The 288,358-nt window shown below is 45.5% G+C and overlaps 2 protein-coding genes, 1 long non-coding RNA gene, 1 other non-coding gene and 1 pseudogene across 9 annotated transcripts; 3 read left to right on the top strand and 2 right to left on the bottom strand.

The window, feature by feature from the left end:
• Positions 1 to 21,519: 21,519 nt before the first annotated feature.
• Positions 21,520 to 44,342, bottom strand: Echdc3 (enoyl CoA hydratase domain containing 3). The gene is made up of 5 exons (NM_001101010.2): positions 44,124 to 44,342; positions 39,136 to 39,257; positions 36,028 to 36,125; positions 28,062 to 28,262; positions 21,520 to 22,362 (listed from the first exon to the last, which is right to left on the bottom strand). Exons 1-5 carry the CDS (start codon positions 44,291 to 44,293, stop codon positions 22,051 to 22,053), a joined length of 903 nt encoding a protein of 300 aa, NP_001094480.2. The 5' UTR covers positions 44,294 to 44,342; the 3' UTR covers positions 21,520 to 22,050.
• Positions 44,343 to 60,831: 16,489 nt separating this feature from the next.
• LOC134482606 (uncharacterized) lies at positions 60,832 to 72,022 on the top strand. The gene is made up of 3 exons (XR_010058988.1): positions 60,832 to 62,732; positions 63,219 to 63,335; positions 70,019 to 72,022. It is a non-coding gene; the product is annotated as an uncharacterized LOC134482606 (long non-coding RNA).
• Positions 72,023 to 133,627: 61,605 nt separating this feature from the next.
• On the top strand, positions 133,628 to 133,803 carry LOC103694128 (small EDRK-rich factor 2 pseudogene; annotated as a pseudogene).
• A 24,697-nt stretch (positions 133,804 to 158,500) lies between these two features.
• Usp6nl (USP6 N-terminal like) lies at positions 158,501 to 286,584 on the top strand. 6 transcript variants are annotated; one of them, XM_006254233.4, is made up of 15 exons: positions 158,501 to 158,569; positions 172,419 to 172,510; positions 228,796 to 228,863; positions 232,291 to 232,373; positions 238,153 to 238,192; positions 247,830 to 247,910; positions 255,007 to 255,114; positions 261,101 to 261,210; positions 263,477 to 263,525; positions 264,256 to 264,376; positions 267,229 to 267,323; positions 267,920 to 267,985; positions 268,077 to 268,176; positions 270,532 to 270,684; positions 280,607 to 286,584. In XM_006254233.4, the coding sequence occupies exons 2-15, from the start codon at positions 172,507 to 172,509 to the stop codon at positions 281,977 to 281,979; spliced, it is 2,451 nt and encodes an 816-aa protein (XP_006254295.1). In that variant the 5' UTR covers positions 158,501 to 158,569; positions 172,419 to 172,506; the 3' UTR covers positions 281,980 to 286,584. The 6 variants fall into 6 exon arrangements, with proteins under 6 accessions (XP_006254295.1, NP_001099590.1, XP_006254294.1 ...); NM_001106120.1 differs by lacking the exon at positions 158,501 to 158,569 and adding an exon at positions 159,081 to 159,213 and having other exon boundaries at positions 280,607 to 284,548; XM_006254232.5 differs by lacking the exons at positions 158,501 to 158,569; positions 172,419 to 172,510 and adding an exon at positions 221,652 to 222,080.
• On the bottom strand, positions 199,464 to 199,565 carry LOC120098050 (U6 spliceosomal RNA). The gene has a single exon (XR_005495980.1). It is a non-coding gene; the product is annotated as a U6 spliceosomal RNA (small nuclear RNA).
• Positions 286,585 to 288,358: the final 1,774 nt, after the last annotated feature.

The raw sequence follows: 288,358 nt of genomic DNA, 5'->3' as shown, positions 1-288,358 counted from the left end.
GTTCTGCTTAAGGTTCAACCCAGAGGTAAACAACCATCGCCCTCTGCTGGACGATTCTGTAACTGCGACATTCAGTGTGGAGAAGCCAAGTTAACACGGTGTGCCCTTTCCCAAGCCGGCATCACTCACTTTAGCCTTTGAACCTGTAATTGCTTCCAAAGGGGGAGGGTGCATTGGTTTATACAGCCAATTGATATTTTAGATAATTTTATTCTTTGAAATTTTCACACATTTATATAGTGTATAAATCTATCTGCCCCCTCCACTTCATGTCTTGTTGTTTATTTCTTGAATCGGGTGTGGGGCCATCCCCTGGGGACATAAACAATCTACCAGTGACCATGCCCCTCAAAAGGACAGTGACTTCCTCTCATTAGCCGTCCCTGTGAACTGGTGCATGCAGAAGGCACGTCATGTCAGAAGTCAGGGTTCACAGCTCACTCCTCTCCACCCACCAGCTCTTACCTACTTTTCTCCCTGTCTCCTGGGAAGTTTCTGAGCCTTGGATGGTGGGAGGACGATACTGATAACCTGTTCAGGGCTGGACACTTAAAGTTATTCACACTTGACCAGTTATGGGTCTCCGAAATAACCACTACCGACTGCAGAAAGAAAGCTTCTCTGACCAAAGTTAAGAGTAGCACACATCCATGGAAGTCAGATGACAATACGACCACTTAGCCAAGCCACAACAATAGGTTCCCCCTTCGGGTCTGTGATCTCCTCAGCCTTGGGCTTTTGACCAGCCTTACAGGGCTGGGCATGAAATCCCTCCTGTTAAGCAAGCCTCAAATCCAGTAAGAAAGAGTTGTACACTCCTATAACTTGTAATGCCACAGTTATACTGATGGCCGTATGTTGCCAGCAGGTCCTTATCAAAGCATTCAGAGTCCGGTCCAGATAAGACATTGATGTTTCTTTTTTTTCTCCAAGAAAACACTAGATCACTTCTGGCATTCTGTAAGCTAGCCAGCAGGGGCGGGAGTCCTGGCCAGTTTGAGACTGATTTTTTTGTGCCTGCATCCAAAGTGGGTGGCGTCTTCACAATAGAGTCTTACTATATGTAGTTATGGTGGGGAAGCAGGAGCAACGGCAATAGCTTATATTGTCCTGGGAGCCTCTGGGGCCTCTCCAACCAATATTCATAGAGAGGTAACCCATGGTTGGCACTGAGATTTTTATTTAATGACTCAAGTCTTTGGAGAGAAGCGTCGTCCAACCCATGCAGGGTTCTTCTGTTCAAATTCTTTATTTAAAAGTATTTTTAATTTGTTTACAAATTAGTTGGTTTCCACAAAACTTCTTCATGAATCCTTAGTTTTTTCTTTTCTTTTCTTTTTTTCGGAGCTGGGGACCGAACCCAGGGCCTTGCGCTTGCTAGGCAAGCGCTCTACCACTGAGCTAAATCCCCAACCTCATGAATCCTTAGTTTTATCTAACCCAGAACCACCGTCTTTCTTCCCCACTCTACCTATATCTGCTTACATTACACCTTTACCCTTGAGGATCTCCCATCTTCTTTCGTGGGCCTGTCTAGCTGAGTTTCATCTCGGGTTAGAAAACCACGGGGCTTTAAATAGCTTTTCCATGCCCCCTTCATTTTGGTTAAGCCCTCCGCTAACATTTCACCTCCCATTCTCTGCCTCCTCTGTGCTTGTACGACCAGTTTCCTTTTTCTGGTAGGACTATACATTTACATGTTCCATAGCTATTAAATATTCTATCCCTTCTCTGACAGGGCAGCACTGATGAACAAAACAGTACCAAAGTTTAATGATAGGACCCAGAAGTAGATGTCTGAAAAATAATTTTTATTTTGATGGGCTGAGGAGATGGCTTAGTGGATAAAGTGCTTGTCATGTGAGCATGCTCAAGTCCAAAAATCCTCATTTAAAAAAATCTATTCTTAGAGGTTCATACCTGTATCTTTGTGCTGGGAGGTGGGGCAAGCACATCCTTTGGGCTTACAAGGCAGCTGGCCTGGCCTACTTGAACAACTCCAAGTCAGCCAGAGACTCTGGCAAAACAGACAGCACCTGAGGAATGATACCTAAGATTGTTCTATGGCTTCTGCGCACGCGTACACACACACACACACACACACACACACACACACACACACACACCAGCCCCATACTAACATGCATGCACACATGGCTGTGAGCACAAATGCACATATTTTTTGTTATCCCAAGGTAAATTTTATTTAATGATTTTTTTGTTTACTTTTGAGATTGTATTTTAATTACAGCATTTCTCCCTTCCCTCCCTCCAGCCCTTCCCTGTTCTCCTTCAAATTCATGGCTGCCATTTTTTATCAGTTGTTATTGCAAACATATAAGTATTCATGTATATATATATATATCATATATACATCTCCAAATATGACCTGTCATGCATATTTTTGACAATGTGAATATGACAGGAAATGGACTAGAGAAACGGCTCAGGAGAGTGACCTGAATTGAAAACCAACATGGAGCCAGGAGTAGCGAGTGGCTCACACCCTTAACCCCAGTGCTCAGGAGGCAGGGTGACTTCCGGCCAGACTTGGTCTATGAGGCAAGTTCCAGGACAGCCAGGGCTGTCACACAGAGAAACCTTGTCTCAAAAACAAAACAAAACAAAACAAAACAAAACACCCCCCATCCCCCCACCCCCACCCGGCCCCACACAAAAACAAAGAAAAACAAAGAAAAAAAACCTCCCAGATACACCAAATCTTCTAGGGGATTAGATTATAAATCTAGTCAAATTGACAAGATTAACTATTTCAAGTCTTCCTCTGTCAATTTGACATTCAAATGCATCACTTTAATCCATATTGTTCCATTTCTGGCTTCCATGCATTTCTGGACATATCACAATGCAAAATGCGTTTAGCCTGATTTAAAACATCCCGGTAATCTAACAGTACCGATGCTGTTCAGAAGGCTGAGGTCCTCTCTGAGGTTTAGGAACCCCCCCCCCTTTTTTTTTATATTAACTTGAGTATTTCTTATATACATTTCGAGTGTTATTCCCTTTCCCGGTTTCTGGGCAAACATCCCCCTCCCCCTCCCCTTCGTTATGGGTGTTCCCCTCCCCATCCTCCCCCCATTGCCGCCCTCCCCCCAACAATCCCGTTCACTGGGGGTTCAGTCTTAGCAGGACCCAGGGCTTCCCCTTCCACTGGTGCTCTTACTAGGATATGCATTGCTACCTATGAGGTCAGAGTCCAGGGTCAGTCCATGTATAGTCTTTAGGTAGTGGCTTAGTCCCTGGAAGCTCTGGTTGCTTGGCATTGTTGTACATATGGGGTCTCGAGCTCCTTCAAGCTCTTCCAGTTCTTTCTCTGATTCCTTCAACGGGGGTCCTATTCTCAGTTCAGTGGTTTGCTGCTGGCATTCGCCTCTGTGTTTGCTGTATTCTGGCTGTGTCTCTCAGGAGCGGTCTACATCCGGCTCCTGTCAGTCTGCACTTCTTTGCTTCATCCATCTTGTCTAATTGGATGGCTGTATATGCATGGGCCACATGTGGGGCAGGCTCTGAATGGGTGTTCCTTCTGTGTCTGTTTTAATCTTCGCCTCTCTCTTCCCTGCCAAGGGTATTCTTGTTCCCCTTTTAAAGAAGGAGTGAAGCATTCACATTTTGATCATCTGTCTTGAGTTTCATTTGTTCTAGGCATCTAGGGTAATTCAAGCATTTGGGCTAATAGCCACTTATCAATGAGTGCATACCATGTGTGTTTGTCTGTGATTGGGTTACCTCACTCAGGATGATATTTTCCAGTTCCAACCATTTGCCTACGAATTTCATAAAGTCGTTGTTTTTGATAGCTGAGTAATATTCCATTGTGCAGATGTACCACATTTTCTGTATCTATTCCTCTGTTGAAGGGCATCTGGGTTCTTTCCAGCTTCTGGCTATTATAAATAAGGCTGCGATGAACATAGTGGAGCACGTGTCTTTTTTATATGTTGGGGCATCTTTTGGGTATATGCCCAAGAGAGGTATAGCTGGATCCTCAGGCAGTTCAATGTCCAATTTTCTGAGGAACCTCCAGACTGATTTCCAGAATGGTTGTACCAGCCTGCAATCCCACCAACAATGGAGGAGTAGGAACACCTCTTAATCCTCTAAAAAAAGTTACATTTTCCAACATACCAGGGTACAAAGTAACACCTAGGGTACAAAGTAAACACCTCCCTTTGGAAGGATGGGAGGATAATAATGACCCCAAACACCTGCAGGTGCATGCTCAGTGTCCAGCATGGGGGGGGGGGCAGTAACATCTGTGTTCTAACGCCCTTGGGCAGCCCCGCCTCTCCAGCTCACCATGTAGAAGGCACCGAGGCAGCTTTATTACAGCGGCTCCATGGTGGCCAGGAGCATGTGGCACCTTACTTGCTTTTCAGCAGACCACAAACGCTGGCATTCAGCTCACTTCTCCCTTCTTCCTCTCCTTTCCACACCAGGCTACAGCCCATGGGCTGGCTCTTTTTTTTTCTTGACCTTATGACCTCTAGTTCTGTGGATACCGCTACTTTTGAGAGTGCCAATTTGAGTCTTTGTCTCTCTCCTGCAGAGTTGTGCCATTTGATTTGACCTAAAGAAGCAGGCGCTCCTCCCATTCCTCTCCTCCAGCCTCCCAGACAGTGCTCTTGGAGGTCTGTGGAAATGGCTCTGAGTTTCAGTTGATTTCTAGGAAATGCTTCCTTCCGCTGCTGGTGCTGATGATACTCCAGCCTCCTGTTCTAGGACTACCTGCGCTTCCCTCTCACCTCATTCTTAGAGTCTTTGTTACCACTTCGGTTGGTATCCTAGCCTGTGTCTGCCCTGAAATTAGAACTTAGACCCAGGTTTCCATGTAGGTAGATGGTTTATTCTGTAAGGCGAACCCCTAGGACAGGAGTATATAAGGTCTCACAAGAGGAGGAAAGGTATAAATCAAGGGTGAGCTATTGAATTGCCTACTGTGGAAGGCAGCCAGGGCTCCATCCTGATGGAGCCTACTCCCATCTCCTAGAGGTCAAGGCTAAAACAAAGATGGCTGTCAGCCCCTGGTTCTTCTGAGATAAGTTCATCTCGACTTGAAGACCCTGAGTTGGTGTCTACAAAAGTGAGTCTGAGGTGACCTGGGAAGCTATGGGGTTGTCTGATGTCTGGTTGGGTATCTCCTTTCTTGGTTTGTGCACTTGTTTTGTTGTTGCAAAGAACTCATGCAACTGTCCTCTGAGCTCCCTGACACCAGTGGACAGGCTGGCTGCCAGTGACAATTACCTCCCTACTTCATCCCCAACACCACTACCTGATTCCCTTTTCCTCCCTGGTGGGTTGAAACTCTAGTTTCGTACTCCTGCTTCCTCTGTTGAGAGGGATATTTTCCCCATCCTTTCTGGAAAAAGGTAGATGAAGTCACTGTCTTTATGACATGTACACACGGAAAAAAAGTTCTTGTTTTATTGTCACATTTAGGAAAAAAATTGCAATCATGTTTCTTTGATGTTTGGAGGAATTTGCTCTGTTGTTTCCTTAATTCTGACATTGTTGTGGCTCCGAAGCTTTATTCTTAGACGTTTGAAGTGAAGGGTTTTTATCTCCATTCCATATAGTCTGAAGAATGATCTAAGACAGCTACACTTCCAGTCTTGAGTGACTGGGTTTATTAAATATACAGTAAGCAAGAGTAAAAGAATAAAGAGCTATGACAGATAGATAGACAGACAGACAGATTGCAAGACACCATCAAATCTGGTCTGTAAAACATCCAACAGAAGGTTATGTGTGACAGCCATGCCTTTAATCCCAACACTCAGTGGGCAGAGGCAAAGGATCTCTGTGAGTTTGAGGCCAGCCTGGTCTACAGAGTGAGTTCCAGAACAGCTGGGGCTGTTACACAGAAAAACAACAACCACCAAACAAAACAATTATCCAGCAGAAACTGACTTGGGGAAGCCCTATTGAGCCAATCAGCTGGGGTTCCCAGTAGAGTCCCAGGCAAAGAGAGCCCTTGGCTGAGGCTCAGATGTAAAAGACTACAGCAGAAAAGTGACGCCATCAAATTGGGGGCGGGGCATGGGAGGGGCTTACAAACACCCAATAGAAACCAGCTGGGGGAAGTAGAGGCAGTCAGCTGGAGTTCCCAGTTGAGCTTTATCTCCATGAATGAACTTTCCTGGCTGAACTTCACATGGCCAAACTTCTGGCTTCTGGTTTCCCCAGCAGGCACTTTTATTACATGAGATAAACAACAGGAGCCTCTGTTGTTTGTTTGTTTTTCTTTTCTTTTTTTCGGAGCTGGGGACCGAACCCAGGGCCTTGCACTTGCTAGGCAAGCGCTCTACCACTGAGCTAAATCCCCAACCCCAGGAGCCTCCGTTGGAAATAGTTTCTAGCTTTTCTCAAGAATTCAGTCTTATTACTCTTGCGGTGTTTTGCTGGCCTCTTCCTTCCTGGTCACAGGGTTGGGGGTGGGGAACTCCTCCCAAGACAAAGGGCCGTGGAAGATATCTCAAGATAAACATGTCTGAGTTTGAAATTGGCTGGGGCGTGGGGTAGGGGAACGACCTCACTTCCAGAGCCAGCATCTCACCGAGCTCAAACCACAGACGAGGATTTACCAGTATAATGTACATTGTAATCGGTTTAACAACCCCCCCCTCCGCCGCCCACCAACACCGGCTTTAAGCATCTTTCTCTGTTCAAGTCCCAAGATTTCTCAACGATTCAGCCTTGATGTAGGTCAGTTTTTACCCACGGTCTGGGCAGACACGCCCTTTTCATGTGGAAATTGTTGTTTTGTTTTGTTTTGTTTTGTGTTGTTGTTGTTGTCGTCATTTTTTGTTCTGGAGATGCTGCTTTGATTATTTCCTTAAGGGTTTCTTTCTTCCTTTCCTCTGTTCTTAATTTTGGGAATTGCTATTAACGGTTGCTTCTGAGCTGGTCCTCTCAAATGCTCCAGCTCCTCCCTAGTGTTTGTGTTTCAGCTGTTTTCAAGAGGTTTCCCCCTGTTTAATATGACAACTTTACTGAATTTATGCTTTTAAAGCTCTTTTAGATCCTTGTATGTTTCTTTCATGTACATATAAAATCATATATGATAGCTAATAGTATATAAAACATAGGCTTTCCTGTGTTTGGGAGATGGCTCGGTCAGTAGAGTGCTTACCTTGTGTTGTAGTTAGGATGTTCATTGCTGTGAAGAGACACCATGACCAAGGCAACTCTTAAAAAGAAGACAATTGAATAGGGGCTGGCTCACAGTTTCAGAGGTTCAGGCCATTGTCATCATGGCGGGAAGCCTGGCAGCGTGCAGCGGGCAGACGTGGTGTTGAAGAGCTGAGAGGTCTACATCCTGATTCACAGGCAGCAGGGCAGGGACTGACACTGGTCAGAGCTTGAGTATATATAAGACCTCAAAGTTGGCTTTCACAGGGACACATTTACTCCAACAAGGCCACATCTCCTAATAGTGACACCCCCGATGGGCCAAGCGTTCAAACATGTGAGTCTATGGGGGCCAAACCTATTTGAACCACCATACCTGTAAACAAAGGGACCTGAGTTTGATCTCCAGAACCACGTTTAAAAAGTTAGACATTGATTTAGAGGATCTAAAGGAATGGAACTTATAAAATATCTATGTATGTATCTATGTATCTATGTATCTATGTATCTATGTATCTATGTATCTATGTATCTATGTATGTATCTATGTATGTATCTATGTATCTATGTATCTATGTATCTATCTATCTATCTATCTATCTATCTATCTATCTATCTATCTATCTAAAGTGGATTTATTAGAATGGTTTACAGGCTGTGGTCCAGCCAGTCCAACAATGGCTGCCTGCCAGTGGAAGATTCAAGAATCCAGAGTTGTTCAGTCCACAAGGCTGGGTGTCTCAGCTGGTCTTCAGCAGATGCCAGATCCTGAAGAAGTAGGCTCTAATGCCAGTAAAGGAATGGACTTGCCAATGAGGGTAAGGACAAGCAGAACAGAACCTGCTTCTTTCTTCCACATCCTTTACACAGGCGGACAGCAGAAGGTGTGGCCCAGATTAAAGGCAGATCTTCCCACCTCAAAAAAAAATCCAGATTAAAAGTGTATCTCCCCACCCAAAATGGTCTAGATTAAAAGTGTGTCTTCCCGTGTCAAGTGATTTAATCCCTCAGAGGTGTGCCCAGCACTTGGGTTTTAGTTAATTCCAGATGTGGTCGAGTGTATAACCACGCATAGCCACCAGAGCTGTGCATAGTGTGATCTGGTGAAGAGCCCTCAGGGCTCTCTGGCCAGCCACCCTAGCTCACGTGGTGGTGAGTTCCAGACCAGCAAGAGACTAGGTCTCAAAATAAGGCAGATGGTGTTCCTGAATGACACTTTAGATTATCGTCAGGTATCTACACGTGAGTGCTCATGCATGTACACATGTGCACCTGTGACACATGAACATATATACATTTAGATGTCCCTTGGTATATAATGGGGTTATGTATCAATTAACCACCCCCTAAACTGAAAATATTATGAGTCAAAAGTATTACTAATCGTCTTTGCCTATCAAACACCATAGCTCAGCCGATGTATTGTCAATTAACACGGCCAACTGGGAACAGTCATCCAGAATCTTACTGTATATCACTAATCCTGAGAGAGACTAAAACGTGTCTGCTGAATGCGTGTTGGTACCACACCATTCTAAAGTCTGAAAATTGTTAAGTCAAACAATCATATGTTGGGCATCACCTATAGCTATATGTTCTATGCATATACATGTGTGTGCACACGTATATGTATGACAACTTGTTCTTGTTTTGTGAATACAGTTCCCTTTTTCTCAGAGTGTCATGATGATCATTACGATGTTTTAAAATTACTTATGTATTTTTATTTTATGCATTTTGTCTGTCTGTATGTCTGTATGCCATGTGTATGCCTGCCCATGAAGCCAGAAAGAAAGTATCTGATCCCCTGGAACTGAATTGCGAGCTGCCATGTGGGTGCTGGAAACCCTGTCCTCTCTGGAAGGGCAGTCAATGCTCTTAACTGCTGAGCCATTCCTCCAGCTGCTGGTTATTGTTTTTACAGCTATCCTTATTTATTATTATTGTGTGTGATGGGAATACGGGAACGGGTGCAGGTGTGTGTCGCAGAGCACGCGGAGGTCGGAGGACAGCTTTAGGAGTCAGCGCTTCTCTTCTACCCTGTTGAGAAGGTCTCTCTTGTGTCTGCTGCGCTGTGCACACCAGGCTATTGGGTCTGTGGGCATTTGGGTAACTCTCCTGTCTCTGCCTCCCATGTCCTTCATGAGTGTTGGGAGCACTGGGGCAGGACACTACCTCTGGCTTTTTCACACAGGTTCTGGGGTCTGCACTCAGGTCACCATGCAGGCCCTTTTACTTGGCTGAGGCATCTCTCTGGCCCGCTCATATTTTTCTCCACTGTATAGTTTGTTTTTCCTAAATTGTTTTCTTTTAACGTAAGACTCTCCTAAGCTGTGGGGACCTCTGGTTGACTGCCTGCCACTGTGGAGTGATCTGGCTGGGTCATGTGTTGGGAATCCGGATGAGAGCATCATCTGTGTGTCTTTTCCCCATGAGCTACTTAGAGTCCCTCGAGTGTGTTTTCTCAAACTGTTCACCATAACGTGTTATTGTAGTTTTAGTAGGGTCTGGGGAGTACACGGCATTAGATGCGTGTTTCCCATCTGCTGCTTGGTCTTTCTTCTTCTTGACTCTCCACGTACTCTTCCTGTAAATTCTCTCTTACCCTGAGGTGAGTCTCCTAATTCTCATATTTCTATTTCACTGAAATTGAAAGGTCTTTTTTTTTTCTTTTCTATTTTTCGGAGCTGGGGGACCGAACCCAGGGCCTTGCGCTTGCTAGGCAAGCGCTCTACCACTGAGCTAAATCCCCAACCCCGAAAGGTCTTTTTAAAAAAAAAAAAAAGAAAGAAAGATTTATTTTATGTATATAAATACACCGTTGCTGTCCTCAGACACACCAGAAGAGGGCATCAGATCTCATTACAGATGGTTGTGAGCCACCATGTGGTTGCCGGGAATTGAACCCAGGATCTCTGGAAGAGCAGTCAGTGCTCTTAACTCCTAGGCCATCTCTCCAGCCTACAATCCTCCCTCCCCCTCTTCCTCAGGCTTCCCCAAGCTCCGTCTAAGGTTTGGCTGTGGTCTCTGCATCTGTTTCCATCAGTTGCTGGGTGAAACCTCTCTGATGACATTAACCCAAGCTTTTAAAGACTACTCCTTTCGGGCTGGAGAGATGGCCTAGGAGTTAAGAGCGCTGACTGCTCTTCCAGAGATCCTGAGTTCAAATCCCAGCAACCATATGGTAGCTCACAACCATCTGTAATGGGATCTGATGCCCTCTTCTGCTGTGTACTTATATATAATAAATACATAAATATTAAAAAAATGGTAATGCAATGTAAAATAGCAACCCGATAGCCAGGCTAAACAATCATTGGTGTAGGTTTTTGTAATTGAGAGCCTGGGACTCTGTATAACGTCTAAGGTGTAGAACAGAAGGACATGTTTCTATGTGGAAATGACTTCACATCTACAGTGAAGACCAACGGACCCTCAGGTGTGCCCAGCTCCATGGAGAATCTCTTTGACCTGGAGACTGGGAATGCCGTCCACTCAGACAAGCAGAGACCCGAACACTGCAAGACGCACACTGCATGTGAGATGCGGTTTTCCAGATGGCGAATGACTCCTAGTAAAGTTCTAAACAACGACAACGATGGAACGGACGACTTTTCAACTTACGTAGTTAACTTTCCGGCATGCTCTGTGCATAGGCAAGCCATGCAAACATTATAAACTACTCTTCCTAAGCGAAGTTAGGATTCAGGTCATTGCGCCTGTCTGAATGAGCCCTGTGTAGTGTGCTAGCTACCTCTTTGGTCTCGTGCTTTATGAGACATCTTGTCATCCTGGCTTTTGGTCCCTATGTGCTTGTAGCACCTCCTAGACTTTGGGGCCGTGAAAAATGCTACACTAAAATTGCAATTACCCCGACCACCCGGAGTTCTTCCCACAAGACTTTCTGTTACTCTGTCAAGTGCTCTACCGAGGAAGCTCATCTCTTGGCACCCTGGCTGGTTCCCTGGAGAGGCCGAGATCCTTTGCTCCTTTGAGGAGGTTGTGTTCTCAGAGAGGCGCCTGGTGTTAAGCTGTGCTTGAGGAGAGGTCAGACACATAGTACCCACTAATAAAGAGTTAAAATGTGGACTGGGTGGGGTTGGGGATTTAGCTCAGTGGTAGAGCGCTTGCCTAGGAAGGCCCTGGGTTCAGTCCCCAGCTCCGGAAAAAAAAGAACCAAAAAACAAAAAAAAAAAAAAAAAAAAAAAAAATGTGGACTGGGTTTTCTTTACGGAAGTCTTGGGTGTGGGAGGGGTAGGTGGAAGGGGGAGGGAAAGCAGCCATAAATTTGATCATTGTTAAAGTGTGGTAACTAGTCTGTGTCATTTTGTTTTGGTTTGGTTTTTACAATCTCTCTCAGTTTTTCTATGCATTGGAATTGTTCTCGGAAAACATTTTTTGAGATGTGCTGCTCCAGATTAGAGCCGTGTGCCTGCCGGCAGGGTGGTGGGGGAGGCACGTTAAAGTAGATATTGATGCTTCAGGATGGCAGAAGTACCAGGAAGGCCTCCGAATGCTCTCCATGCCACAGTAAGTGTAAGGCGGTGCAGTTGAGGGCTGAAGCTCGTTAAGGACACCGGGTACTCTCTCCCAGTACCTGATAGTTCTCTAGGCTTCCCCAAAGCGGGCTTCCCACCTCCTATAATGTCACGCCATCCCTCACGAGGAATTATTTCACCACCAAGTTCCCCGTAATTTATTTTAAAAAGAAACAGAATCAAAGCTGAAATTAGCCTTAAAGAAGAGAGGCACGGTGCAGGAGGACGTGCGACTCGCGGCAGTCTGGCTGTTTGTCTCAATTCCCTGTGCGTGCCCCAGGGCAGCTGTCGGCGCGGCGGGGGTGGGAAGTGGATTATTGGAGCCTTTGCTGCTGCGAAGATGGATGGCTTCTAAGTGGGACCTCTTCTCCTCGCAGTGACCAGGCGTGATATTGAGCAAAATAATGGTCAGCCCGAACATCGCCAGGCCCCTAATGAGAAGCTGTTGACAGAAAAATTGCTCTAACATTCATCAAAAAACCAATAAATGCCAAGGAAGGGAGTGGGAATGTAGTAGCTCATAAATTCCTCCCCAAGGGGACTCTGGAAGAGCTGGGGACAACACACCTGCACTGCCTTCTCAGCGCCAACGAGCCGCCCCCAGAGAACCTGTAACATTAACGGGGGCTTCCCCGGGTGGTTTTCATTTATTTATTTTTGAGGGGAGATTATCAACAAGGAGGCCACTCCAGCCTGTAGGAGGAGTCTGTATTGGGTGCTATTAGAGGCTGGGTCTCTACATTAGCCAGGCAGAGGTTTCTGTGTGATACCCCAGTCTGAAGCTTTACGGGGATAATGTACTCTGCTCAGTAACAAGCTGAATGGATTCTTCTGCGTTTCTCCATTCTCCACCTACGATGCTCTCTCTCCAGCTAGCCCCGTTGCATCATGGAATCATGCCTTGTGTGGTGAAAACCGGTTTTTTTGTCTGTCTGCATGTTTGGTTTGTGTTTTTGTTTTCTGTTTTGTCAAGGAGGTATTGTTTACTGATTTGCCACGTATGACTTAGCTTCTTGATTACGTTGACTCCTGACCGCCATGCTGAATGAGGGACCTGTGTGTGGGAGAATTCTTTGGAAGGTGATCACAGACTATACTCTGAGGCTTGGGCTCAGAGAAGGGAGGGTAGGGCTGGGCCAGTCAGTGTCATAACAAACACATCTCCTAACTATGCTCCAGATAGATGACTGAGGATCTGCTCAGTGACTGCGGGAGGCATGAGACTTCACTTAGGGTTGTCATGATTTCAATGTGAAATGGCCACGTAGGCTCTTGTGTTTGGACACTTGGTTCCCAGATGTTGGCTCTGTCTGGGAAGTTGTGGAACCTTTATGAGGTGGAGCTTTGATGGAGGAGGAGGGTCGCACATACATTCACATACACTCACCTACTCAAACACACACTCACAAATTCATACACTCACACACACTCACAAACACACTTACACATACTCACATATACTCACACACTCACACACGCATACACTCACATTCAACACTCACACACACTCATATACACACTCACAAACTCATATGCTCACACTCACATACACACACATTCACACTCACATACACACTCACTCACACACAAATACACTCACTCACACATTTACACACTCATACACACTCACATATACAGTCACTCACACACTCATACACACTCACAAACTCATACACTCACACACACATTCTCACACACACTCATACACACTCACAAACTCACACACTCACACACTCACACACACATACACACATTCACACTCACATATACACTCACTCACACACAAATACATTCACTCACACACTCACACACTCATACACAGTCACATACTCACACATACACACACACACAAATACACTCACTCACACACACACTCATACACACTCACAGACTCATACATTCACACACACTCACATACTCACAGACATACACACTCATACACACACTCACAGTCACACACACACACACACACAAACACACACACACACACCCCATGGCCTCCTTTAGTAGACATCACATACTTAACCTCTAATGACCTTTCATACCTCTGTTGCCTTTACCTTTGGTGCACGTCTCCCTAGTTCACACTTAGTCGTGCTGACAGTCTTCTTCATGAAAATTCTGGTTCTCCAGATGGGAGGAAACAATGAGTCCTCGGATTTAGCACACAGGCGCCTCTGCATCCGAGGGCATCTACCTTGGGATCCTTGTAATTTGGGGTTTTGTTATCCTCATGTAATGGAGAATGTTTTGCTTTGAGTGTAGAGAAGACTCAATTCACAATGACTTCAACAAGGATGTGTAATGTCACCTCATGTAAGAAGACATTGAGACATAGGGTCACACCATCACACCCAGAGTCTCACACCATCCCGCTATACTCACTGGAGAAGATTTTACATTCAGTTGTCCCCTGTGCAAGATGTTCACAGCCAAAACTAGAGAGGAATCACGATCCATCTGGCCAGAACAGATCTATGACCCCAAGCTCCTTTACTATTCCCGGGCAATGTCCTCCCTGTGACCTGCTTCTAACAGACAGAACGTGGCAAAGGTGATGGGATACATGTGAGTTCATGCATGTTTCATACTGCACAAAACCGTAGCATCCATCTTGCTAGAAAAACTCTCCAGTGCAGCAAGCTTCTGTGCTGCAAATCGCCATCTGTAGAGGGTCATACGAGGTCAACTCCCAGCAAGAAACAGACCCTCAGGCTTGTTAATATTTAAGGAACTAAATATCACCCACAGTCACAGGAAACTGGAAGAGAACCTCAAACGAGACCACGGCCCCAGCTGAGTTCTCTCTCTCTCTCTGCATGTGCAGATACATGTGAGCTTAAATGCACATGTGCATGGTCTACATGTGGAGGTAGAGAACAGCTTTAGAGTTGGTCTAAGCCACCTTCTACCATTTTGGTTTGAGACAGGATCTCTCTGTCGGGGTTCATCTTGTATGTCATGTAACCAACGTGCTGTAAAGAACGCATTCTGTTAATTCTTGACTGGTCAGTAAATGGCTGGGTAGAGAGGATAGAAAGTCAGAGCTTAGAATTGAGTGGGGGTCTTGAGAGAAGTTACAGGGAAGAGAGGAGAGGGGAGGGGAGGACAGAGAAGAGAGGAGAGAGAGAGAGAGAGAGAGAGAGAGAGAGAGAGAGAGAGAGAGAGAGAGAGAGATTGAGAGTTTGGGTTTAACTGCTGTGAACAGACACCATGACCAAGGCAAGTCTTATAAAGGACAGTATTTAACTGGGGCTGGCTTACAGGTTCAGAAGTTCAGTCCATTATCATCAAGGCAGGAAGCATGGCTGCACCCAGGCAGGCATGTTGCAGGAAGAGCTGAGAGTTCTACATCTTCATCTGAAGGCTGCTAGTGGAAGACTGACTTCCAGGCAGCTAATATGAAGCCTACGCCCACAGTGACACACCCACTCCAATAAGGCCACACCCACTTCAACAGGGCCACACCTTCTAATAGTGCCACTCTCTGTGCCAAGCATCTGCAAACCATAACAGAGGGGTGGGGGGTGGGGCAGGCGACATTAGATGGGGTAGACTAGGAGCACATGATCAAGGGAAGTTCACCCTGAGGACAGGCTGATGGAGCAGAAGCAGCCCAGGAGACATCAGATTGGCAAGTGACTGACATTAGTGTGGGTTTTCACAGATGAAAGGATTAGAATAGCTCAGGACAAACCCAGCATAGGGCCTACAGCTTACTAATAAATTGTAGTGTCTCTGCATTGTCTACTCAAGAACTATACAGGCAAAAGTGAGGTAGAAACCCCCAATAGGTATTTAGGAGCAAAAAGGGATGTAGGGACCCCTCAGAAAAATATTTTATCTCTCATTGGCCTGGATCATTGCTAGCTGTCCCTCAAACTTCCAAGATCTCTTCCGTGTCCCCTCTCAGCTAGTCGCAGATGTGTAACACTGTGCCCTGTGTTTATTTTTCTTAATGAAGCTTCAGGGGGTCTGAACTCAGGTCCTCCAATATCTTTTGTTTGTTTGGTTTTGTTTTGTTTCTTATTTTTTGAGACAGAGTCTCCCTGTGTGTTCCTGGACATCCCGGCATTCACTCCTCCTGCCTCTCCCTCGCAAGTGCTAGGATTTAAGGTGTGTATTACGGTGCACGGTGGTCTTCACACTTGAGTAGCTTGGCTTTGCCAAATGAGTTAGCTATGTAGTCTCTTGGTTAGCACACACATCTCTATAAGACAAGGGCAGGACTGAGGTAATCTAGGTTCAAGATTTACACAAATCAAGAAGAAATCTTAGCTATCTCCACCCTTTGCCACCAACCATCTGTTTTCTTAAATCTCTCTGGAGAATGTTGCATCACCAGAAGCCTAAGTGTTTGGGGACTAAAATACAAATTAGTTCTGCTTTACCGAACCAAGCCCAAACTCCCCAAGTCTGATTCCATCCAAGTGGAATGGTCCCACTCTCACAAGTCAACTTCAATTTAAAGAGAAATACCAGTGGACTCCCCTGACTTGAGAAAGAAAATAGCAATTCAATCAATCCACCTATCGCTCTCTAAAACTGATTTAGAGCACAAGAGGGAGCTGAACATTGCAGAGAGCCCATCTGTGTTACGCTGTTTAAAAAACAAAACTATACGTTGGCGACATTTAACATATAGCAAGTGTGGGGTTGGGGATTTAGCTCAGTGGTAGAGCGTTTGCCTAGCAAGCACAAGGCCCTGGGTTTGGTCCCCAGCTCCAAAAAAAAAAAAAAGAAAAGAAAAAGAAAAAAAAGAAAAAAAAGAAAAAAAAAGAAAAAGAGAGAAGAAGAAGAAGAAGAAGAAGAAGAAGAAGAAGAAGAAGAAGAAGAAGAAGAAGAAGAAGAAACATATAGCAAGTGACTCCAAAGATCTGTTCTTCGCTGGGCTCCAAGAACTGAAACGTGGGTAACAATTCACTGTGCAGCCGGAATGGGCGACATTCCATACAAAGGACAGTACCCACGGCCCAGACAGTCTGCCAGCTTTTCATGAGTCTCCATCTGGGACATGAGAAAATAAACTTTGAGGGCTGAAGAGAAGAAGGCTGGGGTGGCAGAGTTCTTGCTGTGTAAGCATGATAACCTGCATTGGCTCCTTGGTACCAATAATCAGCCAGGCGTGGCGGAACATGGCTGTAATCCTAGTGTTTGGTCTGGGAAGGCTGAGACAAGTAGATCTTTAGAGCTTGCTGGCTAGCCACTCTCGCCAAATTGGCAAGTCCTGGGTCCTAGTGAGAAATTCTGCCTCAAAGCACAAGGTGGATGACTCCTAAGGAACAACACATAAGGCTGCCCTCTTATCTCCACGCACTTCTTTCTGCACATTGTACCTCGAGCTTGCACACTCACGCAGAGGGAAAATAAAATGAACCTTTATGCCTCAAATGATAAAAGAAGAATCTTTGCAGGATGAAAATTTGACATTTTCGTAAATGTTCACAAAATACATGTCAACTTCAATAATAACGTTTAAAACACCAATGTATTTGACTGCCAAGAAATAATGACCTTTGATTAAGACACATTTGAAAATCAAATTGCTCCATGCTTTTTTTTTAAAGATGTATTTATTTATTCTATATAAGTACACTGTAGCTGTCTTCAGAAGACACACCAGAAGAGGGCTTCAGATCCCATTACAGATGGTTGTGAGCCACCATGTGGTTGCTGGGATTTGAACTCAGGACCTCTAGGAAGAGCAGTCAGTGCTCTTAACCACTGAGCCATCTCTCCAGCCCGCTTGATGCTTTCTTGAAGTGGAAGTTTTCGGATATGTCAGGTGACACAGACTCACGTGGTATTTTGCTGAGGCAAGACCCATGGGAGCACACATGATGTTCAGAGAAAGTATAGATAGGACTCAAGGGACAATGACTGAGCTCTTGCTCACATAGCTAGCTTTGCAGTGCTTTGTTGGTCTTCGCCTCTGCTGATCTTCACCTTGTTGAGAGAGGCACAGCAGAGAACTTCTCCTGGCATCTCTGCTGGTCCCTGTCGCTCCCACTAACTCATGCTGATTTGGTGGAGGCCTAGCAGTTTCTGCTGGATCATGCTACTGCTGCTGGTTTGTTTGCTATCCTGACACAACTGAACTGGACTGCTGGTATTCAGATGAACGGAGATGGAAATCTCCCTAAAAAATTACTTTTAAATAGGTCCACACCCCGTTGACCTATTTACCATTTTTTCTCCCCTACTTTTTGACGATGGACTAGAAAGGGGGGCAATGCATCTGAGAACCCTTATTAAAAGTAGGTTTTAAAAAATCTAAGCCTACACTTTCTTTGAAATATAAGTATGAATAAAGTATGGTGAGTATAATTGGGTGTTTAGGGGTCTTAGCATTCAAAGGCAGCAATACCGAAGGCCTCACCAAGGTGAGGATTTTAAGAGGATCCTGGGCTCCCTCAGGTCTCTCTCCATTCATTCCAGACCAATTGCACATGCCCATGATTTCATCACGATTACCACATTGCTTCAACTTTTACATTTACTTGTTCACTTATTTGTGTATGTGCACACATATACACTCATGCACATACATGCCATGGAGTATGTACAGGGGCCAGAGGTCAGCTTGTGGGTGAGTCACACTGGCAACACTTGTCTTGGTGTAATGGGATTTCAGAAAAATGAGAGAGAAGGAAGTAGTCTGAATAACAGAAGGGCTTCTGGGACCTGGGAGACAGAATCAAGGTGAATGATCGAGTCCAATGAACTCCAGCTTTACATGGGGTCCCCTGAGCCACTGACATTTTCAAAGATTGTAGTGTGATCTAAACTCTCATGACTGTGAATGGAGCTCTGGTTCTCAGAGGGAATCATGTTTTCCCACTGTTTGCCACTGCTCAGAGTCAAGTTCTTAACTTCTTCAATGGCAGAGAAGAAGTCCATTGGTCCTGCAGAATCCAGGATGTACAAGCTAGAAGGACAAGTGGGGTATTGGTAGAGTAACCATGATTTCTTCCTTCTCCATTCTTGTTTTCCCTCCACAGACAGGACCTTGTTGTATAGCCCGACCTGGCTTGGAATTCTTAATCCTCTTGCCTTAGTTTCCTGCATGCAGGATTTACACGCATGTGCTCAGCGGTGGTGGGACACTAATAGGAAGGGAAACGGTGCTGACAGAGGCTGCCTCCCTTACACGTGCCCACCCAGCTGACCAGCATTCAGTCAGTGTTCTTGGTGGCCAAATGGATGCTTCTCCTCAGACCTCCATTGGAAAGCAGTGTTCCCTTTGCCCTACCACTTAATTCTGGTCTCTCTGGAGCACATCGCTGCAGATCTAGCTTCTGGCTGGGTAGCGGTCTTTGCCTATCTTGGGTGGGATACAGTCCAATGGTTGGGAAGATAACCCTTGTAGTCATACAGATCCAAAACCACATACTGGCTCATTCGAGGGCATACCTTGACTTCTCTAAGCCTCATACAGAGCATGAGGGAGAATAATGAACTCTAAGGCTGCCCCGGATGGCTTTAGGCTCTCCCGAACTCTCTGGCCTTTTGTCATGTGGTCCGTTTCTATTTCTTAGGGGCCAAGGCAGCCTTTGAACAAAGCCTCACTCAGGGCTAGCAGCATCAAGTACCTGTTCCTACTGCCATGGTAGGCACTGACTTCTAGGGTGTGGTCTGCTGGGCTCAGCTCAGCTCCCCAGAGGTAAATGGTGCTGGCGGGCGGCGGGGGGGGGGGGGGGAGATAAATATACTAGGATTTTCAAAAACAGTCATGCTGTGTGATTGTCAGGAAGTTTTCATTCAATATCCTGGTAAAAGGAAACGGATACACATGTTATAAACCGCGAACGATGTCAGCCTTGGGATACATTATCTGATGCCAGCGGGGTGGGTAGCTCATTTCTTGCTGGATTATTTTCTGCCCCAGTGAGGACTGATATCTATCTGTAGCTAGTCGTCAATTGCACATCAGCTCCCAGGCTGGGGAGCCAGCCTGGAGGCGCTCCGGACTGCTGTGGAGTGAAGCTTTTCTTTTCAATGTGTCAAATGTGTGCAAAGGCTCAGTGAGCCGAGCCTCTCAGGAGCCTCGATGGCGTCTCCCACCCTCCTTCTCTCATCAGTATGATCCAGCACCCACCTGGGTGTAATTTTCTCAGTGCTGGCACCAAAGAGGAAGAGACAGCGGGTGGGCCATTTCTTTTGGACTAACCGCCCTAACAGTCCTTACAATCTACCTAGGAATAAGCTGTCTGTTGCCTAGTGGTAAAATCCCCACCAGCGTCCTGCCAGTTAGCAGACTCCCTTTCTCTTGGGAGCTGGCAATGTCCACTTTCTTGCTTGGAGACAGTGTTATGGAGCAGGACAACCATTCGCCCTTGAGCTCAGGCCAGGCTCAGACCATCCCTGGGGACGGTTAGAGAGGAGCGCAGTGAGGAGCAGCGTGGATCCCACGCGATCAGAGCAATTTCCTGCTGACACAGTTCCAAACTGTGCTCAGCCTCTGGTAACAGATTCAGACTAACATTAGGCAACTGAGGTCCCCAAGAGAGCAAGTGTGTGCGTTGGGAGCTAAACATTTTCCTTTCTGGATTTCGGTCTAATGATCTGGAACATTTCCCATGGGGTAGTGCAGCCAGGGAATGGAAAACTATGGTGTTAGCAGGCAGACATGTTGGAATCCTCACACACTTCAGCTCCACTGTTTGTCTCACCCGAGATAAGGATCTCTGTGGTGCCTTCCCCCCGACCCAGCTGAGGGCCTCATGAGGGCCTTGGCATATTCTGGGGCTGCAGGAGATGGCAGCTGTGGAGGTTTCTGCACTTGAGGTGATCTTACAGTGAACTCCTGTCTGCCATCTAAATCATGGAGAAGGAAACAACCCCTTCCCCCCAACCCCCAAAGAGAAGCCTGAAACAAAACATCTGGGGATGCCATGACATAAGCCACCTTTACCCCAGGCTAGACCCAGCAGTTAATCATTGTGTCTATACTCTCCTTTGTCTTCTCCCTCACCCTCACCATCCCTCCCTCTCTTTCTAGTGCTGAGGATAAAAACCCCAGACCTAATGCATTCTAGACTACACCACCAAGCTACATCTTTACCTTTTCATTTTTTTTTGTTTGTTTTGAGATAGAGTCTTGCTAAATTACGCAGACCAATCTTGAATGTGTGATCCTCCTGCCTCAGGTCATGCAGATGTGATTACAGGGGTGTGCCATCAGGCCTTGCTCTATTCTATTCTTAGGTGACAAAAGTTGACTAAAAATCATTGCTGGGGGGTTGGGGATTTAGCTCAGTGGTAGAGCGCTTGCCTAGCAAGCGCAAGGCCCTGGGTTCGGTCCCCAGCTCCGGAAAAAAGAAAAAAAAAATCGTTGCTGGGGTTTAGCTCAGTGGCAGAGTATTTGCCTTGTGTACATGAAGTTCTCGGTTCAATCCTTAGCACTTGAAAGAAAGAAGGGGAGGGAGAAACAGAGTCAAAGATAGATGACAGACAGACAGATAAATATTGACTTATGGTAAAGTTTACAGATAAAGAAATTTTGAACACTTTTTGGGCTGCATTAGACCAGAAGCCAAAAAATAAGTCTAGGTCTAAATATGACCTACTTCAGCTGGGAAACTCAGTCTAGGTTTCTTACCAGAAGCTGAGCACAATTCCGACATGTGTCTGAGGAAGTGACTCTCGATGGGTGGGGCCCGCTCTGGGTCCCCTCCCTGTTCTGGGCTGCTTTTATCCTCTGGTTTAGTAGTGAGTGTTCCTTAGAAGACACAAGGCCCTTGTTACGTGCCCATCAGAGTGGACATACAAAGAGAATGTTCTCTCTTTCCCTTTCTTAGCTTGCGGTGGGTTAGAAATGAAAAGACCCAGCTCTATAAATATTCAATTTATTCAAATCACATAAGATTAATCCAAAGCCACAGGCGTGATGATTTCCTGGTAGAATCAAGAAGATTTTCAGTGTGGAGATGATCTCATGGAGATTGGAAATGTTCAACTTGCCACGAGCAACTGGAACGGACTGTCTGTAGGAAACTACAGAAGAGCGGGGGTGGGGGGTGGGGAGGTGGGGAGTGTGGCACCCTTCCTTCATGCCTCACTTCACTGTCACCTGTAGGGGCAGCTCCTCACTTCAGGTTCTGGGGTTTCTGTCAGGGCCCGCACACCCCTGTGCACATTAACCTGGCCACTGACCTAGCAAGTCGTTCCCTCCGCCGTTATCTGTTTCCCACAGAACCATGGCCTTTAATACAGATCACACACTGGGAAACCAACATCCAAGTTAGAAAGGTGGCTTTGCTCTCCCACAACCAGGAGGCGGCAGTGTGGCTGGGGCAAGAGAAGACGGGAGGGCAGGGGGCTTCCTAGAGCTGACCATTAACTCAGCACTCCTCATGCTGGCTCAGTGGGACCAGACGGGTCTTCTCTTCTGGATGAAGGCTTCAATTCCTTCCTGCCCATCTTTCAGGGTGAGGTTGTCTACCATAGCCTGGGAGGCGAGGAAGTAGGCTGTGCTAAGGTCTTGTGGCAGCTGTTTGTAAAAGGTAGCCTTGCCCAGCGCCACCACCGAGCGGCTCAAAGAGGCAATCTTCTTTGCTATTCTAGTGGCCTCTTCCTCCAGCTGCTCCTCTGGGACCACTTTGCTGATGAGGCCATGGCGCAAGGCCTCCTGAGCGGAAATGGGCTCCCCAGTAAAGAGCATCTCCAGGGCCACCTGAGGAAGGACAGGCGGAGTCAGTAAAGTGCTCTTCACACCCAAAACTTCCTCAGCCCCTAGTTCTGTTTCACTGAACTGAGACAGTCACTGTAGCAGGAATGGCGGGGCCACCTCTAGGTAAACGCCAGGGCTGCACAGCTGCAAAAGCATCTCCCTCAGGAGGACCTAATTGACGACTGCCTGAGAGACCAAGGATTGCTGGTGCTGTCTGCCGATCAGGAACTGCTGTTTAGAAGAGAAGCTTTCTTGGGACCAATGGGGTGCAGGAGGAGGGTATTAAAGGAGCTTGCAGCAGTGCTCAGATGAGCTTGCTGTGGTGTTTCTCACCTGCTCTGGGAGTCTGTGTCACTGACTCTGCACTACCTCACCTCCAACCCCCAAGACAGGTAGGGTCAGGTGTTGAGTAGTCCAGGGCACAGGCAACAGGACACTCTCTAGACTTACCTGCATGCCTCAGCCTAGGTATCTGCTTCCTCAAGTGACACACTGTCTATCACCCCTTGATGTTCTCAACACCCCAGCTCCCTGCCAGGGAGATGACCAGATCATTCCAAGACCCAAGAAAATACAAGAATCCAGCAACAGGTGGAGTCTCCCCCCGGGTCCTCTTGGTGCTTCACAGATTTGATCAGTAGGCCCTAGCAATCCTGGGGAGTCCATCCACCTCTTAAAGGCCACATGCAGAAGGGCAGCCTATCTAACAGGGACTACCGTGGATCCTGCTAGAAATAAGCTCATAATCTCCTGCAAACGGTACGGGGGCTGCTTTCCACAAGAACACGACTCCATGGGTGCCACTTCCTCTGCAGGACCCCAAAGAGTAGCTTCTATTCTGGGGACATGAAGAGGCTTAAATGTCTTCAGGGACCAGAAACAGAGCCTAGCATGGCTGTGATGCTCAAGTGGGCAAGACAAGGCAAGGCGAGGAAATGGCTTCCCTCACACCAACCTTTTCCCTGATGCCAAGGTTGACACAACCTCTCCCCTCCCCTGTATTCTACAGCCAACCATATGTCGAACCTCATTTAATAACCCTAAAGTCAGCACCCATAGCTTCAAGCTATGTTGACAAGAGGGGGGGTCTGTGGGCGCTCTGGGTCACAGAGCAAGGGTGCTTCCTCTCCATCTCTGGAAATCCTGGTGGACATTCTCAAGACACCAAGTGCATTCTCACTTCAGGGTTCCACATGCTTGTCTCCCCCTCTGCCTGGAACGTCTTCACCTCAAGGCGTTAGCTCCCTGTTTGTCACCTTGTCAACGAGGCCCTCCACTGCTGCCATATTAAAATTCTCATCATCCTTTACACATTTCGCCATTCGGTATATTGTGTAGTATGCACACGTATGTGTTGATTGCGTTTGCTAGCATGTAACTCCAACAAGGGACAGGGGGGGGGGGTTGGTGCATGCTCTGTTTGTTATCCCCAGCACTAGGAGACTTTCTTGCACAATGCAAACAACCTTCCATATTTACGAATGAAGGAAGGAAGGAAGGAGCCTAGGAAGGCAAGCACTGTGCAGCGCAAAGTCCGTCATGGCGGCTGCAAAGCTAGGTTGAGAGGTGCAGGGCTTTCCGTCTGCCTTTCTCTTGGACGTTTAGTCTTGGAACCTTGTGCCGCACTGCTGGTGAGGGGAGACTTTCCTGCCTGGCCTTGAGAATCTCGCTCTGGGGTCTCTGCTTGGTCGCTGGGCTGCAGTCAGGTTCTGATCTCTACATTCCCTACCTCACACAGTAGCACAACAGACATCGAGGTGACCCTGCACGTGTCCCAGAAGTCTTAGCTGTTGAGGCAAACAAAGAAACAAGAGAATGGAGGGAAAAAGCAGGACGAAGGCAGGGGGCTGGCTGTTGGATGCACCGGGATGGACATGGTGGGGGAGAAGAGGACTCATGGGACTTCTTAGAGATTACCACACGAGGGTGGAAAAGCTCAGCCCAGAGCACTCTTGTGTGTTGCTCTTCTCCACAAGTTTGAGGATAAAACATTAGACCAGCAGAAGGATACACTCAACAATAGGCATCTGTCTCTACAGTCCTGGATTCTCTCCCTTCAGCCCAGAAGATCAAGAAAGTATTAATCCATTAATTCCATTAATACCTCATACTCAAGGAAGGTTTGCCTGAAGCAAGGTCAAAGGCCGTAAGACCTGAATAGCATTCTAGCCCTGCCCTTGGGATCCTAAGTCATTCTGCCAAGCTCACCCCCCTCTCTAGGCCTCAGTTTCCTTTCTGCCTACTGGAGCCACATGTTTTTATAGCTTATAGATAGATGTTCAAGGGGTTAGAGGGTGACAATCGCTAAGGAAAAAGCACGTTATTTTCCAGCTGATCAGCACAATCTTATCTTAGTCCCCAAGTTTCCACACTTGGGTGTGTTTCCAGGAGTTTCAGATGCACAAGAAAAGCTTCCTTCGCCTCCTCATTAATGGACTCACACTGCCATTCAGGGTGGGACCTCTTTGGTCACCCTAAGAAGTTGGTAAGTCGGGGCTGGGGATTTAGCTCAGTGGTAGAGCGCTTACCTAGGAAGCACAGGGCCCTGGGTTCGGTCCCCAGCTCCGAAAAAAAGAACCAAAAAAAAAAAAAAAAAAAAAAAGAAGTTGGTAAGTCAGTAATTCTTTACGCTAGGCGGATTTTCATTCAAAATGGCCGTCAAGATTTGAGGTTGTGACTTAACCTGGTTGTCAGACCACCTCCCAGAAAGGAGAGGTTTGGAGGCAGACATGTGGAACCACCAGGGTCAAACAAACTGACCCTTCAGAGTCTGATCCTCCTCTGGACAGAGGAATGGGCACCTGCATCCTCCGTGCCCGGGTGATTACTCCAGATAATAGGTGTTAACTGGATTCCCGGTGCACTAGATGCCAGTGAGTGGAGTGGCTAATATTAGCATCCTCATTCCGAATGGATATGTCTGTGACTGACACTGGCTTCTGGGGGTCACAGCACCTGAGCCGATCAGTAAAGCGGAGAGGTCACACAGATGTGGTAACTGCGTGCTGCAGCATCCTGGGGACTCTGCTTAGCTTTTGGGTGGTCCCCATGCTTTAGTCTCTCCAGACCATAAGAACAGAACGCCATAAACTGTGTAGCTGAGAAGTAGGAACATCCTATGCTCTGGAGGTTGGGAAACTCAAGTTCAAGGCATCAGCAGAATTAGTGTCTGGGGAGAAACCTGGTTCCAGCTCCAGAGACTGAAGTATCACTGTGTCTGCACACAGGACCTGGCACCCTTTCCCTACGGGGACTAATCCCATCACGGGGACTCGACTGCCCAGTAGACAAACTGCAGTCTTCACTTTGCATCCCAGCGGAACATTTTCCTAGAGTGTCCAGCAGAGGGAGCTAGAGTCCAACCCATGCTGTCCTGAGGAGCGTGGAAAGGACAGAGACTTCCCATCCAGGACAGTTTGCAAAAGCTCCTGCCTGCTTCTCTGTGGATAAACACAGCGCCCTATCATCAGCAGACGCACCCACATGTTTACCGTGTGTTTGAGGTCACTCTTCTTCTGGGCTTCAGAACAAGAAGAGAAACCAGAAATCTGAGTGTGTGTCTGTGTGTGTGCGTGTGTCTGTGTGTGTGTGTGTGCGCGTGCGCATGTATGTGTGTATGTGTGCACGTGCATGCATGTGTGCACGTGCATGTGTGCATGTGTATTTAGAGGTCAGACGTCAACTTTGGGTGTTGTTTGTCAGGAGCCGTCCAGCTTGTTCTTTTGAGCCAGGATCTCTCAGTGAGTAGAAGTTGTTGACTGGTCCCTGAGCCTCAGGGATCCTCCTGTTTTAGCCTCCCCAGCTCTGGGATTACAAGTGTGCACCACTAGGCCTGGCTTTGATAAATGTGCTCTGCAGATGGGACTCCTGCTTGCGCAGCTGGAACTTGCTGACAGAGCCTTCTCCCCACCCCCAGGACAGACAGACTGTTTTGCTCCTCATTTGAGAAGGCCCACTTCCTGACAAAGCGTTCTTTGGCAGGGAAAAGGCAATTCTGGTTCACACGATGCCCCTGTCCCTTCTTCTGTCACACTGTGCAGATTGTGCAACGTGGTTCCGAGAACTGGACTTCCATGGAATTTAAGGGATATTTTGGTTACATTTCTCCTCTTTCTTTTCAAAAACAAATGTAAAATTTGGCCAACACGACACAGTATGAAGTTTCTAGGAATTCTGGTAAGCCTTAATTTAGAAGGCTTGCTGTTTTTTACCCTGTCAATGGACTTAAATGCCTTTACCACGAAACATTCCAGCAAGTCTCGTGTTGGAAGAGGATAAACCAGTATAGCAACTTCTTGATATGAAAGGCTTCACGGTTTCGTCTGCTGTTACAAGACAGTGTGTGAGTATCACAAGAGATTTGTAATATATTCTGACTTGATGTCTGGGCCATGACGTACGAAATATTCACTAAACATGGATGCACTTAAGGCAGATATCTACCTAAAACAATAAACAAACATCCCTTTCTTTGGAAGACACTTGAGCAAGCCACCATCTCTTGTAGCGTGCAGCCCACTCCGAGCCTGGTATCAGCACACTGCCTTGTCGTTAACCGCAGTATCTCCATAGGAACACACGTTTCTGCAGAAACTAACAAGGAGGTCCTGTGGGAGGGAGAAATCCTCCCTGGTGCTCCCTGGCTGTACTACTCGCTCCCCTTTGGGTCTCCCTTCTTTCTTGCCCCAGGCCTGTGAGTCACTGTTACTTTTTGCAGTTGTTTCAGAACGAGACAGCCCGTTCTAGGAAGCTGTTCGCCCTTTGCTTGCTGCCTATATAGGTTTGCGCCTTCGCTTCCAGATTTCCCTCTGAGAACAGGGTGCCTCTCTCCCAGAACAGACGCCGTGGTTTTCCGCTTCAGGGGTGCTCACTAAATGCTACTCTGTGAGGCTGAGGAAGAAAGGAAGCTTTATGAGGGAACGGACTTGACCGTCATTCGTAATGACAAGACAGCTCTGACAATACAGCTGCCCCTCGTGAGGATTCACGCCGTATGGACAGGCTAGGCCTGGTCTAACCACTGCAAGCCTGGGACTGTAAATCAGACACTTTAAACCCCTTCTGGAGTGAGGCAGGTTGTTAAGAAGCCGGAGATCCCGCCTCAGCCCCTTGACACTGGCGCTGTGTCTGCATGCTGTGCACTCTGTCTCCTGGGCAGCCATTTAGTGGGACAAGACTGGTTCGATTGCATTTCAAATAGGATTTCACACCGATTGAGATATGGCGAGTTCACAGGTTGACGCTACAGAGGAACAGGCAGTGAGCCCGTCCCTCCCCCAGCACAGAGGGACACTAGTGGCTTTGGGGCGAATGTCCAATGTAGAAGATAGAAGATACCGGGGTGCGCGTGCGTGCATGTGTGTGTGCATGCGTGTGTCTGTGTAAAAGTCAGAGGCTAATTTCTGGTATTGTTTCTCAGGTGCCATGTGCCTTGTCTGAATGGGGCGGGGACACAGGGTCTCTCACTGGCCTGGAACTCACTGAGTAGCCTTGCGTGGCCAGCCAGCAAGCTCCAGGTGTCCATCTGTGGCCGCCTTCTGAGCACCAGGATTACAGGAGTACACCACCACACCAGGCTTTTTTATGTGGGCTCTGGGGATTGAACTCAGGTCTTCACGCTTATGTGGCAAACATCTCCCCACCCCCACAGAGATACCCTTCCCGACCTTAATTCTGTGAGCACAGACGGGCAGTTCAGTTACCTTTCTGGGCACGGCTCTCCCCAGGGCAACCGCTGGGGTAGAGCAGAAAAGTCCAACGTTCACCCCAGGCGTAGCAAAAGAAGACTTGTCACTGGCCACAGCAATATCACAGCTGGCAACCAGCTGACAGCCGGCAGCTGTGGCCAAGCCATTGACCATGGCAATGATGGGGACCGGGTGGTTCTGGATCAGCATCATGACCTGCGGGACAGATACACCCACTTCACTTCCATGCATCACGAGGAGCTGACTACCCGCCACCATGTTACATGACTGACTTCTCAGAGCACCCTCCTCATGCATTAGTTCATCAGAGTCTTGTGGGGAAGTGTAAAGCCGTCAACCTGTGTTACATCTTTGACGAGGCAGACTGTAGAGTCTGGCTCATAACCGGTTCCCGTGAGGAAAGACCCTATTTAGGAATGAGGACATGGAGCTGGGGATGGGGGCGAGCCATTTACCTAAGGTCAGAACATGATGGGAAGAGGGTGGCAGTGGCGTTTAAACCCACTCCTCCTCCCTCCCCAGCGCCCTGCTGGAGAACTGTGGGGTCTTGTTCCTGGGGAGCAAGCGAACCCCTTCACAATTGTCAGTTCTCTGCATCTCGGGACAGCCCGCCTGTTAAAAGTCTGAAATTGGCATTGGTGCTTCCTCGGAAAATTAAGGTGGGAAGGGGACTCGAAGGCAATTTCCTTAGTAATTACTTCTCAAATTACCATGCTGCATAGCAAACTCTCTCGGTTCCATTAAAACAGGGAGGGGAGACACCCCGCTGTCATAAAAATAAGCAAGATTCCTGAAACAGACAGAGCCCTTGGCGCGGAGAGGAGAGACAAAAGCACGTTCCTGTGACCCCCGCCACCATTCAGGGCCGGAGCGCTAACTTCTATCTGAAGCTTAGTTTTTTTCCATGACGCTCTAAACAGATTGTGTTGCCATGGCAACCTCGATTTCTAAATTATTGCTCTTTGAACCTTGGCAAGTTGGGAGGGGAGATAGGGCTACATCTGGGCTTTTCCCCAAGGCAGCAATTGAAAGGAGAAACGACCTTCACAGATTTGAAGAGCTTTGCCTGGGAAACTTGTCTTTTATATTCATAAACACTTGATATTTGTCAGCTCTCCCTCCCTCCCCCAATAGTCAATTATATAGTCAGGCACTGCATGAGGAAGTTTCTGGTCAGGTACAAACTCTATATAGGACAATGGTTTTATAAGATTCTCAGAGCTTGGGGAGCTAGCCCACTAGCTAAGTGCTTGCCTCACAGTTTGAGGTCCATGGTTCGATTCCCAGTGAAATACAACACACACACACACACACACACACACACACACACACACACACACATACACACAAAAACACATGCACACACGCACAGGCAGGCAGGCAGGCAGGCAGACAGACAGACAGAGCCTGGCATGGGGACCCATGCTTATAACTTTAGCACTAGAGACCGGAGGATCCTTGGAGATTACTGGCCAGATAGTCTATCCTAACTGGGGAGCTCCAGGCCAGTGAATGACCTTGTCTCAAAAGTGGTGCCTTGAGGATGGCATCTACAAACATGAATATGTACTTGTACCCCCATACACATGCATATACACACATGCATGAACACACACACACATATTTGTGTGTCTATGTGAAAATGTATGCGTAATGTATATGTATGTGTGCATGTATATGTATGTGTGCATGTATATGTATGTGTGCATGTATATGTATGTGTGCATGTATATGTATGTGTGCATGTATATGTATGTGTGCATGTATATGTATGTGTAAGTGTATATGTATGTGTGCATGTATATGTATGTGTAAGTGTATATGTATGTGTGCATGTATATGTATGTGTATATTACAATGAGACTGATAATTCCAACCATCCTGTGACTACCCACCCTAACATTGTAGTGTCGAGTGAGAGGCAGCGCTATGACAAGTGGTGTGAACATACAGCAGTATCGTGACGTGCAGCACACAGTGCCCAATGATACTGACGCCGTGCTGCTGCTTCGTGGGTTCCTGGGTTATATTTGGGGTTTTGTGTGCCCATATCACCCAGGACCCTGAGTATGTCACTGAGTCACATCCTAAGCCCTTCTTCTGTTTGTATTTTGAGATAAGTTCTCACCGAGCTGCCCAAGCTGGCTTCCAAACGTACTCTGCAGCTTGGGTAGGCGCTGCATTTGTGACAGCCCTGCCTTGGCCACCCAAGACTTATTTTTTTTTCTTTTTCTTTTTTTTCGGAGCCGGGGACCGAACCCAGGGCCTTGCGCTTGCTAGGCAAGCGCTCTACCACTGAGCTAAATCCCCAACCCCCACCCAAGACTTTAAAGATAGTCACTGTAGCATGTATTCCGTCTACTTATTTAAGAAAGCTTTGGAAGACTGTGTACCACAGTACCCTGGAGGCCTCATCTCATACAGGTCCTGTTTGCCTGTCCATTGCTTGTAGCATTCCCCCGTGCTTGATCTAACCTTGTATAAGATCTGCCTGTCATGTGGTCTAGGTAGAGAGCTGGCTGTGTCATTTACACATTGTTAGCCCAGGTAATAGACTAGGCTTTCCCTATGTATCTATGTCCTGGTGTGGAGCAGGTTTTTAGGCTTTGCCCACTCTATGCCACCTATCTTAGGTTTGGAACAAACTCTATGGTCTATTTTGTAGGTATAAGCTGGCGTCACTGTCTTTAGGGTATGTCAAGTTTGTGGAGCTGGATGTCCTGTCTATACACAGCTCTGCCTGGGAGGTCACCAGCAGGGCTTTGCCATCTGCATGCCATGTAGCCTGAGAGGCAGGCTGCCCCGTCTATACACTATGCCTCTGGGTGTAGTGTAGATTTTGCTGTTAATGTCTGTGTAGGACACGCTGTTGTTGGCTGAATTATGGAAGCGCCTATCCATGCTTCTCTCCAAACCCATCCTCATCCTCAAGGAATACATAGCTGTGGTGAACTTAAGGGAATCCCATAATATTTGATAGTAGTTTTTTCTTTTGGATGGGTGGGGTCGTCTTTTGAGATTTTTGACATTGTTAACTACTGCCTTCCCAGAAACATGTGCACATTGTAAACACACATAGTATTGTCTGTGAATGTAACTGGCTCTTGCCTGTCATGGAGGACGGGGGAGGGGGGGAGGTTACTGGTGGGTCTCATTCCTACAGAGAACTGGAGTAAAGAAAGGAAGAACTCGGGGTTGGGGATTTGGCTCAGTGGTAGAGCGCTTGCCTAGCAAGCGCAAGGCCCTGGGTTCGATCCCCAGCTCCGAAAAAAAAAAAAAAGAATAGAAAAAAAAGAAAAAAAAAGAAAGGAAGAACTCACACACTGTCTGAAGTCTGAAGTTGCGAAGAGAGAAAAGGTTTTCCTTCATTTTGAATGTTTTTTTTTTTAAACCACCGATTCAGGGATCCATCCTACTCATAAGAACTCTGAAATGGGTAAAGAGTTCTATGGTCAAGCATGCTCACCGAATCATTACCTGACAGCAAAAGAAACTCGAAATGATTCAAATGGGCAGTTAGTGAGATAGCTCGGTGGGCAAAGTGCTTGCCACGCAAGCTTGGTTACTTGAATTCAATACCCATATAAAGGTGGAAGGAGGGATATGATTTTACAAGGCTGCCTTCTGACTTCCATGTGTGTGTCATGGGGTGAGTGCTCACACACACCACGCACACACATGCACATGCACGCACACGCACTACGAAAAGATATAATAATGATAATTAATAATAAATTAAACAAAATTTAAAGTAAATGACGACTATGGTTGTTGGATGATTTCCAAGAGTCCACACATTAGAGGTTTATCTCAGGGTGGTGTCATTGGGAGGCAACCAAGCCAGTGAGAGTGGGGTCTTTGTGGAGGTCCTTAGGTCATTGGCACATTCCCTCCAAAGGAATCGGGGTGGGGCTGGAGCGATAGATCAGCAGTTAGGAGCACTGGCTGCCCTTGCAGAGGATCCAGGTTCAGTTAACAACACCCATGGTCGCTCATAGCCATCTGTAATGTTTCCACAAGAACAGATGCCCTCTTCTTAGCTCCTGAGGCACTGCACACGCACGGTGCACTCGCACACACGAGAACGAAACACACATACACATACAATAAAAACAAACATTTTAAAAAGAATAAAGGACTTGTGGGCTCTTGACCTCTTTTCTCTCTTGCTGTCCTGGACCTCACTGTGTAGACCAGGCTGACCTTGAACTCCACCTGCCTCTGCCTCCTGATGGCTGGGATTAAAGGCCCCACCACCATGCATGCACCACCATACCTGGCCCCCAATCTTAAATCTGAATGTCAAAACCCATTTTTTTTAAAAACAAAAATCGATTGCTTGAGTTATTTCTTTACAGCTATAGGAAGTTGACAAATATAACATCGAATATAATGTGCACTGAACTATAGCTATTAAGTAAATGAAACGCTATCTGTGAAATGAAGATTTCTATGGGGGAAATAAAGCACCTGGGTGGTTTAGAGCTAATGCAGTGATAGGCAGAGCACCTGCTAAGAAGTCTGAACAAGACACATGACCCTTCCGTTTTCACAATGCTGAGATAGATGTATAATGTCAGCACTAACCTAACACAACATGGCGGGCCGTATGTCAGCAGACCTGAAGTCTATTACAGAACTCTACCTGCCTTAGGAAGCAATTCAGTGCTGTAATCATGTGACACACACACAGTGGCATAGCAATCATGTGACACACACAGTGGCACACTGCAGTCATGTGACACACAGTGGTGCACTGCAGTCATGTGACACACAGTGGCTCACTGCAGTCATGTGACACACACAGTGGCACACTGCAATCATGTGACACACACAGTGGCACACTGCAGTCATGTGACACACAGTGGCTTGCTGCAGTCATGTGACACACAGTGGCACACTGCAGTCATGTGACACACAGTGGCACACTGCAGTCATGTGACACACACAGTGGCACACTGCAGTCATGTGACACACACAGTGGCACACTGCAGTCATGTGACACACAGTGACGCACTGCAGTCATGTGACACACAGTGATGCACTATTGCAGTCACACCTACAGAAGATCATTTAAACATGTGTTTAGGGGAAAAAAGTCACTAAAACTCGAATATAACAAAATACTGCAATCTTCTCTGGGTTTGTGGGGATGTATGATAAGAACATCTTACTCTTGTTTTTTAAATTTAAAAATTTTGTATAATACATACTTATTTTTTATCAATTCAAATATTTTAAATCAACTCAGAAGGCAGTTTAGAAAAGACAAAGGGAACTTTGATAAAAAGCAAGCCAGCCAGTGGTGGCTTTCAAGCCCAGCACTCAGAAGGCAGAGGCAGGAAGATCTCTGTGAGTTTGAGGCTTGGTCAACAGAGAGAGTTCCAGGACAGCCAGGGATACACAGAAAGACCCTGCCTCAAAAAATAAAAAACAAACAAGCAAGCAAACAAAAACAAAACAAACAAAAAAGATAAAAAAAAACAAGCCAGGATAATCAAACCCATGGAAGTGGAGAATTGATCCGTCTTTCCAATCTTCCTGAATTAGAACTGTTTATAGAGCTCTGCCTGCTCCAAAAGGTGCATCAGCTGAACTCTGGCTCAGACTCATATAACAGCATAACTGAGGGTCATCATTCTCTTTCCCCCCATATTCCTTTATAAAGCAATGTTCTCTCCCTGTCCCTGTCCCTCTCCCTGTCCCTGTCCCTGTCCCTCTCTCTCTCCCTCTTCCTCTCCCTCATCCCCCGCCCTGCCCCACAGGAGCTGAGGACCAAACCCAGGGCCTTATGCTTGCTAGGCAAGCGCTCTACCGCTGAGCTAAATCCCCAACCTTTTTTATTTTTTAAGATGTACTTATTTATTATATATGAGTACACTGTCGCTGTCTTCAGACACACCAGAAAAGGGCATCAGATCTCATTAGAGATGGTTGTGAGCCACCACGTGGTTGCTGGGATTTGAACTCAGGACCTCTGGAAGAGCAGTCACTGCTCTTAACCGCTGAGCCACCTCTCCAGCCCTAATGCCTCAGTTTTTTGTGGGCTCCTGTACTCACATGTGCATGCCCCTCTGCCCGCATATACATATTAAAAATAATAGAAAGAAATCTTTACAAGAAGCCTTGTATTCTCGTTTGGATTTTAGGACTAAGCCCTAGGTATATGCCACGTATTTCCTGAGGAGCCAGCGGCATGGATAAACTAGAAGCTTCCAAGAAACCTGGCCTTTGCATTGTGTGGAAGCCCAGACTCCTGTGCAGCGCTCTGTTAACCAGTTCAGGGCTCTGCTCGTTCGAATATCAGAGCAGAGTGATGCAATAGGTGCCCTGTGGAGGACACAAGTGGTGCACAGGTTTCTTTTTAGATATTTTTCTATGTTCGTCAGATATACTGGGAATCGGTAGAAAATGACTTTTTTTCGGTGTGGTGTACTAAACTCAGGGCCTTCTGCATGATAGGTAGATGTTCTCCTAGGTGAGCTCCTCCCTAGTGGGAAAATGGTTCTGAAAGCAGCAAGCCTTGGCAAACCAGAGAATTGGACACTGTGCCAACATTGCCAATGTGTGACGCAAATGATCCAGACCTTTCGTTTGTATTGCCGGGCAAGCGATGTACACTTATAACACCAGTGCCTGGAGGGTGGAGGCAGGAGGATCAGGAGTTCAACCCCAGCCTTGGCTATATAACAACTTTAAGGCCAGCCTGAGCTCAAGACCCTGTTTCTAAAACAGACGCCATTCTACGTCTTAACTCCGGGTTGTTTCTACTTCTCCATAAATTTGAAAAGGAGCGCTCTTTCTTTCTGTCTTGCCACATAATGAGTAAGTGGTGATCGGTGTGCTTATGGGTCTTTGGAATGGCAGAGGAAGAAACCTGTGCTCAGAATGTATCTGAACGTCCGGGGAGACAGGCCGATCAGTAAAGTGTTTACTGTGCAAGCGTGAGGGACTGAGTTTGATCCCCGAATGCACCCATAATCCAGTGCTGGGGAGGTGGAGAGTGGAGGATTCTGCAGCTCACTGGCTAAGCAAGCCAGCCTGATCCCTGAGCTCTAGGTCAAAGAGAGGTCAATCCCAAAACCCAGGTGGTTGAGGGAGACACTTGATGTCAGCCTCTGACCCTCACAAACAGAAAGAGGTTAATTTCTTCTTTGAAGGTGTATATATATATATATGTATGTATATATATATATATATGTATGTATATGTATATATCTCACCTTCAGAATGTGCATGCTGTTTACCTCAGGTATCTCATGCTTGCTTGGCCAACTTTTGTCTCTTATTCAAAGCCAGTGCACCAAGACATCTGGTAACCATGTAGGTGGCAGCCCTGGGTACATCGCTTTATTTTGCTGGCACACACAGTCAGTAGCAAATCATGGTTACCTTTTTTCCTGTGTGTTTGTGCACTTGTGTGCACATCTGTGCGTGTGTGTGTATGTGTGTGTGTGTGTGTGTGTGTGTGTGTGTGAGATGTGTGTGTTACATACCCATGTATACACATGTAGAGGCCAGAGGAGGATGTCTGGGGTCCTGCTCTCATTCAGTCCTCCTCCCTTAAGCCAGGGTCTCTCACTGAACCCAGACTCATGGGTTTCTGGCTACCCTGGCAGTAGGCAAGCCTTGATGGATCTCCTGTATCTGTATGCCCACAGACGTGTGTGGCCATGCAGTGTCTCAATGCATGGTGGGAATTCAAATGCAGGTCCCCTTAATTGCACAGCAAGCCCTCTAACCACTGGGCTATCCCCCTAGCTGGCACGGCTACTTTTTAAAAGCCTAAACCCAGTAATTGCTTGGCTGAGGGACTGGCCAATAGTTACAAAGTTTCCAGTACCCACCTCTCTAGTGAGCAGGCCCTGTGTGTAGACTTATCTGAAACCAGAAGGCTACCTCTGTACTTAACACAGTAACAGCTTCCATGCTTAGGATGCTGGCCGTCACCTTGGCTTACCTCAGAACAGGTCTGAAATACCTCAGTGTGATAATCACGGCCTTGCGCACCTGTCAGCTCCTTCAAATCATGTCCAGATGAAAACACAGGGCCCTCGGCTGTGAGCGTTTCCAGTTGAGAAGAGAAAAAAAAAAGTTAACAATCAGAGGCGGCCAAGTGGCAAAATGTAATGTCAGGAGACGGCTTGGGGATTGAGTTTCTCACGAAGCCCTGTCGGGTCTGAAGATTTTAGTTCCGCACTCGGTCTGGGCTCAGTTTATCGACTCATGCAGGTCCTTTGAAACCTGCCGTGCCCTAAGTGGTAGCCCTATCATTCACTGAGGTCAGAATGTGAGCAGAAACACGGGAGCCACGAGGCTCCAGCTCTTGATTTCACAGAAAGGAGCTGAGGATGTGGTTCCTGTCATTATCCTTAACAACCAAGTGTCGCTCCCCTGATAAGCTGAGAACACTCCCTCCCACTTCCCTTGTGACAGCAAGGATATCCTGTTTTTACAAGTGAGAATGAGGTGTCCTTAAGACGTTAGCAGCCTTGGCTCACACCTCAAATGCCTGCTGCAAGCTACTGATTCCAACTTCCTTCCTTTCACCACATAGGACAGTTGAGGGCTGGAGAGATGGCTCAGCGGTTAAGCGCACTGACTGCTCTTCCAGAGGTCCTGAGTTCAAATCCCAGCAACCACATGGTGGCTCACAACCATCTGTAATGGGATCCGATGCCCTCTTCTGGTGTGTCTGAAGACAGCTACAGTGTACTCATATATAATAAATAAATAAACCTTAAAAAAAAAAGCAGTTGAAAATCTCTATTTGGCATTGCTAGGAAGGGACCCCCGAGTACCTCAGGAGACACTGGTGCTTTACCAAAGCACCAGTGGACAGCATCTGCTGCTTTTTTCTGGGGTGTGTGAAGTTACTGTGGTACTTTGGTGCCATTGCGGTATATATGAAGTGATAGTTTTATCTTTTTAAGAATTTAGTTTTACAGGTCAGTGGTAACACATACCTTTAAGCCCAGCTCTTGGGAGGCAAAGGCAGACAGATTTCTGTGAGTTCAGAGCCAGCCTGGTCTACAGAGTGAGTTCCAGGACAGCCAGGACTGTACAGAGAAACCTTGTCTAGAGAAAATATTTTTAATAATGTGTCTGTGTCTGTGTGTATGTGCATTGGAGTACAGATGTCTCAGGAGACCAGAGGCATGGAATGGAGTTCTGGGGTGACTGCGAGTCACCCAATATGAGTGTTGGGAACCAAACTCAGGTTCTCTGCAAGAGCAATAATTGCTTTTGAACCTCCGGCCACCTCTCCAGTTCCAAAATGATAATTTTATTTAAAAAATTCTAGTAGAGGGGCTTGAGAGATGACTTAGTGGCTAAAATGACTAACTGCTCTTCCACAGGACCTGGCTCTGAATGTCAGCACCTCATGGCAGCTCATGACCCTCTGTAATGCCAGTTCCAGGGGACCTGATGCCCTCTTCTGCCCTCGGCAGGCGCCAGGCATACAAGTGGCAGACGGACATGCATGCAGGCAAGGCATCTAGACACATCAAAAACAACAACAGCAAACTCCAAAGACGTATTGGAAAAGGAGAGGGAAGAAATCGGGAAGAAATTGACAACAATGTCACACTTTTGGCACCATTAAGAATGACACTGCAGACTTAGGAGAGATAGGCCAATGGGCGGGTCCAACAGCCCACCTGCTGCTGCTGCTGAGTCATCAAGGGGGTGGGGATTAAAGTCAGCCTATAAAGTCCACGAAGAAACTGGGCTTCTAAATGAGAATTGTATCTTAAATGTGTGTATATGTGTATGCTCGTGTGTATGTGTGTATATATATGTGTATGCGTGCATATGTGTGCATGTGTGTGTATGTTTATGTGTGTGTTTGTGTGTGTATATATGTGTGTATGTGTGTATTTGTATGTACATGTGTATATGTGAATGTGTTTATATGTGTGTATGTGTGTGTGTTTTGGGGTATATATGTGTGTTTGTGTATATGTGTGTTATTTATGTGTGGGTATGTATGTTATGTATGTGTGTATGTGTGTGTGTTTTGGGGTATATATGTGTGTTTGTGTATATGTGTGTTATTTATGTGTGGGTATGTATGTTATGTATGTGTGTATGTGTATATATTATGTACATGTGTGTATGTGAATGTGTTTTATGTGTGTGTATGTGTGTGTTTTGGGGTGTATATGTATGTTTGTGTGTGTATGTGTGTTATATATGTGTGTATATATGTATATGTGTGTGTATGTGCGTGTGTGTTTTGGGGTGTGTTTGTGTGTATGTGTGTATGTGCGTTATGTATGTGTATATGTGTGTTATATATGTGTATATGTATGTATGTGCGTGTGTGTTTTGGGGTATGTGTGTGTTATGTATGTGTGTATGTGTGTTATATATGTATGTGTGTGTATGTGTCTATGTGTGTTACGTATGTATGTGTGTGTGTATTTATGTGTATGTGTGTGTGCGGTTCTGAGGATTGTGCATGCTAGCGAGTGTTGTACCACTGAGCTGCATCCCTCCCCTGATTCTTTGCTCTTGTGTGCATATGGGCTCCTGTGTGGATGGGTACAAATGAGCATGCGCGTGTGAAGGTCAGGGCACAGCTTTAAGTGTCACTGCTCAGGTATCTCCCATTGTCCCCTCAGATAGGGTCCCTCACTGGCCTGGAACTTCACCAAGTAGGCTGGGTTCTCTGACTACTGAGCTCTAGGGAGTGGCCCTGTCTTTGCCTTGAATCCCCCAGTCTGGGACTATAGACTGGTAGTACCAAGACCCATTTCTTATGTGGGCTTGGCCCTTGGGAGGCTAAGAGCCTCACAACTGAGCCATCTCCTCAGCGTAGGACTGTCTGACTTTGATGGCAAGGAGAAGCCATGATTTCACTGAGCAAAGGTCTTTGCTACAATCCCCACAGCTAACAAGGGGCGAGACCACGGCGGCACAGAAGTTCTCAGTGTTTTTCAGAGGAAGTCAGAGCAATTCTCCAGTGAAGTGAGGAGAGGGAGTCCCGGGCTCACTGGTGGCACATTTTGAGAAGCCTTACGTGGGCACTGTGGACTGCTAACGACAGGCTTCAGAGAAATACCTGAAATTATAATGACTTTCAGGTCTTCGCTTTCAGCTTCGTGAAGAATGTCACTTCGGAGAGATTTCAGCATGGCCAGTGACAACACATTCCTCCTCCTGGGGTTGCTTAAGACAATGTTCCTGTGGAAAGCATTTGATAGTCCCCGGGTCATGCACCAGTCAAAACAAGAGAAGACCCCTGCAATTCCTTTCTAATTTAGGAGCCATTTTGAAATCCAAGAAGAAAGAACCACTGGGGCTTGCTGCCAGCTTAAAGGGTCTGTCAGCAACCTGGGGTGACAGCCCCGTCAAAACAAGGAAAAAGATGACCTGAAAGGGAGGCCAGGCTTTTCTCCCTGGTCCCTTGATTTGCTTTTGCTCTTTTTTCTCCCCTCTCTCCCAACTGTCAGAAACTCTGCCACTTCCACAGCAAGGGTTTGTCACAACTGTCTCCAAGTCATCTGTGGCCACAGACGATGTGAGATTCGGGTGACAGTGGCCAGGTTAGGTGAACCTGACAAACAGGCCCTACTCACAGCTCATTTCCAGGTGCTGATTCTTTAGAATGAGATTGGGAATGGAGCCAAGGAAGAAAAAGTCCCCCTTCCCTGTCTCCTCCTACCCATTCCAAAGAGAAGGCAGCAGAGGCCTGGCTGCGGGCGCATACACAGTGTGAGCGCCCTGCGGTGTTTGTAAGGCTTCTGGTGAGTGTGCAGGATGATTTGCGCCATCGGAGAACAGATGATAAAGAGTGAGCAGACGCATGCAACATCCGTGCAACAGATGTAGCATCTCGAGAAGAGCTGGCACCTCGAGGGCCTCCCTGAGATTTTAAAATGGCCCAGGCTCCGAATGAAACAACCCGGATTGTCATCCTACAGCCTTATGTAGGAATGTCTTATTTTTGCTGCCCTTAGAAATGGGCGTCGAACCAAACCAGATTCTCATTCCATGCTTTAGGCTTCCTGTTGGTCTCCACCCACACAAGCTCTAAGCCCTCTCTGTTCTCTTCAGAAGAGAACAGAGAGGCATTTTATTGTTACACGGTCAGTTGGATCCTCCATCAATAACACTTAGGAGAGCTCTTTTTCTTTCTTTTTAAACAACTCTGACGACTAAATTTACCTCAGCACAATAAGAATCATCATTCCTTTTGGGATACCATTTCAATTTTGCTGCAGCCTCCCAGATAGCGGTGAGATTGTTCTGTTTTTCATAAACATACCCTCTCCCACGTATAGGAATTACTTGCGGCCGATCTGCTGATACTTAGAAAGCTTTACCTATGGAAGCGGTGGAAATTACCTTGTGGCAGAATAAAGAGTGTGCTCGAGGTGGCACCCCAAGGCTGGAGAAATGGCTCCATCAAGAGATTGCTTTGTAAGCACGAGAACCCGAATTCCATCTCTAGAGAGAGCTAGCTTGCTCTCTCTCTCTCTCTCTCTCTCTCTCTCTCTCTCTCTTCCCTCTTTCTTTCCTCTTCTTTCTTTCTTTCTTTCTTTCTTTCTTTCTTTCTTTCTTTCTCTCTTTCTTAGTAGGGCGTTGTGACATGTACTTTGAATCCTAATGCTGGGGAAATGGAGACCGACTCTAGGCCAGTAGGAAACCCATCTCAAAAGGGTGGGCAACATGGAAGGAATCCAAGTGATCATTTGGCTTCTACATGCACGTGCAACTGCACACACATGAACATGTGCATGTGAGAGTACAGGTGCACGAGCACACACACACACACACACACACACACACACACACACACACACAGGCCTTAGGCAAAATCGTACAAAAAGATTCCAACCCACATGGGTTTGCTGTATTCATCTGTTCGGATGAATCCTGTTAATTCTTCCAGACTCAGTTAGACAGTTCTCACTTGTGACCCCACTTGCCCATGTCTCTTCCCACCACGCCACTGACACCTACCTCAGTGATTGCCAGGCCCAGATGCACCAGTTGTTAGCATTCTGTCTAAGCTCCACCCCCACAGTTACCTGGTAACAGCCAGGTATGCCTGACTCTCAGGTATAAAAGGGGCTACTTGCCTCCTCCTGACTCTCTTGCGTTCTCTCTCTCTCTCTCTCTCTCTCTCTCAAAAGATTTATTTATTATATTTATTATGTAGAAGTACACTGTAGCTGTTTTCAGACACCAGAAGAGGGCATCAGATCCCATTACAGATGGTTGTGAGCCACCATCTGTGGTTGCTGGGATTGAACTCATGACCTCTGGAAGAGCAATCAGTGCTCTTAACCACTGAGCCATCTCCCCAGCCCTCTTTTGCTCTCTTGCTCTTACCCTCTTCCCCCTTTGACCCCTTCTCTCTCCATTCCCCTGACTGCCCCCCTCTCCACATGATCATGGCTGGCCTACTCTTCTCTCTCTCTCTCTCTCTCTCTCTCTCTCTCTCTCTCTCTCTCTCTCTCTCTTCCCCTATTACCCTCTTAACTCCACTCCCAGTCCCTCAGGGGGAAAGGATGTCTCAGAATGGGCAGGCAGAGACACCCCCTCCTCCCACACCTCCATAGAACATATGCCCCCTCTCTTTATCTTTATATAAACACATCACTGGTGACCTGCACCACTCCCCCCTTTAGGAAACAGTTTTCTCTGGAGAGGGATTCATTCTTTTCTAGTCTCTTCGTGCTTTCTTTTCTGGGCTCCTAGGTTCTGGCAGGAGACACTCAGAGCTCCATCCCTTGCCCTCTCTTTGTTCTGTGTACACTTCCCAGACAACTTCACTGGCGGCCATGACACCAACTGCTTCCTCTGTGCTGACATCAGTCATTCACCCTAGATCTCCCAGTCATTCAAGCCTCTCTCCAGAGCCCTAGATCTGTGTGTTTGCTATGATGATCTCTGGGCAGCTCTGTGGAGGTGTGTGCGTGTGATATCTTCCTTCCTTGCTCACCCCTCTCCTCTGAGCTGCTGCTCAGTCACCCAAGCTGGAGCCGGGAAGTCCCCTTATGTTGTTCTGCACCTCTCTTTACTTCCCAGGACAACAAAACTCCTCAACCTCTCACCTGGTCCAGCATTCTCGATGGCTACTTCAGAGTGGAGTGCTTTAATGTGAGACTTTCACCAATACTCTGCTTTTAAAGGAGACCGTTCTTTCTGATGAAGTCTCTTTCCCAAGCTATGGGACACATACAGAGGTAAAACGGTCCAATGAGTTATCTGAAGATCATCATTGTGAAATACCTCTTCTGTTTTTCATAGCTAATTCTACTGACTGTGGTGGACTGGACTAGCCTCATAGGCCCACCATGATGGCACATGAGAGGAAACACCTTGGGAAGTAGACAAGGGAATCTCTTTCAGACTCCTGGCTTGCCTACCTCCTTGACAGTCATCTCTGCACTTGACTCCCATCTGTGAAGAGGGGTAATGGACATCTTGCACGTCATTGTGTGAAAGGGACAATGAGTGTGGCCCTCAAGGTATGACGGCATTATTGCTGTGGCACAGCTTTGAAATGAGAGCCTTGAAGTGACCAAGTCACACAAGTCCCCCACTGCTTACCATAGTACTGTTCTAATGCGTGACTCAGGAAGAATCTTAATTCCTATAATCTATAGTCAACGATCTCATCACCCTCCTCTTCTGATTCCTGATTCATGTTTACTTCTGAAGGACTTAGTCTCCTATCTTTTCCAGGATTTCTGATCTTGTATCACCAGACTTTATTTTGTCAGGGAGGGGATGTAGCCTATGCTGGTCTCGAACTTGCTGTGCAGTCTTAGAGAACTTTGAACTCAGGATTGTCCTGCTTCAGTGGTGTGATTGCAAGCCTGTTCTACCATACCCAGCTTACGACCACAGTATCAGAAGCGTCTCCTTAAAAATCAGAAAGGAACTTCCTTCTATGGGCCCTACACTTCAGAGCCCTCCGCTGGCTTTCTTTGGGAGTGTCTCTGTCTTTACTGATGGGCAAGGAGTCCACAGGAAATGGGATTACACTTTGTAAGCTACATTTTTAGTTACTGAGTCCCGCCAATGCCTAGCCCCTGTGGTGGCCACCCACAGCTGCCTGTAGGGAGTTAGGGGACAGACAGAAGATGGGTACCCACAGACTTGTATGATAAGCCCCTTAAAGGCTGTAGCAATGGAGAGGTAGATGAATGAAGGGAAGATGTGGTGAGAGCCAAGGCCAGAGGCTGGTTCTCCATTCTTTTTGGGGGAACACATAAAAGTTTGGGTGAGAATTAAAAAGTCAAACACGATCCAGGATTAAGAAGAGCTATTTACTGGAGTAGGGGAGTATATCATTTAACTAGCTCTGTCTGTAACTCTTCTTTTTTTTTTTTTTTTGGTTCTTTTTTTCAGAGCTGGGGACCGAACCCAGGGCCTTGCGCTTCCTGGGTAAGCGCTCTACCACTGAGCTAAATCCCCAGCCCCTGTCTGTAACTCTTTTTTTTTTTTTTTTTTTTACCCCTCCCCCGTGTCTGTAACTCTTAAACATGGAAATATATCTCTTTTTACAGCCTTGTCCTGGCCAGGCCTAAAAAGGGACTTCGTTACACCCAGGTTGTGCACTGATACAAACAAAAGTTTAAAGCTTTTAGGTTTGTGGCCCAAGGGGGCAGAGATCAGGGCATGTGCCCTTTATCTTTACTCACTGACCTACCCCCACCCTACATTTCAGCATGCCCTAACCCTGGAGCCTGCTGATTTTGTAAGGGCATGGATCTTTTTTTGTGATAGGTTTTCTTGAGGCCATGGCAACAGCAGAAATGTTCAGAAACGACTGGGTAACTGGGCACGGTATCCCCGGCCACTAGGCAGATTTCACTTACAAAACTCACACATGCAGCGTATTAGTGTGCACAGGGAAGGGACCCCTGTAAACCCAGTAATGCAAGGATTCCTCCACCAAAGACGTCATCTTTTCGAGGCGAAAACGAAAAGAACAGCGACGAATAACTCAGGATTAGTGGCGTCGAGGCCTGTTGATCCTGAGTCCTGGCACCCAACTCCAGGGGAGAGCCCTGGCACTGCCCGCAGGCTGACCTGATTCCGTCCTGCTGTCGCGTGCTGGTGAGCCTTGGCTCTGACTCCGGCCCCGCGGGTCTTGCTGACCCCGGGCTGCAGAAGCCGGCGGAGAGAGGGGCCCATGGGCTGCGCCTGAGCCAGCTGGGCCACTTCGCCCCAAAGGCCCGCAGGCCGGCGACCAAGGCCATCGCAGCCAAGAAATAGCAAGGTCGGCGGCGCAAGCTGCCTAGGCCTGGGGTTTTTCCCTTTCGGACTTGACCATTCAGAACCCCGCCCTCAGGGCCCCACCCCAAAAACCCCGCCCCCGTGTCCTTCTCCTGGAGTCACGCCCCCACACCCGGGGGCTCAGGTCCTGCCCTGGGCGTAGGTCAGCGACTGAAACTCAGCGCCAATGCCAGTGGTTTGTTTGGTTTATTCCGGCTGTGCAGGAGTTTAAGGGAGGGGAGGACTGGGTTGGCTCGTTTCTTTGTGTAGCGACACCAGGAATGTGCCGGATGTTGTGAAATGAGTGTCATCCGGTGATGAGTGGCAGGAGCTATGTACCACATGGCTGCGCCCACACCTCCCACAGGAAACCTCCTAAGTCTTGTGGGTGATCCTGGATCGCAAGGAGTGTTTAGCCTGCTGTAACTTTGAATGTTTTACATCTTCCCGTGCAGACGCGGAAGACTTGTATTTATAGTTTGGGCTTTCCATATTCGCCCAGGGGAAGCCCAGGGGAAACCGGAGACTCCTTTTCAGGATCCCAGTGGTTAGATGGGAGGCACATCCTGCAGTGGAAGGCTTTTAAGTAAAGGGAGACTATCCTTGCGATTTGGTAGTTCTTGCAAATGTGGGTATTTGTGGGAGACATAGAATAAAAAATCTTAACTCTTAGGATCATGTTGCTTCTAGAGGGAGGTGCCATTCCCAGGAACCAAAACTCTTTCCCCATGGGTTCTGCAAGGATAACAGTATACATAATACATCCATTAAATCTCAGAAAGTAAACGAGATTTACAAGGAACAGGAAGCTCCTGAAACTTATAAGGGGCCACAAGGCCCCTCTCCAAGTTTTTACAAGTAGTAACAGTTGTTAGACAAACTAGACTGTTCTATTATAAGCTGATCTATCTACCTGCAAGGCATTGAAGGAGGGAGCTTCAGGGATGCAGCCTCTGTGAGTCTTCACCTGTGCTGTGGTGGGATTTTAATCAATGCAGCTGCCTTTGAGTCTTTCGTGCTCCTGCAAGGAGCCCCTCACCCCTACTTCTGTAGGCAATCCCGGAAGACTTACTGGCTCCCTAAGCTAGCTTTGGGTAGAATCGTTTCTTAGGTCTGTGGATGTCTCCCTAGGAAAAGTCACACAAGGGACTCCCCCCACCCCTTAAAATAGGTTTTCTCTATGTAGTCTTGGTTTTCCTGGAACTTGGGTAGCCTCAAACCCACAGAGATCCACTTGCGTCTGCCTCCCGAGGGCTGGGATTAGAAGCATGCACCATCACTGTTCACAAGAGGGCAGCTAGCTTAAAGTGAACGAAGCTCTCATCCTCAGCTCCATGTCAGGACGAAACAATGTACAAGACGATATTTTGAAATATCATTGAAGACTCTTCCACTACCAGTCACCCCTTGCCTTTTGTCCCATCCAAAAAGCTAGATTATTCGTTGTTTCTGTGAAGAAACTCAGGATCCAGAAGAATCCAGGAGGTTAGAGGGTTTCGAGTCTTGACTTCTGGGTTTTTTAAGTTTGACTCTTAGGGATGGAAGAATACTGAGCAAGCATAATCAATTAGACTCGCTTTGACAGAGCTGGCCTATGAGTTTTGAAATGATTTCCCTGACCTTAGGGGTATGACGTGACCAAATCCAGCAGGAGGTAGCAACAGGACTCACCTTCCAGGTCATGCATGCTTAGAGTACCAGGCAGAGTTGGGTGCCCGGGTGGTATGTCTGTGATAGGGCCCAGCTGATTCAGAACAAAACTTCCAGCGAGCATGAGGCCATAAGATTTGGGGCAAGAGCAGAGCAAGTGAGTAGGGCAAGTAGAGCCTATGAGAAAAAGAAGAAGAGGGTGGTTATTAAGGGAAAGAGAGCCAGCTACGGTTCCCCTAGAGGAGAGTAGAATAGTGAGATGCCTCAGCTAGGATAGAAGCAGTCTGACTTTTTCCTTGGTAGAATCTCAGAGAAGACATGAATCCCCAGTGCAACAGACTGTCTGGGCAGACTGGCCTCCACACCTCAGAGGGTTTCTTGTGGCCTGGTGTGCTGCAGTCACTACAGAATGCTCCCTGTCTTCTGAGAGGGGCTTGGAAGTAGTGTATAGAACGACATGTCGAAAACAAGGTATTAGTGTCAGAGAGGTGGCTCAGTGGTTAAGATCACTGACTGCTCTTCTGGAGGTCATGAGTTCAACTCCCAGAAACCACATGGTGGCTCACAACCATCTGTAATGGTATCCGATGCCCTATTCTTGTGTGTTGAAGACAGCTACAGCATACTCATATAAACAAACAAACAAGCAAACAAATGGTGTTTTGGGGTAACTTTAAAAACAAAAAATTATATATATATATATATATAAATATATATATATACTGGATCTACTGGGAGCTGGTAGAACCTTTCTGAGAGGGGGCATAGGTACAGAAAGTTAAGTTGGTGACAACATGCGTTTGCAAGGGATCCTGGCTGTCCGTGGGTGAACAAGCTCCTTTCGATATTCCTGCCACGATGCAAAACAGTATAAAGTCACAGGGCCACGTGGCCATGGGCCAATGGGAACCCCTTGCTTGGGTGAAGGTGGTTATCTGAGGTTATCTGGGCAAAGGGATGCAACTTGCTCAGGCACAGCCCATGGGCCCCTCTCTCTGCTGCAAAGGAGTTATCACAGCACATATCCTACAGTCATGGCCAATCATGCTGAGGTAATAAAAATAGCAAGGGGGGTCAGTCACAAGTTCAAGGCTAACCTGGGCTATGTAGTGAAACCCAGCCTCAAATAACAACAACAACAACAACAACAACAACAACAACACACACACACACACACACACACACACACACACACTGATTCAAATCACAGAGACGCATTTCTCACAAGTGCAGTGTGTGCTACAGAATAGCTGACAGCTTTGAATCACATCTGCATTGCTCTCAAGTAGGGCGTTGCTGGGAAGTTGTTAGACCCATGGCAGCAGGAGAGGAGAGAGTGAATTTTAATTCATGAGGAAAGCATGCACAGGCATTAGAAACATCCTGGCGGACACGACCTTTGTGCTCATGTTTTATTTCTGAGGCAAGACACATGGCCACACTGAACTGCAGGTATGGGGATGGGGGTGGGGGTGGGGGTGGGGGTGGGATCAGATTTTGGAAGAAGGATTCAGGATCTTTGCCAACAATCCCAACGGTGGACAGGACTGCCTCAGTACAATGCCTTGTTATGCTAACCTTCTTTATGCTTTCTCTTTAGGGTTGACGTGGGCTTAGGTTAAGATTTTGCCACTTAGGGTTTTGAAATGCTAATTATCTCCTGGAACTGGTGGGATGGTTCAGCAGGTAAAGTTGTTTGATTGCCACCAAGCCTGATGACCTGAGTTCAATCTCCTGCACCCATGGGGTAGAAGGATAGTACACGCTCCACAAGTGTGTCAAGACAGGTGCAGGTGTGCAAGTACACACAGATGCACATACTAACCAAATGGAACAAAGGCATTTTTACAATTAAGCTCATAAAGTGTACACATCTGTGTAGTGACAGATACAGAATCGCCAGTGTACACATCTGTGTAGTGACAGATACAGAATCGCCAGTGTACACATCTGTGTAGTGACAGATACAGAATCACCAGTGTACACATCTGTGTAGTGACAGATACAGAATCACCAGTGTACACATCTGTGTAGTGACAGATACAGAATCGCCAGTGTATACATCTGTGTAGTGACAGATACAGAATCGCCAGTGTATACATCTGTGTATTGATAGATACAGAATTGCCGTCTCTCCCCTCTTCCCTCCGTCTATCTCTCTCAGCTTGAGGACAGTTTTATTAGAGTTTAAGATGACACTCACAGAGCAAGCTGTAAGTCTTAGCCGCCCAGAGGAGGGGGAGGAAAGAGGGAGGCGTGGGGAGAGCTGGGGAGTTGAGTTAAATTGGCTTGGGGATCAGCAGATGGTGGCAGATGGTCACATGACAGGGTTTAGCCAAAGAGCAAGAGAGCACAAAGTATCAGAAAAATCATACTTAACCCCAGTTTTTGCCCCAGTAGGGATGGTGCACAGCACTTGGGAGGCTGACTCAGGAGGACCATCTCTGAGTTCGAGGCCAGCCTGGTTTACAGAGTGAGTTCCAGAGAAGCCCTGTCTTTGTTGAAAATCAAACAATTCATGCTTACATCTGGCCAGCATACAAAAGACACAGAAAAAAAAGAAAAGAAAAGAAAAGAAAAGAAAAGAAAAGAAGAGGTAAAGCTACAACTTTCTGACTTGGACAGGAAGGATACAACAGAACCTCTTGGTGGCTTGTGGGGATTGCCTGTGTCTGATTTCTTAACCAGACTGTCCCCCAAGTGATGCAGACCCCATGAGAGGAACAAAAGCCTTAGCTTAATTTCATCGTAGGCCAGTCAGCTGAAAGATGTTTCTTACCTTGTAAGAGACGGTTTCTCTGAGGGGACCGGAGAGTTGGTTGGGGGACAGATAACGAGGCCTGATCTCAACAGAGTTGGAGAAAATTACAGAACCGATGGGCGAAGGTTGGTTGATGTTGGAGCAACTTGATTCGAAGACTCCCAAAAGATACCAAAGTCCATGGAATAGGCACTTCATTCTCTTTCGTAAAATTACTGTGGTATTCACACGGATCCTCTAAATACTTTAAATACGCTCTGGAATTCTTATAAGCTAAGTCTATGGAGTACTTCATCCTGTGAAACCATCATAAACACCTTGCTTATGGGTTTCTTGCCTTGGTGTGTGTGTGTGTGTGTGTGTGTGTGTGTGTGTGTGTGTGTGTGTGTGTTTTGAGATAGGGTCTCTCTCACTACATAATTTTTGCTATACTGGAACTCTCTAAGACCAGGCTGGTGACAAACTCAGAGATCTCCCTGCTTCCACCTCCCACCTGTGCCACCACATCACTTTTTGTGCATCTTCCTTTATTTATTTTTTTCCAATTTCGAATCTGTGGTGCAAAATTTGTGCACGTGAGCAGGGCGAGGAGGAGGGGGCTCACACCTACAATGCCAGCACTTGGGAGATGTTGTCAGAGATGCCACAAGACCAAGGCCAGCCTGGACACAGACTCTTGAGTTTGCTGTTTGCCTTAGGCAGAAAAACACGCAGCACCTTCCGGTGAGGGAGGAGGAAGAGCCATGTAAACCCGATGAAGTGCGCCTGTCTCCAAAATCAGACAGTCAAAGTGTGGACATGGAGGTTGGATCGTATAAGGCTCCGAGAAAAGGCTCCCAGAGTATGGACACCCTGGATGGAACAGAACAGCTCAGCCACAACTTTCACACAAAGATGTGGGAAATGTGGGCGACTGTCATGTAATCCAAGCAGAAACCGACATCCCATTATCCAGGCAGTAACTGGCATAAGTGGCTGAAACATTGGTCTATCCTGAGGCAACAGGGCTCTTTGTGAATTCAGGCTGCTTCTGCAGGCCCCGTGTTCCTCCCGTTAGTTTTTTCAGGGGCGGTCTGTCTTTATCCTCCCTAGTTCAGAGCCCTTCTAATCTATTTTCCTCTCGGACCTTCTCACAGACACAATTTGATTTCCAGGTTGCTCTCTCCTCGCTGGCTTTGATTTATGCATGGTTTCCCGGAGCCCCATGTCTGCGGTGGAGGACCTGTCTTAGCTTCCTTCCCGGTTCCCTTTAAAGACCCTTGGAGACCGCTGCAGAAACGGGGGCTGAATCAAGAGATTTGCAGGGAGCCTGGTGTCTCGGGGGTTTGATGTGGGCGTAGAGGAAGATTCTGGCCTCTTCAGGGTACAGAGAAAGGAAAGTGAAGGGCAGATTTTTCCACTTCTTTCGGAGTGATTTTTGAACTTTCTAAAAATTGTCTCAACTCTCTTAGAAAGAAGCGGGCTGGTGTAGCTCGGAGGTACAAAGGGGCAAGAGGCGGGCAGGAGCTTACCTTCTGCTATGATCCTTCCCGCACCTGAAGGCCGCTCTCCAATTTGGCCCCATCTTCTTCCCTGTGTCTGTCTCTCCATCTCTGAAGCTGGTAGAAGGGTCAGACACCTTTCAACCAGAGAGGCTTCTGATATTCATGATTCCCCGTAGCCACGCATGCTTCTCAATGCCCCAAACACCACTAGTTTATATTTTATTTATAACCCACCCAGCAGCCATCACCCAGCAGCCTTTGTAAGCTTCGATTTCTTCATAAGGACTTACGCCTCAAGTTGAGTGAAAGAAACCAGTTGAGAGGAAGCACGTGAGGTGAAGGTAGCTCTCTTTTCTTGCCATTTGGCACAGATTATTTTTGTTTTGAGACAGGCTCTCTAGGAAGCCTTGGCTAGCCTGGAGCTTGCTACATAGACCAGACAGGCTTCAGACTCACGGAGACCCACTTGCCCTGCCTCCTGAGTGCTGGGGTTAAAGGTGCACAATTCTTGAGTTCACTCATTTGCCTTAGGTAGAACGAACTCAGCACCTTCCGTGAGGGATGCGGAGGAGTGATACAAATGTGTGTACTCAGTACCGTGCTTAGGCATTTGAGGGGTCAGGCGCTATGAGGTGCATGTACATCTGTTCCCAGACGCTATTTTAAATTGTAGGGGGTTGAGCTGTTAGCCACACCCTGAGGTGCTGACCCCAGGGTTATTGCAGGGACTTTATAAAGCTAGTGAGGACTAGAGATAACCCTGCCACCCTCCTCCTCCTCCTGTTTCCACTCCATGTGCACACCAACCCTGTTTCCCACATTTTTTTTCTGCCCAGCTTTATTAGGATGATCGACAGGTAACAATTGTATATATCTAGGGTGTATAAAGTGATTTGTGTGAGTCATTTATTTACTAATCTCTATCTATCATCTATCTATCTTTTATCATCTATCTATCTATCTATCTATCATCTATCTATCATCTATCTATCATCTATCTATCTATCTATCTATCTATCTATCTATCTATCCATCCATCCATCCATCCATCCATCCATCCATCCATCCATCCATCTATACCAGGGTCTAGTATAGCCAAGTTTAGCCTTGAATTTACAGCGTAGCTGAGTCTGGCCTTGACCACCTCCCAAGTGCTGGCTTTAGTAACACAAAGTTAACTATTCTTTCTCTGGTCCTGGGTGTTTCTTCCTTGATGACATTGGCCACTGCCTACAGTATCTCCTGGGGGAGGGAATGAAGTGGCTCCCTATCCTGTCCACTCTTTAAAGCAGGTGTTAAATACTTTGTCCTGAAGCTGTTCAGACGTTCTTGGCTGAAATTCACTGTGTCATCTTCTAGCCTTCTCAACAGTTTTATTCATAGCAATTAAAAGCATCTCCCCACCTTTCTTTTCTAGCCCAGGCTAGCCTCGAACTCACTAAGCAGCCAAGGATGACCCTGGCTCCTTCTCTACCTCATAGATCCTGGAGTTACAGATGTGTGCCCTTACACCTGGCTCTATCTTTTTTTTTCCCCCAGTTCTTTCCCCTCCATGTCTGCTTTTTCCTATGACACTAAAAATTTCTTTTCTTTGAACTCTTAATTGGTTCTTTGTGAGTTTCACATCATGCACCCTAATCTCACTCATCTTCCCTTCTCTTCATAACTGCCTTTTGCCCTTGCAATGAACCCCCTCCCCGTCCCACCCCACGCAACAGAGAAAAGAAAATTTCATTGTGGAAACTGTGGACACTAAGGATTTCTTAAGGGCAAGCAAGGCTTCACACCCTAACCACGCCTGTATCTGCTACCAGGATGCTCTTAGATGTATGCAGACAGAAAAAAGAGTGTGAGTGGTTGATTCAAAGTGATTCTGGGTAGCCAACTGATGTGGCAGTTCCTTCCAGAGACACATGGTGGCAGTCTAACCAAGCAGAGTTGCCCAGATCACGCCAGACATGTTCAGTTTCTTAGCAATTTTAAAGATAATGGCGACTCCTTTGATTGCTGTCTCACACTGGTCCTATCAAGCAGCTATGGATGATGGGAAAGCAAATATGAAAGCCAACTTAATGAGCAGAACAAGACAGAAAAATCAGACGCGAAAGCACTATCCATAGAGAGACAAGCACCTGCTTTCTCTCAGCAAGGACCCCGTTACCCCGGCTAAGGACATGACATAGAGATTGTGAGCCTCTGGTGAAGCCAGGCTGGGGCCTGTGTGTTGAGTTCCTGGTTCGATCCCGGGTTTCGGCACCAATGTTAGGTTTTCGAATCTTGGCCGGTGCCCGGACAGAACACACCTAGACACCATGGTTCCACATGGAGAGGTTTAATGAGAGAAGAGTAGAAGAGTGGAAAGGCGGGCCATGGGCGTGTGTGTGTTTGGCGGGGGTGGGGGGGGTTGGGGGTGGGGGTGGGGTTGTGAGATGGGAAAGGGGGCAAGAGCAGCGAAGAACAAAGAGCCAAAGGGGGTAAAAGGGGGAGGAGGGGCAAGCAGCCCTTATATAATCAGGCACAGCTGACTGTTGCTAAGCGACTGTGGGGCGGAGCACACCTGGCTGTCCCCAGGTAGCTGTGGGGGTGGAGCTTAGACAGGATACCAACACTGCGTGCTGGGGAGAAGCTGCCTTTCAAGTTTTCCCCTTTTAACTGGCAAATTGTTGTTGCTTATGTGACAGTTCTCAAGGACCAGGCTGGCCCAGGTCTCCCTGTGTAGCTGAGGATAACCGTGACTGCCTGATCCTTCAGGGCTTCTACCAGGAAGTGACATGCACCAGCACAGCCAGTAATATTTGGTACCAGGGAGCAAAGGTAGAGCCTCACGAATGTAGGAAAATGCTCTACCATGGAGTGCCATTCTACCTGTGAGCTCCCGCCTTTGTTAATGGTGGGATGTTGTACAGAAACTGAGCTGTAATCGCTTTGTTGTCTAAGTCAGCTAAATTGAGTATGTTTTCTTATTATTTTTCTTTTTCTTTTTTCTTTTTCTTTTTTTTTTTTTGGTTCTTTTTTTCGGAGCTGGGGACCGAACCCAGGGCCTTGCGCTTCCTAGGCAAGCGCTCTACCACTGAGCTAAATCCCCAACCCCTCTTATTATTTTTCTAAATGTGCAAAGTATGACCTATAGAAAGTACAAGAGTGTGTGTCCTGACGTAGCCATCTGTCCCCTGCAAGGATGGTTGCTGCCTTGAATTTACCTTTCTTTCTCACAATACTATTATGACTGTGTTTTTTGCTTTTCTGTTGTTTTGTTTTTTTGTTTGTTTTTGTTTTTAAACAAGGTCTTGTGTATCCCAGACTTGCTTTAACTTGAGGTGTTATAGGGGTGCCCTTGAGCTTCTAACCCTTTCGGCCCCCTTCTCAGGTGCTGGGTTTGTGGCCCTGCACCTCCGCCTGTATAGTGTCCAGTGTTGGAGGGATTGGAACGTAGGGCTTTGTGAATGCTAGGTAAGTTATCAACTGAGCCACAATCCCCAGCCCCGATATAAGACTCTATAGTTTACCTCTTTATTTGAATAAATTAAATTGTATGTTGGAGAAAACAAAATGTAAGAAGCCAAAGAAACCGGCAGACTTCAAAGCCGTGTCAGGAAATCAAAGTGTGACTGAAAGTGACTTACGCATTTAAGCCATCCTTGGCAACAGGTGAGAGACATTGTCTCTAATGAACAAAGCTTCAACATGTAAATTCCTGCTCATCTTTTTTTTTTTTTTTTTTTTGGTTCTTTTTTTTTTCCGGAGCTGGGGACCGAACCCAGGGCCTTGCGCTTCCTAGGCAAGCGCTCTACCACTGAGCTAAATCCCCAACCCCCCTGCTCATCTTTCTCCACCCCTCCACTATCAGATCTATCAGATGCTTTGTGTGGGTGTATATCTCCCTTAGTGTGTGTGAGTGTGAGTGTGAGTGTGTGTGTGTGTGAGTGTGAGTGTGTGTGTGTGTGTGTGTCTAATTATATAGTATTATAAAGTTTGAGTGCTGGGTTCTTAGGGACTGAGCGCATTAGTGTGGACTTGTATCTGGGTGATTGTGGTTTTCAGGGTCTATCATGGAGTCAGAGAAGATTCTGGAGGGACAGACATAGGTTGCAGAAAACCCTCACTTGGCCTTACAGGTGACAACATTGAGAGGTGATTCATGCAGAAAGGTCATCGGAATAGAAGGTCTTTGTCAACTCTTGCCTACCTGGACCAGGCAGCTGATTTGATCTTGTTACAGGACTCGCTGTGCATGCAAAGGGAACAGTTTCCAGACCCCACTGGGCTTCCAGTGTCTTATCTTTTAAAAAATGAGGCACAGTTTGAAGATCAAAACCGATTTTATGGGAAGAAAAGAAACCTTTGCTTCTGTAGTTGCCGGTGCGGATTTACAAGATTGGGAGGCAGTTTTAACTGCCTGAGTCTCCTCCCATCTGGAAGACTGTGAGCTGTTAGACCACAGAACTCGCTTTTTGTGGAGGAGAACATATCCCCTCCCCCCTCGACTGATTTAATCACCACACTTATTTAATGAGTTATTGTCTATGCAATTTTTTTCTCAGATTGTCTCTTACTTTGTTTTTTAAAAGGATCCTCAAAATAAACGGCTAACATACCAGGAAATATAAACAAATTGCAAATGAGGGCCCAGTGAGATCACTCATTAGGTAAAGGGGATTACCCATAAAGCCTGAGGACCAGAGTTCAATTTCCAGGACCTACATTGACTCTTGTATGTTATGAGTGTGTGTGCGAGAGTCACACACACACACACACACACACACACACAATAAATAAATAAAATGTAGCTAAAAATAAAATGATGAAAGAAATGGGGCTGAGTTTACATCTTGAGCATCCTGGTACCGCCCCCCTCCCCATCTCTGAAAGTCAGAGGCATCCCAAAACAGCCTGTAAGCTTCCACGGTTCATGGAATTGAAAGCCAAATCAGAACGGTGCTCAACTCGATTATGACTCGACTTTGAGAAATAGAGAGACCCGCTTTATATTCGAGTCACCTGTGTTTTCCAAAATCGAACCTCTTAGATGGTACGATGACTCAGAGTTTAAGAGTTCGTGTTGCCAACCCTGATTGCTTGAGTTTCATTCGTGGGACTCACTCGGAAGGGAAGGGAAAAGTCCTCTGACCTCCACATATGTACCATGGCACATGTATGTCCCCCTAAAATAAATAGATTAACAAGAATATATTCTATACCATGTAGCATAAACTTGGAATAGCATAGCATGGTGTTTTATAGCCTTCTCCTTCCCCTTAGTAAATCACACATATTTCTATGATGCAAGTCTTTTCTTACAAATGGACTTAAGGGCACCATGGTATTTTATTATATAGCTTTACCATAATTTGCTTAGCCAGTCTCTCTTGACAGACATATAAGATTTAAATGTCATAGGTAATAAATACCTCACCAAACAACCTTTTGCACAGATATCTCTTCACATCTCTGACATTTCTCTGAGGTTAAGTTCCGAGGTTCAAGGCAGTGTCCTCCATGGGTTCTGGTGTTTGTTGCCCAGTTGTCTCCAGAAACTTTGCAACTCCAGGACTTAAGACATTTTAAGGATGGGGGTCATGACCTTGAATTGGGCTTAGAAACATCCTCTTGTTGTGGCTGACATTGCTCCACAAATATTGAAATACTTGCTGGACACTTGTACATGAACACTCAGCCTTGCCGAGTGAACATTTTCTCTTACACTTTGAAGACTTCCTCTACATTCAGTAACTAGAGGAAATGAGAATTAATCAGCACTCTCTGGAGAAATAGTCTAATAGGAGGTTCATGCATTAAAATGTATTAAAATAGACAAGGAGACTTATAATGAGCCCTGGACCTTTTGATTAGCAGGCTGAGAAGTCCCACGTTCTACAAGCTACGAACTCAGGGCATGATGTAATTTGGGCCCAGGCTGAACAAAGCCCATGGAGCCAGAGTCTGAGGGCAGCAGAAGATGAACTGAGGCATTCCAGTCTAAGCAAGGAGACAGGGAGAAAAAGAACAAAGCTCTCTTTTATTCCAGTCGGGCCTTCAGTGGGTTGGATGATGCTCAACCATTTTGAGAAGGGAAATCTTTACAGAGATCAGGGATTCAAATGCTAACGTCTTCCGGAAACACCCTCACAGACACACTCAGAGGTAGTATTTAATCTGGACCACCCTTGGCTTAGTCAAATGGACACGTATTAACCTCCACAGTAGCAGAGCTGGGGAGAGGTGAAAGGGGGAACCTCTGATCTCCACAACTTTACCATATTGATAACCCATGCCGAGAATCACAAAGCTTGATATGCATAAAGCCTAGAGAGAGACTCTGGGATGTTGAGGTTAGACCACCAGAGGTTTAGGGAATGGCACTTTACAGAATGCCCATGTTAGTGTTAGGCCATAGCAGTGACACATTTGTAATATAGGAGATGTGACAGGAGCCCGTGGAACTTTTATGAGGTTGGGGCATAGCTAGTAGAAGTAGTGTAAGAGCTCAGGCCCTGGTTCCAACCACCTACTGCTTCCTGGTCTTTCATGGTGGGAGGAACCTTCACTGTGTGTTCTCACTGGGGCAAACTACACCATGCATTGATGGACTGAGGTCCTCTGAAACTGTAAGCCAAGATAAAGCTTTCTTCCCTAACACATTTTTTTTTTGTCAGTATGTTGACACAACGATCCTAAAAATAGCCAACACCCGCTTGATTCTTTTCTTCCTGAAACATGTTGCGTTAATCCACCTCTAGTATTCTATCTGCTGGCTCCCTGCCTACTGCCTTGACTCTTGGCATCCCTCTGCCCACTGTCTTAGACATTGTTCACCTGATGAGAGGAGACATCATGACCAAGGGAACTTACAAAATTGGGCATTAGTTGGGGGTTTGTTTCAGTTTCAGAAGATTAATCCTTTATCATCTTAGTGGGGGGTGAGGCAGACAGGCAGGCATGGAGCTGCAGAGCTCACATCTTCATGTTTCAGGGAGAGAGAGAAAGAAGTCTGGTGTGTGCTTTTGAAAACTCAAAGCCCACCCCCAGCAACATACCTCCTCCAACAAGGCCACACCTCCCCCAATAAGGCCACACCTCCTCCAACAAGGCCACAACTCCTCTAACAAGGCCACACCTCCTCCAACAAGGCCACACCTCCCCCAATAAGGCCACACCTCCTCCAACAAGGCCACACCTCCTCCAACATGGCCACACCTCCCCCAATAAGGCCACACCTCCTCCAACAAGGCCACACCTCCTCCAACAAGGCCACACCTCCCCCAATAAGGCCACACCTCCAACAAAACCACACCTCCTCTAACAAGGCCACACCTCCTAATCCTTCCCAAATAGCTCCACTAACTGGGGACCAAGCATTCAAGCATATGAGCCTATGAGGATCATTCTCACTCAAACCAACACAATTTGTCAATGGTTCCTACCATTCCCAGTGTGATTAAAAAGGAGAGTAAACCTGGACTCAAGCCAGCTGGGCTGGTAATGCAGCCTCTTCAGTTGTGAGAGTCAACCAAAACAGTCAGGCTTTCACCGGGAAGCCCTGTACTTCTGGGTAGAATATTTAGACTTGTGAGTTGTAAACGGATGGTACTGAGGCCAGGTAACCCAGCCTCAACCACAGTTCACTCTTACCTGTGTTATGTACTGAGCTCTAACCAAACAATTGAATGAATCCTTGGACTTGATACGAGCCAAATTGAAGACTGTTCCGCTCGAAGCTGTGTGAGGGTTCTTCAATGGCATGTACTGCATCCTTTTGAGTCTGCCTTAATAACGCAAAGGGCTTAATTTCATTTCTTGCAGACATTCCAGGGAACGGAGGAGTTGTTTGCTTTTGGTCTGGGCTAGCCTTGAACTTGCTTTGCAACTCAGGCTCTCAGTCCTACCTTAGTCTCTCATGGGTTCCGGCACGCGCTACCACACCTAGTTTTTTTATGAATGGCATAAGCTTACTATGACCATCCATCTCTTCTTTCTCTCAAAAGTGAATCCTCCTAGGCTGCCCAGTCAGCACAGGTTCTGGGAGAGCACTGAAGCGCCGGGTTCTAATGGACCGCCCCACTTCCCAGGGAAGAGCACTCAGCTTTTCTCCTGACTTGGCATTCTGGGGCATTTGCTTTCTGTGGGAAGCCCTGATCCACTTCCACCACACATGCCTGCTTTGTGGAAGAGGAAACTGGGACAGGGAGGACAAGCCACACTGACCTCAGATGGCACTTGCCATCTGTCAGAAGGATAGCTTCCTCAGGCAGGGTCCGTTCCCCCCGGGTGCTAGCCTGCCTGGGAGGAACCTCATTCTCTTTTCTGATCTCTCGTAGGCACACAGCCTGCTTGTCTCACTTTATGATTTCTTCTCAAAGGAAGCCAGCCTGTCACTGTTTGCCTGCTGCGCCTTCCAAAGGAGAGACCACAGAGAGAGCGGACACATCTGCTTAGTCCAAGTGGCAAGGCCATCCTTCCTGTGTGGCTGGACGATATGAGTGACAGGCATTGAGGATTGCCCCGTGGCTGCAACCCTGTCTGATTAGCTCTTGTTGCCCCATGTTGCCTTGGGGATATGCATATGTCATGCAAAGAGACACCCCAGAATAACCCAGACAGAACAAAGCACTTGGTTGTGTTTTAGAGGAACACCGGAATTTATATCAGAGTTCACGGTTTCAGAGGCCGGGGAGAACCAAGCTGCTTTGAAAGGGAAAGGATTTAAATGTTTCAGAAGCATGGCGACTCTGTTTACGGAGCACACTAATTGGCTACTGATGCAGGGGAACCGGCGGCTCTCATCCCTAACGGGCCACCTAAGGACGATGGGGCCAAGCATCTCCATTCATTCATGCCAACACCCGACATGAAAGATGTCATAGGAGCAGCAGAAACAGAAGAACAAAGGATATGACGGGCATGCTTTCAGTGACGGTGACATAAAAACAAACAAACAAACAAACACAGAGGTGCTTTTGATGTGTGTTCTCTTATCTGGGACAGCCAAGAAGTAAATAAACTTAACATCTTTTTTTTTTTCTTTGTAGTTGGTGCGTCTGTGTGTCTCTGGGTGGGCATGTGTATCCAGTGGCAGCTAGAGCCCCTGGAGCTGGAGTTACAGACGGTTGTGAACTGACGTGGGTGCTGGGAATTGAACTTGGCCCTGTGCGAGAGCACTGTGCATTCTTAGCCGCCCAGCCAATCTCGAGCCCAAGCTTTCTTTTATTTTCAGTCATCCGTGTGTGCACACATGCACATGTGCACTCGAGGGGAGGTGCCGAGGGCCGCAGGTGACCGATCACCCTGGAGCTGGAGTTTTAGGTGGGTATGAGTCATGAATGTGAGTGTCGTGAACCGAGCTCTGGTCTTCTGCAAGAGCAGTACCTACTCTTACGTGCTGAGCCTTCCCTCAGCAGCTCTCTCTTGCTTTTTTAGACAGAGGCTAAAAATAGCCCAGGCTGATCTGGAACTTCCTGTGTGGTTGAGGGTGATGCTGAACTTCCGCCTCTGTCTCCCGAGTCACTGAGATTACAAGTGAAAACCGGTGAGCCTGCTTCACACTCAGTGTTGGGGATCAATTTCAGGTATCAACTGGATTATCTCTCTCCTGTGCCCAGAAGTCAACTTTTTTAAAATTCAAGATTGAATGAGAACTCGTCAGAATTAGAATGACCTCCACTAAAAGCAAGCAAACAAGCAAGCAGGCAGGCAAGCAAACAAAAACGGAACAACAATAACAACGATCAAAGCATAAATAACAAGAAAATAACGAGTGTTGGCAAGGATGTGAAGAGACCAGAAACTTGTACACTCCTAGTGGGAATATTAAATGACTCATCCTCTAAGAATTAAACACACGGCCTCCAGAAGACCCAACTCTGCTTCTGTGTGTGTCCCAAAGAAGGGAAAAGTCCTCCAGTGTTCATAGGAGTGTCCTTCCCAGTAGCCGAAGGTGGAAAAGCAAAGGGGAAGTGGGATATAAATACACAACGGGATATTAGTCACACTTAAAAAAAGACATTCTTTTAGGTGCTGTGACGTAGAGGAAACCTGATGTGGTGGCTTGAAGGAAAATGGCCCCATAAATGCACTTGGTCCCCAGTTAATGAACTGTTTGGAAAGGAATTTGGAGGCATGGCCTTGTTGGAGGAGGTGTGTCAATGGGAGTGGGCTTGAGGTTTCAAAAGCCCATGCCAGACCCAGTCTCTCTCTCTCTCTCTGTCTGCTGCCTGTGGACCAGGTTGTAAAGCGCTCTGTCTGTGTCTCTGTGTCTCTGTGTCTGTCTGTCTGTCTCCTGCTGTCTACAGATCAGGATGTAAAGCTCTCAGCTACTCTCCCAGCTCCATACCCATCTGTTCCCTGCCATGATGATAATGGACTAATCCTCTGAAGCTGTAAGCCAGCCCCCAACTAAGAGTTGCCTGGGTCATGGTGTCTATTCACAGCAACAGAATCTTCATTCTGTTGGACATTGTGGTACGCCACACCAGACAGCCACAAGTGGGTGCAGTATGGTTCCATTCATCGATCCTTCTTGTTGCTCAGCCCAGAGCTGTCAGGTGCAGAAAGGGGAGGAGGGAAGAAGGAAAGGAGAGGAAGGGGAATGAGGGAGAGGGGGAGGGGGGGGAGAGAGTGCACACAGCAGAACGTGGTTGCTAGGAGCTGTGGGGGAGGGGGAATTGAGGAGTTAGTGTTTAATGGAGAGAGCTTCCATTTTGCAAAGTGAAAATGTTCTAGAGTTGACTGTGATTGATGGCTATGCAGCTGAGCAGGTGTGCTCAAGGGCCACTTAAACATGGGCAGGATGCTAAACTTTCTCCTGTGCATTTTCACACACACACACACACACACACACACACACACACACACACACACACCACACACACTTCCAGGGCTAAGTTCAGCTGATAAAACGCTTGCCTGCCTCTGTGGTACTTTGAGACTGTATCCTCTGAACCCCCTACCCACCCCCCCCCAACATTGCCTCTTGCTTTTTTGGGTTCCTTTCTTGGCTAAGGTGTGAGCAAGTACCCCTATCTCCCGTCTCCCCTCCACATTTTTGGTTCCAACCAATCCCCTTCTAAACTAGTTGTAAAGCCCTCCCCATCCGCCCCACCTTCTGGGCACACTGCTGCTTTGGGAAGTTCTGACTGGTCTTAGAGCCCTCTGTTAACAGAGTACATTTCCACTGTGGGTTTGGCCTCATCAAGAGGGAAACAGTCTCTCCCTTCTGGCTCCTGCTGGTCTCTGACTGTTGGTCAGTTTGTTTTGAGGCAGGGAGGAGAGTGGGCATAGCAGAGACGTCTGACACAAAGGCGCCCCTCTGTTCCCCTAGCACTGTTGGATGCTTGGTGGGTGGTTCTTGGCCACAGCCATTCCTCCTCCTTCCTCACTGCCAGCTGGACCTCTGTCCCCTCTTATCCAGCAGTGCCAGCAACTACCGTGAAAGGACAGTTCTTCACTGAGAGCCAAGTGGAGCCTTCACCCCACCCATTCTCAGAGAACCTTCTTAGTCTAGGGCATATCTGTAGTGCCAAGGGATTGTCTCTGTGATTTGGGGTGAATTTTAACGTGAATTGACATAGGAGACCAGTCACAGAGCCTGGCTTTCTTTGTGGCTTCTGTTCTCTACCTGAGATCTCTTCCTGGAAACCCAGGCCTTAGTGTTGGGCTAAGACCTACCGTGTCAGGTCCTCTACTCAGGAGCCCTGAGAAGCTTCTCTAATCTTCCCAGGCAATCACTGACAGAAGAAAGATTTGGCATCACTCCAGTCAGTTACTGGGACACAGAGACCCTGACTTATCAGCTTCTTTACTTTTTAAAACCAACTGGACTGCCCCACCCCCACCCCACCCCCCTCAGGACTCATTTCTGAGGGTGAGGATTTAGCCCAGCTTGCCTGACGTGCATGAAACCCTGAATTCAGTCTTCAGGTCCATGTAAACTGGCCTGATAGCATGTATCTCTAACCTCAGTAAGGGCGAGATGGAGCAAGTCAGTGAGAAGCTCAAAGTTATCCTTGGCTACACAGTGAGTGCAAGGCCAGCTAGGGATGGATGGGACCTTGAAAAAAAAAAAGAAAAGAAAGAAAGAAAAGGCCCAGTAGGGAATTTCTCTGCAATTCAGATTTTAAACCCTCTCAAAGACCCGCACAGCCTTTCTCCTCCGCATCCAATAGCAGCTGTGTAATTTTCTGGGACTTTCCCAAATGTTCCTACTGAGTCTCAAAGAGGGTTAGAAAGTTAAGGAGAGGCTTTTCCCAGACACACACCCCTGAGGTTGGCCCGGGTGTGGCCGGAGTTAAGTAGATTCTTGGCAGCACATGTGTGATGTTGGCGTGTGGGTCTCCCTGTACCTGGATTACAGTGATGTCACACACAGTCCTTCCTGTGTTTGTATGTTCAGAGGGGTCAGAGTACATCCCTGCCCTGTCCCTCATGCAAGTTTCATTCCCATCTCCTTGCAGGAGTGCTGGAATTGCGGAGAGAAGCAACTGCATCTGACTTTAAAAACAAAACAACAGACAAAAACCAACCAAACAAAACCATGTGAGTTCCAAGGATCAAACTCAGACTGTCAGGCTTGCAAGACAACTTGTCGGCCTCACCAGTAGCTGAGAGAATAGTTCACGAACTGGAGAGATGGCTCAGTGGTTAAGAGCACTGACTGCTCTTCGGGAGGTCCTGAGTTCAAATCCCACAGCCATCTTTAATGGGATCTGATGCCCTCTTCTGGTGTGTCTGAGGACAGCAACAGTGTACTTACATGTAATTTAAAAGAAGATATGAGAGAGTACAGTTCAGTATATTCATATTGTTCTGTAAATAATTGTGCTGTCTAGTTTTATGTCAACTTGATGCAAGCTAGAGTCCTTTAGGAAAAGGGGCTTTCAACTGAGAAAACACTTCCAATCGATTGGTCCATGGCCAATCATTTTCTTCATGGATTGATTGATTGATTAATTAATGGGTTGGTTGATTGATTGGGAAGACCTAGCTCACCATGGTGATGCCACCCACCTCTGTGTTCTACAGGAGAGCAGGCTGAGCAGTCACAAAGAGCAAGCCAGTAAGCAGCACTCCTCTATGACCCCTAGACCTGTCCCTGTCTCCAGTCTGGCACTGATGTCCCTGGATGATGGACTGCAAGCTGTGAGTTGAAATAAACCCTTACTTCTCCACATGGGTTTTGGCCACAGCATTTTAGCGCAGCAATAGATACTCTTAGATAGAGGTTCTGTAAATTCAGCATCTTGCTAAGCTGGAACTCAACAAGACAGCAAGTTCCCATCTGTCCTCTTCTTCCAATGGCTGGTGACCCACGTTCCACCTTCTGCTGGTTGCCTTTTGATACCTTTGTTAGAAGGGATCCGTTGTGTCGTCCTCTCTGGCTTCTTTCAGCGTTACGTCCTTGAGGTTACTCCATGTCACAGCCCATGAACCTGATCTCTCCTAGGCCCCAACAGTGACCTTGCAAGCTGGCTTTGAGTCAGTTTCCAGGTGAGAAAACTGAGAGTCAGGAGGTTAAACAATTGTGCAAGATTATGTAATGGGTTGAATGGTGCACAATCACATATATGGCTGAGTTCTCCCCCTAATTACCTAAATATTACCTTATTTGGACGTGGGTTCTTTGTGGATCTGATTATATTGTGGACATGAGGTCACCCTGTGTTTGGAATGGGTTCTAAAACGCAGTGACTGACTGACATCCCTTCCCCTAGCATCTGGGTAGGATAGCAGAACCCACACGAACCAAGCTGCTCTCTAGTTATTTTCCTACAGAGCATGGAGGTTCCCATTGGTATTGCTGTAACATGAACTTGCTCTGAGCCCCTTTGGCTTCTATATTTGACTTTCTATCTCTGACGGACTCGGGTTGAGAGGTCAGCATTGATCTATATTTGCCCTCTCCTCATTGTGCCACTGAACATCGTCTGTCTCCACTCTTAGTGGCAGCATAGCCATTGACCTCCAGAGGTCAAGTAGCATCTTTATTTGTCGAAATGAAGGGCTGTTTTCTTCCTTTTCTCTGGAAGCTGGCTGTGCTCTATAGCTTCCCCGACCCCTGCCTTCAAGAGCATCTTTGGATCTGTGCTGTGGTCCACTTGCCTTCAGGGTCACGTCTGCTTTTTCTCAGCCGCTACTCAGTACAGGCAAAGTCAGCTGTAGGCAATGGGGGCAGTACAGCTCCACGTTGCTGCCTGCAGGAGCCTGAGGAATTTCCTTAATCTAGATCCTTGGCCTTGACACAGAAAACTATTTCCGAATGAGCCAGTAATAAGCAGAGCTGGCTTATTAAAATAGAAAGAGTCGAGCCTGGGGGAAGAACTAGGCACACCTGAGGCCATGGGTGTTGACTGCTCAAAGGAGAGTTGCTTGTATGTGTCCTTGCAGTGGCTGTATATAGGATTTTGGAAGCTTCTGGAACTTCATTTGCATAACATATCTAAGGGACCCTCTCCCCTTTAATCTAGTCCTCCCTTCTGTTAGTTGAGATTGCAGGGGGGTGCCTGAACTGTCCTGGATGGGATTACAATGGTAAGGGATCATTAGGGCTGCTCAAGGAGTTCTGGCGAGGTTCCTGGACATGTGCAGATCTACAGCCGGGAAGGAAGAAAGGCCTTCCACAAGTGTTCATTGTGTTGCAGTTCTTGACTCTCATCTGGAAAGAGGCTTTACCGGCTACTTACCCTTCCCATGTCCAGAATTTTCCCTCTCTTTCTATTCAGACTCAACATCGACAGGCTATGAGCAAGCCAGGGCACTGCTGCCCTGCCCTTGGCAAACGCACACTGTCAGCAGGCTCTCATCTCCCAGGAGACATCTGGAGACACCTTCTCTTTCTGGTCCCACCTGGTCCCAATCTTCTTCCTCCCAGTGCAGGCTGGCCCAGCATGTGCCTTGCTGCTCCAATCTGCTCAGCTCCTGGGCATTGAGGATTCTCCCCTGGCAGTGACTAGTGCCCCTACACGATCCCTTCAGGATCTCTCATTTCCTCAAGCAGCCGTTGTCGTTTGAAATGCCCTCCCTTCTCCTCTGTGTTGATCAAGGGTCAGGCTCTGCGTGGGCCTGGAACAATTCAGGATTGGAGCTAATTTCATTTGATGTAGAAAAGAGAAAAACAAGCAAATGAAAAAAACCAAACCAACCAATCAACCAATCAAACGAACGACCAAGCAGAACCCTGCCCTCTTCGGAAGAGTTGCAGGTAGAAAGGCACGTGGAGCAACTCTCTTCTTGGCCCTCGGAACCCACTGATAACAATTCTGATTTTTAAATCTAAAAATCTGCAGATCTGAGAGAGAACGAGAGGACGGCAGTGGCCGTGGGCGTTACTCTCTCGCATGGCTATGGGAGTTGTGCTAGTTTCTAACTCTAACACAGAGCGAGTCTCTGAGACCAGGGACAGTGAACACAGCGTTGTTTTCAACCTGCTTTCTTTGGGTTTTAGCGGCATATGTCTAGGCAGATGCAGTACTTCTCTACGTGTGTCCTGAGGATATGGGTCGGCCTAGTTTCTTAGGTTGTTACTGTCTCTTAATAGCAGAGTGTCTTGAGACCAGAACTCTAAGACGTGTTTCAGGGCTGGTCAGGTGGCTCAGTGGGCGGAGACACTTGCCATCAAGTGGGAAGGCCTGAGCTTGATCCCTGGGCCCCAAGTGGTGGAAGAAGAGAGCCTCCTCTTACAGGTTGTTCTCTGTCATACACAAACAGTCATACATGTACACACACACACACACACACACACACGCACACACACACGCACATGCACACACACATGCACACACACATACGCACCCGTGCACACACACGTATGCATGCACACACTCGAGTGCATGCACGCATGCACGCATGGGCACACACACGCACACACACATGCACACACACACACACGCACACATGCACGCATGCGCACGCACACACGCACGCGCACGCACGTGCGCATGCACGCACGCACATATGCACATAATATGATTAGCAAAATTTAACTTTAAAAAAAGTTTAGTAGAAATGTCCAGGCAGGTGTGGTGGTGTTTCTAATATTTGGGAGGTGGGGACAGAGAAGGTTCAAAGCTCATCTTGAACCGCATAGGGAATTCAAGATCAGCCTGGCCCACATGAGACCCTGCCACAAAATAAATCAAACCCCAAGTCAAAACCAACCACCCAGCCAACCAACCAAATCAAAGCCAAACAACCACGACAAATCAAAACAGCATTGATAAGGCTCTTTATCGCAGAACTTTTTTGCATAACTGTGTCATCAAATCAGCAAACATAACCGAGGGCCTCTTGGTGAGTGTCACATGGGGGAGAACAGAGTGTCACGTGATGGGAACAGAAGCCTGGGAAAGAGCCTGGTCGGCAAGTAGCTGACTAACTGCGGCAGACAGGCTACAAGGGTCTACCCACTAATTACACCTTCACAGTGCTACAAAGGAGAAGGGTGGGGCCCAAGGGGAGTGTGTTTGCCATTACGCTATCACGTCTGGCGCAGCAGCAGTGGTTTTCTGGGGGAAATGATGTCCGCATTAAGACTTGAAGGAGAAGCTGTTTCTGAGAGCACAGGGGTGTGGAGCGCACACAGAAGCTCGGAACGGGAAAGTGGTCCAACCCCCTTCGCTGCACACCTCCCAGACTCCAGGGAGTATAGGGTCTACTCTTGGCTTAGGTGCAGACACAGATCCCCAGCAGGGGATTCTAGGGACCAGAGCTATGGTGATAACTGTCATTAATTATCAGAATGCCAGGCTCTCTTCAGCCTTGTCTTGGTTGTCAGTGCAATCCAGAGTAAAGAGCATAAGCCTGGAGAATCTTTCAAGCTGTGCTTACTTTATCCAGTTTTATCGGCAAGGGCTCGTGTATCCCAGGCTGACCTCGAACTCACGGTGTAGCCGAGAATGACCTTCAGCTGCTCCTCAACCCTTGAGAGATGGTATTACAGTCTCCATCATCCATGCGTGTATGCGTATATGTGTATGTATATAATGTATATATACGATGTATATGTATATGATATATGTATGTGTGTATGTATATGATGCATATGATATATGTGTAAATGTATGTGTATATGATGTATGTGTATATATATTTGAGTATATATATATTAAAATTATAATTTGGGTTGCTTTTCTATTTCTTAAGGTACAGAGAGGAGAGAAGCACATTAACCATCAGTGAGAACATTGTTAAGCAGGAAGGGAAATGAATAAAATAAAAAAAAAAGAATGCGCAAATATCATTCATTATGAGTAACTGCTAAGGTGATAAGTCAGCTCCCAGGAAGGTGATGTGGAAAAGTGCAGAAGGCTTGCCACCCCAAAGCTTCAGGAGACCACTGAGCCTTGGCTATGGCTTGAGTATGTTCTAGAAAGCCTCATGTGTTGCGTTGAATCCCTGTTGTAGCATATTAGGGTGAGGACTTAACTCCCGGGCAGCGTTCAGACTTGGAGTCTACAGATGTTGCTCATGATCAATCCTTGTTGGCATTTCATCTGGGCCAGATGTGCCTTACACACTATAGACAGGGTTGCTTGCCCCCTCCCCTCTCTCTTCTCTTATCTTACTCTTGCTCCCTTACCCCCTTACCACCACCCCTCCCATTCTATCTCTCTCTCCAAGTGTTCATGGCCAGCCTCTACTCCTCTTCTCTCTCTCTCTGTCTCTCTGTCTGTCTGTCTCTCTGTCTCTCTGTCTCTCTCTGTCTCTGTCTCTCTGTCTCTCTCTGTCTCTGTCTCTGTCTTTCTATCTCTCTCTCTCTGTCTCTACTCCCTCAACTCCCCTCCCCATGCTCTAAATAAGTAAACTCTATTCTATACTCCTCATATGGTTGGCCCCTCAGGGGGAAGGGATACTTCAAGATGGACCCTCAGAGGCACCCCTCCCCCCACACCATACCACGCCTCCACCAAACACACCCCTTCCTCTCATTTCTTTTATAAAACACAATGATAATGCCACCAAGGTGGATGGTATGTTTGGTAAGGTGGAGTGAGATGTGGTTGGACGGGGCGCCATAGCGGGCCTACGCTGAGGTATCCCCTGCCTCTGGTATCAATCATATGATAGGTCTAATATAAAATGAAGTTTATTTGGGGCATGGGAAAGGGGTCTGGGGAAGGGAGTAGAGGCAGAGAAAGGAAGGGAACAGAGGACAGAAAGAGGGGAGAAGAGGAGAGAAAGAGAGAGAAGGGAAGAGGTTGTCTGGGAACTCATGGGGAGAGGAAGACGTGTGTGTGTGTGTGTGTGTGTGTGTGTGTGTGACTGTGTGTGTGTGACTGTGAGTGTGTGTGTATGAGTGTGTATGTCTGTACACACACACACACACACACACACACACACACACACCATTCCTTTCATATATGAGTACCCACTCTTTTTTATCTAATGTTCTTGTCCATGTTGGAACACTGTCGGTTCTATTGTTGTGAAGAGACACCATGACCACGGCAGCTAAAAGAAAGCATTTAACTGGGGTCTTGCTTATAGTTTCAGAGGCTTAGTCCAGTATCGTCATGGTGGGCAGCATGGAGACAGGTGTGGTACTGGAGAAGTAGCTGGGAGCTACATTCTGTTCTATAGGCAGAGGTAGAGAGAGAGGGAGGGGGAGAGGGAGAGGGATAGAGAGATGGGGGAGGGAGAGGGAGAGGGATAGAGAGATGGGGGGAGGGAAAGGGAGAGGGATAGAGAGAGAGAGAGAGGGAGAAAGAGGGGGAGGGGAGGAAGGGGGAGGGGTAGAGGAAGAAGAAGAGAGAGAGAGAGAAAGAGAGAGAGGGGGAGGAGGGAGAAGGAAGGGGGAGGAGAGGGGGGAGGGGGAGAGGAAGAAGAGAGAGAGAGAGAAAGAGAGAGAGATTGAGACTCTGGGCCTGGTATGGGTTTTTGAAACCTCAAAGCCTGCCTCAGTGGCACACTTCTTCCAACAAGGCCACACCTCCTACTCCTTTTCAAATAGTGCCACTCCCCAGTGACTAAGAATTCAAGTATATGTAGCTATGGGAGCCGTCCCTCATTCAAACTAGGGAAAAGGGGACAATCAGATGCAGCTTCAGCCTTGAAGCCAAATCATAAACTGAAATAAACTACTTAAAAAAAAAAAGTCAACCTAACTTGCCCAGCATGATGGCACAAACCCTCAATCCCAGCAGGAGGCAGAGGCAGGAGGATCTCTGTGAGTTCAAGGCCAGCCAAGGTTCTATAGCTATGTAATGGCCCCAAACAGTTACCTCCCCTCAGATATTTTCCTACAGTGACAGAAAACAAAACAAAACAAAACAAAACAAAACAAAACAAAACAAAACAAAACTAACACAGTGAATATGCTCGGCCCAGGTATGGCACTATTAAAAGGTGTGGCCTTGTTGTGTCACTGTGGGTGTGGGATATAAGACCCTCATTCTGGTTGCCTGGAAGGGAGTATTCTGCTAGCAGCCTTCAGATGAAGATGTAGAACTCTCAGCTCTGCCTGCACCAAGCCTGCCTGGATGCTGCCCTGCTCCCACCTTGATACTCTAGACTGAAGCTCTGAACCTGTGAGCCAGTCTCAATTAAATGTTGTCCTTATAAGAGTTGCCTTGGTCATGGTGTCTGCTCACAGCAACAAAACCCTAAGATAAGTAGATATGGCCCCCATAGATTCAGGTGTTTGAATGCTTGGCTCATAGGGAGTGGCACTATTAGGAGGTGTGGCCTTATTGGGTTAGGTGTGACCTTGTTGGAGGAAGTGTGTTGCTGTGGGGGTGGGGTAGTCTTCTTGGAGAAAGTATATCTCTGTGGGGGTGAGCTTTGAAGTCATAAATGTTCAAGCTACACTCAGCGTGAAACTTTTCCAGTCTCCTCCTGGCTGCCTTCGGATCAAGATGTAGAACTGCCCTCCAACACCATGTCTGCCTGGATCCTGCCATGCTTCGCACTGTAATGACAATGGACTGGACCTCTGAAACTGTAAGCCAGCCCCAACTAAATGTTGTCCTTTATAAGACTTGCTTTGGTCATGGTGTCTGTTCACAGCACTGAAACCCTGACTAAGACACTAGGTATGAAACCCTGTACTCACTGGGGCTTCGTGTCAACCCACAACTGCTGACAGCTTATGGGAGGGGCTCAGTAAAGAAATCACAGAAATGGCTGGTCCGTGATTAGATGGGGAGTTTTTTTATTGTGTGTAAGAAAGAGAAGACATCCAGAGGCTAGAGTAGAGAGAAGGTGAGTCGGACTGGAGATGGTCAACACTAGGGACGTGGGGGATGCAGGGTTATAAGGAGAGCGATATCTGGGGGAAGGCCTGGGAGTTTAGAGTAGGAGAAGAGGTTAGAAGGGCCAGGAAGCTAGTGTGGGACTTTGAAATATATAACAGACACTTGTGAATGGGGACTGTGGGAGCCTGGGGGCCAGTGTGGGCTTTGATATGCAACCCCAGGTATATGTCAATGGTGAGGCTTTGTCTCTCTGCCAGAGGCAGAGGGAAATGATTCCTTTGGGAGGAACCTGTTTCACAAGTTCCTCAGACATGCTGGCTTTTTATCTAACTGCCAGAAATCCTTCTGTAGTCCCCCTTGAGCTAAGCCAAGGCTGTTATTTCTGGACATACGCACTTCCTGAACCCTAACGACAGTCATTATTGGTTAAGAATTATGGAGGGAAGAGAATACTGCACCCCACAGTTTCATCACCCCCTTTTCCCTCCCTCCCTCCCTCCTTCCCTCTCTTCCTCCTCTTTCCTTTCTTTCTTTTTGAGAGGGTCTGACTGTATGTAACACTGGCCATCTTAGCAACTCATCATGTAGACCAGGTTGACCTCGAACTCACAAAGATCTACTTGCCTCTGCCTCCCGAGTGCTGGGATTAGAGGTGTGAGTCACGACTCTTATTTCAGGGCAGTGGCACATATGAGGGTTCTCACAGTCACTACGGAGGCCAGAGAGCTATCGGGAATCAGTTGGCATTGCTTCCTCTCATCCTATCCCTGTCCTGGTAAAGCAAAGAACCAGAGGTGGGCTGGAGAGATGGCTCAGTGGTTAAGAGCACTGACTGCTCTTCCAGAGGTCCTGAGTTCAATTCCCAGCAACCACACGGTGGCTCACAACCATCTGTAATGGGATCAGGTGCCCTCTTCTGGTGTGCATGAAAACAGCTACTGTGTGCTCACGTAAAATAAAATAAATAAATAAATCTTAATAAAAAATAGAATAGAACTGGAGAGTGGTAACATGGAATAGCCTTGCAGCTCAGGGATTCATATGAATGCTCACTGAAGCATTAATTGTTTAAAGTAACAATGTGTCAACAAATAGGTCTAGTTTTTAAACTTCTGTCATAGAGAAAAGGTGCCCTGTGGCATTAGCTAATAAGTTACAATGGATGACAAGGGAAACTATGGAGTCCTAGGATCCAGGTTTCTCCTTCTTCCTTTTTGGATATTCAATGTCTTTCCCACTTTTTCAGGCCCTTGGGCCAGTTCCTTTTGTCTCACTTCTCCTTCTCTGCCACAGAAAACAAGCTTGTATCACCTTTATTAGTTTTGTTGTTGTTCTTCTCAGCTCATTATACCTGAGGGGTTTAGCACAGTGATGCACACTGTAATCCCAGGCACTTAAGAGGCAAGTTCAAAGCCAGCTTGGTTTTACAAAAACCCTCCCCTTGCCAGCAAGATGCCAGGATGTGGATCTTGCTTCTAAAAGCTCCTTTGCCCCACTACTCCGTGCTGCTACACTTACTTCCCAAGTACGCGAGTATAATCCCAGCAGGCTGGAATACTTTCGATTGGCTATAGGCGGTGTCTGAGTGGTCATGTGGTATCCCTGTAACATTTTACAGGCTCCGCTGAGGCCACTGGAGACTGGACCTGACACTTAGGAAGCTGCAGACCCTGGACATGAGGGCAGAGTGTGTGGTTAGAGAGGACTGCTAGGGAGCACACACTGGAGGCATCCAGGACTCAACCAGAGGGGGTTCCCTTGCTGCTAAGCGCTCCGGAGGCACCCAACTCCCCCTGACCTCCCCTACCCCCTTCAAAGATAAATAAAGATCGATCTGATCTAACCATCTCTGGAAGTAAGATGGTCTGTAGGCGGGGCTATCTGGTTAGGAGAGGAGAGGAGAGGTTGGAATTGAACATAGATCTACTCTAGGCGTCACCAGACTCTTCTGGTTTGTTCAGGTGTACGAATGTGTGGTATCCTTGCCTGTTTGTCTTTACTATGTATTTTTCTGTGTGAGTGTATGTCTGTGTCTCTTTCTCTGTGTCGGTCCTGTTGGCTGGAAAGATAGATCTAGAAAGATATGGGAAGTAGTTCCACTGGTTGGTGCTATAATTTGTGTTTATAAAAAATAAAAGAGATGGGGGGATATGTTCTATGGAGGTGTGGTGAAGAATGGGGGAAGCAGATGTCTCTGCAGGCCCATGAGGCATCCCATCCCCCTGAGGGACCAGTCACACTTCCTAGCCAATATACATATATATATATATATGTATATTGTATGTATAATATATATGTATATATATTACATATATATATGTCTCTTGAGTCGTGTGGGATTCTATGCTAGTGAGAGCAGACGGGGCTAAGACTCTGGGCCCTTAAATCACCCCGGGACGGACAAGTGGGAAGTTGTAATTCCACCGCCATCAGTCCTCCTCGGGACTTGATCCTGTGGGCCTACCCACAAATGGAACACAAATGTTGCTCTAAGACCGTGTTTCAGAGAAACCGAGCCCTTTCATGTCTAGCTTTCTCTTAGGACCGCTTCATCTAGAGGCCATGTGCACACGAACCTACACAGCTCTGGGGAATTAACCTTCCTGGTCTACCCTACTTCCCTGCCTTTGTCTCCCTAGCTGACTTGTGATGATGTGATATGTCAGATTATAGGGTTGGAGGGCCAGCTCAGCCACTTCAAGGCTGGCTAGCCTTGAGCAGTCTACGTGGTCTTTCTGAGCAAATCAGTCACCTGGTCTAGTTAGCCAGTTTGCTCCCAGGATACTCTGTCTCCAGTGACTGATTTGCTCTGGATTCAAATGAGAAAGAGAGCAAGAGAGAGAGAGAGAGAGAGAGAGAGAGAGAGAGAGAGAGAGAGAGAGAGAGAGAGAGCAGAGAGAGAGAGAGAGAGAGAGAGAGAGAGAGAGACCTTGCCTTAATATATAAGGTAGAGAGTAATTGAGGACAGCACCAGACATCAACCTTTAGCTTCTACATCCACACACTACACACACGCACGCACGCGCGCACACACACACACACAGATATACATAACATAAACATACACTCACACACACGTGTGTGTGCACATACATATGAAAAAAGGTTTAATTATTTTTAAAGAGAAGAAAAGGAGATTCTGTGTTTAAAGCTCCCAGGAGCTGTCTGTCGTAAAGCTGAAGGAATAGCCTTGCCTTTGAACTCAGCCCCTTGATGCTGGCCAGGGAGACCCGCTGGGCCTATTGTAAAGCCTGGGTTAGAGTCCCTTTAATGATTTCCTGCTTCAAAGATCCAAACCGCTCTGCCTGAGAACTCGGAAAATAGTTGTATTGCCAATCAGTTGACCCCTCTCCAGATGTAATGGTCATGGGCCCAGCTGGAGCCAGACTGCGTGGCCCTGGTCACACCAGCCGTAGCCGCCCACTGTGCTGCTTTCAGAGTTGTCTAGCTACACTCTGCCTCGGTTCCCTCCTCCTCCTCTCCCCGCCTACTCGCATGACCCTTTCCACAGCCGTTGGGTCACTCTATTCGATTATTGTATTCCTCCGTTATTTGTTCTCTCCAGTTCCAGTTTTTCCCTCCCCACACTGCCTATTCTTGCTCTTTTAGCCCACGTTCACCCATTCCAGACACATGTGAGTGCAGATGGTGCCCAGTTTGCACCGGTTTATCTTCTCAGTTTTCAACCTTGTGAGATGCGTTCCCTCATACAAAGGTTTGGGGTTTATTTTCAGTATAGCAACCAATCTGTTGCTTGAGATAGCCAGGCACTGCGGCACACACTTTTAATCCCCGCGTGTGGGAAGCAGAGGGGTGTGGGTTTCTGTGAGTTCAAGGCCTGAGTGGTTTATATAGTGAGACTCCTTTTAGAAGGAGAAGAAGAAGGAGGGGAGGAGGGGGAGGAGAGGAGGAGGAGGGGGAGGAGGGGAGGAGGAGGGGGAGGAGGGGAGGAGGAGGGGGAGGAGGAAGAAGAGGAGGAAGAGGAGGAGGGGGAGGAGAGGAGGAGGGGGAGGAGGAGGGGGAGGAGGAGGAAAAAGGGGAGGAGGAGGAAGAGGAGGAGGAGGAAGAGGAGGAAGAGGAAGAGGAGGAAGAGGAAGAGGAAGAGGAAGAGGAGGAGGAAGAAGAGGAGGAGGAGGAAGAGGAGGAAGAGGAGGAGGGGGAGGGGAGGAGGGGAGGAGGAGGGGAGGAGGAGAGGAGGAGGAGGAGGAGAGGAGGAGGAGGGGGAGGAGGGGAGGAGGAGGGGGAGGAGGGGAGGAGGAGGGGGAGGAGGGGAGGAGGAGGGGGAGGAGGGGAGGAGGAGGAAGAGGAGGAAGAGGAGAAAGAGGAGGAGGAAGGGGAAGAGGAGGAGGAAGAGGAGGAAGAGGAGGAGGAAGGGGAAGAGGAGGAGGAAGAGGAGGAAGAGGAGGAGGAGGGGGAGGGGAGGAGGGGAGGAGGAGGGGGAGGGGGAGAGGAGGAGGAGGGGGAGGAGGGGAGGAAGAGGGGGAGGAGGGGAAGGAGGAGGAAGAGGAAGAGGAGAAAGAGGAGGAGGAAGAGGAAGAGGAGGAGGAAGAGGAGGAAGAGGAGGAAGAGGAGGAGGGGGAGGGGAGGAGGGGAGGAGGAGGGGGAGGGGGAGAGGAGGAGGAGGGGGAGGAGGGGAGGAAGAGGGGGAGGAGGGGAAGGAGGAGGAAGAGGAAGAGGAGAAAGAGGAGGAGGAAGAGGAAGAGGAGGAGGAGAGGAGGAGGGGGAGGAGGGGGGAGGAGGGGAAGGAGGAGGAAGAGGAAGAGGAGAAAGAGGAGGAGGAAGGGGAAGAGGAGGAGGAAGGGGAGGAGGAGGAGGAAGAGGAGGAAGAAGAGGAGGAGGAAGAGGAGGAAGAGGAGGAGGGGGAGGGGAGGAGGAGGGGGAGGAGGGGGAGGAGGAGGAAGAAGAAGAAGGGGAGGGAGGGAGGAGGAGGGGGAGAAGAAGGAGGACGAGGAGGAAGAAGAGGAGGAAGAGGAGGAAGAGGAAGAGGAGGAGGAGAGGAGGAGGGGGGAGGAGGGGGGAGGAGGGGAAGGAGGATGGGGGAGGAGGAGGAAGAGGAAGAGGAGGAGGAGGAAGAGGAGGAGGGGGAGGGGAGGAGGGGAGGAGGAGGGGGAGGAGGAGAGGAGGAGGGGGAGGAGGGGAGGAAGAGGGGGAGGAGGAGGAGGAAGAAGAAGAGGAGGAGGAAGAGGAACAGGAGAAAGAGGAGGAGGAAGGGGAGGAGGAGGAGGAAGAAGAAGAGGAGGAAGAAGAGGAGGAAGAGGAGGAGGGGGAGAGAAGAAGGAGAAGAAAGAAAGAAAGAGAGGAAGAAAGAAAGAAAGAAAGAAAGAGTGAGAACGTTGAATGAGATTGCCAACACTTCAGTATGAGATAGACTTACGAGAGAAAACTTTGCCCTACTGGAAACTAACATGAGTGCTCTGAGTGCAGTTACTGTGTGTGTGAGGCCGAGGCTATGAAATTCCATAGACAGCTGTAAGGTTGTGTGTGTGTGTGTGTGTGTGTGTGTGTGTGTGTGTTTACTGTCCTCATAGGCAAATACATCGCTTCTGTTGTTTCCTGTTTGGTGAATTTTTATAAAATTTATATTGTGTTATATGTCTTGTATCTATGTTATCATTGACTTTTATCACTAAGCCTCTGTAATAAGTCTGGTCCATTCCATTGCGTGTCAATACCACAATTAATGACCTATACCTCTGCTGATGGGCGCTCAGGTAACTGAATTATTTGGTAACCATTGGAGGTTAGTTCTAATGCTTTGAATTAATCTGAACCCCAAAATCGGGAATCTGCATGTCCAGATGCTGAAGGTCCTTGCCCCCAGTTGGCTTTTGATCAATCAATAAAGAGCCAACGGCCAATGGCTGGGCAGGTAGACTGAGGTGGGACCTTTAGATTTATGTGGGCTAGGAATTGGGAGAAAGGGAAGAGAATCTCCATGAAAAGTTAAGAGTTAAGTGGTTATCTCCTCCATTGGGCCTGGGGTAGCAGGGAAAGGTTTAGGAGTGCCCAGCCTTTGATCTAGTCATGGCATGTCAAAGCGTAACTGATATGCGTGTGTGTGTGTGTGTGTGTGTGTGTGCGTGTATGTGTTTCATTCATGAATCCAAAGAGCTCCATCATGGATGGCTGGAAGCTTGACCCTTCAGGAGCCAAAACAGGGTAGCTGAACTTCTGCTACAAGTACACTTGACTGAACAACAGTGAGTGTCCCTTACAGGTCTTGTAACACAGATAGGAAGTTTTCTGGGGACAGGCAATCCTTTTGCCCTTGTCAGCAGTCAACTATTATCTCTCCCTTTGTCCTTCCAACACATTTAGTGACTAAGTCAGTTCAGTCCCGCAGCTAGCTGTGGAGGTTAAAACCTGAAGTCAGGGCTTGATGCTGTTTCCATAAATCACCTTATGGTATGACTGTTGCTTCGGCTCATGGAATGGGATAGCTGTGTAGAATAAATACAGGGCTTTGCCCTTGATTCATTGACTCCCCTATGGGTGCAGGGATCAGGGTCATGTGTATTAAGAGGAGCCTTCCATTTGTCACCTTAGTGCCATCAACTGCACTCCACCAAGCCATCCGGTGTGCATGCCGTCATTCAACACAATTAAATCCTGAGGTGTGGCGAAAATAAAGGCGTGGAACAGACGGTCTGCGGCTCCAGACAGAGAAGGGTGTGTGAAGCCTCATGTGGGAAGGGGGGATTTAAGTCAATTGGCTTCTAGGATTAAAACATTGAGAGCTTCAGACAAACCTCTGTGGTCCAGAAGAATTAGAGTTTCGAAGGAGCTGACTGACCAGGTTCTTCTTAAATATCAGACTCTGGCCCCTACACTTCCTAAACCCTGGTTCAAATGTGGAGCTGTGAGAGGTGAGGGCCACTGCTCAGCTTTCCTGGAGCTTCCTACTTCTAGTAACTGGAAAACAAATACAAGCCAACGGGACTCTCACACTGGATGATGGGCTATTTTCACGATGAAGAGCACAGAGACAGTTTACACACAGGAGCCAAGTCTAGGGTTGAGACCAACAGACTGCAGGGAGGCGAGGGGAGCTCTGTGCAAAGGCTTGTCTTAAGCTGCATCATTGTGGAACTCCTCAGGGCTAGGGTAGGGGCAGTGCTGTCCAGTCAGAGTACATCAATCATACCATCCAGGGACCTGTCGAATGATGAAGCCTTTTTCCAGTCAGCTAAGAATAGAGCACTATGCGTCTGCACAGCTCTAACTTGTTGTGTTAGCTTTGGGTTGTGTGAACATTCAGGCATTAGGCTGTGTCCACAGATGCTGAAAAAGGCGACAGAAATTCAAGATCCAGTCTTTGGACGACACCAGCCTTTCCTCTCCTGCTGTGATGCCAGAAAGCAACCTCCAAGAAGTAGTACTCAGGATCAGTACTCAGGAACAGTACTAGGGGTCAGTACTCAGGGTCAATACTTAGGTCCATACTCTAAGGCAGTACTCTGAGTCAGTGCTCAGGGTCAGTAGTAATGATCAGTACTTGGGGACAGTACTCAGGGTCAGTACTAGGGGCCAGTCAGTCTGGAGTTTTCTGTTTCCTCCGAACTCACCCAGCCAGCCTGGCCATTGCAAACGGGTGGGCCTGCGTCTGTGGCTCAAACACCACCAGCTTGCTCTTAGCTATCCATCAGCTCTGTTGTGTTAGTTTCTTTTCTCGTTGTGACCTGACAAGAAGCTAGTGACGGGAGGAAGGGTTAGCTCTGGCTCATGCTCATAAGGAAGGACACAGTCCATCATGGTACGAAAGGCCCAGTGGCAGGAGCAAAAGGCTGTCCTGTCTTATCATTTTGAATACACACAGTTTTAATATTTTAAATGATCTGGAAACCGTATGTTTACTTCAGGGAGAGGCAATTCTGCCCATATTGGTTTTTATCTTTTCAGCCCTCTCCCTCCACTCCCGTTTTGCATCCCTGTGGCTTCTGGCCACTTCAGACTGCATCTCATTCTGACAACTTAGACTTCAAGATGAAGCCCCATCTGCTCCATTGGCTCTGTGTCTTCCGGGACACAGCTGACACTTCTCCACAAACAAGGACTTCCAGGAGGCGAGAGATGAAGCCACATGCTTCATTCTGTATCCAGCTCCTCCCCTGGGAGTGTTTAGAGCTCGGCTCTTGGTCATCCAATCCCTTACCAACTGTTCTTACCAAGAGTTCTGAGGGTTGTGGACATAGGATTAAAATGTAACAAGCCTGAAGTGGAAATTTCTGGTTTCTTTGGGGGCTCAGTTTCTTTGTATCATGTAATGTTTCTCTGGAGTTGTCTTGTAAAGAGGCACATAGTGTTTTGCTGGAGCAGACGCTTGAGAAGGCGTGTGATATTCAGAAAGGGTGTAGCTAAAACACCACAGAGAATGAGCAGACGCTCTTGCATTGGTTCACCTTGCGATGTTCTACTGGTCTTCGCTGATCATCTCTTGTTTTGACTTTGTAGAGAGAAGTACATCAGAGAACTTTTCCTGGTATTCTAGATGCTTCCTGCTGATTCTGCGGACGACTCGTTAGAGTCTCAAGGCTTCTTCTGAATCGAGATGCTGCTACTGATTTGTGTTTGGTGTTCAGGACCGGACTCCTGGTATCGTGGCAACAAAGACTGGAATCGCCCCAGAGAACTACTTCTAAACAGTTCCACATTCCTCTTGTCTGATCAACTATCTTTCTCCCCTACTTTTGGTTGGTGGGTTAGAAGGGAGGTTGAGGTGTTTAAGAACCCTTATTAAAGTAGGTTTTGAAATATCTAAACCCACATAAGTCCTGCAGGTCAATGGTCAGAATTAGTACATCTGGTCCTCAGGTCACATATAACCTTGGTGAATTCACCTCTCTGAGCTTTTCCCCCTATCAGAAAATTAGAGTTTATCTATTTTGGAGAGTTTTTCAAGGATTAAATTGTGTATTAATGGAACATCTACATGTAGTGATACATGCATTTCCCCTGACAGATGCCAGCTACTTAGGAAGCTGAGGCAAAAAGATTGAAGTCTTTTCTTTCTGAAAAGAAAAGAAATGTTTAAGACAGTGTTTCCCTATGTAGTTCTAGCTGTTCTGGAATTACTATCAGGCTGCCCTCAAACTAACAGGTGATCTGCCTGCCTTTGCCTCCCAAGTGCTGAGATTAAAGGCATGTGCCACTATATCTTGCTTCAAAATAAAGATTTTGAAGGGCTTGGAAAAGCCATATTCAGAAGTTCACAGTCATCCTTGACCTTCTACATAGTGAATTCTAGGCCAGTCTGGGCTTTGTGAAAGACTATCTCAAAATGACAGTGATTGGAAATGTAGCTTAGCAATGCAGGGCTTACATAGCATAAGGTCCCACCACAAAAAATATATACATACATACACTACACACACATATGAACCCGTACATACAGATGTACACAAACATAGACAGCAAGACACACACATAGACATGGACACACAGACACATAGACATGGACAGACAAAGACACAAACACACAGATATGGACAGACAAACACTCAGACGTTGACAGACAGACAGACAGGCAGGCACACACACAAGAACCATTTTTTCTGGACACAGACCTGGATTGACTATAATACCAATCTGACTCATAGAGAACTTTTTTTAAGATTTTAGAAGAATAGCCCAGTTTGGCTGTATTTAGTACAGTTATTTTTGTGGGACATAAGGAGCTTGGTTGACATAGGAGTTAGGAAGAAAGAATACCATTTCCCCACCCAGCAAGATGTAATGTGAATTTCCACTTCATCAGGAGAAGCTGTGTTGGAAATTCTGGGGTGGGGTAGGGAAAGGTAACCCTTGCTCCTTATGTAAGTATTTCTGAAGATTAGTGGTGTCTTTGGGGAATGTGTTTGTGTCAACCACTGGGTTTAACATTGACTGTGAATTAGGAAAACCTAAGACATTGAAAAAAAAAAAAAAAGAAGGCTGTCCACCATCTGGTCTTTTTCTTGTTTTGGACAGAGATGTGAAATCAGAGTTTAAGAACATCCCTGTGTGATTGCAATGAATACCTAGGGTGGCAACTGCTTGATTTATGGGTGATACCAACCATTTCATGCCATTAATAAGTCATCCAACAAACACTTCTTAAATGCCTACTTCACGTTGGATGCAGTTAGTTCTTAGCCTTGAGATTAGAGCAGAGACTGTATCAGATAAAGTCCCTGTGTTTATAGAGCCTCCACTAAAGTACATAGTGAGAAAATAAACAGAGATAACAAGTACATTATATACCTTGTTATGTGCTCTCCAAATAATGAGTGCTTTGGAAGAGTAAAGTGGGAGAAGTTACAGAGTCAGGTGGCATTAGGATTTTACAGAGGATAGTCAGGGGACATTTGAGCAGACTTAGGAGTTATCTGGAGGGGGGTTGGAGATTTAGCTCAGTGGTAGAGCGCTTGCCTAGCAAGTGCAAGGCCCTGGGTTCGGTCCCCAGCTCAAAAAAAAAAAAAAAAAAAAGAGTTATCTGGTGGAGGAACAGTGATTCAGGTAGAGAGGACAGCCAGTGCAAGGGCCCTGAGGTCAGCATGTATCTCCCATATTTGAGCAAGGCAAGGAGATCACTGTGGATGAAGCCATGCGAGCTGGGAAAGTAACAGGAAGTGAACAAAATCAGGGATGTAAGAGGGCCGGCTGCATAAGACCTCATGAGCAGAAACTAAACTTCATATTTATACCGAATTGAGCATCCACAGGACAGTGAGACATGAGAAGATTCCATTGACATCATCAGTAGGTTTTTTTTCTGGAGTGTGGGAGGATGAGGCCAAGAGACAGGCCAAGTCACTGTGTACATTGAGTCAAGTGACAAAAGCCAGATGCCACACGACAGATAGATACTGGACACTTCCGTGTACAAAAGGTCCTCAAGTCAGATAAATTCATAGGGAGAGAATGTAAAAGGGATCTAGGAGAGGGGAGGACATGAGGCAACACCCAATGTACACAGTTTCTGTTGGGAAGAGAGGAGAAGCTCCGGGAACCACTGTGATTGGCAACACTGAATGAGCCTAATGCTACAGAGTATCTGTTAGAGTGGGACCAGGAAGATAGCTCCAGGGCATGAGCTCTGATCATCAGAACCCACAGAGAGCCAGAGGCAGCAGCAACTCCAGTGCTTCTACTGTGAGAAAGAAGGCAGATATGGGGGCAAAGGTTATGGGCCAGCCAATCTGGTATAGGAAGAACAAGACCCTACCTCGAAGAAGTTAGAAAGCAGGGACTAAAACTTGAGGTTACTTAGTTTCTGACCTCCACATGTGCAACGTGGCTTGGTAGATACCTGCACTCACACACAAAGATTTTTAGAACATAGAATAGTAAATTCTATTATGAACATTTTCCACAATTAAAAAAAAATTAAATAAACAAGAGGCCATCATAGTACTCTGGATAATGAGGCTCGGACCATGACATTGCTATTGGTAGAGGTGACAGATACAGTCAGGTGACAGCTAGTAGAACAGAAAGAATTTGCTAGAATTGGAGGTAGGGTTTGGAAATGAAGAACCATTAAATCTGGTCATGACACTTTGGTTCTGAAAAAGTAGACAGATGGGGGTCCTTCCCCAAGAAAATCAAGGTTGTGAGCAGAGCAGGTTTTATGGTGAGAGGTGAGGGGTTTGGTTTTAAAGATGGTGAGCTTTTGACATCTATCAGACATTAGAACGGATGGGTCAAAGTTCAGGTTGGATGATGTAAGCTTACATGTAGGCTAACTAGAGATGTTGGAAAATCCCCAAGACATAGCCATTGGCTTCAGCATGAGGAGAACTCAAGACAAGACCCTGGGAACCTCAGAGGAGAGCAAGGACAGCAGGATCAGCTGAGAGAGGAAGGGAGACCCAGAGAGGATAGAGGTCAGGCTTGGGAAGGACTTCTGGAAGACCAGGCAGGGTGAAGGTTGGGAAATTATCACTGCTTTGGCAAGAAGGAGGCTAGCATCGTGGAGATGGAGGCAGAGCCAATGGCTGGGGTGAAGTTGTAAGTTTGATTGAGGCACTGTCTCCAAGCATGGCAGATGAGTGTGCTCACCCATTCTGACACGTTCTTTTGAGGCAGGATTAGGTACCAGAGCGGGAGATGAATCAGCAGAGAATAAATGTTTGTTTCCCAACAAAGACTGTACTTTAAACCCATCTTCGACCTTTGGTTTTTACATTAAAAATATTCGATCTTGTTCTTTCGTAGGTTTCTTTTTTTAATTTGTGTGTGTGTGTGTGTGTGTGTGTGTGTGTGTGTGTGTGTTAGTGTGGTATATTCCAAGTCTACATCAATGCCTGTAGAGACCAGAAGAGGCCTCTCCTCCTTATAACACCCTCTCCCTGGAGCTGGAGTTACAGTGGTTGGGAGCCACCTGACCTGGTCAGTGAGAGCTGAGCCTGGGTTCCCTGGAAGAGCTAGCAGTGGCCTTTACTGCTGAGGCATCTCGTCATTTCTCCAGTTCCCCCATCCCTTACGTTTTTCTCCCTTGTTACTATTGTTTGTTTGAGATATGGTCTTACCGTGGAACCCAGGCTGGCCTGAAAGTCTACATCCTCCTGCTTCAGTTCTGCAACTACAGATGGTTGTCACCATGGTCATTGTTAAACAATGAGCTGTGTCCCTCCAATTCTGTTTGTGGAAGTGCTAACCCCTAGTTTTTCAGAATCTGACTGTATTTGGAGACAGAGCCTTGAAAGGGGTGATTATTGAAAACAAAGGACAGCACATCACACTTCCTCCTGGCCACATGCTGTGGGATGTGCAGGTTGGTCTCACATGGGGGCTGCCTTTGAGAGCGGAGATCCCGTGCATCCTCGCAAAGACTGGATCTTCAACAGAGCCTGCAGTGCTCAACATAGGAGTCATTATTATTATTATTATTTTTTTGGGTTCTTTTTTTCGGAGCTGGGGACCGAACCCAGGGCCTTGCACTTCCTAGGTAAGCGCTCTACCACTGAGCTAAATCCCCAGCCCCAGGAGTCATTATTATTTAAAGCAGAGCAAGGTGATGGGTCAAATGTGTGGCACGTGTCTCTGTCCCTCTCTGCAGTGTCCTGCATCATCTCCTCCCCCTTTCCACTGTCACTCAAGGAGAGCAGAAAACTCCCTGGTGCTGACAGGAGGAGGAGTCAGTCATAGCAGCAGCAGCATGTTTAACTTGGGTAAGGAGGTGACAGTCTCTTCCCAAGGCAGACACAGAGGTGTGTGTGTGTGTGTGTGTGTGTGTGTGTGTGTGTGTGTGTGTGTCAAAATGCCACCCGTCCACACTCCCACCAGCCTCCTGTTCCAGGTGATGAAGAAGATCTTGGGTGTATATTGGGCTCCTCCTTGACTTTTCATCTTTACCCCAGTAAGGAGTGTGTGATAACGCTTCCAAGCCAGGGAGCCTGAGACCTTAGCATGCTTTGAGTCTCCCAAAGGCATCTAGTGTAGCAGGAGCCTTCCCTGGAAAGTGTGAAATCCACATCAGGACAGGATGGGAATGGGCTCTACTGCAGGACTCCATAACTCAGAGCATGTAGAATTTAATATAACGACTAAAAAAAAAAATGTAAAACTGTAAACTGGGAACTCCCAAAGACCTTGGCAGGGGCCTGCCTCTCTCCCTTAGGAGATATACAGGTTAGGAATTGCTGGGGCAGAAGGAGGAGAGACTTTTTTCAGTGGTATAACTATTTGTAAATTGTTCACCCCAATAAATAGTCCCTGACCCATGTTCATATAAGTAACCCCAATTAATCTCACTAGTTTAACCAAGCTAGACTTACTTAGAATATTGTTGTTGTTGTTGTTGTTGTTGTTATTGTTATTAATCATTATTTTGTCTGTCACTGGTGCCCTATTTGGAGTTAATAGGATTTGCTCACCTTGCCCCAAAAAAGGTCATATGGCGTCATGCTAGATCTGTATGTGTATAGACTCTGGGGATAATTTTCACTCTTAGCCTTCAATGTCCAAAATGGTAACTACTCTGCTGAGAAAACATTCTCTTCAGGGAATAAGTGTAAGAAGGAGTGATTACCGCCCATCATGAAGACAGTCAGGAAGAAACTTGAAGCAGGAACCTGGAGGCAGAAGCCATGGAGGAATGCTGCCCACTGGCTTGCTTCTCGTTGCTTCTTCAGCTTGCCTTTTCACACAACCTGTGTAGGGGATGTTCCACCCAAAGTGGGCTGTGCTCTCCTACAACAATTATTAAACAAGAAACTGCCCTGCAGACTTGCCTACAGGGCAATCTGATGAAGACGTTTTCTTAATTGAGGCTCTCTCCTCCCAAACTGCCCTAGTTTGTTTCAAGTTGACAGTAAAGCCGGCCACCTGCGCCTGAATCTAGTAGGTAACAAGTGGAGGCAATGGGCAGGTGAAACTGGTTCTTCAGGCAAGCACAGAGATGATGTTACCAATGACTCATTCCTCATGGGAATTAATACTACGCATCCAGAATACTCACAAGATAATGAGTAGGGATACACATGGTCTAGTCTGGCTCCGAGAGAGGACTTCTCTGCCCAGATGTTTCTCTCAGACCTGTATTTAGATCTCTTGTTGAGCAAAGCCCTGACTCTGGGCATTGAAGTCCCCTGTCACCCAATCTAGAGCATTATCAAGGCTACATCACAGGAACTAGCCATTCCCTAGCCAAGTCAAAGACGCTGAAAGGAAGTCTTGCAACTGCAACCGTGAGCAATGGTTTACCCTGAACAACTGGTCTACCCCAAAGTGCTTGGTTTGGCCTTGTATGGTTCACTTTGGTGACAATCCCTGTCCTTTCTAATACCTCATTTGCCTACATTTTTGATATTTAAAATTCTAGTTGGAGTCCATTCCTTTTCCTGAAGGTTTTGCTACCCCAGAGGAACACTCAGAGAGAAGTCACCAGACCCAGTCACAGTCTATTCCTGTATCTCAGCAAATGGTGTCTATTTGCTTCCTCAGGTCAAAGCTTTAGGAGCATGTGGGCTGGCCTGGGGCCCAGGGAGGAAGGACAGGTTGTGCTAGATCCCAGGGAGAGACACCAGAGAGGCTGAAGTCACTTGTTCTAAAGTATGGTCCTAGGCGTGTCTGACATCGACCAGGCATGGAAAAGAAGGTGACCAGAAGCAAGGACCCATGAAGATTCTGTGTACTGCTTCCTATGCCAAACTCAAACTTTGCTTTAAATATAAAATTGCAAAAAAAAAAAAGGTGTTAGTTATCGGTGGAATCACAGCTACTCAAATCCACAGAACTAGAGAGCAGAATGGTGGTCCCTGGAGGCTTCAGGGAGGTCTTGAGTAAATGGCACAAAGTTTCTGCTGTGTAATGAAACTAAGTTCTAGATATTTACTTTCCAATCTGGTGCTTGGACCTAATCACATACTGGTCTCTCCATGTCTGCTGGACTCCCTTCCAAGGCCCTCCTGTGGATACGTGAAACCCCACTTACTCTCATCCTTTGTGGGTTTTCTCCAGTACACACAAATCTCTGATAAGGCTTCCTTTATAAACTAGCCAGAGTAAGGTGTAATAACAACACAACCTCAGTTGTGACAGCACACTATAAAGTGGTTATCGAGAACTTATGAATTACTTATTTCTAGAAGCTTCCACTTAATATTCACAGACTGTAGTTGGCCACAGGTGACTCAAACCTAGGAAAGAAATCAAGACAGCAGGTAGGCCAAAGAACTGTGTGCTGTGTTGGATATTTATGTTTTCCTAAGAGTGGAGCTATTAAATACCCTTACACACACACACGAGCACGTGCACACATGCCTGTGAATAAATTTGTGTTCATAAATCATAATAAACGTTTGGGAGGAAACTTTAGAAGGTGACAGATTTGTTTACGAAGTTGATGGTGTGATGTCATAGGTGCATACTTATTTATCCACGTGCGTTGCGATATAGTGGTCTAAACATCAAGTATGTAGGTTATTAAAAATATACTTATTTTTATTTCTGTGTAGGTGTGAGTGCTCCAGTGTGTGTGTGCATGTGTGCATGTGTGTGTGTGTGTGTGTGTGTGTGTGTGTGTGTATACCACAGTGCATGTCTGGCATCTGCAGGGATCAGAAGAGAGATTCTTCTGAGACTGGACTTACAGGTCATTGTGAGCCACACAGTGTGGCTGCTGAGAACCGAACCCAGGTCCTCTGCAAGAGCAGCAAGGACTCTTAACTGTTAGCCTTCTCTCCAGCCCCAAAGATGTCAATCATTCCTCAATAATGTGGCTTCATAGCTAAGTTCAACCAGATGGGAAGCCATAGTGACCCCACCCCCCTCTTCAACTTGCTCTGTGACCCAGGGCCACCATTCCCACTGGCTTTGTGCTCTGTAGAGGTCGCCTGGTGACCAGAAACTGAGTTAGGTTTGTACCATGTTGTCTCCTGGACTGTATTGTTTTATTTTTTTTTAAAAGGATGTTGGAAGTCCTTTAATGAGTTGTTTATATTTCATGCCAAATGAGTAGTTATTATTATCTTCAACTACAAAAGCATTTGGTGTTTTCCGTGCTCAAGCAGCTAGTTTCAGAATCCAATAATAGTCACACCAGACAAGAGCCAAAAAAGTTGTATGGAAATTGGGTTTCTGACAACTTAGTCCTATTGCAGAATCACTACTGGAGGAGAAACCAAACGGAAAGAATCTTCTGATGAATTGTTTCTTCCCTTTTCTTTTTTCTTTTTCTCTTTCTTTCTTTCTTTCTTTCTTTCTTTCTTTCTTTCTTTCTTTCTGTCTGTCTGTCTGTCTGTCTGTCTTCTTCTTCCTCCTCCTCCTCCTTTCTTCCTCTTCTTCTTCCTTCTCCTCCTCCCCCTCCTCCTCCTCTTCTTCCTCCTCCTCCTATTTTCCTCTTCCTCTTCCTCTTCCTCCTCCTCTCTTCCCTCTCCCCTCCCCCTCCTCATCCCCTCCCCCCTCCTCTTCCTCCTCTTCCTCTTCTTGGTGAAATGAAACCATTCACATATTACAATGAATAGAATTGCTTCCCTTCTAGGCCATTCAACTTTTATAAATTGAGATTTTTGTGTTGGCATCTTTTTAAGAGCCTGGCATCCTTACATGGCTTTCTTGTCTCTTCCTTTCATTCCTTGCCTTGGCCATTTTTAATTGGTCCGTGACTCACATAATTCATCAAGTGCTGTAGAGGCAGCCCGAGACCTTCAGGGTCAGTCCCAAGAAACTTGGGCCTGACAGTCATCCCAGCTGTGGGGGAAGCCACAAGTTTGCAGAAACAAGCTCAACTGGCAGAGGTAATTACAGTCTGAGGCGTTTGTTCAGTGCCGCAGGTGGGAGCGGCGAGAACAGGCCTGGTTGCCCCTTTGTTCCCAGCCCAGGACACGTGAAATCACTTCTGTTCACAGCCTGCCCTATAGAGTGCTGGCAAACCACTTCCCTAGAGGTCTTTAAAAATAGCATTGGCAAACACATACCCACTGCTGTGGGTTGTTTTTTTTTTTTTTTTAAATGGGTCATGTCCAGAAGAAGAAGTAAAGAATGAAAGGACTTCCCCCATGCCTGGCCCAAGATCGTAGCTTGCCAGGGAGGTTCTATGAGGATTCGAGGACAGCAGGAGCCTCTAAGTCCAGACCCGCTTGGCAGGGAAGGAGCATCCAGGATTGGGTAGCATCTTGAGGGGTGAGGTGCTGGCTTGGATGACATGTGGCCTTCTCCTTTTCCCTCTCAGTCAGAGCTTGTGTTTGACCTGGTCCACTGGTGCCCAGAACAAAGAGCGTTGCCTTCCACACTTACCTGGAGGCTCCTTGTATAAGGGGCTGGATGGAGCCTCTGTGAGGTCTCCCCGCCCAGTTCTCTTGTAGACAGAGATGGCCAGCAAAAGAGTGTTTGACAGCACGACAAAGCAGGCCTGTGATTGCGATGGTAGATTCATTCTTTTTTCTCTTGTTCCAAGCGTGCTGGAGTACAAGGCAAGGCGGTCTCTCTTCCTATCCCTTGTGGAGATGGAAGGGAGTTCTTTCAGAGGAGGGTTCTAGAAGATGAGGAAGCATCTAGACTTTCTCACAAGTAATGTGCCGGGGGACTTAACAGGAAAATCTCCCACTCTGGAACCGAGAACATCCAGGGTCGGGAAATCTTGCATTGCCTGTCTTCAGCTCCGCGACCCCCGCTCCCCTACCCCACCCCACCGCACCCGATTTCAGGCACGTTTCCCTGTCTTCCAAGTTGTTGCCTCCAGGTTTCCAGGCTCCAGGCTCCAGGGAGAAAGGCAGGGACCTAGTAGGCAGCAGGGAATTCACAAAATTCACAGTTGGAGGACGGAGCCTCACATTACAATTCTGGAGGTGGATGCCTTTTCTGTTTCCCTGTACATTACCATCTGCTTATTCATTTACCAAACAGACACCTACTGAAACGACGACTGCATTCAACACAGACTGTGCCTGGGAGGGGTGACAGCCATCTCTCTCTCTCTCTCTCTCTCTCTCTCTCTCTCTCTCTCTCTCTCTCGTGTGTGTGTGTGTGTGTGTGTGTGTGTGTGTGTGAGAGAGAGAGAGAGAGAGAGAGAGAGAGAGAGAGAGAGAGAGAGCATGAATGTACCATCATAACTTTGTTTTAGGGGCAAGGCTCCATAGCACGATCTCAGATAATCATAGCTCATGCGCATGCGCACACTTTCCCTCCCTCTATTGGACAGTTAGGTAAAGTGGTAGGTCATTAATATCAAGTCCTCATCGAAAGGTAGCAGATGCCAAAGGACACTGGATAGTTAGCTCAGCGTGTGCTGCATGGTAGGTCAATGGTAGTTCTTCCAGGATTTATGTTCAAATAGACCTTCATAAATCCGTTTCTGCACGGCGACATCCAGGCCCAGCCCTAAAATCCTCTCTGCGATTTCTTAGTAGCAGAGACTGGGGACACTTCCCTGATTATCCTGGTTCCCTTACACTGGGGAAAGACTCAGAGCATGGCTGCGCTTGGCTCTGTCCTGGGAATGACAGTGGTTTCATTTGGGCTATGACGTACATATTAATAACACTGCTCCCGATGTCCTCAATCAGGGTAGGCTAGACGTCCCCTGCGGGCTGCCTGTCCTACATGTGATCGCTTTCCTTCTCATTCTCTGCAGCATCTCAGGCTTAAACATCGCCCTTTGCAAAGGCCGTAAATGGTAGTGTGAGATTACACAAAGCTAGAGAGCGGACAGCAAGTATCAGTTACACGACTGTCTCAGCCCGCTAAGGGTCTGTCCCACATATATATCGTATGGGGTTTGCTTCGGTCTCTTTGGAAGAGTAACCCTTTGAGTGGAGTTGAAATGGTTTTAAAACAAGATCAAACTTAATGTCCTCTTGTCCTTTCTGTCACCCAGGAGTCAACATTACGGTGCCACAAATTATTTCACCCTGGAGTCATGGAGAGTCTGTACCAGACAGAAGCTTTTTGTCTTTAAGACGTAAGAAAAGAAAAGAAAAGAAAAGAAAAGAAAAGAAAAGAAAAGTTATCCTCAGCTTAGTGACTTCCCTGTGAGGACAGATTTTTGAGGAAGGAGAAAGGCAGGACTCTCTGGGAGTGGGTCTCCTGTGTGTGTCATGCCTAGTTTAGCCCAGTGCTTTGGCCTTCATGATGTTGAAACTCCCCCTGTAGCTAGTAATTCATGTCCAATGTGGGCCATCCTTAGCCAGTGGGATGAAGTAATAAAAAGAATCTCAAAGTCATGCATGGCTTGTGATTAGTCTCATGATGTGTCTTGTCTTCGGGAGGATGGGCTCATGAGGATGACAAACCTATACCCAGGTAGTTGTGAGGCTGGAGAGATGGCTCAGTGGTTAAGAGCACTGACTGCTCTTCCAGAGGTCCTGAGTTCAAATCCCGGCAACTACATGGTGGCTCACAACCATCTGTAATGGGATCCGATGCCCTCTTCTGGTGTGTCTGAAGATAGTTTCGGTGTGCTCACATACATTAAATAAACAAATAAATCATTAAAAAAGGTAGTTACAGTGAACACAGGGAGACCGAGAACCTATGTGAAGCTTTAGGCACTTCTGGGCTGTTGTCATAATACAGCACTGACTGTGACTAGGCTTCAGTTGTCTTTGAGTCAAGGCTTAGTATTAAGAAAATGCTTGTTTTTAAGAAATATATATGACAGAGCCTGATATTAATTGTGTCAATAATAAAGGTGATACATAGTCTTCTCTGGGCTTAGAACTTTGGTTGAGAAGAAGGGTATTATCTGGGGACCATGCTGGACCCCAATGTGGGTGGTTAAGTTAGCCCCCAACCCTGAAAATGAAAAGAAAGTGGGTGGCGGGAATGTGCTCTGTTTCAAAGACCGAATGTGGCAGGGGGTGGAGGGGTGGGGAGGGAGACTTTACTGGCACAGAACTGAGAGGGTAGAGAGAGAACTGGGAAGGAATGAGAGTGTTTGAAGACTGTCTTAGTTAGGGTTTCTATTGCTGCAATGGAGTACCATGACCAAAAAGCAAGTTGAGGAGGAAATATATATTTATCTGGCTTACATTTCTGTGTCACTGCTCATCATTGAAGGAAGTCAGGACAGGAACTGAAACGGGAGAGGAATCTGGAGGTGGGAGCTGGTGCTGAGGTCATAGAGGAGTGCTGCTTACTGGCTTGCTTCCCATGGCTTGCTCAGCCTGCTTCCTTAGAGAACCCAGGACCACAAGCCCAGGGCTGGCCACACCCACAATGGGCTGGGCCCTTCCCATCAATCACTAATTAAAACATGTCCTTCAGCTGGATCTTAGGGAGGCATTTTCTCAATTGAGGCTCCCTCCGTTCAGGTGGCTCTAGCTTGTGTCAAGGTGACACCACACTCAGCAGCATAAAGACTGTTGAACATAGATCTGTCTAGAACACTAAGAAAATCTGTACTGAGACAAAGTTATAGAAATGGCCAGATTAGGTGATGCAGGGTTTGTATGTTGTGTCAAAGAGCTTGACGCCAATGCTAAAGGCTGTGGGAGCCCAAGAGGACCTTATTTTAAGAAATTGGTTATTTTATTTGAAATGTTATCCCTCTTTCTGGTTTTCTCCTTTGCAAACCCCCATCCCCTCTCCCTCCCCCTGCTTCTATGAAGGAGCTCCCCCACCTACCTGTTCCTGCCTCACCGCCCTAGCAATTCCCTACTTTGGGGCATCAAGTCTCCACAGGACCAAGGGCCTCCCCTCCCATTGATGCCAGATAGGGTAATCCTCTGCTACATAAGCAGCTGGAACCATGGGTTCCTCCATATGTACTCTTTGCTTGGTGGTTTAGTCCCTGGGAGCTCTGGTTGGTTGATATTGTTGTTCTTCCTATGGGGTTGCAACACCCTTCAGCTCCTTCAGTCCCTCTCCTAACTTCTCCATTGGGGTCCCCATGCTCAGTCTGATGATTGGCTTTGAGCATCCACATCTGTATTGGTCAGGCTCTGGTATAGCCTTTCAGGAGACGGCCATATCAGGCTCCTGTCAGCAAGTTCTTCTTGGCATTAGCAATAGACTGGGTTGAGTGTCTGCAGATGGGATGGATCCCAAGGTGGGGCAGTCTCTGGATAGCCTTTCCTTCAGTCTCTGCTCTACTCTTTGTATTTCCTTTAGACAGGAACAATTCTAGGTTAATATTTTTGAGATGGGTGAGTGGCCCATCCCTCAGCTGGGGGCCATGCCTAACCTCTGGATATGGTCTCTACAGGTTCTCTCTCCCCTTTGTTGGGCATTTCAGCTAATGTCATCCATGTTGGGTCCTGGGAGCCTCTTGCTTTCCTGGCCAAGAGGATCTTAAACAGAACAATAGCAACCTTACTCTTCTAGGAATCATTACTAACAGAACAGTGATGACTCTAGAGATGGACCAGAAGACCAGAAGAAGGAAGCTCACATAGGAGCTATTTCCTTGGTGTGAGAGAAGGTCAGGGCATCTTTGCTGGGATATAACTGTGGTTATGCAGAGGAGATCTCAGTGGGAGATGCAGTTCTCAGAGTTTACTGGTAAATTGGATGCAAGGCCTGGGAGAAAAGGCAGAACTGGATAGGGATTCCAAGTTCTGGCTCAGTGATTAGAGGGCTGCGAATACCACTTGCAGAAATGGCAGAGTGGGAAACAGAGAGTCAGGAAAATTCAGGGATCACGCAACTTCATTACAGCAGCGCCAGGAAAACACGGGGTCCGGGACTCAGAGGGAGTTGAACAACCCATATGCCCCAAGGCCCTTGTCTGTCTCACCCTCTTGGACAAGTTCTCTAGCTAGTGCATTAGCTCCTTTTGGGTTGGCATGACCAGAAGACCTGGTGTAAACAAGGGAGGGAAAGTTGACTTTGGCTCATGGTTTTAGAGACATCATGGAAGAGCAGCATCAGGATATGACAGAAACTCTAGAGGTGGTGGGAGACCAGGAGGCACACAGGATGAAACTGGAGGCGGATACCTTCAAAGATCTAGTAACCTCCTTCTGCCAGGAATCCCTCTTGTACCCAAAGTCCCACACTGTCCCCAAGCAGCACCACCAGTGAGTGTTTAAACACATGCACCTGCCGGGGACATTTCAGCTTCAAACTATAAGAGCTAGAGACTCCTGGGGAGACTTCTTTATGTTGCTACTGGTTTTTTTGTTGTTGTTTGTTTTGCTTTGTTTTAGGTTGGTTGCTGTTACTTTTCAGGGTCTGAGATTAAATGATACAGATTACTCCCTTTGGAAATTTCTGCAGAGGTGGGCTAGAGGGATGGATGGCCCAGTGGTTAAGAGCACTCGGCAGGACTGAGTACAGTTCCTAGCACCCATGTTAGGAGGCTCACAACACCCTGTAACTTTAGCTCAAGGATCTCTAACCCCATCCTCTGGCCTCTGTGCGTACCACACTCATGTTCACACACACACACACATACATACACACACACACAGAGAGAGAGAGAGAGAGAGAGAGAGAGAGAGAGAGAAACATACCCATAATTAAATATAAAACAGTTTAAAATTTCTGCCTAGAAACAAATTATAAAGAGTCACTGCATGACTTTATTTTGAATAGATTCTCATCTCTTCCTGGATAATTTTTCCTCTCCATACAGTAGCTGGTTGTCAATCATTTTCTTGTTGGGCAAAGAATGCCAAAGACTTTTTTTATTCACTCCAATGAATGTCTTTTGGGGGGAAAGGGACTCTTTAATTAATGTGTTTATGGGGCACAATAGCTTTTTAAAGGCACGGTCCCTTGCTAACACACTCAGCTGTGCTTCAGAGGGTGATTCCTCACCCAGCCAAAGGGCCCCTCAGGGATCCACTATTCATCCAGCCCGGGCCTCTCAGACTCTGCACAATGGAGCCATTTCCCCACAACGCTCCTGCTTGCAGAATCACATTCATCAGCCTGAAAGGGGCTGAGATATTTAAAGCTTATTTCAGGAATGTCTCATAATAAGAACTGGGGGAAAGAACATAATCTCATTTTAAAAGATTTCCTTCCTCTGTTCTGCCGATAGAATCAAACAATTGGGCATCCCATCTGTCCTGTAACCCGTCCAGATTGTGTGATGTGGTTTTGAAGTTATTTGAGTTCCTTTGTTCCAAGGCACCTCTGGGGGTGGGGATGGGGGAGATTCTCTCTCCTCCCTGGTATATGTACACTCAGTCATTTGATCCTTGGATTTGCAATTCCAGGAGTAAAGTAATGAGTCGGCGCTGTAGGAAAAATGTCACCCTGGATCGGGGTTGGGCAGTGAAGGCATTTGCTGCATGGTAAAATGGATTTAAAGGAGCATTTCAAGGAAAACAGGGCTGGCAAGATGACTCAGTAAATATTTGTTCTGCAAGCATAAAGGACTTGAGTTCGATTCCCAGAACTCAAGAAAAAGCTAGGTGAGGTAGTATGTGCTTATATTCCTAATGGTAGGCAGGAGGAGACAGGAAGATCCTGTTTGCGGTGGTACCTACCTTTAACCTCAGCACTCATGAGGCAGAAGCAGACAGATTTCTGTGAGGCCAGCCTGATCTACATAGCCAGTTCCAGGCCAGCTAGGGCTACATAGTGTGACTTTGTCTCAAGGAAACATCACCATCAATAACAAAAGGCAAACAAGCACACACGCCCCAAGAAAAAAACAAAATAAAACAAAACAAAACCAAATCTTGGTGGAGAACAGCCAAGGAAGATACCCAGGTTGATCTATAGTCTCCACATGCACACTCATTCACATATACCTGCACACACATGTGGGTATGCATGTGCACACACACACACACACATACCACACACACACACACACCACACACACACACACCACACCACATACACACACACACACCACACCACACACCACACCACACACCACACACCACACACCACACACCACACACCACACACCACACACACCACACACCACACACACACACACACACACACACACACACCACATGAGTGCACAAGCAAATATACACCTCGTCTTTTCAATTTAATAGGAGAACACAAATATTAAAACATTAAGAATATTAGTAAAAATCCAAATGGGGTGAGTGTCTGTGTGATGTGGTGACACACCCTTACCTGCTGCCAGCTTGTGAGTTGTCCCCCTCTGGGTCTCTGAACAGCACACACTGAGTGTCTACTCTGCTCTCAAGATGGCTTATCTGGTGTCATTTCAGTTCCAGACGGAGAGGACAGCAGGGCTACCACAGATCACCCTGGCTGGTCTTTTCCTGCTTTCTATTGTGCCCAGCAGTTCTTCCGACTGTGCAGTTTAAGGGTCAGCAAAACTTTTAGGAATGGTCAAAGCGTAAATACTTTAGATTTGAGAACTGGGGTGGAGATCGGTGATAGGGCCTTGCTTACTGTGAGTGAAGCTCCAGATTGAATCCTAGCACCTCAAAAAAAAAAAAAGTAAATATAATATGTTTTTAAATTTAGATTTTGTTTTTTTTTCTTCCTTTGGGTTCTAGGATTAAGCCAAGAGCCTCCTGTGTGCTAGGCAACTGCTAGTCTTTGCTGCCAGCCGGCCTGAGAATTTGTTGGCTAATGTAATCTTATAATAACAACTAGACTCTGTTATATAGTATGAAAGCTACCACTAATTGCCTATGGGCAGGTAGGATGACCACGGTCCAGTCAAAGTGTTTATGGAAATCGAAATTTGAATTGTAAATAATATTCACATATCACTTATTTCTTATTTTTAGAAAATCATTTTAAAGAAACGTAGATAATATTCTTATCCCATGTGCTATATTAGACAAGACAGTAGGCGGGGCAGGTGTGACTCACGAGCTGTTGTTTACCAACCCTTTCCTAGTTTCTGGGTTTTGCACAAATATTTCCCCTGGTGACTAGGGTCATGTGGCTTTCTCTGTGTTATCCTGGTCAAAATTCCTTGTCAACCATCCTGGTCATCATCAGCGACATAGCATATAGGAGAAGACCGCAACAGGATGGGTCTCTGTGCTTATGGCTTGTCATATTAAAGTGAGCCTTTGCAGAAGGCAGCAACATTTTCAGGATGAAACACAGAGACAAACCATATGCCAATCGAGAAAGCCAAACCCCGAAGAGAAGGCTGGGGTTCCCTACTCTTCAATTACAAAAATTACAATTTCATCTCACTTGACCTAATTAAGGAGGCAAGGTGACTCTGTTGGGTAAGTTTGCCAGCTGTGGTCTTTGCAAGCCTGTGTGCAGCAGGATGATAAACAGCTCACCCAGAACTGGGGCAGAGAAAGTCGTAAATGGATCTTCTTACTCTTACCTACCGTGTACTTTCTGAGCATCTTCCACAGGGTGAAAACCAAGGCTTGCAGCTTTTTTCCTAAGGAAAAGTGCAGCGACGTCAGGCTTTGGGTGTGTCTGGCATCTGTCACACGGCAGAGGTTGCATTAAGATTGTCTTTGAATGTCGAGCCTCCCTGAGCCCACAGCAAAATGAAGCAGTCACACCAAAGTCCCAGGGGCGCATTCTGGCGCTTCGTCTTAGGCTTCTCGGCCTCCTTTCTTCTTCCCCCTGTCACCAACTTTCTCCTTCCTCTCATAGACTTAGCCAGTGTCCGCCAGAGGCCTGAGTGGATATTTCTTACCTTTCTCTGTTGTATTCTCATTTCTACTTACAAGAATCTCCTGATAGTTAGCCGCCATTGCCAACCTGGTGTATCTGGAGTCACCTAGGAGACACACCTCTGCGTGTGTCCGTGGGGATGTTTCCAGAGAAGTCATCTGAAGACTCACACTGGTTGTGGGTGACACCTTCTCAGTGGCCAAGGTCCAGACTGAATAGAAGACAGTAAGAAAGGAGAAAGCCAACGGAACGCCAGCATCCATCTTTCTCCATCGTTCTCTGCTTTCTGACCTTTGATAAAATGTGACCAGATACCCCATGCTCCATCAGTGCCTTTCTACCAGGTTGGAATGCATCCTCAGAACCATGAGCTAAAAGAAACCTTTCCCTCTTGAGGTTGAAATGTCTCAGGTATTTGGTCACAGCAATAAATATCATATGAGACCAAGTAGGAAAAAACACTTCCAAAGTGTTTTGTGGAACCAAAGACTTTGGTCACACAGGGCATCAATATACTAACCGATGCACCCTTTCCTTTCTAGCACGGGGGATGGGATCCAGGGTCCTGCGTGTGGTAAGCATTTGCTTTACTACTGAGCTCCATATACAACCCTAAGGAGGTGTGTGAAGGGTCCCTGAGGACCCGCTGTATAGCAGGTGCTGGAGAGCCTCAGTCCCGTGTCTCTGTTCTCTCCCTGACTGACCGTCATTTTCATGTCAGGACACAGTGTTGTAACTGGAAAGTCAAGTCCACTGACACGCGGAGTATCGGGAAGAAAGGAAGGAGGAAACCACTCGGAAGCCTTGACATTCTTTACTGGGGCATGAAAGGAAGGAAGGGTCCAAAAAGAGATTGCAAAAGAGAACAGGACGAACTGGGCTCCTCTGTGTCAGCTCCCTCTCTACAGTTGTCTGGAATGTTGCTCCCCCAGATACCAAGGCCAACTCCCATACCTCTGTGGTGAAGCCTCCCAGACCTGGCTTTAAAATTGCAGTCCCCACCCCTCCGGAGCACTCCCCACCCCTCTGGAGCACTTCCTGCTTTGCCCCCTTAAACTCTTCCCATCCCTCCTTTTCCTTCTGCAAGTAGACTTGCCATCCAGTAAATATGCCATAAGTATATGCCCTTACTTTGCAAATGCATTGTTTCCTATGCCCCTGCCAAAGCACTAGAGAGTTAATGCTATAAAGGGATTAATTCATTGGTCTATCCTAAATGTCTGAAGGACAGTAGATACTCAGTAGATGCATGTTTGGTGAACGTGTGACCTGTTCATATGTTTTTGGTGAATTTATCATTGTTCGCCATTACGGTTTGCATGTAAAACATCCCTCACAGGTACAAGTGCTTGAGCACTTGGTGCTGTTTTGAGAGGCTTCGGAACACAGTGCTGGCTGTCAGATGTAGACAAGTACGGAGGAGCCTCTGAGGACTCTAACAGATAATTCTGCTCTTCCGCTCCCATTCCTGTTCTCCGCTTCCTGATCGGCCAAGACAGGAAAGCCCCCAGCCATGCTCTGCCACTGTGAACGCCACCATGCTGGACTGAAATCCCCTGAAACCATGAACTAACACCCTTCCTATCTTGAGCGGCTACTATCAGGTATATTTGGTCCCAGCAGTGACAAAAGTACCCAGTGCATATACATTCAGAAGCATCTTCCCACCCAAAGGGAGTCTTTACCGGTTTAACACAGGAAGTTGCTTCCTGGCTCTTAAGTAGTTGGTCTCCGTTGCTAAGCGAGGGAGGCCTTTTGTCATCCCCCACCCCCACCCTCAGCTATTCCACTGCAGGGCTTTGGATGAGTGTGTTTTTTACTTCAGGTGCTGAAGACAGGAATGGTGGACAGAAGCAAGATTTCTGATGGGACTTGAGGTGGTCAAGATGGAGAAATGAAGGCGACAACAAGGAGTGTTCTTCCTAGGATGCCCTTAGTTAGAGACACTAAGAAGGAAAGAAAATACTGGGGTCAGGGCCAGCATCCAGGTCAGGGAGAGGAGTCACAGCTGGGGAATGCTGTGTCGGAAGTTCTGTTGGGGCAGAGTCTCCCGCTCTAACCAGACCACACTGTGCAGTGGAGCCTGCTGGGTTGTGAGCCTGGGCTGGTTAGTGAGGTCTGAACAGGTGTCAGTAGGGAATACCTCAAAGAGACCTTAAGAGAATCAACAGAAGTTTCTGCAGTACTTCATTAGGAAAAACTCCAAACATTAATATTTGAGATCAAGTTGTTATCTCTGTGTGTGACCTAGAATCGGCAACAGAAACAATAGAATTTTACTTGGGGTTGTCTTGCTTCCAAGAACTTCAGTGATTAATAGTAATAGATAACACACACACACACACACACACACAAATACCACACACACATTTAAACACACATACACAAACACACAAGCACACACAAACACCACATATATACACTCACACATAAATACACACAAGCACCACACACACACACACACAGATATACACACAAATACACATATAAACACACACAAATACCCATACACACATTTAAACACACATTCACAAACACACATACATGAACACACAAAAATACACATACACATACAAACATACACACAAATACCACAAAAACACACACATTTAAACACATACACAAACACACACAAGCACACACAAACACCACATACATACACCACTCACACACAAACACCACATACATACACTCACACATAAATACACAAAGCAACACACACACACACACACACACACACACACGTGTGTGTGCACTTCCGATTGTTACAGTGAGATTTGGGATTAAGTATTTGATCACATTTTCTTATCATAATTTCAGAGAGCCAAGACTAATTCCACATGACCCTCTGCAGAAGTCACCATTCGTTAAATTAACGACGAACGGAAGGTGCTGCCTGCCTCAGAGCATCTGTGACTGTTGTCACCGCCAGCAAATTATCGTAGACATGCGCATTAGTTAGATTGATGCGAAAAATAATGTTTTATCTCCCTCCAAAGAAAATAAAAGCTTGAAATGTGGTTAATATTCGAAGCTGAACATTCTCTGCAGATGAAGGGCTTGTCTAGGCTTCCCCCTGTTAATCTCTCAGCTGGAAAAACAAAAAAAGTCAGACGATGTAGCATGAAGGGAAATCTCTTGAGGAAGGCACTCCCCCGACACCCAGTCCTTTTGGATTTCCACACCTCTTCCCATCCCCAGAAACTCGAGCTTTGTTTTGGTTTATTTGTTTTCCAGTCTGACCTGGTGTTACCTTCCCTGTCTGTCATTTCTCAGGTCCGGGGTGGTGGAGGAGCCTCACCACCCTTGTCACAGAGTCTCTTGTCGAGGGGGACTTGTTAAAATGCCAGTTCGGTAACCCAAAGTCACTCCAGAGCCTCTGTTCTAAAACCCCAGATGCCAACCACTCAGGGAAGTTAGGCTGCGTGGAAACGAACTGCCTTGTGTTTCCTTCATGACAAACCCCACCTCCACACTGGACAGAGGCCAGCACAGACCTGACACTGAGTCACTGCTGTAGTATAGATGATCATATGCCGGTGAGACTCCATTCACCCGGGGAAATGTGTCACTTTACAAATGCATTTACATATGGAGCAGTGCAGTGAAGCCAGAGTAAGACTGTGCACTCTTCATTCAGAGGCCGTGTGTGGAGAGCCGAGTTGCCATGCCTGTTTGGAACAGAGCTGCACCTCCTGGTTAACAGAGATGGGACCCAAGGGACCGGAGCCCATTCTGGAAGTGGAGATCAGGAGGGACGTCGCCGGGGTTGGGGATTTAGCTCAGTGGTAGAGCGCTTGCCTAGCAAGCACAAGGTCCTGGGTTCGGTCCCCAGCTCCGAAAAAAAGAAAAGAAAAGAAAAGAAAAAAAAAAAAAAAAAAAAAAAGGAGGGACGTCGCCTTCATCCAGTTCCTTGGGGGAGAAGTTTTATCTTCCCAGCATGCAGTTCTTCAGCCAGTCCCATCTGTAGCATGTCTGGCTCAGGAAGACAGATGTCGTGTTCCTATTTTCTCCACTCTGCTCAGACTTAGTTTTCATTGCCCAAGAGAGACGCGAATGTATCATCATGAAAATAATTCTATGGGTGGAGAAGAGTATTAATTCTACCTGTATTATTAAGAGATGGGACTCTAAGGGATTCAGCCATGAGAGCGGGTTCCCTGTGGGTTATAAGGGACCTTATAAGAGGGCATGAGGGTCTTTTATTAAAAGGTCTCACGTCTCTCCCCACAACCCCCACTGTGAGGACCTGGGTTTTGTCGCCTTTGAAAGATACAGAGCTGAAAGTGCTGTCTTTGCTAAGAAGCAAAGACTGGGCTTCTCACTAGACACCGTGCCCCCCTGGCTTCTTCATCTTGAACTCCTCAGCCTGAGAGAAATATGTCGTGAGAAATACAGTCCCAGTGTTTACGAATCCTTTGCAAATCCTGCAGCCACTAAGTTGCTATCTTCCTCTCCAGTCAATCCCACGATTGAGCAGCTCTGGATCGGCCCAGGTTTTCTCGGGTGCTTCTGCACGGTCACATTTACAGTCATCCAGCCGTGCGTTCACGCCAACAGCAAGGCTTCCCCTGGCGTCCTGCGACTCCCAATTAACTGCGTCTTAGCAGCCTCCCCACAAAACCATCTGTGTTGTCTTCCCCACACAAATCCTCATGTTCACAATCCTTCCCTTACCAAACTGTTTTTGAGATATGTCAGAATTCATCATTATTCTTTTTAAAGATTTTAAAGATGCCTTTATTTTCATTTTTATGAAATGAATGAAGTGTCTTGCCTGCTTGGATGTCTGTGTACTACATGCATATCTGGTGCCCGCCGAGGCCACAGATGTTGTGGATTTGGTTTACATTATATTTGGTTTGCTTACCTTATGTTCATTGGGTTCCCAAATTACATGGGAATCCACGTGTCTACACGTGGCCGCTGCAGGTCTCTGCCCCAGCTGGCTCTGATTGGTAAATAAAGTTGCCACCAACCAATGGCTGGGCAGGGAGAGAGAGGCGGGACTTCAGATTTCCCAGGCAAGGGAACCCAGGAAAGAAGGATTTAGAATCGCCCTGTCGGGAAAGCAGGAGGATCCTGCAGAAGAGAGAGCATACAGCTATGTAAGAGCCGGGGAAAAGCGGCCCCGAGCTCCCCCAATTCCAAACCCTTTTAGATCTAGGGTAGCAAAGATGAAATTTAGATTTTAGTAAGAAATAATTCAGGAGTATCGGAGGAGCGGCGTTAGCAACGTGGAAGTTTGAGAGAGGCCTAACCATTGCACTGTTTAAGGCACACTAGAAGAGAAGGCTGCAGTGTGTGTGTGTGTGTGTGTGTGTGTGTGTGTGTGTGTGTGTGTGTGTCTTCATTTGAGAATCCAGAGCGTTTTTGGCGGGTGGGGAACACGCGCTGCTGTGCTGCTGCTGGCAGGGTGATTTGAGTGGTGTTAAGTAATTAATGTAACACACAGAAGGTTGCCAACCCCAGAAACTGGAGTTACTGAGGATCATTAGTGCTAGAAATCAAACCTGGGTCACCTTCAAAAGCAGTGAGTGTTCTTAACGGCTGAGCCATCTCTCCAGGCCTTACGCCACTCTTTTTAACACACAAGAGTAAAGAACTGTTTGAGGTAGCTGAAAGGGGATCGCTTAGATTTAGTACCAACCCCCTCCCACTATGAGCATGACGCACTGAAAGAGGTTCCCTCACCTCTCCCCATGACCTACCTACTGCCTCCACCTAGGCCTTCCAACCATCTTCTGCTAAGGCTGTTGAATCATGACTTCATCAGTGGTTTGATCCAGTGATGGACTCACAGCCCTCAGTGTTTGATCACTTTTATTAGCTGCCACCAAGCCCCTAACACATCATCAGCCTCTTGGGGAAAGCACTTTGTAGTTCTGTAGCCAGCCCACCACAGAGGCCTCGGTGTATGAATCACAATTTCACATGTCTGATCAGATTATCTCCACGTTCCTGCCATGGTGTCTGACTGGCTCTGGAACTCTGTCTTCTCATGCTCATATGGCGTGTGCTTGTGTGAGTGTGTGCGTGTACCTGTGTGTGAGTGTGGGTATTCGACTGTTGTCTTCTAATTTTGGATTGAAAGGTAGGCATCCTAGGCCTTTAATAATGTAGTAGTGAGATGTGTGGGCAGGGGGAACATTTTAGAGCTGTTATTGGGTTTTTTTTTTTTTTTCTTTTAGGGAGACTGTGTTCCTAGATTGTGACCTCTACAAATGCTTTACAACTTGGACACTTTAAGAAGTGAGGAACCAGCAAGAGGGGATAGAAATGGCATATTTGTAGTCCCTCGGGCTCTAGGGAAACCTAGGCAGGCAGGTTAGACAGTGGTTAAATAGTTTCTCCTCAGGAAGCTGAGACAGAAGCATCACTCTGAGTCAAAGACTAGCCTGAACAGCATGAGGAGACCCTGTCTTCAGAACAAAAGTTTCTCCTCAGGGCAGACCTTGTTTGGAAACAGAATGTTCTGGTGTGTTTCTAAATGGTTCCTTTCCTTTCTTGCCAGAACCAGCACAGATATTTCTTCTCATACCCACTGGGAGGTCCTGGTGGCCGGGCTCCAGAAAGTAACTCACAAAAGCGTGAGACCTGGTGTGACTGGATCCTCTGGAGATTTTAACTCTTAAACAGGTTCACCTCCAGCCAAGCACCAACCAAGCTTAAGGTTCCTACTTCAGCTCCTGACTTGCAATTCTCTGTGCCTCTCTGATTTGTGGTGGTGGTTTTCTCGGTGCTGTGTCTTCTCTTCCATACGGAAGAAGGTTGTCACTCTTGTGATTCTGTGTAATGATGGGATGTGGGATGTTCTTTGCTTCGAAGGCTCCGTGACTCCGGATTAGGCTTAATGACTTGTGAATCCCTTAGGAGGTGTGATTCTAAGTTCAAGCCAGCAGAGAGCAAGGACTCCAGCGCGCCTGCGTACATCGCTTCCTGGGTATTCCTTTGTATTCATTAGCAAAACTGGCCCTCCCAAGGGTTCCATCGCCCAATGTGGATCTAAGTGTGTGTTTGCTCTCCTTGTGACCCTGTGTTTCCCATGATGCTCTTCTCCACCAAGCAGATGTTTCTTCTTTTATTATGTGTGTCACACAGCCACACACATTGACCTCTATTGCTCTCTATTCTGCTGAGACAAAGTCTCTCACTTACCCAGAAGCTCAGTGTTTTGACTAGACTGGCTGGTCAGTGAGTTCTTAGGACATGTTTGTCCCTGGCCTGGAACAATGTGTTATACAGGCTTGTATAACCACATCTGGCTTTTAAAAAACACGGGTACTGGAGATTTGAACTCAGATCTTCTTGCTTGCACAAGTGCTCTCGCACACAAAGCATCAGCCCCTGAGCCCATTTCCTTAACCCTTCTCTAAACCCTTTGCTTCCCTGCTCTCACCAACCTCAAGCCTTCTAGGTCAGCTAGGACCCGGAGCACGGTAGAAAGCTATAACGATCCCTTGAGGCCGAGGGCAGAGGGAGAAGGGGGTGGCTGTCCTCAGTCCTGCTCTCCTTGTCTGTCTCCTTCCAGAAGAGCCACCTCTGTTTCACTGTTCTCTGTGGGCCACGCCCTAGCCACTGCCCCACTTCCTCCCATTCCAACCTCCCTGTTTGTCCTCACACATCCTCCCCTCTGCCTGTCTCCTTAGTCGCACACACAGCTCTAACTGCCAGGAGACCGGGCTGATGTATGCTAAGAGGCTTGTGGTGGCAATAGGGGTGTTTCTGCAATGCAGCCTGAGCATCCCCAGGAAAACCAACGGCCACAATGCCAGGCATGACCTTCTCTGGCTCCCACCGCCAAGGCTGTCCTGACTCATTCTGGCTGAATGTCCCATTGTCTGTTTAGGTTCTTGTAGCTGCTTTTGTTTCAGAACCTGTTTGGCTAGGCAATTGCCATCTACCTTACGTGGTAAGGTCTTTAATGGCAGCAAAAGTGTGTGTGTGTGTGTGTGTGTGTGTGTGTGTGTGTGTGTGTGTGAGAGAGAGAGAGAGAGAGAGAGAGAGAGAGAGAGAGAGCACACCATAGTTTTATGGACCTCTCGTTATATAGTGATTAGCCAACAACCATAGGCAATTAGATAATAAGCAGATGCACCTGACAGTGGCGTGCTATAAGAAATTATTCTAATTATGCATTTCTTGGACTTTCTTGGATTTATCCTTTGAATTTTGCGGAAAGTGAGTAGAACTGAGGTGGGGATCGGTACTTACTTTAAATTTTCTTCAGTGATACAATCTCTCATTTTTGCCTGCCCAATCCCATAGGGTATGATTCGTAATGCAGTTCCGAAAAGAGAATCATAGTTATAAAACCAAGCGAGTCCCCATGCTCACAGCTGAGCGAACATGAGTGAGGTCACCTCGTACTTGGCACTGAGACATTACAGGACGACTTGGGAGCCTTGTCATCATCCTACACCAGGAAGAACATTAGGATCAGAGACTTGTTCCTCAGCCTAGGCACTCCCAGGCCTTGAAATGCTTCATACGATGAAGGCACATTGCTTTCTGTCAGGCCCTCCCTCCTGCCCTCCTACCCTTCCTCCCACCCTCCCTCTTACCCTCCCTCGTGCCCTCCCTCCTACCTCCCTCGTGCCCTCCCTCCTGCCCTTCCTCCTGCCCTCCCTCCTGCCTTTCTACCCTCTTTCCCTTCCCTTTCCTCTCTCTCCCTTCTTCTTTTATTTTCTTTTATCTTTCTTTTCCTTCTCTCTCCTCTCTTTCATGTGTGTCATTTTGCGTGTGTGTGTGTGTGTGTGTGTGTGTCACATGCACACATATGTGCAGAAACCAGAGAGGAGGAGTAAGATGTCTTCGTCTATTGCTTCTGAAGCAAACTCTCTTACTGAGCCTGAAGCTGGCTATCTGGGCTAGGCTGGCTTGTTTCTGCCCCACAAGGTTGGGGTTACAGGCATACTCAGACATGCCTCGCTTTTACACGGGTGCTGGGGATTTGAACTTGAGTCCTCTTGTTTTCAGAGTAAACACCTAAGTCATTCTCTAGCCTTTGGCTTTTCTTTTAGACAGTTATATGATTTCGAGTTCCTTTTTGTTTTTGGTAGTGTTGTTGAATTAATTTCTTTCTCTTTCTTTCTTTCTTTCTTTCTTTCTTTCTTTCTTTCTTTCTTTCTTTTTTTGTCCAAGTAGAAAAATAAGCTATTTGTAGCCTTGTGCTCTTCCTCGTTGCCCTTAAAAGACATTATCAGAAAGTGCCACCCTGATAATTCCCTTGGTTGCGTTTGAAAAGAACTGAGTTAGGGACAGAGGCATAAGCTGGAATCCTGGGCTGACCCTGAGCCTCATTTTGTGACTCTCAGATGCTGGAAAACGGCAGACTCTGTGGTTTCCTTGTTCAAAATAAAGAATTCGGTGATAGGGATCACAGCGATGGCGGTGACCCTGGGAGACCTGGAAGAAAAACAGTGCAGAAGAGGGAAGTGAGTTTAAAGGATTTGCCCCAGGTCACACAACCCAGCCTTAAAAAGAATCCCTCCCTCACTGGCTGTGGTCCTAGCAGGGAGGAAGTTAAGTGTGCCAGCTCCAAGCAAGTGTTCTTGCAAGCGGCTGAGCAGACTCCCAGAAGGAGCCTTTCTCCTTGTGCTTGGTGAATCCCGTTTCTACTTGGTTCTCTCTAGGAATAATGACTTTAATATGAAGATCTGTCTGGGCCACAGACAAGCCTGCTCAGGGACTGGATGTTGATGGAAGCCCAGCACAGCTAGCGTCCTGTGCATGTGTATTCCTGTAGCTGTGACCATCAAAGCAAAAGGAAGAACACCTTGGTAGACAGAGGATCCTGTTTGAACTTCCGGGATTAATGTTCTGGGGGGGGGGCGAGGGGGGAGGGAAGATGGCGTCAGTGGCATGGGGATAGGGTGGGGGTGGGGACTTGGAGGAGGGGGCTGGAGGACGACAGTGCCGGCATGAGGAGACCACATGCATGTTAAGGAAATGAAGAGGCTGGGAAAAAAGTGGGCTCTCTGTTCCATTTAACCTTTCTTTTAGAAATACGTGGCTTTGTCAGTCCCCGCCCCCATGGCTTCTGCCCAGCTTCCTAGTGTTCCAACTCTTTGGTATGTTTGAGGTCCCAGATGGTTTTGCCTTTTCTGTATTTTCCCTCTTATCACACCCCCAGCCCCAGCCCCGTTGGTTCCTGCAGTGTCTAGAGCATGCTTTTGACTTGAATCAAAAGCTTTATGTTTTACAAGAACATTCCTTCCACTTTCTCTCAAAAGAAGCCCTTTTCCCCTCTGATTTTTATCGTTCCTTTTAGCTAACTGCTCACTTCTTTCTCCCCGTCCCCTCTTAATCAGAGTTGCTCTGTGTGTGACAGTTTTATTGAGATATAAATCCAGATCCTGTACCACTGGCCCGTTTAAAGTGTACAATCCAATGGGTTTTACCATCTTCACTAGGTTGTGCAACGGTCACACAAAGTTTGAACATGTTTTTACATCCTCCCAAAACATCCTGCACCCATTAGCGGCCATCTCTATCCCTTTCCAACTCCAGGCAGTTGGCAATATCTTTTCTCTGTGTGTACCAGGTCGATGGATATGTTTTGAATAAATGGAGTCAGATGACATTTGGTCTTTGCCCCTGGCCTCTTTTATTTAGCCTAACATTTTTTACTATTCCTTGATGTGGTAGCAGCCTTTGATGAAAGAAATGTTTTAATCTTATCGGTCAGCACGATGGTAGCGAAGGCCTTTAATCCCAGCGCTCAGGAGGCAGGGACAGGCAGATCTTTGTGAGTTCGAGGCCAGCCTGATCTAAAGAGTGAGTTCTAGAATAGCCAGGGCTATACAGAGAAATCCTGCCTCAAAAAACAAGCAAACAAACACCATATAGAAGATCTACAGACACACCTTGGGAGAGACAAATATTCAGGGGAAGTCCAACCTAGATAATTTTTTTCCTTGAAAATCTAAGTGCTCCCCAAACCCTCCCTCTCCCTGCCTCTTTCTATGGAAGGCACAGGCTAGCCCTGCTTGGACACTGGGCCTGTTAGGTTGTTTCAGTGCTTGACTATTTCAGCGCCAGTCTTGATAGAGAAGGGAAGAGAGAGGAAAATGATTTCATTATTGCAGTTTGAATGAGTTCAAATGAGAAATCAAGAAGCAGGCGCCAGAGCGAATTGGCTTTTTCAAGTAGAAAAGATGTTATCAAGTCCGAAGATGAGAAAAGGCCCCGGACATTGATAGCACCGGGTTTGAGGCTAATTGACATCGAAGTCAATGCCGTAACGAGATTAACCAAAGAGCTGGCACACGTGGAAGCCGGGAGTCAGGTTCACGGGGTTCACATGATGAACGAATCAAAGGAATTTGGGGTGGCCTTCGTTATCCTGACAGCACTCAGGAAGCTCTAGAACACCCGAGGCACAGAGCTATACTGTAACCCAGATTGCCGGGTTTAATGTCAAGGATTCTATGACCCCTGGCAATAACACAAAGCAAGAACCAAGAACTGAATACGTGGACAGAGCGGGAAAGCATGTCTGATGCAAAATTAGCTCTAGCAGCATATTAATAGTTACAAAACCATTAGAGTTAAATACGAGTTGTGTGATTAATGCAAGCCGTTAGCACAGAACCAAAGGAGAGGCCATTTTAAAGATCCGGGGTGGCTGGCATTAGATCAGGCTGCGTTGAGCTAGGCTGGAGGGATGGAAGGAAAGGCTGTTCAGGCAGGCTGGATGCGGTTGTGAATTCCGACCTCCCCAGACACAATCGTTCACACCAGACAGCTCTCATCTGCCCCCAGCCTCTGTGTGTTGAGAAGTGGTATTAGTTGTACCCCGGGGGTTTTATTAGATCCATCTCTGTAACTCCTGAGATCTGAACACCCCTCCGGTACGGTTGTCTATGAACAGATGAGGCAGTTAGCCAGAATGTTCTACTGACAATTAATCTATTCGTTCAAGTATTTGACTGTGCCGGGGGACTGAGCTGGGTCAAAGTGATGACTAGAATTGTCATCTAGGTCCATTGCATGGACCTGCTCTTGGGGACAGATGTCGTGTGTATTTATTTATAATTGAGGAAGTGTCTGAGACACCTTCAAAGGTGTTTGGGACTCTTCATTTCTTTCCTCATTGCTGTGAAAGAGAGAGAGAGAGAGAGAGAGAGAGAGAGAGAGAGAGAGAGAGTAGAAAAGGCTGCCACAAGCAACCCAAGGAAGGATTTATTTTGGGGATCATAGTTCATCATGGGGGTGTGGACTCAAGGCAAAGTGGAGTAGCCCTGTCCTGTGACTGGTCAGCAGATTGTCAAGGTGACAGCAAACTGAACATAGAGGAAACAGACTGGACCCAGGGGAGTGCAAACTTCCAAGTCATACTTCTAGCAACTTGTGTCTGACAGCTAAGGCCCACCTCCTGAAAAACCCCAGGACCTTTGAAATAGTGCCCCGAGCTGAGGACCATGTGTTGAGAATACAAGTCTTCTGTGTGCTAACCCTAATACCCTGTAGGGATTGGCAGTTGATGAATGAGACTGACCTTGGTTATTTTTTTAATGTTTTTTTTTTAAATGAATACTCAGCCTTCTTTCTTACAAAGTGCTTTCAGCCACCGTACCATTTCCCTCTAGATCTTCCTGGAAGGTCTTGTCCTAAGATAAATCCACAGTCTGTAGTGGATTGTGTGACAGTATTTTAAGGAGTTTACCTTGTTTTTATTCTGGCAAAATAGGCATAATGGAAAATTACTACTGTAACCACTTTGTAGTTTGCAGTTCGGTGTCAACAGGAATATACACATCACCCAGCAGCCATTGCCAGAATCTATATCCAGAACACGTCCTCTCCTCAAACTGAAAGGCCGTGCCCACCAAACTAAACCCCATGTTTTCCGCAGTTCCTCTTCTTCATCCCCGATGACTACATTCTTGTGTAGGCACTGATGGCCTTACTGCGAGTATCTCATGTAAGCATGATCATATTCTATTTGTCCTTTGTGACTGGCTTTTTAGACTAAACATAATGTCTTTTTTGTTTTTGAGACAGTCTTGCTATACAGCGTTGTCTGACCTCAGACTGGCAGCAGCCCTCCCTGCCTCTTCAGTTATAGATGGGCACCTCCATTCCCGGGTCACTTACCAGAGTGTCTTCAAGGCTAATCCAGGTCGTAGCATGTCTTAGAAGTTGTGTTTGTCAGTCAAACATAAAGCAGGGCTTGAGGAAGAATGCCGAAGAGGGGGAGGAAGGATGGTAGGAGCCAGAGGGGTCAAGAACATCACAAGAAAACCTACAGAATCAACTAACCTGGGCCCACAGGGGCTCACAGTGACTGAACCACCATCCAGGGAGCATGCGTGGGATGAACCTAGAGTCTCTGAATATGTGAAACAGTTGTGTATCTTGGTCTTCATGTGGGACTCCTAGCAACAGTAGCAGGAGATGTCTCTGGTAGCAGGGGACGCCTTTGGGATCCTCCTCCCACCCCCACCCCCGGTACTGGGCTGCCTCTGAAGGGGCGAGTTTTGACTACCAGCAGATTGCACATGCCACACCCACTCAGGAGCTGTCTTTGGATCTTCGAATGAAACACACACACATTAGCTTATTTTTAAAATGCCTTGGCTACCTCAAAGTCTGGGTACTCATAAACCTTTTCCTGCTATCCCAGGCCCAAACTGGGGAAGTGGTTAGTGGTCATTTACCCAAAATCTCATATGACTGGTTGGGCTTTATTTCCAGCCACTCCTGTGTCCCATCCTTCTTTCCCAAGTTGTGTTGATTCTGCCCATTCCTCTCTGTGTCCTAGCTGGACCAACCCTAAGAGTCCCGCCCCACACCCAGCCATTGGCTGTTGGCATCTTTATTGACTGATCAAAAACCAACTGGGGGCAAGGACCTTTAGTGTTTAGACACACAGATTCCCAACTGAATTAAAGCATTGAACCAATCTCCATCATACCTCTCCAATCTCAATAGAAGACGTGCCTGGTCTTCTGGCAACTTGAAATGCCAGGGCTGATTGATATCCACGGGAGGCCTCCCCTTTTCTGAAGATTAAGGGAGAAGTGGGTTTGGAGTGGTGGTGGGGGAAGGGAGGGAGGAGAGAAGGGAGGGAAAACTTTGATCTGGATGTAAATTAATTAATTTATTAATCTAGACAAATAAATAAATGTTTGTATTTTTTTTCTTTTCTTTTTTTCGGAGCTGGGGACCGAGCCCAGGGCCTTGCGCTCTACCACTGAGCTAAATCCCCAACCCCAAATGTTTGTATTTTTAATGATATTTTTTATTTATTCTTTGAAAATGTCATACGTAGAAGGTATATCTTGATCACATCTGTCTCTTACACTACCCCCACACCCCATCCCACTTCAACATCTTTTGGACCTCCCAACATATCCTCCCAACTTAACATTTTTTTGTTTGTTTTGTTTAATTGATACATGTATTCACATGGGCAAGGTACTAACCAATGGGGCACGGGGCAATCTACCAGTAGCCACACCTCCTAAAGGGATTTTCTTTTTCTAGCAGCTACCAACTGCCATGGTTCCTCAGGCAGGGTTAGGACTTTGGGGTCCCTTCCTCCTTTCATTCTTTTAAGGGTGTATGTTTAGTTTTCACTGGCTTTATCTTGTACAACCCTTGCGTAGGTAACACAGTTGCTATGAGTCCATGCGTGTGGCCGCCATGTCACGTCCACAGCCAGCATTTCCCAGCCTCTGGCTCATACATTCTTCCCACCTCCTCTTCCACGATGTTCCCTGGGCGTTCGTATGGATGTCCCATCTATGGGTGAGCAAGCGCTCACAGTCACCATTTCTTACCACCTTGAACAGTCGTGAGTTTCTCTATTCACCACTGCCCACTGCGAAAGGAAGTGGCTCGGACTGCGTTTAACAGCAAATGGATCTGGCATTTGAGGCCTCGAGGTTCGGGCCCCTGGACTGAGGTTTTCACGGCTGTGCGGACTCTGTTTTGTCTTTTTAATAAGTACTCCCACAGTCTTTTCCTCACTCCGTTTCTGTGGTTCCTTGCAGGAAGATGTGTGGTGTACTCAACGTGGTCACTGGGCATAACTTAGGGAAGAGACTATTTGCAATGAAGGAAGAAATTAAAACCGGAGAGGAGAAGCGCGTGAATTGTAGCACCCTAGCTCGGACTTTGGTTGACAATGTGTGGAGAGCCACAAGCGGGACTTAGGTTGGAATTCGGATGTCCTGTTGGATGATGTCACCAAGTCCATGTTGGGCTTCTCAAGTACCCTGCTGATAGTGGTTATGACTTGGGCTGTGAGTGGAGGTGGGAAGAGTAGGCAGGGAGAGAGACCTCTGTTGAGGTAGAACAGCTCACGTGGTAGGATGTTAAAAGCATTACAGCCGGACAGAGAGTCCAGCTCTTTCTGTAGTTTTGTTGAGGGAGCTTTTCTGTTATTAAAATAAGTGAAGGGAGTGTTTCTAGATACTGTCTTCTTACGTCATGGAGGAATGCCCCTGTGGTTGATTGTCAGCCTCCCCGAAGCATCAAGAGTGCCACCTGGCATTTCAGCACCATCCCTGCCCATGTGCACAGACAGTTCTAGAAAACACAACAGACAATACAGTGATAGATGAAAGCCTGTTCCTGGTGGGGCTCACTAAGGTCTGTGACTATGATTTATGACTTGGCTAGGCCCAAGAAGGCAGGTCAAGCCTGGATGTCCAATTTAGGTCTCCTTTGAAAAATGGAGACAATACAACCCTTTCTAAGGTGCAACGGGCAGGAGTCAAGGCGTAGATTTGGGTCTACGTTTCACTATTTTATGGGTTATCTCACTACAGTAAGTTTTACAGGTCAATCGGAAAATAGGCTCTTTTTTTTTTTTTTTTTTTCTATGTGGGTTGTTACAAATCCATCTGGTGTTTGCAGTTCTGTTACGGTGTGCAATGTGGACACAGAGGTTTCTGTGTTTTACACTACAGGAGAGGTGTGAGAATACTTCATGGATGTGTTTATTTTCATCACAATAATTTATCTCTTGTCTATAGGAGAGAGGAAGGGAAGGAGGGAAGGAGGGAGGGTAGGAAGAGTCAGAGGGAGGGAAGGAGGGGAGATAGTCTCTGGTAGAAGAGGGCTTCTTTTCAGATAGCTTCTGTGAGATCTGATTGCAGATCTCAAAGTTGTTCCAATTGTATCTTTCAGGTTTGGGTGCAGGAGGACACATTGATACCCTAATGTGTCTCAAGGCACTGCACATTAATGGCATAAAATCAAAAATATTAGCCCGGTGGATAAGCAAGATTCCTGGAAATCATTCCTAATCCAGGATAGTCCACAACAGCCATGCACAGGAGGGACTGCAAACCACAGAGTGTATCCCACCCAGTCCATGAAGATGTGTCCCTAATTTGATTTACACTTAGCCAAAACCTGGTGTGCCACAGCCATTCCAATGGTTCATCTGCATGGCCAAATAGGTTGGAGAGAAAACTGGAGTCGAAAGAGAGGGTTGAAAGAGAGGGTCCAAGTCAACCTTAATGAAAATATCTAACTTTAAAGAATGCAAGAGCTGGTAGTGGTGGCCCAGGCTGTGATCTTCATACATGGGAAGCAGAGACAAATGGACTTCTGTAAATCTGAGGCTATCCTGGTCTACACTGCATGATACATGCCAGCCAGGACTACACAGTGAGAAGACCCCGCCTCAAGAAAAAAAAATCCCAGGAATGAAAGGGGGATGGGTGGGAATAATAGTGAGAGACAGGGAGAAAGGCAAGAAGAAGAAGGAGGAGGAGGAGGAAGAGGAGGAGGAGGAGGAGGAGGAGGAGGAGGAGGAGGAGGAGGAGAAGAAGAAGAAGAAGAAGAAGAAGAAGAAGAAGAAGAAGAAGAAGAAGAAGAAGAAGAAGAAGAAGAAGAAGAAGAAGGAGGAGGAGAAGGAGGAGAAGGAGGAGAAGGAGGAGAAGGAGGAGAAGGAGGAGAAGGAGGAGAAGGAGGAGAAGGAGAAGAAGGAGAAGGAGAAGAAGAAGAAGAAGAAGAAGAAGAAGAAGAAGAAGAAGAAGAAGAAGAAGAAGAAGAAGAAGAAGAAGAAGAAGAAGCTATAGAGGAAGGGAAAAGAAGCTGTGACCCATGAACATGAAGTTGAGATGATCCTCAGGGGTGTTGTTTCCAGCTAGGTCAGGGGAGGGATGAGCAGGACTTGAACTCTGCCCCTGGGGTTGTTAGGTGGGGATGACTACTGGCTACGGTTTTTAAGAGATGGTCATGGGTAGAATGTAGGGGGAGCATTTAAACAAAGGGGCTTTGCAGTTGCTTTTGCTAAAACACATTGACCCCTCCCTCTCTTGGACTCACAGGTAACTAAAAGCAGATGGGAAGCCTGGTATCCCTCCCTGCCTTTGTTTGTGTTTGTCCCCTTTGTTTTGTCTGAAGGCACAGAGATAAGAGAGTGTCCTAAACCTGTAGTCACATTGGATTCCAGAAACAGAAAGCTCCCTCTGGAAGGGCTGTGTTTTCCAGTGGAGAACAGTTACTCATGAAGGTGAGATTATAAAGTGAAATAGAAGTGGCTGTCCTGTAGGATCTGCATCTATTCCCTCAAGCCATGATATATCATCCTGCATAACCAGCACCATTAGGGGAGAAGGACCACAGGTTGACCAAGACATCTTAATTATGCACACTTCTCACCTAGTCTCCATTTAAAACTAAAGCTCATGCTGGTACCCTGAAATGGACTCAGGGTCACTAGACTCTTTTACTTACTCCTTTTGTAAATGGGGTCACATCAATTAACTCTCATTTCTACTTTTCACCATCAGTTCTCTTTCTCCCTCTCCCTCCCCTTCTCTGTCTCCCTCTCCCTGTTTCTCTCCCTCTTCCTCTTCCTCTCCCTCTCTCTCTTCTCATAAGAACAACATTTAGCTGGGGCTGGCTTACAGGTTCAGAGGTTCAGTCCATTATCATCATGGCAGAAGCATGGCAGCATCCAGGCAGGCATGGTGCAGGAGGAGCTTAGAGTTCTACATCTTCATCTGAAGGCTGCTAGTAGACTGACTTCCAGGCAGCTAGGACGAGGGTCTTAAAGCCCACGCCCACAGTGACACACCTACTCTAACAAGGCCACACCTCCTAGTAGTGCTCCTCCCTGGACCAAGCATACTTGATCCATCACAGGTAGATACTATCAGAACTTATTCTGTGTCCTATTACCATGACGAGCTCCAGTCTCAGAAATATTTGTCAGTATTTCAGATTATTAACAGAAACATTTATGTTTTAAAAACAGTATTAGCTCAACAATACCATTATAACTTATCTTTTAAAACCCAGGTACACAAATCCTTCTTTTTCTATGAGTGTAGGGGGCAGTTTCTTTAATTATGTCTGTGATTTTAGAATCATGGGTCCCAGTATCCCGGGTAGAACAACAAAGTTACAGAAGCACCGTGGGTTATTTAATTTTAAAGTTTGAGAGAGCCTGCCCTTGGTTGGATACTAGGGGTCAGGGGAGTGTGGGGATCTCTGCATTAGAAAGATTGATTGGTATAATATCTAAATGCTTAGGATTCCTTACTTAGTGTCACAGATAGGAAAGTCGAGATTCAGCAGGGTTGCTTGACTGGTGTGTTGGGGATGGGTGACTGAGCCTCACTTTTAGGGAATGCCAGAGTTCCAGCTCCCAAAAAAAAAACCAAACAAACAAACAAACAAAAAAAACAAAAACAAAAAAAACCCTCAGTCATAAATTCTCAATGACCACAGATGGGTGGATAGATGAATCCCCCTAAACAAAAATATCCAAAGGGGGGAGAAAAGGCACTGAGGTCAGAACACTGGCCAGTGTGTGTGTGTTCCGTCGTGAGGTGCAGAAGAAGAAATGATGTCTTCCAAGCATCGACTCACGAAGTTGGTTAGTTAGAGCAAGAAGGCAAGGGCTGTGGGGTGGAAGTGAGTCTAGATTGCTATGCAACTTTGCCATTTAAAACAGAGAGGTTTCTGAGAGGTCACCCTTGTATGTCACCCTTCATCTCCCATCTTGTTTAAAGCCAGGGTGTCTTTGTTGGCAGGTGCAGAAGCCACCAGGCTAGCTGGCCTGTGACATCACTAGATTCGTCTGTGCGTGCCTCCCATTTTTCCAGAAGAGTACTGGGACCAGCTGGGGTGTGGTGGTATACGCCTTTGATCCCAGCTCTCGACGGGAAGAGGCAGGTGGATCTCTATGAGTTTGAGGCTGGCCTGGTACATTCAGGGCTACACAGAGAAACCCTGTCTTACAAAACCAAAACGAACTGGGTCTGCAGACACACTGGACTGAGAGAGTTCCTGCAGGGGTCCTACAGGGAAGCAAACTGCAGGAATGAAAACCCAGCGTAGACCGACTTCGTCAACCTGGTTCAGGCTTAGGGGAGCCTAATAACAAGTTGTTTATTCCCAGTATACTTAAGTCCAGCATAATTTGGAAAAAAAAGGTGCCTGGTGTGATACAATCCCCATGGCACAAGGAAGTGTAATTGCATTGAAACTCAACGCAGGGTGGTATCATTTCTTCCAGGAAGACGGGCTGTACAGATAAGCTACCTATACTAGCTTAAGGGCCTAAGGGTCTGGCCTGGTCTCAGTCATACAGAGAGCAGAGAGGTCATTTGAGCCAGTAGCCACCTCTGGTCCTGGTCGTGGGAACCTGGGGGAGCCTCTGGCTCCATGTGTCATGTAGATCTTGTCACCTCCAGTCATGGTTGTAGGAGCTTGGTGTAGCCTGGCCCAGACGATAACGCAGATCGCCAGGCTGTCAATCAATCCTCAGCTGTCCGGGTGGAAGAACAGGTTTTCATCTTTCCCTTTGGAAGAGCAATCCTGCATGCTTAACCTTCCCGGTTTCTCTCGAGATCGGAGCGTGCAAGTGCTCTACTACTCCCAGCACTTGACTATGCCCAGCTATGGGGGTTTTGGGAAACCAAAGTTAGCTCGTCACACCTGCATAGCAAACCCTTTCCCCACCAAACCATCTACCCAGCCCACAATAGGGGGATTCTGATAACGCATGTGTTTAAATATTTAAAGCCAGACACAGAGTTATTGCCACTTCATACAATTATAAAATGAAAACATCTTCAGCATTAGCAGAAACCTCAACACTCATAAAATTAAAATTAACATTCAGTGCAACAGATGGTATTGTTTCGCTGAGATGAAATCATTACCGTGGGAGCTAGCAGTAGAAAAACCCATTTATACGGTCAGCTCGCACATCTTGGTTTGGTTATGTTGATTTCATGCACAGTGTCCATCTTAATCTCTGTTGGCAGAGTTGATTTCATGTCTCCTGTCTGTCACTTAATGAGAGGGACTCTAAATATGCACCCCCAATACGATGGCAAGACATTTAAAAATATCCTTGTGAGCGATGGTGACCCACAGTGCCGCCATTGACAGCCTGTGGTAAGCTGTTGAGTGTTTGTACCACAGGCATCTTCTATCTACTTGCTATGTAAATATAATGTTAAGGCATGGTCCTTTGAGATTTCTGTGCTGTGCCACCTGGAGCATTGTCATTGGCTCCCTCACCATTGCCTCCAAGGCTTTGCAAGACCTTCATGTTCAAGTAAAGTTACAAATGGCCCATAAATTCTTAGGAACATAGAATGTCTAAGATTCTAAAATGACCGAGATGAGGTGTCTGAGCTGTGTAAAGGTTGTACTTTCTGTGTTAGGAAGATGGCTCGCTGGGTAAGAATGCTTGCCCGACACCTAAGTCAAAAGGTAGGTGTGGCCTTGCATCCTTCTAACCCCAGCATTGGAGGTGCTAGAGATGGGAGGGTTAGAGTGGGTTGGCCCAATGCTGCTGTATTCTGATGCTAATCTGAGCCCCCCAAGACAGGTTGCCCTGGAGACAGGAGAGTCTGCACCTCACATAGATGCTGAGTGACCCTGAGCCCAAGTTATTTTTGAATGATAAATAAAGAGACCAACAGACAATAGCAGGGCAGAAGAGATATAGGTGGGGTTTAGGTTTCAAGGGCTTGGAGCTGAGGAGAAGAAAGCACAGAAGAAGGAAGGAGAAACCGCCATGAGTTAGGGGTCAAGAGAACATGGCCTTGTGGGCTGGCCAATCGGTGTTAAGAACAGCCTAGGTAGAGCTTCCAGGGACTAAGCCACTACCCAAAGACTATACAGGGACTGACCCTGGACTCCAACCTCATAGGTAGCAATGAATATCCTAGTAAGAGCACCAGTAGAAGGGGAAGCCCTTGGTCCTGCCAAGACTGAACCCCAAGTGAACGTGATTGTTGTGGGGAGGGCGGTAATTGGGGGAGGATGGAGAGGGGGAACACCCATAAAGAAGGGGAGGGGGAGGGGTTAGGGGGATGTTGGCTCAGAAACCGGGAAAGGGAATAACATTTGAAATGTAAATAAGAAATACTCAAGTTAATAAAGATGGAGAAAAAAAAAAAAAAAAAAAAAGAACAGCCCAGGTAAAACATACCACATAGAAAGTAATAACTCAGGGTTATCAATAGCAAAGTAGATTCCAACAACAGTATCAGCCCAGCTCTTGTGTTATTTAAGGCTTACATTTACATGTATGTGCTCATCTGGCCTCCACATGCAGGCATGGACACACATAACACACATACATGTATACCACACACTCATACAACACACACATGTGCAAATAGACACAATCACACAATTCTATTTTCCTAACTGTTTGCATCAAGCTCCTTGTTGAGGAAGAGTGAGTGATACGGAAGATCGAACACAGGTTTGGAGCCACACAGCTCTGGGTTTGATTGATAATCCTGTCCGCCTTGACACTGGAAATCTGCTCTATTGGTTAGCTTCCTCAAGCCTCACATAGACAGATGTGACAGTGAAGAAGTGAGGCCACATAACAGAAATGCCCATGACGGCTCCTGGCACACCGTTGGTGACGGTCAGAGCAGCTGTGATCAGTTGGAGCAAGACTTGAATAAGCAACAGAGCTAAAAAAAAAAAAAAAAAAAACCCTGAGAGATTAGGTCAGTCAGTGCTCAGAGAGTGGTCAGTAAGTGGGAAGGAAAGGAAGGAGTGGGTTGGACTAGACGGACTGAGAAAAGGGTAGGAGCTGCCTGTTAGATAGCTAGGATTTTGAGCAGCATGTTACTTACTGTTGATTAAAGAGTTGGCATACAATATGACCCTAAGCAGTATTTGCATTAAATTCACTTATGTGTCCTCAAATGGTCAAAACAGAACACCTCCCTCTTGTTATTCACAACCATGTCTCTTTTGGTAAATATATGATCATCGAGGAGGGACTTTGGTTCACAGTCAACGGAGGTTAAAGTGGTTATTTTCTCCTCTCAAAGACTCTCAACATTTTGGTCTTATTTTAATATTTTACTTTCTTCCTTTTAGTAAAAGAATTGGTGTTCGTCCTTTTGAGTTTGTTGGCTGTTTGCTGCAGAATTTAGGCTAACCCTTTTAGGACTTGATTGTCTGAGCACATGCAAGGAAGTATAGATAATTAATTAAGTTAGTTTAATCTTTGGAGAATAGGAGAACAAGTAGCACCAGGCTGGGTCCTAGCCACATTGGAAAAAATAAAATTGGTGGGACATTTTTAAGCTGCAGGCTTATTTTATTCGGCATAAGCAAGTGCTAAAATTCTTAGGCATGGGCCAATTTTCTTTTTAAACGTTAACTTAAATAGATAGTTGTAGGTATCATTTCCTCCCCCCGCCCCCTGAGGAGCTCAGATAATGCTCTCTGATGTTATTCGCTGAGGGTCATCTATGAATGCTTTCAATGAAACAAGAAGGCATAGGCATTCAGCTGTTAAGGGGGCTTCTGACCAGGCCCCCTTCCTCTCGTCAATATGGCTTGTTTCTTCTTGCCCAGGGAGGAGAGTAGTAGCTAAAAGTACGTGTGGGATATTGCTGCTGTCACAGTGTTTGTAACTGCCTGGTAGTGGCTTCCAAGATGGCCATCAATGAGCCTCATCTGGTGGTGTTTAACCTCAAGTAACTGCTCCCATGGTAACACCAGGGTTGGCCCATGTGACCAATAGGATGTGACAGAAGCCAACGTGTGCCATCCTGAGATAAGACTCTGAATGCCATCGTGGCTTCTGTCCTCTCTCTCAGCCTACTTCTTTGTGGAACGCCTTATCAGGAGCAGAGAGATATAAGGCTCCTGTGGTGAAGAACTGTAGCTTCCTGCTCACTGGTCACGCCAGCGAGTAAGCTTAGAAGCAGTTCCTACCTGCCCAGCCGAGCTTCAGATGCCTGCAGACATGGCTGGTACCCTGAGTGCTCATGATAACCCCTGAGCCTGATTCACCAGCTAAGTCATGCTGAGATGTCTATGCCCTCCAGGGTGTAGACAGCCCAGCTTAGCAAGGACTACAGTCCTCTAAGGCTAAAGGCATCTTCCAGGTTGAGACATCTTCTCACTTTCTTGGGCTAAAGAGGCTGGGCAAGGTGAGGCACAGCTTTAAGCCCATCTCTCAGGAGGCAGAAGCAGGCACATCTCCATGAGTTCCAGACCAGCTGAGGCTACGTAGTAAGACTATTGTAGGAGGAAAATAAGTTAATAAAAAACTTACGGAGATGGCTTAGTGGATAAACTGCTTGTCATACTAGGATGGGGGCCAGAGTTGGATCCCAGTAGTTCCCAAATAAAAGCTTGCTGGGTGTGTTGGCCCACCCATTTCCCTAGTACTCAAGAGGTCAACTAGCTAGCTGGCCTAGCTGAATTTACAAGATTTGGCTGCAGGGAGGTAAAGTGGAAGCACGGGAGGAAGATAACCCCATGTTAACCCCTGCTCTGTACATGCATGTGCACATACATGAATATATGCTCTTACACACATGAAACAAGTATGTTCTAGTTACTCTACTATTCCTGTGAAGAGACACGATGACCAAGATGCTTTATAGAAGGAGGAATTTATTGGGGATCACAGTTCAGACAGTGAGTCCATTACCATCACAGTGGGGAGCATGGCAGCAGGCAGGCAGGCATGGTGCTGCAACAGTAGTTGGAAGCTTACATCCGATCCACAAGCATAAAGCACAGAGAAAGATAACTCAAAGCCCACTCCCAGTGACACACCTCCACCAAGGCCACACCCGTTGTGGTAAATATTTAATATTAATTGGGGGTTTCTACCCAGCCTTTGATGATTCAGTTTCCAGATAAAAGGTTTACAAAACCATTACATTTATAATAGGCCTTAACAGCATTAGGGCTGGGCAGATATCAACCCTCTATGGCTCTTTTGTCTACTTCCCTTTCAATAACCTCAAGCTAAAATTTGCCATGTTCCTCCTGGGCTGCTCTTACTCCAATTGCCCAGCCCTCATGACTGTGATTTTTATGATTCATCTACCCCATGGCGTCTTCTTCTCTCTTCTCCCATTGTCCTGCCTCAGACCCTAAGTCCAGGAACTGAAACCCCACCTACCTTTCTTCTGCCCAGCTATAGGCTGTGGGTATCTTTATTCAACCAATAGATTTAAATTAAGGAACAAGGGTACAAAGCATCACTTGGCCTACAGGAGAATTTCCTCATCCCTGCAGGGGCAGGGGTGGGAGGGGTGGGGGGCGGCAGTATTTAGCATTACGATACATAGCAACAGACAAACCTGACACATGTCTAATCCTTCCCAAACAGTTCCCCAAATGGGGATCAGCATTCAAATATATGAGTTTGTGGAGGGTCTTCCATTCAAACCACCACATGTGCATGCACATGAATACACACCACTAACATATATAGACTATGGAAAAGCAAGAGATCAAAGCTAGGAGTGGTGGCTCATGCCTTTAACCCCAGGACTCAGAAAGGAGAGGCAGGTAGATCTCTGAGTTCCATACCAGTGGTGAGTTTCCAAGCCATCCAAGGTTATAGTGAGACCTTGTCTCAAAAATCTAACAAGCAAAAAAATGTCAAAAATAAAAACAAAGGAACGAGAGTTGAAAAAGCAGAGGTATTCAGGGCTATGTGAGGGAGTCCTCCATAACTTTGATGTGGGTATTTAATGACCAGTGATTCTCCCTTCAATGTTTACTAAGGAAACTCTGACAGGTATGCAGAAATGTATGTACAATGAGGTCTCCATCTTGTTTGAATTATCAACATACTGTAAATGACCCAAATATGGAAAGAAAGTATGATATATCTGGAAATGATTCAGCTCCTAAAAATGAAGTTAGAGTCTATGTAATGACACAAAATGGGCTCGAAAGCTTACTACCTAAACCACAGAACAGTGTGACTAGTGGCCTCAAATTAGGGTTTTGACAACAACATATATTTGGAGTGTGGGGACGTATGTATTTAAAAGTGCATAGGGATTTTATAAAATGATATGCCTCTAATTTTTTTTGTTTATTTCTTTTGTTTTATTGAGGGTCTCACTATGCAGCCTTGAATTGGCCCTGAATTTACTATGTTGACCAGCCTGGCCTCCAACTCAGAGGGATCCATTTGCCTCTGCCTCCTGAGTGTGGGGATTAAAGGCACCCACTACCAAGCCTGGTCTATCTCGAATTCTTAATAATAGATTCCTTTTTTTCCCCTTAAATTTGAGAGCACATGTCTCTCTCTCTCTCTCTCTCTCTCTCTCTCTCTCTCTCTCTGTCTCTGTGTGTAGCTGTGTGTCTGTTTATGTGTCTACTTGTGTGTATGTAGTTGTGTGTCTTTGTGTCTGTCTGTGTGACTGTGTGTATAGTTGATGGTGTGTCTGTCTGTGTGTAGTTGTCTGTCTGTGTTTCTCTCTTGTGTGTGTTTGTTGTTCTGTGTATATAGTTGTGTGTCTTTGTGTCTGTCTGTCTGTGTGACTGTGTGTATAGTTGATGGTGTGTCTGTCTGTTGTAGTTGTCTGTCTGTGTTTCTCTCTTGTGCGTATGTGTCTTTGTATCTGTTTCTCTCTGTGTGTGTTTGTGTGTGTCTGTGTCTGTAGTTGTCTGTCTGTCAGTCTGTCTGTGTGTTTAGGTGAGAGGACAACTTTTGGAGTGAGTTCTCCCCTCCACCATGTTTTTGTGTGGGAGCCTCTCTTATTTCTGTTCTGCTACCCTTTGACCTTTATGGCAGCTGGCATTTGAATTTCTAGGCAATTCTTTTGGATCTGTGTACCATCCTGCTGCAGGAGTACTGGGTTCACAGTCACCTCTGCATCTGGCTTTTTATTGATTTAATTTGTTAGCATGACTCCGGCCATCAGTGGATCCCTATGGGTAGTAGCTACGTTAAGAGAAACATAGCTTTTCTTTCTCTTTACCACTATGTTGCTTGATTTTTTTCCCAGTAAACATTGCTTACAGTGTTCTAAATTATTACATTCAGAAACACTGATAGTACCTATGTCCTCTTGGTGCCACTGAAGGTGCGCTGATCTTACCTAACATGCAAAGGAGGGAATAATGGCCACTTGGCTTCTGTCACTGGTTTCAGTAAAATAAAATTAAGAAGTGAGGCTGGATATTGTGTGAGCAGGTGACTGTAACAGAAATGGAGTGAGCATAGAGTCTCTTTTATCCCTGAACCCTACTCTTTCAGTTTGGTAAGCTCTGTACTCCAGAAATGAACTCCTCAGAGGCTGACCTGGGAACTTCAGAATCAGCTCCACACGTAGATGCTTGAACACCAGGGAGCCCTAGAGACCCTTGGTTGCCCTTGGCATCTTCATTAAAATTAAACTTGTGCTTCAATCTGTTGATAACCATCATTCTTGGTTTAAGAACTGGAATCAAAGACTTCAAGGGTGAAATATGTTTCGTAATCAGTTCCTTCCTTACCAAAGCTCCTCGGTTGTTGGTGGCATTTTTACATGTGTGTACTATGTCAGGCAGTATGTGTGGAGCAGAGTAGGCGTCATTTGTTACTGACCAACAAAAGCTTGAAGCTACGATTCTGCACTCCCACACTCCCAAGACGACCCAAGCAACAGAATTGGAATAGAGAGTAATAAACACAATAAAGGCAAGAAAGGCTCTGCTCTCTGTGTGAAGATGAACAAGATAAACAGTCCAGGCACCTCCACAGATGATAAATCAGATCCAAAGACTAGACTAGGGTGGGGGGCTTAAAAGACTTGCTTCATCACCATCCTACCCTCTACAGAAAATAATTAATAAGATTGTGAACTTGGGTTGCACAGGGCCTCAGATTACACCAACATGGCTTTTGTTTGTGTCTGTGATACACAGCACTTAGTTAAGCTTGATAGAGCCTAAGAGACAGGCACCTCACTGTGTCCCACAGACATTTCACTCAGGGCAGGAAATGGACATTCAGTGAATGGCTGTAAAGGCACAGTCCAACCAAGGATGGGGAAACCTTCCTGCTCTTTTCTTTTGTGTGCAATTAAATTGCAGGAAAGAAGCCGAGGAAATTACGTGCCTGACCTCTTATTTCTGGCTGAATAATCCTGACATCATTGATAGTTTTTAATCAAATTGTTTTGGATCTTAGATACCATGGATGGATTTATCTGTTTCTCGGCCAACTAATTCTAAAGCTTTCACATTTCTATTAAAAGTGGGATATCGTGCTCTTGCATGAATTATAAATGCATTATGCTTTTTATTAAAATTAATGAAGAAATATCCTTTGTGTCATTTAGCTGACAGTTATTTTGGCTCATGTTACATAAATGCTTCTGTTAACCTTTATTTTAACACTGTTACTATTTTGTATTTTATTGTAACATTGTTACCATTTTGTGGTACTCCAAGGGCTTGTGGATGCTAGGCAAGCTCTGTGCTGTTTAGTTATATCCCGGGATCCCTTGTGCTAATTTTCTTTCTGTTAAGAAATCTGTGTTCAACTAAAGCAAGGCATAGAATAAATCTTTTGCTTTTCCTTGTTTGGGGAGAATACAGATTCACCTCATTGAATCTTTATTCTCATCTGAAGGATGAAAGAATTTATTAAAGGTGTGGTATATTTACAATATATATTTTGTCCATCTGTATAGTAACTTGTACGCAGACGATCATGACCTGGGCTGAACCCAAGCTAGTCCTAGCTATTGAGAGCAGAGGCCTTTAAACTAGAGTAAGGTGTTTCAGGCATTCAAAGGGCTATGTGAGCTGGGTATTTTAGCAAACCTATTTCTAGGTTCTCAACTTCCATTTCCTTAATTAATTAGTTAATTAATTTGGTTATTTTAGGAATGAGTTTCTTGTGAAGCCCTGAGTGTCCTGGAACCAGCTCTGTAGACCAGACTGGCCTTGAACTCTCTTGTCTCTGCCTCCCAAGTGCTGGGATGAAAGGCATGTACCACCATGACCAGCCTTCTTTCTTTCTTTTTTTTTTTTTAAAGACAGGGTTTCTCTGTGTAGCTTGGCTGTCCTGGAACATCTCTGGCCACCCAGAATTCACTATATAGTAGTCGAGGGTCACCTTGAACTTCTGATCCACCTGTCTCTACCTTCCTAGTGCTAGAATTAGTGGTGTGTGTCACTACACACTATTTATGTAGTCCTAGAGATGGAACCCAGGGCTCCATACTTCTAGGCAAGCATTCTATCAAGTGAGCTGCATCCCCAGCCCTTCAGCTTCCATTTCTTATCCTGTGCCAATTACCTTTCTTTCCAAGAGAAAGATTTACCTCACAGCATTGAATTCAGTTATTCTGAAGGGTAAAAACCCTTCAAGGCTTCCAAAAGGCAGCTGGTAATATTTGGATTCATTATAAGAAGTTTCCCCTTCCCCCCATCAAATAGCAAACCCTCTGCTAGCCAAAAGGTTTTCAGCTCTGCACGTCCAACAAAACCAAAATGGGGGTCCTTCCTGGGTTGTCAGCTATTAAATCCCTCGCATAGTATATAATCCTAAGTCACTATGTGATTTTTGATGTGACTCACAAAGAGGTTAAAAAAATGAGACATTTCCATGGAACAAACAAAAATGTTTATTTTCCCCATCTGTTTGTTTACATGAATAAAAGTTCTCAGAATTCACATGTACAAACATGAAAAAGAGGAGCATAGCTAACGGCGAGCCCTGTTTCATTCTAGCAGCAAGAACATTTTTATCAGCGGATAGCTAAGCCGTGGGAGGGAGAATGTGAATCTTTCCATCTATCTGTATGTCTGTCTACCTATGTTGGTATGGCTCTATCAAATGAAGATATGTTCCTGTAACAATTTGATTTTAAACTCTTTAAAAGTTCTGTCTTATTTCACTCTGTGTAAATGTGTGTCTTCATGAGGAAATGTACACACGTGTGCCGGTGCTAAAAGGGGAGGGCTAGAAGAGGGTGTCCCATTCCTTGGAGCTGGAGTTGAGCTGCCCGATGTGGAGTGTGGGAACCAAATTCGGGTCCTCTTCGAGAGCAGTACTCAACCTCAGAGCCGTTTCTCCAGCCTCCAAATTTTACTGTTAATGACAAAAGCACAGTGGTAGAAAACACATATGTGGCTGCCTAGAACTGGGAAATTTATTATTATTATTATTATTATTATTATTATTATTATTATTATTGTTGTTGTTGTTGTTATTATTATTATTATTAAATATTTTGTTCTCGTTTTTGGTGTTGGTTCCATAACTGAGTGTCATTACCCAAACTCCCTAACTATAAAATTGAGATGGGAGGATTTTCTTGGGTATAAATTATACTCAGTCAAGCCAAGGGGAAGTTCTGTTGTTACATTTGATACTTATGTAACAGATTTATAACAGTTGCAGACATTCATTTCCCTGTATATTTATTCATGGTTATTTTAATAAAACACAATCTGGGGAGAAAATCTTTACTACTTTGAGGCTTAAAGCTAGGACTGAGAACAAACTTTTTATGTGTGTTCACGAACATCTGTGTGTGTGTGTGTGTGCTCAATGTGTATGGACATATGTATATAAATATATGTGCATGATATATGTATGTATGCATGTGCATGAGATATGTATGTGTGTATTTGAGGTGAAAGTACAACTTCACCTGTTGCCCTCCACGCACCATCCTTTTTTGTTGTTTTGTTTTTGAGGCAAGGTCTCTCACTTGTCTGACTCTGGGCAAGTAGGCTGGGCTGGCTGGACAGCAATCCCAAGAGAGTCTGCCTGTCTTAGCCTCCCCTGTGGTATTCTAATGTAGGTTTTACAAGCACACACCACCGTGCCGGGATTTTTCTGCATGGAACTTAACTCAGATTCTGCTTGCAGAGCGAGCACTGTACTGAGTTATTTCCCCAGCTCTGGCAAGAGAACATGTTAATGAATACCACCCTGAAGATAATGACCTATAAAAGACTGTAAAGTATAATATAGACAACACTGCTAAATTCTATCTGAAAGGAACTAAGATATAACAGAGGGGAAGGAGCCATGTACGACTCCAGCTATCAAACAAGAGCCGTTGATGTATTTTTAAGCGCAGAAGGGAGTGTGTTATAACACATGCCTATTTTTAAAAAGTTTCCAATTGGTTTAAAAGAGTGGGATTGTGGTGGTTGTATTTTAAGATACTGATACTTGAAGTAGGCTAGAAAGTTCTTTCCTTGAAACTGTTTGGACTAAGGAGAAAGGTTTTAAGGTTTCCATTTACACGTGTCCAAAATGTCTCAAAAATTCTTTTAGAAACAACAACAACAACAACAAAAAAGATAGCTGAAGAGAATGTGCAGTTGGGAAATGCTCGCTAGCCCTGAGTCCAAATGCCCTAAAACCAGTGTGAAGTAGTTGGTGGGCAGCACCTGTCGTCCTAGCCCTGGAGAGGTGTAGCAGGGTCTCCAGGCCTCAGTGATCAGCTAATCTTCTCCATCGGTGAGCTCTAGGTTTAGTGAGAGACCTTGCCTCAGAAAGTAAGATGCGGAGACATGGAGGGAAACAGCCTTGCCCTCTGTCCTTCATGGGCACACATACCTGCATGTAGTGGGGGAGGGGAGAAAAGGAAAGGAAGGTAAGTTAGGGATATGTATGTAGACCAGAGAGGACCGAGAACAGCTGATCAAGAGCCCGTAAGCAAACTGACTAACGGTCATGAAGCTCAGTGGAACTTGAATTGCTCAGAGAGTTCCAGAAAAGCAAAGTGCTCTGCATATGCTTTTACACAATACATGCCCTGGTGGGAGGAGTTAGTGTGTTACTCCAGCCCAGGCACAGACTGAGTCTGGAGAACAAGAATTTCCTTGCCTCCTGAACTCAGAAAGGACGGAGTTGTTCGTGAGCAGAGGAAGGCCTCCCATGAGCTTGTGAAACTGGGTGCACGATAGTTAGGGAGATGACAGTGTCCTCCAGGACAGAGCACTTGAGCTGAGGCTGGTGGCAAAAGCAGTGTCTATTCAGGGAGCCAACATATTTTCTCGTCCAGGTAGTGTTAGGTTTACTGCAAGACAGGGAGCCTTCCTACTTCTAAGGGAAGACTGGCTTGACAAGAGGCCCGTCACTCCAGACCTTATGAACCTGAGCTCCTACCTACAGTGTTCTATGTAGCCGAACACCATCTTGACCCTTGTCCAATCCAGAATCTGGGAATGGAATCCCTCAAATGGCTCTACAGAGGAGGGCCTGAGTCACCAGAAAGGAATTCAGCAACAGAGGTATTTTTTTTCCAGGAAATATAAAATGTAGCACTTCTTGAAATCTGCCGGTGACCACTGGATGAAAAGCACTCTGTGAGGAGGAGGAGTGTTGGGTTGAACATGCCAGGTGGAGAGTCATAGGTGGTTTCAGTAGGGCGTGGAGCATGATGTAGACCATATGGAATGAGGAACGAGTGGGAGACGAGGAAGTGGGGAAAATACGTGTAGATCGCTGCTCCAAGAAGCCAGACCATAAATAGTATGTGGGACACAAGGTGTGTGATGAAGAGGAGACCTTAGCTGCGGCAGCATGCACCATGGGTGACTGGCTGGCCTGGCTTCCCTGAGCATCATTTTGATACTGCTTTTATACATACGGGTGCTTGTATGTATACATTTCTTGTTTGTGTGCATCTATACGTACATAAGCTTGTGCAGGTGTGCTTATAGGTATGTAGAGGCCAGAGGTCATTGGTGGATATCATTCCTCAGGCGCCATACACCTTGCATTTTTGAGGAGGCAACGCTGATTGGCCCAGGGTTCACTGAGTAGACTAGTTGAGCAGCAAGCTGGGATCCACCAGTATCCCCCTACAAAGCACTGAGACCACCAGCACTGGACCCTGGGGATCAACTCAGGTCCTCTTGTCTGCCTGGCATGTACTTTTGTAAGGGGACCATCTCCCCAGCCACCTCACTTCAATTCATAAATGACATAAGACAAGCCTTTGCCGGGGCTGGGGATTTAGCTCAGTGGTAGAGCGCTTGCCTAGGAAGCGCAAGGCCCTGGGTTTGGTCCCCAGCTCCGGAAAAAAAGAACCAAAAAAAAAAAAAAAAAAAAAAAAGACAAGCCTTTGCCACACACTCCTAAATCTCACGCTTCGCACCATATGAGAAAACTTTTTTTTTCATGATGTAAAGTCTGGGTAGGCTTTCCTACTCTCTAATCATATCCTTAAGTTCTCCTATACCTGACTTCCAGCATTGCTCTAGACAAGCAAAGAACATACAGAACTAACATCCTGTGGGAGGTTCGTCCTGGCTGTGACTGGACACCGCCTCTCTTCTACCTGCTGTGAGCAGAACTCATTTATAGCCCCATGTAACGGCAAGGGGCCAGAAATGAGGCTCGGCTGTGTGCCTGACATTGGCGGGAGACGGGTGTGATGAGTGAATAACTCTGCCACATTATTCTACCAACCTGTTCCTAGGACTCTGCTGTGCTATACCCTTGCCTCCTGGGACTGCACCATTGATTTGGACCGGACAGTGTTTCTGTTCAACTTCCTGCTCTAATCTACTTCCTTCCTGAAATGTTCACATCTCAGTTTCCTGTAGAAACAGCGGAGAATTGTTCCTGCTTGTAAAACAAGTCATGCTGCCATCCTGCTGCCCCTACCCCCCACCACATGGCCTCAGTTTGGGAAATATCAGAAAGGAGCGTAGAGGGACCACTGGCATTCCAGAAGGCAGGGTCAGTGCCTCATGAAACAGTTTCCATTTTAACTCTACCTCTGGGTTCTCCGTGGTGATGAACGTCATCACCACCTTGGCCCATGGGACTTTCCCCGTTAGTAATCCACACCAAGTGTAAACAAAACACACAGCAAGATAAAAGGTAGCGTTTATTACATTCAAAAGGAGAACAAATAGAAATTAACGGCTGTATTATATCAAAGCCAGAGGCCACAGGATGTTGGGTTTGGCCTGACTTAAGACGCGTCTCAGCTCTGAGATCTGACTCTTGCTCTCAGTGGTAGATCAGCTGTGCTTGCTCTTGAATAAACACAGGCTGGGTATTCTGAGTTGGGGGCTGTGTGTATTGCTCCAGGCCTCGCTGTGCACCTCTGGGTATATCTGGTTCTAATGGCTCCAAGATGGACTACCTTTTGTTTTGGCCCCTGAGCCAGTACTGGTCTCAGCATGTGCTTTGGTCCTTAACTCATTTCTGGTCACTGTTTGGTTGGATTAGTTTTTGAGTCAAAGTTCACGGTCACCCAGGTTAGACCTTGAACTTTGAATCCCCCTGTCTCCACCTCTAGGCTTGCATCAACACACTGAAATTTAAGCAGTGCTTTATGATTGCCAAACAAGCACCGGGAGGCCAGGTTATATTACAGGGGCAGACATGATCCCTTGAAGTTGCTCCAATGAAGAGAACTGAGAGCAGATGCTAGGGACAGGGATATCAGTCAAAGACGAAGAAGCATGGAGGAAGGGTGGAGAGTTTGCGAGAGGTACTTCTGCAACTCTGAGTGACACAGGTGCTGAAATATAGGTTGCACACACGCACATTTTTACATACATGTCCTTTTAAACAAATAAGGTAACAAAAAAAAGTTATTCTAGAAGCTTTTTCCCCAGCACTACTGAAGCCAAAACAGGATTCTGGAATCTTGTTGATCTTGAGAGACTCTGGAACCTTGAGAGACTTGATCTTAGTTTAAGCAAGACAACAATATTATCAAGTAGCTTGAATTAGAAATGACCAAGATGTGAGGTTTTCCTGAAAATAAAAAATAAAAAAACTTTTAGTTAAATGAAAAAAAAAGCATTAACTAATCCAAACATATATAAACCTTAACCTGTAAATATTATTAGTGAAGAACATTTCCCAACCAATATGGAAGTGTCATGTGAACTTTAAAGGTGTGTGTGTGTGTGTGTGTGTGTGTGTGTGTGTGTATGTGTGTGTAAGAGTTGATGGTGGAAAGCAAACCCTCTAATCCCTCCTTCCATGCCTTTGCTCTTGGGCAGAGAGAGAGAAAGAAAGAGTCTGCCATCTTGGTATATTTATCTTTCTGCTTATTTTTGTTTTCCCTCCCCTATAACTCTGATTAGGCTGTGAGTTCTAGACACCATGTATTGGCTGCTTTATATAACAGCTAAGTATCTTCATCATCCTTCTCACATAGTTATAGAAAAATTCCCCTTGTCCTTTCCAACTGAAAAAAAGAGAAAGCCACTAAAGCCCCCATGTGTAGAGGCACAGAGGGAATCTCCCAGTTTGTGGGTGCCAGATGGAAACGCTCTCTCTTGCTCTTTTGTCTTTACCACCCACTTTTCCTTCTTCCAGTCTTTCTCCACTGCATTCTTCTGTTTCCATTTTGAGTGTTAATGTTTAAATTCCATTCCCAGTCACAGGAGTTAGATTTCCTTTAGTTTATCTATACATTGATCATAACATGAAAAATCATTGTGCATTGATGTCATCTTCCTCCTCCCCTTCCTCCTCTTCTTCCTCCTCCTCTTCTTCCTCCTCCTCTTCCTCCTCCTTCTCATCCTCTTCTCTTCCTCCTCCTTCTCTTCCTTTTCTTCTTCCTCCTCTTCTTCTTCCTCCTCTTCCTCCCTTCCTCCTCCTCCCCTTCTTTTCCTCTTCCTCCTTCTTTTCTCCTTCTCTTCCTCTTCTCTTCCTCCTCCTTCTCTTCCTTTTCTTCTTCCTCCTCTTCCTCCCTTCCTCCTCCCCTTCTCTTTCTCTTCCTCCTTCTTTTCTCCTCCTCTTCCTTCTCCTCTTCCTCCTCTTCCTCCTTCTCTTCTTCATCCTTTTCTTCTTTCTCCTCCTTCCCTTCCTTCTTCTCTTCTTTCTCTTCCTCCTCTACTTTCCCCCCCTTCCCCCCCTTCTGTGGCATTGTCTGGCCCATTGGTCTTGGGGAAAGCTGAGCCCAAGTACTGTGACAGGCAATGGAAATGATGTCGAGTAAGCGTTTAACCTAGGCAGCGCTAACCTCAATGTGATGCTTTAAATTGAAAAGAACTAATGCAAAGAATCAGAGCTAGTGAGGGCTTCCAAGAGCTGATGACTTCCCATCTGGGGACAACAAATGTGCCAGCAGCAGCCACTGGAAGCTGTGAGTAGATCCTGTGAATAAGCCCATGTATGCTGTAGTGCCCATCAGAGAGTGTGCGTGCATGTGTAAGGGTTTTGATTTACTTTGTATCTGCATTTCCACTGCGCTTGTTGGCCATTTGCCCACACTCTTGGAGGAGTGTCCATTTTAGTCTTTGCTTCCTTTTAATGATGTTTAATTTTTTTATAATAATGAATGTAAGAACTAGTTCCATTAATATTGTTTTCTGAGACAGAGCATATGGAAATCACGGTGTCCTCCCGGAGAGTCTCACTGTTCCTGGAGCCCACATTGGGTTACTTCTTAAAGCTTAGTTATAGTTGGAGGATTTTGTCTTCTGTTACATCATTACTTAGTTTGAAGTATATTGAGAAGTATAAGTCGAGATTTAGGGTATAAACCAGTTTCCACAGCAAGGACTTGGGTAAATTCATGTGTTCAGGTCATTATTTCAATTTTGTAGTTTTCCTTTTAATAATTTTTTTAATGTAACTCACAAAATAGAAAATCCACTTTATCAAACAAACAGCCCGGTGGTTGTTAGTATGTCTACAAATGTACACCCGTCATTATTGTTAATGCCGGGATGTTTATTACTTTGAAAGGAAACCTTATAACTAGGACACTCTCTCCTCTCCTTTCCCTCACATCACTTCTACTCACTGTCCTGTGGATTTGTGAACTCTGGATATTTCATACAGACCAAGCCACACGATTGGAGATCATTGGGTTTGGTTGTTTTAAGTAGTATAGCATGTTGGGTTCATCTGTGTCATAGCAAGAATGAGAATTTTGCTCCCTTTAATGATGGAACAATATTCCATAGTTTGGAAATATCAAATTTCGCTTATTGCTTCGCTGGTTGATATTTATTTGGCTTGTTTTCACCTCTGGAGCATAGAGGACATTGCTTCATGTACAAGCCTTTGTGTGAAAATGTCTTCTCATTTCTCTGATGTGTTTACCCAGGTCTGGAGCAGGAAGGTCAGAGGGCAGCTATTGCCGAACAGCCAGGCTGCTCTCCAATGCAATGGCACTGTTTCTTGTCCGGACTAACGATGCCCCAAGCTTCCAGTTCCCCACAGTCCTGTGAACACTGATTATTGTCTATGTTTAAAAGCATCTGTTTCCGGTCTGAGGAGCTGGATCACGAGGTAAAGGCACCTGAGTCCAGGTTGTCTTCTGATCTCTGCACGTGCACTACGGTCTGTGTCTGTAGATGTGTATGATTAAAAACATTTTAAAAATTTGCATTTTTAAACTTGCATTTGCATTGCATTTATTGGCCGCTTTCCATATTCTTGGAGAAGCATCCATTTTAATTCTTGGGTTGCTTTTAGTGGTCATTAGTTTTTATAGTAATGAATTGCAAGAACTCGTTTCGTTATCTTTTGTTGTCTGAGACACAGTCTTGGGTAGCTCAGACTGCCCTCCAAGGATGACCCTTCAACTTCTTCCTCCCTAGGGCTGGGATCACACGCCACACGCTTGTGGGTGCATATGCCACCACGTGTGGCCATATTTGTTTCTAAGGTTCTTCTGTCTTGTTTTTACTTGCTGATCTTCTGCCTGTTGAAAACAGAGTAGTGGCATTACCAACAACGGTTGGATTAATCTATTCCTCTTCTCCTGTACTTTGGGTTTCTATTTGTAGGTGCAAATTACATTTACAGTCACTGCTCTTTCTTAAAATGTAAAAGCAACACTACTTTTATCATTATCATTACAAAATGATTTTGTGTGAAAGCCCTTTTTGTCAGATATTAGTATAGTCACTCTAGGTCTTGTTGCATTAGTTTGCTAAGCAGTTTTTCTCCCTCTTCCTCTTCTTCCTTCTCTTCCTCCTCCTCTTCCTCTTCCTCCTCTTCTTTCTTTACCTTCAACCTGGTTGTATTTTTTTAATCTAGAGAGTGTGTCTTATAACGTCAGCCAGAATGAGGGGATGCAACGGAGGCAAGTCGGAGCCGCTGCCGTCACCATGACCCGCAGTAACTAGCGTGAGATCACCCACCAGAAGAGCATGAAGAGGCAGAGCGATTCAGTTAAGGGAAAGTGCCTAGACAACGGGCTTTCTGCTGCCTCCTGCACGCAGAGGGACGAAGATCATGAAGCGGAAGCAGAAAAGGCAACGAGAAGAAGGAGGAACCCAAGTAGCTTGTGGCTTTGCGCCCAACCCTCTTGCCTTATGTCTGTTTGCCTGGAGACAGTCCCATCATGCTTCAGTTTCTTCCTGTCGTGATCACAGGTCCCAGTACCCACGGTATTCCCTCTGCCCTGAGTCTGCAGCCAGTTCCTTCATGCTTCCTTCCCTCTCAGGTAACCTCTCTCCTCTGGGCTACTCCTGGGGGTGAGGAGGTTACCCCTTCCCAGTGTTTTTCATTCCTGTGGGGGCACACCCTAAAGTATTCAAAGTGACTTTTCAATTTCAAAGAAAGAATCTTATAGACCACAATGACTGGATTGTGTTTTTAATCCGTTTTACTAATTTTTGTTGCCTTTTAATTGGTATTTTAATTCATTTACGTCTAGTGTAGTTACTGCTTACTGTCTCTGTCATTGCCTTTTATTGCGTTAAGTTGCTATTTCCTAGTATGTAATTTTATTTTCCTTGTTATTGCTTAACCAACATTTTTAGTTATTTTCTTACTACTCGCCTTGTAGATTAAAGTTGCTTTTTAATTTATAATAATGTAGTTCATATTAATAAATTAATTTTTAATAGCATGCAGAATCTTTTCTTTCTCATAGGAATGAAAATGTCCCCTTCATTTGTGCTATTACAACCAGATACAGCACATTTTTTATTCATTGCTTTCATGTATCAACACAGACTCAAATTGTTGTTTATGTAGCTGTATTTAAAACCAGAGAGAAGAAAAGAGAATTAGAAACAAAAGTCCCTTTGTATCATCTGCGTATATTCCCATCTAATGCTTTTTGGTAAGCTTCCCTTCATGTGGATTTAAATTACTATCCAGGATCCTTTTACTTCAGCTTTTTCTGCATACGTGTGGTATGCATGTGTGGATTGCATGTTCGCGTGTTTGTTTGTACACGTATGCACAGGAAAGAGGATAGGTGTTTTCCTCACTTGTCATCCACCTTCTTTACTGAGGCAGGACTTTTCACAGGGCCTAGAGCTTGCAGATATAATTAACCTAACTAGCTAACTCCTGTCTCCTGTCTCCACCTCAAGCCACCATGTCTGTCAAGTTTTATGTGGGTGTGGGGACCTCATGCTTCTGTGACAAGCACTTTAGCCACTGAATCTCAGCCCTCTTCAGTCCCTCAGTTGCTTTTAGCTCAGGTCACTTACAATGAGTTGATTTCTGTCAGGTATTGAAGTGTGTGTTTTCTGGGTATAGTGTTCTTCCCCCCCCCCCCCCCCCGGGGCTGGGGACCAAACCCAGGACCTTGTGCTTCCTAGGTAGGCGCTCTACCACTGAGCCAAATCCCCAGCCCCGGGTATAGTGTTCTTTGTCCGTGCTTCATCCCACGCTGGTCTCATGGTTCTGGATGAGAAGTCAGTTGACGATCTTCCGTGGATCTTTAGATGTGGAATTCTTGAACTCATCGTAGTTAGGATTCTGGGTGAAGAACTTGAATGTGTAGAGTAGCGGTTTTCATCATATTTTGGGGGGGGAGTTCGAGTCATTATTTATTTAAACACTTTCCCTGTTCTGTTAAGGTTTTCAAATCTTACAAGTTGTTTGGTACAGCGGCACCCGGCAAATGGCAATACCACCTAAGAGCGGGCCAACACACGGCCGTTTCCTGCCTCTGAGGAACCCCAGATGCTCCTTTCGGTTAGACCTATGGATTCTGATTGAGAGAGGGAACCATTTTGTCAGTAATTATATGGTTCTTTTTCATGCTTTTCTTCGTGAAGGGGTGTGACTGGTTCCTTTAGTGCAGGAAGCAAGCCCACGTGTGTTTTCTTGATTAATGATTGATAAAGGAAAGCCAGTTTACCATCAGCAGCATCACCCCTGAGCTGGTGGTCCTGGGCGCTGTAGGAAACCAGCTGGAAAGAACATGAGGAAGCATCCCTCTGTGGCCTCGGCATCAGCTCCTGCTTCTGGGCTTCTATCCTTTCTGAGTCCCTGTCCCGACTTCCCTCAGTGATACCCGAATGTGGAACTGCAAACCGAGATAAACCCTATCCTCTCCAAGTTGTTTAGGGTCATAGTGTTTTATCACAGCAACAGAAACCCTAAGACAGCTTACAAGTGACATATTCACTGATAATGACGGGTGTTTATTTAAAGATGATTCTTTGATATAAATACAGTTTTACCTTGTATTGAAAACAAGCACAATATACATACACAAAGGAGACAATGTGTTTGTTTACACTTACATGAGGAATTAAAGCTCTTCAGGCCTGAAAGAACATGTCTCTAACTCTAGCACTTTGAGATAGAGGCAAGTGGATTTCTGTGAGTTTGGGGCTGGACAGGTTTTCTTGGTGAGTTCGAGGTCAGAAGAGAACTATAGAGAAAGAGAGAAAGGAGTGAATGAATGAAAGGAAAGAAGGAAGGCAGGAAAGGAGGGAGGAAGGGAGGAAAAAGCAAGCAAGTATCAAATCTTGACTGAATATTTGGTACTGCAGATATGCTGGATAATTTTATGTCAACTTGACGTAAGCTAAATCATCTGAAAGGAGGGAATCTTATTTAAAAAAAAAATGCCTCCTGTAAGGCCTTTTATCAATTAGTAATTGGTGGGAGAAGGCCCAGTACCTTGTAGGTGATGCTCTCCCTGGGCTGATGGTCCTGAGTTCTATAAGAAAGCAGGCTGTGCAGGCCATGATGAGCAAGCCAGTAAGCAGCACCCCTCCATGGCCTCTGCATCAGCTCCTCCCTCCAGGTCCCCGTCCTGTTTGGATTTCTGTCCTGACTTCCTTGGATGATGAACAGTGATATGGAACTATAAGCCAAATACATCTTTTCTTCTTTTTTTTTTTCTTTTTTTCGGAGCTGGGGACCGAACCCAGGGCCTTGCGCTTCCTAGGCAAGCGCTCTACCACTGAGCTAAATCCCCAACCCCACATCTTTTCTTCTTAACTTGCTTTCTGATCATGGTGTTTTATCACAGCGACAGTAACCCTTGTGAAGACAGCAGGTCGGAGAGCATCTTCAACGTTTTCAGAGTTGACCGATGTTGTGGTTTTTATAATCATTGCCCCCGAGAATGCTGCATTACTTAAACATTACGATTGCTGGAAGTTCTGTCTTACCCCGAGTCAAAACTCATCGAGTGGTTTGTCTTTTTTTTTTTTTAAATGAAACTCAAGTCAGTAACTGGAAGTAATTTTAAAGATCAAGGGGTTTTGCCCAGTAGCCTCCAAAGACATACTGTTTGGTACGTATGGATGCTGTGCGGTAAAAGCGCTGCAACTCACAGCAGTGCTCATAACTGAGTGTGCCTGTGATGCGTCCAGCACCCCCCACCCCCGGGCAACAATGATGTCACAGAATCTAACACAGGCAAGCAGTGCCACAAACGCCTCACAATCATTTTGGGTTTTATTTCTAATGGAATCCTGGTCATCGAGAATTCAAAGTCCTCTAACTGTTGCCAAATGTATGCAACCTCCACATTCAGGTAGTTAGCACCACTTGGGTCACAACCCAGAGTTCATCGAGCTGGGGCCTAAAGGACCATAAAGGGTTCTGGAGTACTTGGCTCTTGGGTTCTGGGAAGACGTAAAGAACATAGCAACATAGCGTTTAACAGGTGGGTGGGGGATCAATAGTCTACCACAGAGATGGAGAAAAGTGAGGAAAACCAGGAGAGTGAGTATGTTTGCCTTAATACATTAATAAAAAAAAAAAAAAAAACCTATGGTCTACCTTGCCCGTTTGTAAGCATACAGCTCAGCAGTATTAAATGTGATGTAAGCAATCTTCAGAGCTTTTCCATCTTGCCAGTTAAAAGTCTGTACCCATTAAACAATAGCCTGGCCTCTAAATAATAACCCCACCTCTGATCAATAACCCTACCGTGTCTAGTCTCTAGTACTCTTCTACCTTCTGTTCCCATCTCTGACAACTCTCGGTGCCTTATCTAACAGGATTTTGGAGTATTTGACCAGTGGCTGGCTTCTTTCACTGAGCTCACATACTCGAAGATATGACACCCATGATGTAGCATACATAACACATTGTTTTCAAGTCAGTCCCAGCAACAGATACTTCTAGGAACGCGAAGTTGGTTTTGTTTCGTTTGTTTTGCCTTTTAATGTGAAGCTGGGGGCATTGCTTGGTGACGAAATTCCAGCCCAGAAAGCACAGCAAAAGAAAGTAAATAACTGGATATCTATGCAAAAGTTAGAATCATCTGTTTGCGCAGAGGCATCTTGGTGACTCATCAATAAAACGTAAAGTCAAACTGTGAGCGTTGCTGTAATATCTTTGATTGCCTGAGTTTCCCCTAGGTGTTAAATTTCAAAACCCAATGTCCCCCATGGTCACAGACATAGCATAAACATTCAGACTTATGAGGAAGGCACATCCGAGTTATATAATCAACTCTTCTGTCAGTTAAGAGTTGGTTAAAACCAGACAGAATGGTACTTTTTTCTCAGGTGTTACAGAAACCAAGGGTCGGCCATCTGGTACAGCGTGGCTCACGCTGATGTAATTAATGCCCCACCTTCTTCTGTTTCTGCTTTTATAAGCTGAGGGATCCTACAAAGGTGCAGGTAGGGTGCTTGCTTGCAGGACCCGTGAAGGTGTCTGTTTCTGGTTCAAAGACAGGAGAAAGGCCTGGGAAGACAAGAAGCTGGCATCGGTGTTTCGTTTGCACGCTGCTGGCCATTTCTCTGTAGGGACGGTCGGGAGCTGAGCTGTTTTACCTAGACATGATGCTGATGTCACTAGAACATCCCAGGAAGGAAGAACAGGGTGAGCAAGGCAAGCAGCTCACAGTCTTCGGTTCAGACCGATGAGTCCTCAACTGATAGCCAATGAAAACTGAATTTGCTTTTACTGAAGAACCATCGTGAGCTTAAAAGCCATCTTATAATAAAGGGAAACTAGCTTCGTTCCTGTTTATGGCTAACCCTCTGTTTCTCAAGGACTGGCCTCCTGTAACCTTAGCTACCAATGGTTCTGTGCTGCATCTCCAGGAATGGCAGTCATGTCTTTGTGTTGTGGTAAATCTCCAACCCCAACAAGCATGCAAAGAAGACACAACTCGGTCACAATATTAGCTCGGGCAGGTTCACCACTGCACTGCTCTATCCCCAGTTTTGACCTCCCTTGCTACTTGTGGCTCCTGCAGGCCATGTGGTTCTGCTCCACCTCTTCTGCCTCAGCCTTCCTCTCTCTCCTCCATCTCCTCATTTCCGCCTCCTCCGCTTCTCTCTCCCTCTCTAAAACTTCCAGCCCCACCTTTCCCTTCCACTGCCCAATCACAGGCTCTAACATCCGTTTGACCAGCTAAAATGGGACGGGTTCCCATGAAATCACCTGAGTATGCCATCCGCTCCTCACCGGGGCAGCCCCTCTTGAGGAAGCACAATTAACATCAAAATACAAACAGCACCAGGGCAGTCCACAACGTCTTTGTTTTAAAAAGTTGTTTATAACCATCTCGCAACCCTACCTTTGACTGACCAGATTCTATAGCCGCCTAGGACTACTTTGCTATGCCTACCTTGCAATCGTGTCTTAGTTTCCCGAAGTTGTTAGGACCAACTTGCTATGGCGTTCTGCTCCTGTAACCCCACCTATTTGCCCAAATCCCCTCACTCCTAAACTACAGAAGCCTTACCTTCCTCACATCCAAGGCTGACTTCTCAAACCCCACCTTAGGAGGAGACAGTCTGTGTACAAGAACAAAAAGAGTTTGTTTTAATTAATTGCTTTAATAAATCTGGCCATAGTGATTTGGGTGATGATCTCTCTCCTCCTATCTTTGGGATCAACATCACTCGATTGGATATGTTTTACCTATGGATATTTCTCTAACTGATGTGATGAGAGTGATCTTTATTAATCACTGACCATGGACCCATATATCCCTACATTTTAAACTTCCTACTTTTAGTATCTTAGCCCCTTCCCTCCAAGTGGTTGTATTTATTTTTTCTTTTTTTTTAATTTAATACATGTGTACAATGAAATATGATGGTGTTTACCCTCCATTTTCCTCTCTAGCGCACTCCCTCCCAGATTCACATCTACCCATTAAGTCCGATTAATGCTGCTCATCTGTGCATGGGTTTGGGGCCATCCACTGGGGCACAGGAACCTACACATGGCCACATCCCCAATAGAAAGATTTTCCTTCCCGCAGGATCTGTCTATGGCCAGCAGCTCCTCAGTAAGGAGTGGGGGCTGGAGGTTTTCTGCTCCATCCACACTAGGACGTCAGCCGCTTTGATTTCATGTAGGTTCATCAAGGTAACTACAGCTGCTGTGTGAGCATGATTGCAATAGCCACGTCCTGTCTAGAAACAGCATTTCACAGCAATCCTCCCCATCTCTCCCTTCTTCCATTTTTTTCCCCTGCCTTCTCCTTTTGCAGTGTTCCCTGAGCCTTAGTGCCGAGAGGGTTAATCTCAATGTTCTGGTTGGGGCTGAACATTCGGTGTCTTATTCTTAGCATTTTGATTGGTTGCACATCTCTTGACTAACTGCTGCCCATGGCAGAGAGAAGCGGTTGAGAGGAGCCAGATCTTCTTTTGGACAACAGAAAACTCTGATTAGTGTTTCATTAAAGACCCCCTTTGTCTTTTGGAATTAGAAGTTTGTCTCTGGTCTCTGTCCCGGAATGGGCCACGCCATTGGTGACTGTGACAGCACGTGATCAGAGTGACGAACCATCCAGGATGGAGGCTCTTCTCGAGTGATAACTTCTGGGTCTCCCCTGAAATGGGACACTGTCTTCCAGTCTTGTGAGTGCTAAGAGCTAGCCTTCAGGAAGCTATAAGGATGGGATTTCTTAATCAGTTTTGCCATTCAAGTATGAAATTGTCTAGGGCTGAGCTCCTGGGCAAGAGTTTAAAAAAAAGTGTGGCCTTTTGTGTGGAGCTAGGGGGGAAGGGAGCAAAGAAGGAGTTGGGGTCCCAGGAACCCCTTGGCACAAGAGTTTTGACATCATAAGGGAGGGACTAGAGATGGGATGTGAGCGCTGAAGTGCAGGTTCTTATCAAAGTGACTGCAGCTCTGTGCTTAGCAAGCCACAGTTGATAAAAATCTGAAACCCTGTCCTATGAATCGGATAACGACAAATCGGCAAATGAATCTAAACTGATGGGCCTTTCTAAAACACAAGCTTGCCTTCTCCAAGGATCAATGCCAGAAGAGAAAGCTAAGGAACCAACCATCCTGGGTCTCAGAACAGTGAAGAAACATACACGCTAAATTCGTTGTGTTGCCGTGGATTGGCTCCTGGAGGGGGAGTTTGTTTAACAGGCCTTCTTAAAATCGGAACATGATGCACAATGGCTGTAATCCTAGCATCTGGGATGCTGAGGCAGGATGATTGTGAGTTGGAGGCCAACCTGGGCTTCACAGCAAGACCCTGTCTCAAAACAAAGCAATGCACCTTATTGGGAGAAGGGATGCTATTGGACTGTGAGCCGCTTGTTGGACTGGGTTTTAAATTTCTTGTATTTGATCGTTGTCCTGTGGCTATGTCCAAGCGTGTGCAGGTATTTGCGTGCTTGATAGCAAAGGAGCGCGATGTTAAATTACTCACAAATGGTTCAGAACAGCTTGAGGACATAGATCAATGGTAGCTCAAATGCCAGGTATACTTAAAGCCCGGGATTCCATCCCAAACATCACAAGAAGGGATCATGAGCCGAGGATATGTCTCAGAGTGCTCACCTCGCTAGCGTGCACAAAGCCTTGGTTTGATCTCCAGAACTACATAAACTAGACATTGGGAAGATAGAGGCAAGATGTTTAAGGCCATCCTCAGCTACATTGCAAGTTCAAGGCTAGCCTGAGCTAACATGAGGTCCCATTTAAAAACAACTTTAATGCCTCCCATTCCAACTCTAGCAAAGAGAGACAGAGACAGAGACACAGAGAGAGACAGAGAGACACACGCGCAGAGAGAGAGAGAGAGAGAGAGAGAGAGAGAGAGAGAGAGAGAGGCTGATGTGTTAAAATGTTGACACCATTTATTTGGGTAAAGAATCTATAGGAATTCTTTGTAGTTTTTCCCATGTAAATTTTCCTGTGTTAGGAGTTATGTCAAGATAAATATTTAAGGGGAGAAAAGAGAGGCTAATAATAACAGGGCATGATTATGAGCAAAATACAATGATCCACATGTATAGAAATATCATAATGAATCCCAGTATGTTGTATGCTAAAGTTTAAAAATTTAAGGAATGTCTTTCTTAAAAATTCAATTAATTAATTAATTTTTTACATATTCATTTTACATCGTGCTCACTGCCCCTCTCCCTGTCATCCCCTCCTACAATCCCTCCCCCATTCTCCCCTCCCCTTCTTCTTTGAGAAGGGCATACCCCCACCCTGGCCTTCAAGTCTCTGTAAGGCTAGGCACATACAGAAATATCTTGAGAGAAGAATTACAGTGTGCCAGCTATTGCTTCCACGGTGTCAGACAATAAAGACTTTCAATGCTAACAAATTCTTCAAGCAATGGAAACCCAAAAACTAAGGAAATAAAAATGTTGGAAGGTAAGGGGATGACATGCAGGGGTTGATGGGAAACTCTAGAACAAGGCCTAAGTGCTTTCAAACAGGCAGTTGTCTCTCCTCAGCCTCACCTGTCTAGACATAGGTAAAGAATCGTGTGTGGATTCTGACCAACTTGATGTCAGGGGACCCCTGATCTTACACCTGCGCTCTCATCTCCGGGCTATCTGTGAATGGCCAGGTAGAGGCCACTCCCCTCTGCGCCTAGGCTTGTATGGATCTAACTGTGCAGTTTATTAACCTGTAAGGCTAACATTTGACCAGTAAGAGGGTCTGGAGCTGGTAGGTCCATGCATGTGCCTTCACCCTCTGCCTGCCTGTGTCTGCAGGAGGCTGCTGGCAGTCTTAGCTGCTCTCAGAGAGCTGGGTGAGTAGAAACTACACCTCGTATGCTTTCCAGGGTTGGCTCTCCCATCGTTCCTACCGTCCTGTCTCCTCTGAGTCCCAATAATGTTCTCATGCAGAATAGATTCTGGTTTTGGACAAATGTAAGCCAAGAAAATGGGTCGTCCTGTGCTCCTTGAGATCTTGGAGTGCAAATTCATATAGTGAGGCTTTGGTTGTTGAAGAAACACAGGTCTTATTTTATTTATTTACTTATTTACTTCATGTATATAAGTACACTGTCACTGTCTTCAGACACACCAGAAGAGGGCATCGGATCCCATTACAGATGGTTGTGAGCCACCACGTGGTTGCTGGGAATTGAACTCAGGACCTCTGGAAGAGCAGTCAGTGCTCTTAACCGCTGAGCCATCTCTCCAGCCCCAAAGCACAGTACTTGGAGGAGATGAGGAAGCTTGTCCAAGAGCTTCCTTTGGTCTGACTCTTGTTTATTCTCTGCACCTTTTGTATCTATCTGTCCTTGCCTATTGCATTTATTGATATTTGATTGATTGATTGATTGATTGATTGTATATGGATATAGGCGTGCTACAGTGTCTATGTGTGTCAAGGTTGGAGGACAACTTGTGGGACTTGGTTCTTATCCTCCAGCACTTGAGTTTCTGGGGTTACTCAGTACACAGGGCTTGGCCTTCCCTCACTGAGCCATCTTGACACCACTGTCATTTTGAGATAAGATTTTGCTCTGTAGCTAAGGTCGACCTCCAATGCCTGATCCTCTTCCTCCCTCTGAATGCTGGGATTATAGGTGGGTAACACCATGCTTGGCTACTAATGTCATTTAAATTTTTCAGGTTATTTATTTTGTTTCATATGCATGGGTGTCTTGCCTGCCTGTACGTCTGTGTACCAAGTGTGTGCCTGGTGGATCAGAAGAGGGTGTCAGGTCCTCTGGAACTGGAACTGGGAATATGGAACGGGTGTGAGCTATCCTGTGGGTGCTGGGAACCAAATCCAGGTCCTCTGTAAGAGCACCGTGGAGAGCAAGAAAGTAGATACATATAGTCAGTACCACAAAAGTTACATTTTATTGTGTTGAAAGTCATCACACAATTTTCACGCTCTAAGTTTCTAACTGTGGTCCTAAGCCTATCTCCCCAAGGCTGCTCTGTGCGGCATACCTTAGCTGAAGGTCAAGTCTCTAACAAAAGTCTCTACTTTGAGGGTCCTGATCCTGGGGGGAGACTCCCCAGCCACAGGGCAGACCCAGGTGGCATCTCGCCATATGTGTAGAGCATTTAGTCCCTGCTAGTACTGCCCGGTGGATGTCATGGGTTCCAGGACTGTGTCTGGTTATCTCGAGTGAGTGATGTTACTGAGTTCTGCTTATCAGATGTAGCCTTGGGTGTGGTGGGGATCCTGACTATGCTATTTCCACATGTCTAAAAGGCATTTTCTTTTTACAAGGTTCATTACACACACCAAGTGCTCTTAAGTGCCGAGCTATCTCTTTAGTTCCCTTGATGTAATTTTTAAAGTTTCAGTGTCTATCAAGTATGACAACAGGGTCTTAATTTTTTTTTTTTGGTCAATGTTGAGATTCAGTGTTACAAAAAAATCAATTATCAGAATTATATTAGAAATAATAAGAATTCTGTTGCATCAGTTGGGATAGGCTAAGTTCTACTGTGCTAACAAACGATCACCAAAATTTTAGTAGCAAAAAAGGGTTAGCTTTCTTTATGTTATACTTTAGTCACTGCCGGACAATTGGGCTTTCCCACTCCACAGTGTTTTCTAACTAATGCTGAGGTATCCGCTACCATCTGGAGCACAGTTGTGACAGAGAGAGAGAGAGAGAGAGAGAGAGAGAGAGAGAGAGAGAGAGAGAGACAGAGAGACAGAGAGAGATAGAGACAGAGAGAGAGAGACAGAGAGAGAGAGAGACAGAGAGAGAGAGACAGAGAGAGAGACAGAGACAGAGAGAGAGACAGAGAGAGAGAGAGGGAGAGAGAGAGAGACAGAGAGACAGAGAGAGAGACAGAGAGAGAGACAGAGAGAGAGAGACAGAGAGAGACAGAGAGAGAGACAGAGAGAGAGACAGAGAGAGAGAGACAGAGAGAGACAGAGAGAGAGAGACAGAGAGAGAGAGACAGAAAGAGAGAGAGACAGAGAGAGATAGAGACAGAGAGAGAGAGACAGAGAGAGAGAGACGGAGAGAGAGAGAGGGAGAGAGAGAGAGACAGAGAGAGAGACAGAGAGAGAGAGACAGAGAGAGAGACAGAGAGAGAGATAGAGACAGAGAGAGAGACAGAGAGAGAGAGACAGAGAGAGAGAGACAGAGAGAGAGAGACAGAGAGAGACAGAGAGAGATAGAGACACAGAGAGAGACAGAGAGAGAGAGAGAGAGGGAGAGAGAGAGACAGAGAGAGAGAGAGAGACAGAGAGAGACAGAGAGAGAGACAGAGAGAGAGACAGAGAGAGAGAGAGAGGGAGAGACAGAGACAGAGAGACAGAGAGACAGAGAGAGAAAGAGACAGACAGAGAGGCAGAGAGAGACAGAGAACGGGAGGAAGGGAGATGGAGAGAGAAATCTAGGTAGTCTCACACCACCATTCAGTGTTCCACATAAGAAATCACATCAGCCATGTTCTGTTCCCAACAGAGCAGACAGGGTAGCATCCCAACCCACAGTGGCTAGCAAGTGGTCCCGCTGTCTGCAAACAAGGCAGAAAGTCAGAAGTGTTTGCAGAGCTGTCCGACAACCACAGAAAACCCCAAGGGGAAGTGAAACTCAGGTGACAGATGTGAGGTGTCCCTGCCCATCACCTTCTCTTCCACTTGAATCTTCCCTTATACACAAGGAGGACAGTAAGTAACTCTTAGGCTTGAGTGTGTCTGGATGCATATGCACACATGCACACACTTTTTTTTCTTTTCTTTTCTTTTTTTTTTTTTTTTTGGAGCTGGGGTCTGAACCCAGGGCCTTGTGCTTGCTAGGCAAATGCTCTACCACTGAGCTAAATCCCCAACCCCATGCACACATGCACACACACACTTTTAATTTGAATCTTCTGCTTATTTAAAAACAAATGCAGTTCAGCTGGTTAATCACCAGGTAAACCATGCAGAGGACGCACACCTGGAATCCTGGCACTTGGCAGCCATTGGGGGTGGGGGATAAGGGTTAGGGGTTGGGGGGTTGGGGGGTGGGAGTTGGAGGATGGGGACAGGGGGGTGGTGGTGGGTGGACACTGGGGTTCAGATATTTACAGGTAATCCTAGCTATGTGGTGAGTTTAAGGCTAGAGAGGGACGTACAAGAAATCCTGTCATAAAAAAAATAAAAATATGGAACATATTTTTTTGGAAGATGTCTTTTCAGATTAATATTCTTTTTAGAGGAAGGACATCAAAATGGCACGACAAAAACACGGGCTTCCACACTGCTCTGTGTGTGTGTGTGTGTGTGTGTGTGTGTGTGTGTGTGTGTGTGTTCATAAGCTTTCTTTAAAGACAGAGTTCTTGCATTATCTATAAAGGGTTACATACAGGAGAGGTCACTGCTGGTCTTAGCAGTATCAATCCCTCTATTAAGTTAGTGTAGCAGTATCAATCCCTCTATTAAGTTAGTGTAGCAAGGCAAATCTTGTTGCATTTCAGGATCTTGATACAAGAGAAGTGAAAAGAGAGGTTTTTATGTAGATTTGTTTCTTTGCTCTAGATCCTGCAACAGTTGTAAAGGTTGATTTTGAGTGCTTCTTTGGAAAGGGTGTTTATGCTTTTCTTTCAGAAATGGCTGACACGAGTGTCACACACACATCTGAAATTAGCCGCTCTTCAGCTGGGTGCCGTCGTCTCAGCTTATTGGCAGTAATATCACACTGGAATCTATTGAAGAGAGTTGATGACAGCTATTTCTCCTTCTTTGCCAGCATAGCCTGCCACAACATCATATGCGAAAATTAAATTGCTCTTGCACAGCGTGTTCAGGTCCGCATTATTGCCCCTCAGTACTTCCCCTTTTCTCCTCTGGATATTTACAAATGAATTATTGAAAAGATTATCCCGGTATTTCCCAAGTATCAAAGTTAAACAGATGATATATAATTACTCTGCCTGTCTTTCATTTTTCTACCTTGAAAATGTAACTTCCTCATCCTGGGCACCATGGGTCACCTTGAAAATGTTCCTCACTCATCCTGGGCACTATGGGTCCCCCATAAATCCTACAGAGGAGTGACATAATGGACACCAGTGGTTCTCTTGTCTTCTTGCCAGATGACAAAAATGTAAACTTATAATGTGTCACCAAACCTGGAAAGATCGTATGGGGCAAGAGATATTTGTTCTGCATCTTTATTAGAGAGCAGTAGACTAGCTTATTATAACGAAGGGCTATCATGCAAGACTTGCTCTGAATTTAATTGTCATTTACTTAGCCCACTAGTCATTCATTGACAGCTTTCCATGGGACTGATTTTGAACTTCCAAGTGGGCAGGTAAAGGACATGGTCAGATTTAAACATTAGGAAACATGCGGTTGACAGGGAGAAACACAGCTTTAAACTTTATGTATTGGCGACTTTGTTATGGTCAGAATCTTTAACATTGAATTTATCCTCAACATTTTTTGTTTATTTTGATTTATTTTGCTTGTTTTGGGACAGGGTTTCACTATGTAACCCAGGCTAGCCTTGAACCTGAGCTCCTTCTGCTTCAGCCTCCCAAATGCTGGGCTCTTGAGCCCTGGCTTACAGATATGCTAAGCCCTATCCCTTGTGGCCTGAAAAGGGCCTGATTTAAAGTCCTAAAGGAAGGTAGGGGAGGGAAAGATTTTTTTTTTTTTGGTTCTTTTTTTCGGAGCTAGGGACCGAACCCAGGGCCTTGCGCTTCCTAGGTAAGCGCTCTACCACTGAGCTAAATCCCCAGCCCCAAGATTTTAAATTATGAGTCTACTCTGTTCATGTATGAAAGGACAACATGCAGGAGTTGGTTCTTTCCATCTATTATGTGTATGGAGGATCAAACTCAAGTCTTCAGACTTGGTAGCATGAACATATATGTCCACGGAGGTAACTGGTTATCTCAGCTCTTCCTCTCTCCCTGTCCTCCATCCGCTTTAAAAATGGCTGTGTTGAGACCGAGGTAAAGAAGACCCTCAGATTGTCTCACTGTGTCACCCAGTTAGGGCTATAGAGTAACTTCTCTTGAAGTGCTTGGTCCCTGAGATGCTGGGACCTGGTTTGCTGGCAGTGATTTTTTATCCTGCTTGTCCATTGGCAAGCTCAGCCCAGAACGTAACACCTTCCAAAGCAGATGAGACATCAGACTCTGATCATCTGTCATAGTCTCAATCCTACAAGTCCCTCAGGAGTAACAGCTTTGCTGTTTTATTGATCCTGAATGACCAGCTACTGCCAACACAGTACAACACAGATGGGCATCAGTAAGTGTTCAATAAATGATTGTTTACTAAACGAGTAATGAATATAGCTTACTAAATGTCAAGATACAGCATGTAGCGAATTAAAAATACCCTACCAGTTTTAGAGCAAATTTTCCCCACAGAGAGTAAGTCATATTCTTTTTCTATCTATTGCCCAGTGAACTAAATCTAAACTCCTTACTCAGGCATTTGAAGCGTTCCATGATGTGCTCTCAAGTTACCCTTGTTGGATTACTGATTTTCACCTGACACCAGTGGTCCAGCTAAAATGGATGATTAATCTCTATTTTTATATAAAAGAAATGGACCTTAGCACTCTGCTGCTCTGTGAGCAGACAGTCCCATCTCTCCTGTTAAGACCTCTTCAGTGACCTTGAGGCACAGTATGCTAGCTCCTTAACCAATTTTTTTCGTCACTTCTCAGTTTATCATCTGAGAAACAAGCATCTCCCATATGAAGGAAGCCCAAAGAGGACAAAGAGGAGCAGCTAACATATACATAGATCGTGCCTGTTGATGTGTGCAGGGATGTGGTTCGTGCACGCCAGAATCCAGACACAGGAAAACCTTTGCTGGGAGTTGCTTGCCTTCTCTAAATGAGGTCAAGGAGGCCCAGGACTCTGTGGAAATCACTAGCCGCCATCTTGGAGGAGTGGAGATGCCAAGCGCAGGCCGAGAAAGAAGCTGGTAGAAGATCAGAATCTGTGAAACTCACCGGTGTTGGACACCAACCATCTTTGTTGCTTAGATGAGTTTGAGGTGGTTTTGTTATTATTTACAGTCCTCCTGCCTTTCATCCCATAAACCGGGGGTCGTGTCTGGCCTCAGCACTGGGTCACTTTCTGTACTCTTCCTGCTTACCCACAGGAATAATATATGATGTGAATAACTATAAATACAGATTGGTGCAGAAGCCACCATAGTGATTTGCTCATATTCTTGCCTGAGCAAACTCATTTATTAAAGAAACAGCGTCAAGCATGGGTAAATTCCTGTCATTATAGAGTTAATCTGGGTCAATGGATTTGCCTTAGTTATGGAAATTACGTAGCTTAAAAGTCTTATTTTAATATAAGGGCCATAAAACTTTATATTTATTTTTATTTGTTATTTATTTTTTTTTAAGCGGAGGATCTCTGTGAGTTCGAGGTCAGCCTGGTCTATAAAACTTTATATTTATAAAACTTTAAAGTATCGTAAAACTTTAAAGGTGTTTTACTTTGGATTTGACAATAGGCCAGTAGAAGTGATGCTAAAAATATAACAAAGCAAAAAAAAATAGATAAATTGAATGTCAGAAAAATAAGATATCGTCCACCAAAGGGCATTATCAAGAAGATGAAATAGTAAACTGTTGAGTGGAAGAAAGTATTTGCAAATTGTATACGCAATGAGAGAATCCACAAAGAACGCTTATAACTCAATAAAGATTCAAGCAACCCAATTAAAAAAATGATCAAGTAACTGGAGTAGACAGTTTTCCAAGAAGTTACTTAGAACAGTAATATGCACATGAAAGATGCTTGATATCACTTGTTATTAGGGAAATGCAAATCAAACCACAAGATACCACTTCGTGCTCACCGGGATGGCTATAACCGTGAAAACAGACAATAACAAGTGTTTGTGGAGGATGTGGAGAAATTGGAAACTTACTGCACGGTTGGTGGGAATAAAAAGCCATTGTAAAAACAGTTTGGTGTCCCCTTAGAAAGTCCCTCCTTAAACATAAAGTTACAACAGGACCCAGCAATTCCACCGCTAAGCACATTCCTGAAATAATGAGGAATAATTACTCAAGCAAATACATAAAAGCTTATAATAGCAATTTTCACGATAGCCCAACGACAGGAAAATCCAAATGGTCAGCCTTACATATACTAACCAGTTGTGATATAATTGCCCATGTAAAGGAAGTGTCAATACAAGCCACAATGGGTATGAACCCCAAAGACGTGTTAGGGAAAGCAATGGTCCCATATGATGTGTTAGGGAATACCAGGTCCCATATCACAGGAAGTGGATTAGAGGTTGCCAGGGCCTATGTTTTCGTGGGAAAGGACAGAACAGGTGAGGTGAGCATGGGGTACAGGCTTTTTGGGGGACAAATGTTAGAGAAAGTAGTTACACACTAGGAGTGTCCTGAACGCTAATATAAAGTCCCCTCACAATAGTTGGTTTTATGTCACATGAACTGTAGCCCAAGGACAGTGACGATCTTGTGCATGACTGAGTTAGCACAAGGAAAGCCTACTGGCATAACGCGACACCAACTTCTGAGTAGTTTCCTAAGTGGCACCACTCAATGTCCTGACCCTCAGCTAACCTAGTAAATCGGAAGTGTGTTACCTGAAACATAGGTAGGGCCTGTTGTGGTAGGGAAGACGGTCAAGGCTTCAAACACCATTATCTCTCCTAGTGATAGCGATGGCTTTGGTTTTTCACGGACCGTGATTTTTCCTTTTAGTCCTGGGGAAAGCATCGTCTGAGGAACCAATAAACCAACTGGCGATAGGATATTTGCCAACTGTGGTGATCTGAATAAAAATGGCCCCCATAGGTCCATAGGGAGGGGCACTATTGGGAGGAGTGTGGCTTGTTGGAGAAAGTGTGTCACTGGGGGTTGGCTTTGAGGCCCCAAAGGTTTGAGTGACTCAGTCTCTTCCTGCTGCCTGTAGCTCCAGGTGCCACTTCCTATTTACTCTCAGGTATCATGTCTGCCTGCACTCCGTCATACGTCCTGCCATGATGATAACGGACTGAACCTCTGAGCCTGTAAGCCAGCCCCGATTAAATGTTTTTCTTTGTAAGCGTTGCTTTGGTCATGGTGTCTCTTCACAGCAACACAAAGCCTGCCCAAGACAACAACCAACGTCTCTAACGCACAGGAACCTCTCTTTTTAACAGCGGGAGTAGGCATCGGGCTCTCGTACTAACTGGTTTTGATATTGTTTTATTTCCAGTGTGTTCATTTTTATTTTTTTTTATCCTCTATACGACGTGACACTTTCGTTCTACGGTTGCGATTTGCATTTCGCTTTAGATATTTATTCAAAAATGTCTCTGTTAAATTTATTTACATAGGGATGGGTCGACTTAAAGGAAGGCAACCTGGAAGTGGTAATGCATAACAGAATGAAGATTTGCTTTTGACAGGGAGAATTATTTGATCTTGGGGTATTAAATGGAATGTTTAATAGCAATGCATCTTTTCTCTTGACACACAGACTCGTTGATTGGCAGACGAACTTCCCTTCAGCCACCTGCTTTAGGTGTGGAATAGAGAGCCTTGAGTCTCTTGCTGCCCAAGCAGACATATCAGGAAGCCCCTCACTCCCAAGGCTTTTGTGGAAAATTCTATGCTGGGGCTGAGGACTGGGGAATGTGCTTGCCTCACTCATGTGAGGGTACGGGTTTGAGCCCTAGCACTGTAAGAGAGAATCAAACTAGTCTACCTACATAAATTGTTTCACTCGATATAAAAAAGTACAGGGCTTTCTTGTGCCCCTTCTTGTTCCCGAGTAATGACATGGAGAACGTCATACTAGTTAATTAATTATTAATTAATTAACTCTGCTGGCCTGGACTACCTCCCAGCCACGTGGCATTACCTGCTATTTCAGTCTTGTTTTGACACATCCTTCTTTCACCATGTCTTCCTGTTGACCCCAACCCCCCACATACCCACCTGAGACCCTCTTTTTCTCCCTCAGGACACAGAAGTTCCGCCTTATTTTCTCCTGCCCAGCTGTAGACTGATCAGCTCTTTATTGACCAATCAGAAGATGATGGGGAGGGGGTTGGGGATTTGGCTCAGTGGTAGAGCGCTTGCCTAGCAAGCGCAAGGCCCTGGGTTCGGTCCCCAGCTCCGAAAAAAAAAAAAAAACAAAAGAAAAAAAAAAAGAAGATGATGGGGAACGTAGTTTTACAAAATACCGAGTCTGGAAATGTTTCATAATAATAATGAGGATACCAAGCCGGACTGTGACCAGATCTTTGAGGTACAGACGTCAGCACATCTGAACGCATAGTGCATGAAACATCCCATAAACAACTTGGTGACTGTGATATGATGTGTATTAGATGTATCAGAAAGGCTGAACACCCAGGAGCTGTGATTCTCCATGTTCCTTGGCAGTACAGATCTGCTAAGGTATAAAGCCCCACCCCATGGCACCTAGAAGGCGTGAGGGTATGCCACTGCTTTTGAAGCAGTTGACATGAGGGGTTTGGCAGATGCACATTTTTGGAATGAGGCTGGCTAGGCCCCAGCACACCGACACACAGTCGTTACCTCCTAAGTTGCAGGGAAGACATCACAGTGATGATGATGATGGTGGTGGTGGTGATGATGATGGTGATGGTGGTGATGATGATGATGGCAATGATGATGATGACAATGGTGGTGGTGATGGTGATGGTGATGATGGTGATGATGATGGTGGTGGTGATGGTGGTGACGACGACGATGATGATGATGGCAATGATGATGATGATGATCTGCCTTTAGCTTTGATTTCTGACCTGGTTCCTAACAGAGGGTCTGCAGCTGATGTGGAATTATTGGAAAGTTTTGACCTTTCTTGCCCTTTCACACACTCCAAAGACTTAAAATGCTCTGATTCCCTTTATTGAATTCATTTTGCTGTTAATAACCTGGAGTGGTTTTGCTTTTTTCTGACTAAATCCTTGTTGAAATATTATTTCCCTTCAAATTTTGGGGAGCGGGACCCTTTGTATTTGAATGGTTTCCTGATAATTTTGGGTGTTTGTTGAGTGTTTACTACTGTGATGGTTTGTGTATGCTGGACCCAGGGAGTGGCATGATTAGAAGGTGCGACCCCGTTAGAGTAGATGTGGCCTTGCTGGAGTGGGTGTGGCCTTGCTGGAGTGGGTGTGGCCTTGCTGGAGTGGGTGTGGCCTTGTTGGATTAGGTGTGTCACCATGGGCTTGGGCTTTAAGACCTTCATCCTAGCTGCCTGGAAGGGAGTCTTCTGCTAGCAGGCTTCAGATGAAGATGTAGAACTCTCAGCTCCGCCTGCACCTTTCCTGCCTGGATGCTGCCCTGCTCCCGCCTTGATGATGATGGACTGAACCTCTGAACCTGGAAGCCAGCCCCAATTAAATGTTGCCCTTATAAGAGTTGCCTTGGTCATGGTGACTGTTCACAGCGGCAAACCCCTAAGACAAGTACCGTCCACTGGGCTAAGCATTTTGTGTGCATGGTTTATTTAGTTCCGTAAAGAGCCTGTGAGGCAGCTTCTCCCACTTATTTTGCAGAGTGATATGGGGCCCAGGACCACACAGCCATGCCACACAGTCTCAGAGATGTCTCTCTGAGAGACTGGCTGAGTACTTTGTATGGTCTCACTTTCACTGTAATGTTGATGTAGGTCTATGTCACAGTCCCTTTATGTCTGAGGCCAGGGATGGCTCAGAATTCAGAAGCTCTAATTTTTAGGACGACGTGAACTATGAATTACTCCTGGAGTGGCATGCATTAGGTGTAGCATGATGTCTTATGTTCAAGCACACTAAATATTTGAAGTACAACTAGTCAGCCACCAGAAGAATGGCTTGAAGTCTGAGGTAAACCTGGGCTATAAAAGGAGTTCAAGTCCAGCCTGGACTATATAGCTAGCTTCCACCTTGAAGAAACCAAACCAAAAAGTTCCGACCAGCACCATCCCCAAAGAAAAACCACGAGTAGTCTAAAGAAAGGTCGGTTGTCCCCATTCAGTTGCCAAACATACATTAAAAGATGTTTTGACTTGAAGACCTTTGTGAATTTCAAAATTACAGATTAAGAATTATGAACCTGTAATTTTCAATGCATATTATCAGGCAGAACAAGCTAGGCAGATCAAAAAAAGTCATTTTTATTTCATCTCTAGCCTCATTTTCAAGAGTCTTGAGTCTGGCTGCTTAAGACCCTTATGTCTTTTCCTTTTTAGTCAGAGTAGGTTGTCAAGGACTCATTTCATGTCTGAGTCAAACGTAATTGAAAGTACTGTGTATTTACTTTGATCAAGGTCATTATGTTGCTTTTCGGAGTCCAATCATGCATCATCTCACCTCAAAGCAGAGACCCAGACAAAATTAGAAACTTCTCAGTAAAAGAAGGTGCCCTTGAAGTCTCTAGAATATGCTTTTTTTTATCCTGTTTTCATAGCTTGACCTATGACTGTGGCATTTCTGCAGATTTTTATGATTTTTTTTAATTAAACTTTAGGTGAAATGTGGCTAAATATAGCTTTAGAACTTTTTCTTGTGTGTGTGTGTGTGTGTGTGTGTGTGTGTGTGTGTGTGTGTATTTGGGCGTACATGTATGTCTGAGGACTCATGCACAATGTGTGAGTGTATGGATGCCAGAGGTTAATTTTGAATGTCACTTAGGAACCATTGCCTTGTTTTGTTGGGTAGAACAGGCATCTGCCTGTCTCTAACTCTCATGTATGTGAGTACACTGTCACTGTCCTCAGTCACACCAGAAGAGGCCATCAGATCTCATTACAGATGGTTGTGAACCACCATGTAGTTGTTGGGATTTGAACTCAGGACCTCTGGAAGAGCAGTCAGTGCTCTTAACCCCTGAGCCATCTCTCCAGCCCTTGGCTCTACTTCTCAATACTGGGATTCTAGCAGTGTGCCACCATGCCTGGCTTTTCACACGGCTTCTGGGGACTGAACTTGGGTATCACATTTGTGTGTGACTGAGCCACCTTCCCAGTCCAGGACTTCATTCTTAATAAATTTATTGCACTTTTCCTGCAGTTTGTGACAAGAGACACTGAAGTCTATTTGAAATTTATCACTGTTCTGTGGTTCCCTGGGCTACCTGGGCTCACCTGAAAGGTCACCACCTAGGGTTATCAGGGTGATGTTCAGCTGGGACCCCGGGCACACAGTGTTGAGGTTGGCGGCTGTTCGCAGTGGGCTCAGGAGAGGTTGGCTATCTATTGTGCTCTCTGGAAGCTGCCTGGGTTTCTTCCCTGACACTATTTGAATTTGGAGAGAAAGTGCACAAAGGATTTCAGAGAATCAGGTAGAAATTTTGAGGCTTCTCTGTTCTCATCTTAGAGATCACTCTGCCTCATTCCCACCATACCGAGTCACAGCACCATCAGACATAAAAGGAGGGCGGCTAACTGTGAATATTGGTAGGCATGGTTCCGTGGGAGGTTTCCTGGGAAAACTAACTACTATACAACATCCACAGAGTTCAAAACTTAATAACAATGTACACAAAGGCTGATCTCTTATCACTAAAATGGAGACAAAAATGTCAGGAAGTCATATTTTAATTTTTCAATATCTTATATATGTGTGGATCATAATATTTAAATTTTATCCATTTCATGGAAGTTAAAAAATGGAGCCAATGAGAAGGCTCTACAGGTTAAGGCGCTTGCTGTTCGTCCTGATGGCCTGGGTTCAATCCCCGGGACCTGCACGGGAGAGGGAGGCAACTGACTCCTTAAAGTTGTCCTCTGAGCGCCATGCTGGTGCCGTAGCACGTGCTCAGACCCCGGGCCAGGATGGACAAATGCATGTCCTAGAAATAATGGTGTGGCTTCTGGGAGGTGACGCGGGAGGGGGTGGGGGAGCTGAAGAATGGCCGACGGAAGCGCAGCCGACCGAAAGTCCTCCACAGCCACGAAGTGGCCCATCTGAAGAGTGATCCAGCCTCATTTCAGATTCCTGGCAGCCTGGTTAACTGTCTTACTATGTATTCAGGAACGGGATGCTACAAGAGTCGGGAAGAGGGGAAGACATTGAGTGGCAACTTCTGTAGTCGAAAACGAGTTGTTTCTAAACTTGGGTTTTTTTTTGAGTCACGAGATCGGTTTGAGTGTGTGGAAAGATGAGACGCTTTTTACATACGAAGATTGGGTGTTGATACACCCTTGTGTCCTTTCCTCCAGCAGTCTTTCCTTACACTATCTTTCCCTTCTTCATTCTTTCTATATTTATTCGGAGGAAGCTCACTCTGGCCAGAGAGCAAACTGGACCACGGGACGGAAGACAGACAAGTTCCCCAAATTCATGGCACTTGTGTTCTTAAGATAGGGGGGTTACTTCCCAAGCTGCAACAGAACACCGATGAGTGAGACCACCCCAGATCGTTGTAACAGACTGTTTGCAACATCATATGTGCAACTCTACTACTCATAATCCGTCCATGTGATCCTCCTTCTCTTGGCTCTTCATCTGTATTTTCTCTTTTAAACTGAAGGACTTTTTTTTTTTAAAGGAAAAAAAATAGGAGACACGTGGATAAAACGTATTTCATTGACATTTGGTCCATGGATATTGACTGATTTGCTTTCTTCTTCTTTTATCATGATGAATTATACACAGTGATATTGGAACTGACTTTTCTACTCAACAGAGCATTCCTAGGGAGCTTCAGAAATGACTGTAGGGGGTGAGGTGACCCTCGTTTTTCCAGAGTCTCCGCCGTTTAGCTTCTCCCCAACCTTAAATGGGCTACATAGCAAATAGTCCACATCGCAAAGTCTCAGTTTACAGGCGACTGGGAGCAGCGCCTTTGATCCACAGTTTTGACGATGAAAGCTAAGGATAGTTTACTTTTGAAAGTTTCCCCATGTTCTATATTTTCATGTTCTCACCACAAATTATACTCTTGACTGTAGTTATTATGGTATCTTGTGGGAAATTTAAACATGCACTTTTACCTTTGGCAATATTGTATAAGTATTGTCATGAGTATAACATAGCTTCCAAAAAATGAAACACAAATGTCACTCTTCCTTCATTATGTGATAATTCTAAATGTTTGGTATTTGTGAAATATTTTCATTGGGGACACAAACTTTTTACCTCCCTTTTCATTTCCTTTGGTAATTGACAGTGAACTTTTATCCTTTTTCTCCCAGTTGAAGGACATCTTGATATGTATTATATGTTATTGAGAATAGAACCATGGAGTGAATAAACCTAATATGCAGTTTTTCTTTTTTTAGGACAGGAGTTGCTAAACTTCTACTCCAAGATACAAGCATTCCTATTTGTGTCAGTGAAATTTAGCCACCCTCATTCTTGAGTATATTTCTGAATATTCATAATAGTACAGACTGCTAAGTCTGAAGCTGGGCCAATAGTGCTGACAAGTCCAGAATACAGTATTAGACTAATATAGATTTCACATACACAAACGTTGGAAACTTTTCCTTCAGTTTGTGAAGTAATCTTGTGTCCAGCATTGTCCCTCAAACTCATTGAGGCTGTGGTATTTAGAGTGAAATTTCTGGATGAATTCTCTTGAGCTTCTGTGGGGTTCCCAAGGTATGTTAGAGATGGTAGCATAAATATTGCAATTTAACTCAGTGAGCATCTTTTGGAGGACTCCTGCAATCTTCAGGGTACAATGTATGTACTTGCATATGTGCACGTGTTGTCCTCAAAGACTTAGTAGATATTGTCACAAATGGAGAATGCTTTGTTGACTTGCTAATTTGGGAAGTCTATTCCTTATAGAGAAATATTTGAGTGTTGAAAAAAATTCCCAAGTCCATCCAACTTTTGACCTGATTTTCATCAAACCAATTGTGCCATTTTGTACATACCAGAATAAACAAAACAAAAAACCCCCCAAAAGTTGTGTTTCCAAACCTGGTTTAAATATAAAGGCCTGAATGAAAGGATACATTTTTATTATGTTATTGTCTTTAAACTGGCAATGAAGCGCTCTCTCTCTCTCTCTCTCTCTCTCTCTCTGTGAGTGAGTGTGTGTGTGTGTGTGTGTGTGTGTGTGTATGAACAAAAGGCTGTGGGTTTCACTGGAAAGCCCCACCTCGCCAACACTGTAAAGTGGTTAAGCAGCATTTGAGAGTTGGAAGTGGCCTTAGAGGCCATCTAAGACCCAACTAGTCACAGGTGTTAAAGACTGCATGCTGAGGAAGGGCCAGGACTCAGCCTCCCTTCTCTGCCTCAATGCACACAGCACGCAGTCATGAGTGTCAGGTTTCACCAGCCTGGGAAAGAGAGAGTAACAACAGCGCACAGTTGCCAGCTTTAGTAATTCTAGTTCCTGGAAACAAGGACAGAAGCCTTTTAGTTACTCGCACACCCAAACCTTTGCAGCTTCTATTGAATAAATCATTTAACTGTCAGCAAATTATAGTGTTGGGAAGTTTACATCATCCCTTAATGGAAGTCCGTGGAGATTAAAACTCTTGACACACAAAAAAGAAAGCTGACCTAGAGAAAGATGGGCCAGAGATGAACATTGAACACATTTTTAGGCAGCAAAAGGCTCGCACACGGTAGCCTACTTAAAGTCGTGCTGATCTGAACACTTGGCCTGGAGATTGGCTGTGTGACCTTGTGTCAGGAACAGCGCCACTCTATTGACAGACTCATTGTGCGCACACTAGCAAGCATTCGCTCGTGCAGGGGACAACTCCACGAAGCAGGTACGCTTTCCCTCTCACTTCACGGATGGAGATGACTCCAAGAGAAACCCAAGTGCAGTAGGCAACGTCTGAAGGCTGGCAAGCAGATGGGCCAGCTGCAAAAGGCGCCCTGCTCAGTCGCCCGCCCCCAGGTGTCAGACACAGCATTGGTCCAAGCCCATGCGTAGTTCTGGAGCCATCTCCCGGCGCTGCCGAGTCCGCGGACACCCTCTTCCTGCAGAGGGGCTTGGGCAAGTCGGCCTCCCCCTGCAGCCCGGCGGGAGCGCGCCGGGCGGGAGCGCGGGAGCAGCGCACGTGCCGCCGGGAAGGCAGGGGCTGCCCGCCCGCGCCAAGATGGCGGCGGCCGCGGCCGCAGCGGCGACTGTTGGCGGCCGGTGAGGCGGGCGGGGCCGGCGGCGCGGAGGCGGGGTCCCGGGCGAGCCGCCCTGGGGAAGGCGGGGGCCGTTTCCATAGCGGCCGCGGCAGGAGGTGTCGCGCCGGGGAACTTCCTGGTTCCCGGGCTCGGCTTTGCCGGGAGCCTCCTGGAAGGGAAACAATGGGGCGGAGGGCACTGCGGTAGCCGCCGCCGCCGCCGCCGCCGCCGCGCCGGACCCTGTCGGCCTCCCGCGACTGGCCGCCGTCGCCGCTGCTGGGACCGTTTGGAGGTAACTTCTTTTTCTCTTCAGCCGTTGCTAGAGGGGCTGGCGGGGTCTAAAGGCGAGGGGGCTAGGACTGAATTGGCTCTGGGCAGCCGGCCGCCGCCATTCCCAGCCCCGGGCAGAGGACACGCTGCGGCGGCGCGGCCTGGACGGAGCCAGCTCCCGTGGAGTCCGCGCGCCTTGTTGCGCGCGCGCGTGGGGGGGTATGCGGTGTGATTGACAGGCGGGCGGGCGCGCGCGGGCGAGCCGGGGGGACCCGGAGGGCCCGGCGCTGCGTGCAGACCCCCGGGGAGGCAGAACGCTTTGGCCGCCTTCCTCCTCCTCAACCCCGCCACCCCGCGTGCAAGTTTCGGTCCCCGGGGAGACGTGTCTCCCTCGCAAGTTTCAGTTGCGTCCTGCCGGAGCGCGAGTGGGCAGGACCCAGGCAAACTTCGCCGGCTGAAAAAGATTGCCTGGATGTCACAAGAACTTTGGAGCAGCCCCGGGGAGGATGGGCGCGAGGGAGGGAGCTGGAAAGCCTAGCAATCGGTGCGCCCTTGCAAAGTTTTGCTGGAGAGTTTGGAGCTCCGGGGAGGCGGCGTTTCGGGGTGGGCTGGGGTGGGGGTGGGGGGTGGGGGATGAGCACCGTAGGTCGCAGGTGTCTTAATGCCAGCGAATGGGAGAAGTCTTAACTCCGTGATGGGACGTTCATGTTTGTTGAGCATCGGGATCTCTGCTTTTTCTAGACACACTCCATTTAATCGACAGATACTTTAAATCAGCGTACAAGGTGTTAGCTAACATCACGGCATTTTCGAATAAAGATGCGTTGGTAGACTCTTCTGTTCACTCATTTCCTCACCCCAGATGATTTTTTTTTAAGACTAATATGCGTTGTGCCTTATGGATTGGAAAGGCTTGGTGAAGTGGGGGCAATACTGCGACACGAATGGAAGAAGTTGTAAGGACAGTGTCTAAGTATTCTTGCTGGAATAATTTAGTCGTGGATCTCCTTCGTCCCTTTGTCCCTTCCTTCCTTTTCTTTCTCCCTATATAATTAGATCTATGAGACAGCTGTTTCATAGCTCAGAAAAGTTTCACAGTACAGTTGAGATGACCCGTGCCCAATTCTCTCCCATACTGAATCTCTGGGAGTTTTGTCGGTGCTGGTGGTAACTAGGGCAGAGTTTTAAATTGTTTTCCCTTTCTTGAAGTCGCCTTAATAATCAGTAAACTGGCCTAAAATGAACAGTGTCTCCTTGCGCATCTCGCCAGGACCCCACAATTAACAAAATAGTTTCTAGTTTGCCATAATTTTATAGGGGAAATTGTAAGTGTGCCGCCCCTCTCGTTCACTCCTTAGTTTGTACTCTCCTCAGGCCATTAAGCCTGATGGAAAAGGAAATGATACTAATAACAATGTGAATTGACTTGTAAGGGGAATACAGAGCCCTAATTGCAGGGACAGGTGCCCTTAGTTGAACAATGGGGCAGTCTCACAAAGGTATTCAAGAAGTGTCCTTTGTCTAACTTTCAGAGTTTGGGTCCTGAGCCTTAGTGCTGCTTGCCACTCACTTTTTAAGCAGACTGGACAGCTTGGGTTGTCCTTAGTTCTGTGAGTATAATTCATCAGCACCCTTTTGCCTTAAAAAAAAAAAATATATATATATATATATATGTATATATATATATGTGTGTGTGTGTGTGTGTGTATACATATACATATGTGTATATATTAATACTTTTTCTTTCATTGGATTTTTTAAATTTACATTTCAAATGTAAACCCTTTCCTGGTTTACCTTCCAGAAACCACTATCCCATCCCCCCACCCCCTGCTTCTATAAGGGTGCTCCCTTACCCACCTACCCACTCCCTCCCACCTCCCCACCCTGACATTCCCCTACACTGGGGCATCAAGCCTTGACAGGACCAAGGGCTTCTCCTCCCATTGATGACTGACAAGGCCAAAAAAATATATTTTAAGATTTGTTATTTTATGTGTACGAGTGTGGCCTGCATTTATGCGTATGCGCCACCCGAGTGCCTGTTGCTCTCAGAGGTCAGAAGAGGGTGTCAGATCGCCTGGAACTGGAGTTCCAGATGGTTGTGGGCCGTCATGTAAAGCAAACCTGAGTTCTCTGGAAGAGCAGCAAGTGTTCCTAACCACTGAACCGTCTCTCCAGCTCGCCATTACTCCCTTTCAGGTGTTTTGTTGTGCAGGTAACCCTTAGTGAGGACAACTGGTCTGGTTAAACAGGTACCTAAGGAGAAGTGTCAGACTTGGTGTTGGGCGGATATTGACTGATCGTCTCCATGCCCTGTGTGGGAGCCAGCAGATCCAGTCTGGGTCTCCAGGGCCAGGCAGTTTGCTGTGGCCTAGCTTTTCCATCCTGCTGAATTATTGATACGTTTTGTAGCCAGGAAGCATGGGTGGAAGAAGCCAGTGAGTTCAACCTTTTAGCAAATTGAGAACAAAATGATTCTGGTTGAGAGACTGAGGAACGTTAGGAAGGCAAAGAATTTAGAATACTAAAACTTTGAGAGTTGCTACTTCAGGTGGAGAGGAGGAGACTTTTTCTGGCTCTGAGTTTAATTCTACTTTAACCATCCTTGTTTTGTAACTGGTGCAATTCAGAATAATTACCACAGACTTACAGTTTGCCCCTCCAGTGTAATTTGTGAGAAGCATTCTCCATTTACAGATGTGATCTAATTATATATTAGAGAATCATTTTCCCCTCTAAAAGGTTTCTACCATTTTTTGCAATTAACCTAAGAATCACAATTTGAAGAGAGTCTGACCTGTAGCATACTCCTACATAGCATACAGGGATTAGAGGGTGTGGGAATTAGAGGCACAGAGGCCATTCCCGGCTGGCTAGGATCATCTACAAGCTCTCTCACCTCAGGACTCAATTCTTCAAAGCTTATTTCTTTATAAAATTGGGATATTTGAGGGCGAGGGGAAAGGGTGTACACAGTACAGAGTGAGGGTGACTGATGTGGAGGTCACAGGAGAGCGTTCCCCACATGGCCCGTGTGCACCGCCACTGCTGGAAGAGAAGCTCCTGAACCATTCTCTCATCTGCTTCCTACTCATCCCAGAGGGTGAGTCAGTCTGCTTGATCCTCACGGCCACACAAGACCTGGGAGGGACGGTTCACTGCAGTGTCTGCTTCTAGAGCTCTTGGGTTACTGTTAGTTTCTATAGCTGTAAAACTCGAACTAAATGCTGAGTAAGACAGGCTTTGTTCTTCCCAGAATCAAGATTGTAGTCATTGCTGATTATTGATTTAGTGAGGTTCTGTTTTCCCTCGTTGACTTAGACTACCTTATTTAAACATGCCCTGTCTTCACAAAACTCTGGGAGCCGGCTACCCTAAGGGAAAATGTCTAGGGTTGGGGTTGTTTCATTGGCTCCCAGCACGATCAAGATGGACTCTGGAGCTTGGTGTCTCCCTGAGTGGTTCGGCGGCACAGAGATGACTTAGTTACCTGGTGGCAGAGGTACACCTTGGGCCCTGGTGACACTTAATGAGTGTAGCAGAAGGTGCGTATTCCACCCCCGGAAGCTCTCTTCCACTTGTTGAATTAAGAAACAGATAGTGCTCGAGGGCAGCAGCAGACTGTCGTCCAGACGCTCAGTGTATTAATTTATGTTACCACGTTACTGGGGTGGGGGTGGGAATGTCCCTGCTTCACTGCAGCAGCCTTGCAGGATCCATGCACCACCTGCTCCCCGGGAGCTGCTGGCTTCTTCACTTGGTCGGTTTTCCAGCAGTTTAATTTATCAGTATGAATGGAGTAAGATAAGACGAAGTGAAATAAAAATCACAAAAGAAAAACATTGAATTGGTGTGGAGGATGGTTTAGAAATCTGTCTTACCTGAGCAGTTTAATCTTAAAATTCTTTATCGGTTCGCCTTGAGTTCCTAAAAATGACATTTTCTTCCTTCCTTCCTTCCTTCCTTCCTTCCTTCCTTCCTTCCTTTCCTCTTTCTCTCTCTTTCTTTTTTTCTGTTTCTTTCTTTGTTTCTTTCTTTCTTCTTTCTTTTTGTTTCAATTTGGGATTATAGTTTTACTACTCTCAGTGTTTACCTGAATTTTGCTGTGTTATTCTATTATTACTGTTTTGTGCGTGGGTGCACACTTATGCAGGAGGGGTGGCACGTGATTGAATGTGGCCCATGTGCTCCCCAGAGTTGAACCTTGTGTGCCTTTCCTAGGAACTGCCCTCCTCGTGTTTTGGTAGAGAGACTCTGACCTGGCCTTGCTGATTAGGCGAGGGCCGCTAGCCTGTGAGCTTCAGGAACCCTCCTGTCCCCCTCCCTAGTTTTCTTCCAAGCTGTCCTTCCTTTTGGGGTTTGTTTTGTTGAGGTCTTAATTGAGATCAAGGGGATGGATGGTTCACTTGGTCTCTCTGACACTGTGGCACTTTGCCTTTTAGTGTTCAGGGCTGCCTAAGTACAGTGCAGCCTCTCAGGTACCTGTTTTGGTCAGCATCAGTGTCCTGGGATAAAAAAGCCCAAGGGTGCCACACTCTCTAGTTGGGATTCTTAATCTCTTGGATGGTGATTGCTCACTCGTTAGTATCTTGTTAGTTCTTGAATATACCCTTTAAAAAGGTTGTATCGTTTGCATCCAACAATGTGTACTAGTCTTAGATGTATATCCCTACGAATTTCTATAATATAATTAACTCAGTTCAATCTATAGAGTATATCTGGTGCCCCTGAGGCTTATTACAATTGTTTTCCCTCAGTGCTGTCTTCCTATTTTGAATTTATCCAGGATTTAACTTTCTGTCACCATAGGTTAGTTTTAGATTTTTAGTTTTTCAAGAAACAGTGCCATGCAACATACACTGCTTTGTGTTTGGTTTCCTTCCTTCAGCGTTGTATTCTGTGAGTGGATTTTACTTAATGCTGTGTCCAGCAGTTTCCTTTCATGTCCAGGATTTGTTTTAGTTACTCTGGCTACCTGGAAATTTGTTCATGATTGTAGCTTAAAACAATGGGCAGTGCTTATGTCTGGGTCACTCAATTTCAGGTCGGGCTGTTTGAGGGTTACACCTACTGTTGTAGGAAGGGTTGATTCTGTGTCAGAGTCAATGAGAGGACACTTAGATGTAGCTTACAGTATGGCTCGAGGTTGTTCCCATAAGCTGTGTGGCTGGATCCCAAGAATAGAGAGGTCGGGGGTGGGGGGTGAGCCACAAAGAAGCTATATTGTCCTTGTCACTTGGACTTGGCACTCCTGTGCTATTAATGCCCATCGTATATTAATTACTACTCAAGGCAGTTGTAAGATGCTCTTTGTGAAGAAAGGGGAAATGGCCCTGGGTTTTGACTAGAAGAGACAAGATTCTAAAAATCACACAGGATCATCCTGCAGTAACCAGCATCAGAAAACAGATTGCCTCAATGGTGGCCTAGCCCGTTCTACTTTTAACAAGCGTGTGGATTGCTCTCCGTTGTTTGCTGCTACAGTCCAGCTCCGGTGAACATTCTTACTCGTGTATTTTGTTGGCTATATAAATTTCTTCCTTTTGGCTGCCCTAGAAGTGGAATTGTTTACCTATAGGTAGACACTCAGTTCGCTTTAGTAGTCGATTAGCAAACATTTGTTCAAAGTGTTGGTGCCATTTTATCTCCTTGGTATTTTTAACATCTTAAAACTACCTGTGGTGTATGTTGCCTTATAGGCAGATAGGTGGGGTGGTCTGCATCTATCAAAGGTCTTCCACCCTTGTGGAAATGCAGGTCTTCTCGAATGTGTATGGTGTGTGTGTGTGTGTGTGTGTGTGTGTGTGTGTGTATGGTGTGTGTGTGTGTATGGTGTGTGTGTGTATGGTGTGTGTGTATGGTGTGTGTGTATGGTGTGTGTGTGGTATGTGTATGGTGTGTGTGTGTGTGTGGTATGTGTGTGTGTATGGTGTGTGTGTGGTGTGTGTGTGTGGTGTGTGTGTGTGTATGGTGTGTGTGTGTATGGTGTGTGTGTGTGTGTGTGTATGGTGTGTGTGTGTATGGTGTGTGTATGGTGTGTGTGTGGTATGTGTATGGTGTGTGTGTGATATGTGTGTGTGTATGGTGTGTGTGTGTATGGTATGTGGTGTGTGTATGGTGTGTGTGTGTATGTGTATGTGTGGTGTGTGTGTGTATGGTGTGTGTGTGTATGGTATGTGGTGTGTGTATGGTGTGTGTGTGTATGTGTATGTGTGGTGTGTGTGTGTATGGTGTGTGTGTGTGGTATGTGTATGGTGTGTGTGTGTGGTATGTGTGTGTGTATGGTGTGTGTGTGGTGTGTGTGTGTGGTGTGTGTGTGTATGGTGTGTGTGTGTATGGTGTGTGTGTGTATGGTGTGTGTGTGTGGTGTGTGTGTGTGGTGTGTGTGTATGGTGTGTGTGTGGTGTGTGTGTATGGTGTGTGTGTGTGTGTGTGTGGTGTGTGTGTGTATGGTGTGTGTGTATGGTATGTATGGTGTGTGTGTGTGTGTGTGTGTGTGTGTGTGTGTGCGCACTCGTGAAGGTCCAAGGCTAGTATGGCTCTGCCTTATTCACCGACCCTGTGTCTCAGCTAAAACAGTTTTCTGGACATTTCTGCTGGTCTCAAGCCAGCCTTTGTGCTCCAGTGGTCTCATGCACACCCACCTGGCCTTTACGTGGGTTCTGCTGACTCTGACTTCAGACAAACACAGTCTCTTTCCCTCCGAGCCACCTCCCCAGCCCATGAAGCTTCCATGCTTATACCCAGCTAGAAGCTTAGTTTTTGGAAAATAGAGATTATGGAGAAAGGTGTGATTGTGAAGTACTAGGGCTGTTTTCAAAACAGTATTCTATGGTATGTATTCAATGATTATGTGCATTAGTTACTGAAGAGAGCTTTTAGATTTTTATTTTTATTATTTATTTTAGGAATTTTTTTAAGATATTAACAATGTATGTGATGATAATCATGTTTCGTTGATATCTGAGATCATTCTCCAGACCTGCTTGGGGTTTATTTTCCTGACTGGTAACACAAACCCTTCTTTCCAAGGGTAATACTTTGCCATCGTCGAGGGCTGCCAGAAGAGCGTTGTCTAGACTCAGACTTACTGTTGCGTCTGCTGTCTCACTATGTGAGCCACTTTGACGGTTTCCCCTCCGGTCAACGGGATCTTCCTCAGTCCCCCTTTAATGTGGCATTTGTTTTAGCTCATACCTCAATGACTGCGATAGTTGATTTCTTGATCCTGCTTATGCTAAGGAAACTAGAATCTCAGCTTCTCATTTAATTCGGATTAGTCTTAAAGTCATAAATAACACAAGTTACAAATAGAACTTGAATATTGTGTTTCAACTTCCTTATTTTATGAGCCCAAAAATGTATCAGGACTATTAATGCACACATCAACTTTATATTTAGTTCACCAGGGCACCTTTCACACAGGATCCTGTGATACTCCTGGGTGCTAGTCAGCCTGGAAAATTTAACTGTGACTTCTGCACACGCAGGCCCAGGGAGGCCAAGTGGACCTTGTCGTTGCTTCCTTGTGAGGCCTTTCGTGCAGCTGACCACTATCTTGCTGGCTTCCAGTTTCATACACGGTACCTTCAGATCTCTGTACTCGCATCCTCTGGCTTGTATGAGTCCTGACTCTCAATACAGTGCCTGGAATTCACGGGAGCCCTGGCACCACTTCTGCCAGTTGGCTTCTGTTGGCTTGTTCTGACTTTTCCTCTGTTAGCTTGGGATGCCTGGGATCAAGTTTGTCTTTGGTCCTAAGCTACTCGGGGAGTTTTTATGTATTGTAGAGTTGAATTAATATTTATTGAACGAGCAGATGAGTGTATTTTGGTGTTTAGATTTTAACTGATCAAGCATTCCTTGGATATATGTCTTAACTGCCGAACCCACCACTCTACTCAGTTCATCTCACTCTTTGATCTCATTAGCAGGAAATATTTTGTTCACTTAGTGAGCAACCCCTTTTCAGAGTCAGTGACAGATCACTGTACTCTCCTTGTGCTGGGTAAATATTCGGCTGTGGGAATTTAGTACTGTGTTCTGTGGGTCTGTGTGGCTCTAGAGTACTTTACAGGAAGTGACAGGGGTGAGAAATGTCTCAGTGAATAATGTCTGTAGTATTTACCGGAGTCATTTCTTCATGTAGAGTAGGAAGACACTACCTGGGAATCTGCCCTGGCATATGTAGTAGGACTAATGAGCTGTGACTGAATTAAGAAAGGAAGGTACTGGAATTATTATAATGTAAACGTTGTGAAGGGTTAGTATTGTGTTCACAGCTTTGTAGCTGTGTCTAGCTACTGCCTGGCTCCCCTGGGAGCCAGGGTTTATTGCATGAACAATAAGTGCATATATTATATATATTTTTTAGTTTAAAAACTGTAGTTTTAATTTTTTTTTTTGATTCTTTTATTATGTAGCCCTGGCCTGGAACTTGCTCTTTAGGCCAGAACCCTGGCCTCATATTCATAGAGTTCTTCCTGCCTCTGCCTTTTGAGTGCTGGGTTAAAGGCATATGCCACCACACCAGGTTACATTGTCTGTTTTAAATTTAAAAACTGAAGTCAAACAAGTCTTGGATTGTGAGCCTTTGAGGAAATAAACATGAGGCGGAAAAGCTTGACTTCCGACGTGCTTTCTTGATGGTTCTGTGATGCGGGTGAGTAAAGGCCGCTGCAGCGCCCTTCATTCCCTTCCCTTGCATTGCCGGGGAGTCTTAATGGACACAGGTGATTAGTAATGAAGGATCTAGTCGGTTGTTTATTATTGGGCATTTATGTTTAAATTTTTGCGATGTTATAACTACTGCTGGGGTAGAGGATTTTCTCAAGCATTCCATGGGAGGGGAGAGGGCAATGACTTTTCAACAATAGTAATTCAGGAAAGTGAGCTACTGGGAAAGACTTACGCAGGATTATACAGCTGTGCAGGTGAGTGGTTGGATAGCACGGCTGGTCCAGGTCTTTGGGTGGCCAGATGTGTGTACATGGACAGTGTCTGCTCGGCTCTTCCTCCATGAACCCGATGCTTCAGAATGAACTACCTCCCCACGTGCAGTCAAGCCGCACAGTACCTGCCTTTGTCTCTTACACCTAAGGAATGAGAGTCACTGCGGCCGCTCTGTCCCTTCAGTGCTGATGAGAGATTATAACTACGTGTATTTATGTTACTTGTATTTAAAATTTCTGTACTTTTGGGAAATTTTTAAAAGATACTAGAATACAGTTTAATACAAGATTTGTACAAGAGGTTACGTATGACATAAAGACTCCCTCAGCTTAAGTGACAGGATGTTAACTACCAGTCTCCTCCTGCTTGACTGTCCTATCCCAGCCTCCCGCTGGCTTCAGGAACCTAGGTCATGTTCCTGTGTTCCTCCCTACAGTACATTAGCTACCTGCACATCTCTAACTAATGCATCGCTCACTTTATGTATTCTGTAAGTGGGGCAAGTGAGCTCACGTGTCCTCGACATCAGTGGTCCATGTATAAGTACTTTTACAGCACAGCACACGTGAGTGAGAATAGATCAGTAATTCCGAGATGTACTTTTGGTTGATATGGGTACTTGTGGTTCATTTCATTGATTCATAATGCTCAGTAATAAACAGGTGATGTAACTGATCCTTCTGCAGAGTTTTGTTTTTTGTTTCTTTTGCTATGACAAACAGCATGTTACCAGTTCCCCTTCCCTTTCTCTCTCTTACAGTCAGTCAAAACTGCTAGGAAGTTCTCTCTTCCTTTTTGTGGTATGATGCTGGGATTTGAACCCAGGGCCTTGCGAGTGCCAGGCAGATGCTGAGATTGGACTCTGCCCTCAGCCCCAGGGTGGTTTCTGGTACCTCCCGTCACAAACATGGCAGCACAAACATGGCATGGATCCTCTAGCCACACCTCCCTGCCTGAGTGGCATTTGCCAGCTCTTCCTCTTTGCCGCCTTAAGTCCAGCTTCTACGAGCCTCACTTGTTACATTCGTTTCCCATAGCTAGTACGGGCCTAGGTTTCTGAATGCACTCTTTCTAACTTGAAACTTTAGTTCATTCTTTTTGTTCTTTCAAGAGAGGGTTTCTCTTTATAGCCGGTGCTGTCCTGGAACTCCTTCTATAGATCAGGCTGGCCTCAAACTCAAGAGATTCATCTGCCTCTGGGATTAAAGGCGTGTGCCACGACAGCCTGGTTTAGTTAATTTGTTTTTAAAGTTAGTGTCTTAAGACTTGTTTTGTTTTTACTTATGTGTACGTATGTGGATCTGTGTATGTGCATTTGTGTGGACCTATGAATGCTGGGGCCCACGGAGGCCAGTGGTGTTGGATTCCCTCGGAGCTGGAGTTAAAGGATGTGGTAAACCACTTGGTGTGGGTTCAGGGAATCAAACTTCAGTCCTCTGCAAAGGTGTACCTGCTCTTAACTGCTGAGCCATCCTCCTGGCTCTGTAGTCAGTGTCTGGATTCTCTGGCTTAGTCACCTTTGGCTGTAATATTGCAATTACCACAAAATTTCAATGGCTGACAGCAGACATTTCTAGCTTGTAGATCTTCACCCTTGGCTGTGTTTGACTGAGGTTGGCTGGCTTTGGTCGTAAGCTGTGGGCCATCTTCAGTTAAGTGTCAATTTGGGCCCAGCGGGGTCCTTTGGTATCCATTTCTAATGCTCCTATTCAGCTCAAGAGAATGTAGGCAGACTCTTACAGCCTCCAGTTGGGTGTAGTGGGTTCTGCTCTATTCCAGGAAGACATATTACCCCCGCCCCCCAAAGCCAATGTGTGAAAAGTATGGTAAATGCTGGACTTTGCAGAAATACTACAAAGTACCTAGTATGCAAACTTGTGATTTTAGGATACGTTTCTCTTCTCTAGGGAAAGGTAACTAGGTGAGGAGAGAGGGAGCCTAAACGTTTTATGTTGTGTGCTGGTGCTACTAAGTCACTTGGTTGCTAAAGCAATCCATAGACTGCCTACTTTGACAGTAGACAGGGCGTGGCCTGGGGAGCCCATCTCGTTTTGAAGCAGTGATGAGCATAAAGAACCTTGACCGGCCGACCTTCACTGTGTCATTCAGGAGCAAGCTCCACCGGCCACTGGGAGTCTGACCGTGCTCCGTGAGTGCAAGTGCAAGATGGACTTAGCCTTTCTTATTTGCTTTTTTTCCCTCCTTTTTTTTCTGGGAGGAGGTCACAAGGGTGGGAGGTGGACCCAGGGGACTGGAAGTGAGTATGATCAGGGAGCATTGTGTGAAATCCCCAAATAGTACAAATAGTAGGTGGGGTAAGAGTTGTTGGAGTCTAATGCGTGCTTTGCATGTCTGTAAACTGTAAGCTTACAGTTTGAACTAAGTCTGAACACCCTTACAGTGTCTGTACGTTTTATGATCCTGACTGAAAACATTGTTATTTTTAACTTTGTGTAGGCCCATATGTTTGCCTGTGGGTTTGTGTAACATGAGCGCAGGTGGCTGAGGAGGCCGGACAGAGGGCTCACGGGGCTCTTGGAGTGGAACTTCTGGGCAGCTGTGAGCCACCTGATGTGGGTCATGGACCTGAATTATTCGTTCCTCTGGAAGAACAAGAATCTCTCGAACTCCTGAGCCACTCTTCCAGCCCCTGTCCTAATGTTTTTGAAGATAATATTTTTAGTGCGGAGAAAATTCTTTATGTCTTAAATATCAGAAAAGGCTTTATTTGGCTTCTTATGGTATGGTAGGAAGGAGGCATGACATCCTGTGAGGTACTTTGATATTTCCACTTAGAAAACCCAACATTACATGTGTGTGAACATGCGGCCCCAGGCAAAGGGTAACTGCTCCAAGTGTGAATGCTCGTGGACTCTTGGGGCCTTGGTTTTATCGGTTTTGTGATTTTGTGACATTTCCTGCCTTTTCCTGTTGTCATTCAGCATGCCCCATCTCTTAGTTTCCAAGGAGGGAAATCAAATCCAGTAAACTTAATCCAACACCATCGAGGAGTGTCTTTATGGTGAGAAACTTTGGACACGTATCTGAAGCTAATGTGGGATCATATGCGATTGTAGGTTTGCCACACTGCTCATTTCCGTGGGGTAATTGGGTTATCTGGGAAGGTAATCGCTGGCTAATGCACAGATGAAGAAGAAAACCTGACAGCTGGGGTCAGGTGACAGGTGGCAGAGCCTGATTAGACACCACTGCTAACTGCCGTGCAAGCCCATTGGTGCATACACATGGCTGATGCAATCTCTACATTGTGCATCTTATATGATCTGAGTACAGTGCATGGACACAGCAAAACGAATCTTTAGAAGTGCCTTCCTAACTAACTGTGACTCATACCCCTCCTAGCAAGTGAGGCAGGAACTCACTGCTTTCTGTTTTCTTGAATGATTTAGAAAATAAAGTGTTACTTTCCGTGATCGTGGGACATGGCTTACTGGTTTATGAAGGAGGTTATGCAGGTGTACATCTTTGTATTGAATCGCAGAGCTGTGACATGTCTCAGAGCTGGGAAGGCCTTCATGGGTTCGTGTTACTGTTTAACCACTAGGAGTATGCCTCATCTAAAAACCCAAAAGAGGAAGCTTTATAATGCGAATCTTAGTCAAGGGTCAAGTGTGTTGTAGCATTGATACCCACATAATACAAAGCAAAGCTTATGCTACACTTAGTGGAAAGAACTATGTCTAAAAGTTGCAACTTATTTACCAGATACATTGTTAAAATACTTAGGATGCCTTGAAAGGATGTGTACTCCACATAACTGAATAAGTATGAAAACATTATGTTTGTAATGAGGAAGTGACATCATTACAGAAAGTTTATAGCGGTAACTTTTGTGGTCATTTTTTATATGAATAATTTGTATGCAGTCAAAATAGATTTTGCAGGCATGATTTGTTCATTTGTCCTAGCAGGGCACTCTCTCCTTTTCTTTCTTATCTGGAAATGGGAAGGAATAAGTTCAGTACTGAGGATTCGAGTTTAGAAGCTTTTCTATGACAGTTCTCTTCTACACGCTAAGCACCGGTACGGCAGTCGCCTTCTAAATAGTTTTAATTCTTGAAGCTACTTGTTTCAGAAAGAGGGAACTTCGAATCAGATGGTGATCAGTAGTAATCTTTTATATTTAAAGGAGGATGACTAGGGGTTCTAGAGATAATAGAAAAAACTGAATTAAATTTGTTTTCATTTCCTTTTAGGAAGCCTTAAATACTGACCTTCAGAAAATGTGATTTCTCTCTCTTCTGTTTGCAGAACAGGATATGCATTCCTCTGAGAAGCCCTGGACAGCAGAGTCTGGTTTGGTGCTGGGTCGGGACAGCGCACCGAGACTTTTGCAGTCATGAGTGAGTATCCTGCCTGCTGCCTGGTCAGCAGAAGAAACCTGTTACTTTTCCTTACCGCTGCACGCTCACGTGCTTCTCTTCAGGCAGGGAGACACATTTCGCTGTGCAGTCTATGTTAGAGTTAGGTGTGATGAGGGAGTATTAGCTGACCACTTCTGTCACTTAAGGGCTTCTGTTGGCTTTCAGTTTCCTACTGGGGAAAGATTCTAAAAGTATGAGAGGGAATAGTGTAGCTGACCATAGTTAGGAGAAATCTTATAGTGTGAAATGTCATCATTGAGCAACATGGGTTATTTTATTTATGTAAAACCACAGCAGCCTCTCAGTGTTTTTAGTAGAGCAAGAAAGCAAGGCTATTCTGGACTTAGCAGGTTTGAGAAAAACTTTATCTTCTTAGTTTTAAAGGGATGCATTTGTCTTACTTTCCTCTTCTTTCTGCCCATGAGAATTGGATTTTACTGTGGTCAGTGTTTACTTTTAGAGTAGGAAGAAAGACTTGGGTTTACTCTACATGGGCTCCTAAACGGCTGTTGGAAATTCAGACTTTCTGAGTGTGGAAACTGTAGGATGGTGTGAGCATTTCCTCGTTAGAATGTTAGTCTACACTTTTTTGTATATTATTTATATTGGTTGTGTTTACCTTAATATGAATTAAGGCAGCTTTTCTTATGGTTTTTAGTGAAACGTTTGAGACCTCCTACTAAAGATAATTTCAGGAAGTTACCATTGGGTTTTAAAGTATCTACTGTGTCTTTTTGGGGGGAGCTGGGAGACTTTAAATAAAAAGATCAATTGTTAGACGCATTCCGATCCCGATTTGGAGGAAGCTGTGTGTCCTGTCTCAGTTTCATTCATACAAGGTTATTTCACAGAAACCCCAACTCTGGTGAAGATGCTCATGAGTTCATGAAAATTAGAATGAAGTTGCAAGATTGTTTAACTCCTATTTGTAGTTTTAGAGTTCTATTGGCTTCATTGTTACATGAGTTTCTCTGAGGACAGGTAACTTCTGTTTTCATTTTCTCATCCCAGTGTCTTGCTCATGCAGAAGTCAGATCTTTGTGAGTGTGAAGGTGGAGGTGGACTGGGCCCGTGAGGTGGACAGGTTCTAACAATTCAGTGCTTACTGTTTTGTTTGTTATAGTTGAAAGTTGGTTCTTCTTAAAATGTCCATAAGCTTTTCTCCTTATTGTACTGTTGTTTGTGTGTTTAAATGCCCTAATGTTTCTGAGCGTCTCTTGGGGAGTGCTTTGAAGTCTTATTAGATTATTCAGTACATTTTCCAGTCTGTCTGCAGTGCATTTATGAGTGTTGGTATTGCTGGTACGGTCATCATCTCTGTCTCAGCAGGAACTCTGGTGGACTTTATGTTTCCCTCTGTCCCTGCTGTCTAGCAGATATGCCATTGTCTCCGCCTGCCTTTAGAATGCACAGATCAGAATTGGGTGTGTTAGTGGATCAGAGCCCCAACCCCATGGTGACATTAGAGACATCACGGATTCAGTCTCAAGTCAGCTGGCCTTAGGTCAGCATCTTTCTCTACAGTGTAGCCTTAGCACAGTTGACAGAAGCCTTTCAGTGCTGTACAGTGAGGAAGAGCACCACGCAGCTCCAGGTTGGAGTGGAGAGCCCCATGCTGACTCTGCCTGCATTTATAGCCGCCCCAGCACAGGGCTTCAGCCACCTTCCCTGCCCTGGAGCGGAGCAGCTTCCCTGGAGTCACATGACTTCTGATCCATTCCGATGTTTAACATGCTCTGGCATGGCCATGTCGTCTCTGTGCCGTGTCTCAGTGCATTTGGTAAACTATTTGTTCTGTGTCTGTCTTCTGAGAAGAGGAACCTCAGAGATGAAGACTGTCATGGGCTTCCACTGTTAGCATGAGGCCACATTCCATGCCTCACATCTGAGGTTATTGATAGAGTAGGCCTTTGCTCTCATCCTAGCTCCGAGAGAACGCCTCAGTCATTCCTTTCCCCTGCCCTCACCAGGCAAGTCTGCTGCACCCGTTGCCTGTTCAGGTCATGTGTTCCTTGAGGGCAATCACGATTTTTGACATTTAGGTATTAAATAAATATTACAGGTATGCATGTCTTGGTCTGTGATAGATCTGTGGTGTATTACTATGTTTCCAATGAGATTTGAGGTGTTGTTCTGTGAAGACTGTAGAGGGTGTAGTGGAGAAAGGTGTGAGAAAGGGAGGTTGACTCCACACGGGTGCATGGCGTGGCTGAACGTTCTAGCACAGAGCTAGGGAGGGCCTGGCGAGAGACAGCTCAGGTCGTTCATTGTGGGGCTTATGGTATCAAAGATTCCAGTTATGGGCATGACTTAGGATTTCACTCTGGAGAAATTACTCAGAAAAGCACATGCTTCTACTGTAAATTTAAAAAGTCGGTTATTCGGACAGTGTTTGCTTTGCTAATGTGTTCTTAGAGCTTGGTTCTTTTCAAGCTTTCTTTGAATCAGACTGGGTTATATTTTCTGTTCTTGACAGTTTGATGATATTATATAGAAAAAGAAGTTGTCGCTGATCAGACCCCCATTTTTCAGGTAGCCTGAGGAGTGTTACAGTGGGTTTCTATGAGTTCTTAATCACAGAAAGTGGGAATTGAATGTATCAGGAATTCATGTTTTGAAAAAAAAATCCACATGGAAATGTAGTTGAGGTTAAAAGGTACTACAGGGAGAAGTATCAGATGTAGATAGGCTTTCCTACAGTGGAAAGTATCAGATCTAGATAGGCTTTCTAACGTAGACTTGGTGAGAATATGATTTCGGATTATTACTGATTGTTTCTTCAGCACGGATATGATATCAGAAGAAGGATTGGATACTTAGATAAGTGACTAGGTTTACTTTTCTGGTCTCTCAGCTGTTTTTGTGTCAGGAAACATACAGAGCAGAGTAATTTTTGCACAGCACATGAGAGAGATAGATGTGGGGTGGAGACAACCTTAGCACACATCATGTGTCGTCAGCGGGGCAATCCCACCTGCTCCCCAGCAGCCCCACCCCTCTGGACCTGAGGGTTTGCTCATGCTGTGTTTTTCAGTGTTTTTTTGTCATTCTTGCCGGCATGTATTTTAGGAAATCCTGAGCTGAGGACTTGGGATGATATTGTGACAGTTGTGAATGTCATTGTGGATTGTTAACTTGATTACAGCTAACAGAAAGGCTTTGATTTTAGCACTTAAATCGTTTTCTGTTTTTGTATCTGCATAGTTTGCATTTATTCAGTTTGTTGACTTCATCATGTAAAACCACAGATGAAATAAGACAGTGGGTGTCTTGGGTGGTTGATGGATATTATAGCAAGGAAAAGTCCCCGAACATGCCAGCAACAGTATTTACCGATTATCTTGATGTGTATGTTTAAAACACAAAGCACGATAAAAGCAATTAAGTTATACTTAATTTTTCTTCTCAAAGCTTCATGTTGAAACCCCATTTTCTCTCTTTTTAAATTTAATTTCTACCATATTCTTTCTTTATCAGGGAAGGTGTACTTGGAAGTTAGTGCTGTTTGTAAGTTGTTGGGATGTCTGCTCTCTTCTCTGGCTGGGTCAGTCGGGGTACTTATTGTACGTTGGCATGTCTGACCTTGCCCTTTAGCCTCGGTAATGGGATGAGTTGTTGTTTTTTGGTTTTTGTTTTTAAATTGGTCACTTTTGCATAGGAAATATCTCTCATTTAAGCCAAGGAAAAGAAATGGGTTGACATTTGATGTAGGGTTTTGATGGTTTCCTAGTGGAGTGGGAACGGTCCGCTTTGATGTGTGTTCTAGTAGATAATGATATAAATCCAGTAGATCGTCGAGTTCCTCAGTGACAGCCTAGGGGTTCTGCTAGTCTCAGTCATTGGAAGGATTGGTAGTGATAGATACTTCTCCTAAACATTGTTTAACAGTTCTGTATGGAACATTAGTCTACCTAGAAATAGGAAGACGTCATACCTTGGAAGTAGGCTGAAAGGTGAAAGAAAATCTCAGTCGAGTTGTCCTTTAAATATTGGTGTTTCTGCTTCTCAGGAAGAGCACACTGTTAGCTCCTTAGTTACCTGCCCTTAGATCCCAACCACTCAGCGTGGAATGCATTTGGGTTTTAGCTCATTTATCCTCTTGCTATAGGAAGTGAATAGCTCTTAATATGACACTGTCGTGGACTAAATAGAGCCGAATGCAGATTTATACAGTATATTCAGCTATGATTTTTTTTATATTTTTAAATTTTAGGAGATAGCTTAATTTTTTGTTTCTACTTTTGACACTTTTACCAAACTTAAAAAAATTATAAAAATAATGTCCCAAATTCCCATAGACTTTGGACTCAGATTTATCAATTGTTGATATTCTTCCCTCCCCTCTCTTCTGCCCCTCTCTGTCCTTCTTCTCCTCCTCCTTTCTTCTCTCCTTATACTTCTATAGAAAGACATTTATGTACAATTAAAACATTTTTGGTGGAATTCTGGTTTCCTTTGATGGAAAGTCATTTAGAGTTTCAGCGTAAACAAATGGTTAAAGTAGCAATAGCCTTTCCAGCTTCTAAAATTAAGTATACTGGTTAAAATTGCAAACCATTTACACGTTATTTCTCCAAAGCTAAATTATTTACCAGTTTTTGTAAGCCTGCCATTAATAATAACATTTTAGACATATACTATATTGCAAAATATATACACAATTGATGTATAAATCAACCTCAGTAAGTTTTTTTGTAGTAACAGATTATGGACTTCTTTCAAGACAGTTAATTCTTTTATATTGTTTCTTTATTGAGATTTTTATAGTGCATAGTACATGTTTTGGTCAGACCACTCTCCCCCTTCCCTCAGCTCTGTCCTACCACTTCTGTCCCACAGAGCCCACTGTATGCTGCCTGTGTGTGCATGGGCACAGGGCCATCTGCTGGAGCATGAACCCCTCCTCTGTTCATGCTGGGAAGTTTTGGCTGGCCTGATCTTGTGCAGGTCTTGTGCATGTAATCGCAGCAGCTGTGAATTGGTGCGTGCAGTGGCCCTGTGGTGAATTCATGCGTTCAGTGGCCCTGTGGAAGACGGTTCATTCTTAAGGAGAAGCGTACATTCCATTGAGCATACAGTTTCATGGTGGCAGTCCTCCTCAGGTCCCTAGAGCTCCAGAGGCTTGGGATGGAACACTTTGCTGTTGACCAGCCTTGTTGGGTCGGGCTCATGGCTTGCTATCTTTAATTGCTGGCCCACTGCTACCTGCTTCCCCACCAGCCTTCACCTGGATTTCTTTGGAAGTGTGTGGCTTACACTGGCTCATTAGGGAGCCTTGCACCTCAGAAAGTTCTGATTAGGCGGTGAGGTTTTTACTCAGTTATGTCTTAGAGGACTCCGCCTGTACTGTGTAAGTATACCGTACTGAGCACACCTTGCTGTACTGTGTAAGGAAACACGTGTCAGGGCTTGGGGACCTGCGTGTGGCTCCACACCTACGTCTGAGCCGCTTTCAGACGTCCCATTGTTCAGGATGCAGCTGCATGTTCTCTGCTCCGTTTTATTGGTCCTCTTGGCATGAATATTTCAAATTAATACTCTATTTTATCTTTTATGATTTTATAAAAGTTTGATCTTTGTGCTTTTTTTTTGTGGAGTCTGATTCAAAATGATGTAATGTTTAGAAAAAAATCCACATCTTTTTTATTAATGTCTCTAAAACTGGATTTCTATCTGAAACTATTCTCATTTATCAAGAGACAGTGGACGCATGGCTGAGGAAGTGGTGTCTGCTGTGTTGTCTGTAGTGAGCTTTTATTTACGCACAGCTGGACAGCTGTGCTATCACTGCTTCACTTCAGACCAGGAGACACTCCTGTTAGAGGGATGCGCCATCAGTGTGCATGGGGACGACCTCATTCTGCAGGACTGTGAGGCTCACTTCCTGCCCTGCCCATCTCCTCCAGACTGATAGGAAACGGTGTTTTAACGGTGTTTTGGTGCTACTTGTTTTTCCTCTTTGGAGAGTGATGTTTCTGTGAAGGAAGCTCTGTAGCCTGTGTGTGAGCCCGAGGTTACGGCAGGCCAGAGACCGTGAACAGCTCTGCTAGCTCCTATTCCAGACTCTGCTCCCAGTTCACGCACTGAGCTACAAATTAGTGGGTTTTGTTTTTTGAGTACCTGTCTGTCTGCCTCTTGTATACGTACGTGTGCACGCTGTGTCAAGTGTAAGGTCAGAGGACAGCTTGTAGGAGTCATCGTTCTCCTTCTACCATATCGGTCCAGGGGACGGAGCACAGAGCTTCAGGCTTGGCAGTAGGTCTACCCACTGAGCCATACTGCTGGTCTAGGTCTGTTTGTGCATTTGTTTTTAAATGGAAATGTGATGTCCTTGTATTATGACTGCTGCTCAGAAATTAGGAAGTCACTCGAAAACAAAAGCCTCTACTGCAGTGGCTCTCAACCTTTGGGTCACGACCCCTTTGCTGGTTGAACATCCCTTTCTCTAGGATCACATATCAGATATCCTGCATACCAGATAGTTACATTATGATTCATAACAGTAGTAAAATGGCAGTGCAATGAAAGCAATTGTATGATTGGGGTCAGCACAGCATGAGGGACTGCTGGGCGGGTGGCAGCATTAGGAAGTTTGAGAACAGTTCTTTTACCTTTCATTGGTGACTCTGCAAGTCGCACCAGGCTACTTCCTTCTCACAGGAAGAAAGCAAGCACTTAGGTACTAAATGTTAAGAAAGCATAAAAGACGACGGTCACATACTTAACACTAAGATTTATATCAAATTACAGGACATTTGGAGTCATGATGTCTTTAACTATAGTGGTGCTTCAGATTATAGAAGATTGGAACAGGAATGGCGTGATGCTGTGTGTGAGGACCCTGAGTGGCATTCTTTGTGTTAGCTTTGTGTTGTCTCTCTGTGTGCGAGAAGTCTTACGGGCATTTCTCTGGAGGGATCCCCTATCTCAGGGCCCTGTGTCAGGAAGAGGAAGGAACTGCGTGGTGATCTCTAGATTCCCTTCTCATCGAGCTCTTCAAAAGCAACATTTATCATTTCTTCAACCGATTGACTAGGATTCAGATTTCTTGCATAAGGAGATAATTTATTCTCCTTTACTGTCTATTACAAAGATAAGAAAAATGTAACAATCTTTCTAGAACATGAGGTGACTTTGTAAAGAGACAATATTTGGCTTTTACTTAGATTCCTTTTAGTAGAATTGGTATTTTGAATTATGTTGACTGTAATGTCAGTTGTATAAAACAGTTATAAAGATTTATCTATAAATTAAGATTACATCACTGAAGATTAGCCTTATGACTGCTGTCTCATTATCCCTTTGATTTTTTTCCTTGGATGAAAATAGAGTAAACATGCATGAAGACTCTGTTCTAAGTAAGATTTAGAGAGTTATTTTAATAGGAAGTGTCAGGTACTTAGTTACGTACAGGTACAACTAGTAAAAGTTTAATAACTCATGCAAGGTAGTGTAAGACCTAGAAAATGCATTTGGCTATTATAAAAATAAGCAATTCAAATGTATAAAGGTGATAACCTTGAGGCACATTATACTGTAACTAACACTTTCCAGAATTATCGTGATGTTTGACTTTTTAACATAACTCTTAAGGAAGAGAATTAAATTCAAGACTTTTGTTTAAGTGTACACAGGAGGCTCTCCATTATATTGTTGCTGCGTTGATCCTCAGATAGAGCTGAGGCTAAGGAACATAAACTTGGCCTTTTAGAGCACAGAACTAGGAGGGAAGATGGATATTGCACTAGAAGTCTGTGATTGTTAATAGAAAGAAGGAAACACATCTGTGGGAGCAAGGGCCTGTGCTCAGGGAGGCCGGTCACTGAGCTGCAGAATTCCTGAAAACTGGAAGAGAGCAGTGTGAAGAACTGATACTGAGAGACAGTGTAAGGCTTGGAAATAGGACATCCTATTCTGTAGAAGGAGGTGCTTTAGAAGAGATGGTTTGCAAATTTCCTGTAAGGAGAAGCCCCACTGTGTCTCATCTTTTTGTTCATTAGAGAGAGCCTTCCTACATAGCTGGGCAGTCTGGAACTTACTGTGGAGTCCAGCCTAACCTCTAAGCTGTTGAGGTCTTCCTGCCGCTGCCTGCCGCCTCCTGGGATTAGTGTGGACCGCCATGCTCTCAGTCCACTCACACTAATTACTTTAGTTTTATATTTAAGATATATTTTATAATTTGCATGTGTGCACATGTGTGCGTGTGTGTGTGTGTGCACGCGTGCGTGCGTGCACGCGTGTGCACACGCGCATGGCTCCCCATGGAAGTCAGAAGAGGGTGCCATCCTCTGGAACTCCTGTGGAATTGGAGTTAGAGGCAGTATGACCTGCCCAGGATAGATAGGTATTGGAAACTGAGCTCTGGTTCTCTGGAAGAGCAGCGTCTTAATCAGTGTTCTGTTGCTGCGAACGAAGAGACACCATGACCCCAGCAACTCTTGTAAAGGAAAACATTTAACTGGGGCAGGCTTACATTTTCAGAGGTTTAGTCCATTGGTATTATAGCAGGGCCATGGCATCTCACCGGCAGACATGGTCCCAAGGGAACACACCGTTCTACGTCGGGGTCTATCATAAGAGAGAAATCCTGAGTTTGGAATGGGCTTTTTGAAATCCCAAAGTCCATCTCCAGTGACACACTTCCTCCAACAAGGCCACACCCCCTAATCCTTTCAAACAGTGCCACTCCCTGGTGACTAAGTAGTCAAACCTTTGAGCTTATGGAGGCGGCCATTCTCAGTCAGGACACCACAAGCAGCAAGCGTTCTTACCTCTGAACCACATCTCTAGTCCCCATTCTTCTTTTAAAAAAAACTCATCAAAAGTAATACATTCTATCTTCTTCAACTTAATTCAGCATCATTTAAAAGACTATGACAATAGTGCTAAAATAAATTTTGAGACTCGGGGGAAATGTCACCTGAGAGTTTTCAGCATGCTGTCTTTTGCCTTCTGAAAAAAATCTTTTCCCTCTGAAGTGATTATTGAAAAATCGTGACTTTTAAACCTTGGATGTGACCTTTTGCACTTTTAAGATTGATTGTGGAACATGCTCTGTGTGTTTGTAGACATGTTATTTTATGGACGTGGCCATTTTGTGTGGTCAGAGGAGAGGTAATGTGTACTATATAGAAAAGGGGGAGTTGGTTGACAGAGGTTTCTGGAAGGAAGGAAGCCTGGAGGACATAGAAGAGGCTCTACGTAATGTGGTACCTGTACAGGACACCAAGGGTTATCTCTGTTCTCTGTTTTAATAATGTGCTAGGGAAACTGTAGATATCATATTAGGGCATGACAGAGATATCTGTGTTACCGTCTATATACATGCACCTTCATGGTGTTTATGGAAGCAGTGTGCTTTATACATGTGTGCATGCGAACTTTTGGTCTAAACTAGGATATTGTTTATTCTAAGGCTGTAAACACAAACCTAAATGCTTTTTGAAAGAAATACGTTTTTGTGGTAATCAACTACAAGAAAAAAAAACCCCCGCAAAACAATTACAACAACAACAACAACAGTGAGCCAGTGAGGATTGGCTGATGCCCTTGATTGACTCTTCAGTGGGCTCACTGTCGGCCAGTGTGAATTAAAACACTGCTGGAACATGCAGTGTTATAGATTTTAGGTGCAGAAAAAGATGTAGCCCATAAGTTTTATTTTTTATAATTACCATGTTGAATTTCATATGCCAAGTTTCTGGAGATTGATTTTTGAAATTCTAGGGCAGAGTGACATGTTTTTCCTCTATCATTCAGTGGAATGATAAAGAAGCAAAGCCTGCAAACTAATTTGCTGGCCCAGAATAAGTTATTACTTAGAGATGGGTTTATGATTTGATTTTCAGTAGTCTTTCCCCATTTGTGGTCCATTTGTCTTCTTGAGTATTTACAGATTGTTTTTGTCACAAGAAATGTGGCCTCACATTCTTTTCCTTGGGAGAAAAGTGACATTAGCTTAATTCTAAAGTGCTTTTCCAGGAAAGTAAAAATACCATCTTGAAAATGGGATAAAGAAACAACTATTTGAGCAGTTGCCAAGAGTAGAAGATGCTGGGTTGTTATTCCTGAGACGTAGAGAGTTTATATGTGGAGCTCAGTGCCAGCCCTGCTCTGTGAGTGTGGCATAAAGGTGATGTGCTGATGACGTGTGGACAGGGCGTGTGGGACACTAGCGATGAGTTCCTGGACCAGTCAGGAAGTTGATAAATAATGTATATTTCCATATGGCAGACATGAGACGGTATTTGATTTTGATTCTTTTTTTATTCTTATTTTTCTGCACTGGAACTTGATGTTATTTTTACAATAAGAAGAATCTCTGAAAGGCAGATATTGACAAAAAGAAGAGTAAAAGGACCTCTGATGCTAGTTTATAAGTCCGTAAGGCTCTGTGCCGTTGGTTTGAATTATGGACAGCATTGTCTGCTGTGCATGCGGGATTATGGTTTCTCTTTAGTACTCCACTGATTTCTTGGACTTCTTCAGATTTAGGTCAGACAAGATGCCCCGGTGAAAACTTATGATTTTATTTTACCAAAAGAATGAGAGGAGTAATTTATGAGAGACCAGATCCAGTGTTTTGTTTTGTTTTTCTTTTGATGAGTGAGAAGCGTTAGGGAAAGATTTCTTTCCTTTGTCCAGCTGTTTCCTTCTATCACTCACTATTAATATCAGTCTGATATTGACCCCTTCATCTGAAATGTTTTTGCCCAATAGTTTGATCTGAACAAAGTAGGTGGATGGTGTCAAGCTGTGTGGCTGGGCAGAGGAGAGAGTGCTTTTGTCTCCTGTCATCGCACCTCTCTCTTCCTGCTGTCTCCTTCCTGGGATTTGGATATGGTGAGAAGAAGGAAGTCAACACTTTGAGGATTACCAGAAAGTTGTTGGTTTGGGGATGATAATACAAGTACTAATGTAGGAAGCAGAGTCAGAATTTCTGGGTAACAGGTAAGAGCTGCTCTGTTGCAGAGACCAGCAGCTCACAGCTTCTGCAGGTGGTCAGGGCAAGGCAACTGTGTTTTTCTGTCTTCTAAGCACCACTGGATTTTTTTAGCATACAGAGACAATTATCATAGCTGCGGCTACCAGCTGTTTCCTCCCCTGGCCCTATCATGTCTCCTCCCAGGTGTACTTCCCTTATGTGCATGTGTGTGAGGTCATACACAGAAACATGACTATTGGCCATGTCTTCAAAAGGGAATGCTCTCCCTAGGCTCCCAGCAGCTCTTAGCAGCCATTAGCTTTTCAGTAAGCTTGAAGCCTAGAGACCATCTACCCATCTGTACTAGGGTTTTGGTAGGCTTGACCTTGTATAGGGCTTGTGCAGATGAGTCATAGCTGCTGTGAGCTTTTGAGTGAGGTAGCCATGGCAGGCCCAGACACAGCGCTCTGCCGTGCTCCTCCCTGCCCTCCCTCTTAGACTCTTTCTGCTTCCCTTCCTGTGAGGGCCCTGGGCCATGGTTGGGAGTGTAACACATGCCCCGTTTAGGACTGATTCTCCTTCAGCACGTTACCAGCTATGTCTCTCCCCGGCAGCTGCCAGTTGCAGAAAGAAACTTCTCTGGCCAAAGTTCAATGGAGCCTACGTCCAGGGATATAAACAGGTATCTAGGAGGCAATTTGACAGCTTGACCACTTAGCAAAATAACAACAGTGACTTTATCCAGGGCTCTGTGGCCTCTCAGCTGTGAGCTTTCGACCAGGGTTACAGTATCAGGCATGAAGCTGATTGTTGTGGATCAGGCCTCAAGTCATACACACACACACACACACACACACACACACACACACACATACATACATACACACATACATACATACATACATACACACACACATACATACATACATACACACACATACATACATACACACACACACACACACACACACACACACACATATACATACATAAACAGATAAACCAGTCAATCAATCAAGCAGTTGCAGCAGTGGGCACATCTTGCCTGGGAGGTGAGGGTTGAGCATGTAGAGCCTAGTGCTGGGTAAGACCCCTTGCATGCATAGTTCTTACCCATGCATGCATAGTTCTTAATAAGATGATGAACTTTTTAAATACAAGGGTGTTTCCCTGCTTGAAAAGTAATAACAGTAGATTACATTTACTGAACAGTATAGCACAAAGAAGAATGTAAGCATTTCTCTGTGATGCTGTTATTTACAGCAGTGGGTCCCAACCTTTGTAGAGCTGTGACCCTCTACAGTTCCTCATTGTCTTAGTGTGGGTTTTAGTGCTGTGAAGAGACACTGTGACCATGGCAAAGCTTATAAAGGAAAGAGTTTAGATGGGGCTGACTTACTATCCATTATCATCACGGTGGGAAACACGGTGGCATGCAGTCAGACCTGGTGCTTGAGAGGTAACTGAGAAGTCTACATCGGAATCTGCAAGCAGCAGGAAGAGACAGCCACTAGGTCTGTCTTAAGCTTCTCCCACTTCCTCCAACAAAATCGTACTTACTCAAGGCCACATCTCTGAATCGTGCTTCTACCTATGAGCCTATGGGGGCCATTTTCCTTCAACCATTACATTCATGGTGTGGTGACTCCCAACCATAAAATTATTTTTGTTGTTACTTCAGAACCCATTTTGCTATGTTATAAGTCATAGTGTAAAAATCTGGGTTTTCTGGTGGTCTTGGGTGACCCTCAAAGGGTTGAGACCAACAGATTGACAAACACTCATTTAGAGGAAAAATTACTGGTATCATTTTTGATATTTTTCTTTTTGTGCCCACTCCGTGTGTGTGTGTGTATATGAGTGTGTGTGTGTGTGTGTATGTGTGAGTGTGTATGTGTGAGTGAGTATGTGTGTATGTGTGTCTATGTGTGTGAGTGTGTGTATGTGTGTGTATGTCTGTGAGTGTGTGTATATGTGTGTGTATGTGTGAGTGTGCATGTGTGAGTGTGTTTATGTGTGTGGGTGTGTGTTGGAATTCTTATATATCGTACCTTTTATGCTTATTTATCCTTGTATAGTTAGCATTTCCCATGACATTTTTCTAGACCAGAGATCATTTGAAGGAGAGCTTTTCAAATACTCTTGGTAGTGTGTTGTGGTGACAATTTTCATTTCAAATCAAAACTAAGCCAGTGGGGTGGGATAATGCAGCTGATATTTATGAAAAAATGATTTCTGTATTCTTTTCATCATGTTTTCTAAACATCATTTTTATTGAGAGGAATATATATATATGTATATATATGTATATATATATATATCTTCATTGCTGTGGAAGGAAGAATATTGGAAGTGAGCAAACTTTTCAGATTGGGCATGCTAATTGGGTAAAGTATCTGCTTAATAATTTCTTGGCCTTGGGTTTGATCTCTGAGAGGGAGAAAGGGAAAGTTGGTTACTGTTCACCTTCTTTCCAGAAGAGGTGTGAGGTATTCAGTGCCTAGTACCTGTTCAGTATTGCCCCAGGAAAGAAGGTGTTGGGTAGAGGGAGTGGAGTTGGTTTGTTTGTTTCTATCCAGGCTTCGAAGGGTTTTACTTAAAAGGCCACATTTGGTTTAAGGTGCTTTGACCTTTCTGAATGTATCAGCCTTCAATTCATGCCCACTTCCTACTGACCTTCTAGCTGGGGACCCGACCTAGGGCCTTGTGCTCGGAAGTCTATCGAGATCTGTCTGCAACCCCAGGACTTTAATGCACCAATGCAAGTGCGTGCACTAAAGCTAGCAAGCAGTCTGGGTGCTTGCCTTGTGCTTTCCTTTCTTTACAACCTTTCCTGCTGTCATAGGTTTGCAGTGCTGTTTTCTCAGAGCTGAGACCAGATGGTGGCGGTGTCATGAGTGGATGTATACGCACATGCTGAGGTTCTCACAGAAGAGCTGAGAGCTTTGCTCTGGATCCCAAAGCTGTAGTTTTACAGAGGAGCCATGGGGGCAGAGGAAGCCAGATTTTATTTACTTATTTAACCTTGTGGATTCATTGTGCACCTCAGTTGAAGAATGGGAAAACAAGTAAGTCGTCAACTGTCTATCTGAAGGCAAAGGAATGGCCTCTGATTCCTGCCACCATGATCCATTATTTATGTTAAAATATCAACGTAGTGCATAGGAAGGAGAGATAAACATGAAAGCTGGTGATGTAGCACGAGGGAATGGATAACTGGCGTGGCACCACTTTGATGAGTTTAACATTTAGCAGAGTTAACCCGGTGCCTCCCTCCCTTCTCCTTAGTTGCTGTAGGCTCACTGGGGAAGGGCTGTGTGGTAAAGGGAATGTGAAGCACGGGTGTTAAATATTCATTGAGCATTGCTGCAGTTTTGCTGTGGAAGCCATTCCATGGCAGAAGCAAAGGTTTTGCTTGTTTTGGATTCTCTGGTCCATGTCTCTGTGGTTGAGACCAATGAACTTGTAGACTCCTCAGGGGAATTTTCGTGTGTACGTGAACTTAGACTTGTATTCGTATACTGAGAATTCAGAGGTGTTAGGAGGAGGGGAGGGGAAGGGAAGAAGAGGGAAAGGAGGGAGGGGAGAGGAATTATAGGATATTTTTGAGGCTCTGTATCTTTTATGTAAATCTGGGAAGTTGGAGTTAGCAAGATAGATTTTTATTTTTATCTACATTTTCTGATTCAAATATAAGGTTTTTGAGAAATTGGAAGAAAGTATTAAAGCTTTGATGGTACAAGGTATTTTAGTTTTACTTAAAAATTTGCACATAGCATCTGTGATACGGTTTGAGAATTCATAACAGACTTGGTTTATCTTGTCGTGGCTTTTGCAAGAGAGTGTTTTTGCTGTGCTTAGTGGTTTGCAGATTACTCAGTTTGGTGTGTGAGTGGTGTGTGCTTTGCACGGTAATACAGTTTGGACCTTGAGGATGGCGTTCCCACGTATGCTGAAATGCTCAGGGAGATAGAGAGCGGGTGGCTCTTGCGTTGTTTTCTGATACGGAGTGTCACCGTAGCTCGGCAGAGCAGTCTTTGCTCTGAAGTTGAACTGTGCTCACGCTCCAGCGTTCAGACAGCAGAAATGCGTTAAGCTCCTGGTGATGAAACCTGTTGGATCTCTAGTGGAAGCAGCTGGAGCCTTTGGCTTGTTACCTAGCAATGATTCAAGTCTTGCAGCTTGTAAAGGAGCTGGTGACACCGTCCAGGCAGAAGGCAGCCACGGCGAAGGAAGGTAGGGCAGAGTGAACAGCCAGAGCATCTAAGGCACCTAGAGACTTTGACATGGATCGATCTGACGAAAAGCAGTAAACATTCTGATTGCATGTGTGCGTATGCCTTCCTGCGTTATTACAGTGTCTGAAAAGGACCGGGTAGTATTGCATGATTGTTAGCACACTCGGTATCCTGTTCTAAGCACAGAAGGAGAGCATGTTATAGCATGAGAAGTTATCTCACTCCGCTGTGACAGTGTTCTCACTGCAGGGATCCTCTTCTTGCGTTGGGGATTTTGATGGTAGACAAATCATTACTGTAATCCTTAATCTTAAATATAATCACAGCAGCATTAGGAGGGGAAGCTGGAAGTCTGCTTGTAGCAGGGCAGGGGTAGGTGCTTCTTACCTCTGTGATAGCTGATAAAGTAATAGAAATGAATTAAGGGCTTGACCAGTCACAGTGAGTCTGTCTTTCTCAGCGAGCAGTCGGCTTTTCTGTTTAAGATTGTGTGCTTCTCTGTAAATGAGTCATGGGCTTAGGACATATACCCGAGACGTATTGGAGTGTAGTAAACTACTTTAGATTGCAAGCCTGACTCCCCTGTGTTAAAATGAACAAATCACCTATGCTTAGAAGAAGGAAGCGCCTGTTTTTGCTTTATGAATGTTTGAAGTCCTAAACCCCTAAAGTGATGATGAGGGATGGGTGTTGAGTGTCTGCAGGCCATCAGGTGATCTGTGGGTAACATATGTATGTGCTAGTCGACTCACATGAGTCTGTGTTCTGTCTTAGAACATTCTATTTTTATAGACTTGGCTAATGAAAGTATACCCAGATGATGCTGAATGCAGACTTTAAAAATATTTTAACATGGCATATTTCGCATTTGAAAATAAAGATTATGAGATTCCAAATACCCCAAGTAAACGGATTTGAAACAGTGCTGTAAAGTGATACTGTAATGTGCAGTTCTATCACCTACAAGACAGTAGAACTTAAAAAGCGTAACCCATGGAAACTGCCTTATTATGTTACCACAGAACATGGTATTTACATGACCCAACAGAGTTGTATCTCAGAAAGCAGAGGAGCCGTCCTTGTTTCCTTTGGAATTATTTACTTCCTGTCTCCTGCTTTCTTTCTCTTTTCTTTCTGAAGTAGACCACATTCCTCTCTAAATGGTAGGATTTTAATAATGCAGCACTGAAAGTTTCTTACTACGTTTACTATTTCAGGAGAATATAACTAATGTACTTTCAATCTGTTTGAAAATGTCAGATTCATAATTTGACCTTTACAGTCAGAACTTTTGGGTGGAATGTTTCTCCCAGTTTTTATGTTTTTAATTACGGTTACTTGGGCTATATTAGGGCAAAGGATAATACTGGTTGTCCTAGTTGGTCCTCTCCTTCCTCCTTTTCTTCCTCTTCCTCCTCGTCTCCTTTGTTCCTTTTTACACTTTAAGAGATTTATTATTATTATTTTGTGTATGTAGGTGTTTTGCTTGCGTGCGTTTTTGTGTACCACAAGTGTACCTGGTGCTGGAGGAGATGGTGAGCCTGCAGGTGGGCGCTGGGAATCAAACCCCACTTTGCAAGAACATGTGTTTAACCTCGGAGCCAATTCTCTACCCCTAACACTATTTTTCTTGTCTTTGAAAGTATGTCTGTGTTTCTCCTAAGTACCAGGAAGTGCATGTGAATACAGGAAGAACATTGGCAAAAGATACGCCATATCACGATGACACTCTGCCTTTCGTTTTCAGATAGGATTGGGTTCAGGTAGAGTTTTCTCTACCTGGGAAAGAAAGTTTATAAAGAAATTTTCTTCTGAGAAGCTTTTTTAGACCTTTTCTAATTATGTTAATTGCATCATTAATATTTATTACTTTTATTCCTTGGCAAAACACTGTATTTTCTCATTTTAAAGGAAATGGTTGTTTTAAAAGACTTATTTTGATTATTTTTAAAGTCTGTGTAGGCGTGTATCTGTGTGGGTGTGCACATGAGTAAGTGCAGATGCTCATGGAGGTAAGAGGAGCATCAGATCACCTACAACTGGAATTCCAGGCAGCTGTGAGTTACCAGACATGGGTGCAGGGATCTGAACTTGGGTCCTCTGTAAGCGTAGAAGGCAACTCTTAGCAAGTAGGCAGCTTTCCTCTTAATGCATTCCTCTTAAGAAAGCCGTGTCATGTATGTAGATCAGCGCTTCTCACCCTTCCTAATTCTGTGACCCTTTAATACAGTTAGTTCCTCATGCTGTGGTGACCCCAGCGATTGATGTTGCTGCTCAATAACTGTAATTTTGCTACTGTTATGAGTTGTAATATAAATGTCTGATATACAGACTCTCTGATACGTAGCCCCTGAGAAAGGGCCATTTCGCCCCCCAAAGGAATCTTGACCCAAGGTTGAGGTCCACTCAACTCTGGTAATAAAGAGTTTAAAATACACTACACTACACACACACATACACACACACACACACACACACACACACACACACACAAATACACACACACACATGCACACCACATACACATACATATACCTACACACACACACACATGCACACCACATACACATACATATACCTACACACACACACACATGCACACCACATACACATACATATACCTACACACATACACATGCACACACACCACACATGCATGCCATATACACATACACACACACATACACAAACATACACACACTCACACACACACTATAAAAATAAATATTTCAAAAAGTTTAAAATGATACTTCTTTTACTGTAATGTGAATATGGGAGGTATAGAGCAAATGTAGTATTTTTAAATACTGCACTCACATTAACATTAGTAAGTGGGATAGAAAAGGGAGTTTGTTATCATCCAACTGTTTCTGACTCGCCAGCTCCTGAATTATGACACAGACATACTTATTTATTATAGGTAAGGCCTTAGGTTGTGCTACTTCCCAACTAGCTCCTCATGTAACTTAATGTACCTCTCTATTTAACCTAAGTGTGCCACACGGCTTGTTAGTTACCTCTCCTTCAGAGCGGCTCCCAGCGTTTCCACCTCTGCCCCTAAGTCCCACCTGTCCCCTCCCACCTTGCTATAGGCCATTTAGCTCTTCATTAAACCAACCAGAAGGCGATGGAAAAGATGTTTACAGAACACTGGGACTGGTGATGCTTCGTAAAAATAGCAGCGCCAGTGTCTGACCTGTTCTCAAATCTCTGCTGGACAGAAATCAGCATTTGAGTAATACAAAGGCGACCTTTACGCAGTGCACAGGAAATTAATCCCAACAGTTTTCAGAGACGTTGTACTAGAATATCAAAGTCGAGGATAAAATACTTATAATAAATGGTTTGTGAAGTTTCCACAGCCAGTTTTCTTTGGTACAGGATTGTAAACAGACCTGTAGGATGCTAGGGAGTGGCTTAGAGTATCTTGGGCAGTTCAGTGACTAGGGAGCTACAGTTCTTAGGACAGTCTTGACTGAGAAGTCTTTCAAGGCCGAGTAATTTAGTGGGCTGTGTGTTCTGATACACAGCCTTCAGGGACAGGGAGAACAGTCTAGCCTTGTGAAACAGGGGAGGGGAAGGGGTAAGTAATACTTGAGTATGTTCAACAGCAAATAAACCACCACAGTTTCTCTGAATGCTTACCTTAGCCTGCATCTGCTTCTAGGCCTGCCCCAGCAAAGCTAAGTGTACCTGTTGTTGAGTACACAGTCAAAACGGCATGCTGTTCAGTTGTACATTGAGGATGAGTTCTGGGGCCGTGGGTGTCCAGGGGTTGCTTCCTCATTAAAACCTCATGTTTATATGGCTTAACATCTTTGAGAATAGTACACCTTTCTCTAGCTTGTCAACAGAGATAATTCCGACTCTTCATTTCTTTCCAAAGAACATGTTTGCAAAATCTTAACATAAAAAATTTATAAACATTTTTTAAGGAAGCAGGGCAGTGGGTAACGTTCTTTCTTGACCTCTGCTTCTCTTCCTGCCTTGAGTCCCTGCCTTGAGTCCCTGCCTTGAGTCCCTGCCTTGGTTCCTGCCTTGAGTTCGGGCCTTCGCTTCTCCTAATGAGCTAATAAACCCTTTCCTTCCCCACTTGCATTTGGCTAGTGTTTATCATAGCAGCAGAAAGCCAATTTAGGACACAGGCTAAATATATTTATCTTTGCAAACATCAGTTCTTTTGATGAAAACTTTTGTTGATGCAGAAAACCCACAGCTTTCACCTTAAAGGGAATAAGAGTTTATTCTTAAGCCATTTTGAATAATCATGGGGGAATACAGATTTAACCCACATTCCATGTCCCATGAAGTTTTACAGCTTTACAGAACACAGAAATTGATCAATCAAGGCAAGTTTAAGATATTTGGTAGGCATATCAAAGAGGTAGGAGTTTTTCTGTAAGTCTCGAATGCTATCTGATGACATTCTTGGCTCTTCTAAGCCAGTTTCTGCTGGTGTCTGGGAGGGTTTGCCTTGGAGAGTGTGGGTCTGCTTTGTCATAGCCTTCGACCTGCAGTGCGAGCCGCTGTCCCGTTGCAGCAGCCACGATGTGGAGCTGGGGATGGAAGCAGTGCAGGGGGGGACAGAGAGGCCTGGGCCTCTGCGCCCCGAGGCACGAAGGCCCCTGGGTCCGCCCTGCGGTCATCATCAGAGTTCTAAGTGGTGCCCAATGTGGTAAAGATATAAATGCAGAAAGCCTCTTAGTTATACAGCTCTGTTTTAACAAGGAGAAACACAAGTAGGATCGTCGTGCGAGGTGGTGGGAATATTGGTGTTCTGTGATCTCGTTTCGCCATCATGTGACTTCACGCAAATCTTGACTGTCTGTTTTCCAAGATCTCACACAGCTCTGAGCTCCCATACAGAGCTTACCCCCTACTCCACTTTGTTTCTGAAAACAGGTTTTGTCTCCGCTGTACCCTGTAGGCAGCGCTAGCAGCTCCTGCTGCTCATTTGACTCTGTCATACGCACACTTGTGTATACAGTGAATACATAGTTCTTTGTAGTCTCAGAAAGTTAGGTACATGGTGTAAATATGAATCAGTTTGGGGAATGTTAACGGTTTACTGCTGAGTGATGCACAGTTAGGTATGTGAGTGATTACAAAGCAGAACGTCCTGTGTTTACGAGCGCAAACTCTGAACGGACAGATGGGGTATTGGTCCTGGATTTGTGCGCATCGGGTTCTGAACAGTGGGGGTGACGCTGGGGACTCCAAGAGTGCAGTGAGCACCGAGTGGGGTCAGGGTGACGCCCTGTGAGGATGGTGTCTGACCTGAGTGGGGTCAGGGTGACCCCTGTGAGGATGGCGTCTGACCTGAGTGGGGTCAGGGTGACCCCTGTGAGGATGGCGTCTGACCTGAGTGGGGTCAGGGTGACCCCTGTGAGGATGGCGTCTGACCTGAGTGGGGTCAGGGTAACCCCTGTGAGGACGGCGTCTGACCTGAGTGGGGTCAGGGTGACCCCTGTGAGGATGGCGTCTGACCTGAGTGGGGTCAGGGTGACCCCTGTGAGGATGGCGTCTGACCTGAGTGGGGTCAGGGTGACCCCCTGTGAGGACGGCGTCTGACCTGAGTGGGGTCAGGGTGACCCCTGTGAGGATGGCGTCTGACCTGAGTGGGGTCAGGGTGACCCTCTGTGAGGATGGCGTCTGACCTGAGTGGGGTCAGGGTGACCCCCTGTGAGGACGGCGTCTGACCTGAGTGGGGTCAGGGTGACCCCTGTGAGGATGACGTCTGACCTGAGTGGGGTCAGGGTGACGCCCTGTGAGGATGGCGTCTGACCTGAGTGGGGTCAGGGCAATGCCCTGTAAGGATGGCGTCTGACCTGCTGTCAGTGCTTCGTTGAGCTTGGTACTCTTGCTCACTGTTGTGTGTGTTGTGCCAATCTCTAGCTGGCTGGTTGGCCTCTGGGTCTTCTGTTAGATACATTTCTGTGCCAGCCTCTGTGGTGATTTGAATAAGAATGGCCCCCGTGGACTCATATTTGAATGGTTATGGAGTGCCATTAGGAAGTGCAGCCTTGTTGGAGTAGGTCTGATGAGGAAATGTGTCACTGGGGGTGTACTTTGGGTTTTCAAATGCCCAAGCTGGGCTCAGTGTCTCTCTCTTTACCACTGCCTGCTGATCAGGGTGTAGAACTCCAGCTACCTCTCCAGGGCTGCCTGCCTGCGTGCCTCCATGCTTCCTGCCATGATGCTAATGGACTGAACTCTGAACCTGTAGGGCAGCCCCAATGAAGTGTTTTCCTTTGTAAGAGTTGCTGTGCTCATGGTATCTCTTCACAGCAATGGAGACCCTAACTAAGATAGCGCCCATTTACTTGTAGTTTGAAAACTCAAGGCAAAGTGATTTGTTTTTAAACTTAGAAATAGAACATTTGAAATCAGAATTGTTGATTGATAAAAAGTTTTATCAAGGCTGTATTCAGGAAATATATTACTTCAGATCTTATGATCTTTTCTTTTCCTCAGAAAACTGTTACCTCAGAGTAAATGAGCTGTTTATTAGCTCATTGGTTCCAGTACCATTGTGTAGACCATGGTAGAGAACTTTTAAAGGAGGACAGCATTTGAAATGAGGCAGTAAATATTCAGTCAGTCATAGCTTTTGAAGGTTGCCTCTGTGTTGATCACGTGCTTGAACTGAGTGAGAGAGAATCTGGGAGAAGTCAGTGTAACTACAATGTAACTACAATGGAGTCAGCTGACAGGGCACAGATGCTGTTTTCAACTGCCTGTCTGGGTTTGCCTTTCAGGTTTAGTACTTACAGGGTCCTGCGCCCTTGGGCAGGTTTCTCAGTTTCTGGGATTCCCTAATTTCTTCATGGTGAAAAGGGACGGGTGTTTATGAGGTTGCTAACTGTAGGAAAGCGAGTCAGTGTTTGTGAAGTGCGTAGAGCGGCACCTGGCATGCAGCAAAGCATGTTTGTCACATAAGCAAATATATTGACATTCAGATGAAGGAAAAAGCTAAGTGTGTTTTTTATTTTCACACTCTGTCATAGTTCAGAATACTATTTCTGTCCATACTTTAAGCATTTCCTGTGTGCATCCCACCTTCTGGGCAGAAAGCATGCCTTTGTTAGCCTGCACCTTGCTGTTGCTGGCTTTCTACCGTCCACATCGAGTTTGCTACCTGGGTTTCAGCTCATCATTGCCTCTGCTTGAAAATATTTAATGTCATGGTTCCCCTCTTTAGACAGTGTGTAAACTCCCTTAGGATGTGCATTTTACTCAGGCACATAGTAAGTGTTCAGGGTGTGCTTTGTGCCTGTTGAATAGAGGAACCATTGGGTTTCGAAAGGTAATCAGTATTTGTATTGATATCAAAAGTACATATGTTCAAGTACTCTCTGAAATGACAGGAACCCAAACCCATTCCACCATCTGTGGTGACATCTCCAAATGTGCTCCAAGAGTCTCTGCTTCTGCCCGTGTGTCTCAGTGGAGAGGGGCCAGATCATTTCTGGTTACCACCATTCACCTCCCTACAACACCATGACACGCAAAGCACTGCTGTCAGCACCTTCTGGACGACACTTGTTTAGCATAGGATTTCGGTCTTGGCTTCTCCCTTCTTTAAGTTATCTCCTGTGTTTTTACTGATTGCATTCATTTACCTGTGAATGGAACACAGGACAACCAATATCAGAAATGAATGCCACTTAATGTAGCAAGCAAGTCTGGTTGTGGGTCATGGAACCCACGTGGGAAGAAGCCCATGACACAAACTTGTAGGCTGATGCTTGCCTGTGGTGTGTGACACAGCATGTCAGCTTATTAGCACAGCGGTGTGTAGCAGTGTTGATAGTTGCCATGAGATAGCTTACATGAACAGGCACAGTGTGTGTGCTACCTTACATTCTGTGGGGAAGAGGGGAAAGGACTACAAAACTGTAAACACATGGACCGTGTGGTTTTGCACATGAGGACCCTGGAGCCTCAGAGACACCGAGGCTCTGATGGTGTCTCTACTCTCGGGTTTGTAAGGGCTGATGGAGTAGGAGTAGCTCGGTGTGGAGAAGCAGAGATACCCAGCTCCATTTGGAATGCTTTAGAGTAACTTTTTGAACATATGTCCACACACTACCTTCTAATAGGTATATTTACAATGTCTTTTAAAAGTACTGCTTTTTATTACGCCATGACCTTGACTTTTGGGGAAAGTCATTCGAAGAGGATGCAGAGATCCATGCCTGGTGCCTGGTGTTTGCCTTCTGTAGTTCACCGTCAGTGTGAACACACACACATAACAGACATTGCTGATGTAGCCAGTCGCCTGAGTGCCGGGAGTGTTCAGGTCTTAGCGTTATGTTATTACTACTGAAGCAGGCTGCCCGTAGAGCATCATGAGCATTCTCTAGAGAGTAATTTGGGTTGGTGTGAGTTAGTTTATTTAGATTGGTGCTATGAATAAATGTTTATTTGTACCACTATCATAATATAATTTAAATGCCATTTGAATGTGCTGAAGAATCTTCATAAGTAACTTGCTAGCCTTTGAAAATGGGCTGCTGGAGTATTGTTTCTCTCCCACTTGGCAGACACCAGATGCAGTGATTAATAAAGGTCATTATGCTACTTAGTCACGGAGAGCTTTTCATGACGATTACCTGAACATCTGCTGGTTTCATCACGGCAGTTCCCAGAAACATTAACAGATTATAGATGCTGGGTCTTAAAAGTATGGCATGGATTAGTGTAAAGTATTTCTTAAGAATGTTTGGATGTTCCTTGAAATTTTAAATAATTTTGTGAAGGCTGTTACCTTTCTGAAATGTGCATAATCCAAAATGTCAGTGAAGCAGTCTTTTGGAGTAGTGGTTCTGACAGTCCCTGCTTCCTGCTGCTGACTGCTCTCTCTGTCTGTGGACACATCTCGTGGGCAGCAGTGTTCTCACGTGCACTGATTACCACAAGAAACTGAGATTTGGAAAGGGGAAGTCTGGAGTGTGACTGAAGAAGTAAAAAGGCTATACACCTGGGGTGGCTAATCCCTGTGCACTGAAGAGCTCTCTGTGGACCGAGAGAACCTAGGGCAGCTTGGGTGGAGACAGCAGAAGGCCTAGAGAAGTGCGCATGGCTTTCACTGCCTGAGAAGATGCTTGGTGCCATGAATGTGAAGACGGTGTGGAGTGTTAGAATTGCATGTAGATAGAGAATAGCGGCTCAGAGAATAGCTCAAACTGTACAGGCTGTTGGACTCAGTAGGACACTTTCAGTGGCCTTAAGTAACCAACTCTTTTTACATTCAGTCTTTGCCAGTGGGTGTGGGCTCTCTGCTGTGTTTGCATCCTTAGGTCTTAAAGTCCTCAGAAGAAAAAGGAGAAACAAACAAAAGCATCTAGAGTGGGTGATGCTGGTCTAAGGAAAGCAAGTGCTTTCTCTAAACCACCGCTGCCACATGCAAGGGTGCTGTAGGGAAACTGCCTGATGTTATTATTTTAGTTTCTAAATCTTGCAGGATTTTTGTTAAAGTGATATGGGTTCTCATTAGCAGAGAAGAAATGTGAGTATCTGATAGGGATCTGTAGTGTCTGACAGTTCAGGTACACAGAAATGACATGTCTTTTGCCCGAGACAGCCACAGTTAAAAGTGTGACTGATTGGTGTCGTTGTGTGCTATAGGTAAGAGAACGAATTGGCGAGCCTTAATCTCTTTATTGTGCGTGTCTGTGTCTGTGTCTGCGTGCGACACATGGTGAGTGTGTGGAGGTGAGAGGATACTTGATTAGGAGTTGACTCCTCCCTTCCACCTTGCTTAGGCAGGACCCTTCCTGTGTTTGCGGTCCCTTGGGGTCTCCGGCTAGCTGGTCCTTGAGTTTCTGGCCAATTCTCCATCTCTCTCGTCTCTGGACAGGACTGCTAGGGTAACTGATGCCCGCCGCTGCATCTGGCTTTTTACCTGGGTTTGGTTCCAGGGGTCAACCTCCTGTCATCAGGCTTGTGTGGCACCTTTACCTGTGAGCCGTCTTCCCGGCTCCTGGTAAACTCTTTAGTATCTGTCTCGTGTGCTTTACTACGTCGAGTCTGCGGCTCGGCTCGGCTCGGCACTGTAAAGAGGTAGTGTTCTTCTGTGTGCACACGACACGCACTGAGCCCTCCCCGTAGTCCTTTGTCAGTCCTTCCACTCTACCAGAGACTGCCACTAGGAGGATGTTTATGCTATGGTCTGTAACGCACCCCACCATGAGGGGAATGCAATGCAGACGAACAGACCTGAAGAATAATTGTGGGCCGCTTTGAGAAATAGAGAGGTCGTAAAGCAATATCGACAGTGTGATTCTTCCCATACCTTCATATGAGTATGTTTATATGTTATGCAGATGTGAATATGATATAGTGTATATCTGCTTGGAATGTACAGAGAAGTTTTAAAAATACCTTTAATATTGGGGAGTAGGGTTGAGAAAGGAGGACAGGAGAGGAATGAGATGGTATTTTATTTTTAATTAAAAAAACAGATTATAACTTGATTAAAACGTTTCTCTTCCCTTTCTTCCTTCCAAGCCTCCCTATAGGGCCCTCCCCTATAGCCCTCCCCTACAGCCCTCCCCTACAGCTCTCCCTATAGCCCTCCCCTACAGCCCTCCCTATAGCCCTCCTCTACAGCCCTCTCTATAGCCCTCCCTATAGCCCTCCCCTACAGTCCTCCCTATAGCCCTCCCCTACAGCCTCCCTATAGCCCTCCCTATAGCCCTCCCTATAGCCCTCCTCTTTGCTTCCCTTCGAATACATGGCCTCTTTCCTCCTTAGACCTAATTGTTAGTGCTTGTTTATAGCTATAAATATGCATATATTTTCCCAACTATAGACTGTTCAGTCCATATAATGCTCCCTGTATGTATGCCTTTAGGGTGGGACCACCAACTGGCGTGCTCTTCCCTGGGAGGGCCACCCTCTCTTTCCAGCTTCCCTCAGTTGCCTGGGGTTCTCTGTGTACACTTGAGGCATCATGGCTTTTCTCTGTTCAGTTTGGCATATTCATGGATGTCATTTTTGTTCAGTTCACAGTTGTGTTGGGCAGACCTTATGGGTGTGGCTTTCAGCAGCACTAGGAGACACAGTCGCACAGCCAATGCCCTGACCCTTCAGCTCTGACAGTCTCTTCTCCCCCGGCTGCACCCCAGCCCTGAGCCTTAGATAAGGGAGTGTTTTGTAGCTGTGTGGCTGGACTTCACTCTGCAGCTCTGCATATCAATTGGCTGTGGCTTTTGGAAGTGGATTTCATCTGTTGCAAAGGGAAGTTTCTTTGACGGGAGTGTGGGCATGGGTGTGTGCGTGGATGTGCATGAGTGTGTGTGTGTGTGTGTGTGTGTGTGTGTGTGTGTACTACACTTACCTGTGGGTATAAGGACAACTGTGTATATTTTGTTGTTAGGATTATGGCTTCACTAACAGTGCATAGTCAGCTAGTACCAGTCATGGCCTCCATCTTGTCTGTTGAGCAGGTCTTTAGTCCAGTCAGAGAGCTGTTGGCTCCCCCAGGCCTGCTGCCATAGCTGCGTCCCCGGGGCTGTCAGAGATGGTACTTTTCTAGACAGATGTCCACATGACTCGACCCTCTTATAAGCATGCATTGCTGTTGGGTTAGAGAGCTGAGCGGTCTGCAGTGTGAACTTTAGAAACGTTTACTTACTTATTTGGATACACAGTTTGCATAGAGCGGTCAGACAGCGTCTCGCTTGCTCTTTCTACCATGTGGACTCTGGGGATTGAGCTCAGGTCTTTAGGCCGTTTTCACTGGCTCCAATGTGATTATTGTCTTTAACACATGGAATGCTTCATGGATTTACGTGCCATCCTTGGGCAGGGGCCTGCTAATCTTCTCGGTGTCGGTCCAATTTTAGTCTGTGTGCTGCCAAAGTCCTCGCCAACGTGACTTTAAAAATGCCGTTTGCACCGTTTGTAGTTGTGTGTAGGCGTCTCCACGTGGTGTGTGCATGCGCATTGTGTGCAGGTGCCTGCCCAAGTCAGAGGCATCGGACACCACAGCTGTACGATGGCTGGTGGGAGCCGCCTGATGTGCTGGGAGCCAAATGTGGTCCTTTGGATGAGCAGCAAGTGTTCTTTAGTTGCTGAGCGATCTCTCCAGCCTTGTGATTGTTTTTATTATTCATGAAGCACATTCTTCTTTAAAAAGTATTTTTATCTTATGTGTATGAGTGTTTTGTCTGTATGTCTGTGTACCACATGCATGCTTAGTGCTTGAAGAGGTCAGAAGAGGGCTCTGGCTCTCAAATTGGAGTTAAGATGGTTGTGAGCTCCTGCGTAGGCGCTGGGACTTGAACCTGTGTCCTCTGAAAGAGCAGCTAATGTTCTTACTCATGGGGCCATCTCTCCAGCCCCTACTTTAAGAATTCTTGATGAAATTACTTGAAATTTTATTTTAGCATCCTGCTACATAGAGTATAATATTTTCCCTATAACTTAGTGCCTAGAAAATATCCAGGCTCCTGCACTGTGATCAACATAGATTTAGGTTAAGTGGCTTTTGTTTCATTTTATAGTTAAATTTTTCTGACTTAAAGAGATTTCCTTTTTTTTAAAATTATGTGTACATGTGAATGTCTGTGTGTTTGTATGTATACTTAAGTACATGTGCCCAAGGGGTAAGAAGTAGAAATTATTTGGGTCAGTAAATATTGCCTTTAACTTAAAAATTCTGAAGAATTAATATTTTAATCTGCAATTTAAAGAAATTCTTCTAACTTAGTTTGTGTGTCATAGTGTGTGTATTGTAAACATAGTATATCTATATAGGTATAGGTTTGTGTACACATACACACACACACACACACAGTCTGAGGTTTTAGATGGAGTGCCTTCGTTACTTGAACATTTTTGCTTGGTTTTTGAGATGGCGTTTCTCTCTGTGTAGCCCTGGCCGTCCTGGAATTCACACTGTAGACCAGGCTGGCTTCAAGCCCACAGAGCTCTGCCTGCCTCTGCCTCCTGAGTGTCAGGATTAAAGGTGTTCGCCACCACTGCCCAGCATCATGAACTTCTGACTGCTTTTCTATCACCCCACTGCAAAGTACATGTTCTTTTTTTCCTTTTAAATTAAATTTTGTTAACAGTCAAACTAAATATGTCATCTAAGTAATTCTAAAACATCTCCTAATATTAGGCAAAATAATATAGTTACTGTATTTTGAACATTGATCAAAAAAACAAACAAACAAAAAAAACAAAAAAACCCCAAAAAAACAAAAACCACAAACACAAACCCTCCAAGAGAGCAGTCCTCACCTCATGCTTGCCCTGCTGTGTAGCAGAGGACAGAGAGTGAGATTTTGAACTCTATTTCCATTTAGGCTAAGATTAAGTGACAGGGTTATTTATAGCATGAATCGGGGCAGTGATCCCTGGAGCATGGGTTGTTGGAGGAAGAGGTGCACTGGGACTTGACTTTTTAGATCCAGGATGGAGAGAGGTGGCATTCGTGGTCACAGGGCCAGACTGTCAAGGATGCTTTGACATGTTGAGATTTATATTACGCATGTCCAGATACAGGTATCCAGAAAACCACAAGGAGTGAGTTCAGTGTTCAGGGCATGCCCCTGGATTTCTTTTATCTGCAAGTTTTTTTTTTCTTTTTTTCTTTTATTCAATTTTGAAGGATTTTCTCAAAATAAGTGAAATGTTAAATTGCTAGGAATTTTCTTTTAGTTTTTAAGGTTTTGTTTCACTGTCTTTTTTCATAGTTTTGTTTAGTAATTTTCCCTACCTATCGGAAACATATATGGCCTTTTCTCTGGCTGCTTTTTAAGATTTCTTCCTGTCCCTTTAATTTGTGCTAGTTTTTCTCCCTAAGTGTCTGGAGTTCTTGATATTGGTGTAGTTGGTATTTGCATGGCCCTTTGAGGTTTCTGTTAGTTCTTCAAAAACTGCATCTTTGCTTGACTTCCCTTCCTGGGGTCTGACAATAAGTGTGCTGTATGTATGTATAAGTGCGCTGTATGTATGTATACGTGTGCTCTATGTATAAGTGTGCTGTATGTATGTATACGTGTGCTGTATGTATGTATACGTGTGCTGTATGTATGAATAAGTGTGCTGCATGTATGAATAAGTGTGCTGCGTATGTATAAGTGTGCTGTATGTATGTATAAATGTGCTGTATGTATGGATAGGTGCACTGTATGTATGTATAAGTGCTATATGTATGTATAAGTGCGCTGCATGTATGTATAAGTATGCTGTATGTATGTATAAGTATGCCGTATGTATGTATAAGTGTGCTGCATGTATGTATAAGTGTATGAGTGTGCTATTTCCGTAAGTCCCAAATGCCTCCTGTGCTCTTCTGTCCCACTCCTTTTTCTTCTTATATATACACGTTTTCACATTTGTTCAAAGAGTTAATTGTCTCTCCAGTTACATCTAATTTGATGTCAAATTGAGTTTTTGATTTCAGTGATTGTACTGAATCTGGTTCTTAAATAAATATCTTATCTGGTGTTAATCTTCCTTCTCCCAACTTCCCCCCCTCCCCTCTCTTCCTCTCCCCTCTTTTTCCTCCTTCTCCTTCTCCAACCCTTCCCTTCCCTTCCCTTCCCTTCCCTTCCCTTCCCTTCCCTTCCCTTCCCTTCCCTTCCCTTCCCTTCCCTTCCCTTCCCTTCTCTTCCCTTCCCTTCCCTTCTCTTCCCTTCCCTTCCCTTCCCTTCCTTTTCCTTCCTCCTTCCTTGATTGACAGACATCATGGGTTTGTGCTCTTCTGTGAGTAATGAGTGGATGTAGGTGTAGTGTCATAACATAGATTTTTTTTTTCTTTTTTTCGGAGCTGGGGACCGAACCCAGGGCCTTGCGCTTGCTAGGTAAGTGCTCTACCACTGACCTAAATCCCCAACCCAACATAGACTTTTTTTGAGTGAATTGTCTATTCTGGTATGCTTGTTCAAATTATATCTCCTTTAGTTTCATAAAGGAAAACATGGAAATTCATGTTAGGGAGAGAAATGATAATGTATTGGTTATTACTGACAAGTTATATGGGACATACTTACCATGTGATCGCCAAAGATTATACTTGTTAATTATTGTATCTTTGTCTTGAAAACAAATTTTTTATTTGAATTCTACAAATGTTTGAATTCTATGGCCAGAAGATGGTCGTAGGTTTATATAATATTGAGACAAGTAAAAATTGCCAGGGATGACTGAAAGGCATACAGAGGGATTACATGTACAGCTGTGAGGGAAGTCGTTAAATGACACTAGCTTTGAGTTTAAAGCTTGCATACTCACACTGTTGGTGGGATAGGTGTTGAGGGTGAGCGCTGGCATTTATGAACTGTATGAAGTGATGTGAATTGTGTTGCCCCAATAGAAACATTCTCAGTCTTCTTCTCATCCAAGAAAACATTAGTTTACTTCAGGGATACTGTGGTTGCAGCTAATTATATGGGCTATAAAATTCCACGGCCCCTATCCGTAGGCAGGACTGTAAGGATTGGTCTTTAAACCATATCAGTTGTTATTCACATGGCAAAACTATGGCCATGCTAAGGACAGTAGTTGCACTCACAGCAGCAGCATTTGCTTATTTTGGAGAGGGTGAGGATCACGTCACAGGTTATGGTAGTATCTGCTTACAGTTCTGTGCCGTACACTTAAGCGTGACTCATTCTGAGTCACTTGTTCACTGTCGTTCAAAACTCTTTTATTCTATTTTCCCTTTTCCAGGTTCTATTTCTCCCCAGTGAATAAATTCATTGTATAAAGTCTGATACTGGTGAACATAGATAGTCTTTGTTTCTTTTAATTGAAATACACACACACACACACACACACACACACACACCATGCTTCTAAGTACATTAAAAACCTTTACACACAGTGTCTTGCATTGTGCTTTTTAGCCATGGCAGGGAATGTAGTCTAGTAAGAGCAGTAGTGTAGACTAGTAAGACTACAGACTCCTGTTAATCTCAATGGAGACAACAGACTCCTGTTAATCGAGTGAGCATTAAGTACGGCATTATTCCTTTAGTGGAGATGTACACTCCTTACGTAAGGACTGAACTAAATTTAATTGTAGCCAGTTAGTGTCTATTCTAGGAAGTATAGCCGGGCTGATTCTCCCTCAGTTTGGTAAAAAATTGCACTGGCACAGCTATTTCAAAACCATTTGATTGAATAAAGTTCTAGAAAGGAATGTGAGCACTTCTCAGACTGATGAGCTCTGAATTAAGATCTGGGTGTGTAGACCTAACACTGTGGTGTAGATACTCAGTGACTTGGTTAGGCTGCTTAAGACATCTAACACCTAGGACTTGGCATCAGAGGGGCCAGAACTTGACCCATAGGAGCCATGTAATGTTGGGCCACCAACCTCTCAAGTCTGCTTGCTTTGTCGTGCTTGCATTGGTGCCTATGTCACCAGGGTGCGACAAGTCATTCTCTAACTTAGCTCAGCAGCAGTTAGGTGTCAGGGTCCTATCCCAGGCACTGGTCAGCCTAGAAATAAAGTGCCACCCAGTGAGCCATGAGTCTGGGCGAGGAGTTGAAAACCGTCAGGGGCACAAGCAGAGTGATGGCGAGTGCAGAATTACCCGTGAAGAGACATGGGCTGTCATACAAGAACCACTGAGGAAGTTGCTGCTAGGTTGAAATTGGAAAAAGGATTGGAGTCAGCCATAAGTGAATTTCCTGAGGAACCAAAGGAGACTGGATCCCAGGCACGGAGGTGAAATCAGGGTAGACATCACTTTGGTAAAACGTCAAGGACGAAGATGGTCTCTAAAGTAAGTGGCCGAGCAGGGTGGTGAAAACAGGGACAGTTTGGAAGGTGTGAGCTGCATGCAGAGCTGACCTGTGATTGCCTTCGTACTGATCATCTTTATTAAACTCTCTGGCCTGTGTAGCAGCCTAGAAGAGGCAGATTGGAAGATAGATTCTTGAAGATAAAAAGTTTGGGTGTATTGTAGTGCTCCGTGATTGTCAGGAGCTCTTTCGTAGGTTTATTGCTATAGAATTTATGAAAGGTAAGTTTCACCCACTTGAAGTACAACTGAATTTTGGTAACTTTATATAGTCACGTAATCACTATCACTCCCTGATACAGGAACATTTCATAAGAATCCTAAACTTGTTGTTTTCTTGTGAACGCTCTCTGACAGCCTCAGACACCCACTGCTGCACTTTCTGACACTGTAATTTTGTCTTCTCTAGGATTTCATATAAGTGGGCTCACACAGTATGAGGTCCTTGGTTGGAAATTGGTGTCAGTCTACACTGTCAATACTTTTCTTCTTTCACTGAGTAGCATTCCAAAGTTTGAATTGCCCACAGTTTGCCTCCCTGTTCCCAGCGGACACTGAGACTAGTTTTGGAATGTATGAGCAGTCACACAATCTCTATACGGCGTATGTGGTTTCATTTCTTTGGGATAAATACTTGGCAGCGAGATGCTGGGGAGTGTGGCAGAGTTCACCGTTGCCGTCTCTGTCTCCTGTCTGCTGTAGCTGCATCATCTGTATTTCAGCTCCACTGTCAGAGCTGCAGGTGCTCCTCACTCCCTGTGTCACCTGGTTCTGTCCCTCCTTTTGACTCCATTTACCCACTGTCTCAGAGACGTTTGACTGTTTCCCTCTGATGAGTGAGTGATACTATCTTTGTATATTTCTTAGCTGTTTGTATAGCTTTTTTTTGGTATGCTGTTCAAATACAGTTTTGCCCATTAAAAATACTAGCCTGCTGTCTTTTTAATATATGGGGAGTAGAAATAAACCTTTTATAAGATGTCATAGGTCTCACATGTATCTTCTAGTCTTTGGTTTGCTTTTTATTTTCTTTACAGTATCTCTAACAGAATAGGAATTTTAATATTTTAGAAAGATTTATTTATATTTTATGTCTATATGCATGCTTTGCTTGCAGTGCACACACACACACACACACACACACACACACACACACACACACACACACAGGCACCGTGTGCCTGGCCCTTGAAGACCAGAAGAGGACATTGAGTCCTCTGGAACTGGAGTTACAGACAGTTGTCAGCCACTATGTAGTTTCTGGGAACCAAACCCAGGTCCTCTGCCAGAGCAGCAAGCACTCTTAACCACAGGGCTATCTCTCTAGTCTATTTTTAATTTCAAAGTTATCTATTTTTGTCAGATTTTTATTACAGTTTGTGCTTATTTTAGTTAAAAGACAAATTTGCCTAACTCAATCCCTTAAAGATAGAAGTTTGGTAATCTTTTTTTTTTTTTTTAAGGGTCACTTCCCTTTTTTTTTTTTTTAAGATTTATTCATTTATTATATATAAGTTCACTGTCGCTGTCTTCAGACACACCAGAAGAGGGCATCAGATCTCTTTACAGATGGTTGTGAGCCACCATGTGGTTGCTGGGAATTGAACTCGGGACCTCTGGAAGAGCAGTCAGTGCTCTTAACCGCTGAGCCATCTCTCCAGCCCAAGTTTGGTAATCTTTATCTTATATATAGACCTGTGATTTATTGCAAGCTAATTTTTGCATGCTCTGAAAAGTCATGGCCAAGTTATTTTTCCCTACTAGTGACAGCCTGTTTCTTCCAGAGTCCTTTGTTTAGAGGATCACTGTTTCCCCGTCGAGTCATTCCTGACACCCTTGAGTCGATGGTTATCGTTTTTAGCGTCTTTTGTTTCTCACTGAGAATTTGAGCCTGAGTGAGGAGCTTAGTTATACATGTGTGTGTCATTTTGGGTTGTCACTGAATGCAGGTTAGGAGGCCATGGGGACACTGGGGGAACTGCTTTTCAAGGACAATTGCAACTGCCGAGCTACTGATCAGTGGGTAGAAGGCTGGCAGTGTCAATGCCTGACATTTACAAGGGAATGAAGGTGCCAGTAGTGGTATAAGGTCGTCCTTAGGAACGCGCGCTAGCGCTATGGTGAGAGTCATGTGGGCAGATGCACTCATAGGTGGAGGAATCAGAAGAGAAGCTGCAGCCAGTACGTAGTTCTGTGAGAAGGAACGATAGAGGAATATACACAACATAAAGTGGCTTCGGGAGCCGAGTTTGCACGTTACTGGATGTTATTGAAGGTGGAAGAGAAAGCCATGACCATTAAGAAGAAATAAGAAGGGGTTGGGGATTTAGCTCAGTGGTAGAGCGCTTGCCTAGCAAGCGCAAGGCCCTGGGCTCGGTCCCCAGCTCCGGGAAAAAAAAAAAAAGAAAGAAAGAAAGAAGAAAGAAGAAGGTAGGGAGGTAGCTCAGGGCTGGAGCTTAATTTCCAAAACCCACACAAAAGCCTGTGTGATGTTACTTCTGACCCCAGCCCTGGGGAGGTGGACAGAAGCTGTCTTCTGGGGCTTGGAGGATTGGAGAGACCTTGAATCAAAACTCAAGCTGGCAGACGCAGAAGAAACTCAGTGTGGGTGAGGTGTTGCCAAGCCTGACAATCCAGGCTTGAGCCCCAGAACTTGCATGGTAGGAGAGAACCAATTATCTTCTGATGTCTGTACGCAGACTGTGACACAAGTGTACCTGTCCCAGACTCATATACCCACATAATACATAATAAGTACCTTTTAACAAGTTTAAAAACATTCTCAGAAGGCTTTGTTATTCCTTTGTTAAAAGAAAATGTTTATTAGGAGATTTTTCAGGCATTAAATAACCATTTTTTCTACTTTTCATGTGTGTGTGTGTGTGTGTGTGTGTGTGTGTGTGTAGATACATTATGGATATGAAACTTAGATTTACACAGATCTTTGTAGGCTAGAATAGACTCATGGACCATAATGAAAAAGCTTTAATTAAAAATGATACCCTCTCGGTTTCTGCAGTGAGATGAGAAAATGGGTAAGAGGACTGAGGGATTTTAGTTCAGTCAGTGCTAATATATACATAACTACCTTGCCCACCAAGAGCTGGCGAGCAAGGTGATGCTTGGAGATGCAGGGGATCTTAGTACTGATCTCACTTCCGCTTCTTCTTGGGTGTCACACGGACTTGGAGAGTCAAAGAGGACTGTGGTAAATAGCTGCCTCGTGTGGGACAGTGTGGGGACCTGTCGGTGCTTTGTGTGTAGTATAGGGCTGCCATGGGAGAAAGCCTGGTTTTGTTTTGGACAAAAAGGGAGACATTTCTAATAATAGCTGGGACAGTTCAAGCAGGAATGGGCTGACCTGTGAGCTTGAGAGATCTTCCACATCCTTCACGTGAGGTTGAGCTTTACAGACCCGTCCTTTAAACTTAAAAATAACAACAGTGACAGCAAACAACAAACCAAACCAGAACAACAAGAAAAACCTTTTGCGTACTTGGACTTTGATAATAGTACCTTATTACGGAACACTTAGAACTTTCAGATGTCCCATGGCTCTGACTGTGTGTGAGCTTCACAGGACTCTAGGGGCTGGCGGGATTATTGCTTTATAATTAATGGGTAGCCATAGCTTAATGAGCGTGGATTCTGGATTCCAACCGTGTTCAGGTGTGCTGTGTAACACGTGGACACTTGAGAGTGTGTTCGTTCCCTCATGTGTAACTTACAGATAATTGTGGCTATACGGTATAGGGCTATTTAGTTACTACATAATAGAACGCTTGAAGATACACTCAGAGTGTTATAGAGTGCTTCAAACAGTACACACGCGACAGCAAAGTTCATTCGTCTGACTTCTGTTTTTAAGCTGTGACTGGCTCAGGCTGGCAGTGTGCAGCTGGGAAGTTACTGAGAGTTTTGTTGAACTGGACAAAAGCTAAATAAAACATCAAGTAAAAATCTGGTAGCTAGATTAATTATCTGGACCAGGAATGATTGGTAAATGAAGCAGTCAGACTGTTGTGAAACTCTTGACTTTAGACTTTGAGGAGCTGAAGTTTGCAAATGTTTACTGATATTCATGCATTCCATACATAATTCCACAGGAAAGTCCTTTCTACAGGATGTTGTAATAGAAGATAACCACATTTTCCACAAGATTTACAGTGCTTGATAACATTTAAAGGAAATAACTTCAGTTTCTGTTGGCATTCCTATGTACTGGCCATGTGCAAACATTGCGAGCTTCTGATTTCTGGAGAAAATGGGCCAGACTTCAGGCGTGGCCTGTGAGAAAAGCCAATGACTCTTGTTTACAATATTGAAATAGCAAAGAGTGTTCACACTGGAATCTTTTACTAATTTTAAATAAGTTCCTCTTCAGTTAAGTTTTGTCCCCCATGATTGCACTGTATGACAATAGCCTTAAGTCTCAGTAATACATTCCTTAGGGGAAGGACAAGTTTGTCGGTTTCGCAGCATCTTGAGGCCAGGCATCTTGCCTTTCACACAAGGGAGTTTGTGAGATTGTCTGTGGATCATTGCTTCATAAACCGAAGGCCCCACTAGGGTGACTTGTAAAACAGTCACTTAGAGGCTAGGGAGATGGCTCAATTGGTACAGTACCTGCTGTGCAAGCACGAGTTGTGTTCTGATCTCCAGCAGCCACAGGTCCCAGTGAATCAGGAAGACAGACAGCAAGTCACTAATTTGACAGCCACTCTAGTCAGTTGGTGAGCTCTGGCTTCAGTGAGAGACCTTGTGGCAAAAAAATACCTGAGGAAGACACCAGATGTTGATTTCTGGCCTCCACAGGCACATGCATACATGCTTACACACATGCACACAATCAAACCCTCTTGCACACACACACTCACACACACACACACAGTTAAAAATAGTTAAAATAATCTACTTTTAACAAGGATAGTAATATTTGTTTGTTATCAAGTTTATTATTTCCTTGCCAACCTCGAAAAGCTGTGTTTTGTTTTTGTTTTTATTTTTTGTTTTAATTTTTTTTATTTTTGGCAAAACTATGGTTTGGCAAGCAGGATCAGTACATGTACAAAGCGATTAAAGGGAAAATCTTCCCAACGCTCTAAAAACACTCAACAGAAACACAGTACGTGAAATTCCCAAAGACATGTACTTCAGGACAACTGGGATTGGTTTCGGGTAGGTAAATTGACCAGGAGCTTTACAATGTCATCAGTTACTTGGCTTATATGTACTTAGGTTTGAAATATTGGAACCAGCCCTTGATAGCATAGTTCATGGTCCTGTCAGCATTTCTGTGACCTTTAAGTCTTCCATTTTGTTCACTGAGGTTGTTTCTCTGGGCCTTCTCTTCTGTTCACACACTGAGAAGAGGTGATGCAGACACTCTGTCCATTCATTACTTCCCTGTTCCTTCCTGTGTGGCCTGCTGGGAGAGGAACTATTGCTTGATTTCTTTTGATCTCAGAAGGAAAGTCGGAGCCACAGTCTTGGTCATCTTATCTCTCTCTCTGTTTACACCATTGCTCTTTTTAGAGCAGCAAAGCCAGCCCTCACTGAGGTGGCTCAGTGAAGCAGCTCCTCCATCTGCAAAGGAGCCTGCATTTGCATGGCCACTTCTTGACTCTGTTCAGTCATGGATAAGCGGCTTTATAGTATTTACAGTCTCAGTGCCCTTAGGAGACTGTGATCTTTTGGAGGGCGTGTGTTAGTCCATATTTGCATTCGTGGTGGTTAGATACAGCGATAAATGGTGCTCCTAATGTCTGATTACTAAACGGTGCTTCGGAAAGTTTAACCCGCTCACTTCCCAAGGGCAGGCTCGTCTTTGTAGTCTTCATGAGCTTTTCCTGTGCCTATGTGACGGCCGCTACTGACTGCCCGTGGAATTCTTTCAAGTTGTTTTATAGCTTTCTGGAAAAGTCTCATAAGAAAATTGAAAAAGTTTATCTTTTTATTTAGCAGAGTTGTTAAAAAGCTTAACATGTGTTTGTAAACATTTTTAAAAATATAAATTACAATGTCAATGTTATATTTTTGTTTTATTTTTAGGTGTTTCATGTACATGTGTATATATGCTTGTGTGCTTATGTATGTTAAAGCGCATGTGTGTGTATGTGTGTGTGTGTGTGTGCATGTGCACGTGTGTGTGTGTGTGTGTGTGTGTGTGTGTGTGTGTGCCAGACGCTAATGCTCATGTCCGGTATCCTCTATTACATGCTACTATTTTTGTTTGTTTTTCCTTTTGCTTTGAGACAGTGAGCCGTGTCTCTCAGTGCACTTGGGGTCAGCCGATGTGGCCAGAATGGCTGACCAGCAAGCTCCAGGGATTCTCCTGCGTCTTCCCCTGGCCCCGAGCATACATCAGTTGTTCCTACCTTTCACATGCATAGCAAGCCAGGCTCTTTACCTCCTGAGCCGTGTCTCCAGCTGCGTTTCTAAACTTTCTGTATTTCTGAAGCCATGCGTTGTAACCCACGCCTGTTAGGAGTTCAGGAATGCAGCGTGTGGAGCGAGGGTCGCATGTCCTTGCTTTGCGCAGAATTATTGTTGGCGCGCGTCAGCAGCTCTGTGTACTGTGTCAGAGTGGACTGTTGGTGCTGTCATTTGTTTTCATAGTATGTCGATGAGTTATTGTAGGTGCTGGAGAAATTCGATTTCATATGAAAGGTTTGACACACAGTTCTGGGGAGACACATGATTTATGACTTGTAGATTGAATCTATATTGTATTGCCTCAGTAAAGCCCTCAGTCAAAACTACTTCAGTGGGCTGGGGAGACAGCTCAGCATTTGTTCTCTCTGTGGACTCGGTTTGGTTCACAGCACCACATGGCGGTATGTAACTCTCTCTTACTTGAGTTCCCGGGGAATCTCATGATGTTCTCTGACATCTGTGGGCACCAGGCATGTGGAGCATGGACATACATGTAGGCAAGACATTCATACAGATGAAATAAATATATCTGATTTTTTTTTTTAAAAATACTGAGACTAATGCATTTTTTGTTTTGTTTATTTTTTGTTGGTATTCCTCTCCGCAGCTTTCTGTGCTGTGATAGTCAGCAAAACAAAGCTACATTGACAGGAGCCAGGCAGCAAGGCTGACCCACTAGGTCAGTGGCTTGGTTGTATATTCACATTGTCTCAGGAAGCCACCATCCATACACACTGCCTTCGGGAGCTGCTGCACAGCTGGCATTGATAAGGGAAAACCTTCAGATACCAAGGATGTGATGAGCGCCAAAGACCCTCATTGACAGAATTGCAGGGAAACAAAAGAGCAAGGGGAGTAAATGAGGGAAAACTGTTCAACAAAGGAGTGAGCTTAAGGCCAGAGAAAATGTCACAAGTCCCCTCAGACCTCCCTACCCCCCACCCCCAGCCGAGCCGGTTCTCTTGCTGCCACAAGGAGCAGCGCAGCTCCTTCTCCCCAAGCACCTTCCTGAGGTGCTAGAGCTTTGCCTTCTCTGCTGCGGTGGGCAGGCTTCCTCTCACTGTGAGGCCCAAGCACAAAGGTGGCATAAATGCATTGAATAATCGTACACCTAGATAAACTGTAGCTATTTTAAAAGTTATTTTCCAAAATTTGTCTCAGGATTAAAGTACTGGTGACTTTATTTCCTACCCTGCTGGTACCCAACAAAACATCCAAGAAGAGGGCCTGTGAGACAGCTCAGCTGGGAAGAGTGCTTGCCACCAAGCCTGCTTGTGTGAGTCCGATCCCCAGGACCTGCATGGGAGAAGGGAACTGACCCCCAGGTTACCCTCTGATGTCCGTAGTCGCACTGTGGTGAGCAGGCACACGCATATACATAAATGTGAGTTTAAGAAGTTTTACAGTGCCACACTGAGGACTTGTCCACTGAGGATACGGGAGTGTCATGTGCACTGTACAGCAGTGCAGGTTCTTACAGGAAGAGGGAAGTAATTCTGTGCAAGAGTTGTCCACGCCAACTCTGGTTTTATTTATGTGTTTGGGCAGGGGGGTGCACATGGATGAGAGAGTGCATGTTCACACCTGTGCCTGAGGAGGGTCTAGGTCAGCCTTGAGAGTATTCCAGGGGCCATCTACCTTGGTTTTTGAGACAGCCTCTCTCTGGGACTTGAGACCAGGACCTCCCACCGCTCCCGTGCTGGGAGGACAACCAGCACACACCCAATGCAGCCGGCATTTTTATGTGGGTTTCATGCTTGGGGAGGGCAAGTACTTTACCAACCGCCACCGCCCCGTTCCTGCTCTCCTTTTAAGTTATCCATGCTGATACTCCAAGCTGAGTTTGTGTAACAGTTTTAATAAGTGGATGCTGTCTGATGCAGCCCTGCCTTCACTGAGGCAGGGAGACAATGAACTCGTGCCCTGTCCCTCAGGCTTGGTGGATGATACTGAGTTCCCTTCTGGAAACTGTCTTTGTTGGGAAATATTAAAGTCTTTGTACAATATTCACAAACTGTAAGTTGCCAGTGATAGATATGTTAAAAAATGCTGCCTTTAAAGTTTGATCTTTAGAATTAATAAATTTCTGCTCCTAAGAACATATGTGCTATATAAATATATGAAAGAGATCAAGAAGAGTTTGAAGAAGATAACTGTAGAACTGAATTCTATTGCTGGGGTATAAATTAGAGACAGAATATAGGGCACAAATGCCCTTTGTGGGATCTTCCTTTTTTCTGCCCAGCAACTTGCAGGTGTAAACTGGTAAGAGGTTTTTTAAATAAAGCTTTATTGTACTTAGTAGTATGTGAACTAATGCCAGGCTGCTTCAGGTAAACTTTTGGAGAAACTTGCATACTTGTTTATAATAGTAGATTCCACACAAGTCCATTTTGTATCCTTTAGCACTTTAGCACGTTATAATAATACCAGAGAAGCAAAACTGCTTCAGAAACGTGGCCTCAGAGTGCACAGGGCTCAGTACGGCTTTTCCTCTTACTTGAGGAGGGTAGCTGCAAAACAAGCAGAGGCTGTTGTTTTGAGGCCATGGAAATCAACCAGCCCACTTCCTGGTTACTGGTGCTATTTCCTTGGTAGCGTATCATTTATGAATTGGGAGTAGACAGACACGTTCTCGTTTCTTGTTAACTTGTGTGTCGCTGTGCCTTGATGCTTTCTAGATGCAGGTTGAGCCTGAGGCTCCCACGCGAACATAGGGTAAGACAAGTACCTTACCTCCAGGTTTCACTTTCTCATTTGAAATGTAGGAATTGAGAGTTTCTGGAGCGTGTAACCGGCAGTGGGCTGTTTGAGCACTGAGCAAGGTGGAGCAGTGTCATCTGACGGGTACTGAGGCCCAGCCTATGTGGGAGCTGGTCCCAGCAGCTACTCTTCCACCGTACTCTTTACTTGCCTCGTCCTCAGTGCAGCTTCAGTTTCTTCCCCTCCCCCGTCTCGTGAACTCTCTTGCCTGATGTAATGTTGAGCTAATGCTGAGGAGTTTTCTTGACGAACCTTGGTTTGTTTGCTTGTCATTTTGTTTATTCATAGACCACATGACAGGTTTAGAAAACCTTGGGGCCTTATTGCTTTGGTCTGACCATCACTCTGGAACATAAGAGCTGTATGATCTCTGCAGGTTAATTCATCTAATAGTGTTCCTGATGTTTAATGACCACTAATGATGCCTACGTCATGGTTCTGATGTGACAAGATTAGACCACACAGAGTAAATGTTGGCTTTTGGCTGTGAGGCCAGCCTTTCCTTGCCAACTTAATTTGTCTGGTCTGCTGGTGAGTGACCAGCATATGTGTGTGTCACCTTTGGTAGTTGTTATGTAAAGTACATCTTACTTAGTGTACAGGCCACCAAACGGAACAACTTTATTAGCATAATAGTCGTGATGGAATGTGAGTAATCGCATTTCATAATAAATACACGTATGTATTGACATGCTTGTGTTTAAGGTTGCTTAGAATTATTGAGTGAATTGTCTTTAAAACAGCTGTTGTGTGAATTTTGAGATACCATGCTTGAATTGAGGACACTTTAAATTTTATTTTATGTGTGTGGATGTTTTGATTGCATATATGCAAGTGCAAACATGTTTACCATGTCCTGAAGGCCAGAAGAAGGCATTGGACTCCCTGGAAACTGGAGCTTCAGACAGTTGTGAGGCAGCGGGTGCTGGGAGCAGAACCCTGGTCCTCTGACTGAACACAGTGCCCTTGACTGCTAAGCCATCTCTCCATCCCCTAGGGCACTTAAAAAGAGTAATTAAGTAACTTTCTTGTTTGTTTGTTTGTTTGTGGTAAGAATACTTTGATTCATTTTCTGCCATTCATTGTTATCAGACTGCTGGGTTTTGATGGCATTTTGCTTAAGTATTGGGGGTTGGGGGATTGATTCTAATGCTTTTGATTAAATCGGGAATCTGCATGCCCAAATGCTGAAGGTCCTTGTCCCTGATTGGTTTTTGATCAATAAAGATGCCAGTAGCCAATGTGCAGACTAGGACCTGGGAAGAAGGACGACAGAGTCGCTATGACCCAGGGGAGAAGGATGGGGTGAAGGAGCTGCAGGAGAGAAGGCCAACCAGCCGTGTGAGAACTCAGGTGGTGGCTACTTCCCTGACTGGGCGTGGGGTAGCAGGGGCACCCCGGCCTTTGAGGTAGCCAAGGCATTTTAAAATTAACTGCTGTGTGTGTGTGTGTGTGTGTGTGTGTGTGTGTGTGTGTGTGTGTGTGTGTGTATGTATGTGTGTGTTCCTTTCGAGAATCCAGATAGCTCCTGGGTGGGGCATGCGATCCGTTGGGAGCCAGAGTGATGTAGTCCAAACTCGTGGCCACACTCCAGTTTGAACCGGGAGACAATCCCTGAACACCTCAAAGCGTGACAATGTGGCTCTTCCTTCACAGTTAGCTGCTACTATGCAGTTGGTGTCAGTTCTGGTGTCGTTTGGCTTTTACATATGATTTTTAGAAGAGTAGGAAGTAGAGTATTTGGATGAATGTAGGTTTTCTGAACTGTCTGACATTACTTCCTGTTGGAGTAAGCAGGCTGTGGGTCACCTTGCATTCCTTTTATCTGGTGTCTACAGCTTGAGTGGTGTGCGTGCCTTTGATCCCAGCCCTGAGAGGCTAAGGCAGGAGGACCATGAGTACAAGAGCAGCCCGGGCTACAGTAATGACTTAGGTCAGCAAGGCTGTGTTGTGAGACTTGGCCCAAACCACAGCAGCAGCAACTGCTCCAGCGGCGTTAGTCTTTGTTGATCCTTACAGGATCAAATTCAATACAAGCTTTTAGGGCACTGACTGTAGCACCCATGTTTATCCTGAATGTCCTAGGAAGAGCGGTAGGGAGGAAGGGAGTAAATTGTGAAAACTTGATTGTAAAGGTGGTTGGTTCTCTGTCAGTAAGAGCAAAGCAGTTTTAGGAATGGTTACTTTGTGCATTAGGTGATTGTCAGTTTTGCAATTTCCTGTTTTTGTGTGTGTGTGCGTTTGTCCTAAAACCCATAACTTAAAAAAATAATAGAGAGGCATAGTTGCTATCCCAAATTATAATATTAAGACACCAGGAGTCTCCTGTTTGCATAAGTGACTGACACTGGTGAGATTGGAAGGCTATGGAGTCCAGAATGCAAGTGTGTAGAGTAATCAGTGAAAAGGCTGGGCATGATAGACCATTCCTACAACCTAGCATTTGGGAGCTGAGGCAGGAGGATTGAGTTTTCAGACCTGTTTCTAAGGGAAGCATTGTAAGGACCAGTGCGGCTGGAGTGTCTGTAATAAGATGGCCATGGTATACATGAGCAAGCAGGGCGTTGAAGCAGACAGCCTAGATTTCAGTCCTGTGCTGTAGCTTAGTTCCAGTATGACCTGAATTGTTTAATCTTGCCACATCAGCCTCATGTGAAAATGACCTAGTCATAAGCCCACCATTAGCAGGCTGTTGTGGGGGGTGAGTTCATGTGTGTTACACGCCTACCACAGTATCTTTCAGGCCGTACTCTCTCAGTAAACAGCTCACAGAACATCCACAAACAAGGAGTAGTTGCAGACTGACTACTCTTGCGACATCTACTAGACAGTCGTCCTGCTGGAAAAGCAGTTAAGGTATAATCTGACTCGTCAGCACCAGTGGGCGAGGCAGAGGCAGTGAAGTGACTCATCTCTTGTCTTGGGTGTAAGTATCATAAACATCTTCTCTTGGCAACGTGTCATTCAGCTCTGCGCTCAGTGGTGGGAATTACATTCGTATTCAACAGTTAGCAATTATGTTTCTCATCAGTGGGAATGGTGTTTAACTATCATTACATCACTGTTTCCTTTTTCTCTGTGAGTCATTGTATGAAGTGGAGGAGCTACTAGTCTAATTTTGAGGCTTCTGGAAGTCAGTTGTGATTCAGTTTTGTCTTAGAAGTAAGGCAGATTATCCTCCATTGGCTGATTGAAACTTGGCACTGGGTTTGCAGAAGGCTCCTTCCTTGGCTTCTCTTAGATGAACTTACCCGTGGGGTGACTAAATAGCCTTCCTATGGGGCAGGCACCTAACTCACAGGGAGGAGCAGAGCACAGGGAGCAGGTGCTCCAGACAGAGACAAAGGAGGAGCCAGCCTTGCTCCGTGCTCTAGATCCTTGACTTTAACATCGCTTTCCCTGGAAGGTGGAGGGGGGGAGGGGGGAGGCTCCAGGGTTGCCCTAGCTGAAAACTTTCCACTGGACCTGAAGGGTGACGGGAACCCTGGAGACCGTGGAACCTTGTGGTAGAGAAAGACTGAGGAGTCCTGTGTGGGGGCAGGAAGGGAGAAGAGGCATGGCGGAAGTAGGTGGAACATAATAAATGCAGCAGACAGGGCACAGGTGCCCATCGTTCCCAGGGGCTCTCCTTTGTGAAGGGCACATGGATAATCCACAGTGCTGCTTTAAAGGAACACATGTGACTGTTGTGTCAAAAATTTAGAGTCCATAAAAATGTAAGTGCCAGTTCCATGCAGAATCTTTAAAGTGAGTAAACGTGTAAGAGAAGCAGGAATACACATGTGGTCGTGAACAGAATGTACGCTGATAGGTTCCAGAGAGGCCAACTGCCTTTGTTCACAGAGATAGTAGGAGACTCATGTAAGCCAGTAAAATCCCATCGTCACCAGACACAGAAGTCTGGAGATCAAAAGCACTGGCCAGTTACCTTTAGGGCCACCGGCAAGGGAAAGCACGGCAGCTGACAGTTGCGGTCTTGATTTAGTTTGAGTGGGGGAAGATTTTCTCTTATACTACGAGTCCCTGTCAGCAGTTGCTTTTTAGGACTTTCTAAGTGTTGAGTATCTGCCTGATGCTGGACGCTTTGTGCTTAGGGTATGGGGCATTTCACTCTGTCCTCACTAATCCTGAGCATGTGAGCTTGCAGACAGCTCGTCTGTTGCAAACTGTTAATCTTTTTATTCATACCACACAGAGAGTTGTGGGGACTGGGAGGGCTGTCTGCAGTGGCAGGGGAGGGCTGATTGGAAATTAGTTTTTTGAGCAATAATGTGAGAATATAAAAGCAGCAGAAGGGGCTGGGGATTTAGCTCAGTGGTAGAGCGCTTACCTAGGAAGCACAAGGCCCTGGGTTCGGTCCCCAGCTCCGAAAAAAAGAACCAAAAAAAAAAAAAAGCAGCAGAAGCTGCAGCCTGCTTGCTGCCCTCGAGCCTGGCTGTGCTGCCTGCCGCGCTCGCCGCCTGCTTGCCTTTAGCATCCCAGCCTTTAATGGGCATTTGTTGGAAAATGTGCATTCTGTAAATTTAATGAAAAATACTTAAAACCGTTTAAAGCATAACCTGGAGGGAATGTTGATATAATATTGACAGTAATGTAAATATTCTGAATGCAGTGGTAAAGCATTTACTGATAACTGAAAGGAATATTAAAGTATTAGGCTTAATTCTCTGGTACGCTTTATTATATGAGATACTGCATATTAGCCTAGAGGTATGTGGATTTATGTGGAAACATGTTTGGGGAAGACCCCTAATTGTTTCTGAGGACATTAGGATTCATGGCACCAGTCCTTTCTATATCCAATCTTCCCTGGCTTTCTTACCTTTCCATGGTTGCTTGCACTATTTTTATAATTTCAACTTTGATTAAAATCTCTGGTTGTTGTTCCAAAGCGAGCATAACAGAGGAGAATGCTAAGTGAGTTTTAAAGATTAACATAAGAGCTGAGGAAGAAAGAAGGAGATGAGTTTCTCCGGAGGCTGCACATTTCTTGGAGACATTTGTGTATGTGGAGCTGACCGTCCAGAGGTGGGGAGGAGAGACTGCATCGCCAGGAGGGGCCTGGCAGTGACAGGCAGTGCGGGCAGTGCTTGGGCAGAGGACACTGGCTGGTGCCTTTGCGGGAGATGGACCTGGATGCTGTTTCAGAGTAAGCCAGCCTAGACAGCACTGAGCCACCAGTCGGTCGGTGATCCCTCGGGGACTTCGTCCTGATTTCTTTACAGCTGTGCTTTGACTGTAGTCTGTTTAGTTCTACTTGAGCGTTCCAGCCTTGGATTTCGAGCCTGGCAGAGTACTTGCTGACACTTTGAGCACTGGGTGACCACACTAAAGCCTTAGCATTTGAGCACAGCAGTCCCACTTTTCCAACTCCCATGTTGATAGCTTGACCACCATAACCGTGCAGTGTGCAGCATGGAAATTAGCAGGTAGCATGAGCCCAGGCTCACTGCCTCTGCCTCTTCTCCTGCTGGCCACTAAGCCATAGTCCCCTACCTATGGGCTTATACACAGTAGACACGTACTACACCATCGTGTACTGGCAGGTAGACAAGAGTCAAGCAACCTTTTTAAAAGGATGCCTCTGGTTTATTTTAACAGAAAAGAAAACATAAAATATACAGGAGTGGGTTTGCCTGGGCAGTGAAGATCTCTTGCTGCTCTCCCAGAAGTCCCATGTTGAGTTCCTAGCACCCCTCCTGGGCACCTCATAGGCAATTCCAGCTCTAGGGGGACCCGACACTGTCTTTGGCCTGTCTTGTGGACAGGTATTTGTTTACACAAATACACGTGCATAAATTAAAATAATAATAAAAATGTATGTGTACAAAACATACACATTTTGAATACTATAGAGAAATTCTAGTATTACTGGTTGCTTGTACGAAGGAGATTTCAGTTTGTAGTAAGTTTTGTATGTGTGCACATCAAGGTTTATTTTGGATGCCGACAGTGTATTCTGAATATTAATAGGCAACACAGTTTGGTGTAATCACAGTAATGGCGTCTTCTGTGGTAGAGTATGTAGAGGAAATATTTCATATTTTGTAGGTGTCAAGGTCACATGGGTTAGCCTTCTCGGTGCCATTAAGGTTCATGCCATACCCTTTGTATCTTACTCCATATATGGACTTGTAGCTTTTTGTACTATTTACCTGTTTGGAAGGTTCTGGTAGTCTGCCACTCTTTCTGGTGCAGCGATGCAAACTCTTGCAATATCACACTGATGGCAGGTACCCTGGAGGTCACTTGAGTGTGATGAACCACGTGTCTTGTAGTCCCCATTCTAATGTAGATGGCTTGCTCTCTGGGCAGCCAGTATTTGACACAGGAAATGTCCATTGCCTCTTGTGATTCCTTGGATCCAGTGTTTCCTTCTGTTTTGATTCTGTAGGAAGAAAATTATTCTATACTTGTTTTAAAAGGTAAGGGGTATTTTTGGGGGCCCTACTAAAACCAGTGCCAAGATCACCGCTGTGGTGAGGAGAATCTAGATCAAGCTCAATTCCACATATAATGAGGATTTATACTGACTAATGAGCCGTTGGGTGGAGCTGTGTCCTCGAACATGACCAGGAGACAAATATAGCAAGCAGGCAGGATGCTTGCTGAAGGCAGGCCAGAATTATCAGCTATCTGGTGAGAGATTTGCACCAAACTGAGTTTGCATGATTCTTCTACAATTAGGCTAGAGAGCCTGAGACTAGGGCCAAAGTCAGGGCTTCCTGGAAGAGGAAGTTAAGTCTTGACTATAGTTTTACTGAGAGGGTGCCAGTAGCTTTTGTTATTTTGTTTCGTATTGTTTTTCTGTAGTGTATTTTCAAATTGCTGGTCAAAGAAGCATATAGAGGTAGCAGATTTCGAGTTCTTATTTATTTATGTTTTTGAAACAAGAAACAAATTGCCATGTGACTTAAAAAATGTAGATTTATTCCCTTACAGTTCTTGAAGTGAGAAACCTGAAATTCACTAACTGGGTCAGTAGCATCACTTCCTTCTGGAGTCACCAGAGAATGGGCGTCCTTTCATCTCCGTCTTCGGGGGCTGCTGCTCTGCAGCCTCTTGCTTCCAACCACACTGGGCTGTCTGTTCTGGTGTTCAGGACAGTTGTGATGGAACCGGGCCCACCCGTACTCTGTCAGTCACAAGTGAGGCCCTTTCCCTATGCGCTGGTTTCACAGGCTGCGGGGATTAGGCTGTGAGCATCTCAGCAGGTTGTGGGAAAGCACCCTCCAGTCTATCTCAGCTTGTTACTTTGTAATATCTAAAAGCATATTTCTTTTTTCTTATCTGTGGCATAAAATCTCAGGTTTAAGGCAGTCTTTCTTAGGACCTTGAAACTTGTGCCTTATTATCTTGTAGTTGATGAGGAGCTGGGTCCAGTCTGATTCCGTTTCCTTAGTGTATGACTTGACCTTTCCCTTTTTCCGTCCTGTGCTTCTCGGACCTTCTGTTGTTGGATATTAACCCTGTCCTCAGTGGAGCGTGATTCATTCATGACTATCCAGTTCAGTGTATTTACTGTTTCTAGACACAAAAAAAGTAACAGGGCTGCTGATTTATGCAAAATGTTTCCCAAATTATAGGCTCTTGCCCATTTAAATAAATAATAAGGAAAAGCATATAAAAGAATAAAGTCTTCATTATAAGTATGTGGGCTAGCAAGATGACTCGTGGTTAAAGGTTGAAGGTTAAAGGACCTTTATCCAGGTCCAGCTGGATGCTGAATTCAATCCTTGGAACCCACATGATGGGAGAAGAGAACCAACCCTAAAAGTTGCCCTCGTCCTTTACACTGGTGCTTCTGTGGTGAATATGCTTCCCTTCTCCCCCCAATCTTACCATGTGTTTATAGTGTGAATCAGAACCTGACATTTTAATTAATTAAAAACATTAAAAATTAAAATTTATGCTAAAATATAAAATAGACTTGGAAAGTATTTCTTATATTTAATCTGTGTGTGCGTGTGTGTGCATGTGTTCCATGACAACTCTTACTGAAAGTCCTAGGAATGTGGCTAATTTACCATGTAAGAGTGGCTTGTGAGTTGCTTGTGTAAGGCCCTGTTTGGCGTGAGATGGAATGTCGGGTGTAGGCTGCTGTGGCTCCTAGTTGGGATTCAGCCTGAAAGGCGTGTTTTTCTCTCAACAAACATCATCTTTGTTTGAGTATCCATAGTCCAAGTAACCACAGTGAGGCTTTCTTCCATTTGGAGAAGGCAAGACTGCTTCTCAAGCTTCTGTCTAGTGCTTGTTTCACAGTTGAGTAAGGCCGCACCACCTTTTGTTTCTGGCAGCAGCAGAGTGTATGAGGCACCACCTGACTCTAACGTAGTAATGAGACCGTGGAGTAGATCAGGGTTCTATGAGGACTGAGACGGCCATCATCTCTCAGGACCAGCCTGTTTGTCTAACCAAGGGTAATGTCACTGTTTTCTAGACTTACTGCTTACCTGTCTAGGTATTCACAATGCTCCCAATGTTCTTTGGGGTTGAATTTGAAATTTAGAAATGTTGTAATGTATGTTTTGAAAGGATGTGGTTCAAGTAGATACTTATTCTGAAAAGTTTGAGGGGATTTAAATGATTTAGACATCAAATTACGTCAAATTTTAAAATGCTTCTGAAAAATACTGTAGTTGTCATTTTCTTCCATAAATTTGTGCCTAGAGATATTTTCCCATAAACTTGAGTATTAAACTAATATATTAGTAAAGTAAGGGGGCTGTTTAAAATAGTCATTTCTCATATTTCTCCATGGTTTTCTTTTTAAGGGCGGACTTCTTCTTTACATACAGCTTTTTAACAGCCATGTTGAACTGTACTTAAATCATACAATATTTTGGCAATGATTTTTTCCAAAGAAACTTATTTTTATAGACTTCTCATGAAAGTGGGGCATTAAGTTATAGTGTAAATAGTGTGATAGCACCATTTGAATATCACGATGGCACTGAGGAGCAAGGTGTCACTGAACAGTAGTTGCCCAAACTTCTGCATACTTGGAGAGATACTAGGTGGCTTTGAGCGGTGTGCGCGTGCGTGCGTGTGTGTGCGCGTGCGTGCGTGCGTGTGTGTGATGACAGTTTTAGGGTAGTGGAGGCTTTAAAAGCAGGGTAGTGTCTGCCGAAGGCGGATCAACTGAGACAAGCAAGCAGGAAACACATTTTAAGCAGACGTCACATGCTGTGGGTGACTGCCAGGCAGTGTGAGTTACTGATGTCTTCAAATTCAGCAGTAGGAAAGCTAGTATTTCCTTTCTGTCTCTTAAAAGAAGCATATTTGGCTGTAATTTATAAGGTTAGTTGGGCCTTTAATCTACTTTCTTTCTAAAATACATTTGTTAATGTAAATAAAAGTGTCTCTCCAGAGAGACACACAAGACTAGCATTTATAAGGGAATTCTTAAAACTCACTTGCTGGAGTAAACTGTTTTGATCATGTTAATAAAGAGCATGATGATTGTCAGGAGACCAAGGTTCAGTTCCTTTCCTTTCCTCAGAGTGACTGCTCCGAGGCACGTGGGTTTCCCTGCAGAGGTCTCTCTCTAGCCCGGCAGTGGTCTGAGAGCAACGGCTCACACAGAGCGGCTTGCCCGCCTGTTCTTGGATTATTGACATTGCAGTTCCCGCCCACGTTGTCTCCTGTTCTTTTACTCTTTAAAACTTTTCCTCCGTATGTCAGAAATCCCTTTGCACTCCTAGGAGTGGTGGGGGAATAAAGGCCCACTGTAGAAGATACCCTAGGAAACATGTCCGTTAGTTTAGAAGGAAGTGTTTAGCAGCTCTGGTTACGCTCCAGGAACTTAGTAGGTCTTCAGCTTCCCAGTTTGAATTTAATTTCTGCGTACTTACTTTCCTCCCCTTCAGCAGAGGCATGAGCATATTGCTTCAAGGCCGCGCGGCAGAGGGGAAGTAGGGTGATGGTGTGTGTGCTTATCTCAGATTTTTCTAGTTCACGGTAAACATCTGAACAACTAGTGTGCCTTTGCTTACTCTGTGGAGCCATTCTACTTCCTTACTGTTCACACTTGCACTGAAAGAGTGCTTATCAATGTTTTGTACTCTGAGAACTGTGAAACACCCCCTCCCGACTCCATCCGCACCCGTGAAGGAGTGTTTCCTGAAGTGGACACAGGTGAGGATGCTTTGCTAAAGCAGGCCCGTGAAAGATGAGTGATGAAGGATTCGCTAAGGACGCACATGTATTGGTTCGCCTTACATTGCATAGCTGAGCTCCGTTTATCATGACTCCACAGAGACGCACCAGACAACTTCTGGTGATCTCCCGAGGCTTCTTGTTGCTTCTGCAGATGGACCGATTGGCTGAGTGATGTCAGCTGATACAGACTCAGTGCTGAGGCAAGAGCTGTGGAGGATGCGTGATGTTCGGAAGGAGTATAAACGGGACTGAACGACTGTGAGAGGGGCTTGCTGGTGTGGCTAGCTGTGCTGTGCAGCGCGTCTTGGTCTCAAGTCTTCGCTTGTCTTCCCTTCATTCAGAGAGGCAAGGCAGAGAACTTCTGGTCGCTCCCACTGACTTGTGCCAATTCAACTGAGGCCTGGCTCTTTCTGCTAGGCCGTGCCACCGTTGTTCTTTCTTGTTTTCTATCTGGACGCTACTGGACTGGACTGCTGGTGTATCTGAGAAGTGTTTGCCGGTGGATCGAGCTGCTGCTGCTGCTCACTCCTGCCCAACTGCTGATTTCCTGACAAAGCAGAGGGGATTTGCTCCAAGGAAAAATTTCTAAACAGGCCCACTTCTGCGTATCCTGATAGCCTTTCTTTTCTTCTACCTCTGCTGGGTAGTGGTTAGAAGGGAGGTTAAAGGGGCTGGGGATTTAGCTCAGTGGTAGAGCGCTTACCTAGGAAGCGCAAGGCCCTGGGTTCGGTCCCCAGCTCCGAAAAAAAAAAAAAGAACCAAAAAAAAAGAAGGGAGGTTAAAGCATTTAAGAATGGTTATTAAAATTAGGGTTGAGAAAAACTTAAGCTACAATGTATTTTTTTGCTGTATTTAAACTAATATAAATGACTCATACTTGTTTACTAACCTGAGTGCCTACAGGTAGAATGTGGGTAAAGGGTATGTCCTTGTAAGATTCTGATGCATACTAGCCAATGACTTCACAGTACAGCTCGTCCTTTCCTATGTCCTGAGCGCAGTGACCCGTCTCTTGGTGCAGTCAGCATGCTGCTTGTGCAGTCTAGGTGGATGCAGAGTGATTTTTACTTTACCACTTTTTATAAACAACTTTAAATTTTTGTAATTTTGTAATTACTGAGGCTGATTTTCCCTCTCTATTTTAGTTTGTTTTGTAAGTTTAGATTTAGATTTTTATTTTATTTTATTTTATGTGCCTGATACCCAAGGAGGTCACAAGAGGGGGTTGAATATCCTGAAACTGGAGTGACAGATTGTTTTGAGCAAGGATGTTCATGCTGGGGACTGAGCCCAGGTTCTCTGCAAGGCCAACAAGTGCTCCTGACCACCATCTCTTCAACCTAATGAGTTTAGATTTTGGTGGGGGTGGGTTGAGGTGGTGGGGGTGCAGGTAGAGCTGTGCAGCAGTGTAGGCCACGTGCCTTGGAAACAGTTGACTGTCACCTGGACTCACTGCGCTCTGTGTCCTTCCATGTGCAATGCTGCTTCCCAGTCTTCAGTTTTAACGGATCGCCTTTCTGCTGGGGTCACCTCTGCACGCACAGCCCTTCAGCATTCCCTATATTTAACTCCTCTGCTCGCTCCCTAATGAGTCCCTGTCTTCAGGGCGCATCAGTCAGTTCTCCTGTCACTGTGAGGAAATGCTCCTGATGGACAACTTCAATCTGCTTGGTAGGTCGCCTCTGCTTGGCTGGCCCCACTCCTGTGGACCTGTGGCAAGGTAGAACATCGTGCTGAGGTTGGAGCAGAGCGAGAAGATGTGAGGAGAGGGGTCCTGGGACAAGACAGCCCTTCGAAAGCATGACTGGTGATGTGCAGGCTTAAGCTCATCAGTGGGTTAACATCCATCACCTCTCACTGAGCGCTCCGCTAGGAACCAAGCTCTGAGCACATCTCTGGCGGACACTTCATATCCAGACTGTGATGCTAGGCCTTTAAGGGAGGGGCTTTAAGAGTCCCTCAGTTGCCATAGGGATGGGACTTGAGGGGAAGTAGATTTGTGAGCTCTGTCTGTCGTCATTTTTATGAAGCAGTGGTTAAAGATGGGGGGGCTGTCCAGTCAGGACTGTCTGTTTCGATTTTGAGCTTTACTTTTTACTAGCTTTGTCATTGAGTTATCTGTTTGACATTGCTGAACCTCGTGTCTGATTGGCTGTGACTTAGCCTACGGTGCTGTGAGGATCTGTGGCAGGCCTGTTGAAGAGCTCCGTGCGGTGTCCTGCTGTGGCAGTGGCTGCCGGCACACTGGGGCTGCTGTGTTAGTCTTGGTCTCGTGCATTTCCTGTTCCTAGTCTTTGTCCACGCCCAGGGTTTTCATGTGACAGGGCTGCCTTTTCTTCCTTGATTGGTAATGCCTTTCACAGTCTCTGATTTGCCTTTATTTCATTATGGTCTTGGAATCTATTTATCTCTCCATCATTCCATCCACCCACCCATCCATCCATCCGTCCATCCATCCATCCATCGTTCCCATGGTAGTACACAGATCAAAGCCAGGGTGTGGAGGAGTGTTTGTTTGGCTTATACTAACATGTCACAGTCAGTGAGGGAGGTGAGGGCAGGAGCTGAAGCAGAGACCATGGAGGAGTGCTTTGCTGGCTTTCTCTCTGAGGCTCATTCAGCTTGCTTTCTTATAGAACCCAGGGCCACCTGTCTAGGGGTAGCACTGCCCACGGTGGACTGGTCCCTCCAGTGTCAATCATTAGTTAAGAAAGTGTTGCAGGGATATGTCAGCTGATCAGACGGGGATGCTCAATTGAGATTTCCTCCTTAGGTCCTCTGTGGTGTGTGTCAAGTGGACAAGACAACCACCACCGCCACCACCGCTGCCACCACCGCTGCCACCACTGCCGCCACCACCGCCACCTCCACCTCCACCACCATCACCTCCTCCACTACCACCACCGCCACCACCACCTCCACCTCCACCTCCACCTCCACCACCACTACCACCACCACCACCACCTCCACCACCACCACCACCTCCTCCTCCACCACCATCACCTCCTCCACTACCACCACCACCTCCACCACCACCTCCACCTCCACCACCACCACCACCACCACCACCACCACCTCCACCTCCACCACCACCTCCTCCACCACCACCACCACCTCCTCCACCTCCACCACCTCCACCTCCACCACCACCACCACCTCCACCACCACCTCCTCCTCTACCACCTCCTCCACCTCCACCTCCTCCTCTACCACCTCCTCCACCTCCACCACCACCACCACCTCCTCCTCCTCCTCCACCTCCTCCTCCACCTCCTCCACCTCCTCCTCTTCCTCCTCTACCTCCTCCTCCTCCTCCTCCTCCTCCTCCTCCTCCTCCTCCTCCTCCTCCTCCTCCTCCTCCTCCTCCTCCTCCACGTCGGCAGGCACACGCCCCACTTGTGTTGGAGCCGAGTGCTCTATCACAGCTACAGAGAACAAACCAGGACAACTCGTGCATGTCTTACTCCTAAGCAAACCTAAGATGGCGTCCCTGTGGCACTTTCAGCATCCTTAGTGTTCTTTATCCTTTCCTCCTCTCTCCCCTGCACTGCCCTGCTTCCCACTTCCCGCCTAAATCCTCCACTTCCGGTTTTCATCTGAACGCCTAAGAGCCTGCCACCTCGGTTTCTCCTTCCTGATCTATGAAGTATAACCACAAGGCTTTTCCGTGCCCGGCCCAGCTCCTAAATCAAAGACATGGGGACCTCTTATCAATTATGAAAGCTTAGGCTAACTCTTAATTTAAATTAATCTGTTTATACTAACCTACGCTCTGCCTTGTGGTTCCTTACCTCACCTTAGTCCCACCACTGGTTTCTTCCCCCAAGTCTCACTAGCAAGTCTTCTTGCCCCAACTCTTTCCCAGAGTTACCATCTCTGCCGGATGCCCCGCCTGTCCCCTCCTGCTAAACTATTGGCTGTTAACACTTTTTTTTAATTTAAAAAATATTTATTTATTTCATGTATGTTGGTACACTGTAGCTGATTCCAGACACACCAGAAGAGGGCATGGATCTCATCACAGATGGTTGTGAGCCACCATGTGGTTGCTGGGATTTTAACTCAGGACTTTTGTTAGAGCAGTCAGTGTTCTTAACCACTGAGCCATTTCTCCAGCCCCGTTCATCTCTTTATTAAATCAATCAGAAGGTATCTTTCATCTCTTTATTAAACCAATCAGAAGGTGTCTTAGGCAGGTGAGCAAGGACAGCAAAACATCTTCACACAGTGTACAAAAAGTTTATCCCAACACAAGTTGATCCTTGAGTGCTACATCTGTTACTTTCCTTGTCACTGTGGCCAAATATTATACTCTGTAAGAGACACAGCCAAGGAAAGACATGCTTATTTTGGCTCATGGTTTCAGGGGAATGGCTAGGAAGGCAGGGTGGTAGGAACATGTTCCAGAGCCCTCCCAAATGGTGCTTAACCAGCAAGAAGTGCCAGACCGACCCGGCTCTATGATCAAGGCCTCTGTCTCCCTGACCCCCATCCCACATCGAGGTTGTATCCTAAAGGTTCTACAGTCTCCCAAACAAGACCAGACGTGACTTTGGGAGGGGTGTGTGTGTGCGCGCGTGTGTGTATGTGTGTGCACATGTGTGTGTATGTGTGTGTTTGTGTGTGTGTGTGTGCGCGTGTATGTGTGTATATGTGTGTGCATGTATATGTATGTGCACACGTGTGTGTGTGTGTGTATATATGTGTGCGCGCATGCGTGTGTGGTCATATCTCACTGAAGTTAAGACCTCCAGAGCATAGATTTTTGAAGCATGTGCTAGATGGATAAATGTATAGTCTGACTTTATACATGTATGACATGGACCAGTTAGTACGCCAAAACTGAACCTAAACCATCGTTCTGACTTTATTACTCTTTTATTGTAGGCTGTGTTGCCTTTATGTTCTCTTAGTTTTATGACTAACTTTATTATCCTCAGGATAACAGCCCATCTAAATTTGATCTCTCCACAGATTCGGACCAGGATGTAGCGCTCAAACTCGCTCAGGAACGAGCTGAAATAGTTGCTAAATATGACAGAGTAAGTATCTGTATTTACCCTTCAAGTGTGTTTATTAGAAACTCATATAAATAGAAAGGGGCTTGCTTTTTGGAGAGCTGAAATCACAGGAAGTTTTGTCAGAACATAGAGTTCAATTCTTTTTTTTCCCCTCTGAATATTTTCTCCCTTCTTCCCTCCTTTCCTCCCTCCTTCCTTCCTTCCCTCCCTCCCTCCCTCCCATCCTCCCACCACCCTCACCCCCACCCCAGCCCTGCCGCTGTCCACCATGTGACTCCCGCTGCCTTCTGTGTCTATGCATTGCTGTTTCTTTCCTGGAGTCCTTGTGTCCTGGATGTTCAGAGACCCCATTGCCCACCTCTTGGACGTGGTCTCTTAGACTGTCCGCTCTGAATGTGATGTGCAGCGGCTGTTTACCGTGTTACCCGGCGGGACTCTTTCTCATCCTCCGAATACCACTTACCTCAGTGTTTTGACATATTTTGCTTGTTATTTGTTCTTTCTTCTAGGACAAAAACTCTTTGGGGTATGAAATTTATTTTATTTGATTTAGTCCTCTAAACTAATTACATGGAACAATTTCTGACTCATAGCAGCTACTTAATAAATACTTGAGTATGTAAATATATAGAATTAAATAGTTTTGTATGAATACTTTATATGTGGTCTGTGAATTTACCATCAATCTCAGATTCTTGTATTTATGTTTCGTGTAAATTCAGTTTTAACAAGCATTTTACCCTATGTCATAATGAGAATTATTTTCCGACTTTCTAATGTTTTATTCTTTGAGAACCTCATATGTGCATACAGTGTATTTTGATCATATTCACCCCTGTTCCTCCTCGCTCCACCCAGATCCACTCTGCACCTCTTGGTGCTGCTCTCAACTGCCTTGCTTCCCTTCCTCCCTTTCTTTCCTTTCCCACCAAGCCCAGTTTCTGCTGCTCATACGTGCACATAGGTATGTGCAGCCTTGGTGGGATGCGCTCATCTTACCAGGGACCACGCCCCTGAAGGAGACTGGCTCCTCCTCTTCTGCTAGCATCCATCCTCTGTCAGTATCTGTCAGCAGTTCCTCAGGCCCCACTCTTCCTGCATGCTGAAATCATGACTGACTGACTGGATATTATGCCAGCAGCCACCACTGCTGTGAGCGCCTGACTACACTGGTTTGCTTATGCCCAGAAGACACTCTTCTGTCCTGTTCCTCCTTGACCTCTGACTCTAACAGCCTCTGGCCCCTTCTTCCACAGTGTTCATGAGGAAGGAGGGGAAGAGGTGTAGTATAGAGAGCCCATTCATGATAGAGCACCCCTCAGACACTGACCCCTGCGTTTGACCCACAGTGAGTTCCTGTCCTCATAGCTGTCTGCTATACAAAGAAGCTTCTCTGATGAGAACTGGAAGCTGCGCTCAGCTCATCTGGGGTAGAGAGAGATGCGTGTTAGAGGGCAGCGTGATGCCGGGTCACCTCTGGGGCATATGAGCTCCCCAGCTGTGGAAATGCCCTTGTCTTGGTCAGCTTTAGTGGTCAGCTTGACCCAGTCCAGAGTTATCTGAGAAGAGAAGCCTTCACTGGGAAATGTATAGGTTGGTCTGTGAGCATGTCTGAGGGACTGTTTGGTTGTCAGTGATGTGAAGGGTGCATCCTGCTGTGGGTGGTACCACTCCTCAGGTGTCCTCCTAGCTATATAAAACAGACTGTTAAGGCAGAAAGCCAGCCAGCAAGCAGCGTTCTTTCACGATTCCTGCCTTGAGCTCCTGCCCTCCTCAGCCTCAGTGATGGGTTATGTCCTGCAGATGTAGGCTAGGACTTCCTCATGGCACTCACTGCTGGGCACATCTCACCAGGCTGGTCATCACTGAAGCTCACAGTGCTCACAGCTGACTCAGACTGCTGCTGACTTCCCCCTCAGTAGCCTGCATAGCCCCCTCCTGACTCTAAGAGCCAGCAAGGAGTTGTTTATAAAACAGCACCTCTCCCCCCGCCCCCTAGCCTTCCCCAGCATCCGCTTCTCTGAGTTTTATCCCCTCCCCATTCTCACCTAAACCTCCCTCTCCGTTTTCCCCTTTCTTCCTTTGTATTACCTAAGCATGGACTTTTTCTTGGTTTTGATGTAAAAGATTAGCAATAATTTGTTATCAACATTTGTTAGGTTATAACATTTATTTGCAGGTCCCTGTCACTTGAACGTATAATAGGAACCTGAAATTACAAATAGCCATGTGGCCTGTGCCCTTCCCCAGGGAAGCACAAAGGCAGTATGCGGACTCCACGTTCCCAGAGCGCCCAGGGTTGTGTTAGTAGTTAGCACCGTCCACGAAAGGCCTAGGTCAGCAGCTGGCTGCATAGCCAATGGGAAGGGAGCCAGTAGCACGGTACAGACCTGCAGTCCCCAGCCACTCACCTGGATACAGTTAGCCTAAGGTAGGAGTAGGGAAACTGTAAAAAGTAATACAGGCATGGTTTCTGACAGGCCTGTCTGTGGGATATTCATAGTCCTCACAGGGAACGGGAGCAGACATCGTAACATACACCCCGATGGTGGAAGTGTCCCAGGCCTGGGATGGGAAGGCTGGTGCAGTGCGTTTAGGTGTCCTACGCTCCCCACTGTTACCTATGGGTGAGGGGTTCCCAAAGTGCTGGAGTGCTGGGCTGAAGGAGGAGTTCCGGGCACCCCAGCAGATGAGGGTTACCTAGGAAAACGCAGTCCTACAGAGAGCCTGAGGGCGTGAAGAAATGCCAGGGGTCAGCAGAGGATGCTCCGCAGTGGGGAGACCAGAGAGCATGAGAGCCATTGGTAAGCAGTGCTGGCAGTGGAGTTCAGTACGACAGACTGAAGAGGCGCTCAGGTCTGACACGGGGTAGGGGTAGGAGAGGCTTGCTGTGTAGCTCTAGTAAGCCTGGAACTCAGACATCTGCTTGCCTCTGCGCCTGAGTGCTGGAATTAAATACATGGCTACCATGCCTATTTGGAGGCCTGTGTTTTGCTTTAGCAACAAGAATAGCTTGAGGGCTGATATAGTTGGGAAACTAAGCAATGGAGGGACAAAACTGCCTTCTTTGAGAAGTCTGTGTGGGGTTGGGGATTTAGCTCAGTGGTAGAGCGCTTGCCTAGCGAGCGCAAGGCCCTGGGTTCGGTCCTCAGCTCTGAAAAAAAGAAAAAAGAAAAGAAAAGAAAAAAGAGAAGAGAAGTCTATGTGAAAGGCCTGTTCTAGAGAGTTCACTTTAAACCTTAAGGTTTATCAGTTTCCTCAGAAGTAGCTTTCTTGTCTGCAGTGACTTCCCTCAGGACGTCTTTGATGGAGAAGTACTGAGTCAGTTCTTGGTAAGGAGCAATGATTTAACTGCCTGTAACAGCTGAGGTAAAATGACAGCGTGTCTGCTCCTCCTCACTAGAAGATACTCCATGTCGTAAATTCCCTCTTGTCATCTCTGTTTCAGGGACGGGAAGGTGCAGAGATCGAGCCCTGGGAAGATGCTGATTATCTTGTTTACAAAGTCACCGATAGATTTGGCTTTTTACAGTAAGTCACAGATTAAAAGCTGTCATTTCTCAGTTATAATCTTAGGTTGGTCATGTGTTATTAATTTTTTTCTAAGATGCCAGGAGTGATCTACTATCTTTCTGGTTCCCAGCATTTTTAACCACTGTGGCTTAAATTAGGCTATAGTTAAGAATATAACCTATACCATCTTTGTGTTTTGTATGGAGCACAATCGGTGTGTAAATGAATTATATTAATAATTTAACAGAGTTAAATGTACATGAATAACATATTTTTAAAATATTATAAAACATTTAATTTTATGGATGAATTTTTAAAATAACTTGCAATTAGAAAATGAGTGTTACACAACCTAAAAATGAACAATGAAAAAAACACCAAATGGATCTTCCTTATAGTTGTAAATTAATCCTGATACTGCTTCTCAAAATTAACTCGATCTGTCCTGTGCTCTGTAGAGACTTGAGCGGGGTAGACTACCAGTTATTCAGTCAGAAGATTTTGACTCATAAAGCTATCCTGTAAACTAAAGTCCATCTGGTGGTTAGGTCCTAGTGCTGTCTAAATTGTGTGTGTCTTTTAGCAGTGTGAGTTCATTTTGTCTGGATTCTGGTCAGCGAATGATTTCATACATCATCTAGAGAAAAGAATCAAAATTACATTATATTTTGTAAGTGTGTTGAAGCTTTGAAGAAATCAGGTGTGTGAACATTTCATGAAGCTCTTGTTACGTTTAGAGCTGGTGCTGTCTGAAGCCAGAGGACGGAGCAAAGCCTATGCCCCGTCCCTGTCCGCAGCTCCCGCCTTCCTTGTTCATTTGTTCCTCCTTCTGTTCTTCCACCTCCCTCCCCTCCTCCCTTTCCTCCTTTTTCTCTCCTTCTCCCTCTTTTGTCATTAGACTGCTACAACTGTGATGAGAAGCCATTGACATTTGTTTTAGTCAAGCACAGACCTGGGTGTGGATCACATTTTAAAGGACAATTTGAGGATAAAGGCTTAAGCTCAGTAGGTCACAGGTTTCATCTGTTCATTAGAAAGTTGAAGAAAAGATCTTTGGATTCTGTACTAGATTTTGATTTAGAAGACAGGATGTAACTCAGTTCATTTTGACCATTCCATCCATATAATTTGTGTTTTTAATAATCAGTATAGTGCAGATGGTATGAGAAGCATTTAAAAACCTCTACTTTCCAAAAGGGTGTATTAGTTACCTAAACTTCCTTTCATGTCAGTTGAAACAAATTAAAGTCATACAAATAAGTTCTTACCCAGGATCCAAACTTGTATCTGTCAGTTAAAAAGTTGTAGTTTATTTTGTTTGTTTGTTGTTTTAGTTTAAAGAATTTTTTCAAGTTTGGGCTGAGGTCTCTCGGCTGTAGTGGGGGGAGAAATCAGTCAATAATGTAGGTTGATAATCTTAGTTAATATCACTGAGTATTTCCTGTATGCCGGGCAGGGTTCTAAGCAGTTACTATTCTCTGGGTTCTAGATGGTGAACCTGCCTTCAGGTGATTGACAGGTCAGCTCCTAGGACAGGCTGTAGGGTAGGTCTCACTTCAGAGCCATGTTGCTATTGCTTCCTACTATGCCCTTCTTTTGTTTTAATGAGAACGATACAGGACGAGCGCTGTGAAGTGCCTACCCAGGAGACCGAAATGCCTGCTTCTAACAACACAGCATGGGGACCATACCTGTGAAAGTGAAACTGGCAGGTCCCAGTTCTCATGATGTCTGTCACATTTAGGTTTAAAGCCTGCTTTACGCTGGGATCCCAAAGCAAGACACAGATGAGAACAGTGCTGGAGACGAGGATTCCAGTGTGAGGCTCGGCTGTAGTAACTGGTATTTGTTACAGTGTCCGCTCTGAGTGACGCTTTCCCCAGTTTCCAGCCCATGGCTGTTATTGCTTGCCACAGTACAGAGGACTGTGTCATACTGTTGGAGAAAAGTTTTTGGTGTGAGCATCTAGATTCCACTAGAGGTGGTATCTGTCATGCCTTGATCAAAAGAGCACCTCTCCTGTCTTAGCTATGTGTAAGGGGTTTGATTGCTGCTGCAATTGAAATTAGATTTTAAATTCATTGTCAGTGCAATGTGATGCGATGTGATACGGTACGGTACAGTACAATGCAATAAAAAGACAACCTCCCAGCCTTCTGGGTATGCTGAGTATACCCTGGATGTACAAGAAGCACCCAGTGATGTAAACTAAGATTGCTATGCTATAGGAAGGAGTGACAAAAGTTCACACAGTATAGGATTGACTTAGTTTGCTAACAGAGTTCACAGTAAGTATAAAAGCTGTTACCAAACCAGCCTGCGCACTGGAAAAGTGGAGCTTGCTTTAGGAGGTTGGAGAACTTTAAATGTTTAGCAGAAACTGGCTACCACAGTCTTCTGAACAAAAGAATGTCCGGTATTTGGATAACGATAGATAATGTTTTTAGGTCACAAGTTTTTAATAGAAGAGAGAATTAAGAGGAAACTGTACCAAAAATAGAGGAGGTCAGATAAAACTAAGCATTAGATGTTCAACTACTTATCCAGATTGATGTATTTGTGAAATGTAGTGGGGTCACCCTGCTGGTTCCCGTGCCTGTAAGAGATGGCGAGTGGGGCGCTCTTGCTTTCAGGGTTATCCATTTTGGTTAGAAAGGTGGGAGAACTCTGTTACCGATCTTAGATGCAGATTTTAACTAGGTGGAAGCTAAACTTAAATTTGCATCAAAACTGAAAATGAACCATATCAATATATCCAACTTAACTGACTTTAACTATTTCAACAAAGTGGGTTCCAAATGAATGTTTATTTGACATTTTAAAAAGAGTTCACATGAATTGTTGGGAGACGACAGACAGCAGCAGGAATACATGTAACGCCTAATCCAGGAGAAACCCGTGCCAGCCAAAGCCTTTGTCTTTCTTCCGATTACTGCTGGTTTACTCAGGGTTAATAAGAAGGAGCTGCTCCTCTGTTGTAGAAAGTTTTTAATCTCTGGGGGAGGAGGGGTTCTTCCCCACCTTTTATCACTCAGCTCCCAGATCAAAGATACACGACCTTTATATTCATAATAAGCCTGAATCAGCACTACAGCTGGGCAGAGATCTTCTCTCTGAGCTATTAGAATCTATTTCCCATCAATAACTATGGCCATGTTGTCATAACTTCCCTAACACATGACATCTTCTCCAGGCAGCACCCCTACCCCCTTCGTCTGCCCAGCTCTAGGCTGTAGGCAGTTTTATTCACCAATTGGGGTAACCTGGGCATTTTCTCGTCCCCGGGGGCAACCAGTACAGGTATTTAGCATTACAATCCACAGCACTGGGATTGAGAGGACCTCAGCACTTGTCAGCTGAGTGTTGTGTCTGAGCAGTCCACATGTACCTACCAAGTCCTGTCCTCTAAGGCAAGGGAGACATGGCAGTCCTTTGTTAGCAGCAGCCAGACACTAAATGTCCTTGTCAAATGACTAGCTGTGCTGCTGTAGGGGAAACAAGCCTAGAAGCCAGACAGGATCTAAATGAGTAAGGATGACCGTGTTCCACTAAACTTGCTTTACAAAAACAGAGAGCAAACAGGATTTGACCCATGGACTATGGTTTGCTGACCTGGAGGAGTGTTCATCTGTGTATTCTGACTGTGCTCTTCCCTTGATTCTGCTTGAAGCAGATTTAAGTAGCAAGATACAGACTATTAGAGCCAGTGTGGTGGTACACATTTAATCCCAGCACCTGGAAGGCAGAGGCGGGGCTAGGGGGCAGGGGGCAGGGGGCAGGGGGCAGGGGGCAGGCGGATCTGGAGGAGAAAGAGAAGAAAAAGATGGAGGTCATTGGCATAAGCAGACGGGCCTTTTAGTGCGTACCTCTTTGGTGTCCTCTGATCCCATGGCTGTGAGCCTCAGCTATGCCTGCACAGAGGACGAGGTCTGTAAAGATGAGGGTACACACGACAGAGAAACCCGTGCCAGCCACGGAGTTTTAGGTAGAAACCTTGAGAGGACCCAGTCCTGTCCTGTCACCCATCTTTGAGGTCTGAAGACTACTCCATCCTTAGAATTTCTGTTTTTCTTGACCACAGCGTAGCTAATGATGATATAAATGCGTTGGATTATGTTGTACAGAACTTTTCTGTGTTAGACTGAGTGACTAAATGGAAATGTTTATTTTCTTATCTATGGAAGGAGGGATTTGGGTTTTCTCTCAGTTCCGGTCTGGCTTTATACCACGTTGGTCAGTCCCTTTGCTGTGGCTAAATGGTTCGATCCTGCAAGGACTCTTCAGAGACACAAAGAAGGACACGGAGGATACTAGGCCCATCACTAATAATCCGTCATGTTCTTAGTGGTGCCATTGACATCAAGAGAAAACAGAAGCAAGAAAATGCACGTGTTGCTGCCAGACCATTCATACTGTTGAGAAAGCTGCAAAGTCAGCTTTGTTTATCTGCTGTCTTCATTTATCTATCACTGACAGTTAGTCGAGAGTCTCAGGATACTTTAATGTTAGAGGCGATAGCATACACAAACCAGAGAAATGGTTTTGTTCTTTTCTATACTAAAAAAATGACAGCAAAGTTTTCTTTATTTTATAGATTAAAAGGGGGAGGTTTTTTTTAAATTCACCGGCTCATTGAAAGACAACTTTTCTTTCCTTTTCTCTTCTTTTCTCTTTTGATATTGGGAATTAAACCTAGGGCTGCATTCATTCCAGGCACATACCATACCCTACCACCAAATTACATCTTTAGTGTCTGTGTGTTTGTCTGTGTGAATGATGCACACACTCAGTCAAATGTATGAGTTCGTGTGTATACATGTTCACATGTGTGTATGCATGCATGTAGAAGCCAGAGGTCAACATTGAATGTTTCTCAGAAGCCATCAAGCCAGATTTTTTTTCCCCTTCAGTCTAGGTTTCTCATTGGACCTTGCAACCCAGCCAGTTAGAGTAGGCCGGCTGGCCAGTGCGCCCCAAAGACCTGTCTCTGCCTTCCTGGCGAATGCCACCATGCCTTTGTATGTGCTGTAATTACTAAGGATTGAACTTCTCGTGTAACCAGCACTTGACAAGCTGAGCCGTCTCTCCTGCACTCCCAACTGTGATTGTACATTTCTATTTCAAGACAGGGCCTCACTAAGGGGCCCTGAGCTCACTGACACCCAGGCAGTTGTTGACTTTTATATTTTCCTCTACTCAGCCTCTTGGTTAGCTGGGGTTTTAGTCCTTGTCCTCCAGGCCTGGCTCCAGGTTTGTTTTTTTCCTTTATGCTGATTTTAAGCAGTAATTTCATTGAGCCAGTAGTTGGACCTGTGGGTGAAGGTGATGGTCTAAGGCGCTGGATAGTAGAGTGACCTAAGCTCCAGCTTGCCACTGGCTTTGCAGAAGGTCACGTGTGAGGCCTGTCACACTAGCACAGTAGAGTTCAAGTAGTTGTGAGAAAGAGTACGGGTTCATGAAGCCTGAAACATTTGCTGTTACTGTGCCTGAACCCTGGTCTAGGGCAGTGTTCTCCAACAGAATTCTACCGTGATAGAAATGTTCAGTCCACTGCCTCCCTCGAGCTGCATGACTTTTGTGTCCTCGGATTGTTGCAGTGAGACAGACTTTGAATCGTTCCCTGTAGGATGGCGACCACTGTTTGAGGTTGAGGCATGTTGTGACCATAGACCAGGTATATTTTCTGTTGAATTCGGTAGAATCATGAAACGTCTCTCTTAGAGTCAGGTATTACACAGGGTACAGCCAGTGAGAGTCTGCTCTGTCTCAACCACTCCGTGTTTGTTGTTCTCTGCAGTGAGGAGGAGCTCCCGTATCCTAACGCAGCCGCGGACCGGGTAAGTGTGGCCTTTGTTCATTTGTAGTTATCTTGATGAGTTGCCTTGAGGAATAGAGTCAGCTTCTCATTGTGGAGCACTGTGCTGTGTGCAGCTGGCACTGTTAGAATTTGACCATGGTTGTATCACTCTTAAGGCAGTAACTAAGATAAGCATGAAATGGGTTTAGGGGGTTTATGAAATTCTCACCTTTCTTTAAAAGTAAGGAGAAGGATGGCACTGTAAAATGTTCAACCCCAGCTTCAGGTTCTGCCTGAATGAAACAGCCTCTCTGTGGCAGGAACTTTCACCTATCCATCCATTCGTCCATCCATCCATCCACCCACCCACTCGCCCGTACATCTATCCATCCGTCCGTCCATCCATGTGTGCCATCAATGTGTTTTGTTTGGTTATTTTCTCTCAGTGTTTGCTAATTCTTTGAGAAGTCCACACGGTGTGTTGTGGTTACTCCTCCCTTCTTCCCTGCCTGAGAGCTTGGCATTCTTTTTGTTTTTAAACCATCATATTTTGGCTGCCTGCACACTCTTGGATGTGAGGCCTTTACTGGGACCTCAGCTCTTAAAAAACCAGTTTCTCGGGGTTGGGGATTTAGCTCAGTGGCAGAGCGCTTGCCTAGGAAGCGCAAGGCCCTGGGTTCGGTCCCCAGCTCCGAAAAAAAAGAACCAAAAAAAAAAAAACCAAAAAAACAAAAAAACAAAAAAACCAAAAAAAAACCAGTTTCTCCCGTCCCAGCAGCTGTCAGCTGCTAACAGCTTCCTAGGCAGCAACCGGGTGTGGCTTCTTGCCCACCTCCCTCTCCATGCTGGGATTTTGTCTGACTTGACCTGTGCGGATCTCATGCATGCTGTCCCAACTGCTGAGAGCGCGTATGCACGGCTCCCCGCTGTGCTAGAAAATCGTTTTCTTATGCTATCCACCGTCTCTGGCTCTTAGACTCTTCCATCATCATCTCTGAGCCTCGGAGGAGAGGATGCGGAATAGATGTCCCATTTAGGGCGTAATTCCTAAGCTCTACACCTCGAACAGCTGCAAGTCTCTGTTAATCACCTCCCACTGTAAAAAGAAGCTTCTCTGATGAGGCTTGACAGACAGCTACAGTAATCTACAGGTACAGCACTGAGTCACTAGGAGTAACGCATCCCCGGTGATCTTTATGTGCCCTCTGGGTAGTAGACCAGGAGCTCTGAGAGAGTAGCCGTCCTTGAGATTTTGTTCAGCTTCTCCCAAGCAGTGACTGAAACATGTCCTGTGGTCAGTTAACTATGTTAAGGCCTTAGACAAGGGACACCCTATTCAGCGAGGAGCTGCTTCTCCAATTGAGTGGGCATGAGTAGTAGGGGCTCCCTACTCCTCCCCGTGCTCTTCCCAAATGAATTGGAGAATTAAAGTAAAGGTAGTTTGTTTGCGTGTATTCTATGCAAGGGAAGGGAGCTGAACTTCAAACAATGCAGGTAAAAGTAAAAATGTAATTAAAAATATTCTAGGGAAATTTTTAAGATCAAAATTTTCTGAAAATGAAAACTGTAGCCAAACCTTAAGATGTAAACAGAATTGTTATTTCCCATATATGAAGAATACCTATATGAACGCCTCCTGCGGGTGAGTGATAGGCTGCCAAGTTCTCTGGTAGTATCCATAGTCAGGAGGCTTTGACAGGGCTTTAACAGCTGTTAACATAGCTGAGTAACAAGCCCCTCCTGTCACTTCTTTTGTCCTGACTTTACTAATTTTCTGACCCACTGATACTACCACAGGACCCCTCCCCACCCTGTCCTTCCTTTCAGCTCAGATCTTACTGTAGCCATTACAGATGCTCCCTCCCTCCCTTCCTCCATGTCACAAAAAACATACTTTAGATCTTGAATGTTGATCTTTCCCTTGGCTAATACTGATCGATTGGCCTCTAGACAGATGTCCCTATCACAGTGAGCAGGAGCTCCTTCCCCCAGACTCCAGGCCAGTCTCCTCTCAGCAGAGCTGAGCTGTGAGCTCTGCCTCCAGGTGTGCCCAGAATTCGGCTTCATCTCCATTCTGCTGCCCTGTCCCCTGTGCTCTCTCTGGAGCTTCCTGTCTTCCTGCCTCAGTCTTTACCTTTCTCTTGGTCTTACCTGTTCAGTAACAATTAAAATGATCCTGCTAAAAGGAGTTAAGGACGTGACGCTTTCTGATCAGAACTTTTTTCATCTACAGCAAATGCAAGGACCAAGTAACAATGGTCCTCAGTGTTGAGGCATCTTGCTCCTTGTGTGACTTCCCTTCTTTCTGCCCTGGTTCCTGAGTGTCTCCTGAGTGTGAGCGTGGACCAGAATCCCTCTGCAAGGCCTACCCACTGGCTTCTTCTCTCGTGGGGTGTTTTGCTGACCTCATAGTCGCTGCAAGGCTCAGCCCTTTCACATTCTCCAAGTTATCCAAGTGTCACTTGTGGAATGTGGCTGACTGTCCTTGGTCTTCTAACCTAAAATTGGGAATTTCTCCTGGCTGGTGTTAATTTTCTTCCTCCCCCTCATCTTGTTTGTTTTCTTTTCTTTTTCTCTATCGCACATGGCACCGTCCATGTGTTACGTATGTTGAAGATTTGCTGCCGTTAGAGTCACAGTCCACCTCCATGATGACATTAAACATCGACTTAGAGCTGCTGGACACTCTGTTGACTTGCAGTGTCCTACATTTGCAAGGTTAGAGAGAAGAGAGTTGACCTTGTTTTTAAACAAAGCTAAGCTGATTTGGCAAAATAAAAATGTATTAATCTTGTATTTACTTCTTTCTCCTCCTTCACTATTTGTCATTTTTTGCTTGAGAAATCCTTAGAGTCTTCAAGCCAGTAAATAAATAAGTCAAGAAATATGCCAATAAAAAAGAAATATAAGACATTAGCAAAGGGTACATACTTGAAAATTAAGTTTGCTTAATTTTTTATAGATTCAACTATATAATAAAATTCTTAACCAATGCAAGTATGCATTTAATTAATTAATTTCTTGTTTAAAGTCTTAATATAATTGGGAATCACTCTAATTTGTATATCCCTTAATAATTTGTCTAAAATGCCAAGTGTACATACCCTTAATCTCAGCACTTGAGCATTCTACTGCAACCCCCTATTTCTCTGGGGGTGCCCGGAGCACAGCCTGCAGAAAAGGCAGGGCAAAACCCAAAGCAGGGAGTCCACAGTGCTTTCTGGTCTCGCTGGGTACCCAAGCACCGTCAGCATAGCCAAGGGAAGGAACCGGGGGTTCACAGGTCCACCTTTCCCTCTGGGCATCTCCGTGCCAGGCAGAGAGGGGAAAGTGGTGCCTGGGATGGGCGGAAACTGGCTGATTTTGGGGTGAGTGTGAAGAGTATGGAGGGGCTAGAGGAGAGAGAAGGGCTTCCTTGGGAGCTCTAGGTACGACTCTTAAAGGTGGAGGCCTTCCGTGTGTGCGGCAATCCACTTGTTCATACTGGTTTATTTGGTGGTGGCTGTGAATGTATACACTTTATCTGGTGGGAACCAGGGATTAAATACCTTTTGCAAGAAGGAATACCCAGGAAGCGAAGCTTGTTGAAGTCCGGATGGGGAGAGGGGGTATCTAGACACCTTTTAGCGTGGAGAGCTGCAGGTGTTATGCTAGTGACCCAGTGCCCATGGCCCTCAGCGGGATGTCATGGCTACATGGTCCAGAGCAGGTAGAGGCAGGCAGGGAATGGCCATTCTCATTTCTGAGACTCCTAGGATTTGAACTCATGCAACCTTAGCATTCTTATGCCTGTCTGTGTCAACATCCCACGTGTCCTACCCTTGAGAGGCAGGAATAGGTAGAGCTTGAGATCAGCTTGGTCTTCATGGAGAGTTGCAGGCCACCAGGGCCATGCTGTGAAATCTCCTCATCTTAAAAACAAACAAACCTGTTAAAGTGAGGACGTATGTGTACAGTGACTGGTCAGCCTTTTTCTCTGGGTTGTCAGGCTTGGTGACCGGTGGCTCACACATAGACTTAGACTCATGCCAAGTAGTCTAAGGTTAGAGGCTAGCATTCTCTATTGTCTGCCTGCACATAGTGGCTGGACTCCACCATTGCTAGGCAGGGAGTGAAGAGTTATCTGTCCGTTTTCGCTGAGGTAGATCGAGACAGACTGTCGTCTTGCAGAGGTTTGCACTCTGCTGAACATGCAGCCAAAGCAGTGCTTTTTAGTGTTTAGGAATTCTAGTGTGCGGATGTCTGCCTTGTCAGGTAGTCTAGGAGGCCGTTCCCCATTTAAAACAGGGACAGCAAACTTCCCTCCGAAAAGGATTGATGTGATGTTTGCAAAATGATTTGGGTTCCCCCAAATAGGCACTTAAACAAAGAAGCAAGCATACTCATTATATTTATCCTGTAGAGAACAATATTAATAATGGATTATATCATTTCCCTGGGTTTATTGATGTTTTTAATAAGGAGGAAAGGTTATATAAGACTATGAATTTTCATAGATAAAGCTATGAAATGCAGTGCAATATTTTACATAATATATAAACTATGAAAACCTTCCATTTTAGATGTTTTATTTTATTTATGTGTGTGTACATACACATGCATAGATGCACATGTGTCACCGTGGGCAGGTGTGTGCAGGTCAGAGGACTACTCAATAGCCGCTGGTTCTCCTCTCCCACCGTGAGTCCCGAAGGTCGGACTCCAGTTGTCAGGCTGGGTGGTTGGCCAGTGTTTTACCCTCAGCCATCTGACCAGGCCTCTGTTCTAAAAGGACACCTTCATTTTACACAGCATCAAGACTTCACGATAAGTGACCACACATTGCCAAGGCAAGGGTTCTGTACTTGTCCTCTCCTGACCTCTGGTGGTGAGATGCAGGCATGGGTGACTCCCAGCAACGTTACTCACTTGTCCTTACTGTAGGACGGGGATTGGAGGAGTAGCAGATGGAGAGCCCAGCTGATTTTCTTAACTAATTATTTATTTACATCCCTAATGCTGCCCCCATTCACCCCCCCATAGTCCCTCCCCTCACCCTCTTCACTTCTGAGAGGGTGGCCCCCACCCCTGGGTACCTCCCACCCTGACCGATCAAGTCTCTGTATTAGCTCATCGTCTCCCACTGAGGCAGGACACGCCAGTCCTCTGCCTCTGTGTGTGCTGGGGGCCATGCTCCTTGGTCAGTGGCTCGGTCTCTTAGAGCTCCCATGGGTCCAGGTTAGTTGGCTCTGTGGGCTTCCTGTCGGGTTCCTATCCCTTTCAGGGCCTTCACTCCTCCTCCCCTAACTGTTGCATGTCTGGCCGTGGGTCTCTGCATCTCTTTCAGTCAGCTGCTGGGTACAGCCTCTCAGAACAGCTATGCTAGCTCCAGCCTGCAGGCATGACAGAGTGTCGCGGACAGTGTCAGGTACTGGTGCTTGCCCATGGGGTGGCTCTCAGGTTGGGGCAGCCATGTGTTGGCCGTTCCTTTAGGTTCTGCTCCATCTTTGTCCCTGCATTTCTTGTAGACAAGACAGGTTTGGGGTTGAACGTTTTATGGGTGCTTGGTGTCCTTATCCCTCCACTGGGGGTCCTGCCTGGCTGTAGGAGGTGACTTCTTCAGGTTCACGTCCCCACGTTAGGCATCTTGAGCCTATGATTGTAACCTATAGTGTACAAATCAGAGGCTTCCATGACTGCTGGGGTGTGCTGCAGCACCTCACAGAACGTAAGTGCTGCCCTTACTACGCATAGTCCTCTCATGAGCAGCCGAGTGGAGCATGAGGTAGAGAGGGACAGACTCCTTGCCCTCCTTGAGTGTGAGACTCTCCTGAGAACTCCAGGCGATCACTGACCGGACAGCTGTCTAAACTCCGTAGCTGAGGGGCAGTAATTAATGGAGGGTTTATGACCTGGCAGTGGTCAGTGTGAGACCTGAGTTCAGTCTTCAGCCTCATCATAGATACACACACATATGCATGCGTGCAAGTGTATGCATGCACACACATACACACAGCATACATACACATACTAAACTATCATTTAGGAGACAAATGGAAAATTTAGTGTATAGACTAGGGATGTTAATGTTGAATTTGAAATTTCTTGGATATAAGAATGGTATAATGAGGAGTTGGGGATTTAGCTCAGTGGTAGATGGCTTGCCTAGGAAGCGCAAGGCCCTGGGTTCAGTCCCCAGCTCTGGAAAAAAAAAAGAAAAAAAGAATGGTATAATGATTACCATGTTTTTGCTCTTAAAGGGATACATCCTTGGAAATATTTAGATATGACGTGTTCAAGTCTGATTTTTCTAGTAGATTGCCCCTCCCCCAAAGAAAAAAGAGATAAATGAAGTCTGGCAAAAGATTAATACTCGTTAGATTTTCATGAAACACATAGACACATATTTTCATTTATGTTTAAAATATTTTAAAGCGAAAATTGAGAAAAGTAAGGTATTTATAGTGAAGGAAGCTGACAGTCCATGCTGTACAGGCACCAGCAGGCCTGCCTGTTGTCGCACTGGAAGCCATCTGCCAGTGGGCTAGAATGGCACTCTTTCTCCCACTGCGCTGTGGGGGACGAGGCGGGGTATTGTTTAATGTCTCTGGGTTGTTTCTGGGGTTGTTTAGAAGCTCCTCCCTAGAGCAGAGGTCCATTTCCATCCTCTTTCCCAGGCTACCTGGAAACCACAGGGTGCTAGTAACTTTCACATCGCTGCCTAGTTCCTGCCGTGTGTGAACTGTTTACTATATTGTGTTAAACTCTATACAACTGTTATTTTAGGTGATGAAATTAAAGGGTAAACATGTGCTGTGGTTAATAATAATAATAATAATAATAATAATAATAATAACAATAACAATAACAATAACAATGTGATCCGCGCACTTAGGCAGCTAGAATACGTGCTGAGTGCATCAGTGACTGTAGTAGTTCTCATTCTGTAAAATAGAGAACTGAGTTAAAGAAGAATCAAATGATTTTCCCCAAGGAAAGTGAATAAGAGGCCTCTCTGACTAGGCTGGGCCCTGAGTCCATGCTATGACGCTGACGGGGTAGATGAATTAGCTTGACATGGAGGCATGTGGGAGAGGCTCGAGAACTTGAGAAGTTACATAAGATACCACTGGCTGGACGACACATTAGTTACTCCTCTCATTGCTTTGACAAAAGCAGGCTAAGAAATGGCTTATTTTAGCAGTTCATCAAGGCAGGGAAGCCATGGCGGCAGGGCTGGGAGACAGCTGGTCACACGCATCCACAGGAAGCAGAGATGAGTCCTGGGGCTCCAATCACCTTCTCCTTTTGTATTCAGATTCAGACCCCAACCAACCTCCATTACCCTGACCCAGAACCCCCTCAAAGCTAGGCTCGGAGCATTGTCTCCTCTGTGGTTGAGTATCTGCCACAGCATAGGAGTAAACCCTGCTACACTGCTGTAGTCTGCCTTCCGTTTGTTGTAAACGAGTCCACGACTTATTGATGAAGCCAGTTTTCTGGGGCACTTAAGTTTACAGTTGTCAACTGTGGTTTCAGTCATTTCTTCAAAATACTTGCTGGAACAGGCAGTTTCAGCTACTCGGTAAGAAAGTGGGTTTAACTGAGTAACCGACTGGCATGGAGAGGCTTCCTCTGATGGGCGTTCAGGTCTGGTGTAGTTGAGATGATATGCAGAGTCAGCACTCAACTCACACAAGTTTTAATTCCTAACTAGGAGAGTATCTGAGATATAATTTCTGTTTTTCTTTTTTAAAGAGAATTATTTATTAATTTTAGGTATATGAGCACACTGTCTATGTCTTCAGACACACCAGAAGAGGGCATCAGATCCCATTACAGATGGTTGTGAGCCACCATGTGGTTGCTGGGATTTGAACTCAGGACCTCTGGAAGAGCAGTCAGTGCTCTAACCACTGAGCCATCTCTCCAGCCCTGGTATAATTTCTTACATGTATAGAAGAGAGAAAAGCATGCTCAATGGTTCTGAAAATGGTGTGTATATGTCTTATTCTTTCAGGATACATACCATTTAAACTAGTCTAATCTATGACAAACATTAGTATATAAAATATATCTTGAGTAAAGAATGACTACGTCCTGAATTGATTTATTGGTAATTCATAGTAAGGAAAGTGAACGTTAGCAAGAGACCCCTGCATCCCTCCCGGCCCGCCCGGCCGCCCTGGCTGAATGTGTGGCCCTCTGTTGCTGGCCTGTGTTCTGGGTGTTTTCCTGATGGTAGAGAAGGGGATTGTGCTTCAGGGAGTCAGAGGAAGGGTGTGGAGTAACAACAACACAGCGAATGGCCACACAGTCTCTGGGTCTTCACAGCTTGCCCCTCTCTAAAGTCACATTTAGTAGAACATTAATTAGATTTTAGTGCCCCACTGAGTTTTAAAATTAAATGTATTTCTGGGCCCATCGGCATCATTTTCATCACTAATAATATAATAAGGACTGTTTAGCCTTTTGAAAAATGGGAATTAACATTCTTTTGCTCACAAGTGTTTTTTTTTTTATTATGAAAACTCATAAAAACTTTAAAGAGTTAGAAAGTAATTACAGAGTTTTATGAATATACCTAAAGGAAAGTTCTAGGAACCATTCTCATTGGTGAGAGCCTTTTCCTAAATTCAGGGTATTCCTTCGGGAATGCATGCTTTCAGATCTAAAATTACTGGCGGTAAGAGTGCCACCTGCCAGCGTACGGCCCGCCTGTCTGAGGCTGGAGGGAGGCCATCAGTGTGGAGCCGCAGTTTTCTTCCGGGAGACACCACTGCCTGTGTTAGGAAGGAGACAGGATGGCGGCTGGAGACAGAAGAGGGTCACTACACTCCCAGGCCCCAGTACTTAGAGAACAAGTAACCCCCGTCCTGCAACCCAGAAAGAGAGGAGCAAAGCATTTTCTGTGGTAACTGGCCTCAGTGTTAGCCCTGCTGCACATCTCAGTCTCGACATGCAAGACCTGTAATTCCCCATGGTGATCTTGTTCTTCTTAAAACTCTCGGGAACTTCTGTCAGCTCCCCAGGTAGAGTGCTGCACGGTATTGAGACACAAGGATCCCACATCACCAGATAAATCCCATCATTATCTTTGAGCTCCTCATGTAGGGTCCTTGGGGACTTTTTCATGTGACCTTGCCACCAGCCTTATGTCAGCCCCTGCCAGGGCCTGTGTCTCCCTGTTAGCACAAGAGGAGTCTCAGGTGACAACTGTGACTTAGTTTTGTAATTGTTTCTCTACCATGGAGCTAGTTACATATTAATTATACAGTTACTAAATTGAATTCTTTAAAAAGAACAACTTAGTTATTAAAACATTTGCTAGAATTTACTAAAATTAAATAAAAGAGAATTGAAATTTGTAGGCTTTTTGGTTGCTTTACAAAATACTTCAAAGTTTTCTTTTAATTTTTTTTTTGTAGTTATAGGATTTTTCTGATTGTCTTTTAGGATATTAGAAACGACAAGCAAGCCTTATCTTTTCACTCACAGGAGTGTAGGATTCCTAACTTCAGCTTTGGACTGCAGTTGATGCTTGTCCGTCTCATATTATCCAACTTACAAACAAGTTGGGCAAGGCATTTGCTCTCTAGTACAGTGTAACTTCAAAACATTTTCTTTGGTTCTGTTACAGTGTGATTTATAAGTAAAGAAACTTCAAACAATAACGTTAGATTTGAATTTCATTTTAGCAAAAGCAACTGGAAATCGAAAGGACTTCCAAGTGGCTGAAAATGCTGAAGAGATGGGAGAGATACAAGAACACTGAGAAGGTAACGCACAGCGGTGTCCTTTCCATGGACGCATAGCGGGGTCCTCTCTGTGGGTGCATGGCCATGGCGGGCTCCTCTCTAAGGGACGGGCTTCATCCTTCAGTATTCCAAGGTTTACCGCTGTACTCACTGGTGAGGTTCTGGTTTAATGAAGCATAACATTTGATCTTGGAGATCTTCATGTTGGAAATAGTAGAGTGGCTCCTGCAGGCTGTGTGGTGCAGAGGTAGAGAGAGTGCCACTGGCCTCAGCTGCTCCTAGGTCCCGGCTTCCTGTGCCTCCGCTCTGACTCTCCTCTGCAGTCAATCATTGCCGTAGTTCTAGGCCTCACGTCCACATCCTGTTGCTCAGAAGGAGAAGGAGCTGGCCTCTGAACACTTTCCTGGAAGCAGGAAACACTCCTTCTGTTCTGCACTGAGTCCATGCTAAGTTTTAAACCAAGCAAAGGGAAGAAAGGGGGGAACCACACAAAAATTAAAACTCCGGTCCCTTAAGAGCAGTTGCTCTCTGGCCTTGGCCGCAGCATGGCTCAGCAAGTAATGTCTGATGACCCGCAGCATGGCTCAGCAAGCAATGCCTGATGACCCGCCTTGTATCCTCAGAACCCACATAAATAAAGCTGTCTTCACAGGGCCATGGGACTGCCGCACATGCCTCTCAAGTTTCCTGTTTGGTTGAAATGCCAGATGTTGTCAGTAGCAACAACCACAGTGTATTTATTGTAAGGAAATGTCTGCCAATACGGCTCCAAACCTAAACGGCCACAGAACCACAGTCAGGTAGTTCTTTCAAGTACAATGGCGTTCTGTGAGATCAAGGAGTTGGTGCAAATTATCATTCAAAGACCTAGAGAAGTACCTTTTTCTGAGGTAACCATTGCATTTGAGTGGTACAAGAGTGTCACTGCAACCTGTGCCCAAGAGCTTAGAGTTTATTCAGTTAATGTTTTCTGTACTGCATCAGGAACATTTGCTAAAAACTGTAAAGTACAGGCACGGTAGTAGCCCAGGGAGCCCTGTTGCCTTGGTCCGTGCCCAGTGCTCAGAGCTTCACTGCCATCTCTCTCTGCCATCAGTGCAAAGCCACAGTGAAAATGGAACGTGGCATTGTGTTCATCCTTGGAAATGGTTTGGCCCTGAGCTTGCCAACCACTGACATCTCACCTTCATGCGAGTAAACTTTCCAGACGTAGTAAAGGTGTCTGCACATACCTGCCTTAGTCAGGGTTTCTATTCCTGCACAAACATCAAGACCAAGAAGCGAGTTGGGGAGGAAAGAGTTTATTCAGCTCACACTTCCACATTGCTGTCCATCACCAAAGGAAGTCAGGACTGGAACTCAAGCAGGTCAGGAAGCAGGAGCTGTTGCAGAGGCCATGGAGGGATGTTTCTTACTGGCTTGCTCAGCTTGCTCTCTTATAGAACCCAAGACCACCAGCCCAGGGACAGCACCACCCACCATGGGCTGGGTCCTCCCCACTTGATCACTAATTGAGAAAATGCCTTACAGCTGGGTCTCATGGAGGCATTTCCTCAAGGGAGGCTCCTTTCTCTGTGATAACTGCACCTTGTGTCACGTTGACACACAGAACCAGCCAGTACATAGCATAGCTCCTCCGTGTGCACACAGGTGATTTTAATGGGGGGGCTGTAGGGGGCTGTGTGCTAACTAGGGAGAGTAGCACTAGCTTGGCCTATAGACAGCACCTAATAAATGCTAGCTAGACATGCAACGTCTTTAAAAAGGAAAAAAAAATCCCATCACAAAACATAGCCAACTTTAGAGGGCTTTTCCCTATTTCTTTACTCTTTGAATTTTAAAGATTACATTTATTTAGTGTGTGTATGTATATGCCATATACATATTACAGTGTGCATTTGGAGGTCAGAGGACCACTTTGAAGAGTCGGTTTTCTTCTACCATATATGGGCGCTAGGTTTTGAAGTTAGGTTGTCAGGCTTGGCCACACCACTTTTACCTGCTGTGCATTGCACTGGCCTGTATTTCTTTATACTGTTCCATGAAATTACTCCCTCCCATATACACACTTGTATAAATACTAATTATTGTATGTCCACATAACAAGAATTCTGCAGAACATCAGTTCCTTGGGTTTTAATTGTTCTGACATAGAGGCAGCCTAGAGGGTGAGATAAAGCTGGTGGAATGTTTTTAAACCCCAGACTATCCCTTAATAACTGTAACATAGGACAATAGTTGTGGCCATCTTTAGGGTTCCTGGAGGATTAAATGAGTTCAATAATGAGGATTAAGTAAGTAGAGTGCCCAGGAGAGGCTGTTCCTGGTGTTGGGAGATCAGAGCCATGCGAAGTCTAGTCAGGGTTCCTTGTTATAGAACTCTTCAGCTTTCAATGAGGACAGTGTCCTGCCTTAGAGGACACTTACTGTGGAGAGCTCATGGTTATGGGGTGTCTCACAGAGATATATCACTGTGCCTTCTTTGTGAGCATCCCAAATGTTCTTATTTTAAAGTCAAACTCTTACATTTTATTTTACAGCAGAGTAAGTTCATTTTGTGTTGTGGAGTCTTTGTATCAGCATTGGTTTTAGACCTTGAGATATCTTTAAAAGAAGTCACTTCTTTTAAAGGTGGGGAGTTAGGTGCAGCACCTGTGCTCTTGTTCAGTAGCACCCCACCCTCAGACCTGCTCGCAGTGACAGTCCTCCTTTGTGGGCAGATCGCTCAAGCACTGATGGCAGGATACGTCTCTGAACATCGCACCTACACTTTAGTCTCGCATTCTGTCTAACAAGGTATCTGTAGAATTATATGGCTTTATGCTATTCTCCAGTACACACGCATCTGCCAAAGTCAGTCAGTCTCTGATGATGAGCACTTCTTTCTGCTAGGCTATTACTCTGACAGCAACCTGCTAATGCAGTTCCCATTAAGAAGGATTTTAGCAGAACTATTTCTTTGATGTATAATTTTAAAGCACTCTCCTATAACCGTGGTGGTGGAATCATTTGATAATATGTATGGTCCAATTTGGTGTGGAAAAGAATGCACCTTCCAAAAGAATTATCACCTTCACTTCATACATTAAGTTGCACTGATGTAAAAAGGTAGTAACATTTTATTTTTGTTTCTTCCAAAGAGAAAGAGGAATGTTTTCTTTTTGGAGTTCCTGCTTTCATGGTAATAACGTAGAAAGATCCAAAAAATGTCTTAATATAAACATGGCTCTAGTGGAGCGCATTTGGAGTTTCAGAGCTGAAGTGTCCGTGACAGTTTCCATGAGGGTTGTGTTGCCTGTGTTCTCACAGTGGGCCTGCCGCCATGGCGGGGAGTTTTGTGTGTTTCCTTCCTCGTAGGTGGGAGATGTTTGTGAGATGTATGCTTACATCACAGACATCATGGTGTGGTCATAGAGAATTGCTAATAATGTGGCACGAATTGAGAGAGCCACAGGTGGAAACCGCATTACAGTTTGGTCAGTAAGCTGTGCTTTGACGTAATGCCTAATGTGTTATAACATTTCAAGAGCTTCCATGATGACTGACAAGACGTGTGTAGCCATAGCAAGTGCCTACGAGTGGCCAAACATGGCCACCCCATAGCATCTGAGGGGGCGGGTTCATCAGTCCACAGTCGCACTGTCCTGCACATTAGGTGCTATAGTGTCTGTAAGTACCAGTGCCCAGCATCTGTCACCTCCAGGACAAGCATCCTGTAGACAGTGTTGAAAAGAAGGAAGCTTGAGGCATTTGTACAAAGCAGTTTTTCCTGGATAATTTTGACCTGTGGCTAAGTCTAGAGATAAAGAACCATGAGTTTGTAGAGCTTAGTGTGTATTTGAAAACTAAAGAGCGTAATTAAAATACTCATTGTAGAGCATCGTTATTTTTTGTTCACCTTCGGTTGGATGTCAGAGATGCATCCTTTTATACTCTTCCTAAGTTCAGTTGTATTGTTGGTTTAGTGCTATCTACTCTTGAATTTTAAAAACCGTTTCTGTCATTTTTCCATTTATTTTAATAGTTATGACAAAACAGTATGCTGTGGTCCTGAAAGGATGACCTTTGTTCTTTAGAAATATAAAATCACCTGGGCGGGGATTGGGGAGGGGGTGGTGTGGTGGCACACACCTTTAATCCCAGCACTCAGCATTTGGGAGGCAGAGGCAGGTGGATTTCTGGATTCAAGGCCAGCCTGATCTACAGAGACAGTTCCAGAACAGACAGGGCTACACCGAGAAACCCTCTCTTGAAACTCTCCAACTCACACTCCCCTCTCCTCTCCTCTCCTCTCCTCTCCTCTCCTCTCCTCTCCTCTCCTCTCCTCCCCTCCCCTCCCCTCCCCTCCCCTCCCCTCCCCTTCTCTCTCCCTCTCCCTCTCCCCCTCCCCTCTTCCCTCTCCCCCTCCCCTCTCCCTCTCCCCCTCCCCTCTTCCCTCTCCCCCTCCCCTCTCCCTCTCCCCCTCCCCTCCCCTCCCTCCTCCCCTCCCCTCCCCTCCCCTCCCCCCTCCCCCCCCTCTCTCTGTGTGTGTGTGTGTGTCCTGTGGAGAGGGCAGCGGTTGACATCAGGATTGCCTGTCCTTAGTCTCCTGTACCTGTGTGTCATGGGTGCTGTGTGTGCGAGTGTACATGCGCATGCTGGGAAATGAGATGAGGACCCTGCTGCTTGGCTCTGCCACTCTCACGGAGTCTGGGACTGCCACATCAGCTAGGCTGGCTGAGTGCGAGCCTCCAGTCAGCCTGTTCCGTGGGTGCTAGAGATTTGAACTTTGGCCCCTGTGTTTGCACATCCAGTGCTCTCACCCACAGAGCCACCTTCCCATTGTCAGGGCAGCCAGCCTCAATCAAGAGTTTTCATTTTTTATTGTGTCCTTTGTCTTGATCATTGTAGAAATCTAACCCAGAGCCTTACGCATGCCAGGCAGGCATTCCGTCACTGAGCCCCAGCCAGCCCCCCATCCCCACCCCCCACCCCCCACCCCACCGTCACAGGCTCTCTCCACGGCCTGCAGCTCATCCACTCGGCTAGAGCGGTTAGCCAGCGACCCCAGGGACTCTCCTGCCTGCCTTCCTGGCACTGTGATTGTAGACACACATTACTGCACTGGGCCTTTACGTACAATCTTCCTCTTTAAATGGTTGGTAAGATTTTAGGCTTATCACTGGCAAGTTATTTATCTTCGTTATGACTTATTTCCATGTGTGTGCAGTTGAGTTGTTGGGATAGTTAGATGGTATACACATACAGCAGCTAGTTTAAACTGGTTTCCTGCCAATGCTTATGTGCAGAAATGGAGAGCCAGGGTGAGTTGGTACCGTGGGTAGGACACTGACAGCATGTCAGTGCTTCTTTTGAACATCAGCTCTGGGTGGCCTGATGACCATTGGGTTTTTATTTCTTTCTGGAGTTTTCTTGCTTTTTTCTCTTAATTTAACAGTGTCAACTTGACCCCCCTCTAAGTATATGTTATAATATACATTGAGCATTCTTCATGTGAAATATTAAAATTGGAAATGCTATAGCATCCAAAACTTTACTCACAGGATACTACAAGTAGATAGTTCCACACTCGGTCTTATTGTGACAGATCAGTCAAACCACTGATGCTATTACCACAAGGGGCTGGGTGTGGTGGGACAAGCTTACCATCAGTTCTGGGGAGGTACAAATAGTTGGATCTCTGCGGCATACTGGTCAGTCAGCCTAGCCCAGTAGAGGCCTTGCTTCCAAAGATGAACGTAAACAGTACCTGAAGAATTATGAATAACACCTATGGTATCATTTGGTCTTGGCTTACGTGTGTGTAAGATGGGTACCCACCCCCTCCCAAGCACATGCACACTCACACACACACAGAGGCACACACACATGCACTCACACTCACACACACACATACACATAGACATACACACACATACACTCACACACTCACACGCACAGAGACATACACACACATACACACATACATGCACACTCTCACACACATTCACACATGCACACTCTCACACACACACACTCACACACACACACACACACTCACACACACAACCTTCCAGCTTATTTGTATAAGTTGTGTATGAAATAAAAGAATGAAATGCTTAGGCTTGGGTTTCATTTCCTAGATATGTCACTAGGTATATCTAAGTGTTGTGTAGTCTAAAGAGATAAGTAAAATCCAAACTCTCTTTATGGCTCCTGCCGTAATTTATCAATCATTTCTTAGTTTGTATGTACATTGTTAAGTTTCACAGTGTTGTTATGCATCACATTGTAATGACTGTAATGACCCTAATACTTATTTTGAATGTACTTTAAATACATAATTATATGAGAGGGAAGTCTGTTGGGTAATTGCATGCATATTTCAAGGACCTCAGATGATCATGATTACTTAGGTGCCTATTTCTTTGAAAAGCAACATTTTGTCTGGGAATGGAGCTCAGCGTAGAGAGCACCTGTCTACCATGTGCATGAACGTGGACTTGACTCCCCACACAGTTATGGAGGGAGCAGGAGGAGTCCTTGTCTCTTTTCTTGATGGAGGTTTGCCCACTGTTTTGTCTGGCCAGATGGGGTTAGTGCCAATTACACAAAGGGATGAAGGGTTAGACCTAGCTGAGGTCTGAGATGAAGCTCCAGGGAGGTGGTGTTAGGAAAGAGGTTGGACGTTCTTTCTGCACTCCACAAAGATAATCTCAGCAGCGGCCACTCTGCTGTTTGGCTCACCCTCTGCCTGTATGGGGGAAGGTAGTGTGTAACAAATAAATGTATAAATAAGATGTTTACAGTTTACCAAATAGTATTGGCTCTGCTCTAAGGGACTCTGTTGTAATAGCCAAGCATACTAATTTACCAAGGGTCCCTGACATTTCTTTTGTTTTTTTTTCCTGTTTTCTTTTGGTAGTTCTTTATTTTTTCCTTCTGTGATTATGTTTCCCCTTTAGGATCTAAGAACACAGAAGTGACAGAATATAATTGAATTAACTAATTAAATTTTATTTAAAAAGTGATCATGAATACCCGAAAAAAGCCCTGACAGATACCGAGTGGATCCGTGGCGGGACTGGCTAAGCTTTTGTCTCTTTGTAACCTTGTCCAGTTTCCTTTGCTTTAACAGTTCCATCGACGAATTTACAAAGGAATTCCACTCCAGCTCCGAGGTGAAGTCTGGGCCCTTCTTCTTGAGATCCCTAAAATGAAAGAAGAAACAAGAGACCTCTATAGTGTGAGTAGCTAAACCGACTATGCCTTTGAACTAAAATGTAAAATAATTCCAGTTTTTAAGGTGACATGATATTCTCCTATCGCTTGAACTTGTATTGAGATCACGTGCCACTGAGATTTCGATGCTTCCTGGTTTATTTTGTTACTGCCAGTGTACTCAGATTTGAAATAAAGTATTGCCTGTATCAGCTGGTATTGTTAGACACAGATAGCGATCCCTTAGTGCTGAGGCACATATGAGGGAACTTCTTCCCTACACTGGTATTATAAGGAGTTTATGGGGTCACAGAAGCAGAGCCCCACTCCCTGCACCTGCCTGCACGTGGCTATTCAGTCAGAATAAGAAAAAAAGTCTGTTCCCAGGACAGTCTAGTATTTCCATTTTATTACTATGAATTAAAAGTTAGACCTTTTGCCGAGTGATAGTTTCGTTAAATTGCATAATGATTAAATATACCTCCTTATCACTTTAGCCATAAACTTTCTAAACCTGTTTATATTAACCTTCAAAAAGAATAGGGGGCTGGGGATTTAGCTCAGTGGTAGAGCGCTTACCTAGGAAGCGCAAGGCCCTGGGTTCGGTCCCCAGCTCCGGAAAAAAAAAAAAGAACCAAAAAGAATAAGAACTTTACATTTAAAATTCTTAGAGCCATAGGTTTAAAGTATGTTTCTTAGAAATGGATAGAAATGGTAGAAATGAATAGAAAATAAATGGGATGAATTACAACACAACAAATGGAGGAGAAGAAAAACCAGTTTAAACCCAGCCAATGTAAGAGCACTTTAGTGAGTTCACCATGGGTGAGCTCAGATGAAAGCTTGCCAAATGAAAGACAACAGGCAGTAGTTAGACAATACTCGGTTTATGAGAATACGGGACTTCACACAGAGAATGAGTTTGTGTTTCAGAGCATTAGAGTTTGGAATTATCTTAGAGTACTAGTGAGATATTTCTTATGAGTGTGGAGGTTGTAGAAGCCATGTTCAAAGGGAAGTATGGCTGAGAGAACACATGCACATGCAGTCTAACTCCAGAACAGAGTACCCAGTATGCAGTAGGTACTCAGGAAGTATCTAGTTAATGAAGGAGCGTAGAGAATCCCACAAGTACAGAGTGCTTGTACGCCGTACTCCCCGTCAGGGCTGCTGGAGCCAGGAGGTGTAATGTGGGTGACTAAAGGCCTCAGAAGCCTGTTCTGTGTGGCTGCAGGACATGGCTGCCCCTCAAGAGAAGGAAGACTCTTCCTGGCCTTCTGCCAGTTTCTGGTGGCTACCCACAGTCGCTAGTGATCCTCGTCTTGTAGCTCTGGGGCTTCTCTGCTTCCTTTGCCACATGTCACGTGTGTCTGTGTCTTTATCTTGCCTTATAAAGATGCTAGTCTTTGGATTTGAGTCTTACTGCAGTGAGCCACCTGCCCTTAATGGTGTCTTCAGAGTCTGTTTCCAGAAAAGGCCACACGCACTGGCTCTGAGTAGACATAAACTTGGGGACACTCTTCAACCTGATACACTTTATTTTGGGTGCTTTCCCTATATAAAGTCATCCATCGTATGAGCAGTTAGTGTAAGATAGTAATTTAGTAAACCCAATAACAACAAAACAAAGGAGCGTAAGAGGTTCCAGGCTTGTTACTCCGGTCACTGCCTTCAAACATCCCAGATACTGTTTAGTTCCCGTCATGACATCATTTGATCATCTCTTCTTTTCCTGACCACCCTTTCCTTGTCACCTTTACAACAGTGGCTCATGTTTCTGCCTACACATCTCTGTGACCTGGTTCTTCGTTGTTTAGTCTACCAAGGTGTTGTCATGGAGCCTGGCATGTTGTGTGTATATTGTCCTTTAATGTCACCTGAGGCTTGCCTGTCCCTTCTTAGAGCAGACCTCTGTTTGGTGTTAAGCAGCACATAGAGATGCAATGTCCAGAAAGGTTGCTGTCTGGGAGGAGATGAGGCTGTGTAGAGATGTTTACTGCTAGGTAGGGCCTGACATTTAGACCACAAAACAAAGGCCTTGACTGAGTGGAAAGGAGGAATAACAAAAAGAAATAGCTTTTGATGTTCGGGAAAGTAGACTAGGTAATGTGGGGACCGGAGAGAAGGAGGATTGGGCTTCAAGGCACTTTGGAACACCTTCTGTGATTCCCTCCCTTCAACTGGGATTGGAGCACCATAGTACTGTGTTTTAAAAACATCTTCCCAATACTTTCATGGGCGCTGTCCGAATGCTCTGCCGGAATTATCTTTCTTAAGTCTTGCCATTAAGGTACCACCCAGCTTTACCCCTGCTTTCCGTACAATCCTCCTTCCACGTAACAGACAAGGAGCCTGAGCTAGTAAGGTCACGGTATGTGTTCACCCAGGGTGAGCCTAGAACAGGATTTAAAATCTAGTTAGCTTTGACTCTGAGGCAGAGGTGCCCTTTTTTCATTTAATTATACCCCGTTTGTATCTGTCTGTCTTGTATTTAGCAGCATACCTTAAAATGCAGAAGGTCTGTCCACCATGGTCCTAAGGCCTCTCTGAGCCTGGCTCGGGGTTCTGGGAGGAGCCCCATGGAGAGATCTGTGCCCTCTGCTCTGCGGCCGCCTTGGCTCATAGCTCCTCAGGTCTCTTTCTCTTAGTGAGAGCATTCATTAGTGAATCACCGTGACTAGAGATGTGTAATATAGATCCAACCGGCTCTGGTGCTGAGTGCTTCCTTTCCGTGCGTGTGCACGTGTGTGGCGAGCTTAGGTCTGTGTTTGTTTCTCTGCATCTTGTGCATTAGCTTGTAAACATTTGAAAACATGGATGATATTTCTGCCCTCTTCTTACCTGGGCTTTGCTTCTATTGTAAGGTCTGTGTTATGATTTTCATGTCTGAGAAGAGCCAGTTTTGTAGATATGTTAGGTCTTCTTTTCTCCAGCTAAATATTATTTTAAGACATTTTTTTGCCAGCTTTTACCAGGGGGCCTTTAAAATAAGCAAGCCCTCTGTACTTGACCATTTCCTTAACAATAAAAAAACAAATATATACCGATTGCTGTTTGAATAGTTTCAAACCCTTAAACACACTGTGGTGACTCATGGTATCTTTGGGGTATTTTATAACGCTGAGGATAAAACTTGAGTCCTCTCATTCACACACACACACACACACACACACACACATAGAAATATTATCCCACTGGGCCATACCCCCCCAAACCATTCTCGTATTTCAAAAGGCTGCAGAAGGTAGCACCTCAAAAAACACAACACTTAACATGTATACACATACGTAACAGTCCCATGTTACTCTAGACATTGTCCACATGGCCTTTTTCTTCCTAACTTAGAGATCAAAGTTATGTTTTTTTTTTTAATTAATTAGTTAGTCGGAATTGTCTTTAGTTACAATTTGTATTACCAGTATATGGTAAATAAATCTATATGGGCATGTTTCTGGATGGCTATTTAAACATACCTAAGTACAAGTCGTAAATGTTAATTTTTTTTTTTTGTTAAAGATAGGCAATGAAAACAGTCATACTTTAGTCACCAAACTGACAGGAGAGGTTTTGAAAGGAAAACATATAATAAACATATAATGAACAAGAAAACGGAAGAAATAGCCCTGCTTCCTTCTGGAGTGCGGAGTGCAGACAGGCATGTAGTGAACGTGCAGACCTGAGGGCGCCGAGCCCTGTGCTGGCGGCAGGAGACTGGAGAAGCACGGGCTGTATTTAAGTCTCCTCAGGACTTGGTAGCTGCCACCCTCAGGTACCTCAGCAAGGAAAGGTAAAGCTGGACCCTGGCGTGGTTAGGAGTCTGTGGGAGAAGTAGGCAGAGCCCCCAAGTCTCCTCCCGCCCAGGCCCAGGGCTGCTGGTCTCTGTCTGGGAGAAGGGGAGCAGCTATCTTAGTGTGCAGGGCAGCATAAGACCCCAAGTTTCTGACAGTTAGTTTTCACCCAAGAATGCTGTCCGTCAAAAACAGCAAGAGCTGGGAGGACATCCTCTGGGAATGTGACAGGACAGAAAGACAGACACTAGAGTTGCAGTGGCCACGCTTCAGCTGCCCTGCCACATCCCCACCCTACAGCAACGTCACTGTTGGGAAGTCCCATCTGGGCACACAGTTTTGTTTAATGTCTTACTTTCAAGTAAAAGCTGATCACAAAGCATTAGTAGTCATTTGAGGAAAGGGACTTAAACTGGAGACGAATAAAAACAAGTAGAAAAATACACTTTTAAGAAACAGATTATAGAGTAAGAAGGAAACCTAAAAGATTGTTAATATCTTCAGAGAATGAAATCTGTATTGCATCCATAACACAAGCATAGGAAGTCTAAAAAGGAGCGTTCTATAACAGCTAAGAACTTAAGAATATAAACAGTATAATAGGGATAAAAAACTTAATTGAAATAACAATTGAAGAGATTTTTCAGAAGATAAAAGTTAAAGGCATGGATATGAGCACTAATAGAGGAAATCAGGAAAGTGAGCTGAGTGCTTTGAGTTCCCTCATTATAACAACCAAGCTCCCGAAATCAGGGCAGGGGTGGGGACGGACTTGATAAAGGAAGGAGCAATCACTAAAGATGCTTTTTCAGAGACGAGAAATGAGTTATAAAGTTGAAAGTGCCCGAGTCTAGATGAAAATAAATGCAAATCAAGCAAAGAGACGGGCAACTTCCAGACATGGAGCTAGCTCCCACCACCTGCCAGACATGGAGCCTGCTCCCACCACCTGCCAGACATGGAGCCTGCTCCCACCAACTGCCAGACATGGAGCCTGCTCCCACCAACTGTCAGACATGGAGCCTGCTCCCACCACCTGCCAGACATGGAGCCTGCTCCCACCAGCTGTCAGACATGGAGCCTGCTCCCACCACCTGCCAGACATGGAGCCTGCTCCCACCAGCTGTCAGACATGGAGCCTGCTCCCACCAACTGTCAGACATGGAGCCTGCTCCCACCAACTGCCAGACATGGAGCCTGCTCCCACCAACTTGCAGAGAGGAAGAGACCTCACGTAGAGAGTGAGAATTCCAGAGGTAGCACAGGAGACCAGAGAACAGTGAGTCAGTGCTTTGTGAACAAAAACGCTCAGTCTAGAATTCTCAGGCAGCTTCCCAGTCATGTAAAGTGTAAGTCACCAGGTATTCAAGGAGTCCAAACCTTTACCTTCTGTAATGTGTGCCCATTTACTGTAACTGTTGGAGAATGCAGTCCTCCAGGACAAGGTCAGATACCAAGAAAAGGGAGATGTCAGACCCAGGCATTGGGGACCCAGGCTCAGGGCAGAGCAAAGGGAACCTCAGCACATGGAGAAGACCAGAGGGAGTCACCCCAGGACCAGCCACTCTGGCTGAAGCACCATGCGGGTTGCTTTAGGAGAAAGTTTAAGAAGCTGGCCGCTAGGCCGGGCTTGATGGTGCATGTCTTTTATCCTAACCTTTGGGAGACAGAGGCAGGCAAATCTCTGTGAGTTCAAGCCCAGCCTTGTCTTATGTAATGAGTTCCAGGACTGCCAAGGCTACATAGTGAGACCCTGTCTCCATAAAAACCAAGACATGAAGAAAAGAAATTGGTCAGTGTTCACTAGGCCGTCCTGAGAATTCCACTGTGTACTTCAGACTTGCTGTTGGGTTCCCTATAAGGATGTAGAAAGTGAAGCAAATCACGCAGTCACTAATTCCAAGGAAAGAAAATGCTCAGCCAGAGAGAAAAGGATTTCCTCATAGAGTGAGTGGCTCAGCTATCGTAGTCCTGCAAACTCTGGAAGTTCCTGCCCCAATTCTCACTGCTGATCCCATGAAGAGAAAGGGAGGGAAGGAGGGCTTTGAGAGGAAGGAAAGAGGTTTTTGTATGTCTGTTTATATTTCTTAGATCTTTCTTAGCCCTACCCTCTGCCATATGTAAATGAAAAAAGGTTTTAATGAGGATTATTTTATTATTCATTATAGACTTCTAGCAATTAGTTTTCATAAAAATATGTTTTCTTCCTCTCTTTTTCTTCAGAAATTAAAGCACAGAGCACGGGGTTGTTCGCCTGATATCAGACAAATAGACCTTGACGTGAACCGCACATTCAGGGACCATATCATGTTTAGAGACAGATATGGTGTCAAGTAAGTGAAGTTTAAGTGTTACAGAGTGTGACTGGCATGTGTAAATAGTCTTTATTAGAGTCTTTAAGGTAAACCGTGCTTATAGAATGTCTTGTTTGGATTATAATCTTTATTTAGGTCCTAAAGGTTTTTACAGATTATTTTTGAGTTCATGTTGACTGAAACTGGAGTCTAATTTAATTTAACGTTTTAAAACACTGACACAGTACATGGCTGTAAAATTGTAGGGGGGCATTTTATGATCTTAAAATTCTTAAAAATATTTAGTGGACACTAGGAAGGCTGAGGCAGGAGAATTGAAAGTTTGAGGACATTTATAAAGTAAGAACTTATATGTAAAACTGTTAGTGACAAGGTTATATCCCTAACTGTGACCTCATGAATAAGTGGAAATTGAAAGTAAGAAAGTGACTTAAATGAGAAGTTAGTGTATGGAGTCCAGCAGAGTGCTTATACTTCTACAGGAGGGCAAGCCATCACCCCATCTGTGTGTGAAGGAAAGGGGACTGTTTGGCTGATCTCTGTATCTTCCGAGTCCAACCAGCAAAACAGAACCCGTAGGAGATATGTCTTAAGATTGGCGTGACCAAGAAGCAGCAGGCTTCGAAGCTCACACTTCAGTCAGTTTTAGATAATTTCCCCAACTCAAATTCAGCGGACAGTGGATTTAATCACGTGTGTAAGACCTATCACAGCAGGACCCAGGTCCTGCTTGAACAATGAGGGAATTCCAGCCTCGCTGCTGACTGTTGTGGCTGACCGTTGCAGCCTGTCCCTGTCCACTTGGCACTCACACACATCTCTTCAAACCATCCTGGGTTCCATGTCAGTGGAACAACAGTGTACATCTGTCTGGCGTGATGCGAACACATTAACCCTTTGACCACAAGTAGATTCCAAGCACTTTGCTGGTAGTTACGTTTAAATACTTAAATACAGTTACCTATTAGTACTTCTAATACAAGGTGGTAAGAGAGAGAAGATACTAATATATAGACATTCATACCAAAATATATGGGGAAAGTGTTAGTAATTACCAGAGTTACCTCTGGGTCAGAGTGTAAACACTTTCTTTGCCCTTCCCTCGGCAAGTACCTCAGCTATGTGGCAGGACTCAGGCCTTCAGGCCTGAGAAATCTGGACCATTAGCAGTCTCCAGACTGCGTGCTCTTTATATGTACTTACTATATCCTGAGGAATTCCCAAAATATTCCCCATATTCCGTGTGTGTGTGTGTGTGTGTGTGTGTGTGTGTGTGTGTGTGTGTGTGTGTGTTCTTTAGGTAGTAGCATCTACCTCCCTCCTAGTAATCAGGATCAAGTGATAACATAGTCATGTCTTTTGCCTGCTGATCCCAAAAACGCCCTAAGGACCCCCAAGCGGTCGGTTGGTGGTCTCCCTTCCAGTTTGGGAGGGAGACATTGCTGTGTCTCCCTACGGCTCATTCCTCCTTTCTGTTTTGTTCTGCTTTGGTTACTTTAGTTAGGGTCTTACTGTATAGCCCAGGGTGGCTTAGAACTTGTGATCCTCCTGAGTGCTGGGAGCACAGATGTGCACCACCAGGCCATTGTGTTAGAAGTGAGTGTCTGAGTCAGCAAAGAGTGAAGTGGCAGACCCAGAGGGCAGAGCGTAGTCTCGAGGCGTTAGGAGTATAGTGAGGCGTGGCTTCCCTGCTTCACCCTGCCGGGTCATCGCAGTCTTAGCATGCGGGTGTCTTCCCAGGCTGCCCCTCCTGTACTTAGCTGCTGCCATTAGAGTCTTCCTGAGGCCATCCGTCCACATTGTGTTGTCCAGAGTGGCTCCTGGTAAGATAGCAGAATGAAAGTAGGCAGTGAGCTTAAGAGACTCAGCCAAGCCTGGTGCCTTCCACACGACGGCTTATGTCTGAACGTGCGATAGCACAGCCTCAGATTAAACCCAAGAATGCTAATTGCATTTGACTTTAGCATACCTTTTAAAAACACAATAGTAATTTTATCTGGATTGTTTGTTTTTGGCTAATGGGGGAGGGGTGTTTGCTTTGGGTTTGTTTGTTTGGTTGTTTGTTTTGGTTTTTCCCAGACAAGGTCTTTGTCTGTGGAGCATTGGCTGTTCTGGAACTCCTTTTGTAGACCAGACTGTGAGTGCTGGAATCAAGGCATGTATCACCACTGCCTTGCTAGTCGCCCTGTTTCTTTTTCTTTTTTTTTTTTAAGTTTGTAATTTTAAAAATTAACTGAATTCAAAAGGACTAAGTTATATTTACTGTAAGTTTTTGTTTGTCTAGGCAGCAATCCTTGTTCCACGTTCTTGCTGCCTACTCCATCTACAATACGGTAAGTGGGTGCCTGCCTGCCTCTCACTTTCACTGAGGGAACCGGAGCGTCTTCCTGGCCCTCTCTACCTGACAAGGCCCTTGCAGGCCCCTTTCTTCATGCCCTGTGGCCTCCACAGCCGGTTAGCACTCCTGTTTTTATAGCTCCCATGCTGACCCCAGAGCCTTAGAGCTGATTTGGAAGTAGAAAAACCTAGGTGTGGCCCCAGGATGCCAGTGAGCTTCACTTTTTCTCCCTACAGACTGCTCTTTGGTTTTCTCTTTTAAGCATGTAGGAGCAGTGGCCGGCTGGCTGCTGGCTCTGTTGCCCCTGACAGCTAATGTCTCAGTATTCTAGCTTATCCCTGTTGGAGAGCTACAAGAGTGGACTGAAACTAAACCTTACAGCTTCAGAAACACAAAGGTGACAAGACATGGACGTGGGACTTGGGGACGACTTGCCAGCATCTGAGAACTCAGTGATAGTGGTGTTCTTTACTTTATATTGCAGTATCAATCACACAGCAGGTTTTATATGTAACTCGGGAGCTCTCCCCACCCCCGTTGACTTTCGAGCACAATTGTATTTTTGTATAGTGTATGCCCTGCTGCTGTAGCCATTGCAACAGTTATGTCTAGAATTGTCTGGTAATGCAGCTAAGCAGTTCCTGGTATTTTATAGATTAGCCTTTCCCATGTCTGTGTTCATGGAGTTCAGCTTTAAGCCCCCAGTTGTTCTCATTGTGTGTTAGGAGGTCGGGTACTGTCAAGGGATGAGTCAGATCACAGCTCTGCTCCTGATGTACATGAATGAGGAGGACGCCTTCTGGGCCCTGGTCAAGCTCTTCTCAGGCCCCAAGCACGCCATGCATGGTAAGAAAGAAAGCCTTACACGTATCTGTAAATAAGTGGGGAGCGCAGACTGTCAGCGAATTAAGTACAGCGCATGGAGATCCCCGATCTGATTCTGTTAGTCAGGAATTACTCATGTTGGGGGTTTTGAGAATTGCTAATTTCTCCTTTCATTTTTCATCACTAGGCTTCTCTACTCACATTGAATTTCTTTGTCTCTTCCGTCTCTTCCCCAAACTGTATTTCTGGCATTTTAATATTCTTTTTTTCACTTGCCTTCTGTCAAAAGAAATTAATTTAGGTTTGGAAGAACTTAGGAACATCCATATTAGGAAGAATAAAAGAAAACCTGTTGGCCAAAACACTTGCTGTTCTGATAAACTGCTGTATGCTTTGGTGTAACTCCGTTAAAGAATATTAATCAAGGAACAAAACCTAGGATTTAAAGAAAGGAGCATAATAATTAAGTTGTTTTTATGTCATGTGTGGTTTTCAGTTCTATGAGCCGCATGTTTCATTCCATTTAAGGAAAAGCTAATAGCATGTTTTGAGCTCTTGATATTTAGTATTTCACGAAACACATAATTTTTGTCTGTTTTCCAATTGGCAGGCTGAGTTTAATGGCCCTTTCCTTACATTTGCCACGAAAATGCACTGAACCTTATTTCAGAGTTTACACTCTACAGCTCGTCTGAGGAGTGAACATGGTATTTGCTCACACAGAGTGCAGGGTGACATGCTGTCTTCTTTCGTGTGCCGTCTGTGTGGGAACAGCAGCCCTAAGACAGCTTCAGTAGCTGAGGGTGTCACTCAGTAACCTGATAGCATGTTCAGGGCCCTCAAGTCAGTACCAGTACAAGTGAAACAAAGACAGTATTAGTCTCTAATAATGAACCACTTACGCCCACCGTGTGAGCATGTGTGCTCAGTACAGTGGGGGACCTGTCGCAGGGAATGCTCATTTAAGTTTGTCAGAATCAGGTCCTCCACAGTTGGATTTCACAGTAAGGTTGCAGGCTCACTAGTGGGAAGGGCATGTGTTGTCATCTCCTGAGCTGCATTGTTTAGACAGACACTGTCAGCCTTCACCTGGCCTTCTGTGTTTCCTGCCTCAGCCATGGGTTAATTGATAATTTCACCCAACTTTGGAAAATGGGATTTTCTTTTAAAACTCTTTGCTGACTTGGCTTCACAGTCACTGTTACCAGCCTAACCTTTAGGTAGTGTTGGTTGTCCAATCCGATTGTCCTTACAGGATAGTGTAGGCTCCTTTTGCGCATAACTTCGCACTTGAGCGCTAACCTGTCTGTAGCCCTGTGCAGTCTGTGACTGAAGTCGGCCTCTGCTCTTTGTGTTTTCTGGGTGAAAGTGCAGCCCTTGGAAGTCTATGGAATCAACCTAGAGCTGGGTAGAGAGTAGTCTAAAATACTGGGCCCAGGATGTCCCTGAAAAGTGAAGAAATGTTAGGGAATTGTACCATGTTTAAGCTGGTTCTCGCTGGAGTGCATCGACTTTTTAAAAAGTCAGATTTCTCTTGAAATTTTTCTGTCTCCCATTGCTGTCAAATTGACCGCGAAAGTGGCTCCAATGGAGAGATAAAGATTTTTAAATAAAATCATTTTACTGTAAAAACTTATAACTAAGTGAAGGGCCGAATCTTTGGAAATTTTTATACACATCTTCAAACTGAAAACAAGTTGTCAATGCGGTATTCAGTTGATGTGTTCTCTGGTCTCCTGACACGCACTGGAAGCCATTGTTCTTGTTTTGGCCTTACTTCCTTTAACATGACAAGTGTAAATTTTGTGTACTTTTATTAGTCAGTATCAAGTTACATTTTACAAAACTCTATATGCATTTTGTTAAGGGTTTTTGTTAGAAAATTCACTAATGAAGTGTATTGAATCTTTCATTACATTTTCTGGTTTACTTAGAAAGCCATTGGTTTTTAAGTCACATGTGGTGTGAAGAGCTCATGAACTCTCAGATTAAACAAATATGTGAGACTAACTTAAAGCAAAATGGTCTTCATTAAATCTAAAAGACAGCTTAATTTTTGTAAGCTCCTGTCAATAACGAATATCCAAGGAGAATGTGTATGTCACACTTGTTGCTGCTTTCTTAGAAACCAAAGATGTCTGTTAAAATCTTGTAGGTGTGCTCAGAAAATGGTTTGAAAATACTAATTGCAGGAACAAAGTCCATTGAGTATATGTTCTTGAAATGGATTATATAAGTATTTGAAAAGGAACTTATGAATAAAAACAGTTACAAATTCAGTGGGCTAAATATGCAAATTAGTACCTATTTACCATGTACAGTTACTTCCTAGAAACCTGAAGATGAGTTTTGGTATAACTTTTTTAAATTTTTTTTTTTTTTTTTTTTTTCGGAGCTGGGGTCCGAACCCAGGGCCTTGCGCTTCCTAGGTAAGCGCTCTACCACTGAGCTAAATCCCCAGCCCGAGTTTTGGTATAACTTAAAGTTACTGCACGTTTTAGCCAATGGCCACAGAGCAGCTTAGCGCGAGGTGGGACAGCTCAGGAGGAGACAGATGGACAACACTGGAAACAGGCTGTTCGAGAAATAGATTCTGTTTCTGGTGTCTTTTGCTGATACCACTGTTTTTCTCCTAATTAAAAAATACCTTTTCCTCTCACAATTTTACTAAATGAAGGTGGTAGTTAGCAACCAAATACTAGCTAAAAGTTTCCCAACCCATAGTTCCTATGGAATCATATCCATGGTGGGGAAGAAGATGGAGGTCGCTGGGGACTGTTTTCATAGCCACAGGTGCAGTATGTTATGGTTTTAAGTGGGGGTTTGTTGGTACTGTCTCTGAAGGGCTGTTCTTTTGTTTGTTTGTGTTCTAGGTTTTTTTGTCCAAGGTTTCCCTAAACTCTTGAGATTTCAAGAACATCATGAGAAAATTCTGAACAAATTTTTGTCCAAACTAAAGCAGCACTTGGTAGGTAGATGTCACTGACGGACAGCTGCTCACACAGAGAGGGAAGATGCAAGAATTAAATTGAGCCTGGGTTTCCTGTTTTGGTTAGCTCACTGTGGACCCATAATCCTCAGTTGTTTGAAGAACATTCGATTTATAAAATGTAGTATCACTATAATACTCAGGCCTAATTCATAGATTCAGAATACTTCTATGAAGCTGATAGGTACGAGTAATAAAATTTTTACAAGTGTGATTCTCCATTATTTTGGAGGTTTTAAATTTGTACAAAGGCATTATAAGAGTTATAAAAAACTGATTCCTTGTGAAACATCTGTGTGCTTTAATAAAATACAGTGCAGTCAAATAGTTCACTGTAAAGAAAAGTAGTCACAGTCCTATTATGGTCTCACACTTTGTGGTGATTCTTATAAGTTAGATTTGGGGACTACAAATGGGAGTAGAAAAGCAGAGACAGTTTGAAACTGTCTGCAGTGAGAGCGCTGTGCGGTGGTGGGAAGGCTCTGTGACCGCTGACAGCAGCCGCCACGGCCTTCCCCTTACTGTTGTTATTTTGTTTGCTACAACTCAGAAATTATGAGGTCTTTGTTTTTTAGGATTCTCAAGAAATCTATACAAGTTTTTACACAATGAAGTGGTTTTTTCAGTGTTTCCTTGACCGAGTAAGTACTGTTGTAAACCTCAGTTATGAGAGCACCAGCCCACGTGAGAGGAAGCACCGATTCACACCGCCCTGCTTTGTCTGTCCTGCAGACTCCCTTCAGGCTGAACCTCCGGATCTGGGACATCTACATCTTTGAGGGAGAGCGAATTCTCACTGCTATGTCTTATACAATCTTGAAGCTACACAGAAGTAAGGAAACATTTGACCCTCAAAGCCTTCATTAAATCAAGGCTTGTTTTAATTCTGACTAGCCTGGGCTCCCTCTACCCTGTGCTGTGGTTTTAGAGTTTTTGAAAACTATGTCGTTAAGTTTTTCTTGCGAGTCAGCAGGGAACAAGACGCTGCATCCGAGAAGACCTTGGGCTCCTCCCTCCTGGCACCAGTCTCTCCTTCACACTCAAACACTAGGACGCTGGGTTTGGTGTCACTGAGAATATTCTTCTCAAGGGTGGGCTCCACTGGGACCCTCATTCCTTTAACTGATCTGAGTCTCCTAGGCGAGTGGGCGGGAAAATACCTGTGACCGTTTCTTTCTCTAACAAAGAACGTCTGGGTTCAAGCTCCTGATAGGACTTGCGGCCACGGCCTCTGAGCAGCAGACACACGAAGTCTCTCCCTGCAGAAATGCAGGCTTTCAAAACAGAAGCCGTCAGTTGCAGCATTTCAGGGGCTCTGCGGGTGTGGTGTGTTGGGCCTCAAAAGCCAGCAAATGAGTTTTCCTGTCATTTTCACTTCAAACTTAAGCCTCGTGAGTCCTCGTAGCTCGAGGTGTGGCCATAGGTAGCCTAGAACTTAATGTGTGTGTGTCCTCCACACTTGCCATGTACCCTACCCTCACACATCATTCTCAAACCATTTGTTCAGCGCTCTGATTGAGGGTGTGGGTCAAGTTTACGCTGTGTTCCTGCTGCTCCCAGCCACACTCAGTGCCCTCGTTCACACTGCCTGGTCACTGACTTGAGTGTAGTGAGCACGGTAGAACCTCATTAGCCACACTTCCCCTGCCGTGAGACCTCAGTGTCTTCGACTTTCCTGGCAAACTGTCAGAAATGTTGTGCTTGTGGCCAGCACAGGCTAACGCATCAGAACAAAGCATTGGTGACAGTTCCTTCCCAGAGTCCAGTCGTGTCAGCGCCGGGTGAAAGCCCCTTCCTCCTCCTCCTCTCCTTTCCCTTCCTTCTTTACATCACTACTCTGGTAGGATAAATACATCAAAATATACTGAAAAAGTGCATTTCAATTAAATAATAATTTAATGTCCCTAAACAGCAAAAAAGAAGTGTGGTGTCATGAACTCTGAGGAGAGCAGTCACTTTACTTACCAATAAATCATTAAACTGTATAAGTTGTGGAAAAAAAAATTCCTGCCTGCTGTTCTTTCCATTTCTTGTTTAAGAAGCCAAGGTCTTCGATGTTCAGTGCTTTTCTGACTGCCGCATGAGGAAATGTGTTGAGCAGGGCACAGACGCTGCTCTTAGGCTACAGGGCTTCACTCTGACAGAAAACACTTGCAGGTGTACTGGGTGGGTTAGCGAGCACAGTTAGTTATACATAACATAACAAAGGTTTTAGATGATTTCCTCACAAAAATAAGTGTGCGTGGTGGTAGATCTAAGTCACACTGAAGTAGTCATTCCTCAGTGGGGAACCTGTATTAAGACACTGTGTGGCTTGCCATAAGGTTTCACATCATTTGCTAGTTAGAAAAAATAGATAGCAAATCAGAAAAAAGAAAAGAAAAAAACCCACTCTCTCTGGGTACTGAGCAGCTAGGCCTAGCCAAGGACTTCTTTCTCTCTGTTTCCTCCCGGTTGCTTTAACGCTGGCACACTGGAGATTCTTTACACATTGGTTCTAAAGGGGAAATCCAAATGCACGGGATTGCACTAAACAAACAAGAGTCGTGCCGCTCGCTTCTCACATTAGTGATAGTTGAGAAAGAGCGTGGACTTGCCTTTCAGTAGGGGAGGGACGGGACCCAGACACTGTGCCTTGTATTGTGAGCTGACACCCATGGGCAGCCATGAGCGTGGCACTTCTGGTAAGGCGTGAGGACTGCTATCTCAGTGGGCGTCTGCGTCCTCCTTTCTGTCTGTGGTTTGATTTTTTTCCTAACAAAACTAATTTCCTCAGTAATAATCATACAAATAAGGTTAATAGTCCGGTTTTGAGGGAAGATTTCTAACAGTCAGTGTGGAGTTAAAGAAGACTTGTCCGTCTGCGTTAGAGCTGCAGCTGATAAATGAGGTAATAAACCTTTATTGGCTCCTAGAGCTCCGGCTGCTGGTTAGTGTTGATGTCGAGACACTATCAAGCCAACGAGAAAATAGTCAGTCAGGTACACCTTTCTCCTCCTAACAGTATCAGCCTGGCACTTCTAATGTCTACCAAGTTTTAATGATGTTCACAATAGGAAATCTAAGTTGTGTGTGTCTCCTTTTTTAATACCCTCTTTAAAAACACTATATTCAAATAAAGTATATCTTTTCTTCAGCCTAAGCAGACCTGTTGACGGGTGTTTGCCTTTCTCTCATCCCTTCGTAGAGCATCTAATGAAGTTGTCTATGGAAGAACTTGTAGAATTTCTTCAGGAGACTCTCGCCAAGGACTTTTTCTTCGAGGATGATTTCGTAATAGAGCAACTGCAGGTCTCTATGACAGAGTTAAAGCGGGCCAAGTTAGATCTCCCAGAACCTGGTAAGAAGTGCCATGGCCCCTCGTCCAACTCTGTCGCAGAGGGCATGACCCTGTTAACACTGACTCTGTTGTCATTAAGACGTAAGCATTATACTTGGTGGTGACACAGTATCAATTAATGTCTTACCAGCTACTAGAGGATTTGTTTTCTTTTTTAGGCAATTGAAAATGCCATGTGACAATGAAGTATTTGATCACATCCATCCACCATTGCCCCCTCCCTCCTTCCCCAGGTGCCCACTCTCGATTCTTCCTGTCTTGCAGTCTTTCCAAAAGTTGTCGTTACTTACCTCCTGGTACAGTTAGTGCTGCTTAGGCTTACAGATGCCTTAGATTATAAATTAAGGCATGAAATTCAGTTGTGCAACAGGAATCACACAAAGCGGTCGGCTACTCCTGTATCCGCCATGAGACACTGTTGTAACAGTAGTACATTTTGCCAGGTAGGCCAGTGTCGGGGCCCTCAGAGTCCAGTGCTGGGGGAGACTGGGTTTGCCTTCTCTCCCAGTAGCCTGCACAGTGCCTTCTGGTACTATAAGCTATCTATAGGAAAGATACTTTCCCGGTTAATCAAAGTCGCTCTTTGTGTCCTGGCGCTGAGCTGTCTTCAACAGTGGGGTCTCACCATCTAGTTCCTCAGCCAAGAGGAATGCTGACAGCCCGTGCTGCTCTGGGTGGTTCCAGGACTGTGCTAGGCAGTAACTCAGAGGGAGCCGTTTCGCGCCTGTCATTGACATTCTCCTCTGATAACCCATGTCCTTATCCTTTCACACGTCGGCATGTAGAGCAGTGTGGCTCTGGTAAAACTAAAATTTAGAAATTTGAGTGACAAAAAATTCTAATTTGAAGAGGCAAACATACTTTACACTAATCATCATATTTTGGGAACCTGGGTACGCTATAGAGAAGTAAAGCCCCCGTGTAATGAAAAGGGGGCTTACATATGACGTGTGTGCAACTCTGCCTGCTAGGTGTCCTGCTGGGAAGTTTGCTGCAGATTTAAAAACAGAGAAGAAAAGTGTTTTTCATACTTTGGGAGACCAGATAGGAAAGACAGGATGTACATAAATTGTAGTGAATGTAAAAGGGACGCTTAGAGAGGTAGGTCTGGCATCCATGGGGCATCACAGGGCCAGTGCGAGGCGCGAGGGGAAATAGGAAACCTGGGAGGTTGGAGTAGCCACAGTCTGACCGCACACTACTTGACCAGGACATCATGTTCTAGAAGTTCATTGGCTTTCACCGTTTTCTCTTCCACTGTTGCTCTAGTAGGTGGTGTGGTAAGGGGTCAGGAAGGGGAAGGGGTGGACGGAAGCAGAGTCAGTTGTTCATGCTGGCTGGGCTGGTGTCTCCTGATCAAGTGCCTCATTGGATGTTCTTGTAAGACAGGAAGCAGTTCCGTTCACGAAGAGTTGTCTCCCTCAGGAAGACCAGGCTGCAGCGCTTGGACTTCACCGAGGGCTGCAGTCAGCACTGAGTCCTGGGGTCATTGGAATTGAGGAGAACTCACCTCCTCACAGTGGTGATTGAGTTGAGCATGGGCCCCGGGAAACCGTGGCCTTTGCTAAGCGAGGTTGGCCCTCCCATCAGTGTAATGAGTGCCCAGTGATTCTCCCCTGTAGCAGGAAATGCATTTACAGCAGCAATTACTATACTCCCCTATCGTGGCGTTTGTTTTTAAATATCCCACCTCTATTGAAGAAGAGTTTAAGGTACTTTTAAATAAAAGATAAATGTAAAGAAGAAAAAACATGTAACTCACAGATGCGTGGTGACATAAAGTTTGAAACCTATGTAATAGATCAAGATGATAAATACTTACTTCCCACCTAATTATCAACTAATGTTCAGAACGCCGCTGTGTCACGTATGTGGCATATGTGGCACCTTCCCGATTACTTTCCACACAGCTAACTAGAGGTGCTCCTAATTCTGTACGAGTGGCCGTGATAGTTTGTAGTTGGGAGAATGTGTGAGAAGGTAAAAGCAGAGGGTGACACGGCTAGATCCTGCTCCTGTCACATCGGCAGTTACGGTGGAATGCGGCATGATCACCCTGTGTCTTTAGAACAGTGATGTCTCTGCCTTAGTATTTCTACATGGCAGTGTTTATTTTCAGAATGTTCCTGCCCCGTGAACTCCTGTTGTTTTCCTTTCTGAGTTGTCATGATGACATCTGAAGTAACATTCCGTCAAAACGCTTCCGTGTCATACCTACCTTTAAGCTTCTTATGTGTGTGGGTGTCCTGCTGCATGTATAGCCAACCCCACTTGTGTGCCTGCTGCTTAGAGGTGCCAGAGAGGGCGCTGGGTCCTCTGGACCTGAGTTACAGACAGAAATCAAATCCTGGCCCCTTGCAAGAGCACGTGGCGCTCACCTGCTGACTGCGTTTTCAGCCTCATGGCCGTCCTTCAGACACCCAGGACTGCTGCTCCCGCTGGCTCCTTACCACACCGAGCTGTAAGCTTGCCCGAAGCACATGGCGGAATCCTCACAGTGCATGCTGCTGTGAAGCCTTCAGTAACTGTGGTGTTTGGTACAGGAGCATATTGTTTTGTGCATATTCCGTGAGCTTTACGTCTAGCATCCTCCCATAGTACTTTACCGTGTATGAGCTTGTCTGTCTTCCCTCTGTGCACTGTCTGTAGGTGTTCAGTCGCCTGGCCGTAAGGGAGTCACTAGCATGCTGTGTGTTCTAAATTCCTTTCAGTTTTTTTCCTTGTGGCTCCTTTGTGCTGTTTAAATCCTAGCCTGTGCCAAGGCCTCACCTCCTTCCACCACTTCCCGTCACCTGCCTGTTCCTCACGCTGCACTCTGTATCTGAGTCACTCATCCCCAGTTAACCCCTGAAGCTCTTCCAGGTTTTGTGTATTTCTGGCTATGGTAAAATCATCAACAGTCACGGATACTCAGGTTTTTAAAATCTCCTGTTCTGGGCAGCTCTCGGAACCAAGTCAGCTACAGTAAAGCTTATGGAGCTCTGCGCTCTGGACACTTGGTAGTGTCCTGTGGACATTTCTCTTAGCAGCAGTTAAACGGGGCCACTGTCGCCTATGCTGTCTCCTCCTTACCACGCTCTAGGGAAGACCAGGTCTTCAAGAGAAAACCAAAGCCTTTAGCTGACGTAGAACAATATTCCCTGGCTCCCAGCACTCTGGGGTGGCCTCCCAGTGAGGTGGTGTCTCCTGGGAGTGTTCTTGCCCAGTGTCCATTGGTATTCTCAGCTCATCCTTTTGGAATATATTTATTGATAACCTTTGTTTTTGTGTTCTGTTAAGGTCTTAAAGGACAATTTTTCTGACATGTTTTATTTAGACTTTTAAAATTAGTATTTCATTTATTGAAGTCCAGATTATAATACCTAGAGGTTTCTTGATTGTTTTTGTTTCATTTTAAAAAGTTAGCATAATATTTTAGATCTAGTAATTTTAACATTTTTCTAAAGAAGTTAGTTCGTGTTTGGTTCTATTTACAAATGACCACAACTATTTTATTTTGGATTTTAGTTTGGATTGTGTTTGTATTGTGTCTGGTTACTTCCGGCAGAGCAGCGGGCAGCAGCTCGGCCTTGCTCAGGCCCCGAATTGCAAAACAGAGCAAACCAATAAAGAAGTTTGGAGCCCTGTTCATCCCTAAACTGTGCTGACTGTACCAGTGCCATCTGTCTGTGCATTTAAAAATCAGAAGTTCAAATCAGTCACCCATTTACTATGTTAAATTGGTACAAAAAGGCCAACTATACAACTATTTGTTATATAAAATATAAATAATAGAAAAATAAATTATTTAATTAAGATGCCACATTGATCAGGTATTTGTTTCCTTTAAACTTCTCTGTGCTTAAGTCTGGATCTTCGGGGGTTGAACTGTGCTGATAAATGTGGGGTCTGGGGGAATAGTAGGCGTGCATGGTAGGATTCTTAAGTTCTTAGCAGTGACCCTAACCGAGCCTGCTCCCACTTTGTTTGTTTGTTTGTCTTTTATTTGCTCGCTCTCTGGGTTGGTACCCTGTCGCTGGCTTTACAGAAAGCCTAGACACTAGCCCCCTCTTCTTTGTTGTTTACTTCTGGCCTTTCTTTCTGAGGCAACCAGATAGAAACTTTTGTTATTTTATTTATTATTTGGTAGAACTGTAAACTATTTTCATTGTCATTACACATCATTATTACTAATCCATGATTATAGATAGGAAACCTTGGGTTCAAAGGTCATCCAGCTGCTAAATGATCAGCACTTTGGCTGATTCCAGAGCAGAGCTGTTTATCATTCAAAAGTGGCATCTGCTGCTCTGACCAGAGATGGCCTGAGTATAGAGGGGGAAGCTCTCCTTGGCGCTAATCTTCCTTTGTATATACACCTCTCCAACATGGAGTTCTTGGGCTTTGTCTCTAGTTGTCTCTGAACACCTCTGAGCTAAGCCATTGGCTTACACACTGTGACTCAGGCATCATTACCCACTGAGCCTTCTCAGCCTGCCCACAGGATCCCCATGCTTCTGCATGCACCTGGCTAATCGCTTGACCTCACACTAGTGTGTGTCCCTCAGCGCAGAAGCCGCACCTCAGCATTGGCAGTGCTGGTGGAGGGCCTGGCTCAGGCCGGCTTTTGAAGTTCTAGTGCTTTTTGAGGGTAGAACCTATACGAAAGGTTAGCACAGAACACTCGGGGGTATTGAGCCATTCTCTATCCCGTCTGTACATGTCATTCAGCGCCAGTGTATGCTGACGCTGTGTTCCTACGATCTGGAAGTACGAGGCTCATCAGAAGAGCTCAGCAGCCCTCTGTAATTCTTACAGGTTCAGAGCTGCGAATGCCTCTGAGGTGCTTCACCTCCACCCTGTAGTAGAGTGTGGTGTCCACTGGGTGGTGACAGAGACCTGAGTAAGACCAGAGACAGGCCTAAGGAGACAGAAAAGGGACCCTTTTACCTTCTTGGGAAGTTAAACGACTGTTGGCATTTTGGAGCTTTTAAAGACAAAAATGATAACAAACAAAAACAGAAAAGAAACCTTGGGTTTTGGTTTTGTCTAAGTCGTATTAACTTACCTTTCTCGTGGGTGGGGAAAGAAGGCAGTTAGGGCTTACATGAATGACCGTGGGTGGAGAGCCCTGATGTGATGTCCTCACACAGAGCTCTGGCCGGAAGTCACCTGTGCTCTCTCTCAGGAAGGAGGAGGGGAAAGGTCATCTCTGACTCGAAGCTGAGCAGAAACTTCATAAGATGCGAAACCACATTGCTCTGTTTACTGAGAAGAAGGTGGGGCAGTGAATGCTGGCTGTAAAATGCCCCGAGTAATGATGGATGCGTCTGTCTTCGTGTCAGCTCTGCTCGAGTCTGAGCATATTTGCTTGGGAGGAATGAGGATGTGGGGCATCCGTTAACCCAAAGACTCTGTGTGTGTGTGTGTGTGTGTGTGTGTGTGAGTGTGTGTGTATATGTATGTGTGTGTGAGTGTGTGTGTGTGAGTGTGTGTATGTGTGTGTATGTGTGTGTGAGTGTGTTTGTGTGTATGTGTATGTGTGTGTGAGTGTGTTTGTGTGTATGTGTGTGAGTGTGTGAGTGTGTGTGTATGTGTGTGTATGTGTGTATGTGTGTGTATATGTGTGTGTGAGTGTGTGTGTATGTGTGTGTGAGTGTGTGTGTATGTGTGTGTATGTGTGAGTGTGTGTGTATGTGTATGTGTGTGTATGTGTGTGTATGTGTGTGTGCGTGTGTGTATGTGTGTGTATGTGTGTGTGAGTGTGTGTATGTGTATGTGTGTGTGTGTGTGAGTGTGTGTGTGAGTGTGGTCCATCTGCCTGTCAGTGTTCACAGATTTACTTAAATCTACTTTTGTGATGGAAGATACTTATTAGAACATAAAGACATACCTGGTAGTGACATTTGTTGCTCCTATGGGATGCACATGTATTTCCTTGGCCCAGTAAAAGTTGCATACCTCATCATCACTTTAAAAAGTCACCTCTGTGTAGAAATCATGTAGGTTTTCCCTCTTAATTTCACCGTAACAGAGGTCAGATTGCTTGAGAAAGAGTCTGTGGGCTTGGTCTGGCCACCATAATTGAGAGACCTTTGAGATACATATCATTTAGAGCCTGCTTCTGTGAGGGGATCCCTGCTCATAGGTTCGTAACTTCCCTGAGACCACCTCCATCTCTTGCCTCCATGTGGCTCTGGCTTCCTTCCTTTCTGTCCTCTCTACTCTGCCTACCACACTTTATTCCTCTCCTTCCATGGGCACTTTTGCTGAGACCATCACTACGTATGAAAAACACATGCACTTGATCGTGGTGGCCCTGCCGAGATTCATGGGAGAAATACGATTGTAATGTAACCCAGCAGTCGGTCAGCAAGTGTTTCTGGAAGATGTATGCTGATTCCACTGTCATAGGCTGTGGTAGTCTGAATGAGACCCTATAGGCTCATATATTTGGATGCTTGGTCCCCAGTTAATGAAACTGTTTGAGAAGGATTAAGAGCTGCGGCCTTGGTGGAAGAAGCCTTGGGCTTTGAGACTGCAAAAGCTCATGCCAGGCTTAGCCGCTGTTCATGCCTGCTCTCTCACCATGCTTCTGGTTCCCACCACAGTGATAACGGACGAATGCCTGAAACAGCTGGCAAATCCCTGGTCAAATGCTTTCTTTTGCTGGAGTGGCTTTGGTGGCAGTGTCTCTCCACAGCGTAGAAGAGTAGCTAAGACACGAGCCCTGCGTTGAGTACCCCTTAGCCTGTTCCCCACGCACACAGCAAGAGGAAGGGAGTGGGCAGTTTGGAAGCATTGCCTCCTGGCCCTGGCACTGAGAGGCCCCTCCCTCGCTGGGAGGCACTCTGGGCTAGCTTGCTTCACTGCTGTTAGCATTTAGAGAAATTGATTTTTAAGCACTTAGAATCTTAGGAGGCACTTTTCTTACATTCCTGTCTACTGCGTCCTTATTGAAAAGTTTTACTTCTCAAAGAGGCCATGTCCTTTGTGCATTTAATATATTGGCCATGTGCCTTTTAAACACAGGCACCTAATGAGGGCTTGACATTGAGGAGAGAATTAGATGTTATATAATCTTGTGTGGCTCTCCTCCCCAGACGCTGCTTTCTTAACTGTGAACCGGGAGAGTTTTTACTCAGTGTTCTGCCACTGTCAGTGTGGGCATGTGCCGCTGCTCCGAAGGAGTGCAAAAGGAGAGGCCACTAGGGCGGGGGAATGTGCTATGGGTTAATGGGAAGAGCTTTCCTGGGATATTTTAGAACAGGCACAGACATTGTGCCCTGCTAGACATGCTGGTCTCTTATTAATCCAGCAAATGAAGTCTGCTGAATTTTTCCTTTAATTCTTTAAAAAAAAGTTGTAAATTTTATTAAATTTTATGGGTGTGGTTGTCTTACTTGTGTGTATGTCTGTGTGTGACAAACTTGTGATGCCCACAGAGAGCAGAGGAGGCACGGACTGCCTGGAATCACAGTTGCAAAGGTTTCGAACCATCATGTAGGTTCCGGGAGTCGAATGTCGGCCCTCTGGAGGGCCAGCCAGTGCTCTTAACTGTGGAGCATCTCTCCAGGTTATCTCCTTCAGCCTTACTCCATGCACAGGCATCTATCGGACTGTAGAGACGGCTAAGCTGTTAAGGGCTAGGCTCACACCAAATGTCAGATGGCTAGGGTATCAGTTGGTTTTCCTTAGATATAAACTTCCCTACTTACTTAAATGTAAAGTGAGAGGCAAAAACTTTTCCTGCTCTTTATACTGGAATAAACTTTCCTGCACCTGTCTAGAGTTTCAGCCTAAATCTTTCTCTTGCTTATGGATAGACTTCACGCCAACGTGTGTCCAAAGCAAGCATCCCACTGCCTCCACCGCAGGAGAGTGCCAGGAAAGGCGCAGGTGCTAGCCTCAGCCATGTGCTAGCCTCAGCCATGTGCTAGCCTCAGCCATGTGCTAGCCTCAGCCATGTGCTAGCCTCAGCCATGTGCTAGCCTCAGCCATGTGCTAGCCTCAGCCATGTGCTAGCCTCAGCCATGTGCTAGCCTCAGCCATGTGCTAGCCTCAGCCATGTGCTAGCCTCAGCTATGTGCTAGCCTCAGCCATGTGCTAGCCTCAGCCATGTGCTAGCTGTCACCCCCCGAGCAGCTTCCATCTCTGCCTCAGTTTCTTCCCTGGGAGATCACGAAGCCATGCGCCTGCCATCAGTGTTGGGTTACAGTGTTCTCAGTGATGACTGACAGACACACTGCCGGCAAGTGTGACTATGGTCATCGTTGCTTATTGTTACCATAGTTTAAGTCTACACCGCAGAGTATAGCTCATCTATTGAAAAGTCTCTAGAGTTTTCCAGTTAACCCAGGACAAACTACTGGGTCCTCTCCATGTACGATGTGTTGATTGGGTCAGTGTTCTGGTCTCCTTCCGCAGCCCGCCGGCCTTGTTCAGAGAGAGTGCCTCCTTTCCAGCTCTCCCTCCTGCTCGAGCCTCCCCTCCTGGTTTTTTCGTTGTTTTTACCACTTTAATCTTCCTGCTTGCTTTGTTCTGTCTGGGTTGGATGGGATGGATTGGTTGATTGGTTGGATTGGCTGCTGATGGGAGCCAGGGCCTTGCACAGGCTAAGCGGCTGTTCTGCCACATCTGTTAATTGTCTGTGTCACATGGGTTCCGAGATCAGACTTGGGCCCTTAGCTTCTGGGCCCAGCACAACAAAACACTGAATCGTTCTTAAACATCCTGAAGAAATGGGTCTGTAGCTATTATTACCAACTAAAACTTCCTATAAAGAAACAAGCAGTATGAGAATTCCTAGTAGTGAATATAGTACCCCACCCCTAAAAAAGAAAAGAAATAGGGAGACTGTGGTGACTGGGGCCTTGTGGAATCCCATCTCCTGCTCACAACATCCACGTACAGTCATCGTCAGTAAACATCGGTTAACTGTACCATAGACTGCATATTGGAAGAAAACAAAGCCTTATTTTCAAGGGTCAAAATGTTTTATAACAGTTAAGACATTTTTCAGTTTTTGCAAATGAAATGTTTATTTCCCTGATAATCTGGTAATGTCATGATAGAGCATTTAAAATACTTTCTGCTAGCTGACCATTTTATTACACCGTCCTTCAGGTCCTCACAGTTCTGGGTTAGTTATTTAAAATATAGAAGTAAATGGGCTGGAGAGATAGCTCTGGTTAAGTACGCTGGCCGCTTAAGAAGACCCAGCTCCTTACCTCCAGCCTGCAGCCATGGGTAACTCCGTTTCTAGGGGACCTAGTGCTCTCTTCAGAATTCCAGGCTCCAGACATGCACATGGTGCACACACATGCCTGCCAGCCAGGGACACTCACAACATTTTTAATTAAATAAATTACCTAATGTAGTTTTCATTCTTAAATTTCTTTTCATGGCTTTACATTTTTAAGTAGGGTCTTGTTGGGATGTTTGTTTTCGGCTGGAGAGTGTTTTCCTTTTAACAGTAAGTTATGCTGTGGAAATGCCCAGGTTAATAACAACCTGGGGACAACTTGTGGAAGAGAGTAAGTTATCCAGTGACTTTCGACTTTGACAGATCTGCTTGAAGCTAAAAGCAGAGATTTCACTGATATCAAAACCATTTTAGTTGAGATGTGTTAATTCTCTACCATTGACCAGTTCCTTTAATGAGAGCGTGACTTCTGCATAGAAAATGTGTCACAGTGTGTAAGAAAATACGAGAATTAGGCGTTAGGCAGCTGGTGGCCCTTGCCTGTGAGGCTGTCTCACCTACACAGTACCGACTTAGGCTGAGGTTAGCTCTGTCTTCCTGTCAGTCACCCACACTCTGCAGTAAGAACGTCTGTGTCTCCTCGCACGGCAGATAATCTACAGTCGCTCATAATTATCTCCCAGACTAGGTACCCATCATCCATGCGCTTGCTTACTTCTGGGTTTATTGTCATTTCAGGTAAGGAGGATGAATACCCAAGGAAACCCCTGGGGCAGCTCCCACCTGAGTATACCAATCACTTGAGCAATGGACAAAGAAGTGTTGGCAGGCCCAGCCCCAAAATAAGCAGCAGGAGAGAAGATGGGTCGCCTCACAAGGCACATGAGCACTCTCCTGCCCATCACAGCAGAAATGGCACCCCAGAAAGAGTCGGGCAGTCAAGACGCAAGTCTGTGGATGAGGGTAGTAAAAATCTGAAGCAGGAGGCAGATTTTCAGAGAAAACCTTCATCGGGCACACAGGACAACTCCAAGCATTATAACCATGCAACTGCTAACCAAAATAGCAATGCACTTTCCAACATCAGGAAGGAGTTCGTGCCCAAATGGAGGAAGCCATCGGAGGCCTCAGCTATCGAAAGAACTGCTAAATACGCCATTGAAGGCAGAAGTCACTCAGTGTTTCCCGCTCTCTCTGTCGCAGTCCCAAGTTCTGCTGAGACCCGATTGTCAAACTCAAGGCAAAAGATGAAGGCTTTTGATGGTGGTGAGGGGAACCGGGGTTCTAATGCTTCCCAGTATGACAACGTACCTGGGAGTGAGAGCGAGCCTGGAGCGTCTGCAGAGGAGGGACCGGAGCGGACTCACCCTCACAGTCCAAGGAAGCACTCTGAGCCAAGTCCCAGTCCATCAAAAGTACCCAACAAGTTTACCTTTAAAGTGCAGCCTCCCAGCCATGTACGATACCCATCCCAGCCAGCAGGGGAGGATCACAGAGCTGCATATCCACCCTCCTACAGCAACCCGCCTGTCTACCATGGAAATTCTCCAAAACACATCCCTACGGCCCACAGTGGCTTTGCGTCCACACAGATCAGCCTGGGGCCTCAAGTGAACCCTTCCAGGAGACCTTACGGTTCCTCTCTTTCAGGTGACACTTCTCCAGAGAAGTCCTACGGCCGCCTAACTCCTGTTCTTCCCTCTAGTCGAATTGAAGTCCTTCCCATAGACATTGGTGCCAGGGGATACGGCAGTTCAGGGTCACCAAAGAGCGGAAAGTTCATCCTTCCCCCGGTGGACTATTTGCCTGAGAACAGAAAATGGTCAGAATTTAGTTACACATACAGACCTGAGGTGCATGGTCAGTCATGGACTCAGGATGCTACCCGTAGCCACTTAAGCAATTTACCAAAATACACAGCCTTTCCGCACATACCTCTTCAGGACCACGGCCTTCCAGAAGTGTCTGTAGACAGTCCAGTGAGGTATAAGACTTCACCAGCTGTGGAAGAGGCCAGTCCTCCTGGGTATCCATACGCAGGGCCCACACCTTCAGCACATCACTACAGAAATCGAGAGGGCCTGTCTGTTCAGGAATCAGTGTTGCTATGAGAATTTTCTGTATTCACTGACAACAGGGGAATAGAAACCATATGATGCCCGTGTTTATAATTGCCAAAGCAGTATTGTTTATATTGTAAACAACTTGTGCAGCTCAGTGTGTGTCAGTAAGGAGAGTGTGGGGTGCTTCCCTCCGTGTAGAGGCCACTGAAGAAGAGCGATTCGTTTGCGTCCTGGCTGAACGTCTGAGAGTGACCTGGAAACACGGCCAGGTTCTCTATGCTCTTCCCTTTGTGTCTCCCCCTCACTCCCGGTCTGTTCTGACTACTGTCAGAAAGCACTGAGACACTGTAGAACACATCCTCTGAGGGCTGTCCCTCGACTCTGACTAGATGAGGCAAACACCTGTGCACATAGATTTTGTTTTTTAAAAAACCACCTTTAATCTAGATCCATGGAATAACTGTTTTTTTTTTTTTACCCCTTATCTTTTGGCCCACCCCACCTGGACATATTTTAACCTATGTTCTAAACTAAAACTAACTAAAGTTTATCCGACTTTATGAATCCAGCGCCTTTCAGAATGTCATTCTCCTTCAGGTGCTGCCATTTTCTCAGCTCCTGAAAGTTAAAGGCTGTGGAGAAAGGCTCACCACTCGATGGTGCCTAAAGTGGTTCAGTTAGCCAGAGTGAGCGGCTGCACAGCGTTCACTGTGTCCCCTAAACTCCAAGTGTCTCGGTGCTGCCATGCCCTGGGCTCTGGACCGGCTGCAGAGGGACCTGGAAGTCAGACCTTGCAGTGCCGTAGGCGGTGGGCAGTTCCTTGTCACAGTAAAGCAAGGCTGCATCTCCCTCACAGGCCCAGGGCACCGTCCGTCCGTCCATCCGCACGGCTTTGTCACCCAGGCTGCACAGAGTGTAGTAGGTGGATGGGTGCTGCAGCACTCACTGGGCCATTACATCGCCCTGATCAAAACTGTGAAATGCCCTAATGACTGATAAGAATCTAGAGTTTTGATCTTTGTAAAAAAGAAAAAAAAGTAGTTTGTTTCATAGTTTTGGAAATTTCTTTCAATGAAAAATAATCGAAGTTCATGTTTTTAAAAAGGCAATGATTCCTTTATGCTGTCACACACTACTGTCACCAAGACACTGACAAAGAGCGGGTTCTCCAAGAACCATGGCTGTGTCTCCGTAGATGCTCGCCCACCATTACCCTCTTGTACTCTTGTAGGAAGGCCAACAGTGACGCTCCCCCGCCCCACAGCGGGACTTAGGCTTTTGAGGTACAAGAATATGTCTTCATGAAAGTAACATTGTTTATCTATCAAACGTGACAATATTTTGATGTATATAATGATTCTAATGTAATTTAATTAACGGAATGATGTTTTTAAGTGTGGAAGCAAATGCAGTATATTAAAAGTGGACACCACACCGACACCCCCTACTCCTGACCAAATAACCAGGCTCTTGATTTAGATCATGTGGAAGGTGAGAAATAAATGTATGTAGACATGTAGTTGAGGATCTTACGGTTCTTAGAGTATGACTCTGGGACTCGTAAGGAGCAAGCTGTACAATGTAGTTCATGAGGGCAGCATCTGTGCCTCTTCAGAAAGTACATATCTAGTGGTAAATAATGTAGATTATATATATATATATATATATATATATGCAGTATATATGGACACACTATTTTCTTATGTCATCTATGGCCTTTTTTTATCTGTGTACTTTTTGATGTGATTGTTTTTAACACGCTAAGAGTAATCCGTGTACTTTGTTCTGCGTCTTCTGTGCAGCTTCCCAGTGGCAGGTGCTGCACCCCGGGGCTGGCCGGGCCCGCAGATGTGCCACCAGCAGATCTTACACACGCTCAGCTCTCTGCTTGCATTCCAGTGAGACCGTGTTTAGAACCACGTCGCCTTTCCTTGGCTTAAGCGTTTCTAATGGCAGCAAAGTCTTCCCCTCCATAAGATGTACCTCTGTTGGCTTTCAGTAGGAGATTTTAATTTAAAATTATTTTGCCACTATACAATTTTATTTTAAATTTATTTTTAAATAAAAGAAATGATAAGAGAAATAACACTGACAAAGTGATTCAAAATATATTTATAGAAAACGTTTGCTGAGGGCATTCCAGGCAGAGCAGCCAGTCAGGTTCCATAACTGCACGCCCACAGTGTGCTTGCCCTGGCTGCGTCTCCCCTCATGGTATCTTGGCCCACTTTTGTCAAAAGTAAACATTTGGGTGTGGTATCGTAAGTTTCTTCAGAAGGAGTCTTGCTGGTCTTTACGTAACTAGTGAACTTAAGGTTGTTTGGGGTTTTGTTTTTGTTTTTGTTTTGGTGTGTGATTGGTTGGTTTGCTTGTTTGTTTGTTTGCTTTGCTTTGCTTTTAATTCTCAAGTCTCGCCCTTATACCACCTAAATCTTATCTTGGGTAAAACACAAGGAGGCATATTCCCCGTGTCTAATGCTGTCCTCTTGAGACTCTTTCTAACAAAGATGCCCCAAGTTGTCTTATGTTCCTGTTGTGGGATGTTTACAAACGGTTTGTTGTTATTTTGGTTTCTGAAGATGGAGTCTTGCATATGTCCTGCCTGATCTTACCGTGTACACGAGTCTGACCCGGAAATTGAGGTGCTCCTCCCTTAGCCTGCAGATGCACCTCCCATCTTGCTCAGCACAGGGTTTTCGTGGTGTGGGTTTTGATTGTCTTTGTTTTCAGGGGTGGACATTGAACACGTCGTCTCAAACACTGCCTGGGAACTAGTGTTTCAAATTCTGTGTAGGTCAGAAGTTTTGGAGCTCAAAAAAGTGGTATCAGGAAAGTTAGGGAAAAGTCCTCTGGCAACAACGTTATCAGCTGTCCTCATGTCAAGATTTCTGCTAGTCACAGCTAAGTAGCTTCGAGAAAGGAGGTGTGACCCTCTCACCCCCAGACGCTTACACACTCCTGCAAAGTAGACAGAACCTGCAGATTGCCGATACCTGTCGGTGGTCTGCTCCTCAGCCCAGCTGCTATCCAAGCCCTTTACAGTGAGAAGTCCCCGCCCTGCCTTCATTTGACCATCAGTACTGAGCAGCTAGAACTCACAGGGACTGTGTCTCCACACTTGAGAACATGAGGGCTTTGATTTGAGTCCATGGGTAATCCTGAACAGTTGCCATCCTGACGTCTTCCTGAATCTTCTCATGTGTGAGCATGGGATATGTCTGTTCAGGGCTGCAATTTCAGTGTTTTGTGGGTGGTCTGTTTCCTTACTAGGACTTCTTCTCTGTTGCTGTTTTCTTCTCTGTCGTCAGGACTGTTTTCTACCCTCCTGGAGTCTTGAAACCTGCTCTCCCATTGAAGGAGAGGAAGACTGGGGTTGGCTTACATTTCTAGGGTGTTGGGAGAGCTGGAGAATTGGGGTCAACATCCCATCCAAAGACTTCATGAGTTAGTTTCAGTTTAGTGCCAAGGCAACTTCTTTTGGGACGTGTGGGGCTTGAGGATTGGGGGTTGACAGGGATCATAATCCGATAGACACTTTGTTATCCAGAGAGCATTGGTAATTTGCCATAAGTGACCCAAAGCCACCAGAGAGTGCATGTCCCAGAGAAGAAGGCCAAGCAGAGCAGGCAGGCACCCACATGGCAGACTTACCCATGAGAGAGGGCAGCAGTATTCTGTGCATGTTAGACGTGTGGGTTGGAGGCTGTCAGATCTGTTTGGTAGGCTGAGTTTGCTGTCCAGTAGTTGTGTGACTTTGGGCAAGTCCCAGACTTCTTCTTGGCCTCGCTGACCTTAGCGAGAATGTGGGCATTTGAGAGGTACGGCAGAAGAGAAGGCAGTCATGATCTGATTGTGTGAGTGATGGAGTTACCGGTGGTAGTGGTTTGAGTTTTGTGTCTGTGTCAGCTGCTGTTCTAAGTCCTGGTAGAAACTGATGTGACAAACCCTTGTTTTCATGGATCTTCCGCCCTGACCCACTTACCTCTAAACTGAAGGTGGGTTTTTTGGTTTTGTTTCTGGTGTTTGCTTTCTGACTGTTGGTCTTTCGTATTTCCTAGGATCGAGCTGATTGGTCTGAAGTGTTTGGTTCAGTGTCATGCACTAATACGTGTTGTTCTCTGTAACTACGTGTCACGGCACTAGGCTTTAGTGGGCCAGGAGGGGTTTGACCTTGTTCTCACGAGACTGAGAGTCTGAAGAGCAGCCCAGGGGTAAAGGCAGTCAACTTGCATGTGATACAAGACAGGAAAAGCAGAGCCGGTGTGACTTGAGATGGCGCCAGCCCCTCACGTATTGTGGTTGGGTGGGTGGTATAAAATGCAGCAGACCTGTGCTCGGATGTGGGGGTGGCAGAGTCTGTTTGTGTTTGGCCAGGGGGAGATGCTTGCTGGCCTCCTGTCACCCAGAGCCACATTCAGGTCACATTGTGAGCACAAACAGGAGGTGGCAAGCCCCTTGAAGGTTTGGGTGGGGTGGGAGTCGCTGTATGGAAGGACAAGGTGAGGCGGGGACACGGAGGAGAAGTCTGTGGGGAAGACAGTGCTGAGGGGAGGCTGCTTTGCCTGCCGTGTTCTCCAGGCTCTCTCCAGGCTGCCCCTGGCTTCTGGTCTGGTGCCCTCTTGTACTCAGAAGTATTAAACACTGATCATGAAACCCTCTGCAGTGCAGCCTTGACTTATTTGGGGAAAATCACAGTCGGAATACAAAGCAGGCAGCACGGAGCAGATTGCATTTGAGCATCCACTCAGCAGAGCCACTGTTCAAATGCTGCCACCATGAGTGGTGGTGGGGAGGACCCTGCCATGTGCTAATGTAACTCTGCGGCTGCAGGCTCGGCAGGTGGCGGGGTCCTTCTGGGATTCCGTTTTCAGATGTGTGCCCAGTGGCACACAGTGGAGTCTGAACATAGTCCTTTGTGCTCCATTTCTGAGGGGAGGGTCCCACCCTAGGCTACTCCCCTCCTCGGCAGGGACCTCAGGTGTCAAGTGGTGGGAAAGCGCTGGTGAATGGCAAGACCCTGTTTAGGGAGCAGATAGGACTGGGAGGCCCAGCAGTCATGTGTTTACCCACTTCTGTGGCAGGGACCAAGAAGGAGTGGTACCCAGAGCCATGAGTGCCATAAAGCAGTCACCTTCCCCAAAGACGACTCTCAAGAGAAAAGACGGGACCTGGAGTGGCTGTGTGTTGGGGGTGGCCATGAGAGCAGGTAGAGGGGAGGGAGGTGTACAACTACGAGAGGTCGGGCAGCTGTCGAGTGCTGACATGGGTACAAACAGCCGATGCTGAAGCTGTAAAGACAGACTTACTGGAGCAGCGTGAAGAGTGGCACCCGTGAGTAAGTCCCCTTAGCATAGTCTTCTTCGAGAAGGCGTCTCCGTGGTCCTCTGCCTTTGTCAGTTTGGCACAGTGACCCAGAGGCCATTAAGTCTGCACAGTAACTTGAATTTGGCATTCAGCAAGACTCTGGTAACACTTTTACCAAACTTGCTCCAAATCCCCGAGACTGGCAACAGTGACGTTCTAAAATGTGGGCATCTCTAGTATCAGAATGTACATATCACATTATTAGGTTCAAGCCATACATGTCAAAGGATCTTTTGCACCGTTCTTCAAAACAAAGCAAGAAACAAGGAACCTGAGTGACTGTGGACATTTGGCAGGGTACATTATGTTACACTCATAAAGGGATGCTCCTATTTTAAAATGTATAGCACTGTAGAGGTTTCTGCAGTTTTGCTGGCTGATGTCACAAAAAGGATTCCTTGAGCCTAGTTGGCCCGCCTCACCAACACGCCGTCAGAGGATTTGGGATGAGGATGGCCTGGAGACTGTGAGCCATCAGGAAGGTTAGGAGAAGTTCTTTCTGCAAACACTTTGGGAGCAAACAGTCAAAGACCGTTTGAGCAGATGAACAGGACATGAGCCACACACAGCACAGAGGTAGCAAGGGGTGGGGTGGAAGCTGCAGGTCGGAGCTGTGTCTGCTGAGATGGCTCCGTGGCTAAGAGCGCAGGCTGCTCTTTGTGAGGACTTGAGTTCAGTTCCCAGCACCCACATGGTGGCTCACAGCCACCTGTAATTGCAGTCCCACACTCTAGCCTCCGAAGGTGCACACACATACACACACATGCACAAGCATTGCCTACATTAGTACGTCTTAGGGGGGAAACACACTTTAACGTCGCCTTTAGCATGTTAGAAAGTGATGCCCAATGACTAGGACTTTGAAAAACATTATAATGATTTAGAAATATGATCTCAGAAATATGAAGACCTTAAGATACGGAGACTCTCAGATCATTTGCTCCATGCTAAATAAATTAATGTTGGGCCTGACGGTTGTTTTTTAAAAGCATGTCTGGGAAACTGATCTTCAGCACTGGTCAGCCTTGATCAGAAGCAACAGAAAGCCCAGAGAGGAGGTGAA

Source organism: Rattus norvegicus, chromosome 17 (assembly GCF_036323735.1).
Source record: "Rattus norvegicus strain BN/NHsdMcwi chromosome 17, GRCr8, whole genome shotgun sequence".
Taxonomy (NCBI): domain Eukaryota; kingdom Metazoa; phylum Chordata; class Mammalia; order Rodentia; family Muridae; genus Rattus; species Rattus norvegicus.
The sequence above is the reverse complement of the archived record's forward strand: the minus strand, read 5'-3'. Positions and strand labels throughout refer to the sequence as shown.

Bases quoted from the DNA above. Each gene is read 5' to 3' on its own strand.
- Echdc3 (NM_001101010.2), bottom strand. From the start codon at position 44,293: ATGGCCTTGGTCGCCGGCCTGCGGGCCTTTGGGGCGAAGTGGCCCAGC. The intron at 36,126-39,135 runs GTATTTCTCTGA...AAACGCTCACAG, and splicing joins GAAAGTCATTATAATTTCAG to CCGAGGGCCCTGTGTTTTCA. The intron at 22,363-28,061 runs GTAACTGAACTG...GTCCTTCCTCAG, and splicing joins GGAGAGCCGTGCCCAGAAAG to GTGGCCCTGGAGATGCTCTT.
- Usp6nl (XM_006254232.5), top strand. From the start codon at position 222,026: ATGAGGACTGAGACGGCCATCATCTCTCAGGACCAGCCTGTTTGTCTA. The intron at 255,115-261,100 runs GTGAGTAGCTAA...CTTTTTCTTCAG, and splicing joins AAACAAGAGACCTCTATAGT to AAATTAAAGCACAGAGCACG. The intron at 267,324-267,919 runs GTAGGTAGATGT...TTTGTTTTTTAG, and splicing joins CCAAACTAAAGCAGCACTTG to GATTCTCAAGAAATCTATAC.